The 221557-nt window shown below is 34.2% G+C and overlaps 14 protein-coding genes and 1 pseudogene across 17 annotated transcripts; 6 read left to right on the forward strand and 9 right to left on the reverse strand.

Annotated features, from left to right (window-relative positions):
- Positions 1-26310: 26310 nt before the first annotated feature.
- Positions 26311-29120, reverse strand: LOC129949398 (phenoloxidase 1-like). Its single transcript, XM_056060834.1, has 7 exons — positions 28888-29120; positions 28658-28830; positions 28147-28330; positions 27638-28081; positions 27291-27584; positions 26900-27233; positions 26311-26837 (listed from the first exon to the last, which is right to left on the reverse strand). Exons 1-7 carry the CDS (start codon positions 29077-29079, stop codon positions 26356-26358), a joined length of 2103 nt encoding a protein of 700 aa, XP_055916809.1. The 5' UTR covers positions 29080-29120; the 3' UTR covers positions 26311-26355.
- A 5050-nt stretch (positions 29121-34170) lies between these two features.
- Positions 34171-42810, reverse strand: LOC129950506 (probable inactive tRNA-specific adenosine deaminase-like protein 3). The gene is made up of 2 exons (XM_056062441.1): positions 42686-42810; positions 34171-35267 (listed from the first exon to the last, which is right to left on the reverse strand). The coding sequence occupies exon 2, from the start codon at positions 35254-35256 to the stop codon at positions 34171-34173; it is 1086 nt and encodes a 361-aa protein (XP_055918416.1). The 5' UTR covers positions 35257-35267; positions 42686-42810.
- Positions 42811-43480: 670 nt separating this feature from the next.
- LOC129949400 (E3 ubiquitin-protein ligase RNF113A) lies at positions 43481-44673 on the reverse strand. The gene is made up of 3 exons (XM_056060836.1): positions 44521-44673; positions 43753-44464; positions 43481-43697 (listed from the first exon to the last, which is right to left on the reverse strand). The coding sequence occupies exons 1-3, from the start codon at positions 44609-44611 to the stop codon at positions 43529-43531; spliced, it is 972 nt and encodes a 323-aa protein (XP_055916811.1). The 5' UTR covers positions 44612-44673; the 3' UTR covers positions 43481-43528.
- A 2744-nt stretch (positions 44674-47417) lies between these two features.
- On the forward strand, positions 47418-73924 carry LOC129949399 (potential E3 ubiquitin-protein ligase ariadne-2). Its single transcript, XM_056060835.1, has 3 exons — positions 47418-47925; positions 67462-68768; positions 72577-73924. The coding sequence occupies exons 1-3, from the start codon at positions 47859-47861 to the stop codon at positions 72724-72726; spliced, it is 1524 nt and encodes a 507-aa protein (XP_055916810.1). The 5' UTR covers positions 47418-47858; the 3' UTR covers positions 72727-73924.
- On the reverse strand, positions 47936-49225 carry LOC129949403 (uncharacterized). Its single transcript, XM_056060841.1, has 2 exons — positions 48179-49225; positions 47936-48088 (listed from the first exon to the last, which is right to left on the reverse strand). Exons 1-2 carry the CDS (start codon positions 48436-48438, stop codon positions 47974-47976), a joined length of 375 nt encoding a protein of 124 aa, XP_055916816.1. The 5' UTR covers positions 48439-49225; the 3' UTR covers positions 47936-47973.
- Positions 69121-84577, forward strand: LOC129949402 (protein FAM136A). Of its 2 annotated transcripts, XM_056060840.1 has the most exons (4): positions 69121-69132; positions 83770-83893; positions 84021-84185; positions 84246-84577. In XM_056060840.1, the coding sequence occupies exons 2-4, from the start codon at positions 83807-83809 to the stop codon at positions 84432-84434; spliced, it is 441 nt and encodes a 146-aa protein (XP_055916815.1). In that variant the 5' UTR covers positions 69121-69132; positions 83770-83806; the 3' UTR covers positions 84435-84577. The 2 variants fall into 2 exon arrangements, with proteins under 2 accessions (XP_055916815.1, XP_055916814.1); XM_056060839.1 differs by lacking the exon at positions 69121-69132 and having other exon boundaries at positions 83687-83893.
- LOC129949401 (oocyte zinc finger protein XlCOF15-like) lies at positions 78154-79929 on the reverse strand. Of its 2 annotated transcripts, none has more exons than XM_056060838.1 (5): positions 79600-79929; positions 79248-79368; positions 78643-79187; positions 78543-78587; positions 78154-78477 (listed from the first exon to the last, which is right to left on the reverse strand). In XM_056060838.1, exons 2-5 carry the CDS (start codon positions 79308-79310, stop codon positions 78318-78320), a joined length of 813 nt encoding a protein of 270 aa, XP_055916813.1. In that variant the 5' UTR covers positions 79311-79368; positions 79600-79929; the 3' UTR covers positions 78154-78317. The 2 variants fall into 2 exon arrangements, with proteins under 2 accessions (XP_055916813.1, XP_055916812.1); XM_056060837.1 differs by having other exon boundaries at positions 79248-79346; positions 79600-79928.
- A 5207-nt stretch (positions 84578-89784) lies between the features above and the next one.
- On the reverse strand, positions 89785-100595 carry LOC129952488 (cysteine dioxygenase type 1). Its single transcript, XM_056065079.1, has 4 exons — positions 100399-100595; positions 90718-90989; positions 90329-90624; positions 89785-90246 (listed from the first exon to the last, which is right to left on the reverse strand). Exons 2-4 carry the CDS (start codon positions 90969-90971, stop codon positions 90062-90064), a joined length of 735 nt encoding a protein of 244 aa, XP_055921054.1. The 5' UTR covers positions 90972-90989; positions 100399-100595; the 3' UTR covers positions 89785-90061.
- A 3684-nt stretch (positions 100596-104279) lies between these two features.
- On the forward strand, positions 104280-168905 carry LOC129950328 (32 kDa beta-galactoside-binding lectin). Of its 2 annotated transcripts, none has more exons than XM_056062224.1 (3): positions 104280-104446; positions 167891-168481; positions 168550-168905. In XM_056062224.1, the coding sequence occupies exons 1-3, from the start codon at positions 104379-104381 to the stop codon at positions 168833-168835; spliced, it is 945 nt and encodes a 314-aa protein (XP_055918199.1). In that variant the 5' UTR covers positions 104280-104378; the 3' UTR covers positions 168836-168905. The 2 variants fall into 2 exon arrangements, with proteins under 2 accessions (XP_055918199.1, XP_055918198.1); XM_056062223.1 differs by lacking the exon at positions 104280-104446 and adding an exon at positions 163232-163436.
- On the reverse strand, positions 155115-171328 carry LOC129950327 (ubiquitin-like modifier-activating enzyme ATG7). Its single transcript, XM_056062222.1, has 11 exons — positions 170939-171328; positions 170669-170864; positions 170250-170602; positions 169982-170188; positions 169779-169923; positions 169564-169722; positions 169300-169488; positions 169053-169220; positions 155668-155946; positions 155408-155524; positions 155115-155347 (listed from the first exon to the last, which is right to left on the reverse strand). Exons 1-11 carry the CDS (start codon positions 171136-171138, stop codon positions 155303-155305), a joined length of 2058 nt encoding a protein of 685 aa, XP_055918197.1. The 5' UTR covers positions 171139-171328; the 3' UTR covers positions 155115-155302.
- Positions 171329-174572: 3244 nt separating this feature from the next.
- LOC129950941 (methylmalonic aciduria and homocystinuria type D homolog, mitochondrial) lies at positions 174573-182748 on the forward strand. The gene is made up of 4 exons (XM_056062905.1): positions 174573-174956; positions 175059-175225; positions 175485-175640; positions 182158-182748. Exons 1-4 carry the CDS (start codon positions 174776-174778, stop codon positions 182437-182439), a joined length of 786 nt encoding a protein of 261 aa, XP_055918880.1. The 5' UTR covers positions 174573-174775; the 3' UTR covers positions 182440-182748.
- Positions 177853-178622, reverse strand: LOC129950942 (pleckstrin homology domain-containing family M member 1-like; annotated as a pseudogene).
- Positions 182331-183629, reverse strand: LOC129950943 (COMM domain-containing protein 3). Its single transcript, XM_056062906.1, has 2 exons — positions 183409-183629; positions 182331-183325 (listed from the first exon to the last, which is right to left on the reverse strand). Exons 1-2 carry the CDS (start codon positions 183530-183532, stop codon positions 182844-182846), a joined length of 606 nt encoding a protein of 201 aa, XP_055918881.1. The 5' UTR covers positions 183533-183629; the 3' UTR covers positions 182331-182843.
- Positions 183630-188519: 4890 nt separating this feature from the next.
- On the forward strand, positions 188520-197758 carry LOC129951324 (phosphatidylinositol 3-kinase catalytic subunit type 3). The gene is made up of 8 exons (XM_056063419.1): positions 188520-188699; positions 188776-189394; positions 189471-189566; positions 195220-195305; positions 195365-196212; positions 196287-196560; positions 196634-196995; positions 197060-197758. Exons 1-8 carry the CDS (start codon positions 188629-188631, stop codon positions 197491-197493), a joined length of 2790 nt encoding a protein of 929 aa, XP_055919394.1. The 5' UTR covers positions 188520-188628; the 3' UTR covers positions 197494-197758.
- An 11304-nt stretch (positions 197759-209062) lies between these two features.
- On the forward strand, positions 209063-218820 carry LOC129952305 (nuclear pore complex protein Nup75). Its single transcript, XM_056064824.1, has 12 exons — positions 209063-209199; positions 209258-209358; positions 209423-209695; positions 209758-210091; positions 212437-212559; positions 212622-212968; positions 214670-214782; positions 214876-214980; positions 217905-218032; positions 218099-218289; positions 218347-218503; positions 218580-218820. The coding sequence occupies exons 1-12, from the start codon at positions 209173-209175 to the stop codon at positions 218703-218705; spliced, it is 2025 nt and encodes a 674-aa protein (XP_055920799.1). The 5' UTR covers positions 209063-209172; the 3' UTR covers positions 218706-218820.
- The last annotated feature ends 2737 nt before the right edge of the window (positions 218821-221557 follow it).

Genomic DNA, 221557 nt, shown 5'->3' on the forward strand with positions numbered 1-221557 from the left:
TTTCTTCTGTTGTGATGTCTTTTTGGAGGGCGAAACACCCTGCATAAATGGTCATCATTGTTTGATATGTAAAAGTTGACCGAGAAACTTTCGCATGGAATGCGAACGTGAACATATGTATGAGCTTCTTCCTACTTTGTGTGTACAGTATTGTATATTGTAGGTACACAAAATGGCGACATTATTCGTTTCGAACACATTTTGACACTTTGTTTGACCCTGGCCAGTCCAATAGACTGAAGTAAATTGAAAGCAATTTACGTCTGTAATTGTCCCAATCAAAAAAGAATAAAATATTTTTTAAAGAAGAAAAAAGTCTCAATAGAAGAATTTTAGCTTAAATGCGAAGAAGAAGATGAAGAAAAAAAACACATCTTACTAATCAACTTCGTTAACACTTTTTTTGCAAAGTTTTTAGCACGACCATTCCGAACCGCCACTGGCACTTGAGCGGAAATAAATAAATAAAAGCGTTTAAATTGAAACTGTTTTTATTATTTTAATTTTTTTTCTTCAGATGAACGCAACTTTATCATTTTCTAACGGTTCTTTTTTAATTGTTTATTGAGATTAATGACCAGAAAATTTTAAAAATTTAAATTTGATCGTTTCTAAAAATCGGCTCTCCATAAAAATGACATCAAAGAGGGTGTGTATTTGTGGATGCTAAGGTTGACCAAAGGTTAAGGCTCTATATGAATCAACAAGATCAGCTGTCAAAAACAATTGACAAATTTATTTGGCTTCTGTTCTAATGCGAACTTAATCTGTAAGGTTTGTTTGCTTATTAAAAAAAAGAAAACAATTCAATAACTGTACAAACAAAATATTTAATTTTTGTGATGATATTTTAATTTATTTGTAGGCTAACAAACATATGTATGTAAGTATACAAAAAAGCTTAGTTTTCGAAAGTTTGACATTGATTAACCGTTAAATGCGTATAAATCATCGTTGATATGTCAATGATGGAACTTATCTGAGAAATATCAAAAGCGATTTAAACAGTGTTTACGATTTCTACAAAATAAACGGTGGCTATTTCATTCAAAAAAGAACTTGTCACAATTTTTTAAAATAATTGGTTCTTGAAATAATATAGGATTTTCAGTAAGGAGTTCCATTGTTATTGCAAATAAAAGAGTATTGAAGAGACGAAGGTATGCAATTGAAATGAAAAACCATATCAGCCAAATGGTCACAATTTTTTCATGAATTTTCAGGACCAATTCGCTCTTTGCATGTCATTGATAAATTCACGAATTCCATCTTTAATAACGTATAGAATTTGTCCTTTAAGCTGGTCCCAAAGAAAAAAACTCAAAAGGTGTTTAATCACAACATCTTTTTGGTGAATAGTGAACTATTTGAAAAGTAACAAGATCAGGACTGATAATAATTTCAGTCAGTTTTTTTAAATTTTTGTCGTTCCGTTTTGAATAATGTCGTCGGTTTTACTTCTAAATGATAAAATATTAACCTTTTAACAAAAAATATATATTAACTTCCGTTTCTCTATACGTCCTTACGTTCGTGTCACGTGATACCAAACCAGTGTATTTTTGGAAAAAAATCCAATTAACGTTTTTTCTATAAATCAACAAAACTGTCGCCTCGAAAATTTTACAAATACAAAACAATTTTATCACCAAAACAATTTAAAAAAATAATGGTTTTAACATCTGGTAAAATTTTGAGAAAAATCTAATTGTAGTTTTCCTACAAAAAATAAAAAAATTAAACAAAAAAAAAATAAAAGTTGGTAAAAATTGCTTTTCTACTCAAATAACTTTTCAAAACTTTGAGCTTTAAACTACTTTTGTCTTTTAAAAATACTGTTGTCAACATTCAGTAAAATTTAACAAAAAAAAAAAAACAATTCTAAAACATATTAAAAATTTACTTTCGAATCAAAAGGCGTTTCAAAAATAAAAAATATTGTCTTCAAACTTTCTTATTTCACTAAAATTGGTAAAAATTTGTTTTCGACAAAAAATTTAAACGAAACTAGATTTTCAAACTAAACTATTTCCTTATATGCAAAAATATTGTTGGTACTTTTTAAATTTTTAAGAATAATTCAACTGATAAATTTTGAACCCAACACGAAAACCTACAAACTTTTAAGCAAGACAAATCGACAAACGGGATGGGAAGTTATCAGTGTGGGTCGCATCCCAGCCTCTTTTCTTATATTTATTGACAGTTTTTATGCAGCTAAAACTATTGTATATTTATGGTTGAAGTAGGCTTGTTTAAAAATCAAAAGGAAAGTTGTTATGTTTGGTAACGACTAAACAAATTACACAATATTTCATACAACTTTTTAGCTTTCCTGTTCGAGATACCATTTATAGTCGTTCAGATCTCAAGAACTAGAAGAAAGACTTCAAATAAAATATAAAAAAAAAACTTTTAACTCGAATATTTTACGAACAAAAAATGAGTTCAGCTCAAAAATAATTTAATGCAAAGAGAATAACGTTTTAAACATCTGGTAACATTTTGAGAGAAATCGAAGTATAGGTGTTTTTCTAAAACTTAAAAATATGTACATTACTAAAAGTTTGTAAACATTAATTTTCGACTACCATGTCTTGGCAAAAATTCAAGATATAGGTTTCAAACTAATTTCATCTTAAAAAAGAATGTTGTTTTCAACATTCAGTACAATTTTTATTAAAAGTTATCATGTGAATAAGAATAAGTGTTGACTTCAAAATGATTTGACTCTGGGTTAAATTTTGTTGTTAGCATAAAATAATGATCTTTGACAAATCCGGTCTGTATATTTTATATAAGAAATAAAAACTTTCAAAAAACGCTACTAAAATTGATAAAAATTGGTTTTCGACTAAAAATCTCGTTTACAAAAACAAATTTTGAAATCAAACTTATTTTATCATTTGTAAAATATTCTTGCTAACTTTATGTTAATTTTGTAGAAAAAAACCAATTGATGATTTTTTACAAAACTCAAAAACCTACAAAATAAACGAAACCTGGAAAAAGATGGTCTTATTTTAAAAAGAATAATTGTATTCAAAAAACTTCAACATAGAGCTTTGTGATTTTTTTTTAATTTTCAAAAATGTTAATATAAAGAGCCTAATGAACGGAAAAAATAGGTACAATCTATACAAATGTCAAATGTTATATTTTCGAAGCCCTTATTTAAAAATGTATTTAAAAGAATTTAGATTCAAGGTCATCTTCATTTGAAATCTTCAATACTTTTATATAATTAAAATAATTTTATAATCAATTTTAGCACAACTATCAAAATAAATTTCATTTAAAAATTTAGATTCAATTAATTCAAATGAAAAATGCATGACGAGTATAATTCCAACTTTAAATCAACTACGAGTAACTTAATCTAAAACCTAAATAAAAAGTACTGCATGTGCATTCACTTAATAGCTTTGAATATAATTAAGTACTCTGTGTTAAGCATGCAATTAAGTTGTGTCATAATGCACCATTAAGGTTAATGACTTTTGATATTTGTTTCTAGTCAATCCGAGTTTTTGTTTGTAATATTGGTTCTAAAGAGAAAAGTTTTGGACTCATTAAAAAAAAGAGGCTGGGATGCGACCCACACTGATAACTTCCCATCCCGTCTGTCGATTTGTTTGCTTAAAAGTTTGTATATATGTATTTTTACCAAATTTGCGCACTATTTTTTGTAGATTTTATTTTTTATTAAGTTTGAAGCCAATATTTTTAATTTTTGAAAAGCTATTTGAGCCGAAAGTAAATTTTTACCAAATTTTAGTAGGTATTGTTTTTTTTAGAGTTTAATTTTTTGTAAAAAAACTGTCAACTCTAATTTTTTAAAAATTTTACCAAATGTTGAAAACAATATTTCTTATAAGATAAAATTAGTTTAAAGCCAATATTTAAAATTTTTGAAGAGATATTGGAGTCGAAAATCAATTTTTACCAACTTTTATACATTTTTTTCCAGGTTTTTATTTTTTGTAAAAAAACTGTCAATTCGATTTTTCTCAAAATTTGTCCTAATGTTGAAAACAATATTTCTTATAAGAAAAAATTAGTTATAAGCTATTATCTCAAAGTTTTAAAAAGATATTTGAGTCGAAAACCATTTTTTACGAACTTTTGTTAATTTTTTTTCGGTTTTTAATTTTTTGTACAAAAACTGTCAAATCAATTTTTTTCAAACTTTAAGTGAATGTTGACAACAAGATGTTTTGAAAGATAAAAGTAAATTAAAGCCAATATCTCAAGTTTTGAAAAGATATTTGAGTCGTTTTTATTTTTTGTAAAAAAAACTGTCAATTAGATTTTTCTCAAAATTTTATCAGATGTCAAAAACATTATTCTTCGTTGCACAAAATTGTTTTAGAGATGAAATCATATTTCAGTCGTAAAATTATGAAGGTGACAAATTTTTTTTTTCAGTTTTATTGATTTATAAAAAAACCGTTATATTGATTTTTTTTAAAAAATATACCTGTTTGGTATCACGTTACAATATATTATATAAAATTTAATTCAAGTCTCTAGCGTTTTTGGTTCGTAAGGTATTTAAGGTTAACCAAAATTTTCACCTTTTTTTCAAACTGCTATGGTAAAAAAAACCACCCACGCAATTTTGTTGAGAGCCCTTTCTGCATCTTTCTGCCTTATTATCTGACGTACGGACATACGGACGTACGAACGTACGTACACACGCACGAACAGACTTATTTCTAAAAATCTTTTATTTCGACCTTGAATTATCGAGAAATGTCAAAGTTTTCAATTTGACAAATCGGACCCATTACAATAACTTCCTATGGGAAGTTAATAAAACGAAAACAAAATTTTAAAATCCGGTTTATTCTGTAGGATATTCTTAATGAACTAACTAGAAGGGTTTTAAAAAGCCTTATAATGATTGAACACTGTGGGAGCTATTAAGAGGTTATGATTATAAAAAAGACTTAACAAAAGGTTCATCTGGCGGAAAGAACGAAGTTCTTATTGTTAAAATTATTTTTGCTGAATTAGAAAAGAAATATACTCACACAATTCCAAAAAATGATTTTTTTTAATAAAATAAAAGATAAGATACTTTATGCTATTGGACTATAATCTCGGAGCGGATTGAAATACTTTATTTCAGAATTCTGCCTTAATTCACAGTCCAACGCAGTCACCATCATGCACGGGGAACTTACATAAATATATAATACTGTATTGTATTATTAAAATTCTGAATTTCCAAACACTGCATCACAAAACGCTTTATGAAGAAAAAACTATGTCTCAAATTTCTATGCTCCGTTAAGTTACTTTCATGAGATAAAAAAGTAATACATTTCTATATGTTTCATTTATTGAAAATCCGAAGGAGTCTTAAAAGTCTTTCAAGTACATTAATTTTAAGGAATACTATTTATATAACAAATTATGTTTGTATGTACAATAATAACAAGAAATCTGCTTAACGGTGATGAGTTCTAGGATCCCACCCACCCGACTTAAATGAAACCAAAATGGCCTTCATCAGGCTGAAGAGCCGAAAAAAGGACGGCGATGATGATGGGTTACAGGCGGAACTTTTTATTGTATACCGGATATGGTTTGGTAAGGAGCATACACCAACTTATAGACAAAATTTGGTTTGAAGACAATATGCCCGGCAAGTGGAACTTGAGCACTATTTTTTCGATCCAAAAAGAAGGTCATCTTCTTCTCTTTAACTATAAAGCTCATGTGAAGTGTATAATGTGAATGCTTGATCCCATTTACTGGCGAATAAATCGGCACTGGTCAGTGTGGCTTCAAAATCTACCATCGCCCAAGTCTTGACCTTGAGAAGACAAATGAATATAATATCGATACACATTCCTCTTAATCGAGTTTAAAGCTGCCTATGACAACGTAACGGGCACGAGCTATATCTTTCAACAGAGTATCTTGGATATGCAGATGACTTTGACATAATGAGCAGAACCAAACGATCAGTTACGTATGCCTCTTCCAGTATCAAGTCTGAAGCGACCAAAATGGGGTTTGTCATAATGGTAACAAAAGAAAGTATATGCTTACATCAAAGAGTGCCGCTTCTAAGACTTCGGCAGAACGCGACCATTTCCACTTATTACAATAGTGATTTCGAGGTCAAAGAATGTATCTGCTGTCGAATCTGCAAATAAAATCAGTTCTACGATCAACGTGGAAGAACTCGTGCTAATCAATGTTTCTTTGGACTAAATCAGCAATTAAGAAATAAGGCACATTCGCAAAGCACCAAGGAGACGTACAAAACCCTTATCATCACGGTCTTGTTGTATGCCGGCCTTCTCAGTATCTTCGAGAGGAAGGTTCTACGAACTGTCTATGGACCGATTTGTTCAACGACTTACCACTGGTACAAAAAGCTGCGAACAAACGAATATTAAAGCTTCCGCTCGTAAAGTATGAAACGCAAAGTCAGAAGGAACAAGAAACAAAAGCAGACCTCATCTCTCGTACTAAGTTAACTAAGTTGAGGCAAATACACGACGACTTGGTATTTAAAAATGGAGACAGCCAGCAAGCTGGCAGAATCTATTACTATTACAGAAACTCCTGCTAAAGAAAGAAAAAGAACAAATGTGAAAGAAACAAATTTTTGTGTGCAATACATTCATTTTTTAAACCATTGAGAGTGACAGCTGTTTTTCACTTGAAATATTGACAAACAGTCTATATTATATGTACATATACGAGTATCTGCGAAACGAAATGAATCGCTTAACTACTAAGCAATGTTAGGAAATACTGAAAACTTATTTTCAAATTGAGTGCTGTATAGCCCAAAACATAACCTTTCTTGAATAGAAGGGTTGGTTGACATAAAGTGACCACCAACTAACCCATGTTCGTTTAAAAAATTCGTGATACGGCGCTTGCCATAGTACGGTACGCACAGACAATTGTGGGGCTACTGAAGCTTAGAGTGGGTGACTCAATTCGCGAAAGTTAACTACCCACCGATCTCCACCGATAAACATTTTACGCTATAGCCTAAGAAAAATTCTTCACAATGATCTCGAATTATGTAACTCACCCGTTAGATAGGTTAGGTTAGGTTGGAGTGGCTGTCCAGATATCATTGACACACGTAGACCTCAAGGGTCCATTGTGATACCACTAATGAGGTTACTCATGGGAGAGTAATGAATTTAAACATACCATTTTGTACTTTTAATAAAGTTAGAGAGACGTTTTGTGTCAATCGTTGCCAGTTCACTGGTATTATCGACGAAGGGATTACCGAGAAAGTAATTCCTTCTAATGGAGAGTGCTGGACATGTACATAGAAGGTGTTGGACTGTTTCCTCTTCCTCCTCGTCCATGCAGCTTCTACAGAAGTCATTTGTGTAGACCCCTAGCCTCAGAGCATGTCTACCTATGAGGCAGTGTCCCGTTATTACTCCAATTGTAGAGATATCAAGCCTTTTGACCGTTTTAAGTCAATACTTGGCCATATTTGCTTGGTTGCCAGGCAGGTGGTACTTTGTGACCATTTAGTATTTGTTCTTTCTAAAGCATATTGCTTGAGAAGATATTTGCATGTAGCAAGTGGTGTTCCTATGTTATGTTTTTGTCTAACATAAGGCAGAAGTGTTCCGTTTTTGGCGAGCTCATCGGCTTTGCAATTTCCCGAAATGTCTCTGTGGCCCGGCACCCAAATGAGGTGAATGTTAAACTGTTCCGTCATCTCCTTCAGAGATGATTGACAATCGTGGACTGTTCGAGAGTTTGTGGAGACAGACGCGAAAGATTTAAGAGCGGCTTGGCTGTCCGAGAAGATTCGTTAACGTTTTCTTTGAGCCAGGATAGTGCTTCTTTAATCGCCATTACTTCTGCCTGGAATACACTACATTGATTGGGAAGTCTATAGGATAGACTGAGATTCAGTTGTTCTGAAAAGATACCACTTCCAACTCCGTGATCGGTCTTTGAACCGTCAGTATAGAAGTGTACCGCATCGTCTTCCAGGGGTCCCTCTTCTTCCCAGGAGGATCTTGAAGGGATGGACACATGGAATCTTTTACCAAATACCATTTTTGGGGTGGTATAGTCTAAGCGATCTGGGATAGATCTGAAATTGTCTAGAATAGTTGTATGTCCAGTATTGTTACTGGTCCATTGAGAGGTGGCTCTAAGCCTTACACATGAGTTGGCAGCCACCTTTTTAGAGAAGATGTCAAGTGGTGTTAGGTTTAAAAGCACTTCCAGTGCTGCGGTTGGTGTTGTGCGAAGTGCTCCTGTGATGCACATACCTGCTGACCGCTGGACTTTAATGAGTTTATTTAGATTTACCATCTTGTCCAGTGCGGTCCACCATACGACGGCTACATAAATGAGTATCGGCCTGATTACCGAAGTGTATAGCCAGTGGGTTATTTTTGGGGAGAAGCCCCATTAGATACAATATTGCAAACTTATTCTTATGCTTGTTGTTTTTTAATTTATTGTTATCAATATAAATTATTAATTGATTTAAAGTTCCTTTTGTAAAAAGATTTACATATATTTGCATATATTGACAGGTTAATTGGACTTATTAAAAAAACACATCGATGTCATTACATATACAGTAAACACATGATCACTCGTACATAAAGTAAGCACAAATATGTAGTGAGTTTGTCTTTATAGTATAATTAGACTGAAGGTCCTTCAAATAAATATACATTTTGTACCTACATACGTACAAAAGCTCTGAAATATATCTTTGCATTCTGAATGTCATCTACAATTGTACTTTAATTGCAACAAAATGATGTCCAATGGAGAAGAAAACAATAAAACAAATCAAACCACAATCATATTCATATCATTTGCTTTTGTTAAGCTTGTTCTGTGGGTTTTGACGAGTCTGACAATAATAATAAAATTTTATTTTTAAAGTGCTGCTCTGCACTGATTCTCTTACATCTATCAAAGATCCAACAACACAAAGCATGGAAATATATGTGGATGTAAATTTGCACATTCAATTGAAGCTATTACCATTTCAATGTTGAGATTGAGTTGTGCAACAAGATGTTCAATTTAGCAACAAAAACTATCTATACAAAACTATCTATGGACCTAGGAGTAGAGTAAAAGTAAAAAATCATATATTAGCACAAAGTGGCGGCATTCTTTCTAAGAGTTCTCGTACATATAAATATCGTAAATTATTTACTTAGGTCAACTCATTTTATTTATGAAAGTAATATTCATTCAACAGATGGATAAGATACTCTAACTTGTTATCGTTAGATTCCAATACAACAACAAACAAAAACTAAAAACTTAGAAGATGCTAATTTCTTGAACAAATATTTTAATACATCGAACAGTAAAGAATGTATAAGTGTATTGGTAGGTAAATCATCTCTATTTCATCATAAAACTAAATTTTGTCTATATTTGATTAATAAAATGAAATTGAAACTTTAAATTTGTTTAAAAATATGTAAACAGAAAGAACACAGAGCTGAAGGATATGAAAAAATATCCCTTTTCCATTTTTTCTTACATATATCCTTATAAAATATTTTTTTCGTGTAGCATTGTTTTCCTTTTTATATTTTAGTTATATTTTTTCAATTAAATTAAAACATCTAAATAAATTAAACTTTGTTGATTCAATTAAAATAGTAATAGCTGAAAAATGATGTAATGTTAATTTTTTGATTTTCCTTCCCTTGTATAGAATTTTTAGTTTTTATAACTCCAACATCTCATAGTTAAAAAAAAGTCATTTCCCTCTTCAACGCGGCTTTTTAAAGGGCAGGTCCACCACGAAGTATCTAGAAAAAAGTCTCAAAGTTGATGCCATAACCACTGATTTTAGTAAGGGCTTTGGCAAGATCAGGCACCACATTATCAATTTAAAGCTAAAAGCTCTTGGTTTTCCAACATTGTTTATTGAGTGGATTAAATCTTACCTAGGAAATTAAAACGCGGAGTCTGATCCAATCTTCGCATCCTCAGGTGATCCTCAAGGTAGCCATCTCGCCCCAATCATATTTATACTTGCCAACAATTTGATTTTTCCACCTATGCTGACGACATCAAAATAATCAAAGCCATCGATTCATTCGAAGAATCTTCACTTCTTGAACATGATGTGAACATTTTTTTACCTGATGCAATAAAAACTTTCTAGACCTTCATATTAAAAAATGGCAATCTATGACTTCATTTCGTAAACGTTTACCTTCATATCCTCGTTCTCATATAGACCATTTAATTGCAAAAGCTAATTCTTGTCTTGGCCATATCAAACGTTGGTCTAAGGATCTTAACGATCAATACGTTACAAAGTCCTTATATATTTCTTATTACAAGCCCTTATATATTTCTTAAATACGCAGCAAGATTAAGTCACCTTTACACATTACCCAAAGAATTGAAGCAGTACAACGAAGAAATCTTTGTTTTGCTTTGCGTAATTTGGTTTGGTCTGATTCTTTAATCCTTCCCCTTTATAAGTACCCTTAACAATTTTTAAGTCTACAAACGCTTTCTCAACGTTGTCATATCGCCGATATAGTATTCGTCTACCAACTTATCAATTGGTTCATTAATTCTCCTGGTTTATTACAATTAATGAATGTAAATACAACCCGCGTTTTTTAGGATCCTTTCCTTTTATAAACCTCTTATTCATCCTACCAACTACGGATCCAATCTCTAGATCAAAGTAAACGATTTTTTGAAAGGACATTTAAGGACAATGTTGATGCTTTGGGAAGTGTTCGCTTTGTCGAAAAAAAAGCATTTTATTAACTTCCGATAAAAAATTATTGTAATGGGTCCGTTTTTTCGAATTGAAAATTTTGACATTTCACGACGTTTCAAGGACCCTAGAGTCGAAATAAAAGATCTTTAGAAAGATGTCTGCGCGTGAGTGTGTAAGTACTTTCGTACGTTCGCGACGATTTTTTCGTCGTCCATAGCTAAGGAACCAGAGGATTTAAAATAAATTTTGTTATACAGACAATATTGCAGAAAGATGCAGAAAGGGTTCTCAAGAAAATTGCGTGGGTGGTTTCTTACCATAGCAGTTTAAAAAGAGGTAAACATTTTGGTCAATCCTAAATATCTCACGAACCAATGACGCTAGAGACTTGTATTAAATTGTATATTATATATTGTAACGTGATACCAAACAAATATATTTTTTATAAATCAAAAAAACTGAAAAAAAACAAATTTTTTACCTCGAAAATTTTACGAATAAAAATTGATTTCATCTCCAAAACAACTTTGTGCAACGAAATAAACGTTTCTGGCATCTGATAAAATTTTGAGTAAAAATCAAATTAACAATTTGTTTACAAAAAATGAAAACCTGAAAAAATTAATACAAATTTTTAAAAAAATATTTTCGACTCAAATATCTTTTCAAAAAATTAAGATTATGCCTTCCAACCAATTTTAACTTATAAGAAATATGTTTTGCTTACAAAAAATACAAAACCTAAACAAAAATAAAAAAATTGGTTAAAATAATTTTTCGACGTAAATACCTTTTCAAAACTTTGAGATATTGGCTTCAAACTAATTTTATCTTATAAGAAATATTGTTTCCAACATTCGATACAATTTTGAGAAAAATCAAATTGACAGGTTTGCAAAAAATATAAACCTAAAAGAAACAATACTTAAGCTATGATTACACGGTCAACGGAATCGGTCAACGCGTTGACTCTCTGACGTCACAAAAAATACATATTTTCTCCGTCATCTCACCGTCAACGTTTACAGTATCAATGCTTAAAACATTGACTATCACACGGTTGACACTATTGGGTCAATGTTGTCCCAAATAACAGGTGTGTCAACCTGACTTTTACTCATCAGTGTCAATGCATTGACTCGCAAAACTTTGATGATCACACGGCTTGAGGCAAAGCAAAAAATTGGTTGAAGGTCCGGGAGAAAGAAGGATTTGGTGTAAAAAAAATTATTACGCGAATTGCGCGCTGAGGAACCAACTTTATATCGAAATTTCCTCCGCATGTGCGCAAGGCAGTTTGATTACTTGCTGGCGCTGGTGAAGCCTCACATACAAAAACAAAATACAAAAATGCGGACGAGCATTTCTGCCGAGGTACGATTGGTCCTCACACTGCGATTCGACGTTTTCGGAGCTGAATTGCTGATTCAATTCATTGAAGCATCCGTGTAGGCTCCCTCCTTAAAAAATATATGTATGTATATTTTACGATTGAATTTATACAAAAAATATAAGCTTACCAAGGCAATGTTGAAACTAATTCTACTGATTGAAGCACTTCGGCAGACTGAATGAACATCATTTCGGAAAAGTGAGCCCATGACACGGTCGCTATTTCTGAAGTGCCTTGGCCCGATTTTTTGGCTCGGATCTTGCCTAAATTTGCCTTGAAGAGGCTACAAAGGGCGTTCCATTTCTTTCTAGCTTCAAAGCTATCGACATTTTAGATCCCTAGCTCCTCAGTAACTTGTTTCCAGCACTCACATTTTATGTGAGCCAGCTAATAATCGCTGCATCCTCCATCAGAAATCGCTGGTCGCTTTTCGACACCTGAAATCAACGCCGATATTTTATTTTTTTGGCCCAAGCGTATGCAATTTTTCTTTTGCGTTGTGCTTTTTTCTTTTTTTGGTCTTCATCTTGGGCAAGTGACTCCTGTCTTGGAGTAGCATCGTCGATGTCTTCTGCCCGTCAACGCTGGTCATTCCGATGACACGACTCCGTCAACGCGTCCCAATGACGTTAACAGAGAGATGACACTCTTGTGACGTCATTTTTACGTCAGAGAGTCAACGCATTGACCGATTTCGTTGACTGTGTAATCATAGCTTTAAACTTGTTAAAACTTTCGACTTAAATAGCTTTTTAAAAATTAAAAAAATGGCTTCAAACTTGTTTTATTTCACAGTAAATATTGTTTTCGATATTCAGTTTCTTTTTAATAAAAATCCAACAGTCCGGTTTTTCATTAAAAAATAGTACCCAAATTTAGTAAAAACGGATGTTCGATTCTAGATATCTCTCAAATTAATTTCATTCATCCAATTTCTATTTGTTTATATAAGAAATAAACAAGTTAAGAAATGCTACTACAATTAAACAAGACAAATCGAAAGTCGGGATGGGAAGTTATCAGTGTGGGTCGCATCCCAGCCTCTTTTTTGTTATTGTATGCGCTTCATCTGGTAGACTGACCTAGTGACTTCCAACCATTCCTGTGTGTCAGCAACGTAATGTAATGAATACGCCCTGCAGTTTTTATGCAAAATACGCACAAAATATTTCTTGAAACATTTTTTATGGCCAGAATTACTCTTGGAAGATTTGTTAATGATGTGTAAAAACCGGAATTGAAGTTTGGTCCAATGTGAATCAATATCTTCTTGATGCATACCAAAAAAAGAGGCTGGGATGCGACCCACACTGATAACTTCCCATCCCGTCTGTCGATTTGTCTTGCTTAAAAGTTTGTCTTTATGTACTCGTATCAATTTTTACCAAATTTGCGTACTCTTTTTGTAGATTTTATTTTTTATAAAAAAGAGAACTGTTGGATTTTAATATAATAATAATTACTGAATATCGAAAACAAAATTTTCTGTGAAATAAAATAAGTTTCAAGCCAATATTTTTAAGTTTTGAAAAGCTATTTGAGTCGAAAGTAAATTTTTACGAAGTTTTAGTATTGTTTTTATTTTAGAGTTTTATTTTTTGTAAAAAAAACTGTCAATTCGATTTTTTAAAAATTTTACCAACAATATTTCTTATGAGATAAAATTACTCTAAAGCCAATACTTAAAATTTTTAAAGAGATATTTGAGTCGAAAATCAATTTTTACCAACTTTTATACATTTTTTTTAGGTTTTTATTTTTTGTAAAAAAACTGTCAATTCGATTTTTTTCAAACTTTAACTGAATGTTGACAGCAAGATTTTTTGAAAGACAAAAGTAAATTAAAGCCAATATCTCAAAGTTTTGAAAAGATATTTGAGTCGAAAATCAATTTTTACCAACTTTTATACATTTTTTTTTTAGGTTTCTATTTTTTGTAAAAAAAACTGTTAGTTCGATTTTTTTCAAACTTTAACTGAATGTTGACAACAAGATTTTTTGAAAGATGAAAGTAAATAAAAGCCAATATCTTAAAGTTTTGAAAAGATATTTGAGTCGAAAATCAATTTTTACCAACTTTTATAAATTTTTTTTAGGTTTTTATTTTATGTAAAAAAACTGTCAATTCGTTTTTTTTTAAACTTTAACTGAATGTTGACAACAAGATTTTTTGAAAGATAAAAGTAAATAAAATCCAATATCTCAAAGTTTTGAAAAGATATTTGAGTCGAAAATCAATTTTTACCACCTTTTATAAATTTTTTGTTTAGGTTTTTATTTTTTGTAAAAAAAACTGTCCATTCGATTTTTCTCAAAATTTTTCTGAATGTTGAAAACAATATTTCTTATAAGATAAAATGAAATTGAAGCCTTAATTTCAAATTTTTGAAAAGATATTTGAATCGATATTCAATTTTTACGAACTTTGAGTAATGTTTTTTTTTTAGATTTTTATTTTTTATAAAAAAAACTGTCAATTAGATTTTTCTCAAAATTTTATCAAATGTCAAAAACACTATTTTTCGTTGCACAAAATTGTTTTAGAGATGAAATCATATTTCAGTCGTAAAATTTTGGAGGTGACAATTTTTTTTTTCAGTTTTATTGATTTAAAAAAAAAGCCGTTATATTGACTTTTTTCAAAAAATATTCCTGTTTGGAATCACGTTACAATCTATTATATAAAATTTAATTCAAGTCTCTAGCGTTTTTGGTTCGTAAGATATTTAGGGTTAACCAAAATTTTCACTTTTTTTTAAACTGCTATGGTAAAAAAACCACCCACGCAATTTTCTTGAGAGCCCTTTCTGCATCTTTCTGCCTTATTATCTGTATAACAAAATTTATTTGAAGTCGATATCTCTTCTGGTTCTTGAGCTATGGACGACGAAAAAAACGTCGCGAACGTACGGACGTACGGACGTACGGACGTACAAACGTACGTACACACGCACGCACAGACATCTTTCTAAAAATCTTTTATTTCGACTCTAGGGACCTTGAAACGTCGAGAAATGTCAAAATTTTCAATTTGACAAATCGAACCCATTACAATAACTTCCTATGGGAAGTTAACAAAAATTACTGTGATCTTTTGATCTTTGATCCTTCGATTTCGGAGTAATACAACAGTATTTTGTGAAAATATCGATATAGCAAAGATATGCATGAAACTTTGCGCTGGTGTTCAAGAGAAGATAATTTCTCAATAGTAGAACGGTCGTCTATCATTTTCAAAGCTCTTTTTTCAAATCTATCCAAAAAAACTCAAAAACGTTATTCGGCCACTGGCTCCCATATAGAAAAAACACTCGAATTTTGGAAGAATTAAGCCTTTGATAATTTTAGCCAGAGGGATGCAAAACTTCTAGCATCGTCACGTCGTCGAAGAAAGCACTTAGCAGCATTTTTGATGAAGTCAGTTTTAGAATCCCCCTTGGAATCACCATCAGAATTTAATGAGTTTATCACACGCTGCCTTTAGTAACGTTAGTCCACATTCAACGGACAAGGATGCAAATCTGAAAACGATACTAGTGTTGTTATCAATGAACAAACTTTGTGGGTTAGAAATTTCAGACAAGATATCATTTATAAAAATTAAGAAGAGTGTTGGAGACAGAACGGAGCCTTATTTGTGGATATCAGATTTGAACCCGTCCAATACTACTTGAAGTGGATGGTCCGAAAGATAATTACTAACCTAACTAAGAAATGCATCAATACCAAATGCTCTCATTTTTAAAAAGAGAGCTTAATGGCAATTTCTATAAAATGCCTTTGAAATGTCAAGTGCCATAATCTTACATTCTCTAAAACGATGTAAAGAATTGTTCTACTGTTCGGTGAGATAAATTAACTAACTAATATATTGCCGGTCATTAAGAAGCTTTTTTTCTTCAATATTTTCTAAAGCTGAAAATTGATCAGTGTTTCCATGACCTTGAAAAGAAGGGACGTAAGTGCAATTGAAAGATAGTTAGATGGTAAGGAGAATTCGCCTTTTTAGGGACAGACTGGACGAATGCCATTTTCTATTCATTCGGAAAGAGATCTGTAGAATAGGACAGATGAAAAAGCTTACGAAGTAGTTTTGCCAGCGTTGAAGAACACCACTTCAGAATAAAAGGGGTTTTACTATCCGGACCAGCGGATTTGTGAATATCAATATTTTTAAGAATTCTAGCAGCTTTACTATATGCGTATATTTACAAATAACAATTAATACAAAATTGAAACATTTTCCAAAAAAAAAAAAAAAAATTCCTGAGCCCGAACCATTTCGCGGCTTTAAATCTAATTTTACTTTTTTAACTCTCATATAACTAAAGAGGAGTCATTGCTCTGTTTGTATATCTTGCTGCATATAGACATTTTATTACCCTTTTAATTTAGCATGTTATTTATGGCTCCAGCCTCTTGAAAAAATGTTGTACCTAACAGGTGGTGTCAAGTGTTATGTACATTACAGTTATAAATGTGTACATATGTACTTGACAGTGTACACGGATAAGATTTGGTCCAAAGTTATTCGGTCATCGGAAACCTCAACATTGTACATATATGAAAGTTATTTATACTTTTTTATTATACATACATTTCTTCGTTACCAACAAATTAAAAATAATGTAATTATATCCTGAACAGGTATTTAAAAACTTTTAATAACATATACAAACGAATGAATATACAATTGTATGAATTCCTGTAAAATATGTTAGAATCTTATTTTGATTACAGTGAACCTCGGAAGTTAATATTTATTAGTTTAAAAAAATCCCGAAAACAGTTACGAAGTGTATTAGGCACTATTTAACGTTCCAAATTTATTGGTCTTAAGAAGCATTGTAACTTTACTCAGCCTCTATGACGCATTTATTAATACAACTTAATAAGTTTACTTACGATTGTTTTATCTTTTATAATGAAAAAGATTATAAACTTGTGTCTCGAGCCACTCAAACGCGCTCATTATCATTTAGTTGAAATTAGTAATATAAAAAGCTGTTTAAAATGCTTTTTTTTGGAAACACATAAATAATAACGAAAATAAAAATTTGTTGTATTTTTTATTTTTACCCTGTAAATATTTGTAATACCTTAAATATCTTTTTTTTAAATATTAATTCAGTATACACAAAGGGTGTACCAAATGCAACTTTCTTTTTAAAAATTCATTTTAATTATTACGGGAAAAGTCAAAATTCCTATTAATAAAGGAACACAGCATTGTTTAAGGTGCTACGTCGACTGACTTCTTCACAGTAGGGCATCCCGTCATGCTAATTTTTCAAGAACTCGTTGAAGATTCCGAGCTGTTTAGTTCACAGATTGCTGAATGATATTGGCTTTAAGTGATTGAATTGTTTCCGAATTATTTATGTTATAATAGCTCTTTATTAAATTAACAATACGTCTGTATTCGTAGTATTGGTGTAATAATTTATTGTAAAAAATGTGTCTCCATAGAAAAAATATTTAAAAGTATATAAAGGGTTTTTCAACTGGCGCTGGTAAATTTTGGTGCCCCGTGGTGCCCATTTTGTTTTGGTGACATCTGTCAAATCTTTTGTTTATTATTCAGTTGCTTATGGCAAATGACATGATTGAACAGCACGTTCTAATGATAAAACTTTATTATCAAAATGAGTGTTTGTTAAGGCAAACATCGCGCGCATTCCGTAAATTTTGTGGTAGACGTGCTGGCCCTTGACAGTCGACTTTTCAACGTTTGGTGGCCATATTTGAGACGATCGGTTCAGTAAACAATCAGCTAATACCTGTACGTTCAAGGAACGAAAGTTCGGCCGAGAACATCACCGCTGTCCATGAAGCTGTACACAAGAACTCGGACTTTCGCTTACTTACTTACTTACTTACTTCAACATGGTGAATTTTGCGTCGGGACTTGGACTTACATCCGTAAAAGATCCACTTGACCCAGGAGCTCAAAGTTCATGACCATAGATAACACCGTTTGCGGTTGATGGGGCTTCGAATCGTTTGGAAAGGGACCCCAATTTTGGCCGAAAAATCATGTTTAGTGACGAGGCGCATTTTTTGATGAATGGCTGTGTTAACAAGCAAAATTTGCAGTATATGAGACGACACCAACTGGAGGTTCACCAGGTAATAATGCATCCTCAAAAAGTTATCTATTGGTGTGGATTTTGGGCCGGCGGCGTAATTGGTCCGTACTTTTTTTGAAAACTACGGTAGTGATGCGGTATCCGTCAACAGCGAGGGCTAAATAACGATGGTAACTAATTTCTTACTACCCAAATTGATGGCGCTACGTGCCACAAAGCAAAAGCCACGATTGACATTTTGCATAAACGGTTTGAGAGTAGGGTTACCTCCCGTAGGGGTGATGTCGATTGGGCTCCAAGGTCATGCGATTTGACCACGCTAGACTTTTTCCTGTGGGGTTTTTTTGAAGTCGCAGATCTATGCAAATAAACCACAATCTACCAATGCCCTAAAGGTGAACATAACACAATCCATCGCTCAAATTCAGTCCGTTTTATGCGAAAAGTTTTTGAAAATTTGACCACTCGGATCTCTGCCACAGTAAGAAACCAAGGTGGGCATTTGAATTATGTCATATTCCACACACCTTTCAAATAAAAAAAATAATTTTGTTAATAACTTCCACACAGCTTGTTTTATTCCATTTCAACATCTACCCGTCTTTTTTTTATTAATTATATTCGAGTATTTATGAACACAGTACTTATAAGACTCCCTCTAAATCTAATAGATTTAATTCTTTCAGTAGAAGCTAAAATCGAAAAATTCTTAATGACTTGGTAAAAATATTCGCAAGTTGGTAATCGGTGCTCACAGGTAATATTTCTAATAATGCCCATGTAACGTGATCTCTTATTAAGTTGTGATCGTTTGTATTCGGAATTTACATCTTCATAAATAGGAATAGTCTTAGTGCAATCCATAACTTTCTTGTCTAATACAGTTCATCCCAACAATCCCAATAGTTTCGGATACGGCTGCACTGAGAGCAATGTATTCTGCTTCATATATTCCCACAGTATTTTGCTTCTTGCTTGATCATGATACACTATTGTCAGAACCTTTAAATATAAATATAACCGTTTACTGATTTTCGATCAACAATATGTGAAGCTCAATCCGCATCACAGTAACCAAAAAACATTTCACTGTTGAGTGAGTGACTTTCTGTTATTTTTTTTTTTAAAAGCTTCTCATGTAGCCGATGGAATAACATATATCTGGTCTTGGTATCATAGCATTAAGTATATTAGACTCCCAAGTAGTTCTCGATAAATTTGATCTGTAATCTGCTTGTCGTCATCAATTTGAAATGCCTTTTCCATAGGTGTTTTTGAGGGGTTGCAATCTGTCATTTTGATTTTCTTTTGTATCTTGTCAATGTTTACTTTTTGACATAATAGCATGGCTTCATATTGTTTGTCATATTCGATTTTGTTTCCAACAAAACTTCTTAGTTCATCATAGTCAAACATCTCCAAATGTTCTGAAATTTGTTGCTTCATTTTCTTGATTTTAGGTAGATTTTTTTCTAGCTGTGTAAAAGTATATTGGTTGGTTTTCAAATAAAGCAGAAGTCATGTTTAGATCTTTTATATCCAGTTTTAAAATAAAGTATTATTTACCTCCTCATTCCAGCAACGAGTTCTTTGTTTCAAAGACTTTCTTAAATTGGATTGGAATCCATGTCAGTTGTAGCTCCAAGTCCTTCAGGTGTTTCCAAGTATATTTCTTCTTTCAGTTGACTATGTAAAAAGGCAGTTAAACATCTAACTTATGGTTCTCCTGAACTCGCACTCCCATAAGTTTTGCAACAGGCACTGTCAAAACAATTCACATAGTTTTAAGTTTTGCAACAGGCCATGTCAAAACAGTTCATATAATTGTAACAGGCGCAAAAGTGTCTTCGAAATTTAGCCTATATTTCTGTAGAAATCGTTTAACAGCTAGACGTGCTTTGTATACTTTATTGGTTTGGCTTTTTCAGAATGTTTGATTTGAAAAATCAATTTTGACTTCAAACGTTTGATAACTGTACCTGCAGATTACTTCGCCGATTCCTTAGCGTGTTTTTTCTCAATTGATTTAATTCAGGGCTTTAGTTTTCTTCTTACAGTCTATGTTATTCTTTATTAAGTAGTAGTAGTAGTAAAATTTTATTGAGATTTTTCTTTTCATTTACATTTTTTAATTTTCACTTATATTATAATGTTTACATTATGTTAATATAGATTAAGTAATATTGCCGACTTAGAATTGGCCAAGCTAGACATTTATTTAACTAATTTTAGTTTCACAACCAAACAATTCAATATTTAAAGCACAATGTCTTACTTATTAAAAGAATGTGTCCACTCAACGAGACAGCATACTATAAAAGAGCTTAACCTAAGAATAACTTAACTTAAGAATTAAAGGAGGATAGAATTAGAAAAAGAGTAACAATATTAAAATAAAAATAGGGGATAGAAATATGTATCCAATACACAAAGTGTGTGTGCAAGGAGGGCAGAAGGCCATTTATAAAGAGCAAATACAAAGAAGAATTATATATTTTTTTTTTTTCACAAACACAAACATACATTATTATAATTCAGTTTTTCTCTCTCTTTAGTTTTTATGAGTGTATGGTGAATCTTTGTACTGTATGTCAGTCTCAACCAATCTTAGGCTACTTAAAGACACTTAAATTTATTTATAATTTATTACACAGCAAGGTATAATGGCCTTAAAGGCCCTTGTACAATTATTGATCACATACGTTTCATAGATTATGTTATTAAAAGTTAAAATAAATACATAATTAACATTTTGTACTAATTAAGGAGTTTAATCACAATTTTGTTACAGGCTAGCAGGGAGATTGAACCACTTAGCCCCTGTAGTTGTTTATGGAGCGTTTTACATAAAAAGGTGAAAGGAATTCAGCTTCATCGTAAAGCAATTGGGAAACTGGATTGGAATCCTCAGATAGGATGCTAACAGGAGACAAATAGTACTGTTCGTTGATAAAATTTCCAAAGTTATCCTCAAATACGGGACAATACCAGAATCATTATATAAGCTTCTATTGCTATACCATTTACCGGAAGGCTTTCGTTTTTTAGAGATGCAGCTTCGAACAATTCGTCTTTCAAATTTTTGCAGTTCACAAGCCACGTTTGGTGTTATTTGGAACCAAATGAGGAATCCATAAGATATGAGCGGGCGAATTAGTGTCTTGTACATAAGTAGTTTTGTCGATTTTTCTACGTTTTAAGAGTTAAGCAGGGGTTTGAGAGCTGCTGCCGCACCCTTACTTTTGTTCAAGGCCAATCTTGCATGAGGGTTCATTTTCAATCTTTCATGAAGATGAACTCCCAGATATTTGATCGAGTTCTTCAGTGGAATAGAATTACCCTCTATGCAGAGTTTGATTTGGCGACTTTCACGTACGGCCAAGTGATGTCCTCTTCCTGAAGCATTGCGGAAGCAAATTAGCTCACACTTATTGAAATTCAAATGGATTCCCCACTTTTTGTAGTAAACATTTGCTTCGTTAAGGTGGGATTTAACCTCTTCAAGAGCATCATGTGGGCGCTCATGTGAACTAAATAAGAGTGTGTCATCAGCATATAGGATAGCTTGAGAGTTGTTAAATTGGATTGGAAAGTCATGAAGATAAATATTGGAAAGGAATGGACCAAGGATGGATCCCTGGGGTACCCCTGAGAGTATGGGAATAGAAGAGGAATATTCGTTTTCGAAAAGCACAGAGAGGCTGCGATTAGAAAGAAAGCTTTGTATAATTTTTATGAAGTAGGGAGGAAAATTGAGTTGTTTTATTTTAAAAACTAGTCCTGCGTGCCAAACAGAATCAAAATCTTTTGTAAGATCTAGTGCGCACACCGTACACCGCTTACTTCTTAAATTTTTCCAAGGTTTGATAGGAGAGATATGGGACGAAAATCAGTTAAGTTACAGGATCTATTGCTTTTTTTTATAGGAATTAACTTTGCCTTTTTCCAGGATAAAGGAAAATAGCTATTATTTATGCAGTTATTGATTAAAGGGGTCAAGTGTTTAGCTAGGGTTATTCTGACTTTTCTTAGAATAAAATTTGGAATACCATCAGGGCCGGCTGATTTTTTATTATTCAATGACGTAATTATTGATTCAACCAAAGTCGACGACGCAAGAAATTCATAAGATATGGTATTAGATCAGTTAGTTGGCGAAAAGGTAGTAAGAATCAAGTCACCATTCCATGCTGAGAAAGCGCTATTGGTCGTTGTTACTAACAGTGAATTTTGAATGTCTACTGTAGGCGTTTTCAAGGAATAAAGATCCGCATAGAATTCTTCAAATGCTTTTACTTTGTCACAAGGAGAGGTGAGCACTCTATCGCCCCAAGTTAGCACTTGAGAATTGCCGTCCCTACTTTTATTTTTTCTACCAGTTATCCGATCAATGACTTTGAATACATTTGCCGAAGGCTTTAAGCTATTTAATTCTTCTCTAAATCGCTCGTTAACTTCGATTCTTACTTTGTCTTTAATGATTTTGCTTAGACAACTAATTCTTGAGGAAAGCTCGGAGTACTCACGACTGTTACGATCACCAAACCGGTGGAAATTTTTTCCAACTTTTTTTTCCATACTTTTCTCAACCTGAACAAGTTAAGGGTATCATTACAAATATTAAAATGGTTACGGACCAGTTTTTTATTCTTGCTGAATAAATTCATGCACTCAGTTAAGGTGTTGGACAGAGAATCTATGTATACATCAATTTCTTCATTTGATAAGTTCCGATCGGTTGGAACAGCAATATTGGTCAGCTTTTCTTCAAGAGAACGATTAAAATTGGCCCAGTTTGTATCTTTGTAACATGTAAACGTTCGAGGAAAAGTAGGAAAAGGACAGTCGGATCTTAGTTGCAAACTCATAAAGACCGGAAAATGGTCGGAAATTAGGTCTAACGTGAGGCATGCGATATTGTTACCAGCACAAAGATTTGATGAAATCATAAAAAAATCAATATGTGAACCAGAACTAGGACGAGTAGGACCTACGGCTGCGGCAAGGTCAAAGTCAAGAAAGTGATAATTAGAGTACCAGTTGGCAAAGTGAAAACCGTTAAAATTTATTTTAGAGTCACCCCATAAGGAATGCCGTGAGTTGAAGTCACCTCCCACGACAACGTAATCAAAGTTACCTAAGCAAGCGAAAAGATCATTAAGGGCCGGAATCATAGCAGAACCGATGTTGCACGGAATGTAAACTGAAACTAATGCTAAAACTTTGGATGAGTTAATTGATTTTATAGGTATTGAAGCTATGGTGGCGGATATTATATTGTTTGAAAAAAACACTTGAGAACTTTGGAATGAGTTTTTAAGTAGGATACCGGTACCCCTACCTTCATTATTTCTAAATAAATCATAGTTTTGTTTAAAACTGCTTTTAACTCTGTTTTTTTTAATACAAGTTTCTTGTAAAAGAATTGCAGTAGGAAGAGTATCCTTTAGAAGGAGATCTACTTCAACTTGCTTGTCGTATGAAAAAGAATTGATATTGGCTGTTATTACGTTAATATTCATGGTGAGTGGTATAGAAAGAGAGGCAATAAAAGACAGGTATGCACCTGGTTTTTGGTTATCATCCAACTTGTTGTATTTTGGCCAAAAATCACGAATTTTAGCAATTAATTGGCTTATTGGTAAGCCAAACAGTTTGTTAGATTCCTCCATAAAGTCCGAAATATCGTTTTCAGGTTTTACATTGGGCTGTGCTGACCTGGCTAATAACCGAATTTTTTAAACCAGCCTTACTACTCTTAATAGCAGCCAAGACAGATTCCTTTTTTTTAGGTATTCTACACGACTAGGACAACCCTTGTAGCTTGCCGGGTGGCCTGCCTTTCCACAGTTCACACATGACGCCACAGAAGATTCACTTTTTGGACCTACTTCACACTTTCACGCGAAAGAGCAGTAATTTGAAACATGCCCAAACCTTTGGCATCTGTAACACTGTCGAGTCCCCGAACTTCTGACAGAATCCCACCGAATTCTATGTCTCAACAAAGAACTAATTTTTTTAATTTTCACCATGCTTTCCCTATCCTCCAAAACGCAATGGAAGAGATCCAAGGGAATCTCATTTTCTTTCGACCACTTGGTCTCAAATTTTTTAACTGTCAGCGCCAAAGAGGCGTCCAGTTTCAGAAACTCCTTCTGCACTTCCACCGGTGAGAAATTACCACTTAGCCCTTTAAGAACCAAATTAAACTTTTTCTTTTGTTTAGGAGTAAAAGTAAAGGCATCAATGCTACACTTCTTAAAATATTCCATAAGGAAACTATGTATGTAATTCAATCCCCCTTACAAATATTTTCAATCTACAAAACCCGTTTGTAACAAATTTTATATTATTTAAATCATACTTTGACTTACTTAAAAATTCAATTACTGTTTTTGATGAAAGTCCTTTGGTGAAGATCGGAGGACACCACGAATCTTCCTCGGTTTGCTGTTGAGTCGTCTTCTTATTGATGTCATCGTTGCTGTTGACTTTGCCGGATCTGATGATATTATTGTTGCGTCCATTACTTTGAGCTTCCTTGATGCCCTTTGCAGAATTATGTTCGGCTTCGTTTTCGTCCGTATCCAAAGGAGCATAATAATTTCTATTTTTTGGAGCTTCAATAGCTACTTTTTTCGCCTCCCAGTTTGAATATGATTGGCGCCTTTTGCGCGCTATAACTTGAGTGTAAATATCCTTGTCGTTCGACAGAAGTTTACATAGAGTTTCCTCTGTTGCACTATCATTGATAGTTGAGGCTCTTATTTGTGGAATTAATCCAGACAATCCGCTACTTGTGCCGATGTGCACACAGTTATTTCGAGGAATTTGTAAATTGTACAATTCACTCTTACCATTTGCAGATACTCTAGTGTCTAGCTGTACGTCATCTTCAATGTCGGCATCATCCCACCAAAGAACCTTTTCTACATTGTTCGATATCGTTCTTTTATCTTGCTCACTAATCATTTGGGATGGAAGAACTAAATTATTTTGTAATTTGTCCGGAGGCACGGTAGGCAAATGCGAATGATTTGCACTATTCGCCATTTTACACAAATTTAAATATTATTTCTTTTCAACTTTTAATTGGTTTTATTTTTGGTATAAATTCACAGCTTTTAAAAAAAAAAATCACAACTACTCTGAACGGCAGTCAAATTGCGAATCCGTTATTCTTTATTTGAAAATACGTTTCTGACATCAACATCAATACTTATTTCTTTTGACATTACATTATAGGCAATAATATCATCTCGAAACTTTCTCGGAACAACACCTCTTTCACTACGCCTTAATGTAACTACATACATAGGTACATTTTCAGTTTGATCTTCTTTTCTTACTTTAGCGGTATAAATGTCATTTTCTTCAGCTTGGTTTTCTATGACACATTTTTATCAACACATTTCTCTTCTTCGTTTTTGAGAGTTTATTTTTGTGAATTGAGTCTTACTCTCTCAGCTATAGGAATTGTCGTCGGTGGGTTACGATGTCCCGAAATAGTTCGATAGCTATTGATTTGATTTGGCCCACTAATAGCACAATTATGATTGAACTGTCATTCTAAATTTGATGTCGGCAATTTGGGTTGCTTGGTGTGCACATTATAACGACGGGGACCATGAGTGCTATCCGTTAGCATACGAATATCATGAACTTTTTCCACAAATTAGCGTGGGACAGGTGCGTTGATTTCAAAATAAACATAGTTTTAACTGCACTTATGTTTATACTTGCTATGAAAATAATTGTTTAATATTTTCCAACGATTTCCAAAAGTAAAGTGGTTTGTTTGTCGGGTAGATATGATCTAGAAAGACGCTGCAAAAGGTCCATCTTATATTTATGGAAGCTCGCTTTTATAGTTTCTAAAGAATTACTTTACTATAGCGAAATTTACAAAGTTTAACTTTCAAAGGGTTTGTTCTTGGTTTTGTGCTAGTACAAAATGGTTTTGAAATTCTTAATACATAAAAGTATTATATTCACTGAATCAAATTAATCGTGAAATGGTTTTTAAGTATAATTCGAATCTCTTTCTTTTGTGATAATCTGCATAGAGATAGAATACTAACAAATGTTTTGAATTTATTTATTTTATAATTTATAATCACATGAACCATTTATTCGTTAACTTTTTCATGAAACACAATATTAAGATCACAAGTTTTCATATTCTTGTAGTCATCCAGCAGTCCTTCCAAATAAAGGGCTGGTAGTCGTCTATCAAACGGAAATCCCATACTACGTTGATCTGGATACTTTTCATCCTTCAAGCCACAGAATGAAAATGCATTATAATTTTTTCCTGCATTCTTTGTCTCACCCTTAAAACGAGCATTCAATTCCAGAAAACTTGGCTGGGCATTTAAAGTACCAAGTGAATCTTCTGATAGCATTATGAAAAGTTTAAACATTTTCCCTTCAGGGGTACCCTTTGGCAGCAACATGTGACTCGGCCAACCACAGCTACAATAGTTCTTAAGACAAACTTCGGGATTATTCAAGTCTCCAGGGGCAGTGTTAGGCTTGAAGGTCTGATTGAAGGGAATTGTAACACTGGAATCTGTTGAGGAGCGGCGTATAATGTTTTGTCCTGGTTTCACTATGGATTAATTTATTATAAGATATTATTGAATATATCTGCAGAATTCGAGCTTAACTTACAAACAACAGAAAAACGATCCATTTCGACGGCCATTAGACGTTGTTCGTCAAGTGTAAGTTCGATCATACGTTCATCTTCGATGGGCAATAAAAATATTCGACAAGTCGTCTCAATTATACCACCCGTATTATTAACAGATACACGATAGTCAAATGGCTCGTGAGCAAGATGCGTAAACCTAAAGGTAGCCGAAGACTCATTCTGGCGTCCATCGAGATTAACACCAATATCAACATCGCTCTTTTGCCAAAAGGTGTTCATAACATTTGGTTGGGACCCTTTTGACTTGCATATGGTTATGAAATCTTCGACAACAATTTGTTCACTTCCCAACTAAGGGTAAGATAATGATTAGAATGATTTTAAATTCCTTGATTTCTCCATGTTTACCTCTTTTGGTTGATAAGGTGGCAAAAATGCCTTGTGTCTAGCGCCTAGAAGTTCTATAAACATATGCCAGCGGTAGAAAACTGGGTCTCTCATTGCGGTAATGGTGTCACCCATAACACTGTATTCTCGGGTATACTTTGAATCTGGATCATGGATATATGAGATAATCAAATGGCCCCTATTGTGAAGATCACCATAGAACTGGGGATTAATCGATAGCGCTGATGATTCTATAAGATTTCCAAGCAGATCGATCCCTGTTTTTTCATCCATTGGAATTTGATTTCCGGCGGGCTGAAAATCTTTTGTGAAAATGACTTTAGTTTAAGTTTTCCATTAGTACTCACGTCAAACACAGATCCCCGATCAATAGAACCGATTATTCGGTTCCTCCAAAGTTCAAGATCCGCCAGTGTTGTGATCAAATCGGGACGGTTCATGTCGTGTAACTTTTGTCCAGGCATTCGAGGTGGATATGTTCGATTCGAAACTGTATCTAAAAGTTTCGGATAGTAACCTTCCGGAATGGGTTCTCGTAGATTCGTGAGTGGTACAGTTCTTCCAAGATTATTGCATAACCGATCGAGATTATAGCGGGAAAGTATCTGATTGTGCATATACATAAAAAGTTCACCACGACGATCCTTCCGAACAACTTCAATGGGGCCATTGTTCGGGAAGACAAGATGCCAATGCCAATGATGCATATTGATACCGATATCCTCACGGAAATAATCCATTCGTTGTTCTTCTTCACGATTGAATGTATTCAATGGGACTTCAAAAACGTTCTTTAAAAGGAAAAATTGCATTTATGAAGAATTCCTTGAAAAATTTGAAAAAAAAACAAACATACCTTTTCTTGGCTTTCCAGAGGAACAATGCTTAATTCTTCTTTGGCATCTTGAATGATTGAAGGATCGATGAAGTTACCCGGAAATTGAGAAACAACAGAGGGTATTTCAATGCCTTTGGTGACTTGCATATGTTGCAGGGCTACTGAATAGGCGTATTGAAACAGAAACGGGTTCACACGGTCTCTGAGGAAGTTGGAAAAAAATTAAGGATAAAAAACTTAAACATTTTGAAAAGACCGAAACCACAGAACTTTATGGGGTTTTCTTTTAAAAAAATTGGATTTTAAATTAAAATAAATAATTGTAATTATAATTGTCCGTAGCTGTTAGAACATGAACGTCGAGGGTAAATTCCTAGAAAATTTAAATCCATAATATTAATTTTAGATCAAAAAAAATTCAATTTATTTTTCCCAATGGAATTAAAAAAAGGGACATCAACATTTTGATAATTTAAACTTTTTCTGGCAAATGGAAGCAAAAAGACTGACAAAATAGCCAATTCCTCACCTTATATACGCTGCCATCGAAATCAGACTCTTTGGATCCTTTTGCGCCATCAGCAACGAAATTAACTGAGAACTGACATTTCTGTCATTTGGATTGAACAATGTAAATGGTGCTTTTCTTCCATGTCTAGCCGCAAAATCTAAATTTGGCTCTTGTATATCAAGAACGCTTATCTGAATAAAAATATTTTGTTTAAATTTAAACTCTTTTTGTTCTTTAGACGCACTCACCCTCTTCAGCCATGGGTTACCCTCATATTGATCAAAAATCTTGTCAGCCTTGCCAGCAAGACGTGGCGGGAAAAAACTTTTTGGCACATCCAATGCAATTGGACCCCTTGGAATGAAGACTAATTGTTGAGGATTTTGAGAAAGTAACCACAATGCTTGGGTTGTTTGATTTGGCAGTAATCCCTGAGCCATCGCGATGCACTTCAACTTACAATCTATACCTTCTTTTAAGTTTGAAATACTAAATTGAACTAATTTATGCAATTTAATTCACTTGCATTTATATATGAAAATGTTTTCTTATCTTAGATAAACTAATGCACAATACTGTGTGAATTTAAAACTTCGACAGAAGTTAAGAGTTTGATATGTAGTATTGTGTTCTTGCATTTTGATAAAAGTGTGGTTTGGAACACATAGCTTAGAATGCAATTGCCGCAATTATTTATCTTTATCGACGTGCAATTACACAAAAATAGAAAACCTAGTTTAAAGGAAAGATTTCATTATTAAAGTTTATGTTAATAATGAATCCATTTAAAACACTGTGGCAAAATAGACTTAAGTCCAGTAAATCAATTAATTTTTATTTAAATATGCAAAAAAAACGTGAATGTGGTTTATTTTATTGTATTTACCGGATAGGCCATTTAGTAGTTTCTTTTTAAATCATAGGTTATTTTGGAGTTCACATCTGTTTCCCGCTCTAAATATTGATAGAAAGCCAGTAGCATACCTCCGCGATACATGGTTCACGTTGTGGTGGTACATACGAGAACATGGCTGCTGTAGCCGAGATTTTGAAACTCAATTCATGAACATCAGCTTACTAACTAAAGATCTCAGATTATTCGCTTACACTGATTCAGATTTTAAAAGCGTACGACCATCTGCTTAGTTATAGCCTCGCATTTTGGACCTTAGAGCACATTGAATTTTAAAACGATCTTGGGTGATAAATCATGTTCTCTTCATAGTGTTAACAGCCGTCTTGACGATGTCAATTGGCAGCCTCGGAGCTGCAAATTGGTTCCTTTAGATTTGTTTGGCGAGAACCGTGGAAAACTGATATTATGCCAACATTCCGAATACAATTCAAACACTTTCGACAAAAATCGTCTAAGCAATCCGTTAGCTTCAACTTTAAACCATATAAAAAGGTGTTGGAAAGCTGAGACAGCCAATAATCACTCTTGAATTACATATATTTTAAGTTCAAATTTTTTTTAAACCAGATGACTCGAAAAACAAAATTAACTTTCTATCAAATTCCAAATAACACTTCAGTTTTAGATGGGGCAGTTTCAGACGGCATAAGATTCGATTAAGTTAAAATTGAACTTAGAGGTTAGTGAAGTAAAGCTCCGAGTTTGAAGATGATGGGCAGGTTCAGAAAACATAAGGGACTTCATTTGTAGTGAACTGAACTTTTGGAATATAAAACCAAGGCAAAGCAACTAGTTAGTTATTAAAGTGTCATACATTTCAAAATCAAAACTTGACTACTTTCCAATACCTTCAGTTCATCGTGCAAAAATTGTCAAAAACATTATTGTCTACAAAACACTCCTTAGACAAGTTACAAGTCCTTACAAGTTACAAAAAAAATACAAAATTGGTAAAAATTGATTTTTGACTCAATTATATTTTCAAAAACTTGAGATTGTGTCTTTAAACTAATTTTGTTTTATAACATTCCGTAAAATTTTGAAAAAAAAAATCGAATTGACAGTTTTTTTTACAAAAAAATAAAAACTGAAGAAAAATGAATAAAAATTGGTAAAAATTGGTTTTCGTCTATAAATCTCGTGAACCAAATAAGATTTCGAAATAAAACAATTTCACTATATACAAAAAATTATTGATAATTTTTAAATTTCTAAGAATAATTCAATTGACAACTTTTTTAACAAAGCACGAAAACCTACAAACTCTTAAGCAAGACAAATTGACAGACTGGATGGGAAGTTATCAGTGTGGGTCGCATGCCATCCTGTTTTTTTACTTTCCAATTTGACAAGGAAGCCTTTTAAATAAAACATCAAATGGAATTATGTAGAAAATAAATAAATCACGAAGCAATAAAGTTCACTTTTCAGTTGAATGAAAAACATGATCAACTGTCATTTTGAAGTTAGTAGACTTCACGTGATATTTATAGGCAAATTATTGTTTGAATAACTTTCCAGTCAACTGTCTAATAAAGATACCTTAATTGGAAGACAATTTTTTGGCAGTTGGCCAATCAGATACTAGAAACTTGGTTATTTCCAGGTCCCTTATGTCGGCTGAAACTGCCAAATGACATTAAACCAACTAAATAGTTTCTTTGGTATAAATTGATGTTCAAAGAATGCAGTTGACTTCAAATGAAGTTCCTAATGTTGTATGTATGTGCCTTCCCATTGCATATTTATGTACCTATTTGGAATTGAGATGTATACATATGGATTGTTTATTTATTTATTATTGAAGTGTTGATTGGAATTATGTACATACATACATATGTACATACATACATATGTATATTGAAAACATGTCTTCGTTATTCACATTTGATACAAAGTCATAATTAAAAAGAATGGAAATTGTGCCCTTCGCTTAATTGGTAACATTTTTTAAGAAATGAAACAAAGTACCAACAATTTCATGAAGAAAAGCATGTGATGAATATGATGACTTCATTTTAAAACATGAAATATTCGCAGCTTACATTTGTTGTATTATTTTTAATTATTTTATTGTTCGCGTAAGGCGAATAAAATATAAAATCAAGCAATCAAAAGCTGTATTTATGAAGCAAACGGAGCTCCCATGCAACAAAATGTTAAGTTTGAGCAAAAAAAAACTTGGTTTGATTTAGTATGTCTCCTTCATAAAACTAAACCTGGAAAAATGTCGTAGAAACTACTACGATGAAAATAAGAAAAATAGGATTTGATGTAGAACTAAAAATAAGCTTATTTCGTTAGCCTTACTAGGAGTCTTGAATCTGTTCATTCAGCCTGAGAGTGGTGAAAGATTGCTAAGCAAATACTCGGACAGTCGATTAAACCACAACGTCAGTAAAAGTAATTGAATTTAAAATGCATTTTGAAAGCTTACTCAGCTACTATCTCATACGCTCTTCCTCAGCGACATGTTCCAAAATTAGATTACCCCATTGAGCTGCACGAAATATATTCTGCTACATCTTCATCAAAAGATCTGAAAACTCCTGGTTTTGATGGAATACCGTATGAATTTTCTAAAAATGCATTCCCATCTCTTATTGAAGAAATACATAAGTTATTCACTGAGATTCTTGAAACTGCAACACTGCCACCATCTTTCAAAAAATCCATTATATACCCGCTGTTCCAAGAAAGAAGATACAAATGTTGTGTCAAAATATAAAAGACTTTCATTCCTCGATACGCTCTATAAGCTGTTTACTGCAGTTCCTTGAACAGACTGTCAGCTTGGTTGGAAAAAAACAAAATCATCGATGAATTTCAAGCTGCATACAGAACCAACTATGTTACTGTGGACCAAGTTTATAATCTTTCACGCATAATTCAACTTCAACTCTGCCAAAAGAAGAAACTACGGTTTTTAATCGATCACAGCATTGACAGGAATGCTCTTATTTATAAGCTATCGACTCTGGCAATATCTTCGAAGATACTGGCTACTATAAAGTCTCTTTATAAGGATACTACTGCAGCAGTTTGGGATGGTTCGTGTTTGTCAGACTTCTTCCCCACTAAGAAAGATGTTCGTCAAGGATGTGTGCTAAGCTCTCTTCTTTTCGTTCTGTTTTTAAATGATCTTCATGCGGAACTTCCAATCGGTATTGTTTCAGACGATCTTCAAATTAACGCCCTCATACATATATGCGGACGATATTGTACTGTTGTCAGATAATCCTTCTTATTTGCAACAGATTGAGGGTTTTAAGACTTATTACATTCAATGGAATCTTGAAATAAATCTTGTAAGTCGAAAATAGTAATATTTCGCAATGGTGGAAGAAGAGCAGCGTTAGAAAAATGGTTTTACAATAATTCTGATATAAAGGTGTCTAACCAATACAAATATCTTGGCGTAGTGTTTAATTACAACATGCCTTGGAATGAGCATCTAAGAAACAGATTGGTAGCATCTAAAAATTCCATCAATGCTACGTGGTCGTAGCAACACTCAACAAAGTTCAAAATATACAATGCCGGCTATTATGTTGTACTGTGCTCAAGTTTGGGTATGCAACAAGTACAAGCAAGTCGAAAAGTTGCAGCGTTTCTTCATAAAAAGATGTTTTTTAATGCCCGATAATACACCTAACTACATTGAAACAGGTTTATCGAAGAGTTTGTAACGTCCCTCCAGCTACATTTTTCTTTCATAAGACGAAATCTAATTCTTCTAATCATAGATAACCCAACATTTTATCAAAAGCTATTGGGCTAAGGAATGGTTGGATCTTTTTTATGGATTTCGTGCATTTTTCTTTTGTAATGAATCTACTCGACTGGCCAAGCTTACATTACATTCTTTTACTGAAAATGAAATAAAAACGCTGGACTGGACTGAGTTTACAATTTTTCACGATGAATATTTGCAACTTGATGTACTCTGGCGTCTGGCATACCGAACTACTTTGAAGACAAAATTCACGTGATATCATTTCCATAATTTTTTAAGTTCGCTGCAGGCTCCTTAATTTCAATGGAAGAGCTTTCCAAGGAGATAGAGATAAAATGTGTACATTATGTTATATGGAAATATAGAATCGGAATATACCATGCACTTCATTGGAACCTGCCCAATATTAAAAACGTACAGAAGAAAATATCTTGGCAGTGGCATCCATTCTCATTCTTAACGTTCTTAATGGGTACTGCTACTCAAACTTATATTCCTTCTTAAAAACGTCAATTAAATATCGCATTCTTATTATAAATGAATTTTCATAACATATGCATATTTTTAAATTTCTTTTTTAACCTGAAAAGCAACTTGAAGTTTTTGTCAAAATAAATTTTAAACCAGCAATACTCATTTTTTGTAAAATCTTTTTGAAAATAAAATTATATACAACATATGTACATATGTATCTATCTATCTATCTCTATAAAATAATATCGACGCAAGCTGTATAACAATTCCTAGGTCCTAGCATTAAATAAAATATGAGAGCAAAACTACAGAATTGTGTTATTTTGGTGAACAACTTTTAAATATGTAAGAAATGCACACCGCTTTTAAAAAAGTTTTAAAAATTTTATTCAAAATAATTATTTCTCACTTATGCAATAAATGAAAAACTTCAAAATGATGGTTAAGTTCTTTGATTGTGTGTAATTTCATTTTAGAATGAAGAGCTCCATTTTCTGATGGTTCTATGAAGAATATCCTTCGAACACGACTATGTAGGAGTGCCATTGAACACATTAGGCATGGTTCCACAGTTAAATAGACATCGTAACCGGTGCATAGATATGGACCGTATTTATCCAAATTGTTTGTGCTCAACATTTCTTCGGTCACTTTTCTGGGCTCTTCTCTAAAGTTACTATTTTCAGCTCCAAAATTAATTTCTTCTTGAAATTCTTTCACTATTGTATTACGAAAACGTTCAGGAATTCCTCTCAAATTAAGTCTTACATCATCTGATTGAAGAAATACTTCATCATCGTACTGCCATGCTCCTTCGTTTTGACTGCGAGCTACAAAATCGACTAAAACCATCGGACAATGCATTACAGGATTTTCTTTTGACTTTCCCGTTGCCAATGCAACAACTGAGTTCGTTCTTGGATCAATACAAACTCCAATAGATTGTCCTTCCATTTCTGATAGTTTTTTGCTAATCTTAGCGATTCTACAATGGAATTGTTCTTCTTTACTTGAAAAATTTGTTCCGTCATACAAAGACTCCAGATATCGATTTGGATGAAATTTACAAGGCCACAGTTTGTTCATTTTGTCATACTGCCAGCGGAGCCTGGTGGGTATAGATGGAACTTCTATAAGAGAAATGTTCTCACCAAGTCTTGATGCCATTTCAAAAGAAATACCTTGAGAAATAGTGTAGTCTTTGATAATTTCTCGGAAACTCTCAGATGATTCTAAGCATTTAACTTCTGAGGCAAGACATAATATTATCTCATTTTGTCGAACTCTTTTTAGATGCTGCAAACTTTGCAATGGCATAGATTTACTTAGTTCAAGAATAATTGATGATATTGACTTTTTGTTTTCTATTCTACTAACAATGACTGATTCAAGGGGAATGGGATTGCACAGGTCTTCAGAAAGCACAGCTTTTATTTGGAAAGGCATTTCCGACGAATCCATTTTTTGTTTCTTGGGACTTGGTTCTTCCATTGTAAAATTAACTGTAATTGTAAAAAAGTTTATAATGTAAGTTAAACTTCATTTTATTTAAAGACTTAGAGGTTATTCGGTAAAATATTATTATTATAGACTAAAATAAAATCATAACATTCCTAACTTCTTTTTTTTTAATACATTTTAAAACAACAGAAGCGCAAAAAAACGATTCATTAAAAATTATGTTTTAGGTTCACGTTGGGCGCCACTTCCAAAAAATTCAATTTTGATGTCTGAATTCTTTTTATTAAAAATTTCAGTTAAAAAAAATCATTTCTCTTAATTAAAATACGTTTTGTTTAATCATTATAATCCTTGAAGAAAACTATTTAAGTTTCATTCAGAATCAAAGAGTTTTGCTAATTTTATTTCAAATATGAGTATTTTTGCAATACAATACGCTCACTCATCTCTTGTATTAAAAAAAATGGACAGTTGAATTATTTGCGAACTGTCCCCTTTGTTTTTTTTTTTAACTTCGCGTCGCTAACATAAGTCAAAACGGTGGGAAAACAACAACAAGTTAAGACTTAGGATTTTTTGGTCAACTGGGATTTCATTCAGGAAATTTTTCATACTATACAGATTTTATTTGTCAATTAGTTATTTACTGGCAGTGTTATCATTTTAATTTGATTTTTGTTTATGCTCTTCAAGAGAAGACAATTGGCTTGACGTAGAAATTAATTGAATAAAAAGTGTTTAAACTTTCAAGTCTGAAAACGACAAAATAAATACTGGTGTGCCCCAGGGCTCTGTTATATCTACAACACTCTTTCTCATTTTTATTAATGATTGTTTCGCTGACGATAGTGCTCTTAGCTTTTCATATTCGTTTCCAGATTCACACCCCTCTTATTCGGATGTGGAACTGCAACGACAAAATATGATAAGCTCATTAAATTCCGACCTAAACAGCATTGTACAATGGGGAATAAGAAACCGCGTGGAAGTTAATGCTTCGAAAACGCAATGCCAAAATTCCGCAAGATGTTTGGGTTTTCTAAGGCGATGCAAGAAGTTTTTCTCCCCCTCTGATCTGGCTGTTATTTACAAGACTTATATACGTCCAAAGCTTGAGTATAACTCCCATATCTGGGCTGATGCTCCTGCAACTCACTTAAGCCTCTTGGATAGTATTGAACGTAGAGCATTTAGATTGATTGGTGATATTACCATCATAAGATCATTTAAGTCACTTAAACATCGTCGAAATGTTTCTTGTCTCACCCTCTTTTACCGTTATTTTATTGGTTTATGCTCTAGAGAAATAGCCAGCTGCATTCCTCCCCTTAAACAGTTCAACCATAATACTCGCGCTTCTAGGAATGCTCATCAAAATACCCTCGAGCCCATCTTCGGTCGCACTGTCAAGTACAGAGATTCGTTCTTTAGTCGTACTATGCGAATGTGGAATGCCTTGCCACACTCTGTCTTTCCCAGCTTTTGCAATATTCAGGAATTCAAAACCAATGTGCACCGACATCTCCTTTCAACCCCTCTCTCCCTTTCCTAGTGCTCACACTGTGTATACATAATATGGGTAATACATCCCCTTGAGTGTGCGCTTATTATAAAAAAAAAATATATTCTTAATCGAACAATTTTGAAGTTTACTTTAGAATTCCACAAGGTAGCCGTTGAAGCTCTATTCTCTTTATTTTATTTATAAACGGTTTACTGTCTGAGTGAATCATTAATGACAACGATGTTACAATTTTAAAAATAGTTTTTTTGTTTGTAATTATCTGGTTCTAAAATATAAAACTATGAGCTATATGAGTATCATTATCTCGTGTTAATGATGTAAGTACTTGATGTGTTATTTGATGGATAATTAAAACTTTAACAACACATTAACTCAACTATTAAAAGGGCTTATTCAATTCTTGGTTGGATTAAGATGGAATCGAAAAAATTTTCCAAAAAATGTATAACAAATGTATAACATTTTTTCGACCAATTCTCGAACTCAATCTAGGCACCAATTGTACCGGGTGACACCCTGGAGAGATTAACAGCTGAAGCGCAAAGGATCAACATTGGCCTCATCAATTGATGCTAACGCCCACCATACAGTGTGGGGTAGCACGGATATAAAAAACCTACTCATAAGTAACGTTGGTAAAGAGCCAACCTTTATTACTAAAAATCGACAAGAAGTTTTAAATATAACTCTTGTCTCCGACTTCATTAATAATAATATTTTGAATTGGAAGGTATCTAAAGATCACTCCTTTTCTGATCATAGATACATCCGATTTAACTTTATAAATGAACCACCTTGCCAACCGATCTTTCAAATTGGCCAAAATACAAGAGGACGTTAAATAGTTTAGTAAAACCTGAACACTTTAACGCCGCCTCCAACACTAAAGATCTTGATCTAAATACTGCATGTCCTCTTATTAAAGTAAGAGGTAAAAAGAAACCACACTGGTGGAACTCAGGGCTAGATCCACTTCGAAAAGAATATAGAAAACTCTTTAACAGAGCGAAAGCTTCTAGAGACATGTCTGGCTGGGATTCATATATGGAATCACTGAGGATATATAAAAAAAGAACAGAGTAAAACCAAACCTGGAGAAACTTCTGTAGCAACGTGGAAGAAGCAATCAGGTTGCGCAAAATCCTCTCCAAAAATCCAATCATGCCAAGCTGCTTGAAAAACGTCTCTGGTCTCTGGACCAATTCAAGCGAAGAATCGCTCAACTTGCTACAAGACGTTAACTTTCCTGGTAGCTCTTATATTATTAATAACATTGTACCAAATAGTTGTGACAATATATTATATCCCCCACAATGTCTAGTCACTAGGGAAAAACTCAAATGGGCTATTAACAGCTTTAACCCATATAAATCTGCAGGTCCGGATAGTATAAGCTGAACTTCAAGAAAATGCAAGTTTTCTAATACACATCCTAGAAAACATCTTCAAGGGATGCCGTACATTGGCATACATCCCGATGTCTTGGAGACAAGTTAAAGTCGTTTTTATTCTAAAAGCTGGAAAATCCAGCCACGTTAACCCTAAAGACCTAAGACCTATCAACTTATCATCGTTCCTTCTCATAACTTTTGAACGTTTGATCGATATCCACTTAAGGGCAAGTATTGATAAGTCCCTCTTTTCAAAAGTTCAACACGCCTACAACAAAGGGAAATCAGTTGAAACGGCTCTACACAGTATAGTACGTACAATCGAAAATTCCCTCCATCATAAAGAGTACACCTTAGTTGCCTTCTTAGATATACTCGTAGAAGGTGCATTTAACAATGTCGACACATCTGCAATTGCACGTGTATTGACAACTCTGAAGGTAGATAAGTCGATCAGCGAATTGATTAATCTGATGCTGATAAGCAGGATTATCAATTTAAAAACTGGGTGATTTACTGCACAAAGGGGTGTCAGCAGAGGTACGCCACAAGGTGGTGTCCTATCCCCTCTCCTCTGGAACTTATAGTAATAAATGAATTACTAATAAATGAATTACTAATAACTCTAGAAAGAGAAGGATACAGAGTGTTTGCTTATGCGGACCATGTTGCTATTGCAGTAACGGGTAAACATTCCAATATACTAAAAGAACTCTTACAAAACGCTTTAAATAAGCTCATCAGATGGGCAAATCGTTGTAGACTAGGCGTTAACCCACAAAAAACCGACCTTGTCCTCTTCACAAGGAAATACAAAGTACTACTCATTGACCCTCCCCTCATGAAATCCCGGCTATAAAAGAAGTCCTATCATGGACTAGGGAAAACTTTATATCAACTAATGATATACGCATCTTTTCGGATAGCCAAGCTGCGTTAAAGTCCCTAGATTCTCCACTAACTCACAAACAGCCCTCAATTGTCGATTATTTCTTACGGAGATGGCTACACAGTTCAACATTCACCTTTTCTGGGTGCCGGGCCATAGAGACATTCCAGGAAATTGCAAAGCTGACGAACTTGCAAAAAGCTGAACAACTGCGCTGAACAACTGATCCATGTGGTATCACAACGGACCATACTTTGGTTTAAGTGTGTTGGACTTCCAAACCAACAGCAACTTTAACCTAACCTAACTGAGGGCTGGACCAAGAACATAATATGAATGTGACATTCAGCCCTATACCAAAAAATGTACTAAAATCCATCAAATTTTGACCAATGGACGATTCAGGAGGGGTCATATGAGCCATACAATTTATGCAGTCAAGTTGTGTAAGTAAGGATTTGTAAGTAATTTAAAGATCCGCCCTTGATTTTCTTCTATTAAATTTAATATTCCCCAAAAAACTTGGGGAATTTAGCGAATTGTGTACATATTCCTAATTGTCGGACTAATTATGAACTATGTTTTCCTTTAAAATGCATTCTTTTGTTACGCAGTAAACGCAATTCTTTCGTGTACCAAGGATGGCTAAAGTTAGTATTTCTTGATTTCTTTATCGGTACATTTTTTTTTCAAAACAACAATTAATGATCCTATAAAAAGTTGAAACTGCTTCGTCAATGTTAGAAAATGCTAGTGTATCAGCAATTCCAGAAATGGTTAAATCTTCAGACAACTGCTGGAAATTGGCTCTTCTGAAATCAAAATTATATAAGCAATCAAAAGAATTACTGTGATTAGTAAGGTGATTACTTAAGTAAAAAAAAATGTCCAAAGGGGGGTGATATATGTCAATATTAGTAATTCCTGATCTAGATTCTAGAACAAGAGTACTAATAGCGTCAGACGAAAAGACTAAATCGAGAATTCGATTTTTTGAGTTTTTAATACAGCTTGTTTGCTGTAAGTCAGTAAGAAGGACTTTATCGAGAAGAGATAGTTCCATTTGTGAAGAAGAAGGAGAGGCTTCAAGGCAGGATTCGTCTTCGGATGGAATCCAGTCAATGTGTGGTAAATTAAAATCACCTAAAAGTAAGATATTGGTGTCAGAGCTGGACAAATTTATAAGATAGTCTAATGCTAAAAAGAGATCGTTATAAACAGACTCCAAACTTTTTGGAGGAATGTAAACGTTTAAAATGAAAAAAGTCTTAGTCTGTACCATTATCTTTACACATACCAGTTCAATTGATAATACAAATGAAAAAGGTACAGAAGAAGAGAAATATGTATTTTTTACCGCTATGAGAACACCTCCACCTAAATCCTTTGCATTACCAACATGACGATCTTTTCTGTAAACGTCGAACTCTTGACTAAAAAGTTCTGTGTCGGAAAAGCTTGAATTAAGCCACGTTTCTGTCAAAACGAATACGTCGTGTGGAAATGATTGGGAGTTAAGAAAAATGTCAGTAGTCTTGCTACGAAGTCCCCTTACGTTTTGGTAGAAGAGCGTAAGCCTGTTGAGTTTTTTGATTTGTTTTTCAAAGAAACACCCTGTTTTTGACTTTGAGTAAATTCTATAACTAAAGTCTCTGCGGGCCATATATTTGGGTTGCAAATAGAATCAAAGTAAGTGGGATTCGTTATTAATTTAAAAGAGGAAACAAAGCTTTTTGGTTTACTGATCTTAGTACACCTGATAGATGAGCTGGAAGGTATGCTCTTGGTAGATACTAAGTGGGAAGTTATATCTTCTGGCGTAGTAACTGGGTCCAGACGAGATATACAAATTATTTTTGGTTTGAAGACAGCTTTGATAGGGATGACGTTGTTTATTACAGTTCCTGTAACGGTGTCACTATTTGAAGCTAAATCTCAGGCAACAATTTGAGGTACATTGGGAGTTCCGGTGAGATCTGTAGGTATCTAAATCTTTAGAAAGTTTTAAAATGTCAGCCTTAAAAGAAGACATTTTAAAAGCTAGTTGAGATACAGAGAGCTTACCATGAGAAATGAAATGAAAAGAGATTCTCAAACTTGTAATTTGTGACTGGCACACAAAAGTTTTTCCCAGCTTATTTGTTTACCTTAGTTTGTTTTTATTATATTCATTTATGTACTTTATGTATAATATTATGTACTTAAATGCACTTATTTCCTTAAATTCTAGAACCAACATTTTTTCACTCTACAATTTAAAAGTTTTGTTGAGTACTTTAAGATGAAGCATCAACTCCAATCTACGAGTAAGCAGACTGGTGGCGATAGTAATAATAGACTCCCGAAAATTGAGTCCGAAAAAACTACAGAAAATTCTTGATATCAGATTCTTTCTCTATTTTCTGGGTTTTTGAAATTTTGTAGCGTTTTTCGCATTTATATAAATGGCAACAAAAAATAATATATTTTTTTTTTTGAAAGAATGAAAACTTTTAAAACAATTTCGTACATTTCTCCATGAAAGCAATAAAAACCATCTAAACTATAGTGTTTTGCTCATAAATATGGCATATTTAGAAAACATTTTAGAATATTGGAATGCTTTCATATGAGGAAATTCTACTAAATTAAATAGTTAGACTACACCTTACTGGACAATAGCGTTCTAAAATAATTGAATAACTAAAGTCGGCACTTTAGCCCATGAAATGTGTACATTTAAGGTTAAGATGCGCATTATGTTATTTAAATTTTGTTACCCTTCTTTAAATAACATTTTTAAGCGGTGAGTAAAAACTCGTCTATATGTTAAACACGTGACCCCCCCCCCCCACCCCCTGATTAAAAATCTGGATCCGCCCTTGATTATTTTCTATTAAATTTAATATTTCCCAAAGAAACTTGAGGTATTTAACCTATTGTATACATATTCCAAACTGTCGGACTAATTATGAACAATGTTCTCCTTCAAATACCAAGTTTAAATTATTCAACTACTTTTATTTGAAATATATAAACTTGTTTGACCATAGAGTGAATTTATCAGGTAAATTTTATATTAACTTTTTGACATTTACTCGTGTAGGTATATAAAATGTAAACGAACTCTATAAAGCTAGTACTTAGTTGATTTCTAATAAATAAATAACAGAATTTTCACACCCCAACAAATCACATCACAGGAAAAATATTTTGAAATATTAATATCTACAAATATGGTTTTAAATAAAAAATTAATCAAACTAATCTCGGCCATTCGAATACAGAGATGTAAAATTGGTTTTTCGACACATTTAAAACTAAAATATGTTTGCTTATTTTTGTATTGGGATTACAAAAAGTAAAATCTATGAAAATATGACAATAATCCTAAACACTAGCATTTTTTATTTACAACAGAAGTGTAGTAACTCCATCATCATTCAACAATTTTCAAATAAACATTCAAGAAACGGCACCATATCTTAAATGTGCTTCAATTACCTTCCCAAATAAGTAAGAACAGAAAAAATACTTGGTATCACTTGTATGAAAGAAAAAACAGCAAAAGAAAACGTCAATTCTAATGCTCACGAAACGGAAACAATACACGAAATAATTTAACTTTGCTTTGCAAATAACCAAAAAGAAAAGATTATTAAAACAAAAAATTACCTTTGTTAATATAAGACACTTTAAATAAACTTAATTACTAAGTTTTGTTCAATATTTTCTTTTAAATATGCACACAGCAGAAGTAAACAAACGTGAAGACCGAACTGTCAAACAACAAGAAAAAGCAAAACGGAAGAATCAAGAATCACAATGACATTTATGGTTTCTTTTCATCTTTTTATGTATTTTCTTAAGGCCACCACCAGCGTTGTGCTAAAATGTCGTCGACATAAATGATGAACATTAAGTGTTTTATCGTTTATAAGTAAAATAAAAAGAATAGAGCCTCAACGGTTAACTTGTGGAATTCCAAAGTTATCTTTAAACTTGTTCGATTGAGAATAATTAAGTTTAAATACTTCTTGATCAATTTATTTTAACGTCAAGCCAATTGCCATCCCTTGAAGAGAAACAAGATTAAAATATTTATTTTGTTTTCCAAAGCATAGAAAAAAATGTATGTATATTCATACTTTTTAAATTTTATCTCCAATAGTTAGCAATTGTATTTTGTTTAGTAAAAATCTTCGAACAATGTCTTATTTGAATGCAAAAGTTGCTAAATTACGTGAGCTTTATTTAGAAAATTCTGAATATTTAGGATACTATAACGCTAAGAAGGACGAAGAATTTGAAATACTGGACTACGACGTTACATTTCTGAGAGGGAACATCCAAGTCTTTTGACTGGTAGTAAGTTTTTCTATTGCAAAGAAAAGCATCTTTGTTAAGCAACTAAGACAACAGACACAAATCTTCGTAACATTGAAAACAATTAAATAAATAGTACTAAAATATTTGAACTAGATACTTTAATTGAAAATAAAATATTAACAATATTTATCAATTACTGTCCGAGTCGCCAATATCATTATCAGGGCGACTTTTTAACCTAACTATAAGTTCCTTGGCAGGATTGAAAATTCCATTTGTCTGCAGATTACACACGAAGCAACGACTTGACTTCTTGAAGTTCTCCAAAGCACATTTTTCACAAAAGTAGTGTTTGCACCTAAAACAAGAAATAGTTAAAATACAAGTGTTTTTTCTACTTTACAATAACTTACTTGGTCATCACAGGATTTGTGAAACTGTCCCTGCATATAATACACTTGAACGGAAGTGCCTCGTCATCGGAATGAATTTCATACTTCGTATCATCTCCATCGGACTCGCCTTCGCCTCGCTGATCCGTAGCATGATCCAACTCTACCTGCCATCCAGCCTTGTAGTCACTTCGATCGTGCAAGAACTTACAACTATCCCCGAAGCCACAGAACCCAGTTTCTTTGTAATCTTTACATACATCTGGCTGATAATCCCATCGGACTGTGGCACGCAGATGCGCTGGTGCTCTCATCGGTCCCTTGCGAACCATTCCAGAGCTTGCATTGCCCATAGCAGTGTCCTTCTTCTTATAGTACTGTGCATAGTTATTTATGCCACGATATATCTTATCGTCCTCCTTGCCCTCTAGCTCAGCATTTATTTTTATGGCTTTGGCATGGATAGCTTGTGCATCGCGATCCAATTCTGTTTCGAACTCATTTATGGCAGTGGCACCCTGATCCGAGGGTCCGACTGGCATTGCACTTTTATTGGATTTATACGAAACCACGACATTAGTGTCCTCTCCTGAGTCGTCGTCTGAAGATGATTGTGCTGCCAACTTTTCTCGTTTGGCACTCATTAGCTTGGTACTTTGGAAATTTGGATTAGTTCTCTTGCGTCGGCCTTCGTTCCGAACAACTGCTGATTTCTCAGCGTCGCTGTTGCTACCTAGAATGAATAAAATCATTTATTGTGTGTTGAAATAGGTGTGGGATTAAATTTACTTGAATCTGATGAAGAGTCATGTTTTTTACGAGTTTGCTGTTTCTTTAAAACGCGTTTTTTAAACGTAAATGAACTTCCACTTGCGGACATCTTTTGATTTCTTTTTCTTGTGTTTGCTTTTGCTATATGTTTTTTTTTTTGTTTTTAGTTTTGTTGATGATGACGTTTGCTGTCAAAGTGACGTTTGGTAATCAAAAAGTGTTCATAGGCTTTGGCAAAATAATCCCACTAATAGGAAATTTTTCGTAAGGGTGTTCTTTCATGTTGCAGTTGGATTAAAATTATTACGTATATTCAGCAATTTTGAATCATATGCAGGGTTTTTAAATACCCGCTTCATTCTCATATATACGCATAATTCTTATTTTTGTAAAGGAAACAAATAGATATGTATTTAATTGTAGAGAGAAGAATATGCTGGCTATAACACCATATCCTTTTCATAAAAATTTCCAAATCCCAGAATTGCATGTACCTCGATAACCTCACAAATATTTACTTTCTTTAAGGTCTTGAATATATTATGGATCACTAAAATAAGGGTTCTATACACGATCATTACTGCTTGTCAATTTAACTTAAACAAGGTTCGGTTCAAGTAATATTGATCGTACGTTGGGCCATAAATGTAACTTTAAATTAAAATTGACACATTGATAAGAATCAACGAATATATTTAGTTTATACAAATGCACTTGACAGAGCTATGAGGGCGTAGTTGATGCATCAATGTTTATGTTCACATATGCCTGATTTTCAGCAATATTCATGAATTTTTTAAGTGAATTTATCAATTTTTACCGATAAAATGAGTGCTTAAAATAATATCATTGCCAATGGTAATTGATATACGCTTCACAGAAAAGACCGTAAATAATACTTAACAACAACAATTGCTCTTGTGTAGGACTCTATAGACCTTATTATGTTGTCTCAAAAAAAGAAATCCTATTGTATAGAGCACAAGATCTCGGTGACCAATTGAAATCACCTCTTTGAAATAGTGCTTGTTGTACAGTCTTGGTTCAACATTTAATATTTAAAATCAGTAGAACCTTATTAGTTCTCCTCGAAATGGAAGAATAAAAATTGTAGAACCACACTTTATTTTATATCCAGTACATAAATATTCAAACATTGGTTTAGACATTCAAATATGATTCTTTGCGTGAATTGCGTTAAAACGTTGGATAAATTTTGACACAAGTGTGGTGAATAACGTAGGTTAAGTGTCTTGCGTCCGGAGCATTGGTTTCAATGTGCTCTACGTTACCTAGCCATCTTAATCGTTCTGTGTGTACCCTTCTGGCTAAGTCAACGTAAAATCTTCTTATAAACTCACGGGAAGAATTTTTTTCTCGAAACGATTTGTCATGATCCATGCTTCTGTACCGCATAGCAGGATGGGGATGATGAGGGTTTTATATATCGGCTTTACTACTCAGATGCTTTCTTTGCCCAAAGACATAGCGGTTAGCAAGTCCTTAGCTAATTCAAAGTAACGTCTGTCGATGGCGACTTTTTGACTGAGACGTCGGTATTATAGGTCTTTTTTTGATGATAGCATGTACTTTGTTTTGCCTCCATTAACAGTTAAACCCATTTATGGCACCTCTGCCTCAATTCTCATAAAATTCCAATTTACATCAATCTGAGTTCTTCCCATTATGTCAATTTCATCATCATATGCTAGTTATTAGACAGACTTTTAAAAGAAAGTAGTGACGTGGGAACTCTGTACTATTCCTTCAAAAACGATGTTAAAGAAATCGCATGACAATGCATCACTTTGTCTAAAGCCTTTCTTACACCGAAAGGATTTGTTAAGTTGTTTTCAACTTTTATGAAGCAGCTTGAATTCTCCATGGTCATCCTGCACAAACGGTCAATTTGAATATTTGATCGGCTGCGGACTTTAATGGTGTAATGGTTGTTGACCATGGGCTTAAGACATTCAGTTTTTACGGCTGAAAAGATGTTGTAAGTCTATACTTTGTGCAGTTCAGAGGGTCTTCTTTTTTCACAATCAGGTAAACAATACTGAGGTTCCATTCAACGGGCATGCTTTTTCCGACCGTATCTTTTTGATAAGTTGGTGCATGCTCCTAACCAAATTATCTCCAGCTGTTTTGAAGGGCTCGGCATTCAAGCCATCCGCTTCAATTGTTTTTTACTTAAGCTGAATAACCAGCTAGAGAAATTATAGCTGTGAAACCAAGGAAAGTAGATAAAATTGAGAATATTTTACATTATGCTGATCGAATTTTAAATATACTTTTTCATTTAGATTTTGATAAAAACAAATTCCTTAACTTCAACATTTAAAAAATATGTCAGTTTACTTTTAAAAGAAAAATCTCACCTTATGCCCAGCATATATCAAAATAACACATTTAAAAAAAATTCGTTTATAACCTACAACTCAGGTTTAAACTCTTGAAAAACAGGTTAATATTGAAGTGAAACGAATCATTCCGCTGATTTATGTTCCAATTTCACACAATTTCAATGACAGTTTTCTGCCAATAAACATTTTTCGGTGGATTCCAATCAGGAATTTTTATGACAGAAATTTGTAAGGATAGCTTTAAACGACCTGTCAACAAAGTCTAATGTTTATTTTCAATGATGAGAACCAATGATAGCTATAACTGGTGCCTAAAAATCATCATCTGTCTTTCACTTTTAATACAATTATATGCACTTCTTCATTTTTCTAAATTCCTGTGTGCACTGCATTTTCGCTACTTTCAACCTTATTTGCTAATTTCTGTGCAAAATAAAATTTCCCAATATTTTGCTAACTCAGTGAACCTTTCTACAACCCTGCAAAATCATTCACAACTGCAACCATCTTCACTTGTCTCCTGTCAAACAAATTGAAATTGGAGGAATACAAAAGAAAAGAGTTGAGTTTTTGAGTGGAGTGCAGGTTTTTTCCTTTAACTCTCTTGTTATATATTTCTTTTGTGTTCTTCGTGTGTAGAAATAGAATACGATTTTCCGATTAAAAAAAAAGAAAAAAGCAGTTTCTTCCCTCTGCATTATTTGAGTTTTAATTGAATTAAAATATAAACGATAAGTGATTGTGTCTTTTTGATTTCCCAACAATTTCATACACAAAAAATTCCCTACTCTCCGTCTCCGTCTTTTATAACCCACCCAGCCCTGAATGCATACCTACCATTGGTGCACTTAACCTGTGCTTCTTTTTTATTGTGTTCATTTTTAAGTTGAGTTGTGAGTTGTGAGTTGCCCCCCTAGGGTGCTCCATCAATAAATGTGAACAGTTCGTCTGATTTAAGCAGCTGCAAGGAAAAACACATACAACTTGAAAATGTCAGCAGACTCGGACATGGACTATTCGGATAATGACTGCGAGTACGATGATTATTACAACTCAGGTGAGTGGCAGTGGAGTCTCTTCTTTTTTTTGATAATAATCTTCATTATCAGCCATAAAAATCCACCCTTTGTGTGTTATGTAGTGCTGCTGCTGCTGCTGCACTCAGACCATTCTTTTTTCCTTCATAAATATTGATTTTTCTCTCCCCTGTACTGCTTTGCCTGTTCTTCCAAAAACGACGAAGTTTGTTGGGAAGTGAACAAAATACAAAAGTGAGCAAAACGTCCCATCACAAAAAATCAATAAAATACTCATCGTTGGGTCGTCGCCGTCCGTCGTAGTCGTCGTCGTCGTAATCTCGTTTTTCGTAGTTTTCTGCTTCTGCTGGTTCTTCTCCTGCTGCTGCTGATGGTGGTGTTGCTGCTGCTGCTGCGTTTGCTACATCATGTGTAATTTGTTTGGCTCCGTGTTTTGGTTCATGCTTTTTTTGTCCCTTATTCGATCCTCCTGATTTTCTCTTCGTGGTTTTGGTTTGGCATTCGAAAAGTTTATTGCCATTGAAACTACACATACTCTAAATTTAAAAAAATAATAATAATAAAATACGAAAACTGATATAAATTGGCCTTCGCTTTGCTTTGCTTCAGTGTTTATGTTTTCTTTGTATAAAGCAGAGTCCCATGTTCCATGTACATACATACATATGTAAATGGGAGTAATTGCTGTTGGTTTGTTTTTACCTGCTGTTTGTTGTCTCTCTGTTGTCTACCTAAGTCTACACTGTTACCTATATCGCTTCCCTTTCCTATGCTCTCAAACTCATGATTCCACTTAAACAGGTATAATTACCTGTGCCAAATCTTCAACCGAACTAGGTACCTTCCTATTTATTTCGTTTTCGATTTATTGACTCTCGTTGTCGTCATCGTTTTCCGTAATCGAGATACCAACGAAGAAGATTAAATCAAGGTCAGGGTGCAATGGCACTGGCACTAGCACCATGGAATTATTAATGTCTAGCACTATTTAAGGCTTGAAAGGTTGTTGTTGTTGTTTTTGTTTTTTTTTTGCTTGTAGTCTTTTGTATAAAGTTCATATGCAGTTCACATTTCTTTTGAATTTGTGATTTTGTCTGGTTTATAAAAGTACAAAGAGCATGTGTGTATTTTGTATTATATTCCATTCAATACACAATATGAACACATTTGCGTCATTGGAGAATGACGGAATTAAATGATTGTTGGTTGTTGACTAACTAAGTGCGATTTAACAAGGCCTATATAGTAATAAGCACGTTTGTCACGTAACTTATACTTAGATTCTAATTAATATGGAAACTACTAAAACCCCTTTTCCCTTCTTTTATTAATGAGATGCGTTGGGAATTTTAAAATTAAACAATTTTTTTTTATATTTTTGTTTATCAAGTTTAAAGTTGTGGAATATAGAAAAACACACAGGCTATGAATTTGATTGAATTTAATGTATGCATTTGATTTTTTTAAAAGTTTATATTGAAATCTGAAACTGCTGCACTGAACAACTGATTACTGAACAATGAACATTATTTATTATGCTGTGGAAAAAGTATAAAAATGACTTAAGAACATTCCGCCAATTTTTAATTCAAATGAAAGAAATGGCATTCAAGAGGACACAAGCGTCCACAGGTTTTTCTCAAAACCCACCTCTGTCTATCAACTCCCACTCTCATCTCCCCGTGGTGAACATCGAGTGCCTAGTACCTCAACTGGAGATTGGGTTCCAACCCCAGTGGAATGTTGTTTGGGGCAGCAAACGAGAGAGATGGGGAGAAGTGTTACCATTAAGGCACCTCTCTTTATCCAGACGGCAACGGAGGAATTCCCGAGATGGAATCAACGGTGGCGGCTACAGTTCCAGTAAGGTTGAACTACTTAGTGAACACCTTATTGGGCTTTTACGACCTATTCGGAGCCTAAGCTTATAAGGAGTGGTTCTATTCGGCTCCCCGTCCTTGGAGTTATACTAAGGATCTGGCCCTCCAGGTTGGGGGTTGTGCCGTCGGGGTGACTTCTTGGCCACGTAAAAACATAGTAGTTGCGAAGCACGAACAAGCCTCGGATACGGACGGATTTACTGTTGATAACCTACGCAAACGACAACACTTCCGACAACGGATTCAGTGCGCGTTTTCCACACCTCAAAATCCACAAAGCTATAAAAGGACGAGAGGTGCTCATGAGCGAATGAGCAGAAGAGGCGAAAGGAACACCGACTTCTCAGAAGGAAAAAAAGAGGGCATGAGAAGCGTGCAGTCGAAGATGTTGAGAGGTTTCAAAGCAGGAATGAAGTTCGAAAGTTTTATGAACAGGTGAAACGAAATTTACAGGTACATAAACCTAGAACCGTAGGATGTAAAGACGAAAATGGAAACATCATAGTGGAACCGCAGTCAATGCTGATGATATGAAAGGACCACTTTCGCAGACTGTATAACGGCGACGACGAACCGAATTCCGCTGTCAGGCAGGATGATCCATTCAGCATAGACGACGAAAGCCAACAAGTAAAGATTGCCATATCTAAGCTGAAGTCTAATAAAGCCGCTGTAACGGATGGCTTGAATGCCGAGCTCTTTTAAGCAGCTGGAGATAAGTTGGTTGGGAGCATGCACTAATTTATCTGTAAGATATGGTCGGAAGAAAGCATGCCCGATGAATGGAACATCAGTATTGTTTGCCCGATCCTGAAAAAAGGAGATCCTCTATACTGGGGTGGAATCGGCTAAGGTGATTGTTGACTATCAATTTTTTGATAGTCAAATTGACTATCATTTTCATTCCGTCTGTGTAAGATGATTGAACTCAATTCAATTCGATTGAACAATTTTAGATTCAAATTGTCAAAATTCGTTGTTGTCTTGGTGAAATTTTAAATTGACTCTTATAAAATATCTAAATAAAAGTTTCAAATTGGCTGATTTTGAATAAAATTCTTACTTTTCTTGCTTTTTCGAATGTCGTTAGCATTGTCGGTCACAGGAATGTGTTTTTTAAAAGAAACAAAGTGAACTAAGAAAATTTTCCAGTCGTTTGTGTAAGCGTCTGGTAGCTCTATTCGGAATTAACAAATTTGTTTTTAAAACGACTATCACATTTTTTTGTGATAGCTTTTTAGGTATCAATTTTACTATCACCTTATGTAGATCAAATTCGATCATTTTGATTGTCATTTATCAACAATGATCTTAGCCGATTCCACCCTTGCACAAACTATTGATTAATCAGTCTACCTAACATCGCCTATAAAATCTTCTCTGCCGAAATATGTAAACGTCTAAAGCCCATCGTCAACAACCTGATAGGTCCTTACCAGTGTGGTTTTAGACCAGGAAAGTCCACAGTTGATCAAATATTCACATTACGGCAGATCCACCCACCATCTTTTCATGGATTTTAAGGCCGCATATGACAGCATCTACAGTGACGAGCTATATAGAGCCATGTCTAGTTTTGGCATCCCTGACACACTCGTCTGTTTGTGCCGGACGACCATGGAGAATTCACGCTGCTCCATAAATTTTGGAAACAACTTAACAGAACCTTTTGATGTCAAAAAAGGATTTAAACAAGGTGCTGCGCTGTCATGCGATTTTTTTAACATCGTGCTTGAAAGAATAGTGCAGAACTCACACGTCAGCACTAGAGGCACTTTCAAAACTCTGTCCAATTACTAGCATATGCTGATGATATTGACATAATCGGAAGAACGCAGGGTGATGTCAATGGGGCTTTTGTGAGCATTGAGGCAGAGGAGGCAAAAATGTTTTTAACGGTTAATGAGAGCAAATCAAAGTACATGCTGTCGTCAAGAAATGGCATACAACACCGACACGTCTTGGTCAAAAAGTCACCATCGACAAACGTTACTTTGAGGTAGTAAAGGACTTCGTCTACCTGGGCTCCACTGTAAACGCAGAAAACAACTCCAGCGCTGAGATCAAACGCAGAATAACTCTTGCTAACCTCTGTTTATTTGGGCTAAGAAAGCAATTGAGCGGTAAAGTCCTCTCTCGAGGGACTAAAGTGTCGCTTTATAAGACCCTTATCATTCCCGTCCTGGTATACGGTGCAGAAGCATGGAAGTTCTTCGTGTGATCTACGGTCCCGTATGCATCGAAGGCGAGTGGAGGAGAAGATGGAACGACTAGCTGTACGGGCTGTACAGCGACGTAGACTTATCCAAAAGGGTAAAAGCCCAACGATTTAGATGGCTGGTTCACGTAGAGCGCATGGAAACCAATGCTCCGGCCTGGAAGATCTTCGAATCCACACCCAGAACAGCGCAGTAGAGGAAGACCGCTGATCAGGTGGCGCGCACAAGTGGACAGTGACCTCACCCAACTTGGAGCGCGAAACTAGAGACATCTAGCTAGGGACTGAGCTAAATGGACAAGTTTGTTGGGTGAGGCCCTAGTTCACACAGGACTGTAGAGCCACCTTAAGTAAGTAAGTAAGAAAGAAATTTTGTATACCTTTTTTTTCAAAAATATTTCTCGAGATAATGTCTTAGACATTAGTTTTAGACGAATTTTGAAAATATGTATATCGTTTCTATGCTTTATCACACACTCACTTCACTATAAAACAAAGTCTAGAGTTAAGACTTTTAATTTTAAAAACTCTCCTATGACTATGCGGCTTGATAAAGACTATTGTATTTATTAAAAAAAACTATTATTTTATTAATAAACAATACAAACAATTTATCTAAAGAATAAGTTCTGTTTTAGACAAAAGTTTCAGAAAGAAAGAAAAATATAAAAATATTTTTCAGTTACATGAAATTCAAAACTTCCTTAGTATAAAATAAAAATAAAGTGTTATTCTGAACTTAACTTCAACAAAGACGACATGAAAAAGATTTTAGAAATAGAATCGGATAATAACACAAAATTTGTCAATCATTTTTTTCTTTAACTTTTAAGTTTTTTTCTGGTTGCTTTGAATTTGTGCAGTATAAAAGATATGTACGAAGCACCCTTGGTATGATGTTTAGTGCATAGAACTTTTTATACGAGAGGTCTTGGGCTCAATACCCGTCTGACTTAAAGTTTTTTTTTGTCATGAGTACTGCCTCTAGCGAGGAATTGACACATAATAATTTTATAAAAAGTGCTTTCTCAAATTAGCCGTTCGGATTCGGCTTATAAAATGTAGGCCCCCTTTGTCGCTGACACTACTCTCACACAGGAATGCGCAAAACAATTTATTAAATCAAGCATATTTAAACATAACTTAATTTTTAATGATAAAAGCATTCAGCCATCAGTTTTATGGTAATAGAAATGCCTTTAAGATTGTCTCTTTGAAGAATCCCAAATGAGAAGCAGAAGCTTGTGGATTCCATTTAATTTCTCTGCATCACTGACTTCTACGCCAGGCCAAGGCAACTAATTTATTTTTAGATGTTATTAATTTCAACCTTGGAACCTTAATTTACTAACCTTTACCTTTAGTTTTTAAAACAGAAATTACAATATTATTATTATCAACAAAAAAGCTACAAATTCATTTTAAGTTAGACGTAATCCTTTTTTAATAAATGTTATTATCCAAAAAAATTAAAGAATAAAGTTCAGCTTTAAGTTGATGGAGATTTATTTTGACAACAATGGTCGGAAAAAGTATTTTGACAATACTATTTGTAATGCTTAACCAATTTATATGGTAAACTGAAAAATGTAACGGGAATCTTTTACTACTCAAAACCAAAAACAAAGCACCTAGGCAACGGTAAAATCCAGAAATATTTTATTTTTCTCATGCATTCTTTTTGGGACCCTTCTAATGAACAGACTGCGCCATAACTAACTAAAAAAAGTATTTTGACATCGTAATATTTGCAGTTTCTTTCGTGTCCCGTGCTATCAGAGTTGAGATTTCCCATTTATATTCTCTTTTTAATGAAATTCATTAACTTCGACGACATTTACAAACAATTATTTGATAATAATGGGTAAAACGTCGGAAGTTAGCCGAGATTTAAGAATTGACATCGTGACCAAGTATTATGAGGGTATTTCGATGGAAAAGTTAAGCAAATTATAAAGTTCCTCGGCAAACCGTCCTGAAAAAACTAAAAGAAATCGTTTGAAATAGGATTAATTTGCTACTTATGTACATAGCCAGAACAATACCCCAAATATCCCAAAAAAATAAATTTAAACGCCTGCATTTTGACAAAGAATTTTTTAACAAGCCTTCATTATTATAGGTAAAGTATTGTGGTCTGATGAAAGCTGTTTTGAGTACCACAGATTAAAAAAGAAAACTTCTTGCCGAATCCCTAGGAAAATGCGAAGTAGCACCTGTGTATAAACGAGTACTTCATGGCAATGACCGTCATGTTTTAGGGATATGCTTAAATGGCACCGAAGACTTGGTATCAATCGATGGAATGGTGAACAAACAACAATATTTGGATATTTTAAGTAATCACGCTTTTAGTTCTGGTGATAAATGGTCCTTCACTTTGCAAGAAGACAACGCACCTTGACACAAAACCAAGATGATAACTAATAACGAAGAGATAATAGCTGAGGTCAAAAAGTCTTTGGAAGGAAATTTCTCCGCAAACTTTCCACAATTTCGTAAAATATATACCGGGCCTATTGCAGAAAGTCATTAATAGTAACGGAAATGCTATTTTCTGGTGAACTATGCCTCAATTTTTGTTTAACTTCCTTTTCAAACTCATTGTTTCCTCATAATATATTGTGTCAAAATACTTTTTCCTTCACCTACATATTTCTGAAAAATAATTTTCAGTTGCAGAACTATAGGTAACATTGAATTTAATTAAATAAAGTTCTTTTGAAAGGTCATGTCCTTAACATTATTATGCATTTTTGTTTTATATTTTTTCAACTGATCAAATAATATTTGAATAAAAATGTACGATATTTTGTTTGTCAAAATACTTTTTCCGATAATTGTAACTTCTCAAAAAAGTTACCCTAAGGCAGTATTCACATGAGCGCGACCAACTAACGACGAATTAATTACAAAATGTGAGTTTATATAGTTTCTATTTGATTAACGATGCATACTTTTACTTTTCAATACCATATATTAATAAATTTAATAAAACAAATTTATTCGTCGCGAAAAAAATTGTAGTTGATACGAACTGTCAAACTTTATTCACGTTCCACATTATCCACACTCGCAACGAATAAAATAATCGCGCGTTCTTAACCTAAAAACATCATTCTTGTTTTAGTTTAGGCTCCTTAAAAAAATATGGATAAAAATGTAAAGAAAATGTTTCCAGCAGTCTTATTAAGGAAACATATTCTCCTTCAATTTTCCGATTTGCATTAAATGGATGCACATGGAATCTTTTTCTTGTTATTTTTTTATTAACGAGGACACCAATTACTTTTTTTTAAACAAATATACCTTCGACCGCATTTTCTCAATCGTTTGTTTCCAAAACAAAACAATGATCGCATTCACAAAGCTAGTGGCTACGTAGTCAACGGATTATGATTGGCTAAATCTAACTACAAAAGTAGTTAAAATTTCCCCTCCGACGTAGTGTAAAATATTCGGCTACAAAGTTAGTGGAGAATAATTTTGACGTTTCACAATCAGCTGCTCGGTAAGGACACACGAATTCAAAATGAAATAAATTGTTTAATATTTAAATAGAAATATAAATCATTCAAATTGTGTCTTAAATTTGATTTTATTGAATTTAAAAACACAAAAGACAAGTTAAAGTTATCAAATCAAAAATGTTTCTTATTTTATATTATTTGCATTTGTCAAAAATATGACAGTTTCGAATTGACTAGCTTTGTAGTGTAGTTTTGCATTCACAAAGCTAGTTGAATTTTGACTACGTAGCCACTAGCTTTGTGAATGCGCCCAATGGCTGCGTTCAATCTCGTGTTGGATAGGGTATCTTGGATAGGTGGATTTTTAGATCCCTTGTTGAACGAGTTGTATAGCTGTGTTGAGATAGCTGTCAAAAAATAAAAACAACTTTCAGCTGTTCACAAAAAGCAGAGAAACATTTAAGCTTCGATGTCAAAATTGTTGTTAGATAAAACATTTAATGGATAATTCAACTAATTCCTTCTTATCAAAAAGTGACCCGTGTTTTTTTAGAACTTTTGCAATTTCTTGACATTTTTTTTTTTTTAAATTGTTCCCAACCTTAAAAAAAGTTAATAGATTGGTTCTTCTTTGTGTTTTTAATTATCTGAGAGAATAATTTAGCTTTCCTTTCGACCTTATTTGCTTGTAGCTCCACAAGCTGTCCTCCTATGTCTGATTTTATACATAAAAACAAAAAAGTTAGATTTATTTATTTCCACAATATTAATATATATTTACCTGTATTTTGTTCTATCTCTGGAACAGGATAAGGTTCTTTAACTTCAGAATGCCTAGTGACTGGAAGCAAGAATTAGCAAATTGGTCATCTACAAAACGAGAACGAAATAAATCAATTTTTAAGTTTAAAAAAATAGATCAAAGGTAGGTAGAAATGGTGATCTCAAGGCAACCTAGCCTGAGATCTAATTAGCTCTGTAGTGCGCCGTTTTGATACCAAAAACTCGTTTGACCTTTGATTGAAAGGGATAGATTGATAGAGAAGCTTCATAGCGATTATGTTAGAGCCATTTAGTCGCATTGAGGAAAAAGATTAGGTCTCTAATCTTTGTCTCATATAGCTCATCAAGTTCTTGAAAGAATGCTTTTCCAAATTATTTCATTCTAATGTTTGCCAAAGCACGATATTTGCAGAGGAAATGGATTATAGTTTCACTTTCTCTTTGGTCACTACAGCTACTGCAAAAGGTGTTGTAAGAGATACCCAACTTCTATGCATGAACTCCTATAGACCAATGTCCGGTACAAACCGCAACAATCCTGGCTATGTTGACTGACTCCAAATCTGACAACTGTCAGATCGGAAGTGCTAAAATTTGGACATAAAAAACCTTTTAAATGTTTCTTAGCTAAAATACAAGTTCTGGGATTACCTTGGTCTTGATCTGCGGTTTTATAAAAGAGGTCGTATTGGTTGTCTTGGGGGCCTCGCACCTTGAGGCTGTTTATCCACGGTTCTCTCAGATTATCTGAAGCACACTTAGAGTGCTTCAGATTAATCTGGATGACCTTCAGCGCTTTTTTAAAATTATTTTTAGCTGCAGACCTTTGCTGTTTGTGGAGAGCTCATCCACAACTGCTACGTGGAGGTCATCCCTGACAACCTCAATAAGAGTACGCAGTTGCGCTGCTCCAGAAGATGGTGTTTTCACTGGTTTTGTCCGGTCGTCAAGCTTGCTCTTTTTCTGAGACGTGCAGATCTCTACCTGAGATCTGTTTCGCTTAACGGCCTTTTCTCGGCTGGCCAGAAGATTGTTGTATTCATCAACAACCTTCTGGTACTTTATTTTATCTTGGGCGTCCCTCTCATGAATCACTCCGGTCTCTTCATTTTTGGCCGTTTTGAAGCGGTTCCTGAGAAGAGCGCCTTCTGATTTTTTTTTGGTTCCTCGAGTTGCATTGCTACTTGTATTTTTTTGTTTACCAATAAGTACAATCAATTTTCAAGTTTCTTGAAATTCAACCGTGTGTTGAATCAGCTGTTCTGTCAGATACCTACACACCCCAGAAATTCTTGGATACCTTTGGATTCCTTTTTTGACATCTTAGCTGTTTTTGATCAGCTGTTATTTTACACATAAAACACTAACAAAAAGGTATTCGGATGCCCTATCTGTCTGAGATTGAACGCAGCTAATAATGATAAACACAAAAAAAAGTCGAACTTCATTCGCGGCGAATTAAAAAAGTTCATATGAAAGAAAAGTCAAAATCGACGAATATTCGTTCATTCGTTGGTTGTGCTCATGTGAATAGTGCTTAAGGCAATTTTTTGGCCTCAAATTTGTTATATTGTCTTAACCTGACCTATTTTTGCTCAACAGTTTTAAGTATGTCCCCAATTCACGTGATCGTTTCTTTTACTTATTTCAAATATTTGTTGATATTATTGTTAATGGAAAACAGTTAATATTCCTTTAATAACATAAGCTTAAACTTCTTGTACATATCAGGAATGGTCAACATAAGAGCAACGCTCTTCACTTGTAAATAATACTGTAACTGAACTTTAGATATAGGTAAACTTGTGAACAAATTGATGTTTTATTTTAACGTTTATCAAGTCAATCTACCAATCTACGTAACGCATAAAGTTGGCTATACACGACGCTACCAAACAAATCGCAGAGAAAATTTATCACATGTGATTTGAGTCTTTCGAACTGTTTGAAGCTTTTTTACTTTTCGAATTGTTGGCAATTTAATTAATTTGAACTGCATCAACCAAAAAATTTCTCACCCCGACCCATTTGGGTAATTCTAGAAGCACCAATATAGTGACTCGTGAATCAAATCCAAGTGCCTTGTTTGTAAACTTAAGAGATTATCGAATTAAACCTTACGATTTTCAAAAATAAATGTTCAAGAAAATGTTCTACATAAACTTATGTTTTATGGTAATTACGGTCTGGTCGTGTCCAAAGTGACGTGGACGGACTGTCACAAGTATTCTTTCAGTCAGTTGCATTTTATACGAAAAGAAATAGAAATCAAATTTAAAAACCACCGCAAGGTGCTTCATTTGACCCCAAAACACCGGCACTAATATCTTTTTCAGTTCATTAAACCATTTGAGATGTTAATGAAAGGCATGAGAAATGTTAAGTTAATTTTATGATGGTTGGCCTTTAGTTAAGCAACAATGACAAAAATCGCTCTAGGTGGTGCTCTATTTCAAGATAACACTTTTGCAAAATTAAAATATTATTTATTTTGTAATTTTTCATCAGCATTACTGTAGGAACATTTTGCTTTCAGTTGTGAGAAAAAAAAATTATTATAAAAATACACGTGCCAACAGATTCTATACGATTTATTTCAGTTAGGTAAACAAACTCACATTTAATTTTGCGCAATAAGAAGTTAAATTAATGGTTAGTTTTACTATGGGATATTTACTATCTTTTCGTTATAAAACCTATCGAATGCCAACAATAACAAAAGGTTATTCGAAATAATAATAACATCATAAAGACTCAGTTATGCAATCATTTTGACAATTTCATATAAGACTTAAAATTAAATGTAATTTGTCTCATGCAACTACTCGTTTTATTGTTATATATATTTATTTATTTACTTCATCTACCCAGTTAACTCTTACAGATTGCTTCTAAATACATACTTATTAATTTATTTATCATTTAAATATTTCTTAATAACTTTCCTTTCTAGGCTTATATTTAAATATAATTTAAATTCATTAAATGATTCCATGCATCTTGAAATTGGTTCATTTAATTCATAATTAAATCTATGATATGGTATATAAAACAATTGTCTTGTTCTTATATATCTTTGAGAAACATACAAATCTAATAGATTAAATAAATCGGAGCATTTTATATGGTAAGACAATCAATCATGACCAAACATTACACAATTAGCTGATTTTATAAAGAGTTCATACCAATTAAAGCGCATCTTGCAGAACAACAAGTCATTGAATCTAAATTCCATTTAAGTTGTCGAACTACATATTTTGTAAAAGACTTTTGAACTTTCTCAATACGATTTCTTGAAACTGCATAACTGCATAGGATCCCAAGCTACTGAAGCATATTTCCAATTAGGAATGTTGCGAATATTCGCATCCGCAATTGCGGATTTTTCGCAATAATTCCAACATCCGCATCCGATTAACTGATGCGGAGTTTGTTGCGGATGCGAAAGTTTTTTAACACTTTTTTTCAAATTCGAAAAATTCATACTATATCATGATCAATAAAAACGACCCTTTTTCCTTAGTACAAATTTTAAATTCAAAAATCTCGGTCCCAAGTAGGCGACGACAAAATCAACAACAGGTCATATGCAATGGTCACAGATTTGAGGAATAAAAGCTCTTGCTAAGTGACCAGAGGACACAGTTTATTAAAAGTGATACAGATACAGAACATAAATGCCGCCACCAACAAAAAGCAGTATCTGGATCTATTTTTCCAATTTGACAAAGAACCCTTTTACACAAAACAGTAAATGGAATCATGAACAAATTAAATAAATAAATAGGGAATAAAGTTCAGCTTTCAGTTGAATGAAAAAACATGATCAACTATCATTTTGACATAAGTAGATTTGACTTAGGGAGATTTTTCTTGACTAACTTTCCAGTCAACTTCCCAACAAAGTTGCCTTAATTGGAAGTCAATTTTTTGGCAGCTGGCCAATTAGATGATAGAAACTTGCCTTACTTTCAAGTCCCTTATGTCGCCTGAACCTACCCATTACCTAGCCGACCGTTAGTAAAAATCAATGACATTAATCTTTTCAAAAACAATGAATTGGAAGTAAGAGTAAATGTACCTATTAGTTTTGTTTAAACTTTATCTTTCAAATTCCAGATAAAACTATCTATCTGTAGAGACTTATTTGGTTTTAAGTACTATTCACATGAGCACGACCAACGACTAACGAATGAACGAACATTCGTCGATTTTGACGTTTCTTTCACATGAGAGTTTTTAATTCGTCGCGAATGAAGCCACAGCCGAACATCATTCACCACCGAAACCAAAACAAGAATGATTTTTTAGGTTAAGTACGCGCGATTATTTTATTCGTTGCGAGTGTGGATAATGTGGAACGCGAATAAAGTTTGACAGTTCGTATCAACTATAATTTTTTTCGCGACGAATAAATTTGTTTTCTTAAATTTATTAATATATTATAATGAAAAGTAAAAGTATGTATCATAAATCAAATGGAAACTATATTGCCATCGTTTTGTTAAGAATTTGTGTGGAAATATGTCTTCAAAGGTATATAAACTCACATTTTGTAATTCATTCGTCGTTCGTTGGTTGCGCTCATGTGAATAATACTTAAAACCAAATAAGTCTCTACAGATAGATAGTTTTATCTGGAATTTGAAAGATTAAGTTTAAACAAAACTAATAGGTACATTTACTTTTACTTCCAATTCATTGGATTAACCTGATTCGAAAAAATTGAATCCTATTATTTGCAATAGTGAAATCTCGCAATGAGAGAAAGTAAGCTGAAAGCTTGTTGTTTATACATTCCCTTAGGTGTTCTAAACATTGTGTAAAATGTTTTGTCAATTCTTGTGTCCGCTATGACGTAGGTTATTGGAAAGCCAAAATTCGCAAAACTGCTTTTTCGTGTTTATTTCCGTAAACACCTGCAACTATTAACCATTCCTGTGTGCGAGTCATCTCAAGGATGGAGGGGACCTAGAGTTTTAATCAATAATCCGAACGGCTAATTTCAGAAAGCACTTTTCATGCAGTGAAAAAACTTTTAGGCTAGGATTGAACCCAAGACCTCTGGCATGACATTTCTACGCACTAACCATCACGGCACGGTTATTAAACCCTTGTTTTACTGGAATAAATAATCAAATTGTGCAGAAAACCGGAGGAAGAAGTTATATCCGCTAGCTGTCTACATTAATTAATAATGTAGTAATATATAAATTTATGAAAGAAAAAAATTTAGACTGTGGCGTCGAGAACCGTTTTTTAAACATTCAGATTAAGTGAATATGAACATAGTATTGAAATACTTCACATACAGTAGTGTAAAATAAGTTCGAAATTATTTTTTTTATTTTTTAAAACAGAATGTATCTTTTATATTCACCAGTAGTCGTCAACGGCCTAGTCACTGATAAAGCATCGTTTCCAATCGATCACCGAAATCAAGTATCAAACCTACCGCGTGCTGCTGTCATATTTTCTTTCTCCATTGTCCTTCTGTCTTGTATCAATGCCTTTTTTTTAACTTTTTAATTTATTGAACCATACAAAATTTATATACATTTGGCTTAAATCTAACATAAATAATATTTAACAATAACTTTAATTAAAACATTCGTTGGCACAAAGGGGGCCTAACTTTATACATTGATGAATTATAAAAATTAACATGTGTTTAACATGAAATCGATGGCTAAAAAAACAGTGTCGTTGGCGAGATTCATCTCGGGTTGTTCAGCCCCGGTTGTCCTGATGAAGGTTGGTTGGGTGTGGCGGTGTTCAGCCGCAGAGTATAGAAAGAGACGTCGTCGTCAGTGGGGAGTTTTTTCAAGATATCCATACCACAAAGGTATCTCGGGTCCGGGTGTCGTTCCTGATTAGTCGTCCTTCTCATTAATTGGTTAGGGTGGCTGGCGACTTTGGTGATTATCCTTGCTGCCTGTGCAAGAAACTGGTCAAGTGGCTTGATTTCAGCTTCTTCGTAGACTCTACGATTACTATAGTGCTTCTGTCGTTAACGGTCGAATTGTAGATCGGTGCATATCCTTAGTATCTTCCTCTCGAAGACTTTAAGTCTTTCCATTGCAGTTTTTGATATGGTGAACCATATCGGAAAACCGTAGGTGATAACCGGTCTTAGCAATTGTTTGTATATTAACATTTTCGTTGGTTTACTTAATGATGATGAGAGGATGAACTCGATGGAGTGCGATGTTGGCTTTTGTTATCAAAGCCTTAGAGTGAGGGTTGAAGCGCAGCAGCTCATTGAAGTGTATTCCCAGGTATTTGGCCACTGCCGCCGATCTACAGCGGCTGTTGTTGGTGACAGGTCTCCAGAAGCATACCAGTTCCGATTTGGAGGTATTTATCCTTATTCCCCAAGTAAAGTCTGCTTATGTGTGCTTCTACTCTTCGGGCTGCGATCGTAGGAAACATGGAGGACGAATAGGTGAGTGAGTCATCCGCAAACAGCAGGTTCTCACAATCCATTGGCACTGACTGGTCAGATGTCATCAGGCTGTAGAGGAACGGTCCAAGTTTCGATCCTTTTGCGATTCCAGCCTTTACGGCTCTAATCGTTTACTTGCAACTATCTATTTCTACGAAGAAGTTTCTAAAAGAAAGAAAAGAAAACAAATTTTTTATTATTGGCTGTGGGATATTAAAAATTCGGAGCTTATGGATGAGGGCCTCAATCCATACGCTGTCGAAAGCTTTCTCGACGTCCAGAAAGCATCCAACTGTGACTCGGTGGCTATTGGGAGCAGCGGTGACGTCAGACTGAAACTTTAGAAGTGGATGGATCGTTGAGTGAGCCTGTGGGAATCCAAACTGCATGTCGGGGATGATGCTATGCTCGTTGCAGAATTTCTTCAGTCTCCTTAAAATGACTTCTTCCAGAATTTTGCTGATGTTGTTGAGGAGTGAGACAGGCCTGTAGTTAGAGATCATATTGGTACTGCCTTTCTTCGGAATTGCCACTACTTTGGCTGTCTTCCACTTTTTTGGAAAGTAGCCGTTGTTGATGCAGTTATTTATGATAATAGTCAAGATTATCAAAAAAAACTTAAGGAATTCTTTTCAGGATATAGTTGGAAATCCGGTTCATTCCAGTTGACTTCTTCGGCTTCAAGTTGGTAATGATATCAGCTATATCCTCAGGATTGCAGAATTTATGGGTATTAGCTAGTTCATCAGCTTTGCAGTTTTCGTCAAATTGAACTTCAATGTTTGTATGTTGAATCAACTGGATGGAGGTTTCTACTTCGTTGAGGAAGGCTTGGTCCGTTGATGGTTTTGAAGTGAAATTCTGTTCAAAGTGTTTGGCAAAAGCTCCCACTTTGTCATTCGTTGAAGTTAGCTCGATGTTGTTGATCATCATGACTTCCGGCAGTGGTTTTCTCCTACCGATGAGGCGGTTTATTTCCTTAAAGGCGTTTAGTCCCAGTTTTATCTCCCTCAATCTGTTTTTGAAGGAGATGTCGTTGTGGTGTCGGATGGAGTTTCGGAACATGATGTTCAAACATTCCAGTTCGCTCTTGACAGTCCGGTATTCAGGGTTCACTCTGTTGAGTTCCCTCTGATGGATCCTCTGGAGGCGCTTTCTCAGCCTTTGTCGGTGGAAGTATAGGTTTTGAACATATTCCGGAAGGTTTTGGTATCTGTCTTTCGTTGTCCTGTGGATTTTTTGGGCATCAAGTGCAATTGTAATGGTTGATTCCATGGACTCGACAGCCTCATCAATGTCGTTGTCCTGTAGGTTTCGGTTCGCTGGTGGAAGCACCAAGTTTTCTTCGATGTCCAACTGCAATCTCTCGAAATTTAGTCTCTTGTAATCGATGAAGTCCGCTTGAGGTCTCGCTGCTAAAATGACTGGTTGGCTGAGTTTTATGGACAGGAGTACTGCTTCGTGGTCCGAATCGCTTGGGACAGTTGAACACGTAAAGTTGCAGATGTCTGGAATGACAGAAACAAAATTTGAACTTGACATAAAAAAATCAAGAGTTTATGGAGTTCTAGGGAATATTGGCTCTGGCTGCGACACTACCACCAAAGAATGTTCATCACCATGATCGTCCAACCAGTCCACTATAGCTTTCCCTTGGATACTGATAGTTGTATCCTGCCATTGATGGTGACGTGCGTTTAAGTCGCCTCCAATGAGTCCGTAGGTAGTACGCTTCAGAACATTGTTGAGGATTCCCAAGTCGTTTCGGATGTTTTCGTTGGTGTAGCCGCATTTGAAATAAATGCTTATAATATTGAGGGACTCAGCTTGTTCCAATTCTATTCTCACTGCAGTGGCTTCGCTGGTATGAAGCCCTGGGATGATAACTTCGCTGGTTCTGTAGGATATATTGTCCCACACGAAGATGGCTGTTCCTTTACGACTCTGGGTTTTATCCTGTCGGAAGGTCTTGTATCCGACGACATCGATGTTGTTTCATCAATGTCTTGTGTTGTAATCACTTTATATAGTCTTGTTGCTCAATGTGTTGTGTCTCTACTCTACATTTATGTGCTGTACGTAACGTAATGTAATATTTACCAGTATACTTTTATAATGTGATTGATCCACTCACTTTAGATCGACAGAAAAACGTTCCCCAAAACCATTATACATACTTTGGAATGATTACTTCTTCAGATTTTTTTTTTTCAAAGTGAGAAAAATTTTCCTAATGTTCTCGCGCAAACTGTTATTTCATGGCTTAACTGGGATGAAATGGCACTACGAATTTCTTGACTAGTGGAAAAAGTATTCACCCTACTAACTCTTTGAATTGTTTTTTTTTCTCAAGGCTTCCTGTCTGGATGTAAACCTTTATTGCATTATTTACCAGCTTCTTTGAGATTTTTTTTTATCTATTTTCAATGGATCTCTTGGAAGATTTTACTAAAGAGTACATCTGCACAATGAGCTTACGCATTTCAGAGGTGCAGCTTTTGTTTTTAGCCAAAGTAAAAGACTATTTGTTCTTTTTTGTATTCATCGTTTCTAATTATTTGTTTACAAATGCATCTTAGGCTAAGATAACGTAGAAAAAAAAATGGCACTGGTAGCTGCTCAAAATCCAATAACCAACTATATTTTGTGGGATTTATCTAAATCAAGAAATATAACTTCAAGATTTGTGCAATTAGCACAACGCATTTCACACAATTGAAAAGATTCTTTATAAAAGTCTATCCGAGAATGGTTGGCACAAGAAGATTAAAAGATTAATGAAACAATTATAATAAAATCTATCAGTTCAGAAAGTCTTAAATCTTCTTCTCAATGCTGTCTGTTGTGAATATTTTTTTGCGGATGCTCCAATGACCTACTTTATCTCTTTAAAAAAATCAAAAGAGAACTCTCAAAATGGGTGACTATTGTCTTACTAAAACATTTCAACCATTTACCTTTGAGCCCCATTTCGGACGTCCGTTAAGAACTGCGATCCGTTTTCTAGCCCCACCACAGGAATGTTGAATTATTCAACAGGCTCAATATTTCCCACTCATTGCAATCAGAAGACATTCGAAACCAATGAGCATCAATATAGGATTACTCGCTTTAGTAATTGTAAGGGTATTCGTAACCCTTTTGATGGTTATTTACAAAGTGTGGCTCACTTTATAAACAAAACAAATCTGTTATAGAGACGGATGAAGAGATGGCATAAGTAGAGCGCAACTGATTCCCAATCGATTGTTATTTGAGTATGAGAGTAACAATTTTGATAAAAAAAAATATGGTCTTAAGACCTCATATACGAAGTGTGTTCAAAAAGTACCCGGAATTTTCGTTTTTTCAAAAAAATATATTATTTATCCGTTTACATCAATGTTTCATGGGTCGCTTCAACTTTGGAAACAGGAAAAAGTCACACGGAGCCATATCTGGTGAATATGAAGGAGGAGTGAGCAGGTGCGTTATCGTGGTGCAAAAGCCTTGAATTGTTTTTCCATAAATCTGGGAGTTTTTTCGGATTGCTTCACACAAAAGTGACAAAACTTCAATGTAATACTCCTTATTAACCGTACGACTTTGTGGTAAGAACTCTTGATGCACTAAGCCATTATAATCGATGAAAACAGTAAGCAAAACCTTCGCATTTGATCGAACTTGATTTGCTTTTTTCGCTCTTGGATGCTTCCAGGTAGACGATTGTGTATTGGTTTCGACATCATAACCGTACACCCATGTTATGACCCTTTCAAGCAAACTTGGATCGTCGTTGACGTCATTTAACAGCTCCTGAGCGATGTACATGAGATTGTTTTTTTTTTTGTCAAAATGCAGCAATTTTGGAATGAATTTTGCAAAAATCGCCGAGCTTATAAAAACGCGTCGAATCTTAGCAACTACCTCAAACAAAGTAAAAAGTGGGCATGTATACCAATACAATAAACAAAAAATTGACATTCGGACTCTCCAGAACCGCGAAATTCAAAACCTCCGGGTACTTTTTGAACACCTCGTACAATTTAATTTAACAGCATTATAATAAGTATTATGAATGCTCTTAATATTATGTCAAACACAATTTCGAAAATAGTAATATTCAACAAGCTAGTAAATTAAATAATACTGCTTAACAATTCATAGAAAAAGAACCCAATTCATTTTCGAATCTATCATCGATTGAACTTTGATTTGATACTCAATAAAATAATTAAGACAGAACTAATACAATAGGACACACGGTGTTTATGACCTATATTCTGTGCTTAATTAACTTTTAAATTACCTATATTTGTAGGTATTTTCAAAAGATACAAACAAAAATCACCACAAGCAAAGTTCTAAATTTATTCAATACTTTCGCATACTTCATTCAATAAATTTTAAACTTTTATAGTCAGAATAAAAACAACAAAGTAAAATGCAACTTAAATTATTCATATCAATATCGCTGTTGTGCCCGATTCATATCATAAAAGAATCGAAGAGTCAATTCAATTTGTTCTTAATTTATACAGAACGGTATAACAAAAGAAAGACACCAAACAATAGCATTTCCACTTGATTATACATTCTTACGTCACAAATAATACTTCACCTAAAACGTAGTTATGTACATTTTTTGTTTGTTATTTTCTTTTCTATTCCAATTGATATTAGGATGGCACTGATTTTGTCAGAATTCAAATAAATCATCTCATAGAACCCAAGATTACAATTTATTCAAAATATACGTTTTCCTTTTATATTTTCAGGTGAAGATTGCGATGTAGAGCGAATAGATCCAAGAAAAACAGATCCAGAATACTTTGAATATGAATGTCTGACAGTGGAAGAAGTGGAAAAACTCCTTAACGAATCGGTGGAGAAACTCAACACAATCCTGCAAATAACACCATCTCTAGCCAAAGTACTCCTGCTCGAGCACAAATGGAATAATAAAGAAATCACAGATAAATACCGCGAAAATGCATCGGCTCTACTTATATCAGCAAGAATCAAACCGCCTCCAACTACATCAAGTGCCGCCGCTTCATCGTTTGCCTCGTTCAGTAGTTCCTCTTACAAACACATAGCCGTAACCGCACTGTCAAGCACCACCGCGACCGCCACAAGCATTTATCGCAGCCAAATGTGTCCGGTGTGTGCGACCACACAGCTTGGCGATAAATTTTACGCGCTCTCATGTAGCCATTCATTTTGCAAAGACTGCTGGTCAATGTATTTCGAAACACAAATCTTCCAGGGAATATCCACTCAAATAGGTTGCATGGCACAAATGTGCAATGTTCGCGTGCCAGAAGATCTCGTCCTGAATCTGGTGACGCGACCAGTGATGCGGGACAAGTATCAACAATTCGCTTTCAAAGACTATGTGAGATCTCATCCAGAGCTGCGCTTTTGTCCGGGACCGAATTGTCACATAATCGTTCGCTCTGGGGAAATCTGTGCCAAACGAGCCATCTGCAAGGTGTGCAAAACATCGTTTTGCTTTAAGTGCGGCATGGACTACCATGCGCCCACCGACTGTCAGATAATCAAAAAGTGGCTAACTAAGTGCGCCGATGACAGTGAGACGGCAAATTACATTAGTGCCAATACCAAAGACTGTCCCAAATGTCATATTTGCATTGAGAAAAACGGTGGCTGCAACCACATGCAGTGTTTCAACTGCAAACATGACTTTTGCTGGATGTGTCTTGGCGATTGGAAGACTCACGGCTCAGAATACTACGAGTGCTCGCGCTATAAGGACAATCCGAATATTGCCAATGAATCAATGCATGTACAAGCGCGCGAAGCACTCAAAAAGTACCTTCATTATTATGAGCGTTGGGAGAATCACTCGAAGAGTTTGCAATTGGAACAACAGACACTTGATCGTCTGAAAGCTAGAGTGAACGAAAAAGTGATGAAGGGGCGTGGCACATGGATTGACTGGCAGTATTTATTTAATGCAGCTTCGTTGCTTGCCAAATGTAGATACACATTGCAGTATACTTATCCCTATGCGTATTTCATGGAGGCTGGACCCAGAAAAGTCCTCTTTGAATATCAACAGGTAAGAATTAATAATTAAATCTTTTTTGTAAGACCAATCGGGTTAAGTTTTCACGCCGTTATGTGAAGAAATATTATGATAGAAATCTGGGTTCCATTTCCGTCGGCAAACCAATCGGGTTTAGATTTCACGTTGTTATGTGAAGAATGACAGAAATCTGGGTTTCATTTCCGCCGGCAAATAGTAGGATTTTGTTGAGGAACTTAAGTATATTGAGTATTTAAAAATAAGACAGCCAAATATATCTGTCTCTAGTTCTCATTACAGAACGTACAGATAGCACTTGTCTTCAATTACAGGATGTTGTGATGTCTAATCAACTTGCCATGGCAGGTGAGGAGACCTGTATTTAATTTTATATTCTTCCTACTTAGAGTGATACAGGATCGTAAATAGTTGCTATTCTCAAGTAGTTTTGATCTCATTTCCTGATTTGATCACATTTTCTCCTATGCAAAAATAGGTCTCTGGCGCCGTTAAAAGTGCCTTTGTTCTTTTTTTACTAAGGAATCTTTTACTTGAATGTGCTGGAATATAACATGTCTCAATTCAGTATACCGACACATTCCTTTACCAATTTTTATCTGATGCAAAATGCACGCTGAGCTATTAAGGTCGGTCAGAATCTAATTAGTGGTTTCAATGCGGCTAAGATGCCTGACAGTTGATTGGTATTGCGAATTCAGGCTAAAAGACTACTGCAATGGTTCCCTTAGATCTTTTCGACCCTTCGATGTGCCATTTGATGGCACTTGATTTGAGAATGTAGCTTGTATTTTCGTCTACCCTTTTTTTTTTGGAACCTAAAGCCGTTTTAAAGTTTTTTTGATTCTGTTATCACTTTTAATGTCTAGAAGATATTTATCAGTGAGCATTCAATTTGCGATATCGAGTTTTTCTCTCTTAATCCTATGATTTTTCATGTCCCGTTTCCTTCTTCGCAAGTACAATGAGGTCCTATTAAGAATGAAAGGTTCTCATAGCTTAGTTTATGCATATATATACTATTTACGTGGAGTCTGGCGTAACGCCAATATATAATCAAAACCTTAAAATGAACTCGGATTATTTAATAAGAGTGATGAAGAGGCATGAAAGAAGTCTTCATAAAACCATCTCGCTAAGACTACTGTAATCTAATGACATCCCTTTCAAAGAATGGAGTCAGCTAGCTATCTCACATGAAGCTAACTTAACGTTATTGGAGTTAAATGTAGATGAATGGAGCTCTATGTTTGCAAATTTTACTGCTAAAATTGATGAAAGAAATTACAAACAGCATCTCTCTAAAGCTGCGTCAACATCTTCCAGGAATACAGATAGGAACCTCAATCACCAATAATTACCATCAGAAGCGAACTATTTTAATAATGAATTATCGACCGAAGCTATAAGTTATATCTTTAGAGCACGAGTTGAAATTTTAAATCTTAACTATGTGCCTCATCGAGCTGATCTTCCACAAATCCGAAATAGTTTCCCAACGTAAAGTCTAATCATTCGGCCAGTTACATTTATTAAAAACTTTATAATTTTGGGTTTCAAATCACTTTAAAATTGATCGTTTTTATGTTTCAAATCATATTGTTGTTATTATTTTAGTGTTTCAAATAATATCAACATTTTTAATGTTTACTTATAAGGCTACCATTATTTAAAATATTTTAATTTTGTGTTTCAAATCACTTTAAAATTGTTAATGATTGCTTATTAAGTTTTTTCTATTGCTTAACTACTTTATTTTAGTATACGAATCCAACCAATTTGTTGTATTATTATTATAAACCAATTATTTAGTTTAATTATTTTACTTTGAATATTTTTCTTGTATTATGAAATGTCAAATCAGTCAGACGGCAAAATTGCCAAGTCCTCATTCTTAAGTAAGAATTAATAAATAAAGAATTTATCTATCTACTTGACTTCAACAAACATGCGCCTCTAGCTACCTCGGCTTCTAGCAGGTTCTCCAGTTTAATGTCCTGTACCTGCGTGCGTCTCCTAAGCTTATTGCTCTCCATGACGAAGCCATCTAAATGATTGGAATTTAATTCTTTTAACCATATCAGTGTAGCTTTACAACCGTTACAGATCGTCGTTGCATCTTTATTCCATATCTTCGTAGACAGAACGAAAAGTCCCAGGATGTTCGAATTTTTGCTTGCAAATCATGACTGTTTTGGGGCTTTTCTGGCAGTTACCTTGAGATATTTGTCTGTATGATACTTAGTTACTTAACCCCTTCCTTTTTGCACTGTCGATTACTTCACCCGACAATTTAATTGGTTTTATGGGGTCAAGTAATTTTATTCGTGTGCTTTCTAGTGACTAGCATTTCCTCTATCCATTTGATACTGTAATATCCACCGCACTTTCTAAAAAAGGTCCATACCTATAGCTCCATAGTAAATGTTATCAAACACACCCTTAATATCTAGAAATGAGCATAACACGGTTACATTAGTGTTTATTGCTAACTGCAAGAAGTTAATCAGTCAAATACAGCAGTTTCTGTTGATCTATACGGTCTACAAATAGTAACCCTTTCTATGAGAAAAAATGGAGTTTAAATTATTACTTAGGCTAAAGGTCTTCAAAATATAATTTCCAGTTTAGTTTGGAAGATAAGGTCAAATTTTGACCGTTGAGTTGGGGAATAGTGAAGATAGACCCAGATGCTTACTTTCTTCAGACCCATCTTCGTGTTTTACACGGTGCCACACTTTTCCAATACCAATAAAACCAAGTCATCAGCAAAAGTTACAGCATTCATCACACAGCTTTTTAGCTAACTTTAGTGTTTTTAGTTCTAGATGAACTAGATTGGAGTTTTAAGCGTTTTGGGGTTGCATCTCTCGTCATCATTCCAAGGACACCTCGATATTCTCGGTATGTGTGTCACCAACCACCTCTTGTGGAATGATCACATACGCGATGTCGCCAAAAATGACGCAGTTTGTTTGCGTTTCCTTAGGCGATGCAAGAAATATTTCACCCCTTCTGATCTGGCTGTTATCTACAAGACTTACATACGTCCAAAGCTTCAGTATAACTCCCATCTCTGGGCTGGTGCTCCTGCAACTTACTTAAGCCTCTTGGATAGTATTGAACGTAGAGCATTTAAATTGATAGATGATAATATCATCATACATTCATTTACTTCGCTTGAAGATCGTCGTAAGGTCTCTTGTCTGACCGTTTTTACCGTTATTTTAAAGGCTTATGCTCTAGTGAAATAGCCAGTTGCATTCCTCCCCTTTAACAGTTCAACCGTAATAGTCGCGCTTCTAGGAATGCTCCTCAGTATACACTCGAACCCAACTTCGGCCGTACTGTCAAATACAGAGATTCGTTCTTTAGCCGTTCTACGCGAATGTGGAATGCCTTACCACACTCTGTCTTTCCTAGCCATTGCAATATTCAGGAATTCAAAACCAATGTGCACCGACATCTCCTTTTAAACCCTTTTTCCTCTTCGTAGTGCTCACATTGTGCCTCTGCATAATAACTTATAAGGCTAGTAATATCCCCTTGAGTGTGTGCTTATTATAAAAAAAAGGACTCAGCTGCAGAAGCTTTCATGTTTTTTTAAGAAATGATGCATTACAGTGTTTCTTCGAAAAGACGAAATTTTGTATATTTTCAATTGAATGAGAGTTTTCTCTCGAGCCTTGTTTTTTTCAAATGATGCTTCAAAGATTTTAACCCTCGATTCACATTATCTGCTCAGATTAAGAATGAAACAAAATCAAATTCATTTTAATTTATGTCATTATGAAATATTTAACATTTAATCTTAAATTTTCAGGCTCAACTAGAAGCTGAAATTGAAAATCTCTCCTGGAAAATAGAACGTGCCGAAACGACTGATTTAGGTGACTTGGAAAACCAAATGGACATTGCCGAAAAAAGACGAACAACACTCCTCAAGGACTTCTTCCCAACAGATACGTTATAATAAACTTCCATAGGACGAATTGCAAATAAATAAATATATATTAATATCCCCTTTTCACATTAAACAAAATTACCCAATAGCTAAGATTTTAATTTCATAAATGTACAACTTAATACAACAACAAAAAACTGATCATATACAAACATAACATAACAGTAAATAATAATAATTTAATTATAAAAATAATTACTAGTAACAAAATTGTTTAAAAAGGTCTCGATGCTGTTGACCAATCTGATTGTTATTAACGTAAGGAGTTATTTTTGTGAAATGGCTGGGTAAAATGTGAAACCCTCATAGAATGGACAATCTTAAGCTTAAAAGTCAATGATTTTTAACCCATTTTAAGAGGATTTTACACCATTTTATAAATACTCGAATTTTGTTTATTTACTGAAAAATAATTAATTATTTACATAGAAAAAACACAGACTAGCACATACCAAGTTTTGGGGTGTGATTTGTTACATTACATATTATTTTTTAATTTTTCACTCATAAAATCAAATCCCATTTATTTTATTTTTATTGTAAAATGTGTGATCGCCTGTAATTCTGAATAAGAATGAAGGGAGTATTATTATTAATTATAACATAAATATTATATTGTGCTATCTGCAGTTTGACTGAGTGCGAAATTAGCAAATTAAACACAAACAAAACAAATAAATAACATTTTATGTATAATGTATTGCTCATGGGTCTTGAATAAAATAAGTTTTTTTTTTAATATATTAATTATATTTTAAATCAAAGTGACGGCGTCAGTTGCGCCGCGTCATCCGTTGTACGTCGTCGTCAATCAATCGGTCGCCTGACAGATATTAAGTTCAATTTGATTTTGTTTGTGTTTTTTTTGTGCACAAACATTAACCTTTGCAATGATACTTTAATTATTATTATACATTTATATACTATACTTTTATCATGTTTTTATTATTATTTTATTTTAACAAAATTATCATTTATTGCATAAGATTTAAGAATAAAGAATACTTTCTAAGAATAATAATTAATTGCAATTAAAATATATGTGAAAAATAAGGCAACAGCATTAAACATAATGAAAAAAATCATAGTTTATTTATTATAATACAAGAAAAAAAAACAAAACTTTATTTAGTTGATTTTATAATTAAGGATAAGAAATAATATGAAAGAAAATAAAATTTTTTCTAGTAGTTAAATGCAAAATTAATATCGATAAAATATAAAGAATAATAAAATCGCAAATAAAGTGTATGTAATAAGAAATTTATAATGATTTGTTTTATTTATCACTTTTACAAATCAAAACCACTTGGTTAAAAAACTAAACAATTTAAAGCATTTAAGTACTTACTTAGTTTCTGGAAATTCTCGTAATAAATGAGTATTTATTTGAATCTATATGAAGTTTTGAGAAGAACTTGAATTTGATACTTTAACTGTTTTGGAAAATTAGGTTTGGGCTTAATCTTTAGCGCTAATTAATTAATTAAACTCTAATTTTAAGTCTTTGCCCAAGTTTATACCCGTTCAACGTTATTCTTATATTTGTAAATATATTTCAAAAATTTAATATCATAGAATTGTTTAGACAACAAATTCGTTATAAGAACAAAACTAACTTTCAAACCGTTTTGCCTTTTGTTGTTTAAAACAATTTTAGCAACAATGGATAAACATTCTTTTTTAGATTTTTATAAGACATATTATGATATCTAAAACCTTTTGAAGCTTTTTTGAATATTATATGAAATAATATAAATAATTCAACTGAATATTCAAGAAAGAGATATAAGATTTGGAAAACCATAACGGACTCAATTGAAAAAAGCTGCTTTATAAGTTTAAATAGCCTCATATTTATTTTTCGAATTTTAAAAAGCGATATCTCAAAAACCTGCCGTGAAACATTAATTTTGAAGTCGGATTTAAATTAAGGCAACCAAAACCCATTAGAAAAGTGCCATTTGAATGTCATTAAGAAAACCTTGCCGACCAGTGTGATGAGACTTTTGAACGGCAAAGTGAATACACTTACACACGAGAAGTAAAAGCGATATTTCTCCCGTTACATGATGGATTCGAAAAAAAATAACTATGGTAAATGAGGACCCATTTTGTTAACAACAAAATATAAAATTTGGGTAAAGGAGTAGGAGAACTTTCTCCCATCATTTTTAGAAATCTTTTTTCAATTATATCCAGAAGACTTAAGTACGTAATTGGGGCTGCAGCCCAGTCCAAATATGAGAGTTATACTCGAGTTTAGGACGACAAATGGTTTGTGATGCACATAAATTGGACTGATAGTTGTTCAATCACCTTGATGCAAGTACCACCCTTGGATAGTGGCATACGCTTTTGTAACAGAAGACAGAATTGAGTTTTCGAAGCATTAAATTCTACACGCTTTTTGATTCCCCATTGGACAGTGCTGTCAAGATTAGTTGGTAGTCCACATCCGAAGAACAAGGATGAAAATCTAAAAACGAATATGAAAAGCAGAGGGTACTGTCATCAGCGAAACATTGTAGTGGGTTAGAAGTTTTAGACAAAAGATCATTTATGAATATAAGGAAGAGAGTCGGAGAAAATACGGAACCCTGGGGCACACCAGCGTTTATTTTGTGGATATCAGATTTTAACCATCCAATACTACTTGAATTGAACGGTTCGAAAGGTAATTTCTGGTCATGCAAAAATGTAATGCGTCGAATATGTCTGTTACAAGTCTTTCTAGCTTGTTTGAACTTATTCCGGTTATCCTCAGTAGGGTTGGCTTTACCGTTGTATATATATTTCAAATTAATATACAAAGATAATTCATGTTCCGATTCCACTAATACTCTAGACTCAAACCTAGTGTGCAATGATAATTGCAAATTATAAAGGATGCGCCAACCATAACGCATACAAAATTATTAACTTTCCATAGGAAGTTTTTGTAACCGGTGCGATTTGTCGAATTGTAAATGTTCCCTAGAATCTAAATCAAAGATTTTTAGAGAGATGTCCGTATGTTCAGTATGCCATTTTTGGCGTCCATACCTAAAGCAGCAGTAGAGAAGAGATATCGACTTCAAATGAATTTTATCTAACAGATAGATATCAAAAGACACAGAAAGGACTTTGAAATATAAAGTGCAATAATCTTACTTTCTCCAAACCGATATAAAGATTTGTTTCACTGCTGGGTTAGTCAAACCATTAGACCTATTGTTACGAACGACGAAGTCGTTCTTCAAGACATTTCGTAAGCTGAACATTAATCAGCGTTTTCATAAACTTTGAAAGATGGGACGTAAGTAAAATTGGACAATAGTTAGATGGGAAGTTACTTTTAAGCGACAGACTGGTGAAATGCTGTTTTTCATCCACTCGGAAAGAGACCTATGGAGTAGGACCGATGGAAAGGCTTACACAGTGGTTTGAAAGCGTTACACATCTTCAGAATAATACCGATTATACTATGCAGAACACAATATTTGTGAATGTCAAAAACTTTATGTTCTCTAGCAACTGTATGAGTTTCATATCATAAAACTTTGTTGCAAGCAAATTTGCCTTATTATCGAGCTTCCAAGAGGAGTGGGCAGGTTCAGATGACATAAGGGACTTGAAAGCAAGTCAAAGTATCTGATTAAGGCAACTTTATTGGAAAGTTGACTGGAAAGTTATTCAAGACAAATTTTTCTTACTATTAAGTAGAGTCCACTTATGTCAAAATGACATCTTATCACGATTTTTTAGTTTACTGAAAGCTGAACTTTCTCGTTATGAGAAGTGCTTTCTCATATTAGCCGTTCGGATTCGGCTTTAAAGTGTCCCCTCCATTCCTTGCAAAATTACTTGCACACATAAATGGTTAAGAGCCGTAAGTCCCTACGCCCTAGTTCTCTACGGACTGTTGCGCCACTTAATTAAAAAAGTAAAGTTCCGAGTGAAGTTTATGACACCTGAAAAACAAAGTAGTTGCCTTGGTCAAAATTTAAGTTCCAAGAATGAAGTTAAATGCAAATAAAGTCCCTTATTTTGCCTGAACCTGCCCATAGTGTAACGTCGTTTCTAACAAATATTCAGACATTTGTACTACCTTTGGGACGAAGTAGAATTTTGTTATCGCAATTTCTGGTCATGTTAAAATGTAATACGTCAAAAATATGTTTGTTACAGGGGTTTACAGCTTGTTTACAAAAAACTTACATCTTTGAAACTAATAACAGTTAAATATCAATCCATTAGTTTTCTTTGGGTTTGGCTTTAATGTATCTTAGCTTATTCGGAATAAAATGTCTCATTCTACAAAGAATGAAGTTTGAAGCTATTTCTGCACTTAAATCCACGTCACTATGGATGAAGCATAGTGACCAATTGAAGGTAAATAATTCATTGAGACCGTCCTAGCTGGCTTTCTCTTATTGCCAAAAGGTTTATAATATGGGTTGTTAAGTTTGTTTGGCATGAGAAATTTGCAGATATGACAATGGTCTAATGAGCATCGAGTCGATATTACACTGATCACAAATTCATTAGGATCAGAGGTAAGAATCAAATCTAGAGTGGGTTGACCTCTCTCGTTAACTAACCAAGTCAGGTGGTTTAACTCAGCAAACATCTCGACATACCTTCCTTCGAGGGTTTTCTGACCAGAATAGTGCAGCCACGAAAAAATGCGTACATTTAAATCGCCCGTAACACCGATCTCTCTTTGCAGAAAATGGGATACAATTCTCTGGGTAAAGTCGTACAGCGCATGTAATTCGTTGGAAGTCGAATTGCTGTCCATACTTGGGATGTGACAAATGAAACAAAAACGATGCGCCTTTGAACCACATTAAAATTGCCATACCATGGTAGAAGCTGCAAGGCAACAATATTGCAAACGTAAACTTCTAGACTGTGGTAAAAAAACTAAGAATGGTTTTAAATTGTATCAGCCGCATTGCTACATCCTTACACATCACAAGAACCTGGGGTGGAATTGGCTAAGGTGATTGTTGATAAATGACAATCAAAAAGATCGAATTTGAACTTTGTAAGGTGATAGTCAAATTGATACCAAAAAAGCTGTCACAACAAAAATGTGATAGTCGTTTTCAAACAAATATGTTTATTCCGAATAGAGCTACCAGACGCTTACACAAACGACTGGAAAATTTTCTTAGTTCACTTTGTTTCTTTTAAAAAACACATTCCTGTGACCGCAAAGCTTACGACATTCGAGAAAAGCAAGAAAAGTAAGAATTTTATTCAATATCAGCCAATTTGAAACTTTTATTTAGATATTTTATATAATCAATTTAAAATTTCACCAATTCAGCAAAGAATTTTGACAATTTGAATCGATTCCACCCTGCATCGTTTCAAAGATGACTTGTCTTGCTATTCCAACTTAAGATTTTACTAATACACCACTTGTTCATAAAATAAATAACTCTATTTAACATTCCTACCGTATGTATTTATTTCTAAAACTTCGCTATATAATAATTATCATCTGTATGTACATTTTTTTGAAAACGCAAATCATGAGCAAACTTCAAAAAGCAATGAAATTGCAATTATTCGTTATTTAAAAAAATTATAAATCAAAATCTCAAACATTATAACGATTTATTTAAATATCTAAGTCCGTAATTGTGCTGTTCCATTGCACTAGCTGCTAAGTCAACTGCAGTAATTACACCGCCAAAGAACTCGGTTGATTCAAAACCATTTAATTGATCGAAAACCGGTCTATTCTGCCCACCACTATCGTACATCCTAATTAATTAAACGAAAACTAAGTTAGTTTTACTTTAAGGGTTTACCATTACGATCATACTCACATTGGATCCATTTTAAGTTTAGCTAACGTAGCTCCAAACGTTGTTCTGTAAAGAAAGTAAATAAATTTTATTACACATACAAATGCCCTCTGCGACTCACATCGTTGGTTCGATCTTAACCTTTGCCAATGCAGCGTCAGCCTGCTCCTGTCTAACTGTCTCCTTTTGATGTTTGTTGAGGTGTTTCTTGTAGTTTTGAGATTGTATAAAGGACTTCTGGCACACACTGCAGACATATGGCCGAAATCCCTGATGAGCCATCATATGTTTTTTGAGGTTGATCCTCTGTGAAAACGAACGATTACATCGTTCACACTGGAACGGTTTCTCGCCGGTATGAATGAGTTCATGTCGTCGCAAATTTCCTTGCTGCGTGAAGGATTTATCACATAGCTGACATTGATATGGTCGTTCGCCGTTATGCACAGAATAGTGGCGTTGCAAGTTCACGGCCTGTGCGAAAGACTTATTGCACTCGTTGCAGATATGTGGCCGGACATCATTGTGAACTTTCATGTGACGCTCTAGGTTGCCATGATTAGCAAAAGTCTTTTGGCACAAATTACAAACATAGCTATTTTCGGCAGGGTTTTGATCGTGTTTCTCTTTTTTATGCATTAGTTGATCGTGTTTTGAGTTGAATGTCTGCAAAACAAAACAATGAAATTTAATTTTAAAGGCTTTGACTTCATTAGGCTTATTTACCTGTTTACAACGACGACAAGTATAAATTTGTTTGCATAAATCATCCAAGAGTTCTGATGCCATATGCTATAGATATTTTAGGGTCATTGAAGAGTAGCTCTGAAAAGTTCACAATGAAGAACTAATTTTTAAAGGTGTTATAATGTCAGAACTAGAAGAAGGGCTACTTTTAAAATTGCGCAATATGGCCAATTGAACCATGAGAATATTATGCTTTCAGCGTGATATCTAATCAATGACGTCTCAAAAGTGTGAACTTTCAAAAACACAGAATTATAAAACGAAATGTTCTTAAGATGTTACATTAATGACTTCAGAACCGGCTTTTCTTTTAATCAAAATAATAACAAACCTTTTGTATCTTGTTCTTCTTTTAATAAAGAATTTTGTTCATAAGTTCATTTGTTTTTATCTCAAAGATGGCCCAAGTTTGACTTCGCCTTATTTTTTGTTTTGAACTAATAGACACGAACCTGGATTGAAAAAGTCACTCAGCTATTCATCCGTTTACTTGCTTTTGTGTAGATTCAAGTAAAGCGAATATAACTGTGTTCCTTAATTATTAATATTAAAGTTTTATATGGAAAAATGAATTATTTTAATCGAGAGAAAAGTTTTTAAAATATTTTTCACTAATTAAACACTTGTCGTGATGTTAAATTTATAGTCAAATGTTAGTTTTGACAAGTGACAGGTTTGGCGTTGGTTGTCAAAGTAGTGTTTGTGGACGTGGGAAATTAACTTAATGCCGAGTTTACATTCACAAGATTTTGAGGCATTTATGGTGCGATTAAAATTGGATTTTCAATCAGGGAAAAATTAGAGCGGATGTATGTGAAAGCATAGAGGAAATATATTATCTAGAGTCCCGACCGGTACCCGTCCTACCTGAAACACCCTCAAATTTTATTCGAGGTGAACTCTCTCCAATTCTGTATCGGTGAATACATGTGAGTGGTGAAAAAAAGCAAAATGTCAGATTGAATTCTTGTCAAAAATGACAGTTCCACAATTTCGATTTCAAAAACAAAACGTTCAATTTGAGATTCTACAAGTAAGTTTTTGTAACTAATTTTGTTTTATCTGAACATTTAACAGAATTTATTTCTTTTCAGATCAAAAACCTTAACCATTAAGAGCTACAAGTGCATTTAATTGAAAAAACTATAGACCAGGTACAAGAAGAAAAAAATGAGACTTACTCTACTCGGAGCTCAAGTACGTAAGTACGTTTAAAAAAAGAATCTCGTAAACAAAAAAATATTTAAGTTGCTTTGTTTCAGCTATTGATTGCTCCAATAATATATGTACTTTACTACCTATACAAGAAGATGTACATAGGAATAAAAATCGACTTTATTAGCATCTCCTTAGTGTTTTCATTTCGGGTGCTGCCGATTACAAACCAATATAGAAAGCAATTTCTCACAAGAAGTTTGCTCAAAACAAAGGCGCTAGTCTCCAGGTGAATTTATTTTATATTATATTTCTCTTAATATCAATGTTTTTAACCACAGACTTTTTAAATAGTTATTCGAAACCTGTTGATTGTTGAAGTAAAGTATATTTTTCTACGCTCAATTGCTGCTGTATCATGACCGTTGCTATCTGTCTCAGCGGCTATGGTGGGCGCAGGCGTTGACAATAGAGGTGTCAACGTCTCTGCCAATAGTAAGATTCACGGAATGCAACAACACCACCAGAATCACGAATTCAGTTCCGAATTAGCGAACATCCTCAGCTACAGCTAAGTCATCGACTTTGTGAAATTCAATTCAATGGTGCAAGGGAAAGCTTTGACATTTAATAGTCGACCGCCCAGTGTTGGGATGACTTAACAGCGGCAATAGCATGGCAGAGTATGCATGCAAATCAGGTAAGTTCATTCATTTACTTATGAGTAATCTTAACACGGATTTTAAATTCTATGGTTCTTTAGGATTTTCAACGTCCTTTGCCCATTCATCAGCTGCCAAGGAGTATGGTACAAGCCAACAAAAAAAGGACTTTTGCAGCTGCAACTAAAGCAACATTTTCTGGTTTCATAGAGTGCAACAGCACATGAGGTTAAGTTGTGTATGTAAAAATCGAAACAATGATATCGTGATTAACTTGCTTAATCTTCACCTTCTAGATATAAATCGATGCTTGTAACGCCAAATATCTCACTAAAGAACGGCAAGGACACTGCTGATCTTTGAAGTGATTAACACACAGATCAACGTCAAATGTCTGTTTCTCAATGTTAAAGTAAAGTTCTTTTATTTATTTGCTAGTTACAAATGTAGTTATGGAAATTATTAACAAGACAATTTCTCCGATATTAAGCTGGTGATGGTGAGTATTTTGTTAGTTTGGAAAGATTTTGGTGTAGATTTTGTTGACCTTTTGTTGGCAGATTTGTATCATTTGCTGTTCTATATATTAAAATTAAATTGAATTCATTTTTGTAATTCAACTTATTCATAGTTTTCGACACCTATGTTTATCAAACGTATTCATTTGACGAGCTAGTGTAACATCAACAATAATGTTTTTATTCATCATTCTCCCTTTCACCCAAAGACGGTAAATTAAGCTGATTCATTGCAACTAAACACAACGGGTCAGATTCATAGTTCCTTGATAAGTTCTGATTTTGTCTTTGCTAAATTAAATTTTAAAACGATTATCTGGAGTCTAAAAATAAAAACGACGGAACCCTTGTTTAAACTGTTTCTAAATCTATTAAACGTCAAAAATAAACAAACTGATTAAGTAAATTAAGTTACGAGACATTTTATTTGAAAATTTAAAAACAAAAATTAAAATGTCAAAAGACTTAAGCATATATCAATATTTTTCAGGATGTTGGAATGCTATCAAATAACAAAAAACGAAAGCTCTACTTAACCCGATTGAACTCCTTTGAAATAGATAAAGACGATTTGTATGAAAGGTATCAATTTTATGATTGACTATCTAAATATTTTAGATCGAAATTCAATGAAATGTTTGCTAGTATCTGCGTGCTTCCAAGTCTTAAAACCACCAGAGCAACTTCATAAAATTTCTCGACTAACAGCTAACAAAATAGTTTAAAGGGTTTAAAAGTTTTACGAGTAAGCTATCCAGCTAACGCAATATATTTTGTTACCCTCTACAAGCCACTTTGTATAATTTTAAGTGAAATTTTTCAAAATTGTAGTAAAATATGTCTTAAACCTGTTTCGAACTAAACAGAGTTGGCAAATTTTTGGGCATATTCATAGATGTTTGCTAAACTCTTTCTAAGCAAGTCTAGAGTTTAGGCTATTTATAAAAAATGTAACCATTAGTTTAGGGCTAAATCTGTGGTCTAACTGTAAACATAGGAAGTGCTATGTTTAAGTAGTTATTATCACAGCCAAATGTCATATTTGATCTTTGTTTGTAAATTGAAAAACTGGAAAAGTAAATAACAACAAATATATGTACCGTTAACTTACTGCGTTTGGATATAGAAACAGTCACATTCATTATAAATTTACTTAATATTGGATAACTACGAAGTAAAAGGGTAACACGTTTGTGGCAATCTCAAGGTTTTAACAGTATCTATTATTGCCAGCGGCCCTCATATCGAACCAAGATCCTTGTTTTTTTTTTTATTATTTTCGTAACATCATTTCCCTCAGGCTAGGCGCCCACATGCAAATTTTTCGAAACCAAATAGTTCGATCTTCTCTCAGAATTTTTGTTAAAAGGAGAACATTGACTAAATTTTTCTCTCTCTTGCATTAAAGAAAATTATTCAACGTTTTAGTTAAATGTCCGTGCAGTTACCTATAATTCCTTATAACAGAAACTAAGGAATTGGTGTGAGGTAATCGCTTAGTTTGTGTCAAAAGACAAACTAAAAAGTTGCTCGAATGGGGGACAAAATAGTTTCTGCATGCGCACGGACTCTCGTATAAGTCTATAGTGCTCAGTTTAGAAACTAAAAGTTGCATGTGCGCGCCTAGCCTTATCGTCGACAATGTTGATGTGCCAGTGAATCGCTTCTCTGACTGCGACCAGTTTTCCTGCCGTCCCCGTTTTATATTTTCTTTGCTGTTGATCTAAAATATTAAAGAACGTTGTTAGTAGCTTTTTTGATTATTTATAGTTTTGTTTTACTTACTTTTTCGATATTCTATTTGAGAAATAAAAGCACAAAACAATAAGTTTGTAAATATAGCAGTATTTTTTTGTCATATTTTTCTTCACCGAACCTACAAAAGGGCTAACATAGCTATCGACTAGAATAGGAAATCCATATTTAGTATGTTAATGCTAAAATAGGACCTTGGTGGGTTGTCGGCTTAACTAAATCTGTTCTCACCTTTATGTATTTTTCTTCCACTCTTGTGGCAAATAGAAGTACCATGTGTTCTTTTTTAAATATATCCAATTCTTGTCACTTTGAAATTTAGTTGACATTTCCAAATTCCATTGGATAAAAAAATCAAAAAGTTTTGAGCGGATCTCATCCGGTAAAAATTTATATTTTATACTCTTTTTATACAGCTTCCTAAAATAAACAGAAAACAATAATCAAAATGATTCAACGACAACGCCAAAGAATCGAGCAAGCTGTAACTGAAATGATTGACGATATGGATAAATCACATTTACGTAAAATGCAGGTAAAAATCAATAAAGTTGCATGACACTTTAAGGTTATGAAATCTATGATAATTCTAATGAAATTCCAGCACAAGTATGTACCTACATAATATCTTCACTTAAATTCAATTTTATTTCTTTTTAAAGACAGACATGCATTTATGCGCTGCCCGCTGTTGCCAGGATATGAATGCAAGTGTTGACAGTGTTCAGAATTGTGTCGACAGATGTTCTAATCCAATAACTCGAGCCCAAAACTACGTTCAACATGAATTGGGTGAATTTCAAGGACGATTGCAAAGATGTGTTATGGTAGGGTTTATATTGAACATGAACTTTCAATAGAGCTAAAAATGGTATTTAAACTTCTAGCAATGCAACGATGACATAAAAGTTAAGATGCCACCTAACCCCAATGAATCGGACGTAGCTAAGTTCACAGATCAGTTTGAGCGATGTGCGGTTCAGTGCGTCGATAAGCATGTTGGTTTGATTCCATCACTTATGAAAACAATGAAAGCAGTTCTAGCTAAAGGTCCCGAGAATATACCAAACGTTTAAAATCCTTCAATCATAGATATTGAACTATTTAACTATGTTGACCATTTTCCGTTGACGGGAAATTAAAATTTTAAAATGCGAATGTACCTCATTGATTAAGCTACTACAAAATTAAATAAATGTTTGTTTTTCCAGAACGATCATTACGCTATTCTCTTTATTTTGCCTTGAAAATTGATTTTTACCCTAAAAGTAGTGTTTCGCTGGAAAGAAAGCAAAAATCTAGACTTGGAGAATCGACTAGCTTAAAATTTGTTACATAACAAGAGTTTAGAGTCCAGGGAAAGTAAACCAAAAATGGAAGTTTTTTTCTATCCCTACAGATATTTTGTGCTTATATGAGGCTTAAAATAGAATATTTTACTAAACTCGTCAAGAACAGGGAGTAATCTTTGAAATATGGCATATTATGTTCAACTTCTCTTAAAAATTTGCCTCGACCATTTTGATACAAATTTCAAAACGATTGCAAGAAAACTTGATCATAGGCTTTATTTGAAATTCCACAACGGAAAAATCCTTACATCTTTTGTTTTTTGGCATTTCTTCTTGATTAATGCTATTCCTTAAGATTTTTATCTTAATCTTGCATTCGAAAATTCTCTAAAAATAGATTCCCACCCTCCCATAACATTGAAATTACATAGTCAATGTATAATGTTACTGGACTTAAAAACAAATTATTAATGCCAGATTTTTTAAAATTAGTTTTAAGTTATGACATATTTATATTATTGGAAACATTTGTGGAAGAGGGTAAAGAGTTACAATATCTTAAATATTTTGATGGTTTCAATCTTCGATGGTTGCCAGCTATTAGAAACAATAGACTGGGTAGAGCTAGCGGTGGTATTCTATGCGGTATAAAAAACAACTTTTTAAACAAACATATTAAATTCAAAATTAGCGAAAACCTAATTATAATAGAATGTGTCATTGACGCGAAACACTATCTAATAGTTCCTTTGTACCTGAATTTCAGTAATTGGAAAAGTGACTCTGAAAATTTGCAAGACTTTCTACTAAACCAAAATAATGACAACATTTTAATAATTGGAGATTTAAACAGTCAGATAGGCGATTTCCAAAACTCTACTTTTATAAACGTGGACAAGTTTTCATTCAAAAGGGGATCTTTAGATGAATGTACAAATTTAAATGGAAAATGCCTGATGGATTTGATTGAGGATTTTGGGTTTTTTAACTTGAATCAAGGTTGCTCTGTAATCGATTACTGCTTAGTCAAAGGGGATTGGCTTGACATTGTGAAAGATTTCGAGGTTTTTCTGGCTAATTATACAACTCACCTTCCCATTTGTGTGTCGTGTGAGTTCGAAACCCAAGAAACCAATATCCGACGTCGAAATGTAAATGGTTGCAACAGACTACGTTGGATTAGAAATAAATCAGATATTTACATATAAGAGAAACTTAAACCAGCATTCAATTAATATAACAAATCAGGCTACAAACACAATTGACAAAGCAACAGATTTGATATTGAGTACTATTAGAGAGTCAGCAGTTACCAATTCAAATAATAGAGGAAGCGTTTTTAAATCTAGTTGGTATGACGAGGAATGTAGGAGAAGTAGAGAAAAATCTTTTAAGTTTTTGAAACTTTTTAGGAAAACGAATAATTTGGCTTTCAAATCCTTGTATTTGGAGCATTTAAAAATCTATGCAGTCGTAAAAAACAACTTTTTCTCAACAACTCTGCATTAAATCTTGTACAGAGCAGAGATCCTAGAGTGTTTTGGGCTAATGTGCGTATTTTAAGTGGGCGCAATAAGCTACCTGTTATTTGCATTAGTGCCGATCAAATGGCATCGTATTTCGAAACACTTCTACTGGCGGATCCAAATCAAATATCTATAAGCTTTGCGTTACCGTTAATTCACATTGAAGAGTTAGATGCTCCATTCTCCATGCATGAACTGCTTATTGCATTAAATAAAATGAAAAACAGCAAAGCTCCGGGTTTAGATGGCATCCCGGCTGAGTTTTACAAAAATGCAAGCTCACAATTTCTTGAACATATGTATTTTAGTTTTGTTTAACAGAATTTTTGATAAGGAAGAGATATCCCAAATTCTTTCCGGTCTTCATCCATCTCTGCAATTTTTAAAAAGGGTGACCCAAACCTTCCTGAAAACTACAGGGGAATTTCTGTCCTTAGTTCACTGCGGAAGCTATTCACTCAAATTCTTTACTTAAGACTTGCTAGTTGGGCTGAAAGAAATAATAAAATAAGCCGTTTCCAAGCTCGGTTTCTTGCTAATCTCTCCACCGTGGACCAAATCTTTACTCTCACTAGTGTTGCTAGACGCTTTATAGAGAAGAAAATAAATCTTTATGCATTTTTCGTTGATTTTAAAGCAGCCTTCGATACCATCAACCGAAGCTCATTATTATTAAAACTTTCATGCATCGGTCTATCAACAAAATTTCTAAAAATTTATGAGCAACTTCTCTCAAATACGACAGCTGTGGTTAAAAATGGCATGAACACGTCGAAACAATTTAGGTCAGAAACAGGTGTCCCACAGGGTTGCATTTTGAGTCCCTTGGTTTTCTCGCTCTTTATAAATGACATTGAGGATAATTTACCAGGTGGTGTTGTTTTTGGTGATCTAGTTATCAAGGTGCTCCTTTATGCGGATGACCTTGTTATTTTAACTGATAATCCTGTGACGCTTCAACTCCAAATTAACAAGTTAAAAAAATATTGTGATTTGTGGAACCTTCAAATAAATACTGCGAAGTCTAAGATCATGATATTCAGACACCATAATTGCAGTGCACGTAATGACCGTTCTTGGAAATTAAGCGGTTCAAATATGGAAGTAGTGAAGGACTTCAAATATCTAGGTTTCACAATAGAACATAATCTGAACTTTCGAAGTCATATAAGAGATAAATTCACTGCAGCAAAAGCAGCTATTAACTGTATGTGGTCAAATTTTTTCAATAACAAAAATATATATCCGGCTTCGAAATTTAAAGTGCTTGATTCAACCGTTAAAAGCTGCCTTTGCTATGGAAATGAAGTTTATGGCTACATGCAACTAGAAGAAATAGAAATTATCCAAAGATATTTCTTCAAGCGAATCTTTAGACTCCCATGTAAGACCCCCAATTATGCCATACACGTTGAGTCGGGACTACCACCAATGTTTTTAAAGAATCTACTCTTAAAAGCGAATGCAGACTATGTATGTATATAATCAAAGTCATGCAAAGATCTAACAATAATTTGCAGAAAGGGATTCTCCTAAAAGTGTTACGTTACAGATACACACCTTTTAAAGATTTGAGTGAGTTGGACTCAGAACATTACTTTCCTTTGACGTTTTGTTTGGATAATCTAGTTACGTGGAGGAATGAACTTTACGATTGTATTTCTGTTATAGATGACAACATTTTTCAGACATTTTTCAATCGGGCAAGGGAGTCCGAATCTAGATCATTATACAGTAAACTTAATTTCTCTTTGGGGGAAGCAAATTATTTTCGAACTGAGTTCACTTTTGTTGAGATAAGTCTGATATTTAAGGTTCGCACGGAGATGCTTGAGCTTAACTATAGACCTCACAGAAATGATATAAATCCTTACTGTACATTATGTAACCTCAATCAAATTGAAAATGTTTTCCACTTCCTAGCGTTATGTCCGATCTTACAAGAGATCCGGCGTTTCTACTTCAATAAGAGCTTCCTTTCGTTTGAGGACTGTCTTGGAGTTTTGAATGATGAGGGTGGTTGGAAACTTCTTATCCGTTTTTTCTCTGAAGCTGTTGCGTATAGAAATTCATTCGTGGACCATTACATTTTTTTAATGTATTTTTTATGTATCTAAATATCAATGATTAAACCTAAAAAGGTACCAATAAGCTTAACTATGCTAAACTAATATTTATTTTAAGATATATGTTAGTAGTTTTTGTTAAACTGAAAGCCTGTAACATTTGTCATTTTCAAATCAAATAAATCGTTCAATCTGGCATACTTAATCATAATCAGTATCTTAATCTTAAATTATTTTGTAAATTGTTAATTTTTATTTTATAACAGCAAAAAAATAACTTCTCTCTCAATGTTTAAAATTTAGATATAACCGGCAGACGGCTTAATAGCCATGCTTGTAAATCTCTGAAATGTAAGTGAGCCTGTATTTTTTTTTGTGAAGAAAAAATAAAGATAATAATAATAATAATAATAATAATAATAATAATAATAATAATAATAATAATAATAATAATAATAATAATAATAATAATAATAATAATAATAATAATAATAATAATAATAATAATAATAATAATAATAATAATAATAATAATAATAATAATAATAATAATAATAATAATAATAATAATAATAATAATAATAATAATAATAATAATAATAATAATAATAATAATAATAATAATAATAATAATAATAATAATAATAATAATAATAATAATAATAATAATAATAATAATAATAATAATAATAATAATAATAATAATAATAATTAGTCAAACGATTACTTTAAACCCTCATCACAAATAGTAAATCGGGACAAATATTTGAAATCACTAATTTATGATTTTGTTATGGTCACTTCAAAATGCAAAAGTTTGAGAAAGCAAATACGTTTTCCTATTTGAACTGTTCTTAAACTTTCCTTCTCTTTGAATCCGATCAACTTCAGTTGAAACTCTTCTTCGAGACGAGATAGTGTTACAGCCTTGTCTGCGCTGATATGCTGCTCTATCACAGCACAGGGAAGGATTATCGACTCAAGGGTGTCGAGGGCAAAAACAAATCCTAAGGAGAATGTTTGAGAGAATACATACCCTATAGAGCATCTTCACTGTCTAAAAGAAAGTACTTGGATATTTTCGTTTTATCCGCATCTGAGACGGCGGCGGGTGGTGATATACTGGGATTTTTTTTTTATGTTCGTATCGAAACGTTTGTTTAACCACTCAGTGACTGGATCCCATTCGTTCTTTTGGTGCTCGTATAGATCTTTACCTTCCTGAAAATCAATTTGATAAGTACCTACATAAGGCTAAAGTTTTTATCTTGCATTTCCAGATCCTTTAGTTCATTGCAGAGTATATTGAAAGTTCTGCGGCTCATTCTGAAATATTTTTTTCATCAATTCAAAATTTGACAGCCGGAAGGCGTTAATGTTCGGGTTTTTCGAAAACTTTTTGCCGATAACCCGGTTTTTGGTTTGGTGTGAAAAGCCTATAAGACACATCAGCCTTGAACTAGACCAATAAGTTACGTGGTGTATTTTCTTTTAATTCACTTGGTTAAAGAGTAATTTAAAATTTAGAGAAGAATGAAACAGTAAAAAGAAAAACAATAATAAATTATTTTATTACACTTAAAACTATCATTTATTTTTAACAACATAAGACATACGTAGGTACCTACACAACTTTAATTTCATATATCTAAAGTCAAAGAATCATACACGATATACAGGAGATTTATTCGATAAAATAGTTCTCTAGGAAACTTACATAGCTGTTTTGTTTGTTGGTAACAAAAGGAAAAATGCACTAACCTTGGTACTTATTCTAATTAATCTAAACTTATTACTTTCAGCGGATCAGCTTGAATTCTTACTGGTTGTTACTTTTTTGTAAACGTACGCCATTTTTACTCCAGAATGTTACTTGACATTTTACTTTCTTCCCTGAATTTTTCTGGAATACAGAACACGAATCAAATGGTGGGCAATATAAGTGCAGTGAAACAGCTGAATCTGTATGACTGGGATTTTCAACACGGTGTAAACCTAAGTTGTCTAAAAAATATAAAAAAAATTAATAAATAAATGTTTCAAAATAATATAATAAATAAATCCATTCAATTTTTAGAATACTTACCATTAATGTAACACACATCATTAAGACTCATTGTCGATTTTCCTTGCTCTTTCAATTCCTCTCCATTGAAATCCTCAACCGAATCCTCAATGCGTCCAATATCACTCACCGAACTATTAATGGCTTCGTCTGACTCAGGCATTTGATAACGCGTCTCCACCAATTCCCCTTGTAGGATTTTCATGAAGCAATGAGAGTCAGAATGATCGTGAATGGCAGACCCGTGACCTTCACCCCAACAAAGAATCATCAGATTGAATTTGCTGTTTCCAGCATCAACTAGATTGCGAGTGTATCTGAAAACAAAAATAACATTATATGGTTATAATCGGGTCAATAGGGCGTATGAGTGTTTTTTTTTTAATTTTTGATTTTTGCCGTCGACTTACTTATAACGATCGAATTTGGCAAATTTATGCCATTCTTTTATGTTTGACTTATAAGACAGCAGAATATGATTGACCATTTCAATGTTGACATAATTGGTTTCAAATTCTTTGTGTAGAGCTGATATTAGTTGTTGGAGATTGTCGATTGATGGACCATATTTTAATGGTTTTTCAATTCCACGAAAGTGTTGGGTAGCTTCGCGGAGGTAAATCTCTTGGATATTTTCTTTTTTGTCGGCTTTGGAGAGAGCCATTTTAAAAGCTGAACGAACCTGGAAAATTAAATGAGACAAGAGAATAATACATATTGGTCATTTTGTGCATTCTCAGGAATTTATAATATTCCAACTATTTCATAATAATATACAGATATATGTATATGTACATGTATATATATATAAGTGATTTTTAATAATTATGAACTTCTTTTTTGTTTTAATTCGATAAGATGCTGATTTGATTAAGATCTTTCCTGCGAGTATTTGATTTTAGTGCAATTTCTTGATTTAAAAAAAAAAACACATCTATGAACCTAAAGTATGAGTTAATAGTTGACAAAAGTATTTCAGGCCTTATTGTTTTTAATGGTATAGTTTTTGGTATGAAATATTAACTATACCTAAATGCATGCATGCAACGTCGGTTGACCAACATTTAAACAAAAAATCATCAACTATAAACACACTTGAACATATAATTATAAACATTCACTATGTGTCTAATTCAATTTTTGATACCTCATTAATTAAAAAAAATTGTTGAAACTTAATTTAAAAATATGATAAGAAGTAGAATACTATGTCTAATGCATCATCATGAAGTTAACGAGTGTAATCTTGATAATTTTTTCAATTCAAAATTTCAAGATTTTTGTGAAAAGCAGATTATTCCAGATTTTGTTAGGTTTTATTTTTTAATACAAATTTATAAAAAATAAATAAGAAATGTACTTATGTACAATTTACGTAATACATACATAAAATAGTATAGGTTACTCATTAATTAGATCAAACAGTTATGTGTTCATAATATTTTAAATAAGTTCCCGCTGAAATATGATTATCTACATACGTTTAATTTGTTTCAAAGTTCAAATATTCACTAGTTCTTCGATTTTATTTAATCATTTAAGTTCTTCTCCAATATTTTGGCAAATTAGAATTTTCAACTTTTAGTAGATTTTTTAGATTGATTTTATCTAAACATACATTTTGAACAATAATTTGGTTAATACATTCCATACGATGCATGGCATTGCCGTCTGCCTGATTGACAACTAAAAGTATAGCTTTATATAGACTAAAAAAAGAAAGTGCAGTTTAAGATTAAAACGCTTCATTTAAAATTTGATATCTATAATTAAGTGCTGTTTTGCAATATGCATATAACTTTGCAACTTCCAATTCTTGTAGAAGGCCTATGAGTTCAGTATTTGAAAGAAAGTCACTGCCTAGGATAAGTCTTCTTACTTCTCTCAGTATCGCACATCGTCCAACAAAATGAAAAACATCCTCGCGCTTATTCAAGTTGAACAGGTTGCACAAAATCGATAAGTCATCGCGGTTAGGAATGCAATTCAGATTAAGGAGTTTTCCTCTTAGGCGGAACATGCACGAAATTGTTCGATGGTATACTTGTCTTGAAAGTAGTTTTTTTTTCCGGAATTTGTAGTTTAGTCTGCTGTATATCATGCTGTGCAGTGAGCTTTTGGCTTGCTCCGTGTATTGTTCTCTTGAGGCTTCTTCCAGACGAGCTATTAGGCGATATAAAGTTGGTTTCCAAGAGGAAAGGTTACTGTAGTTTGAACATGATCATGTAGTTTGGCGTACTCGAAGGAAGGTGGAAAGCCCATTTAGTGTAAAATCAAAGCAGTTTTTCTACTTGTTCATATTTCCGACCTCCCCAAGCTTGTGCCGCATAAAACATAACTAATTTTGATACAGCTTCGAAGACCCTGAATTTACTAGAATGCGTAATTTTCTTATTATTAAAACATTGCTTCCATGCTACGTTTATAGCTGTTTTCACCTTAACAAGTTTGTCAGTGAGATGTTTTTCCATGCTGAAGTTCTTAGTAAAGCAGACTCCTAGATATTTGTAATCTTTCACCAACTCTACTCTTTCACCATTATAGTGCCATTGCTCACTTGCATCCGATCTTCCTCCGCCATTCTTTAAAACCATCACTTTAAAATTAAATTAAATTGGGTGGCGCAACAGTCCGTTTAAGAAATAGGGCCTAGTGACTGACAACTCTCAACCATTCCTGAGTGCGAGTGCTGCTGTCAGGGATGGAAGGGACCTACGGTTTAAAGCCGAATCCGAAATTTGAGAAAACACTTTTCATGACAAGAATTACTGGAGAATTTGTCAAATCCTCGCAAGAGGCAGTACCCGGAAAAATTATTTTTTTTTTTAAATTAAGGTGGCACAGGCAGTGATTGAACCCAAGACCCCTTGCATGACAGTCCAATACACTAACCATCATGCCACGGGTACTACATCCTTTGGATTTACTTAAATTTACCACTAGGTTCCACCTTTTACAATATTCAACAAGCTTATTTACCATTAGCTGAAGGGACTGCGGTGTTTACGCGAGTAGGACAATCTAATGAGCATTGGCCATTCCACACTGATGCTTTGGTAGTCCTGTATAAATTTTCCAGTACTGCACCGAACTTAAGCGACATTCCTAACTGGTAAAGCTTGTAAAATAGGGCACTGCGATCGTTTCGTTCTGTACTCCGATGTATGGAGCCTCAAGCGATACGAGAAAGAACTGGAAAAATCTAGTGATCGTTGAACCAAATCTACAGCCACTGGCGAATAAAAGTGTAATAAAGTACCTTGGCATCTGGTTGGATCAGTATTTGTATTTCGACGGACATATGAGTGCTCTGGCCAGAGCTAGGAAAGCCTCTGCCCTGACAAAACAGTTGTTTTTTAGCAGCCGTGTTGACAGCAGGGTGAAGATGATTTGCTTCATGGCCCTTATCCGGCCGCTGATTGCCTATAGGAATGGTTCAACGTTGCCCCATCTCAAATGGAAAAGATTAGGGTGTTTGAGAGACAATGTCTGCGAGCGAAGTTGATTGGGCTTAACAGAACACCAGAGTTGGAGTACAAACATTACTATTCCAACCAAGATCTATACAACAAAGCCAACATAAACAGAATAGATAATTTCTTGCTGAAGCTTGGTAGGGGTCACATTGTTATTGCGATGTCGTCGACTAACAGCTTAATTTTAAGGACTTACAGTACGTTTATATATACAGTATTGGACAAAGCAATAGAACTAATTTTAATTTGTTAGGTTTTTTTTTTAAAACAACTCAAATATTTAAAGCCTCATTCATAAATAATTTACATTTTATTATTTCTTGAACTACAACGAATACAATTATAATCACACTAATCTAAAGAAAATAAATAATAAATTCTTTAAAAAAAAAGTATTACAAAAGGAATAGTTGCAAAGTAGTGGAACAAACAATAGGACCGTTGTAAAGAATGTTCACAAACTGTTACAACATGCCATAATTTATAACCGTGTAGTCAATGCTACAACCTTTGTATTTGAAGTATTTACACATGTTTTAGCTTACAAATACAAATTGTTATATAAATTCAGTGTTCAAAAGGCAAAAGCTCTTAAGTCTATTTTAATAGTTTGAAAAAAAAAATAAGAAAAATATGAAGATAAATTTTTCAGTAATTTTGCCATATCTTCTATTAAATTCTCATGTCACAGTGTTAGTTGTTATACTCCTCCGAAACGGCTTAACCAATTTTAATGAAATTTTGCATACACTCGTACATTCGGTAGGTCTGAGAATAGGTTTTTATTTTTTTAGATTCCTAAGTGGTGTTGTTTAATTGCAACAACATCGTACACGGTGCAACGATCTTACAATAGTATTTAGTGACGCTATGTGCAATGAAGCATTGATTTCTTTTGAGGTTCTTTGCGTACTTGTTGCCATTTAGTCATTTCGGTATGCATTCACCAAATCGAAATGCATCTTATTTAAAGACACTGAATTGAATCGTGGACTACAATACAATACTGTAGAAATGGCAGCGATAGTCGCTCGCAATGTCCCACTAAAGAATGAAGAACCATTTATGACCACATCATGCTCCCAGTTCCGGCAGGACAAGGTGGATTCTTTTTTTGGATGCACCAGGTGGAACTGGCAAAACATTCCTTATTTTTCTAATTCTTGATAAAATACGATCAAATAATGGTATAGCTGTTGAATCTTCTGATGTTGTGGCAACTTTATCGGATCGAGTCAGAACAGCTCATTCAGTATTTAAACCGCCACCAAATATTCAAAATAACCCAGAAACGATGTGCAATATAAAAAACAATCATTCACAGTGCTGAAAAAGTGTCAAATTATCATCTGGGATGAATGCACTATGGCACACAAACATTCGCTTGAGGCGTTGAATAGGACATTAAAAGATATAAAAAACAACGACAAACTATTTCGCGGCACTCTGTTACTCCTTTTAGGTGGGTTTATACAAAACACTGCCCGTTATTTACGTACGCTAAGATCAACGCGTGCTTAAAATCATCGCCACTGTGGTGTTATATTGAAAAAAAAAAATTGAAAGTAATTATGCGTGTTCAAATGCTTCAAGATCCATCAGCAGAAATATTCTCAAAACAACTTTTGGATTCAAGCGACGAAAAAGTTATTACAGATGAAACTTGATGAATAAAACTACCGATCGATTTCTGCACAATTATTGATTCACAAGATGCTCTTATTGATCAGAAACTTCCTGATGCACACAGAATATATACAAATTATGAGTGGCTGGCAGAAAGGGCAATTTTAGCAGCAAAAAATGTGGATGTCAAGAAATTAAATCTCAAGATACAACATTTGTTACCAAGAGACTTGGTGTCATACAAATCTATTGATACAGTTTGTGATTCTCCCAAAGCTTAAAATTATCCAACTGAGTTTCTTGAATTCATTGGATATACCAGGCATGCCATCGCATAACTTACAACTGAAGGTTGGATCTCCGGTAATTTTGCTTCGTCGTTTGAACCCACCACGGCTGTGCAACGGCACGTGATTAGTTATTAAAAAATTACTAAAAAAATATTATGGAAGCCATAATTCTAAACGGTAAATTCCGAGGTGAAAATATATTATTACCGCGAATCCCTATTATACCCATAGATGTGCCAATTCAATTCAAACGTCTTCAATTTCCAATTTGATTGGCATTTGCAATGACTATCAATCAGTCTCAAGGCCAAACGATGTCTGTCTGCGGCTTAGATTTGAGCACTTCATGTTTTTGATACGGACAATAATATGTGGCGTGCTCTCGAGTGGGCAAACCATCTATTTTGTTTGTATTGGTGAGAGATGGGATCACAAAAAATATTGTACACTCTGTTGCATTAATAGATTGATATTGTTTTTTTATATTTTTGTTTTTTTGTTATATTTTTGTTATATACCACATCCTTACACACTTGCAATAAAGTACATATTTATTTCTATCAAACTATTCTCTAGAAATTATTTATAAGAGAAAACAACGTCTGTCGGGTCAGCTAGTAATTATGTAAATATTAAAATTAAATTTTGATAAGTGGAGTATTTAATACATTTATTAATGTTTTTAAGACTTTAGTGGTTTTACCAAAACAACTTTTACAGTTTTTTATTTACTAAGTAACCTAAGTTGTTCTTAGGTCGATTAAACCGTTATTGTGTTTTTATTTTTATTTATTAAATATGTTTTAAGTCAATATAAGAAATTTAGACTCAAGAAAAGTTTTGTGGTAAAAGATCTTAAGTTGACATAAGCAATTTTACTTTTTTTATTAATATCGAACATAAATCTTACCTAAGATATTTTACCAAAATCATTTATGTCTATTATCTGATAAACTAAATAAAATGATACATAAGACGAATTATCCCCTACTTAAGTTGTTTTTACCTTTTGCAAGGAAAACAAATTTCTTCAATATAAGGACAATATCTACAAAAAAATGTTTGATATGCCAGTGGGCAACCAATTATCTCCGACTATTGCAGATCTGGTTTTGGACCACGTTTTAGATGAATGTTTAAATAACACTGAAGAAAAACCTGCGTTCATAGAAAAATATATTGACAACATATTTGCCATAATGGATAAAAGAAACATAGACAAAGTACCAAAAAATCTAAATGGATTCCACCCAATAATTCAATTCACAATTGAAAATAAGTTTAACAAAACAATGTCGTTTTTAGATGTAAAGATCTACCGTGATGAAAATCATTTGCTTTACAACTGGTATCAAAAACCAAAAGTGTCTGAAATACTAGTTAGTTTCCGATCAAACGAAGCAAGGTATATTATCGTTAATACTGCGTCCAACCTCGTGAATAAAATTTTCAAAATTAGTGATGTACGATTCCACGTCGCCAACGAGAAAAAAGTTATTAATATCTTAAGTGATAATGGTTATCCTTCTACCATAATTCGAAGTCTCCTTTTAAAACACAAAATGCAAACATCACGAGAAAATATTGTTAAACCCGTTGGAACGCACCGCAAGACCATGGTTTACGTCCCAACTTTATCCAACAACTTCAAAAAAATTGCCTTGCTTTGAAATCAAACAAAACCCTTGACCATTGTTTTACTTATCTCAAGATGAAACCTTTTAAGGACAAACTAACAGATGTGATCTACAAACTTTACTGCAATGGTAAATAAAATGAACCGTGAATGAACTTCTTAGACAACGCATCTCGAATCAAAAGTCCGAAATAAAACTAAAAAAATTTGAGAAGACAGCCTTGGCCAGTCACAGAATTGTAAGCGGTGATTCTCAAAACTTTGAAGGCGTGGAAATTCTCAAGATAGAGAAACATGTTTCAAAACGATACACGTTAGAAACATTACATATTCTCAATAACAAAAACAATATGAACCGAAAACCGAATTTTTGCTTTATTCAATTTAGACTTAACTTCATTCTTCGTAGAGCTAATTATATTTATAGTTTTATTTATAATTTATATTGATTAATATAATTAATATTAAAATTGTTTTTCCTATTTCTCTTGAGTGAGTAAACTTTATTGTATTTGTATCCCATCGAAATAAGATTATTTGTATATATGTATATTTTTTTGTGTTAATAAATTTCCCTGAAAAAGGCAACAATCCCTGCCGAAACGATGGGAAAGTTAAAGTAACTTAATTGTTTCATTGCAAAAACTGCAACCACCAAAAAAATAAATTAACTCAATATTTTACAAAAGGTCATAACTTTTTTGTTTTAAAAGATTTATCAAAATATAAAATAAATAAGAAATTGAGTTTATAGAGAGAACATATAAACAAAAGGATACATCTAAAACCACTTAAGTCGACTTAAGATCCTTTACATTTTGAGCACAGAATTATAGAATATATGGTGCTAGATCAATTTCAATAGATATCATGACGTTCTCCGACTTAAGCCGCAAATTGCAAAACATTAAATACTGTAAAATAAAGAATATTTTCTATTTAATTTGCCATATAGGAGTAAATACTAGTTCATACTTCTTTTATGGAAAAACTGCATAGATCATATAATAAAAACACCTTCCACATCAATATATACTTTAAAATTAGTTAGTATGAAATGATCACGCTTCTGGGTATTCTCAAGACGCCTCTCATATTTATATTAAATGTGTAAAAGGCTTTCATAAAATACAACAATACTAGTCGGTGGTACACAAAAGAAAGTGCTAAGATTCAATTTTTACATGATTTTTTTGATACGATGTATTTGGGTTCATTATTTTGTTGAAAATAAGTTGGGAACTAAAGGGTGATTTTTTAGCTATTATCATTTTGGCAACACTGGTTTAAACAGCTGACGCACGTTTCGTGTTTTGTTTCACTGTCAAACACCTTCAGTTTGGTCTATAATCTAACCATGAATCGTCTTACAAACGAACGAAGCTTGCAAATTATTGAATTTTATTATCAAAATGCGTGCTCTGTTAAGAAAGTTTATTGCGCGCTTCTTCCATTTTCATTGTGTTCAGCGACGAAGCTCATTTTTGTCTCAATGGGTACGTAAATAAGCAGAATTGTTGATTTTGGAGTGAATATCAGCCAGAAGCATTGGAAAAGCTACCAATGCATCCAGAAAAAGTCACGCTTTGATGCGGTTTATGGGCTGTTGGCATCGTTGGACCGTACTTCTTCAAAGATGATGCGAATCGTAACATAACTGTGAATGGTGAGCGCTACAGGAGATGATATGATATCCAACTTTTGGTGCCCAAAATGCAAGAGCTTGACTTGCATGACATGTGGTTTTAACACGACGAACGGTGCCACACAGCACACAATAGACTTATTGAGAGGGGAGTTCGGTAAACATTTTATTTCACCTTCGGGACCGGTCAAGATCGTGCTATTTAACGTCCTTAGACTATTTTTTGCGAGGCTTTGTTAAAGCTCATGTCTATATAGAAAAGCCCGAAATAATCTTTAAAAATTAAATTATATGGACCGTACTATCGATTCAAATAAAGATTTCATCCATTTTTCTGAATTTTATGTGTTTTTTTGTTTAAACTATCCTATAGCTTTTAAAAAATCAGCCTATAGTATTGAATTGCGAAATAATTATTATTGCTATAAGGTCTTGAAGCTCAGAGCACGTTCATCGTCGCGTCGCTGCAGAAATAGTCAACAAACATCTGATAATAAACGTCTGATGACAATATTACCCAAAAATCTCGAAGTGCTGAAAAACCTAAAAGCCTAAAATAATTTTGTAGCAAGATAAACAAATATTAAGAAAAACCTCAGTAAACTAGAATGATAAGTTTATGCCGATAACTGTGTAAGTAAATTATACTTAAAATACTTGAAATAGTTGCAAAACAAAAGTGTTGGTAATAAATGTAAAAACTAAGCTGTTTAATAAATTGGCAATATTCTTCAAAGTGGTTTTGTTCACTTCTTTGCAACATCTTCTTTTTTTAAGAATAAAGTTTTTTTTTCTTGACTATTTTATAGCAGTTCAATGAATATGTGAGCTTTCTTAAGAAGTTGTAACACATTAAATGTGGCCTTATTGTTTTGTCCATCGCTGTATATATATGACATGGTTATTGTATAAAATGTTAGACTTGAACAAATTTCCGGGTTTACATAAAAAAAATCTGGAAAACCGATTTCAAAAATAGTTAGCATTTATATTTAACTCAGTCTAAACTTTTATTTGATAATATCAAATATATTCTCTTTTAAATAATGTTAGCACTGTTGAATTAAAAATTAAATATTGCATTTAAAGTTAACACATTCCATTTATTTATCTAAGATTAGACCAATTTCTATTTTATAACTAAAATGTTATTAGTGATTTTTTGAAACTGTAGTAAGTTTAAAACACTGTTTATGCTAATTGGCATTTTTGGGAACAGATGATCAAAACTATTATTTGATCTTTCCATTATTGATATATTTGATTAAAACCGCGATTTATTCTATTCCCTAAATAAAGTTATCTAGGTACATATTCGTACACACCTTATCAAGAACATGTCATACTATCATGCATCATGGAAATTTACATGAACTTATAATTAAATTTAAGCTTGCATAATGCACACGTTTACTTACTTAAAATTGTTGTATCCTTAAAATGATTAGAATTCAAATTTATCCTTTAAACTATTTCGGTAGTGTTGAATATTGTTTTATTTTCTTGCAATTTAACAAAAACGAAATTCAACTTTTTGAATGTAAAACTTCTTGAATTTGAAAAAGTAAAAATTTAAAACTCTCTATCGAACGATTTGGTGATTAATGAAATTGATTGAGATTTTTAAAACACGATGATCTTCGAATGGGATGTTTTCTCGCTCATACGTAAGTCTTATTTTTCGAATTTCTGAACTTGTTATCTCCTCTCGATGGAACAAAAAAATTAAATAAAATATTTTAATCTTCGTTCGCAAATATACGGGAGAAAATAATTTCCATGTCGTCTTTCGAATATATGAATATACTCGTAAATTTAATACGTAGGTTGTGGTGTATATGTTTATATGTATGTACAGTTTGAAATGAAATCATGTGTAAATTACGCATTTTTATTTATTTTAAATAATAATATTAGAATTATGTACATTTTTCCGAATAAGGTATTATCAAGCCTGGGAAATATCTACAGTTTATACGGTACCGGTATATGATTATTTACGTGTTTTTAAAAAGTTATATTGATTTGGAATAATCTAGATTTATGTAAATAAAATGTTATCTTTAATTTAATAACAATAATTGTTATTGTCATTTTACGAAATCATATTCTACAATGCGGATCATTAAGTTACGTATAGTTACTTTGAGAAATCTTAATTCCGGATTTTAGAAAATAAAGTACAAAATAGAACAACCTAAGTGTTCATCTCAACGCGATAGTGAACACTTTAAAACAAATATATAAACGGCTCTCATAAAGACACAAAAAAAGAAAAGATGCTAAAACTTAACACAGCACTAATAAGGGGATTAATTAACATTGGGGAATTCATGACTTTAAAATGCACAAAAGTGCAGTATGAAGAAATGGCAGAACAATAGCGAAATGTTATGTATGTTATGTAAGTTACTTCTTCAGACCTTAGAAATATTTATTGATTACCATTAAAGGACAAGTATTGATGCACGACTTCTGCTTATGTCTCAACATGCCTACTGGCAAATTGGTGGAAACGGCGTTACACACCTTAGTACTCACCACCATCGAATACTACCTCCAAAATAGAGAGTTCACTATGGTTGCTTTCCTTGACATTGAAAAGGTGCTTTTAACATCGTGGCAGAGGGAACCCGCAAGGTGGTGTTCAATCCCCTCTCCTCTGGGACCTGGTGGTAAATATAATCCTAAGAGCCCGTTCACACTATCCCGAATCAGCGGTTTTGCCGTATCGTCGATTTTACTGTAAAAGCCAGTGCCAATATAATTTAAATGAGTTTATTCAGACGATACGGCATTTAACGTAAAATTATCGATTAGGTCGATTTTGTCATTCGGTTTTGTCTCTGCAAATAGTTTTCGGTTGTACGATAAAAAAAACGATTCGGCTTATCGTGGTAATGTATTTATAGACAGTGCGTTCAGACGATTCGATATTTTGACCAATAATTCGTCATTTTTCGTCTGAGTTACTGTCGAATAATTTATTGCTAGTATATAGTCGTTTTTGTGTACGAGTACGAGTACAGTGTAGGGTTGAGTACGGTGTACGGTTAAATTACCGTACCGTCTGAACACTCCAACCAAAAGACACCGAATCTAGAAAATATCCTATACGGTGAAAATATCGAATCGTGTGAACGGGCTCTAACTGGTCTGGATGCGGAGGGTTTTAGAGTGATTGCCTACGCGGATGACGTTGCTATAGCAGTTTCAGGAAAGCATCAACATTAAAAGAACTTTAACAAAACGCCTTAGACAAACTAATACTTTGGGCTGATCGGTGTGGACTGGGTGTGAACTCACACAAACTGATTTAACCGATTTAAACCCTCCCTATATTAAAGGTATCCATTTAAAATTCTCAGACGAGGCTAAGTATCTGGATCTTAAACATAAATATAAAAAAGAGTAAAAAAAGCTACTGTAGCCATCTTGTCTAGCAAAAAAGCTATTGATAAGGAATGGGATTTACAACTCCGAATTACGTATTGGATTTACACATTAGTAATAAGACCGATTTTACTCTACGGTGTGGCAGTATCGTGAACTGCTTTGGAAAAAGCTACCGCAACAAACTAAATAAGGTCCAACGTTCAGCTTACACATATATAAGCATATCACTTCTCACGACCCCCATCTGCGGCACTGGACACCCTACTCTACCTAACACCTTTTGATGTATTTAGCAAACAAATAGCCGCAAGCTCTGCTTCATTGCATTGGATTAAAACTAACATTGGCCATTCCGTAGTTCTTAGTTGGGGTACTACACCGTACCCCAACTGCAATTCGATAGAAACTTTCAGATTTCTATACCTTCCAGATATTTGTGGGAGGGTAAGGCATTTCTTGAAGACGAGTCAATCCACTTTTATACAGATGGTTGAAAAACAAATAAAGTGGTTGCTAGAGGCGTGTACTTTGAACGATTGAAATTAAGTTTTTCATAACACCTTCTCAATCATTGTAGTGTGTACCAGGGGGATCTTTTGCCGATAAAAGAAGTCTTGTGATCTAATATCCGTATTTTCTCAGTTAGCTACAGGCCACTATCAAATCTCTTGACTCCGTCTTTACGAACTCTTTATAGTCCATAAATGTCGATCATCTCTAATGGAGATGGCACAACTGTTTAAAATGTACCTTAGCTGGGAGCCAGGGCTTAGGTACATTCCAGAAAGTTGTGTGGCAAATGAACTCACCAGAATAACATCACCACGTGTCAGGTCAGGACAAATATTAGGCCTACACTGGATTTAAGTCCCTCAAGTTGTTTGCTGTCTCTAAGCAGATGGACTTAAGGTCCTCAAGTTGTTTGCTGTCTCTAAGCAGATTGCATATAATGTCGATAAATAAGTTAATAAATAATCGGTGTCTTTACCGGGCACTGTCTAATAGGAAAGCACGCCATGCGACTAGGCGTATTCTCAAATGACTTTGGCAGAAGCTGTATGAATAAGAAAGAGTAGGAACTAGTTAAACTGACCTAAGTGTTTCCTACTTCATCCAGCAATAATTATAGAAGTATTGTTGATCATACAACACATTTATTTTTATGAAAAAAAAAAGATTCTTCAAAAAATGCTACACAAAATTGGTAAAAACTGATGTGTGATTAAAATATTTCGAAAGTAGATAAGGGTATTTACTTCCAATTTTTTGAATTTGATTCAAAATTGTGGTTTTTACGTAAGATAATGTTTTTAGAAAAATCCAATCAATGCTTCTTTATAAGAAATAAAACTTTTAAAAACTATAAATTTATACTAAATTTGAACGTTTTTAATACATTTCTTTGAAATTATTTCATTGAATCATCTTATGGCAGTTAAAAAATGGCTCCTAGAAATTGTTTTTAGAGTGACATTTAAAAAAGTGCTTCTATTCAGTTGAACTGTATATTTGAGGTACCTATAAACAGTAACTAATTGAAATACTACGATTCTAAACATTTTAACTTTTCTTATCAACTTCCATTTGATGACCTGGAATATGCTATTGAAAATGACCTCGATTAGCTTTTTCAATCTTTCCCATATGCATTCGAGAACAAGTGTGTAGAGATTGGAGAATTCCTTGTACACATGTACATGCTATAGGTATAGGTTTGTATATATTTACATATGTAAAATATTATCAACACATTTTATTTTGTTATAAGATTATTTGATGCAAATTGCTTGTTAAACAATTCTTTACAATCAAATTCTATGATATAATTCGTACAAAATGATTAATAAATATTTAAGATTATACGTGCAGTTTTTTAGTTGTACTCGTTCATACATGAGATGAGATGAAACCTTTCCTTTTTACGCATTAGTTTGTTAATTAATAGTATAATAACTATAAGGTCAAGAAAAGACTTTAATTTATTAACGAAAAATATGTTAAAATGACTACAAGAGGCTTAAACCATAAGCTGAACTTTGTATTCCATCAAAACAACTATATCTGTGATGGGTGAGTTGGCTTTTAAACAGTTCTTTTAATAATTATATTCTGCATTAGACTGACTTCATCGAAAAATCATCAAAAAAGGTAGTGTGCGTAAAAGAGGGACGAAAATTAACTTTAAAGTATATAAAATATAAATCTACTCATTTGAAATTTTGCCCAATGTGAAAATTAAGCCCATAAAACCAATGTTAAAACTTGTAACTGTTATTTTCTTTAAAAGTGTGGTTTTCAATCTTGCAATAATTTTTTTGGAGTTGACTGAATGGACTTTCTCCTGAACAACGCTTGTAAATCATACATCAATACGAACTGTGTGCATCCCTTTTATGAAAGATTTTACAGAAGGATCTGGGTTTGCAGGCTTAAAAAATCCAACTCATGCAATAATTGGAGAAAGACCATAATCTCCAAGTCAATTTTGAGAAGTGCGTCGTTACATCCTCAAAAAGTCTGATTGGTGTGGGATGGAAGTTAGGGAATCAGTTCATTGATCCATCCTTCAAAAATTAAACCAGCTATTATGCTACAATCAATAGAAACCGCTATAGGGTCATGATTCATGACTCATGCCTAAATTAAAGGATGATGATGTCGACAACCTTTGATCCCAACAAAACTCTTACAACTAAAGACACAACTTAAGGCTCAAATTTTATTACTTAATTAGTTACTTTGGCTGTCTTAAAATCGTAGAACATGATTGTATTAAACAAATTATCTTTCCACCGTTTTTTTCTGATTTTTGGACAGCTAGCGGTGATCGAGGTCGGAAACTTAGATTATAAATAAACCCAAAATCATTAATAAGTAACCAAAAAATCAGAACTACCTATACAATAGACGTATGGTCTGATGTATAAAGTAATTAAACTATATAATTTAAAGTAAACATTGAAGAATGGGTTAAGAAGGCTCGCATTGCCATTTAGGACTGTAGAAAAACTTTTGGTAAAAAGTGGTGCCTTCAATAGAAGATAATTTTGTGGACGTACACAGCCACTGTACGTCCTATTTCGTCATATGGTGGCTTGCGCTTAATAAGAACTACATTATCGAGAAACAAAAGAAGGTTCATAAAATAGATAGTGTCGACCCCAGAAGGACTCTTTGATCCTGCCCAACAGATGCCTTAAATGTTATTTTGCACCTCCTACCAGTAGACCTACATATATAATAGGTATAGTGCAGCGCTCTAAGGTTTAAAGAATAAACCCTATAGGCATGGCAACACTAACGAATTGATTCCGGCGGATACTTTTGCGGCAGACACCGACTACAGCGCTCCTGCCTTGAACCTTATTAAGGAGATGGATGGAGTGTGGAGTTAGGTCGGGAATCATTCTTTAATGTCTTCAAGACTTTTCGGCTACCTGATTGTGCCAGTTTATTTCGAGCGGAATTACTAGCAATAAGAGAAACATGCAAAATACTCAAATTAAACTTAAACCAAAAAAGGAACAACCGCTTTCTGTACTGACAGCCAGGCGGCTATTATGGCTATCAATTCCACTAAAACATCCTCTGTACTAGTCCAGCCTCGTTCTATCCAACTTTTATGCAGACCCATATATAGTCAGGGTCACTGCAATATGTATCGCACATTGGTCCATAGGAGAGCATGCAGCAAAGTTGGGTATCGTTCACAATACTTACTACCGTAACTGCGGAGACCACCAATATCAAGGGAAACCTGTGATTCACTTTCTCTGTAAATGTCTTAATCTTGAAATGATAAGCTTCTGAAGGGCATTCCTTAAAGATCTTGATGAACTTTCCAAGATGAAAATCAAAGACTTGATTTCCTTTCTGAATGCGACGAATGGCTCTAGAATCGCTAACTTTTTCAATATAAATCATTCATTATACTATTTTTTTACATTTTCATTTTCAATACATATGTATGTAGGTGCAATGAGTTTATGGTACCAAAACAGTGCTTTTCAGAGCTAAATGAGTCACGCAGCAAGGGCTGCTTGTGACTGCCCTCTCTACCTACCTAGTTATAATCTATCACCAACAAATATTAATTGATATCTTTTTTTAGAAATCTATTTATTAAGATGGAATGTCCCTAATATTTTTTTGGACCCGCTATAGGCTGATAAATAACACTGCACCCAAGACTATTCATTTGATGACATAAAATAAAACCAACAATTGTTTGGAGTTATGATTAGAAGAACTGAACTAAATTGTAAGGCAAGATGAAATATAAATAAGTCTTAAATCCATTGATTAAAATTTTGTATTTTTTTTTAAGCATTAAACGGCCTCTTTAAGTTCAAATCGAAATACTCTTTTGGCAGGACTTCAACTCAAGCAATTTTGTGTAAAATCTGTTAACATAGGTGATATCAAAGTTTACTCGTACATAATGAAATATGGAATTCTTTGGTAATGTCGCAACACAAAAGCTTTGCCGACATTTCAGACAAACACAAAAACAATTGATGTAAAAACTCTTAAATGAATGCGTTTAAACTTACCATCTTTTTTTAAATATTGTATCTACGTCAGTTACTTAGATACAAAGAAAATCAAACTAAATCCCAATCTTTTGAGTTATTACACGGTAATTGCACTAGTTTCACTTTTTCAGATACACACATCACATAAGTTTCACAAAATGTAACCCGCGATTTACTAAATTATGAGATACCAAACATTTGAAGCAATCCGCGTACTTGCTTTGGATATTGAACTTATTTGATTGAGTTCGTACTCTGAAGACTTCTTCATGGAACTGGGTGCTGCACCTGTTGGTGGTTTGATGTTTGTCGATGGATTGAAGAAGACAAATTCGTTTTGCATACCTCTCTTGGTATACAACGAATACGTCGCGTCGTACCACAAAATCCAACCCATGACTTTATGCATCATCAAAATAATTGTATACATAAGGAAAGCATGCAACAAGATTTACATTGGAACAGAAACAACATTATCTCTTTTTATTGTATTCCCTTTTTTGCTTTAGTTGTCTTCTTCTTCTTCTTTGTAAACTATTGTAAGAAAGAGTATTCAAATTGTTTGTTACTTTCGCAGGGTTGCCAATGAGATATTATTCCAAGAGATTGCCGGGTTTTCCATTGGTAAATAGTGTTTTTTTCGTACCAAATAGAATACGATTGAAAATGTTATTCTTTTTCACACTGTGTTGGTGTATCGGTGTCAACTTCTCAATTACTGATTTGAAATTTTTTCTAAAATGTTTTGAACATATTTTTAGATCAAACTTATGAATCCTAACAGAGGGATACAAATTATAATGAAGTTAGTGAAACCATATATTTGATTTTGAGTAAAAAATCAATTAATTCATTTTTCCAAATGGAACACAAAAAGAAAAATCATCATTTTGACAGATTCAAATAAAAACTAAATTGATTTAATTAATTAAATACTCAAAATATTTATAATCATAAGATAACAAAAGACTTTATATCTTAAATGTCATTGTGCCATACTTCAATTAATTGTATGATAAACAGCTCTTAATGGAAATATAATTGGAAGTTGATGTGGATCCTATTTATTTCAGCAGGACCTCCTATAACGTCATTTATAATTATTACATTAATTCAAAAACTTACAAAGACAACTTTCAAAAACCTACCTGTGTTTCGGGTTCATAAATATATTTTTAGCATTTGCAGATTTAAAAACAAAGAAACATAGCAAAGGTAAACCCTGTTTTTGTTGCCTTTTGTTGTACTTCTTTTGGCAGAAGAAGTTAAATTTGAAATCTCATTATTGCTTATTTGTTTTGATTCTTTTATTCGGTATCTTGGAGCTTGTAAAAGGTTTTACCTAGTGCTAATAATAGCAGCTAAAACGTGTTAATAAAGTATAGGTTTGAAAAAATAGAAAAAAGTCGGCTTTTATACCCGATGATTAATATTTAAAGCCTCAAAAAATTGAATCTAAAGAGAATGCAAAAAATGAGAGAGTTTATTATTTGTTTTGATTTTAAATTATTAGTTTGTATAGTTTCATTTTACAACTTTCGTTCTTAATATGTTGTAATGTCATTGGACTTTTCAAAGTCATAATATTATAATATTTGGTAAACAACGTAGTTTGTGACTTAATTAGATTTCTCATGGTTAGATTTCTACAAAGTCTTGAACTTTAAAGTTTTAGTTTAAGTGTGGATGTACCCTTTTACCATTCCTGTGTATTAATGGATACACGGTTTTGTTATTATTTTGTTATTAAACGGTTTTGTTATTAATGAAAATATTGGTTATTGGTCAGATGGAAAACATCAGGGAAACACAGCTCCATATTTTGTAGGTACAAATTGTCATGCCCAGTCAAGGAGACCGATAAGTTATTTCTTTGGATAGTTGCATAAAAATCAATACAATTTCAAAGAAGACGGCACTAAAAGCAATTACCTGTTGGGCGGCACCAAAATTGGTAAGTCCTTATTCTTTAATTAAAATTGAATTAAAATTTGATGCATTTCTAAGTAATAGGAGGGTAAGGTTAGGTTTTTTAATACTATCTAAGCTTTTATTGTATTATCTTTGAAATTGTATACAGTTTTAACGTTTTTTCGTTTTGGATTTACTTAAATAAAATAAAATTAAATACAAACATTCTTAGTTTAAATTTAAAATACGTGTTTTACAATTTTATTTTTTAGATTAGTACATATCTTAAATTTAGAATTTTATATTAGAAATTGAATATGATTTGTAATATTTGCTGGAATAAGCCTGCAAAAAGTTCTACATGTCTCGATTTTTTGGATCATTGTACCAATTTTTGTTGGTCTGTTACTTTTAGGTCTCCTTTTGTAGTTATCTCTCTGCATCTTTGATCTTCAAGTCTTGAAATATGTTCTCTCTAACTCCATTTAAATCTTTTCGTTATATCTATTACGTCAATTATCCGGGCATTTCTTATCATTTTGGTGGGTCTTATATTGAGGATTTTTCTTTAATTTTTCCTCTGATAAATAGTTAGTGGGTTAAACGATTTTGTAGTTAACCTCAGGGTTTGTAATTCATATGCAAGCACCGGTAGAATAGCGGAGTCAAAGAGATATTAAATGTAGGTCCTGTACTTTCTGTTTTTATTTGTGCTTCATCAGTTCTCTTTGTGACGATGGTTGTAGGGTACATTCATTATCGGGAACTTTTTTTCACGAAATTAGTCAAATTATTTTTTATTTATATTTCTACCTATTAAAATACCCAGAATGTCGTGTGCATTTGGTAAAAAAAGGTAGAGAGAAACTACCTTAAAATCAGGTGTAGTGACTGTTTCAAATATTGTAAGGAAAATGTGCAAAAATCACTGCCAACAACTTGATTTTATGAAAAATTCTAAAGCAAGCTGAAGATGCCCTAGTTGTACTACAGAGAGGAAAGGATCTATATCTGTGTACTACTTTAAATAAATTATCTTCAGTTGCACACACGTCATCAAATGCAACACTATCTCCGAACGCATCTAACTAGTAACTCGTCATCATCAAACCTAGGTGACAACTCCACCGTCACCACAACCGTCACCGCAACCTCTTCCGCCACCACTGCCAGCACCACAACTGCAACCATCACCACCTCAAATCCCTGCTCCCAACCATCCAACTTTTTTCCTTCTAATGCAATTCCTCCGTCAATACCGAAAATACATCATCCAATCGTCAATAGTTGTTCCACAACCGCGTCCAATGCTACTGACTTGCCCATCAACACCGAGATGATGGAAAAAATTACCTGCAGCCGTTACTTTGAGATGGTTTACGCTGAAATTCTTTAACTTAATTGTTGAAGAAGATTGTTTTCCTCAACAATTTAAATGTGCGGGGGATCACCTCTTTATAAAAAAGAAGATAGAACAAATATGTCTAACTACAGACCTATTTCTCTTCTTCCCACCTTCTCAAAAACTTTAGAAAAATTAATGAAAAAAAAAAAATACTTCTTTCTTAGATAAAAATAGTTTTTTAAGCGAACATCAATTTGGATTTCGGTCTGAAAAGTCAACCGAAGATGCAATTAAACGACTGGCAGCTTGAATCATAATAAACCTACTATGGCTCTTTTTATTGTTATCACTAAAGCCTTTGACATGCAGGTTAAGAGGAGTTATTTCAATAGCTGGAGTCATATATAAAAGAAAGAGTTCAAAACGTAGTAGGTAATGGTGTAATGAGTTACGAGTAAGCTCGATATATAAAATCTAGAGTACCTCATTGCACCGTACTCGGCCCCTTGTTTTTTTCTGGTTTATATTAACTCTCTCTTTATGTTGCAGTTGAATGCCCTTCCTACGGCTTTTGCGGATGATATATCGTTAACTTACCAGTCAAACTCAATTGTAACATTTAAATAAAAGAAGATCTCAAAATTCTAAGAACTTGGTTCTCGATTAATAAGTTAATCCTTAGTGAAAAAACTAAAATAATGTCATTTAAAACGTCTAGCCATAAGCTTTGCCATTACAATTTTATATTTCATGGGTTGAATTTGCAAACGATTGACCTTTCCTTTACTAGTTGTGGTATACTTAATTTTTAAGCAGCTGGTACTTGTTTCAAAATTGTTTCAGTTTACAGTTTTAAATATCTAGAAGTTACAATTGATTTTAATCTTAAATGAAAAGATCATATTTTCAATATAAATAAAATGCAAGACTGGGTCGCACGAACTTGCTCCTGTATGCTAAGAGTCTGTTGAAAAAAGTACCTATAAAAGATTAAAGATACCTGTTAAATAAGTTTGTCTTCAAAGATATAAATGCCATTTGATATGTCAAAAAAACGGCACGATCTTTGTATATGAAAACCATAGTACTCTCATGAGCAGAAACTTTTAGGGCGACCAGATGCCGAGTCGTTGGCGTGGCATTAGTATCGAAAGTGGAGAAATTCAGCGGGAGCGAGAGAAAAATATTATTTCCATACCCATAAACAGCTAGCAGAATAAGGGAGATAGTTAATTTTACCCAAAAAGTCTACACAATTTCCTTCATTCTATTTGAGTCTATCCTTGCATATGTTTTCACATAAAGATCCTCCATATGAAGCTTGATGAATTTGTTTTTGTTTTTTTTTTTTATATCAATGCACTTTATATAAAAACGGAAAAGTAAAACAAAATGGCTTAATATTGTATCTAATAAGGGGATGAAAGACACTTTTGCATGCTTATGGTAGTTGTTTAGGATCTTTTACCGATATTTGTTTTTATTAACTTCCCATAGGAAGTTATTGTAATGGGTTCGATTTGTCAAATTGAAAATTTTGACATTTCTCGACGTTTCAAGGTCAATAGAGTCGATATAAAAGATTTTTAGAAAGATGTCTGTGCGTGAGTGTGTACGTACGTTCGTACGTACGTACGTTCGTACGTCCGTACGTCCGTACGTCTGTACGTCCGTACGTCCGTACGTTCGCGACGTTTTTTTCGTCGTCCATAGCTCAAGAAACAGATGAGATATCAACTTCAAATAAATTTTGTTATACAGATAATAAGGCAGAAAGATGCAGAAAGGGCTCTCAAAGAAATTGCGTGGGTGGTTTTTTTACCATAGCAGTTTAAAAAAAAAGGTGAAAATTTTGGTTAACCCTAAATATCTTACGAACCAAAAACGCTAGAGACTTGAATTTAATTTTATATAATAAACTGTAACGTGATCTCAAAGAAATATATTTTTTGAAAAAATCTATCTAACGGTTTTTTTTCTAAATCAAAAAAACTGAAAAAAATTTTGTCACCTCCTAAATTTAACGACTAACATATGATTTTATCTCCAAAACAATTTTGAGCAGGGGAGAATAATGTTTTTGAAATCTAATAAAATTTTAAGAAAAATCGAATTGACAGTTTTTTTTATAAAAAATAAAAATCTAAAAAAAAAATTACTCAAAGCTCGTAAAAATTAAATATCGATTCAAATATCTTTTCAAAAACTTAAAATTTAGGCTTCAAACTTATTTTGTCTTATAAGAAATATTGTTTTCAACATTCAGTAAAATTTTGAAGAAAATCGAATTGACAGTTTTTTTTACAAAAAATAAAAACCTAAAAAAAAAATTAATAAAAGTAGGTAAAAATTGATTTTCGACTCAAATATCTTTTCAAAACTTTGAGATATTGGCTTTAATTTACTTTTATCTTTCAAAAAATATTGTTGTCAACATTCAGTAAAATTTTGAACAAAATCGAATTGACAGTTTTTTTATAAAAAATTAAAAACCGAACAAAAATTAACAAAAGTTGGTAAAAATTGAATATGGATTCAAATATCTTTTCAAAACTTGAAAGTTAGACTTTAAACTTATTTTATCTTATAAAAAATATTGTTTTAAGCATTCTGAAAGATGTTGAGAAAAATCGAATTTACAGTTTTTTTACAAAAAATAAAAACCTTAAAAAAAATGTGTAAAAGTTCGTACAAATTGATTTTCGACTCAAATATCTTTTTAAAAATTGTAGATATTGGCTTTTAACTACTTTATCTTTCAAAAAATATTGTTGTTAACACTTAGTAAAATTTTGAAAAAAATCGAATTGATAGTTTTTGTACAAAAAATTAAATACCTAAAAAAAAATTTAACAAAAGTTGGTAAAAATTGATTTTTGACTCAAATATCTTTTCAAAACTATAAATATTGGCTTCAAACTAATTTTATCTTATTGAAAATATTGTTTTCAACATTCGATAGAATTTTGAAGAAAATCGAATATCTATAAAAAATAGTACGCAAATTTGGTAAAATTGATACTAGTACATATAGACAAACTTTTAAGCAAGACAAATCGACAGACGGGATGGGAAGTTATCAGTGTGGGTCGCATCCCAGCCTCTTTTTTACATTCATAAGTCTGCTTTTACTTGGGTACGATCTTTGTATATGAAAAATGGTGTCTATTATGTATAAAGCTACGATGCGATTCATATAGATTCAACTTGTTCCTTCAAAGCTTTTTTCCTTTAGATAGCTTTATTGTAATTTCATATTAGAAGAACCTGGATGGAATTTAAATTGATCGCTTAAATTGTAAAGCGATCGCTTATTGGTTGTGTAGTTAGGTAGCAGGTAGATAGATAATAACGCATAAAGAATAGTTCATTGGCGTGCTTAGCTTTATGCAAGGACATGTTTATGATGATAATGAAGGAATGTTGTTGGTAGCTAGAAGGTATATAGGTACTACATTCCTTCTTCACTACAAGTTTTCAGCGCAAACATCGAGTTTTTACGTTCAGTTTATTTATTTTGTTAAAGTTTAAAAAAAAAACAAGCATACGAACAGGTACAAGAAATTGCTATTCATTTGTTGTTTACAGTCAGGCTTTTGGATTTTAGTTAAGAAGCAACACGTAAGCAGTAGTTGTAGAAGTTGTACGTAATACCTTTATAAATAGGTACAATGTGTATGCGTTGAAAAAGTGATTCTAATAGAAAATACATATACTCTCTCTGGCCAATTTCTTTAAGTTGTAGGTACTAAGTATTTATTTTTTTATATAGGCGAAGGCCAGTAAATCATGTGTGAAACAACCTTATTCGTAAAGAATAATATTTTAAAATCATATATACAAAGTTACCAAGATAATACTTCTTGATAGACTCTTTAAAATAGATTGTTGATTAAATATATCATATAAATGTGTACCAAATGCATTAATTTGGATGAAAGATAGGAATGTAATTACAATTTTGTAAAAATTATGCGCTCTTTCGGGCTCATGCACACTAAAAATAATTTAAAAAATAATATTTTAAAATTCAAAATTTTACCTGAAAAATAAGTTTGTCTTCAAAAATTTAAATTCCTTTTTATAAATAAAAAACCGTTGATTTTTCATATTTTCATTTTGAAAATCGTTAGAGCGGTTTTTTTTTTTAAATTAATTTTTTATATATAAAATTTTCCAATTTTGTTCTAAAAATATTTTTGGAATGCAGTTGTTTAGTGATTGTAAATATACGTCTTACGTTTGAATTTCGTAAAAAATTGTTGACACGTTTTTGAGATATAGAGTTTTGAAAAATAAAATTCAATATTTTTTAAAAAATCCAAACAATTAAAAATTGCATTTTTGTTAATTAAATATTGTTAAGGCAATATAGGAGCTTATTCAGAAAAAAAAATTATTAATATCAGTTCATAAGTTGCTGAGAAAATTAAAAAAAAAAATAACGGTTCTATGAGCGGTACCTTTCCTGAGCAATACAAAAATATGGTTTTCTTATAAAAAGAATCCAAGATAAAAAATAAAATTTTAGAGAAAATTTAAAAAAAATTCTACCGTTTTGTTTTTGAGAAAATTCGAATTTTCGGTTTTTGACCAAAAAAATTGTATGGGGGCCACTGTTAGTTTTGATCTTAAAAAAAAAATGAAAAAAACGCCTAACGCAAATCTGCTCAAAACCTTAACTTCCAAGTTTGAACTTAATCGACCCAATGGTTTAGGCTGTAGGAGCGTGGACAGACAGACAAAACCGACCGGACGGAATCGCGGGACCCACTTTTTTCGACTTCTCTACCATCGTAATATCATGTTTGATTAAAATCTCGAGTTCGAAATTTTGCACGAATGCAAAACTTGCCATATAGTTCCTATATGTCGCAAGTAAAAAAATGAAAAAAACGCCTAACGCGAATCTGCTCAAAACCTTAACTTTAAAGTTTGAACTCAATCGACTCAATGGTTTAGGCTGTAGGAGCGTGGACAGACAGACAAAATCGACCGGATGGAATCGCGGGACCCACTTTTTTACCATCGTAATATCATGTTTGATTAAAATCTCGAGTTCGAAATTTTGCACGAATGCAAAACTTGCCATATAGTTCCTATATGTCGCATGTAAAAATGAGTTTTAACATCAATTTATTACGGGCTTGCACAATCTAAAATACAATATGGTTTATCTTGCTGGGGTGGTTCATATGCTTGTACTTTAAGATCCTTTTTGATTGCTCAAAAATATCTAATAAGAATCTTTTGGAAAAAAATCACTTATTCAAGGATTTGAGAATTCTTTTTTTGAGACACCTTTACAATTTTAAAGTACATTAAGAATTTTTCAAGCAAAGAGGGTGACATTCTAAGTAGGAACTATGCAGCTATATAATCTACGCATAAATAATATGCATGTCGTCAATATTCCCACTGCTCATAAAACCCATTTCTCTAATTTCTATGCTGTCGCAGTACCCAAGTCATTTAATACTTTACCAACATCTATAAGAACTTCTCAAAATTTAAACTCTTTTCTTAAAAAAGTTAAACACTGGCTTTTCACAATTGACTTAAATTGTATTGATAATTATTGTTGAAGAAACTTTGTTTTATAAAAACTGAGTATTTACTTTTTATTATATTCCTTTTTCTTATTCTTATTCTTTATATATGTATATGTCAAATCTGAAATTAAAAAAAAAAATAATTTATCTGATCACTTGGCTTAAACAATTTAGTATTATTGCAGCACTGATTGTCACTCTACATCAGCTTTTTATTAAGTAAATTTAAATTCGCTATGTATCATTCAACTATACCTTTAAAGGATTATAACTATTATTTATTCTTCATTTATTGTAAAAAAATGTATAACTAGTAGTAAAATGAAAATAAATGAATAAAATGTATTTCCAATTTCTAATTTCTATTATATTTGTGTATGTTTTTGGTAGATTTAATAACGTTTGCATTCATATTTTGGGTTTTCATGGATATCCATATTATATTGTGTTTAACAGAGTCAAATGCTTTGTCGAAAATCACTGCACTTTTCTATTAATTAACTCATCGTCTGAAGGTGGTTTGGTGTTGAAAAACCTTCTCTGAATCCAGCCTGTTTCCTAGGTTGTTTCTTTTTGAAATCTTCTTCAAATTCTTGTAGATTTTTTTGAAAACAACTTATAAATTGTCGAAATATTATTGTAGCTATTTTAGTCGTCTTGCTTTCCTTTTTGTTTGTGTTTTTTTTTGCTGTGTTGATTTATTTCCTTGAATATAGATTTTGAGATTTTAGAAAGTGTTTTTTATCGTAGATTATCATTTCTCAAATACTAACATTTCCAGTACATTTTTCATTTTTCAAATCTTGTATGGTCTTTCTTTGCAAAACATATGAGTTTGTAATGTGACGACGTACACGCTATTAATATTTTCATTGTTGATTATGTTCGTTGTTGAGGAGAAAAGTTGTTCAAAGATTTGGTTATTCCGATTTGGCGAATTAAAAATATTGACAGTTCTCGACGTTTCATGGTCCCTAGAGTTGAAATAAAAAATATTGTTTTCAACATTTAGTAATTTGGTTATAAAAATCTAGCAGTCGGGTTTTTCATGCAAAATTAAAATCTACAAAAAATAGTACGCAAAATTGGTAAAAATTGATGTTCGGTTCTCGATATCTCCCAATTTTATTTCATTCATCCAATTTGTATTTGTTTATATAAGAAATAAAAACTTTTAAGAAATAATACTAAAATTGCTTACAATTTTTTAACGACTAAAATATCACGTTAACAAAAATAGATTTTGAAATCAAACTATTTCATTATATGCAAAATATTGTTGGTTGTTTGTAATTTTTTTTTAGAATAATTCAATTGACAACTTTTTAACAAAACACGAAACCTACAAACCTTTTAAGCAGGACAAATCAACGGGATGGGAAGTTATCAGTGTGGGTCGCATCCCAGCCTCTTTTTTATATTTCTATTTTGATCTTTTTCTTGTTTAATGCGTCGTAGAATATCTCTTCTTGGAATGAAGACTCTGGTTTCGTTAGATATTTTATCTTTTGGTGTTTTGATGTTCATAATTGATAGTTTATCTAAGGTTTTGATCGTCTTTTCTTATTCGTTATATGATCGTCTTCTCTAATTCTTCATATATGTTTTGTGTGTCTCAATTTGGTGTTAAATATTTGCTGAACTTTGTTTTTAGTATTTGGTTATAGTCCAGTATTTTTTGGTCAAAATGTACTCCATTGTGATACCTGAAAATAAAATATAAAACCTATTATATCTATGGATAGTCCTGCTCTAGACATCTTTAGGTTTGATAAAGCCTAAATAATTGTTTACCAGTTCTTGAAGATTATTGAAAAACGGGATGTTTATACGCAAGTGTATAAGAGGCGCGCACAAGTGAAGGTGACCTCACCCAACTTGGAGCGTGAAACTGGAGACATCTAGCTAGGGACCGAGCTAGATGGAGAAGTTTGTTGGGTGAGGCCCTAGTTCACACAGGACTGTAGCGCCACCTTAAGTAAGTAAGTATAAGAGATTGGTCCAGTATTGAACCTACCCTCGCCAGCTCATCAGCTCTTTTGTTTCAAGGCTTATCACCGTGACCTGGTACCCAGCAGAGTCTAATGTTATGCTGTGAGCTAGGAACCGTTAGTTCTTTTTGACAGTAATTTGCAATCTCCGATTTGATGACTGTGGTATAAATCGATTGTATTGCTACTTAGCTATTAATAAAGATATAAGTAAGTAATAGGAACAGTCTTTGAAGTTATGTTTTTGTAAGATTTAATTTACTTGTGTATTTATTTCAATAAGTTTACATACATATAATGTTAAATTTAACATAATAAAATAAAAAATAATTAAATATAAGAGTTTTAGAATTGTTTTTAAGCTGAAATAATAATTTGATTATGTTATATACTGCTTTTTTAATAAAAATATCAGTGTACCTTTTTTCATACAAGGCCAAACCTTGCTGTAATATTTAAATTTAATTAAACCAATTTATTTTTGTAATAATTTACTAGTAAGACAGTTATACGTTGCTTTAAATGTTCATACAAAATTAATCTTATAATTCAATAATAAAAAAACAAGTATACGCCCTAGTGTACCTATTTTATCTGTTTTGACAACCATGTCAAAACCTATTTGTGTGTTTAGTATTATTTAGCTTTACTTACGAAACCGAAACATTAATTTTTATACAGAAAACATTTGCCTATCGGATTCTTGTTGTAATGACCAAATTATAAAAGGGAAAAAATCTACAATGCAGTTAAGCTTTTCTAACGACGACGCCTTTCTTGCACATTTCCATTGTCAATCGACAATTATTATGACTACTATTCAAAAACAATTTCTCTAGTTTTTATATAGATTTAGACAGAAAAAGTATATCATTTTAGCTATCCGTCGTCTAACACTTATATTCCATTAAAGCCATTTCTTATGCAGTTCTCATGAGCTAGTTGCTTTTCCTTCCGGACTCCATCACAAAATCTCTTCATATTATTTATGTGCGCTTGTGCTAAACGATGTCTACATATATTTTACTTACCTTCCTATCTAATACCTGTATGCCTGCCTCCAAGCGAACGCCATGTGTAAAAGTAGGTACTTTTGAATTCGCATTCCATTACAATGCTTATCCTAGCTGATGCTCTACTAAGATGATGAAATCTTGAAATTTTGTATAAAAAATTACGACCAAAGACATCGTTTTCAAATAGAGAGACACACCATCGTCGCTGCATAGTGCTTAAGCAGGAGTCTCTAGAAAAGTATATTCATTCACTTTTATTCCCTTGTTGGTGCAAATTATTTTTTTTTTTCAATCAAAAAGTTGTGTACTTTTTATTTTAGAGAAAATGTGTACTTTTAAACACATTAATTAAGCTTATATTATGTTTGCTGTGTTCATTGAATATATGAAGAGTTCTGCTTTTGAAATTTGAATTTATACACCAGGTGCCAGAAACTTAAGCTTTTTAAATTACCTATAATAGAGAAACATTACACTCATAAGCTTCTAACTTAAGTGTTAACTATAGAAAAATCCGGAACAGAATTTTAATATTATAGTGTTTGAAAAAAAAACGTACCTATCTCAAGGATCTTAGTACACTATACAGATTAGAAAAAATTACTTTTTATTCCTTGCCAAAAAAAACTCTAGTAGCAGTTTCTTTAAAACTTGTAATACGTTTGATTTCAAAGATGATTGAAGTTTTAAGTACTTTAAAGAATTTCAAAATTTCTAACAACATTTAAGCTTAAACTCCTTTAAAACAAGTTTGTAGGAAATCCAATAAAATCGACCTAAGATAAATTTGGGGGTGTAATGGTTAGTGCGTAGGACTGTCATGTTAGAAATATTGGGTTCAAGCCCTCCTGTTCCACATACAATTTTTTTCACGGGTACTATTGTAGGTCCCTTCCATTCCTGAGAACAGTACTCGCACACAGGATTGGTTGAGAGTTGTAGGTCACTAGGCCCTGGTTCACAACGGACTGTTGCGCCACCCCATTTGATTTGACTACCTTTAGCCAAGAATTGACAAATCCTCCAAGAATAATTTTTGTCATGAAAAGTGCTTTCTCAAATCATCTGTTTGGATTTAGTGTAAAAACTGTACGTTTCTTCCATCCCTGTAATGACTCGCACACAAGAATGGTTGAGAGCTGTAAGTCACTTGGTCCTGGTTCTCTTCAGACTGTTGTGTCAAAAAAATCTAAATATCAGACTTGTTTAAAAAAATAAAGTGATCACTTTAGACCCGACATTTTTAGATAAATAAATTCCTAAGTTGAGATTTATAAAACATAAAAAACAGACATAATGCAATATATTTTCATATAAGCAAGCGGTTAATTGCGTTTTTGAAACGGTGCCCTTTCATGTTACAAGAAATAAACTTGTTTGTGGACTTGAAGTTGGAAAATCGTTTAAGATACACGAAAACAGTGCGCTTTGCTAGCTGACATGAGCGTTTTACTGATTGGTGATTGGAATGCAAGAATGGGGAATTCTCAAACTACAATCAAACAAAATGAATCAAACCCAGCGATTTTTCACACTAGATCTGCTTCAGTTGCTTCAAATGTACGATTCTAAAATTCTGAATAGTTGTACGGAAGGAGATAAAAAAGGCCACTACACTTTCATCGGAGGTCAAGGAAAATCTGTTATCGACTTTTGCGCTGTTAACTATGACTGGATAGAACGAATCAATAAATTTGAAGTTGAGTGTAAAAACTTATCAGATCATTCATGCCTATTGTTGTGGAATTCTTATTCTTACTACCTTGTCTTTTCTGGAAAAAATGAACAAAAAGTTTCTTATCACCGTAATTTGGACGATTTATTTTCTAAAAACGAGTTGATTACAGAACCTAGAGAAACCCTTTCAAATCAGCTCACAGAACGTATTCGAAGTTCAGCATCAAACAAATACTATAAGTCCGAACACTTCTTATAAACATAAGTGGTTCGATAATGACTGCTGAAAAGCACGCACAAAATCTTATGCTCTTCTGCGAGCCATGTAAACTTCTAACAATCATCAACTAAAAATTTGGTAAATCGAAGCTAACACATATTACAAAAAAAAAACCTTTCAAAGAAAATTGGATTGAAATCTATAAGCAATAGATTATGCATCAAACAAGAAACTCAAAGGATTTCTGGAAAACCGCAAGGGAGATTAATGGGATAAAATATGAAATAAGCGTAGGCGTATCTGCTGAAAATCGTTCAGCTTACTTCAGGCTATTACTTTCCAACAAACCATTAACTGTTGATGACACATTAGACGCTGATATATCAAATGATTAAATACAATCTGTGATCCTAAATGATAAAGCTCCAGTTGAAGACGGGATTCCATATGAGTTTTTTTTTAAATGCAACGTTAACATTCTTTAACAATCTTCAAATTCTGTTTAGCAAAGTTTTCTTCACAGCGGAAATCCCCTCTTCTTTTAAAAAGTCTGTAATGTTTCCTATTCACCAAAAAGGATCTTTTGACGTTGTGAAAAATTACACAAGAATTTCTTTTATGAATGTAATAGGGAAATTATTCTGCGGTGTTCTTGTAGAGAGACATGAAAATTGGGTCGAACGGAAAAATATTCTATCTGATCTTCAAGCTGTCTTCAGAAAAAATTATTCAACCATTGATCAGATATTTACTCTGTCATCCATTGTCATAGCAGGAACAAAAAGTTTACTCATTTTTTGTTAACTTTAAAGCTGCCTTCGACCTGGTTAACGAAAAGGCGCTCTTCCAAAAGCTCTCACAACTTGGCATCTCTTCCAACTTCATTAGAGTGATAAAAGAAATGTACACTAACATAGATGCAGCAGTTTGGGATGGCACATCCTATTCAGAATGGTTTGAAACAAATACTGACGTGAAACAAGGTTGTCTGCTCAGTGCATTGTTGTTTTCTCTGTTTATAAACGACGTAGTAGATGATCTTCCCGGAGGAGTAAGAATTGCAAATACTACTAAATAATGTGTTGTTATATTCAGATGGCCTTGTCATACTCTCTGAATCACCACAACATATACAATTAATGATTAATCGCTTATCGTGTTACTGCAATAGATGGGGACTAACAATTAATACAGAGAAGTCAAAAATGATGGTGTCTGCGTGATATCCAAGAGTTCACGATGAAAGGCAATGGACTTATGATGGTCATTTTCTAGAAACAGCTAAAGGGGCTTTAAATTTCAACAAACACTTAACCGAAAAAGCTTGCTTAATCTATAATGGGAAAATGTGTTTTCCAACAAAAGAATAATTTTATCTGCAAAATATAAGATATTCAATGCAGTAGTTAAATCAACTCTTTGCTATGCTTCTCAAGTTTGGGGGTCATATGAGTCCGAGGAAATTGAGAAATTCCATAGGAATTTCATAAAAAAGCTCTTCAATATAAAAAAATACGCCTTCTTACGCTATATACTTGGAAAGCATACTACCAAAACTCTTTCTTAGTTTTTTGTGTTTAAATTACTTACTAACCTACACAAGTGGGGTTACTAAGAAAACCCACCAGTCAATTGACATTAGAGACATTTCTAAATATTCGCATCCGCAGCAACCTTGTTCTGAAATTGTATCTCCTTCGAAACACGCCTATTCAAAGGCAAAAGTGTAGAAACGGCACTAGAAAAAATACCTCATTATTGGGAGTATAAACTGGCCACATTTTTAAATATCGAAGGGCTTTCAACAACGTAGAAACAAGTGCATTTGAAAAAGCCCTCAAGGGTCTAGAAAGAGAGTATTTTATTATAAACTGGATCATGTGTTTTTTAAAATAAAGGTAGATCAATACCGGACACCCAGAGGAACGTCTGGAGAATGTGTACTCTAATTTCTGGGTATAAAATAAATCCTTACCAAACTCGAAAACAATGGTCTCAAAGCCGCAGAAAATTCTTAACCATTTTAAGTGAACAACAGATCCAAGCCTTATCCAGAGTTTTTACATGAACAAAATACTGCAGCTTGACGATTAATCCCTTAAAACAGTACTGGTACTCTTAACAAAAAAAGGAAAATGATATGGTGGAATGCGTACGAGAAAGCTAAAAATCTAAAAGCCAAAAGGGTGCAAAGAATAGCATGTATGTATATAGGCATAAAAGGGGCGACTATCTGTTTTGTAATCATAAATAGAAAATGCAGCTTACTATCGATGATATATGTATATGTAAAGGCTGCAGAGACAAGGAAGAGTAAGCAGACACAGGCCATCTCTTATCTAGAAACAATTTCTTAGGCGGATACTTCTTTAATAATCTTGACGAACTTTAAAATATAACTTCACGAAAGGCATTCAGTGGTTAGAGCAAGATAGTGCACTTCGGGGTAAAGCAATGGCTGAATTGCCAGCCCATTTACTTTACATAAGCTAACATACTTACTAACTTAAGGTGGTTCTACAATCCTATGTGAACTAAGGCCTCACCCAACAAACTTATTTATCTAGCTCGGTTCCTAGCTCAATGTCTCTAGTTAAGAATGTCAAGTTGGGTAAAAGTCTTTTCACTTATGTCCGTCACCTTATTAGCGGCCTTTCTCTACTGGGCTGTCCTGTTGGAAATTCAAAGACTTTTTTAACAATCATGACTATATCGTCTGCATTTATCCATAAGTAGGCATTGGTCGTTCAAAAACCTTATAAATTCATTGATGAAAAGAATATACAAAGTAGGACTCAGTTTGGAACCTTTTGGAAAATTATATACACCTGTTTTTTTCTAACATATTAATGATGGACGCAAACGCACACCTGGAGTCAAGCTTCTACATATTTTGTGCCTCTTGATTTTCAAGATTAAATTATTTTTAACTTCCCATAAGAAGTTATTGTAATGTAATAAACTTCGCCACCATTATAACTTCTCCTCTGATACAGTAAAACTTATTTCTTCCTATTTATCCGGAAGAATGCAAGCAGTTGAAGTAGATAACAGGTTGTCTGACTTTCTTTTAACCACTAGTGGAGTTCCACAGGGATCAATTCTGGGACCATTACTTTTTTCTTTATATGTAAACGACATTCCCTCCGTAATTCATAACTGCACAGTACATATGTATGCTGACGATGTACAGATGTATCTCGGCTGCGATCTTGGTCTTATTGAAGATGGTGCTTACCGCTTAAACGAGGACCTTGAAAAACTATCAGGTTGGGCACAGTTAAACGGACTGACATTAAATCCATCTAAATCTAAGTGTTTAGTTATATCTAAAAGAGTTCTGGATTTGTCATACTTTCCACAAATTATTTTAAACAATGCAACTATTGAATATGTGGACTCTGCTCGGAATCTTGGAGTCATTTTTACTCGTAATTTGACATGGGATAAGCATATTAACGCTATAATTGGAAAATCATACGGAGTTTTACGCATGCTTGGGGTCTCTCAGGCCTATACACCTATGAAAACGCGTGCAATGCTTGCAAAAAGTTTAATTCTTCCCATTTTGGCCTATGGCTGCGAAATTTTTTCGAGTTGTAACTTTGCATGCAAAAGTAAGCTTAACGTCATTTTCAACAGCATCATCAGATACATTTATGGGCTTCGTAGATACGACAGAGTATCTCATTTTACAAATAGTTTACTTCACATGCCACTAGAAAACTATTTTCAGTTTCGTACCTTATCATTGTTTTCCGATGTCCTGCTTACACACCAACCACCCTACCTTTTTGAGAGAATAAGAAGGGCTTCTTTATTTAGGTCTGACCAGTTGATTCAACCCCAATATGCCTCCCTAACATCTGAGCGCCAATTTTTTATTAATGCTACACGTAAGTGGAATTCTTTGCTTCGCCATATCAAGAGAATAAACAACATTACAAATTTTAAATCCCAATTACGTCAATTTTTATCAGTATCTTAATTTTTTTTTCTTTTCTTCCCTCTTCTGTCTAAACCGTTATAGCTTCTTTTTTCCTCTTTTTTCCACCTCTTCCTGCTTTCTTCCTATTTCTTCTTTCTCCTTTTATATCTAAACAATCATTAAATTTTATTATAAATATTGTATAATTTTTGCCTACAACTTTATCTTTCTTTTCTCTTTTTTTTTTATTTCACTGCTTTCATTGTTAAACTTAATAGGTTATCACTAGTTTATAAGATATTATATCTTAATGTGTATAGCCATATCGAAATAAATAAATAAAAAATAAATAAATAATGGGTCCGATTTGTCAAATTGAAAATTTTGACATTTCTCGACGTTTCAAGGTCCCTAGAGTGGAAATAAAAATTTTTATTTAGTACTTTCGTAAGTGCATGACTTTTTTTCGTCGTCCATAGCTCAAGAACAAAAAGAGATATCGACTTCAAACTAATTTCGTTATACAGATAATAATGCAGAAAAGGCTCTCAAAAAAATTGCATAGCTGTTTTTTTTACAATATCAAATCAAATGGGGTGGCGCAACAGTCCGTTGTGAACCAGGGCCTAGTGACTTACAACTCTCAACCATTCCTCTGTGCGAGTACTGTTGTCAGCAATGGAAGGGACCTACAATTTTAGGCCGAATCCGAACGGCTAGTTTTTGAGAAAGCACTTTTTCATGACAAGAATTACTCTTGAAGGATTTGTCAATTCCTCGCAAGAGGCAGTACCCGCGAAAATTAATTTGGTGGCACAGGCAGGGATTGAACCCAAGACCCCTTGCATGACAGTCCAACGCACTAACCATCATGCCACGGGTAATGAATGTTTTTTTACAATAGCAGTTTGAAAAAAGGTGAACATTTAAGTTAAACTTAAATATCTCACGAACGACGCTATAGACTTTAATTACATTTTATATTATGTATTGTAATGTGATACAAAAGAAATATATTTTTGGAAAAAAATCCAAATCCTCAAAAATTTTACGAACAAAAAATGATTGTATCTTCAAAACAACTTTGTGCAACGAAGAATAACGTTTTTGGTAACTGGTACAATTTTGAGAAAAATTGAATTGACAGTTTTCTAACAAAAAAAAAAATAAAAACCAAAACAAACTTAAGAAAAAGTTGGTAAAAATTGGTTTCCGACTTTTTAAAACATTGAGATATTGACTTTAAACTAATTTTATCTCATAAAAAATATTGTTTTCAACATTGGGTAAAGTTTTGAGAAAAAAGGAATTGACAGTTTTTTTTATAAATAATAAAAAAAAACATTACTAAAAGTTCGTAAAAATTGATTTTCGACTCAAATATCTTTTCAAAAAATTGAGATATTGGCTTCAACATAATTTTATTTTATATTAAATATTGTTTTCAACATTTATTACAGTTTTTGTTACAAAAAACATAACATTACTAAAAGTTGGTACCAATTTACTTCAACTCAAATAACTTTTCAAAAATCGAAAATATAACTGAAATTCTCGTTAACAAAAATAGATTTCGAAATCAAACTATTTCATTATATGCAAAATATTGTTCGTAATTTTCAAATTTTTAAGAATAATTCAAATGACAACTTTTTTTTTTAAAACACAAAAACCTACAAACTTTTAAGCAAGACAAATCGACAGACGGGATGGAAAGTTATCAGTGTGGGTCGCATCCCAGCCTCTTTTTCAATTTGTATTAAAGTTGCTTTTAAAGAAATCATCCCGCCTTATTGAAAGGTTTCAATTATTTTGTAGTCTACACGAAATTATTGTATATACCTACAGCTCAAGGTATGTACTCGTACCTCTTCAACTTATACCTATAGTCACCACTGAAGCTATTATTATCTAAGGACGAGGTAGGTACATTATTATTAATAAGAAAAGTAAAATATTTGTAATCTGATCATGATAAAAGTTTACTTCATGCCCCAACTAATGTTCTCCTTACAACCTCAATACGATGCGATGTGATACTCTTCATTTGTATGCACAATATGTAGCTCTTCAAAAAATGAGGTCGTCCTTTCTTGTTGAAAATAACATTGCACATCTACTGTACGCTCACTCAAGCCGAGGCAACTCCAGAATCCAGAATTCATTTGTTTTTGTATATTATGTCTTTCAATGAAGCAAGCAAAAATGTTAAGTTATACTGAATATACTACGTATCTACATAATGTGCTGTATACATATAGCGGCAGTGCAAATGACAAACTTTGGAGGTGAAAGATATATACATACTTTATATCTGTAGTTATGGTATTTTGCAGTAATGAGGGAAATGTTAGGTTTGACATAATTTGAGGGATCACTTGAATAAAAAAGGTTACGCTTATGAATATTTTAAAATGGAATCAGTCAAACTGAATTTCATATTGGAATATATCAAATCAAATGTGTGCTAAAAATGAGAGCAGACATATGTACATACATATAGTAGATGAATGTGTGCATTATGCTATTGTGTGTATTGAAGATTACAAAATAACTTTGCTATCAAGCATCGCATAGGTAAGGTACATTTACCTGTTTTTATAATATTGAATATTTTTTATATTAGTGGCCTTATAATTAATTGTTTTGCGACATATTTTCAAACCATTTCTCCATATGTTTCAAACAACTTTGTACTCCACAAGAGATCTCTTAAACAAGACTTTAGCATCTACTAGCTTAAAAAATCCTTGTCCATGCAATTTATGTTTGAGAGAAACCGTTCTTAAGATACCAAATCATGGCTGTAAGATGAATAATTAATGTTAATTAAATTTACTAAGCATTTATTTATACATTAAGATTAAAATCTTTTCAAGTACTTAGGTGTTATTAAACTAGTTTTAATTCAAATATTAAATATTGTTATTATAAATCAAGTTCTATATATTAAATTTAAAATTAAGTTAGCAATACAAAAAATAGTTATTCAAAACAAATACCTTACGTTGGAATAAAGTACTTACTTATAATTAATGCATGCCTTAAATTGCAATACTTCCATCAATGTTGGGAAAAATCAATGGTTTTCCCTGTGCTTAACGCTGATAAGCTCCAGATAATCCTGAAAGCTACAGACCAATCAGTTTACTGAGCAACATAAGTAAAGTTTTTGAAAAAAAAACACTGAAACAACATATTTTAAAAGTTATTTCAGATAAAGACATTCTCCCCCATGTACAATTTGGCTTCCGTAGATTTCACAAGATTAAATCATGTTTTAGACCATCGTTCTGGTGGTTAATGATACAGTCCGACTTTCCTTTGTATTTGTGTACATTTTTTTCAAAATTTCTTATCTTATAGATGTTAATGTTAATGTCAATTGTTATGTCTCTAGGTTGTTATTTATCAATTTCGGCGTCCCCCAAGGCTCAGTACTTGGTCCGGCCTTTGCAAGTGAATCAGCTTTTTTCGCTCATGAATTTTCTCTTCTTCTCTTTTTTAAGACAAATCTTAAGCATGCAATCGAAGTACTTCAAAAATATTATACAAAGTGGAAAATAAAGCTGAATGTTGGGAAAACGCAAGCCATCTTTTTTATACGAAAAAGAACACATTGCTATCTTTCCAGCAATCAGCTTCATGTAAGTGGTACCACAATTGCATGGGAGGAGTCTGTTAAGTTCCTAGGTGTTCATCCCGATTCAAAACTAATTTCAAACCAACATATTCAAAATACTTTTAAAAAAATGAGTATTGCTTTCAAGATAAATAAATAAATAAATAAATTAGGTGGCGCAACAGTCCATGAAGAACCAGGGCTTACAACTCTCAACCATTTCTGTGTGCGAGTAATGTTGTCAGAGATGGAAAGGACCTACAGTTTTAAGCCGAATCCGAACGGCACATTTGAGAAAGCACTTTTTCATGACAAGAATTACTCTTGGAGAATTTGTCAGTTACTCACAAGAGCCAGTACCGGTGAAAAAGTTAGGTGGCACAGGCAGGGATTGAACCCAAGACCCTTTACATGGCAGTCCAACGCACTTTTTTTTTTTTATAATTCATTTTTATTATTTCATTCTTAAACCTATCGTTAAGCTAGACAAAAATTCATAAAACTAGCCTAGTTATCCATAACTTACAACTAACTTAATGGTCCCATACGGACACTCTAAGTTAAACTATAACACTTAAAACTAATGCCTTTCGGCCCTAAGATCTATTTTACTTCATTTAAATTTAATTTCATTTATTTTTGTATTTATTAGAAAATTTGAACAAAAAACTAATATCAATATCCTTTTTTTATTTATTTTTACTTACAAACTACTTAAAGTTAGGTCCTTAAATAAAACTTAAAGCTAACTTAAACTACCTATTCTACCTATAAAATACTTAAAACTAGAACAACCACAGCAGCAAATCTAACGTTTTTTGTTTTTATATTTTACTGTCTTTTTTGTGTGTTTCCCGCTAGGACACAGCCCTACTGAACCGAAGGAGCTCTGCTCCGCCTTGTGCCATGACGTCCCGATTGTACAGGAGTCGCCTATCCACGGTTCTTCGTCTGACGTGGTAGATTAACGGGACTGCCAATCTATCCTGTATCAGACCGCATTTGTCTAAAAAGAGGAATGCCTCTGGTGGAATGAACCCGCTCAAGCGTGCACTTTCAAAATACTCGTCGTTCGGATATAACGCCCCGAAAATTAAATTGTTGGTAGAAGACATAGCTCTTGCAATGTGACCTCGAACGAGTTTTATCACGAAATTGTCAATTCTGTTGATTCGGGCCCCGTTGTATAGGACCTCGTTTGAATAGTAATGCACATAAGACGATTCGGCTGTTCGATATAAGCCGGTACAGCGTCGTAAACACTGCCGCTCGAACACCCGAAACTTCTCCATCTGGGAAGGGGCAACGTTGAACCACACAGGACAACCATAAACGATCATTGGCCGTATGAGGGCCATGTAGCAAATGACCTTCACTCTGGGGTCAAGCCGACTGCTAAAAAACAGCCGTTTCGTCAGTGTGAAGGCTCCTCTGGCCCTGGTCAGAGCAGCATTTATATGTCTGTCGAAATATATATATGATCTAACCAGATACCGAGGTACTTCACTACACTTTTGCTAGCTAATGGCGGCCCGTGAAGATCAACGATGACCATCTTGCGCCAATTCTTGCACGTATCCCTCTTGGCCCTAGCCAACGGAGTCCAGAACAGAATTGTCTCCGACTTCTGGACATTTATTTTCAGTTTCCAGTCGTCGAAATATAGCTGAATCTTGTCAAAATCACGCTGCAAGAGAATTCTAATAACCTCAACCTTTCGGGCCGTTCTGTACGCAAATAGATCGTCGGCGTACGCTATTGCCTTTGTAAGAATACCTATCAGATCGCTGGTGTAAATGCTGAAGAGAATCGGCGAATTCACCGCTCCCTGTTGAAGACCATTTTTAATTGAGAATGTTGTGGTAGAAGTTACATTGCCACTTTTGACAACAAACTTTCTACCGTTAAGCATATCATACAGTATATACAACAATGGCTTGATTATGCCAAGCCTGCTCAGTTTTAGGTAAAGACCCTCTAAGCATACGGTGTCAAAGGCCTTTTCCAAATCAACCAGAACAGCACCTGTACATTGTTGTTTTGATTTATTCCATTGGATATCAGAAACGAGTTTAGACGCAGCATGAATTGTGTCATGACCCGCTTTGAACCCGAACTGTTTATCCGGAATTATTTTGTTGTCCGCAGCCCACTTAGTCAGAGACCTGTTAATGATTTTTTCGAAAACTTTGCTGATGCTCGGAAGAAGACTTACCGACCGAAGATTTGACGGGTTGGAGTTTTCCTTTCCCTTTTTCGGGAGGGGATGAACCACAGCGGTCTTCCAATGCACTGGATAATATGCATTATTCAGTGCATTATTGAAGAGCGTGGTGTAAATGTCAATTGCTTCCATCGGTAAATGTCTTAGTACAACGTTGGATATACCATCGACACCTGCTGACTTTTTATTTTTTATTGAATTGAAGATGAGCTGAAGCTCAACCTTCGTCACTAACAAGGGACTTGGTCCCGTTTGCTCGGCGATTATGGCATTTGCCAAGGAATCGTCATTGAACCTCATGAAACCGCGGTTCTCAGATCGACATTGTGTCATATCATTTCGAAGGTAAAAGTGATTAAGTAGGGCCCAGGTCGTGTTTGGGGCGAATGCTAACATTCACCTTGTACCCTTGCTGGAAAGCAGCTCCCACCGCCTCCACTTTTTCCTTCGGATCTTCAATTATATAAAAGTCATCGTCAAAGATGGCTTCTTCTGGATCTATTCGCGCTGTCCTGAGTACGTCTCTGTTTTCTTCGGTTCTTTGGAGTTTCAGACTCGGAAGGTCATTGTCCTTCTTTTTCCTGAATATCTTGTTGATTTTTTATTGACGACTTCAGTGTCCTAACCTCCAAGTCGTGTGGGTCTGTCAGTCTGCCTACGTAGTGCGTCAATAGTCGCGTTTCTGTAAGCGTCCATTTGGTCCCGTTCTTTGTACTTTGGAATTGTCCGTTCCATCGTTCGTTTTATTGTTTCGTCCACCTGTTGTAAATGTTGGTCAATTTCTGTATTTGTCAGGTTTCTGTTGTTTGGTGGGGCTATGTCACTCGAACGAAGTTCTCTCGCTAAGGCGTTGGTGAAACGAGGCCAACGCATCTTTGTAAGAGTGCGTTGCAACGTATTCTTCCAATTCCACGTGTTCGTTCGGAATCTGCATTACAGCAGCCAGTCCGCAGTGATCACTGTCGTACTCGACTGTTTGTAAGCAGTTTCGAGGGTGATTACCTACTTTGTCTGTTACTGTCAGTCTGGTGTCGTACAGCAAAAGATCTAACGCACTAACCATCACGCTACGGGTACTACATTGCTATCAAGATGCTTTACCGTTTTATTAATCGACCATCTCTACTCACAAATGAAAATAAGATTATCATTCAAAAGGTTATATTCCAAGCAATACTGTTATATGGATGTCCGCCCAGTATGGGGTAACGCTGCCAGATGCCATTTAAAGAAGTTGCAGGCATCACAAAACAAGGTTTTAAAAATAATGCTAAACCTTCCTCGGCATTATTCAACCTTAAGTCTCCACAGAAAAGCGAATGATTTCTGATAGAATTTGTAAGCTTATTTATAATTTTAATATTAGCTGTGAAAATTCTGAGAATTTTCTCATAACCCAACTTCTTGCATAATCTGTGATATACAGGGTCCGGAAAAAAAACCTCCCGTACTTTTAGACGTTTATATTTAAAGCTATTTAAAGATAAAATAGTATTCCGGGTACAGATAGATAGAGGTCAACGTGCAGCTTTTACTAATCATATTGGTGTGGCACGGTAAATATCGCGCATTTGTCGTAGAGGAATATATCCGTATTTCCGTATTTTTTCGAAGAAAATGGGCAAAAAGTTACAGTTAATGCATATCACTACTGTTAAATGATTGAGACCTTCCTCCAACCAAACTTAAATCAGTTTACTAGGAACCAAAAAGAAGTTTGGTTCCAACAAGATGGAGCCACAGCACACATACTAAAGTAAGATTATTGCGTTGTTTTTTTCATTTTCTTTTTGTATGTAAAATAAAATAAATTGGGTGGCGCAACAGTCCGTTGAGAACTAGGGCCTAGTGACTTACAACTCTCAACCATTCCTGTGTGCGAGTAATGTTGTCAGGAATGGAGGGGACCTACAGTTTATATGCCGAATCCGAACGGCTAATTTGAGAAAGCACTTTTTCATGACAAGAATTACTCTTGGAGAATTTGTCAAATCCTCGCAAGAGGCAGTACCCGTGAAAAGACTTTAGATGGCATAGGCAGGGATCGAACCCAAGACGTCTGGCATGACAGTCCAACGCTCTAACCATCATGCCACGGGTACTACTGTATGTGTATTTATTTATTTGTTGATTAATTGATTTGTTAATTTATTTATTGTTATTTTATTTACGTGTTAATTTATTTATGTATTAAGTTATTTACTGTTTATTTTTTTTTTTAATTTTGTAGGTGTTAATTTGTTTGTTAATTCTTGATTATGTTTATATTCAATTATTTGGTTGTTAAATTATTTAATTTTGCATTTATTTATTTGCGTATACATTATGTTTCTATTGATTTCTTATTATTCTCTAAATGTTTAAATTAAATTTACTTTTTCTGGTTTTGCTTACTGTAACACTTTTTTTGTAATATTTTGAATGGAGCAATTTAACTATCAAATCTCTGAATTATAAAATGAGCGGTCATAGACTTTTTTGAAAATATTTTGTACGAAAAAGAATCTACCACTACTAAGTTAGCAATCTTTTTGATTTTTAAAAGAGAAAGATACAAACATAAACAAAATAGATCTTAGAAAAATGGTCATACATATCTAAAAGTCTGTTACGTTAATATGTTCAATCAGAGTATGTTACGTGGGATTAGTAAGACTATTAACATCAAATCATAGTCTAGTATCCACTGGAATAAAGCTTGTTGAAAAACTGTGGTATTTACTATGATGAGTGCTACCGAGAAAACCAACAACGCTTATTTGAATGCGGCTTTGTCATTGGATCGAAACTTTGCCAATAAGTTTTGAGCTATATGTGCATCAATGAGCCTCTCATGACCATCCGCATCAAGGTTAAATTCGACAACATTAGCCTAATATGTGCAGACGCCCCTTCAGAAGAAAAGGATGACAACGGTTAGGATTCTTCGAACTCTTGGACAAAGCATATGAGCAGTGTCCTAGCTGCAATATTAAAATTGTCCTGGGCTATTGAAATGCCAAACTAGGAAAGGAATACCTTTTTGGTGGAATTATCGATAAAGGAATAAGGCTCATAAATTTCGCTGTGGGGCAAAACATCAGGTAGCCAGTTCACTTTTTCCACTACTCAACATCCAAAAAGAAACTTGGGGTTCTCTAGATCAATCTACCTTCAACCAGATTTACTGTATTGTAAACAATGCTCGTATTGTGATCAATGCACGCTTCCGAACTGTCCAGAGAGTTATCATCTTCTTGACTTGTAGCCAAGGTAGCACTTCTGGATTCCAGACCAAAGGCAAACAGGGAGAAGATGCAACATCGATCGGGCTACAATCTCAAGAGATAACCAAATTCTTCTCCGACCGAGTCACAAGTAACCTCTTTCGATTTTTCTTGCCACCAACAGAATGTAACGAGAACCACCTCCGCATAGAAGGATGTAAACTGCTCAAGAGCTCTATGGCAGAAAAGAAAAAAAAAAGGGAGAGCAGAAGTGTGCGGTCGAAGATGTTGAGAGGTTCAAAAACAGGAATAAAGTTTGAAAGTTTTATAACCAGGTGAAATGAAATTCACAAATACATATACTTGAAGCCGAATGCTGCAAAGACGAATGTTTAAACACCATAGTAGAACCGTGGAACTTCTGCAGACTGGAAAACGACGACGACGAAGCAAATAACATCGTCAGGCAGGATGATCCATTCAATATTGGCGACGAAATACAACAATCCCGTCTTCCCGATTTAAACGAAGTAAAGATTGCCATATAATTGCACCAATCCTTGAGGCAATTTTTACCAGCTGTCTTTACCTGGTCCATGTTCCCTCGGCATGGAGAGAAGTTAAAGTTGTTTTTATACCTAAAGCAGGTAAATGCTCTCAAGTCAATCATTAAGATCTACGACCTATAAGTCTATCATCATTCCTTCTTAAGACCTTGGTAAGATTGATTGATATCCATGTAAGAGCACGTATCGATACAAGACTTCTGTCTTCGTCTCAACATGGCTACTGTAAAGGTAAATCGGTGGAAACAGCGTTACACACTTTAGTACGCACCATCGAATATTCCCTCCATCACCATAGTTCACTATGGTTGCTTTCCTTGACATACTCGTAGAAGGTGCCTTTAACAATGTGGACACATCTGCAATCACATCTGCACTGACATATCTAAATGTAGAGAGTTCGCTTCGGGAGTTAATTCATTTAATGCTTACTAGCAGAATAATTAACTCAAAACTGGGCAACTCTTCTAGTAGACGATTCGTTAGTAGAGGGACACCGCATCGTGGTGTTCAATCCCCTCTCCTCTGGAACCTAGTGGTGAATGAAATCATAACTTGTCTGGATGCGGAGGGTATCAGAGTGATAGCCTATGCGGACGACGTTGTTATAGCAGTTTCAGGAAAGCATCTTAATATCCTAAAAGGACTCTTCCAAAATGCCTTAGACAGACTAATACTTTGTCCTGATCGGTGTGGACTGGGTGTTAACCCACACAAAACCGATCTGGTCTTATTTTCGAGGAGATATAAAATTCCATTTGTCAACCCTCCCTATATTAAAGGAATCCAATTAAAATTCTCAGACGAGGCTAAATACCTGGGTCTTGTCTTAGACAAAAAAACTAAATTGGAAACGCAACGTACAGGAAGGAGTCAACAAAATTACTGTAGCTCTCTTTTCTTGCAAAAAAGCTATTGGTAACAGGTAGGAGTAACATTGATAAGTTAAATAAAATCCAACGTTCAGCCTGCCTATGTATAAGCAGATCGCTTTGCACGACCCCGTCTGCGGCACTGGACACCTTGCTCTACCTTACACCTCTTGACATATTTAGCAAACAAATAGCTGCCAACTCTGCTATTCGCCTCAATGCTTCGTCGCAGTGGACTAACAACAACATTGGCCGCTCCGTAATTCTAAGATACTTAGAATCAATTCCAAAGCACACAGACTACACCATCCCCCAACTACAATTCGACAGGAATTTCCAGATTTCTATACCTACCAGATCTTTTTGGGAGACTAGGACATTCTTAGAGGATGAGTCAATCCATTTTTACACTGATGGGTCAAAAACAAATGAAGGGGATGTAGAGGTGTGTACTCAGAACGACTGAAATTAAGTCTCTCATTCCGCCTTCCCAATCATTTTAGCGTGTTCCAGGCGGAACTTTTGGCGATAAAAGAAGTCTTGTCTTGGCTCAAAGAAAACGTGATATCAACATCTGATATCCGTATTTTCCCTGATAGCCAGGCCGCTATCAAATCTCTAGACTCTGTCTCTACAAACTCTATAACAGTTCATAACTTTCGATCATCTCTAATGGAGATGGCGCAACAGTTTAATATTCACCTTTGCTGGGTGCCGGGCCATAGAGACATTCCAGGTAACTGTAAGGCAGCTGAACTCGCCAGGAACGGTACAGTACAGTCCATCCTACCACGTTTGGCAAGTACTGGCATACCAATCGCTACTTGTAAACTGCTGCTAATGCAAGACGCTGTGAGGAGGGCAGGCACCAGGTGGAACAACTTAACCACGTGTCAAGTCACAAAAAACATCTGGCCAACACTGGATTTAAAACGTTCAAGATGCTAGCTCTCTCTAAGCAGATCCCATATAAGCTCCATAATAGATGTCATAATCGGACACTGTTTAATAGGAAAGCACACCACGAGACTAGGCGTATTCTCAAATGACTTTTGCAGAAGCTGTATGGACGAGGAAGAGGAAGAAACGGTTCTCCATCTTCTCTGCACATGCTCTGCTCTAGCTCGAAAACGCAAGAATTACCCAGGTTTCTTAACGATCTAAACGATCTAAATCATATCGGTATAATCAGCCTCTCACGTTTCGTAAGGGACTCAAGCTGGTTCCATTGAGCTTAGGAGGAAGCCTTAAGATACATGTGGTATCACAATGGGCCATTAAACTGGCCTAAGTGTGTCCGTTTCTATCTTGGACAGCCACTATAACCTAACCTAAAGATTGCCATATCTAAATTGAAGTCAAACTAAGCCGCTGGAACAGATAGCTTGAGTGCCGAGATTTTCAAAACATCTGGATATGATTTGTTTCGAAGTATGCAATAATTTATTTGTAAGATATGTTTGGAAAAAAGCTTGCCCATTGAATGGAACCTCAGTTTAGTTTTCCTGATACTGAAAAAAGGAGACGTCTACTTCATATAGGTTGAAATCCACTCAACAGAACCATTCGATGTCAAAAATGCTTTAGAGAAAGTAATGGACCGTCAAGCATCTGAAGGTATAGTGCAGTGTTCCCACGTCAATACTAGATGCACTTTCTTTCAAAAGTATGTCCAATTACCAGCGTATACTGATGACATTGACATAATCGGAAGAACTCAGCGTGATGTCAATGCGGCTACAACAACACTGACCCGACGTCTCGGTTAAAACGTCATTATCGACAGACGTTACTTTGAGATAGTTAGGGACTTTAACAGAATAAAGAAGTTTGTTGGGTGAGACCCTAGTATATACAGGACTGTTGCACCACCTTAAATAAGTAAAGTTAAAAAAAAAACAATATAGATTACAATAACTTCCAATAAAAAGGCAAAAATAAAATCGTATGAAGCGTTTTTGAACCGAACAATTTTTGAATTAAACACTTAACCTCGCAAATCACTTCGTGTACACATTACATAATGTATGAACATAAAAGACACATTATTAACCTACCTTAAAAATGGATTTTCTATTAACATATCTAAATTCCCGAAATAGAATTCAAAACTCTCAACTTTAGAAAGTGGTGTGGTATGTTGATGTTGAAAGCTCTTTGTTTTTAAGGAAAGGAACCAGTTGCTCTATATCATGTGTTATAAGGAAACAAAAGTTTTTCGAAATTTGAAATATTCAAGTCACGCAAAAGTTTAACATGCAATCGCACATCCTTTTGAGTTTCTTTCATCTCAAGAAATGTCTCAAGGTTTATTTATGTGTATAAGTATACAATATTTAAAATTTAAATACAAGAAAAGCAGTAGAACAAAAAAGATATTTTGAGTTGTGAGTACCCAGCTTTCGTTTCTTTACTTAGTGCACATTGGTATTCAACAGATTTTGAATTATTGGTTACCTAACAAATTGAAGTTTAGCTAAAATTTTAATATTGGAGAAGTATTTTACAATTTTTTTAAGACTTCTTCGTCATTTCAGTGAAATTCAATTTTTTAAATTTGTAAATTTACTATAAATACATTTTCTCTAAATCTAGATTCAAATTTAACCAATTGGAAAATGTGCATAATTAAAGGAAATATAGAAATATATTACATGAGCTGCAAATGTTACCCCAAAAAGTTCATAAAACTGAACATAGAGTACGCTGCGTACACTCATCTACTTAGACGAGAAAAAGAACACAACATACTTTCAATGACTCCTGAAAACTGATGATGATGATGATGACAGCCATGATGTCCCTGTAACGAATAATAATATATTTCGAGATTAAAGCTGCTTCCAAGGACAATGTACATTATACCAAATTCCATGTTTGTTTTTTTTTTTTTGTTAAACTGGAAATTGCATTCTTATGCTTTGATTAATGGACCACAGGGAGGAATCACTTGGCATAGTCAATATTTCACAATATGCTGTCTTGATTTTAAATTAAACGATAATATTCAACTCAGGATATACAAATTATACATTCTTTATAAATGTGCAACAGAAATAAAAACAAAAGTTCTTTGTCTGAAAGTGTGTGTTTTATCTTAAATTCGGTTTTGCAAAAGGAAAAAGTTCAATCGTTCACTGGGGCGTATGTGGAATATTTTTCAATTCCTGTTTCTGCATTGCACTTCATTATGAAGAAATATATTTTCTTTGTTTTATTCTTTTTGTTGTGAATGTTGTTGTTGTTGTTGTTGTTAGAAAAAGAATTTACATAATGTTACGCATTTGTTTATACGGATGATGAGACATTGTATGAATTTGCATTTATTCATTGTTATACTTTTTTTAATAATAACAAACAAACAAATAAAAGAAAAGAAAAGCACAATATTAAAAAGAAAAGCAAACAAAGGCCAAGCAAGGACATCAAGTATGCAGTCTTCTTTATATTTTCTATGCTATCTACTTGTATATTAAGCCTTTTTAAGGCTGGCGGCACATTAAATGTTCTGTTTTAAACCTAGTACTCAGATACATGAACTACCTACGTGTATGCATAAAAGTAAAAGTATTTTTTATTTTTTATTTTAATTCAAAAAATACGCGGTCGTGACTTTATATGTTTTGTATTTAAAAATAATTTTTGTTCTTGCGGCAAGGAAACAGCTTAAAATTTAGTTTATATTATGCATTGCAAAAGGTGACAAGTAATTAATTAAGTTTAACCATCTAACTCAGCTTGTCAATGAGCCTACACATACACTTGACTTGTTTCTCACTTCTGATCCTGATAAATACACAATCAGTGCATTGACGCCTCTAGGCACATCGAACCACAGTGTCATATCTGTTAATTTCTCGTGTCAAACAAATCCAGTTAAAGAAAGAGCTCCAAAGAGAACCGTTTGGCAGTACTAGAAAACCAACTGGGATGGTCTCAATAATTTCTTCAGGATCTTTAACTGGTCGCTATGCTTCCTCGGTAGCGACGTAGATTCCAGTGAAGTTATGATTTCTAGTATGATCATCTGGGAATGCAAACGTTTATCCCGAATAGGGTTAAAAATATTAAACCCAAGGTTAAATCATGGTTCGATTCGAGCTGCAAAGAGGTAATCAAGGAGAAAGAGATGAGCTTCCGGTGTTTTAAAGCCAACCAAATTGAGGAAAACTAGAAAAGATTTAAGCAAGCCAGGAAGGACCAAATTTTTACATGACCAAAAATTATGGCGAAAAATACTGCAATGTCCCAAAGGCAGTAAAAATTTTTGGTCATTTGTAAAAAAACATGAGGAATTGTTCCTCTTCCTCGGTTTCTACGCTTGTTGTCAATGACACTCCTTTAGTTAGCTCTATTGATAAACCCAACTTATTTGCAAGACAGTTCGCCGAAAATTCCACCTTACCAGATAGTGTCATGACACCCCCAGTTCTTGTTTTATGGAACTTTAAAAATTCAAAAATCCGCTGGCCCAGATGGTATCCCCACTATTATTCTGAAGAGGTGTAATTCCACGCCAGCAAAACCACTGTGTAAGTTTTTCCATCTATGCTATTCTTCTGGGCTCGTTTCGAGTAGTTAGAAAACTGCATTTGTTCAGCCAATCCCAAAAAAGGCGAATCTTCTTATCCCACAAATTACCGACCGATAGCACTAACGTCCCTTCTTTTTAAGGTCATGGAAACGCTGATTAATTATCAGCTTAATAATTATTTGAGGAACGGAAGCTTTTTAATGACCGGCAATACAGCTTTCGTAGTAGTACGTCCACTGGTGATCTCATGGTTTATCTCACCGAACAGTGGAACAATTTTGTACATCGTTTTGGAGAAAGTAAGATTATTGCACTTGATATTTCAAAAGCATTTGATAAAGTCTGGCATCTCGCTCTCTTATCGGAAATGCGTGCTTTCGGTATCGATGAATCTCTTTTAATTTGGACTAGAAATTTTCTTTCGACCCTTCAATACAAGTTTTTTTGGACGGATTCAAGCTGGTGAGCCCCAGGGCTTCGTTTTGTCTCCGACCCTCTTCCTCCTTTTTATAAATGATCTGACGATAGCACTCTCAGCTTTTCATATTAATTTCCAGTCTCACAACCCTCCTCCTCGGATGTCCGGAACTGCAACGGCAGAATATGATTAGCTCATTAAATTCTGACCTACACAGTATTGTATAATGGGGAAGAAAATATCGTGTGGAATTTAAAGCTTCGAAAACGCAATGCTGTCTTGTATCGTTAAAGCGAGATAAAGTCTCTTTGTCACTATGTATGAGTGGCACTTGCTTCAACGAAACGGAGAATCTTGACATCCTCGGAATGTGCATCAGCAACCACCTTTTGTGGAGCATTCACATACATAATGTTGACAAAAATGCCACAAGATGTCTAGATTTTTTGAGAAGTTGCAAGAAATTTTTCTCTCCGTCTGATTTGGCTACAATCTACAAAAAATATATACGTCCGAAACTTGAATATAACTCTAAACTCTGGGCTGGTGCTCCAGTAACTTATTTAAGCCTCTTGAACAGCCTTCAAATAAGAGCTTTTAAAATGATTGGTGACATTTACGACGCAAGGTTTCTTGCCTCACCCTTTTTTACCGTTATTTTAACGGATTGTGCTCTAGTGAAGTAGCCAGTTGCATTCCTCCCCTTAAACAATTTAACCGTAATACCAGCGCTTCTACGAATGCCCATCAGTTTACCTTTGAGCCCAACTTCGGCTGTACTATGAAGTACAGAGATTCATTTTTTAGCTGTACTACGCGATTTCAGAAATTTAAATCAATGTACATCGACACCTCCTATCCAACCCTTCCCTCTTTTCCTAATGCTCACACTGTGTCTTTAGCATATTAAAGGTATACAAAAGCCTTTTAGTGTTCGCTTATTATAAAAAAAAATTAAATAAATCAATGAATTAATACATAAATCAAATATGATTAATTGTAGAAAGGTGGTGGAACTTTTTTTTACTTCAACCCAACTTACAAATTAACAAAAATTAATATATGTATGTATTTGTAACAGAATTAAGAACCCTAAATGCCTTTGAATTACATTTAAGTTTTCTTTACTGGGTAAATCTAAATGAATGTGACATATATGTATAACCGAATTTCTGAGCTCTCAGATCACTGAATTCCCAGACTTAGCCTCTTGTTTATAACCATTGTAGCATATTTTAGGCAGAAGTATCAGTAATAAAAGATGTCTTGTCTTGGCTTGAAGAAAACATCGCATCAATATCTGATGCCCACATTTTTTAAGGTAGTCAGGCTGTTATTAGTTCGCTGGACTATGTCTTCACAACTGTTCTTAATTGTCGATCATTAGTTTAATGTTCATCTTTGCACGGCCCAATTTGTTGAATTGAAAATTTTGACATTTCAAGGTCCCAAAAGAATTTAAATCAAAGCTTTAAAGAGAGATGTGTACAGGTGAGTGTATACGTATGCTCGAAAGTCATATTGTCTACACGTCCGAACGTTAGGGAGACCATTTTTCGTAGTCCATATTTCGAGAACCAGTAGAGATATCGACTTCAAAGAAATTTTGTTTTACAGATAATAACATTGAAAAATGCAGAAACAACTTTCAAAAAAAAATGAGATGGTGTTTTATTTACAATTAAATATTTAAAAAAAAAGTGGCAGGGATGCCAACCACACTAATAACTTCCGATCCTTTCTTGAAAGTTTTTATTTTGTATACATATAAACAAATACAGATTAAATTTGTCTAAGGACAATATCTTACATAACCAATAAAATTTAGCATAGAATGATATCATTTTGACAACAATACCTTATGAGATATCGAGAATCGATTATCAATTTTTACCAATTTTGTGTGCTATTTCTTGCAGATTTTATTTATATGAAAAAACTGACTGTTGGATTTTTATAAAAATTTCACTGAGTGTCAAAAACAGTATTTTCTTTAAGAAAAAATCAATTTGACGCCAATATATTAAGCTTTTAAAAAGAATTTTCATCTGAAAATAAATGTTTACCAAGTTTTAGTAATATATTTATAGGTTTTTATTTTTTGTTAAAAAAATTGTTAACTTTCTCAAAATTCTACTGAATATTGAAAATAATATTTTCAATAATATAAAATTGGTTTAAAGTGATTTTTGCTTGTGAATTGAAAAGCTAAAAAGGTAAATTATATCAAATAAATTGTACGTAAACTTGCTGGTGTAGCTCTTCTTTTTGCCAATTTTCGCTACAAAATTATTTGTCTGACTGCCCTTCGCATTTTATATTTTCCTTGATGTTCATCTAAAATATTATTTAACGTTGTAAGTTTTTTTTTTTTAATTTTCTATTAAATAGTCTTGTTTTACTTTTTTTGTTCGACATCCGATTCGGGGAATGACAGCACAAAATAACGAGTTTGAAAATATAACAGAATTTTTTCGCTTTGACAAGAAGCCTTAAAGTATAGATTAAGAAATCACGACTTTAGTAATTCTCTATGAATACGCGCCAATATCGTTCATTTTTTGAAAAGATATTTGAGTCAATTTTTACAGTCAATTCGATGTTTCCCAACATTTGAATGTTGAAAACTATATGTTGTATAAGATGATCTAAGATTGGAACCAATATCTATAATTTTTAAAAGATAATTAAGTCGAAGTTCAATTTTTGTTAACTTTTAATGATGTTTTTTTTATTTTTTGTAAAAAAAAACTAACAATTCGATTTTTCTCAATATTTTAACAGATGTCCAAAATGTTATTCTTCGTTGCATAAAATATTATTTTGGAGATAAAACCATTTTTTCTTCGTAAAATATTAGAGGTGACAATTATTTTGCTTTTTCAGTATTTATGATTTATAAAAAAAAGGTTAGTTCATTTTTGTTTCAAAATTTTATAAGTTTGGTTACAATATAACGGGTATTCCATTTTGCGGTTTCATAAGCAGAGGGCTGGAATTCAAAATCTGTTAAACTTTTTTTTTCAGTTGAAAGTCTGACATTTACGAAAATTGACACAACACATACAAATGGTTAAAACCTTTTACAAAAATGGTGAGTCTGCGACAGGCAACTACGCAAGCAATTAGCAAAATTGTGTAGAAATTTGGAGAGACTGGATTAGTAAGGCCATCGTTACGGTCGCACCATAGAAATAAGTGTTGCCGAAGACCCGAATGTGTCGTTTTCTCATCGGTCTCAGGAATAAGGACTGTCTTACGGCACACTATGGCGTATTTTGCATTTCCATCTACACCTACATTCATATAAAGTCCAGCTCACATAACAACTCAAGCCAACTGACCATTGTACCCTACTTCTACGAAAACGAATATTAGCGTCATTTTGGAGCGTTATAGTCATATGATAACCGCCTTTCCAAGAATACAACTTGGGGATTATGTGGTTCCAACAAGACGTTTTCAAATGCCACACAACTCGAGCGAATATGGCTTTATAACAAGAGATATTTCCTGGCCGCGTGATTTATAGTCGCGGCGGTATCAACAGGCCACCAAAATCATGCGATTTGACACCGATGGACTTTATGTAGCTACTCGAAAGACCATGTCTATACAGATAAACCTTTAATCTTAAGCACTTCAAACCAAAATTCGTCAAGTTGTGGCTGAGATACCGCCCAATATGTGTCAAAAAGATGTCGAAAACTACAAAACAATTGATGCTGCAACAATTCGTGTGGTGGTCATTTAAATGATGTAATCTTTCACACATAATGTCAACGTTCAAACTGTCTATCTATGTCTATGGATGACCCTGTATAACGTACAATAATCTCGAGAAAAAAAATCGAAGTATTAACTTGAAAAGTATTATTTTTGATATTTATATAATTTCTGGGAAAAATTTGTAAAAATGATTTTCGACTAAAGTACTTTAAGAATACAAAAAATATGTATTTCAAACTTTTTCCATCTTATTTATTTATATAAAATTTTGTTTTTATTAATTTTGAAAACTATTATCAATTGAGAAAAAAATAAAAACGTGAAACAAATTAAAATTAAAAAGTACCAAAAGTTAAGTTTTGAGTTAAATATCTTAACAATAGCAGCAAAGATACTGACTTCACACAGAAAACAGCTTAATTTCAAATTTTTGATTGCATATCTTACTTACTTAGTTAAGGTAGTGCTACAGTCCGGGTGGGCCTGGGGCTTAACCAAGATGCGACTTCAGTAGGCTCGGCCCCTAGCAAGCTCTCTCCAGTTCCGCACGCCAAGTGAGTTTAGGTCGTCTCCCACCTGTGTGCGCCGCCTGAGTCGCGGTCTTCCTTTAATGTGCCGTCCCTAGGGATTGGATTCGAAGACCTTCCGAGCTGGAACGTTGATGTTCATTCGCTTACATGAGCCAGCAATCTAAGTTCTTGGACTTTTGTTCTTTGAACTGTACAATATCAGCGTCACTGTACAGCCCGTACAGAATTTAGCCTTGATGCGGATTTTCGTGATGCACTCGCTTAAACACTGTTGAGACTCAAGAATTATTCTCTGTTTCTAGTTCCAACAATAAATCCATAGCCATTGACACTGACTTTGTTTTTAGTAACAGTTGCCGTAGTATACATCACAGTCTTTTATTATGCGTCTAACCGGATTCTATCGCACTTCTCCTATGGCGGTAATATTTGCCTGGCAGTAGTTTAGGGCTTCCGCACGTGGTCTATTAAGGGACCTAACATTCCACGTACAGATCCGAAGTTTGTTGTCCTTATTTAATTTTGCTTGGTACGTCATCAGTAAATCAACCTGTAAGTCCAAATCCTTAGTATAACTTAAAGATCGGAGAGCCGGATTAACCGCTCCTAAAAGGCCTGGGCTCTCAATACTCTTTTAATTTATCTTGATAAGAAAATTGACTTGTTATAAGAAATACCATTTGAAAATTTTTAGTGGGTCGCATCACAGTTCCTTTCTTAGTATACGTTTTTTGACAGCTAATGTACCTACTTAATATTTTGTCTCTATTAAAACAACTGTCATACACTTTTGACCTTGCAAATACACTTTAATTGAATATATTATGTAGGTAACTTTTATGCAATTTTAAAGTTAAAATACCTTGTAAATTAAAACAATGCTTTTTAAAAAAATTTTAATAAATTATTGTTAGCCTATAAATGTCACATAAATCTCAACGAAATAAAAAGAAATGCACCCTTTTGAATATAGACATGCAATTCCGCAGTAATTCACAAAAAAAAAAAAAAAAAAAAAACAACCAACCATATGTAAAATGTTACCCTCTTATCGAGCTAAATGCAACGGCAGCCCTTTGGGGGTCAACATTCAAATATTTATATCGCAAGACAAAATCTGCCCTTTTGTCTAATTAATCCTCAACTATAGAGACAACAAAACAAAACTATAACAACAAAACGGCTCAGAAAGACGTGTGACAATGTGAGAGTCCTTTTTGTTATTTTCATTTTGGTCCTTTTTTGTATTTTGTTTTTCTTCCTTGAGTCAATTTCGTAGAATGTAGAGAAAAGGGAAAAAAAGAAAGTGTGATGAGAAGAAGAAGAAGAAGAGAGAAAAAAAACCTATTTCACGACACGGTGAAATGGGTAAAATGTAAGACGTCTAGATATAACTGTATATGCATTATAATACAACTGTGAATGTGTGTTTTGACGAATAAAAAACAATATAAATGGGCTGCCTTGCCTGGGCTCTACCATTCAAACCAATGGTATGTATATTTCTTATACGGTATACGACAAATACGAAGCGTGGGCGCGTGAGAAAAACAATAAACGTAGGATGAAAGGCTAAAGTCGTCCTTATGAACCAAGAGCCAACCGAGGAGCACAAGCAACGTTTGGTTTGGTATGTGAAATGTGATGTGGCTCTTGTTGAAGAAGGAGAGAATTAGATACACAATATCAACAGCGTGGAATTAAATAGAGAAGCCAATCCGATGATATCCTGTTGGCGCAATGCTTCAATAGAAACTGAAACTGGGCTAGAAGGAAGAATACACCGGTAATATAACAATGCAAGAGGGTGCTGCCATCTGATGGAAAAATGTCACTGCTTTACCCACTGCTATTATGGGTTCTCCTTATCTCCACCCCATTGAAACGGTAAAGAAAAATTTCCCGGAGAAAGTCTATTCTCCTTTTTCCTTGTTTTGCAAAGGATATTTTGTGTGAAGGTTTATGTTTTGTTTAAATTTACCACTATTTAGGAGGGGAAACATTAGTCTGAAATATTAAGAGGAGTGATTTAAACAGTTTGTAAAAGATGTACGGAAGTATGTTAAGGCTATGTTAAGTACAGAAAATGTTGATTATTTCAATTTTAGCACGAGGGATATTTTGTTAAAAGCTGTTAAAGGAAAGTCACTCATACTGTAAGTCTAGTGGATAGCAATTCACTTGCTGGGAATTAGATACTGAAATGATTTTTGATGTGCCTTTTATTTTAAGTTTACAGTCAACAACTTTGGTGTATGTTTTGAAAATAAAAACCAGGTAACGAAGATTTTTTGCACAACAATATTGTGAAGGTTTTAAAAGAAATTCCAATTTTGGAGTCAAAATTCGTTGTTTAGCGACAGTGAGCGTGATTGAAGTTCTTGCAATGGACTGTTTACTTAATTGACTTGTACAGCCATCAGCCTATGGGAGAAAGTTTTTAGATACAAATTTTACATGGGTTTCCAATAATAGGTTTCATTTTGAGTTCTAAAAGAAGGAATGTTTTTAAATATTATTTAATTGTAAAGAAAAGAGGCTGTGATGCGACCCACTGATAACTTCCCATCCGGTCTTTCAATTCGTCTTGGTTAAAAGTGTATGTTTTCGTGTTGAGTTAAAAAAGTTGTCAGTTAAATTATTCTTAAAAATTTTAAAATTAACAACAATATTTTTCATATAAAGAAACAGTTTTGTTTGAAAATCTTGTTTTGTTAAAAAGATTTTTAGTCAAACAAATTTTTTTACCAATTTTAGTAGCATTTCTTAAATTTTTACAAATTGGGTGAATGAAATTAATTTGAGAGATATCAAGAATCTAACATCAGTTTTTACCAAATTTGCGTACTACTTTTTGTAGATTTTATTTTTTTTTATGAAAAAAACAGACTGTGGGATTTTTATAAAAAAAACTACTGAATATCGAAATCAAAATTGTCTGTGAAATAAAAAAAGTTTGAGAGAGTCGAAAATCAATTTTTAACAACTTTTATTAATATTTCTGTTTAGGTTTTTATTCTTGTAAAAAAAACTGTCAATTCGATTATTTTCAAAATTTTACCGAATGTTGAAAACAATATTTCTTACAAGATAAAATAACAACTTCGAGTAATGTTTTTAGGTTTTTATTTTTTATAAAAAAAAGTCTATTTGACTTTTCTCAAAGTTTACCAGATTTTGAAAACGTTATTTTCGTTGCGAACAATTGTTTTGGAGATGAAATCATTTTTTATTTGTAAAATTTCCGAAGTGACAAATATTTTTTTTCTGTTTTTTTTTTTTGATTTATAAAAAAACCATTCATTGGATTTTTTTTCCCAAAAATATAATAGTTTGGTACCACTTTAAAATAAATAATATACAATTTAATTCAAGTCTCTAGAGTCATTGGTTCGTGAGATGTTTAGGGTTAACCAACATTTTCACTTTTTTTAAACTGCTTTGGTAAAAAAATCACCAACGCAATTTTCTTGATAGACCTTTCTGCATCTTTCTGCATTATTATCTGTATAAAAAAAATGTATTTGCAGTCGATATCTCTTCTGGTTCTTCAGCTATGGACGACGAAAAAACGTCGAGAAATGTCAAAATTTTCAATTCGAAAAATCGCACCCATTACAATAACTTCATATGGGAAGTTAAAAATATAATCAACTTTCCCTAAGTTGAATTCTCATCAGAAATTGTTCGAGTTAGGTAGAGTTTTGGGAAGAGTTGGAGATAGAAGGGGGTAATTTTGTTTTCTATTTTGAAATGTTAATTTAGTAAAAGCTTAATACATAAAAACATATAATAATTGAAAAAAAAAATTCAGTAGCTTCTTGCTTCATTAAAGCTTTGTAGCAAGAATATACGTCTGCTGTAATTTTTTTGTTTTTGATTTTGTCTTGATTTCCATTTCAATTTCTCCAATTAACCTTATTTTCGTCTCGAAATCAAGCGTTTTTAACTTTTATTTTGTAAAAGTTTATTTAAAAAAAAAGTTATTACTTTATCTACTTTAAGAAAATCTCTATAAATTGAAAATGATATCTAAATTAATGTTTTTGTATGAAAAACTGAAGGAAGGTTCAAAATGTTTGAGGTAAGAAGAGGTTCCACTAAAGGAGAGCTCGGCTTAGGGAGAGTCGGCTAATGCCAGCCTAATTTTCACCACGTCAACAATTGCAGAACCATATCCGTTTTTGGAAATTTCCTCTGACCAATATTCAATTTTGTGACCTCGATAACTTCACGAAATTAATCTTTAAGATCTTGAAGTATATTTCCATAGATCTTAACTTTCATGTTTCCCTAAAGAAAAAGGATACATGTTCAACTGCAAGATCTCGGGGACTAACTGTGACGACAGCTTTCCGAGAAATTATAACACAGTCAGAAAACTTTTCTTATGAAATTGCGATTGTTTCGTATAGCCCCCAAACGGTCTTGTTAAAAATTAACGTCGTCGTCTATATCAATATTTTTTAACTTCAGCCCTAACAACATTATTAATCTTAGCTTTAATGGAAATAGAGAGGCCTTTCAGAGGTTATTCTTAAAGTTCCCAGACAAATAGGATTCATCACTGAATAGGATTTTTCAATGAAAATTTGGATCATTTTGATGAATTTCTTCAGGAGTTCTTGTGTTGTTTGAACTGGTAAAAGCTTTAAAAACTTAAGTTTTATGTAAAATACCGTGTTATATCGTTTGTGGAATGCCTGATTCCAATTACTAAGGGGTACAACACCAATATACTCAATTGTCCTTCATTATTTTAATAAGTCATACAACGAACTTCTTTCAACAATTTAAATCTTACTAACACTTTTTCTATTGCCAACCGAGAAGGTGCTTTACGGCGCTCCAAAAGTGCTTATATTTTGCGAACTATGTCTGTAACTTTAACAAGTTTTGTAGTAAATTTTAACAATTACAATGTGTTGTTAAAGATGGCCGTTTAGAAAGTGAAGATTAACAACTTGGGAAAGTTATTATACTTTTAAAAGAAATCTCTTCTCAGAAGTGGAAATATTTGATAATAAATGAAATATCTTAACGATTGTACTTAAAACTGCAAATATATTTCAATAAAATTACTTATAGTCCAGTAGCTATAAATGTACATCAGACCATGCTTTAAATTCGGTTGTTGACCTGATTAATAATCCAAGTTCCCGAACTCGAACGACGAACGCAGTAGATAGTTTTTTTTTGGAGAGTAGTATGAAAAAACCTGAGCTGTACTTTTTTGTGCTTATGTTTGAACTGTGCCGAAATGGGATGGGGCCATACTAAGTGTGATTGTCATAGGTTAGTTTAGGTTCATACATTGTAAGAAGAAGATAGGTAACTGCAATACATTTTTGTATATGACGTTTTTTGTTTTTCTTTCCTTGGCCAGAACGTAAAGATTTTGTGGGTTTGAGACTCGTGACCACGCTACATATAATCGTCCATGGGAAAAACAATTTTTTTTTCAAAATTGCAACTGCAACTTTCAGCGTTTGCCCCTAAGCTTTATTTATTGTTATTGCAAATGCTGCTTTCAGGAGACTGAACTCTTTTAAACTGGAACGGCAAATCGTTTGGAACTATCGGAATGCGGGATTTAAAAAATGTGTCACTTTTGCTATTCCAGTCATGATTATAGTTTTTATAATATTTCGTCCTAGGTGAGTAATCTGTAGGCGTGTACCGTTACATAACTTTGGTGGGTCAAGATTTCACTCAGAACTTCAGTCTGAGAAGTTCTTTGAGCTTTATGGCGCTCAGCATCTAAAAGACGTCGTGATTGACCCTGCTCTTCAGTCTCAGAAGCTCTATTAGCCCTATGGCTCTCAGCATCTTAAGCCAAACGGGCTTGGGTCTGTTCTTCGGACTCTTGGCTTCTAGGTTTTTTCGCAGCTCGAGCTCTGCTAGAACTACGCACTAGATTAGATTTACGTTTTCCAGGCATATTAGCGTAATATCAGGCTAAACGTGAACGAAACCAAGATTAATTAAGAAACGTAAACGAAATGGAGATTAGTTAAAAGCTTTTATATAAATTTAAAAAAATAAATAAATTGGGTGGCGCAATAGTCCGTTGGGAACTATTCCTGTGTGCGAGTAATGTTGTTAGAAATGAAGGGGACCTACAGTTTATATGCCGAATCCGAACGGTTCATTTGAGAAAGCACTTTGTCATGATAAGAGTTACTCTTGGAGAATTTGTCAATTCCTCGCAAGAGGCAGTACCCGTAAAAAGACTTTAGATGGCATAGGCAGGAATCGAACCCAAAACCTCTGGCATGACAGCCCAACGTACTATATCTATTTAAATTAAGTAAGGATTATAACGACTGTCGTAACTATATGATGTCTTCCCCCCGCGCCGCACTAACGCCGCCACCACCAGCCTCGTCTACTGCGTACGACCCCCGCCAGCGCACTCGCATGGCTGGGGTCAGAATTATCAGAAGTAGAACACAAACCCCATTTGGTCGATGAGAGGTTGACCATAACAAAGTTTAGGTTTAAAATTATTATTTGTGGAACTTGGTGGGAGCCACAGGGCTTGAGGCCACTTATTTCATAAAGGTTGGGAATGCGTTGTTTTTCCGTAATACCAATTTTATCCAAATATTATTCAAATATTTGGTAACTTAACAGTGAAAGCGATCAGATTCCCCGGAAAGTAATGTTTCCCATAAGAATGCGTGTTTTTCCCTAGGTCAAAAGTAACTCATGTCCTTTCTTAAGTCTCAAACTACCTCCTTACCAAATTTCATTTAAATCTGTTTAATAGTTTAGGCGTAAAAGCGATCGGCCCACTTGATTTTTCCCATGGGAATGCGTCATTTTCCCGGGGTAAAAAATAGCCTATATCCTTTCTCAGGTATCAAAATATCTCCATACCAAAGTTCATGCAAATTGGCTCAGTAGGTAAGGTGTGATTGAGTAACAGACAGACAGACAGAGCTTCTTTCGTTTTTATAATATTAGTATTGATTTGGCTTGGTGACATGTTTTAGTCAATAATGAAAAACGATATATATCAAATGTACTCTATAACATACATATAAATGTCTGTTGTTATTAAACAACAGACATTTATTAGCTTGTATATTTTTTCAGTTTTTCTTTTAACTTTGGGGCAAGGGAAATATTGTTAAAAATGTTACTACAAGAATTGATTTGTTTTGAGAAAAGTTATATCACAAAAAATGACGGCGTGTCTGCTGATTTTCAATTTCCAATGCTTGATTTAGTATGTCAAATCACTTTTCTGTAAAATCCCGCCTAACAGGGGGGTATAGACCCCCATCCAATACCTAACAGGGGGGTATAGACCCCCATCCAATACCAATTTTGTCTTCTTTCTCCTTACTCCTTATTCCTTAAAAAACAATTGTATTCTGAAAACCATTGCATTTATCAAGTCAACAAGAGTCTCAAATTGTAGTTACTTTATTTGAATATCGTAGAAGTTGATTGTATTATTATCCTTTTGGGGTAACAAATACCACTAAGCGTGAAAACGCACGAAATCGATGATTTTCGGAAATTTTCGTTCGGAGCCAGAGGTCGGAAACATCGATTATTAATCAATCTAATCAATCAAATCAACATCATAAACAAATAGAACAAAAGAACTACTGACGTGCGTGGAACGATTTAGTGTAAAGGAAGAGATATGGTCTGACCACATGCCCACAAAATTGAGTCTAAAGCACATTTCTATACCTAACACCACAACCAAGTTTAATCTGTTCCCTAAATTGTATTGGAATGATCGGAAAAAGACTGAGTACCAAAATAATCTTAGTTTTAAATCTAATAATTTAGAAGGATCCAATCGAGCTAAAGGACTTAACCGATTTAATAAGAACTCAACAAAAGATCAGAGCGGAAGCTCAAAATTTAAGCCGAAGAATAAATGGTACAATTGTGAGTGCGAAACAGCCAAGAAAAAAAGTTATAAATATTTTTCGGAAAACGGAAAACTACGAAGTGAAAGAAAACTGTCTACGAGCTGGAAAAGAATATAAGACTATTTGAAAAATGAGTAGGTCCACATACAACAATCAAGCTTGACCTCAAAATAAGCAGTGTAAAAGGCAGTAGAGAGTGGTGGAAGTTACAAAGAAAATACGTAACCAAGATCATCAAATTTTCGCTCCTGAGTTTAGAACATATTATAATTCACTTCTTACCCAAATCAAACAATTGTGTGGCCAAGTTTATGATGGGAATTTTCAACGAGAGGCTGTACTCATGGGTGGAATCAAATGATATAGTAACATCAATCGAAGGTGTATACATTTTTTGTCTATTTGAAAGCTGCATTTGATTTGATGAAATCCCAAGAAAATTGGTTATCAATAAACTACACACAATAGAAGTTTCGACAAAATTTGTAAACTTGATAGAAGCCATATACTTCAACACACAATTAGTTAATTGGACGGGAGAAGAGCTTTAAAAATATTTTGAGACACTTTTTGAAGATAAGGTTGCTGCTTTATGCAGACGATATGGTTGCAGCAGAAGATAACGCAATTGGAATGTTACTGCATTAAATGCTACATTTAGAAGTAAATATACGAGTATGTAAATCCGAGATAATGGTGTTCAGAAATGGTGTAAGGTAATCTAGTAAAGAAAATTGGATAATAAACGGAGAAAAAATTCGAATTGTCTCAAACTATACTTACTTAGGAGTTTTGTTTCCACCAAAGATATCGTTTTCAAAGCACGTAGAAAAGAGAACAGCATAAACTCGACGTGGCAATGCTTTCTAGCAAAAAGAAATATCAACTTAAAAACCAAATAGAAACTAGTTCAGGTGGTTTGTAGAGCTATTTAAATCTACGACGCGACCGACGGTGCTCAGATCTGGGGCTTTGGAATGTTTGAAGCGGTGGATAACGCTATTTTTTAAACGAATTTTAAAATTGCCGCCTTTTACTCCAAACTACTCTTTGGCAATGGAAGCTGGGCGGAGGATGGACATTACTATACTCTTGATTTTCACCTCAGATATATATCAAAAACAATATTCGAATATACTGCAACAAGACTAAAGCATCAGCTAAAAAAAAAATATGAATGAAGAAAACATTCAGCACTTCTTGGACTTTTGTCCTGGCTTAAAGGAATTTTTGTTTGTTTAGTTAATAGAAGCGGAAATAATCCAGGTGCTCAAAGGAGAAAACAGTACCAGAGTTGAAGGATTTGCGAATTTTATCACTTTACCCTTACCATACCGAAATGAACTATTGAGAAAATATAACCAGTAAAAAATGTTCCTAAAATTATCACCAAATTTTGATTTAAAACTAATATGTACATGAATTCAACTACCCGAAAGACGACGTTTGTCAATGTCGTAAGTTTTGCAGTTTTAACTTCAAAAAAAACTTAAAATCTTATGTGAAAATGTTAACTTCTGGATATTAAGTTGGAAATAAAAAACATTTTACTACTACTACTACTCATAAACAATTATTATTATTATTATTATTATTATTAAGTTCTTAGACTACATTGCTTTTTTTAGAATTTGTTTTATCGTTTTGATTTTGATTTTATAAGATTTTAATATTGCAATTAAAACATTGGAAAACTCCATAATGTCATAATTAAACATATATTTAGGTAATGGTTGATGATTAACAACATTGCTCGACATTAGTTTCTGATTTGCGGTTGAAACTGCACATGTACATATTATGATTGATCTTAATTTATCAAACGACAACAAGTTCATTAATTCCTTGTTAGTATACACTAATTTAAGTTCAAAGCTCACATAATCAAACCGCTTTTCCTAACATCAAAGCATGTCATTATAATAAAACAGCCTCCAGCTGCTAGCATTTTGCAATTTCAAACTACGTATGTATACATATGTATGTTCTAGTTCATAACCTTAAAATAAAAAAAAATGCAACCCAACTTCTTGCAACACTGACGCGTATTTCAGCTTTAAAACCCAATTGACGTTAAATCATCATTCCATCCAGACAATGTTTGCCATAACATGAAATCGAATTGCTCCAATCTTCGTGACAGAAAACCGTCTTCTGTCGTCTGTGCTATACGAATCCGAAAACGCGACAACCAACCTTCTCCAAAGGACCAAAGCACAGCTTCCTGTGAATACATTAATGTCGTCTAAAATGTGCCTTCTTCAATGCGTCTATGCTTGAGCAGTTTTGGGAAGGATGAGAAAAAGTAAGGGCAAAGAACATAGGAGGAGAGAAAGAGAGAGATAGAGAGGATGAGAGAAAAAGAGGAAGTTCATCCAACGAAAATATACCGTCATTTCCGCCCGCTCGGATTCTTTGTTGACTCTCGTGGGCGACGAGCTGTACTTGATGCATTTTCAATCATGTCCTTAATGGGACTCGCTCCACCCTTCCAGTCACAGTATACCATAATATTATGCTTTACCCTGTGCGCCTCACCATCCACCCCAAACAACACCATGAGAAATGAGAGGGTATAGCATTGTAAGAGACTGAAAAAGTGGGAGCACTTTTATGCGCTTCTTCGTTTAAACCCGCTGGGTATTTTTGCTCCTGATAAAAAAGCATCTATTCACATGGATTCTCTAGAACGGCACATTGCTGAGGTTCAATTTTTCGTCGTCAATTTTATTCTTCTATTTCACAAATAGATTAATGTATGAAGATGGATATCATCATTTTTGGTAGGCAAGACGCGACGAACTGGCGAAAACGGAAGAAGAACCGAATCCATTGAATGGAAGTGGCACAAACTCATTTTGCTTGGTTGCATAACATGCCATATAGATAAAGGGAGCAGCACAATCCTTATAGTTGTCTAGATTTAGGTCAGGATTTACTACAGTTAAAAAAGACATACAAAAATTAAAATGATTACAAACTGTCATTTTTATGTTTATTTGAGCAGGATGAAAAGTAAAGAATTTTAGGCATAATAATATGCATAACTTTAGTTGAACTTTATTCTTAAAAATACAAAGACAAACAATTGAATTAAAGATTTTAATGTTTTATGGTTTTATATTAAATGGAAAGTGCTCTCTTCTTGGCTTTTATTCATCGGACAATTCAAAATCGGATTCATCACATTCGATAATCTAAAAATGAAGGGAATAACAAATTAGAGAACGAAAATAGTTGACATTAATCGAACTTACATTGGCATCTATGTTCATCAGTTCGGAGATTCCGGTTAAATCTTCCAGATACTTTGTGGTTTCGAAGGCTTTCAAGAGGAACTCAATGCCGTTGGCTTGGAATTCACCCACAATTTTCTAAAATAAAAACAAAATTAGTGAAATTAGTTACAAAACCAAAAAGTAAGTATACGCCTAAGTGAACAATTGTATTCTTTTCGATTTAGGTTAGTTTAAAAACTAATACATTTGTAATTATTATTTGTTATTAAGATTCTTACCTCTGAGCAGGCAATGCACTGTGAGAATTTCCTTGTAGCAGGCAGAATGTTTTCATAATTAAAAAGCATACCGCGTATAGAATGAGGAATGATGCCTAAAAGGCCTTCTGGTATTTTTTCTGTTGATTTTCCAGATGAACTGAAATAAGCAGGTGCTGAGTCTTTATCGGGGTGTTGAAGAATTGAAACAAGTAACTCGACTGCATAGCTAGCAGCTATGTTAGAAACCCCAGGTCGAGTAACTGTACATTGCTGATCAAGAGTTCGATCTTTCAAAGACTGAAAAGACAAAATTTATAAATTTATATTATTTATTAATACATTTTGTCATTGAAATTATTTTTATCGGTAAAATTTAAGGTATAATTTAGAATTTCTTAGATAGATGGGTGTCTGTGTGGTCAGTATCCAAAAATCTTTTCTTTTGAACCTATTTTTAAATCGAAATAACAACCCCAATTTGGCTTTATTTTTAAAGCTTTAATCAAATAAAACAATACACAATGGCACTAGCTGGCGGGGTCGGGTTATCTTTTTGCATATTAATTGTGAATGTTTTTTGATTCTTGAAAAAATTGAAAATTATTAATGCTACATTTTTTGTTCAGATTCTTTAAATACAAAAAAAAACTTTGCAACCCCCAATTTCAGAGCCACCTTAAATCTTATAGGTTTTCCAAGCAGAGAGATTGCATGGGGTGGCATGTACATATAGAGCAGTAATATGCCGAATGCTATATATGTATGTATTTGTTTATGATGCCACTATTTAACGTTATCTAATCGAACTTAGATTTTGGATATCTACATATTTGCAAAAATTGATACTTATAAGGTTCCCCGACCAGTCTTCGAAGATTTTTTGCAGTACGATTAGGATAATTCTTTTTTTTCGAAAATATTTCAAGATCGAGAAGACACCGATTTCAGATAAATTTTATATTATGGAAATTTTTGCATGCATATCATACAATTGTACAGAAAGCAGAATGGACTTTTTAAAGAATCGAATGTTTGTTTTTGCTTTAACTTAAATATCACGAAAATGAGATATGCTATGCACATCAAAGTGTTTGATATTGGCACGCGCTTAAGATGATTTAAAAAGGTACTAAAGCTTAAAAAAAATTTAAATGTTTTTGCAAAACTAAAAAAGAGGCTGGGATGCGACCCACACTGATAACTTTCCATCCCGTCTGTCGATTTGACTTGCTTAAAAGTTTGTCTATATGTACTCGTATCAATTTTTACCAAATTTTCGTACTATTTTTTGTTGATTTTATTTTTTATGAAAAAACGGACTGTTGGATTTTTATATAAAAATTACTGAATATCGAAAACAATATTTTCTGTGAAATAAAATAAGTTTCAAGCCAATATTTTTAATTTTTGAAAAGCTATTTTAGTCGAAAAAAATTTGTTACCAAGTTTTAGTATTGTTTTTTTTAGAGTTTTATTTTTTGTAAAAAAAACTGTCAATTCGATTTTTTTCAAAATAAACTGAATATTTACAACAATATTTTTTGAAAGATAAAAGTTAATTAAAGCCAATATCTCAAAGTTTTGAAAAGATATTTGAGTCGAAAATCAATATTTACCAACTTTTGTTATTTTTTTTTTTCGGTTTTTAATTTTTTTGTAAAAAAAACTATCGATTCGATTTTTTTCAAAATAAACTGAATATTTACAACAATATTTTTTGAAAGATAAAAGTTAATTAAAGCCAATATCTCAAATTTTTGAAAAGATATTTGAGTCGAAAAGCAATTTTTACCAACTTTTGTTAATTTTTTTTCGGTTTTTAATTTTTTGTAAAAAATACTATCAATTCGATTTTTTTCAAAATTTTACTGAATATTGAAAACAATGTTTTTTGAAAGATAAAAGTAAATAAAAACCAATATCTCAAAGTAAAAGATATTTGAGTCGAAAATCAATTTTTACCAACTTTTATTAATTATTTTGTTTGGGTTTTTATTTTTTGTAAGAAAACTGTCTATTCGGTTTTTCTCAACATTTTTCAAAATGTTAAAAACAATATTTCTTATAAGATAAAATAAGATTGAAGCCTAAATTTCAAGTTTTTGAAAAGATATTTGAATCGATATTCAATTTTTACCTTAAGTAATGTTTTTTTTCGATTTTTATAAAAAAAAACTGTCAATTCGATTTTTCTCAAAGTTTTATCAGATTTCAAAAACATTATTCTTCGTTGCACAAAATTATTTTGGAGATGAAATCATACTTTGGTCGTACAATTTTGGAGCTGACAATTTTTTTTTCAGTTTTTTTTTTATTTATAAAAAAAAACCGTTAAATGGATTTCAAAAAATATACTTCTTTGACATGACGTTACAATATATTATAGAAAATTTAATTCAAGTCTCTAGCGTTTTTGGTTCGTAATATCTTACGATATTAAGGGTTAACCAAAATTTTCACCTTTTCAAACTGCTATCGTAAAAAAAAACCACTAACGCAATTTTTTTGAGAGCCCTTTCTGCATCTTTCTGCCTTATTATCTGAATAACAAAATTTATTTGAAGTTGATATCTCTTCTGGTTCTTGAGCTATGGAGGACTAAAAAAACGTTGCGAACGTACGGAAGTACGAACGTACGTACACACGCACGCACAGACATCTTTCTAAAAATCTTTTATTTCGACTCTAGGGACCTTGAAACGTCCAGAAATGTCAAAATTTTCAATTTGACAAATCGGACCCATTACAATAACTTCCTATGGGAAGTTAACAAACAAATTTTGCAAGTCTCAAAAAGTATTTAAATAGCCTTTTGTTTTCCTAGAAATTATTCCATGCGGAAATGGTAGACAAAATCAAAATTGAAAGAGAAACATTCTTTAACCTGAATTACACATAAAAAAGATGTTAGACATTCTTTAAAAATTCTCAAATGAAAGGAAAAAATACAACTTGTAGTCTTCCCAAATACACATTTTTTTTTCATTCGATTTTCAACCTCGGCTTTGGGAACCCGCACATGGGAACATGCTTTACGTGCAAAGAATTTGAGGTACAAATAATTCGGAAAAGGACAGGTCAAATTCGAAGAAATAAAAAAGCTAAAAAATGTTGTGAACTTTGAGCAAACAAATCTGAACAAGCCAAAGGAGGACACAGTCGACATCGTTTTTGAACTGTAATAGAATCACAATCAACATTTCTGTTGGGAAAGTCTTTAATTCTAAACAAGTTTGGTTTTATAACGTCAACTTAAGGAAATCTAAAATTAAGAAGACGTTTACATGTGTACGTAGGTTGAGGCCTATGGCCCAAAAGAAGCTAATGCATCATTAACTGTGATAACACTTAAACAAAATCAGTTGTTAAAATTTGAAGGGACTAAAGAGAACCTACGCCTGATGTTGTCTTGTTCTTGTAGTTCACTAAACAAAAAACAATCGTAAAAAGTTTATGGTAATTTTTTTTTGAAAAAATGTATTGTTAATAATTAATCTGCTACTATTTTCCAATAATAGAACATTGTTAAAAGTCATAATTTCACTAGAAGAATATACCACCATTTTTAAAAACCAAGATACAATCCTTTACCTCTGGAAAAGACAAGACTATGGTGGATAACAAAAAGGACGCTAAGTAGCTTATTGAATCTAAGCTTTCATTGAAAATAACTTCAGCAAGAATATCAAGAAAACAGTTGATATAGCTCTAAGTAAAACATTCGGCGTGTCCTCGTTTCCTTATTTAAAAAACAGTATTCAACTGTTTATAAGACTTAAAGTGGGGCTTAAAAAATACCTGATGTAAGCAAGTATAAATGACAAGATGTTTTTCAATGTTCCAGACGATACCAAAGACTTCAATAACTAATGCTGAAAATTTCGATGACAATTGTTTATATCATTTATTTTATTATGTTAATATGACTTAATTTTTGTTATGTTCGTATTAAACTTATAATACTTACTTACTTAAGGTGACGCTACAGTCCGGGACGGACCTGGGTCTTAATTAACATGCGTCTCCAACAAGCTCGATCCCTAGCTAGCTGTCCTCAATCTCCCATGTCAATGGTCGGGGTCGTCTCTTACATACTTGCGCCACGTCAGTCATGGTCTTCGTCTACTGCGCCGTATAACGGAATTGTATTCGAAGACCTTCCGGGCTAGAGCGTTCACGTGCATTCGCTCTGCATGGCCCAGCCATCTAAGCAGTCAATGTCGCTGTGCAGCTCTGATATCGTTGTCTGATTTATAGCGTTGTATAGGTAGGCAAAGTCCTTAACTACCTCAAAGTTATACCTGTCTATGGTGAAGTGTTTTAAAAGGCATCGTCCAATGTCCTTTTTTGGTGACAGCATATACCATTAAACCCATCTTCCTCGCTTCGCATCTTAAAGTTCAAAAACGGTGCACTGACATCACGCTTTGATCTTCTAACCATATCAATATCATCGGCAAATCCGATTAATTGGATGGACCTTTTGGAAGTTTGTACATCTAATGTTGACGGTTGAGTTTTCCACAGTTCTTTCTAGAACGATGTTGAAGAAGTCGCATGACAGTGCATCGCCTTGTCTAAATCCTCAGTTGACATCAATTGCATCAGTGAGATCTTCTCCGACCTTCATAGAGCAGCATGCATTCTTCATCGTTATTCTGTACAAACGGATAAGTTTGACAGGGATGCCAAAACTAGACATTGCTTTGCAAAGCTCTTCCCTATAGATCCTGTCATTCGTTTTAAAATTAAGTTAAGAGATTGTGAGTATCGATTTGAAGTTCCTGGATTTTTTCCTAGATCTGCTGTAATGTGAATATTTGATCAATGTTGGGACTTTCCTGGTCTGAAGCCACACTGATTTGGACTTATCAGGTTGTTAAACTTTGCTTTGACTTAATTATGTTTAATTTTTTTAATGTATTTTTTCGTTAGAAATAAAACGCATTTTTATTTTTGAAAAAAATCGGTTTTTCAAAACTTAACAAACTGAAAAACGCTCTATTTTTCAGCGCTAAAAAAGCTTAAATAGATTGTTCCAGTTAGAAAAAATTTGAATTAATATCTTTTTGAAAAACGCATTTTTTTAAAAACAAAATTGCTTGGCCAAATTTTCACAATATTATTATTCTTTCTTGATCGATATTTTCCACATAAAAATGCTAAAACTCAAATTAATTGTATTTTTTTAATTATTTAAATTTAAATTTACTTGCCATAAAATAGAATCTTGTGAAGGGTTTCAAGGGCTTTGATAGAAATTTATCAGTGAGTTTCGCACCCAGTCTCAACTTTAAGTTAGCGACATAAGTTTTCACTGTTACATAGTATTATTAATTTTTAACTTCCCATAGGAAGTTATTGTAATGGGTCCGATTTGTCAAATTGAAAATTTTGACATTTCTCGACGTTTCAAGGTCCCTAGAGTCGAAATAAAAGATTTTTAGAAAGATGTCTGTGATTGCGTGTGTACGTACGGACGTACGGACATTCGCGACGTTTTTTTCGTCCTTCATAGCTCAAGAACCAGAAGAGATATCAACTTCAAATAAATTTTGTTATACAGATAATAAGGCAGAAAGATGCAGAAAGGGCTCTCAAAAAAATTGCGTTAGTGGTTTTTTTACCATAGCAGTTTAAAAAAAAAGGTGAAAATTTTGGTTAACCCTTAATATCTTACGAACCAAAAACGCTAGAGACTTGAATTAAATTTTATATAATATATAGTAACGTGATACCAAACAGGTAAATTTTTTTTGAAAAAAATCAATATAACGGTTTTCTTTATAAATCAATAAAACTGAAAAAAAAAAATGTCACCTCCAAAATTTTACGATCGAAATATGATTTCATCTCTAAAACAATTTTGTGCAACGAAAAACAATGTTTTTGACATCTCATAAAATTTTGAGAAAAATCGAATTGACAGTTTTTTTCTAAAAAATAAAAATCTAAAAAAAATGTACTCAAAGTTTGTAAAAATTGAATATCGATTCAAATATCTTTTCAAAAACTTGAAATTTAGGCTTCAAGCTTATTTTATCTTATAAGAAATATTGTTTTCAACATTCTGAAAAATGTTGAGAAAAACCGAATTGACAGTTTTCTTACAAAGAATTAAAACCTAAAAAAAATTAATAAAAGTTGGTAAAAATTGATTTTCGACTAAAGTATCTTTTTAAAACTTTGAGATATTGGCTTTAATTTACTTTCATCGTTCAAAAAATATTATTGTCAACACTTAGTAAAATTTTGAAAAAATTCAAATTGACAGTTTTCTAACAAAAAATTAAAAACCGAAAAAAAAATTAACAAAAGTTGGTAAAAAATATCTTTTCAAAAAATTGAGGTAATAGTTTCTAACTAATTTTTACTTATAAGAAATATTGTTTTCAACATTCTGAAAAATGTTGAGAAAAATCGAATTGACAGTTTTCTTACAAAAAAAAAATCTAAACAAAAATGTATAAAAGTTGGTAAAAATTGATTTTGGACTCAAATATATCTTCAAAAATTGTAGATTATGGCTTTAATCTACTTTTATCTTAAAAAAAAAATTTGAAAAAAATCGAATTAACAGTTTTTGTACATAAACTTAAAAACCTAAAAAAATTTAACAAAAGTTGGTAAAAATTGATTTTCGACTCAAATATCTTTTCAAAATTTTGAAATATTGGCTTCAAACTACTTTTATCTTATAAGAAATATTGTTTTCAACATTCAGTAAAATTTAACAAAAGTTGGTAAAAATTGATTTTCAACTCAAATAGCTTTTCAAAAATTAAAAATATTGGCTTCAAACTTATTTTATTTCACAGAAAATATTGTTTTCGATATTCAGTAATTTTTTTATAAAAATCCAACAGTCCGTTTTTTTTAAATAAAATCTACATAAAATAGTACGCAAACTTGGTAAAAAATTGATTCGAGTACATAAAGACAAACTTTTAAGCAAGTCAAATCGACAGACGGCATGGGAAGTTATCAGTGTGGGTCGCATCCCAGCCTCTTTTTTGAATTTGTGCACGACCACCAAATTTGTTTCAAAAACGAGTTTTTAGAATTTTGAAAAGCTTATTCATATTTAGTTGATCGATGATCGTGTGTAGAACCCCTTAGAATTTTTTCCACTGGACTTAATATAATAATTATTTTGAGCTTTTAAGTTCTAGGAAAGCTTTCGAAGCAAGCTTTCATCACAACCTGTTGCTATTACCTGTATCGAAAATTCACACACCACATGAGGTCGTAAGCTGGTGAACTTTCAGTTAAATTTGGAATATAAAATTATCGAAAAAGTCTTAGAGCTAAATCAAAAATATTATAATCAAATAGTATAAACAAAACTAAGAACATATTCATTAAGAAAACGAATAAAATTATGCACTTCCATAGATTGTTAACTTAGACCCACTTAAGAATAAACTATTAAAAAATTATGTTAACAAAGTATGGATCCCACATTTATTCTTGACGACTTGTGAGATTAGATAAACAGAGGTAGGTGTTTTTTTTTTCTTTCGAAAAATGATAACATTACGGCCATCCACAAATGGGTAAATACATTATTTGTAGTATTTGATCGAACTTACCCGTTGAAGTTAGTTTACATAAGTTTGGTGTGTTAACGAACTGTTTTAACAATTTGTTTTTTTTTTTTTAATTGTCGTAGTGTATAAACATTAAATTATAAAAATGTTAACTGAATTCACTGGAAATCTAGCTCATCACCTAGAATTTGGACACTCACTTGTTATTGTGGCAAAAACAATTGATGGAGCATCTAGGTGAGGAACATAGATTTGTGTTCTAAAATATTGTTTAGTGTCAGTCGTGATAATTATAGTGGTAACAAAAATATTGGAAGCTTAAGTGGAGCAATTTTAATAGTTATTGATATAAAGTGTTAAAGAGAACCTGCCACAAAATAATAAATTTAGAAAAGTACACACGTGAGCTTGGCAAAGCTTCACGTCATCGCTGTAATTATAAATATTTATCTTAGGCATTTATTGACAACTATATATTTGTTTATCTTTTTAAAGCTTTATTCAACTCTATAAAAAAATTGAAAATTTAATTTTTAAAAATCATTGAAATTATATTACACACACATAATGATGTATGTGTATCATCTGCGCTTTTGTTGGTTTAAAGTATTTTAAATGATAATTTCTAGTAAAATTCTTTATAAAGATACAAATTTGAAATTTCGACTCATGGTATATACATTCATATATAGCTATGATCAAAATAACAGTAGTTACTTTTGATTTGAAATGTTTGCTGCACTTAAATTAAGTAAAGCTAACATGTAAAGAAAAAGCTATAGGTTCCTTACTTACGGTAAATGTGAAAAATGTAAACAAAAGATATGTAATGACCAGTAAACTCGCTTTATTGAAACGTATGGGGTTTTGAATTTATTCTTTATCTAGAACTGTGAAAACACAAATTTCTCCTCTTTTTTGTTTTTCATGGTCAAATTAAATTGATTTATTTTTGATTTGAAATTAAATCTGCAGATCTGTGGTTTTCGACAGATTTACCCCTCTTTGCACTGCCAGGGGAAGATAGAGTGTGTCATGGCGTTCCACATTCGCGTAGTACGGCTAAAAAATGAATCTCTGTACTTCATAGTACGGCCGAAGTTGGGCTCAAGGGTAAACTGATGGGCATTCCTAGAAGCGCGGGTATTACAGTTAAATTGTTTAGGGGAGGAATGCAACTGGCTATTTCACTAGAGTATAGTCCATTAAAATAACCGTAAAAAAGGGTGAGGCAAGAAACCTTGTGTCGATGTTCGAGTGACGTAAACGAGTTGATGATTTTAATGTCAACAATCATTTTAAAAGCTTTTTTTTTTAATACTGTCTAGGAGGATAAACAAGTTACAGTAGCAACAGCCCAGAGATGAGAGTTATATTCAAGTTTCGGACGTAAATAGGTTTTGTAGATTGTAGCCAGATCAGACGGAGAGAACAATTTCTTGCAGCGTCTCAAAAAACCTAGACATCTTGTGGCGTTTTTGCCAACATCGCGCATGTGATCGCTCCACAAAAGGTGGTTGCACATTCCAAGGATGTCAAGATTTTCCGTTTCGTTGATGCAAGTGCCACTCATAGAAAGTGGCAAAGAGGGTTTATCTCGCTTTAACGATGCAAGACAGCATTGCGCTTTGAAGCATGAAATTCCACACGATTTTTTTGGAGGGTCGTGAGTCTGGAAACGAATATGAAAAGCTAAGAGCGCTATCGTCAGCGAAACAATGTATTGGATTAAAAGTAGCAGACAGATCATTTATAAAAATGAGCATTTATTTTATGTGTTTCAGACTTGAATCCGTCCAAAACAACTTTTATTGAACGGTTCGAAAGAAAATTTCAAATCCAACGAAGGAGAGACTCGTCGATACCGAAAGCACGCATTTTCGATAAGACAGCAAGATGCCAGACTTTATCAAATGCCTTTGAAATATCAAGTGCCATAGTCTTACTTTTTCCAAAACGATGTAAAGATTTGTTCCACTGTTCGGTGAGATGAACCATGAGATTACCAGTGGAGCTATTGCTATGAAAGCCTTATTGCCAGTCATTAAGAAGCTTCCGTTCCTCAAGATATTTCTTAAGCAGATAATAGAAGGGACGTTAGTGATATCGGTCGGTAATTTGTGGGACAAGTAGATTTGCCTTTTTTTTGTGATTGGCTGAACAAATGCAGTTTTCTAACTACTCGAAACGAACCCAGAAGAATAGGATAGATGGAAAAACTTACGCAGTGGTTTTGCTAGCGTGGAAGAACACCTCTTCAGAATAATAGCGGGGATACCATCTGGGCCAGCGGATTTATGAATGTTGAGATCTTTAAATATTTTGATCATACTTTTTTCAGAAAAAATTAGGAATAGGATGAAATTTGGCAAAACTGGAGTTAATTATAACCATTATAACCCGAAAAGCGGCCTAAAATTCTGTATAACTGAAACTAGTGCAGAAAGGGTTGTATGGATAAACAGTTTGATATGGAATCCCAAAGTGTGGCAGAATTCTTTTCGCGTTTGGCAGCCGAGGAGAGTTGATAATAGTTATATATACAAGATCAGGAAAAAAACTGACATTTCTAAATGAAAAAAAAAAAACATTAGTCAGAAAAAAGATATGTAACGAGACTTTGGCTTCAGACCAGGAAAGTCCACTATCACCAAATATTCACACTACGGCAGATCTTGGAAAAAACCCAGGAGCTTCAAATCGATACCCACCATTTCTTTATCGAATTTAAAGCCTCGTATGACAGCATCCATAGGGAAGAGCTCTACCGAGCAATGTCTAGTTTTGGGATCCCTGTCAAACTTATCCGTTTGTGCTGAATGACGATGGAGAATGCACGCTGCTCTATTAAGGTCGGAAAAGATCTTACCGATGCATTTGATGTCAAAAAAGATTTTAGACAAGGGGATGTCTATCTGTCATGCGACTTCTTCAACATCGCTCTGGAAAGAATTGTTCAAAACTCAACCATCAACACTAGAGGCACAATCTTCCAAAGGTCCATCCAATTAGTCGGATACGCAGTTTATATTGACATAATTGGAAGATCAAAGCGTGATGTCAGTGGAGCGTTTTGACCATTGCGACGGAAGCGAAGAAGATGGGTTTAGTGGTCAATGAGACAAGACCAAGTATATTCTTTCATCAAAAAAGGACATGGAACAACGACGTCTTGGACAAAAAGTCACCATAGACAGCTATAACTTCGAGGTAGTTAAGGACTTTGTCTACCTAGGCACCGCTATAAACACAGACAACGACACCAGCTGCTTTTTTGGACTTAGAAGGCAATTGAGAAGTAAAGTCCTCTCGAGCATCTAAAATCACCATCTATAAGACACTCATCATCCCGGTTCTCATTTATGGCGCTGAGGCCTGGACCTTGTCAAAGAAAGATGAGAGCGTCTTAGGATGCTTCGGCTGATTTTTGGTCCCGTGTGGAGAATGGAGGAAAAGATATAACGACGAACTATACGGGCTGTACAGCGACACTGACCTAACTAGCAGAATTAAAGTCCATCAGCTTAGATGGCTGGGTCATGGAGAGCGAATGAACATCAATGCTCCAATCCGGAAGACCGCGACTCAGGTGGCGCACGCAGTAGGGTGAAGACCTCAACCAACTTGGCGTGCGAAACTGGAGACAGCTAGCTAGGGACCGAGCTGGCTGGAGACGCATGTTGGTTGAGGCCCAGGTCCGCCCTGAACTGTAGCGTCACCTTAAGTAAGTAAGTAACGAGACTTTGGCAGGTAAGTCCGTTTGAAAACGCCTCCTTTTTATCCTCCATGGGATTGAATCTTACGCCCAATCTCCACTTAAAAAAGATTTTACCTTAAAAATACGTGCTCAAAAACAGATTTATAGCAAAAGGCGGAGGAACAACCAATTGAATGTGTCTTAAAACACTGAGCTGTTTCAATTTGTTTGCATTTTGAATAATTTGACAAAGAATCCAAACAAATGCCATTGCCTATTCGGAATTAACCGTTGAACGTTTATCAATCAGTACGGTGGCCACATGCTGGATTATGTTCACAAATCTCCATCTAACGGTGTGGTGACCTTTTATTAGCACAGCATCCATTGTTTCTAGTGCAACAACTGATTTTGGAAGATCTTAATAAACTTCGTCATTGAGCGAGGGCTGTCTGTGATTGAATTCGTTTTCTTAGGATTTAATATTACAATACGATTGAACTTCAAAATTCACCAAAATGTAGTGTCATCTTATTTTTTCAAACAATCGTAAGAGAGCAGGGGTGAGAGGATTAGAGTCTGTATGTTTTAATAAGATAGCATTATTTTAAAGTTAAAGACATTTATTAGGTTGGGCCTTAAAAACTACCCTTAAATCATGTTTCATAATATGTTTTGCTTGTGCCAAAGTAAATATTTCAGTTTGTTTTATATTCACCCCCTTCCAATAAAATTATATAAAAAGACAATTAGGAGGATTTTGCGTTACTTATGACGTGTTGCTTAGGATGACACCCTGCGCCGATTCCAATCACAAATTTTCATGAATTAATTCTGCGGATTCTTCGGCTATAGTCTTGAAAGAGTTCCCAGACTTTTAACAATGAAACAGAAATCTTTTACATTAATTTAGAAGTTAGGTTATTATATAAATACAATTTGTTATTGTTTGTATATATCTTAAGTTGACTTTTATTTGTTTCTTTTTTTGTAGATTTCATATAAACCTATGCACATCTAAGACTTCAGTAAATCCCGAGTGTGATGTTGGCTTACGTTTGTCGTGCTATTTTCGCGAAGACAACATTACACGAAATTCCCGCCAAAATGGAACATGGGGTGAAGAGGAGACTAACATCAACTTGGACGAGCATACAGCTCGAAATCCAATAGTTTCTGGGGATTTTTTCATGCTTTACATATTCGCAACTGAAGAGAAATTTTACATTTCCATAAACAGCAAACCTTTCTGCACTTTCCAACATCGCATTCCATTGGAATCAATTCGTACTCTTGAGATCCGCGATCATATTCAAACCATTAAACAAATTGATCATCGTTCCGCCTTTCCCATACCTTGGCCAGCCATACATGCTTCGGATTTTGGTAAATCTTTTAGCAATGATATTCCAATATTATTTAGTCCCGGACATGTGATTGTCATTACGGCTAGATGTTTCGACAACAAGAAGGGACAATTCATCATAAAATTCACAGAGAGTGATACAAAGCGGGAAGAGTTGCATTTTAGTGTGCGATTTGACCAGAAGGTAGTTGTTCGAAATAATATGAACAAAAGTTTTGAGTAAGTTCATGAAGCTTAGCTTTATATATAAAAATAAAGATAAAGTTAATAGTACTTTTTCTCTGTAGATTCGGTCCGGAGGAAAGACACGGAGGTTTTCCATTCACATTTAATCAACAATTTACTTTAGCGATAGCATTTGCGGAGCATGAATTCCTGTTTGCCGTTGATGGAAGGCCATATAGTTCTTTTGCTTATAGAACGCCTAATGTATTGTCGAACTTAGTGGGATTCAAGATTACCTGCATAAATGGACTCAGAATGCATGTTACACGAGTAGACCATGTTCAAATGGGAGATGTATCGTGTAGAGGCTTTGAAAGCTACTCAGCGTATGGTTACGAAATCGCGTAAATTCATTTTTTTTTGTTGGTTATTTTATAAAATAAAATTGTTTTTACACATTAAATGGGTGTCCGTAATATGTTTGACGTTTAAACACCGCTTGAGCTTTAGGAATACAGGTTAGGATTTAAGAACAGATACGGGTGCATATTGTCCTTAAAGAGTTGGGTAAGGCATTCACATTCATCATGTGCGGTTACAAAAATAAGAAGAAAGTAATACTTACGTTTCCTGGAGCAGTTATATCATTGCAAAAGTAACATCCCAGTTGCGATCCAGGAATGCATTTTAAATCTCCAATATCTACATATTTCGAACTCTCTCCGAGATCTTGCATATTTCCATGTCTCATCACAAGATAGCTATCGAACCCAAGAGCTGCATTTAACACGATCTAAGAACAAACATTTAACATGAGCATAACTTTTTCAATAAAATCAAAACTACAACAGAAGGAGTAATTGAAATTGTACCTTCTTGTTAGCAGCACCTAGCATTGTAGGCAGCCATCGGCTTTCCCTGGAATCAGTCAGTAAAAATATAACATCATGCTCTCTAACCAGTGAAATTATTTTTTCTAAATCTTCGATGGCACCTTCTTTTATTGAGTCACCAATTGTATGACCAGGCATTGGAATTTGCATAACGTATCCTTGGGTAATCTTTACAAATTAAAGGAAAATTTGGTCAAATTACTCAAACATGCATAAGAGAATGTGAAGAGATTCGAAACTTACTGAATTTGGATTGATTTCCTTGAGCCTTTTTGCAGCTGTTGTAGCTTTCATATTACTGCCTTGCACAGCATCTTCGTGAGTATAGAGATTTTGTCGTACTGGATTGGAAAAACTTATTTTTCCGTTGTCTATTAAAGTTATATGTTTGAATCCCCAACTCTAAACAAACTTTTGAATGACAAACATTTTTTGGCGACAAATTAAACTAAACCTACCAAAAGATTTCTTGCAACAGCACAACCAAGAGTTCCAGCACCAAACAGTAGGCATTTCGTGTCCGCCATTGTCTCTAAATTAAGTTCAGGTACAAGTCTCCATTTCATCAATTTTAAATTTAAATTTATAGAATTTTCAGCCAATCTAGAAAAAAATAAAACGTTTTCGAAGGAACAAAATAATGTTTAATGTTTTTGATTACTTGGCTGGATCCATACTATCCCTCATGGAAACCATACGAGGTCCCATTTTGTTGTTTTTATTTGGTTCCCAGCCAACAAATTTCAAATCATCGATATATTTATCGTCTTTTGGTAAATAAACCTCCCAAATAAGGCTACTTCCATATTTTCCCACAGAGGTGTATCGCACACCCATAAATTTAATATTTTTTCCAGCTAGTGAGGGACTATAGCATAAAGCAATTTTCACTATTTGGGCTTATTGATGTCAATTTAAAACTATCTCACCATGATAAATGCAAAAACGCTGCATAAGTCCTCATAAGCCAAGATGGATTATCATATTCACTTGGATCGGCAAAGCAGAAATACAAATCGTCAATATTTTGATCCAGCAAGTTGTCCATGAGGTTATTTGGGTCGATAACGTCTTTCAACTCAATGCAACGATCTTTTATTGATTTGTTAAGTATGAAAAAGCTTCGTTTTTGATCCGGAAGAGATTCAATAATTTGAATCATATGGAAGAGATCTGGTAAGTCTGCAAGACGCAAAGGTTTAGTACCTGGGCTGACTTCTAACGTTGGTTTAAGTGGACATGGGAAGGCGAACCAATAGTAGTAGTTGTGGGTTTTTAAATCCTAAATCGATAAATCATTCTCATTTAAAAAAGGATTCACATATTTTTCAGGAAAAACTATACTTACAGCAAAAGATAAAATTATAAAACGTGCTAATAATCTAGGATCGTCAAGGATTGTTCCCGTGGCGATGTCATCGAGGAATTTATGACCTTCAGCTTGCAAGAGGGCATTTTTATCACATTCCTTAAAATCTTCAATGGTATTTTTGTTATAAAGGGTTCCAATTGCTGTGTAGTAGTCTTTCGGAGGATTGAATGATCTAACGAGAGATAACGTTTAACAAGGACATTAATGGTTAAAAGTCGAAGACAAAAATTAATGAAATCTGCTTACGTGTTAAAAGAACTATAATCCACTTCTAGGAGGCATGACTTGGAATTGCAATTCGTATAGAATCCATAGACCGGCTTGGCAGCATCCGATAATCGATCAAAATCGATTTTTATCTCCGAGAGTTTATGCCAGAAGGTTGGGCTGACAAAGGACTTTAATGGTTGGAACAGAAAGACTTCTTTATTATCACTTGATGTCATTGTTCTTCGTGAATAAATTAAGACAATGAGTTCAGGATGAGGTATACTATCTTTGAAGAATTAGTTGACGTTGAGGATGTTTGATTACTCAAGACAAAACACTTTATTTATTTTTTTATTGTTTTATTTTATATATTTTCTACAAAGAAAACAAAAGTGTTGTTTTGCTTGCGTGAAAAGTCAAAACAAATGAGCTGTCAGCTGTTTTATAATAAAAAACAAGGTGAACAATTTATTCTAGAGATGGGAGGTTGATGGTTCATTTTGAAATGAGAATTTTTAATGGAATTGAATCGATAGTGGAACAGTGGCTTAGGGTTCAATTATAGCCATCATTGGTTTTCATAATTGATACCAATTATTGAAATTTTGGCAAGTCTTTTAAAGCGAACATTAAAAATGTATGTGATTGAAAAAAAAAATCCTATATAATATCCATGGAAAAATGTTTACTGGCAGAAATCTGTCATTGGAAGTGTGTGAAATTAGAACACAAATCAGTGGAAAGATTCGTCTCGCTTTTGAACATAAAAGTATCAGCTTTTCGGCGCCAGTTATAGCTTTTATTGGTTTTCATCATTGAAAACTAACATTGGAATATTTTGACATTACAAAATTATGTCATTTTGATTGGAAAACAAATTGAAATTTTTCTTGAAAATACTTTGTGTGATTTCCGATCGATAAGTATATAGTTTTCATTTCTAATCAAAGGGAAATACCGTCAATATCGATTCCAAATTTTTCCGGATCGATTTCAACTGACTTCTTCAGGATAATGATTTGCCATCCGAAATATGGAAAAATACATTTTAAGCGAAAAATAACTGCGTCTTTTACCTTTTTTTCTCAAAAAAAATTCTTTGTGTTAAAACATCCATTCAAAAAATTTTCCGGATTGGTTTCAATAATACCTATATTTGGCCCCTTATTTCTTATATTTAAGGTCTCCTAACATCACAGTACTAAATCACTTCTTGGAGATATAAAAGGGTCAATAAACTTTTCTTGTAACATTGCTATTGTTTCGTTGCTTATGGCTATTTTGTTTAATGAATTCGTAGTAACTATTATTTGCAATTTTACATTGCACTTAATATTAGTAATAAATAAACAATAAATGTCCTTCCATCATCATCTTACTCTGGCCATAAATAAGCTACACTTACGGCTTTGTAGCGCCATTTATTTACCGAGTTTTCGAATAATTAGGGTCTATTCTTACCAACAACCCAAAAAACATGCCGACAAGTTAAGAATAGAGTGGGCAAGAGTCTTTTTAGCTATAATTTTTAATTATCCGAGAACAATATTCGACAATTGGACTCATCAACGCAGTTTCCAAAGTGAAAATTAGACTCATTGATAATGAAACTCTGGATCATTTTGAACCATTTAAATCTATTTTGATTCTTAACATCTCTAACTCGACCCAAGAGCTCACTTTCACTCACTCAGAAGTTTTATCACGATGACACCCAAAAACATATTTAGTTTTGTGAGCTGTGACTGCAAAATTTAAAATAAGTAACAGCCTAATTTTAACTTGACAAGTTTAAAGATGACAGCATAAGATATGACAGCTGATCAAATCGTGATCTATTGAAACGACTTTTATTCAACTAAAATCAAACCAAAAACTACATAGTCTGCTATTACACGATGAATCTAGATGCATGCGACATCTTCGAATTCTTCTTTGTGATCATATCCTGTTTCTAAAGTGCTATTACACGTTGAAACCAGATTCATGAATCTATTTTGACAGTTCTCTTTCATTTTTATTTCGTCATCGACTTGTTTTTTTGTCTGTTTACTTCTATTAATCGAGAAAATTTTGTTATTCTTTAAAATCAATAAAAAACATTTTGTTTTGTAAAATTTATGAGTTTTATTTTCTGACTGTGCACTCTAATCAAAAAACAAAGATATAGATTCCTACAAAATGAACTGTCCGTCGAAGTTTGCTTCTCGAACAACGAAACCATATGAAAGAGAATAGCAAAAATACGAATAAGAGAACAGAGAAACGTCAAATTGTGGCAACGAAAATTTTACCCGTGCGACACAGGTCGATTTTCTTGCGTCTCATGTTTTCGAATTTTTTTTCTCTTTTGCACTTATGTTGTTCGAAGTGTCGCATGCATCTAGATTCATCGTGTAATAGCAGACATAGTAACGAGTATTTCTTAGAGGCATATAACTCTAACTGGCTGAACAGAATGGTGTAGCTATATCTGTTGCCTGTAGCACTGTCAAAGTTAAAAGATACGAAAATACTATACATCGATACAATGAGAAGCTGTAGCTGTAGCATTGTGGGCGACCTTTGCTACGTTAGTGAGCGTTTATACTACTACAGTGATTTTTTTAGCTACAGCTTCATCTCATTCTGTTCAAGGGGAAAGTTAACAACACTATTTCCACTATGATTGACCACGTGAGTTGGCCTCTTAGATAGTGCGATTTAACATCACTTAACTATTTTCTGTCGGGATAGGTGATATTTCTTAGTCCTCGCTGAGAAGAATGAAACGATTGATAACTTGGGAGACAAAATTCACTGCGTTATTGCGGATATAAGGCCATCAATGTTGGAAAAAGCCATTCAAAGTTGTACTTGATGTACTATACTACGTCTAAGCCAGCCAAGGCGGCCATATAATTATTGAATTATAATATCAGGAAATTATCTTTCCGAATAAAGTAAATTACATGTGGCTTCCCAAAAATAAACCTAAACCAAAACCCTTGCAATCATCTTCATTTTTATTTTTTCATTTCAAGGTTATAGCTTTCATTGTTTTCCATTATTTATATTTTTCAACTCTTCATGCACGGGAGTGTATTTTACTTTATTTAGTTATTTATTTATAGTACCCGTTTCACGATTGTTTGTTCTTTGGACTGTCATGCCAGAGATCTTCGATTCAATCCCTGCCTGTGCCATCTTAAGTTTTTTTCGCGGGTACTTACTCTTGTGAGGAACTGACAAATCATCTAAGAATAATTCTTGTAATTCTGAAAACTGTAGGTCCTCTTCATCCCTAGCAACATTACTCGTACACAGAAATTGTTGAGAGTTGTAAGTCATTTTATTGAGTTATTTATTTAATTTCAGCTATCATTATTATTATAATAATTTATTGAACTATACATAAATGTACAATACAATACTTAAAAGCTAATAGCTACCAGCGCTTCTAGCTTTCAGCTATCATTAACAATACTTTGTTTAAAACTAATATAAGTTAAACAACAATATACATATGAACTATAATTATATATTATCTGAGATTAAATATTCACTTTTAAGTATTAATTTTTTAAATCTAACTCAACGAACACACTCGATACCGAATGTTCCACATCTCACTCTATTCCGAACTTGAAATAATTGACAGAAGTTCATTTGCAATTTGCAAATGAAAAGTCATAAAAACAGCTGTTATCCACTAGTAGCCAGACATACAGAATTTTTTGGAAGCAAGAAATAATTTTCAACCTCAAAATATAATATTTTGTATAAATTTAACCTAAATCGAAACAAAAAATAAGTATAAAACAATAAAAATTCATCGATTTGTGTATTATTGTCTGCTAATTAAATCGCTTGCCAACTATCAGCAATGAAATTATGTCTAATACGATTCTAAGAACCTTAAGCAAAATCAATAAGAAGCAACTGTTGACGACCTCACAAAACAACAGAAGCCTTCTTACCACGACATCCAGTACAGCATTATACTCCCGAAGAAGTGATCCAAAAGATTACGAAAGTGCATTCAAAGTTGTGAAGAGCAAGGTCCGCGTTGAAGGTTAGTGTTTTGAAAGAGAAAAAAAAAGAAACTTGGCCATATAAATTTTATGATGCAATACAAACGAAAACAATGTTGTTTACATCACATTCCATTATTTAGAAAACGGAGACTTTCTTGGGGGAGAATGTGGCCCGAATTGGGAGCTACTCTCGCCTCGGGGCAATCGGTTTTACTTTCCCAATTCGGTAGGACCTGCGTGGCAAAGTGCATCTACAACTATACCAATTGAAGTTCCGCTCGAGAATCTAGTTGACTTTGAAGGACAGGTGGGTAGTAGACATCACTTTTTATCATTTCGTTTTCCACAATCGTCTTGTGTTATTGTTTTTAGTTTTATCTGCGACGCAGAACCTCTATATTTAAATTTAATTAAATAATCATACGCGTGTGTTAAATTAAATGTTTTAAAGGTGACGGCGCGGCGCTGTCGTTGACGTTGCAATTAGTCAATATTTACGTTGATTTAAAAGGGAGAGAGTAGAGGATTATGTAACATTAATTTGTTTGTTTTATTTTGATAAATAGATTGATGCTAAGCTGAAATTCAGTGTTGATGAATGTCCTTCGCTAATTAAGAAAAATCTACATGAGTTGTTTCCAGCCCCCGAAGTAGTTTCGAGTGAAAAACTCAGCTTGATGACCCTTAAGTATGATGGAGATATCGAACAAGGAGCCAGTAAGGTAAGTTTTAGTTTTATATTTTTGGCGTCAATTTATTTTGTTTTTTAAACAAATTCGTCAACTAAATGGGTGCAAGTTGATTGACATGAAATAAACAAAATGTGCATCTATAGCAAAACGCTTATTCAAACAATTTACAAGAGAATTATTAAAACTTTGCAGTTTTTTTGTGAAGTTTATGTTGAAAGTTGAAGAACGAGCCAAAAAGCATAGCAATCGCATTTATACATCTTTATTCTCTTGAAGATTTCAAAAAATTACATTAAGAAGGCTTCATCTTTGAAGCTTACATAGCCGTAATCAAAATTATAATTGAACACTTTGTATTTCTGATAAATTAATGAACTCGTCTAGTTTATTCCACATATACTGAAAATAAACTTTGAGAAAAAGGAATTAACACAAAAAAATCAAGTTTTTGAGAAATGAGAAATAAGAACACGACAAGGTTCATGTGAGCTTCATAGCTGATACATTCCCAACCAATTATTGGCCTTTCTACTCCTCCTTCTTAAACCATTGTTTGATTTATCGTGCAGGGAACGAATCTTTTTAATTTGTGTCCATGTAGATGTAGGCATATTCTACACAAATAAAATCTGCAGTCCAGTTAACATATTCTTGCGCAAAACGAAATCTTGCTGAACGGTGATGTGGGTCGCAAAAGTCCGTTTTTTTTTTTTATTCTGACAACCTTTTTCTGATGGTGCGCTTACTCATGCTAATTTTCATCACCACAGAAAGACGTACCGCTTCGGTAGCGGTTCAAAACTATTTTTGTCTCAGTATGTTGGGTGTTTTCTTAAACGTGTGGTTTTTAAGAAGAAATAAAACGCATATACATAAATGTAATGGCCAAAAATGTAGCTTTACTTTAAAGATAAGGGTGTGCAATTATATTTTAAAAATGATTTCGGTCAAGTGGCCGTTGCGCTTAACCAAATAAATTGCAGCCAAGAGTCACAATTTTCGAACACTTTTAGCCGTATGTATCCACTTTCAATGTGTTCAATTTGTATACTTTACTTTATTAATTATGAAATTGCATTTCACTTGTATCTAAACCTTTAAGTTTGTGCTATAATACATAGACACATTTATAAAATTATTGCTTAAGTTATATTTTGAATAGCTTCGAATAATGGTAAATCCTGTCGTTTCCTTCTTCGTTCACATTTTAGACAAGGCTCTTATTCGTTTAAGCAACCAGCATGAAATACTGCTCCACAAGGTTCACATCGATATGTTGTGTCAATATGAAATGCATAATAAGACTTTATGACTATTAGAAATTTGACAGATGAATCCTTTTAAACTGCGGAGGACACATTTAAGAACGTGTAGTTTTCCAGAACTAACTGCTCTTTATAGCTGGTTTGCAAGGGTTCCTCGTTGAATTAAATTCAAGTCTCCAATCCAATACGGGTGTATGTGCTTAAAGAGATAATCTTTCATAAACACTACCTAATCTTCAATGCTTGAAGGACAACATGTGTAAAGGTAGGCTCTTATGAAATTTAGACGGATCCGAAGCGACTGTAACTCGGCCATTTCTTCTGATGCATGATAGATGTCTGGATTAAGCAGTTTCAAATCAATGAAAGGATGGTATTCAAATTCAGTAAGGAATTCAGCAACTCTTTTCAAACCGGATATTTACAGAAATCCCAATTATAAATTATTTTGGCTGGTATAAGAAAAAGTTCGACATCCATACAAGCTTTGCAATAGTAGTTTCCGCTGGAATCCCTGTGCATCTAGACCTTTTTCATGAGCTACATAAAGTTTCTACAATTTCCTAAAGTTCACTTTTATATCAAATTGCTCGGAAACCGATTTTTCGTGTTCTGGAGGAAAATTATTTTCTATGTTTTCAGTTTCGTTTTCAGTTAATCCAACGAATTTTTCCCAAAAAATTTGTCCAATCAAATGGCATATTGTGTTCATGTTTTTTAAGCAATGTGTCAAAGCTACATTGTTGAACGTACAGAGTTTACGGAGCTGACACTACTTATGGAACGTATTGTAGTATTGTTATTTGTATTATGAAATGTTCTAATGACCAAGATGTCTGCATTAAGTTCTAAGTGAATTTCTATAAAAAATGTTTTCCCAAATTTCTGAACGTTTTAAATTATTTTTTTAATCATTAATAGGGTTCTCTTCAACTGTAGTGGAAGAGACGTGTTTTGATTTTATTTTAAAACTTTGCTCAATGACGGCTTCTCCTTCTTTGACAATTTTTTTCCATTTCGTCGTATTTTTGAAGAAAAATGTCTACATTTTCTTTATGAGTAAGATCTTCCACTGCAAAATTTGACGTTCGGCTATAGGGAGAGTTTGAAATAGACTCAGAAAAGAGTTCATCGGTAATAAAACTAGCTACGTCAACACCGCTCCATAGACCAGATAGTTGTAATGAATAGTTGGGCCATTGATTAAGAAGGCTTGAGTTTACTGGTAGAGTAAAATTAACACAACAACTCAATGCCTTCTATTATTTTTGATGTTACTTCAGTAATATCAGAGTCTTTGATGAAAGCATTTCTTTTGTAGTAAGGATTAAGAGCGCTGCCTTTTAGGTATGACGAACGTAACAATTCATTTAAACTAGTACGAATCCACGAACGACAATATCCAATTTCCGAAATTATTTGAATATGAGCTTGTATCTGGGTAATGACTTCTTTATGCATGAAAATCAATTTTGGAGGGCAGAAATTAGGCTCAGGCCTACGATCGTCATCTCTTGATAATACATGGACTGTTTGCCAAATAAAAGTCTTTCAGTCTATGCAGGAACATTGCTTCTAGGGTTGTGCACAAATTGTTGGTGTCTTCATTAAGGTCTTAGTACTCCATTTTGGTTTCATTAACAAAAAATTGTATTTCACTGAGAGTAATCAATAGAGTCTCTACTACTATGTTTTCTTGTTTTAAAGAAAAATTGGATTTAAAGAACGAACTCATTACAATCACCATCGGTATTAGTTTTATTATTAATATAATTAAAAGATATTATAATAGTAAACACTCAGCTTCCTCAAATTTATAAGGAACACAGCTCCAACTACAAACTCCAAAAATGGTTTGTTATAATATGTGTGTAAGCAATAACGCGCCGAATATTATCTCCCAAGGCTTTAACTCCCTCGAGCTTGTATGCCTAGACAAGCGGTTTCACATATCTCCACAAAAAATACTCCAGTGGTGTTAAATCACACGATCTTGGAGACCACACAACATACCCACGACGTGAGATAATGCGCTTATCAAAAATTTCCTTCCCTAAATTGATGCGTTCCGCTAACCGATCCATTATTTTGGTAATAACTTTGCACGAAAACAAAACACCTCTTATATAAAGTCCATACAAAAGTTTAAAAAGCTCCCCATGATAATACGATAGAATTGTATAGATACAAAGACGGCATCCTCAATAACATTTTCATGAAATAAAATAAGACTTATGGTGCTTTTTAATAAGCAGATAAATCATAGTGGACTTAAACAGAGAGAGCTGATGGGCTAGAAAGTAAAGATACAAAACTTTACTAATTCTGGTATAGATTCTTCTATAAGCGACCCATCCTTTGAATTTAAACAGATTCTTGGTAAGAAATTGAGAAAAACCAATGAATTATAAAAAAAGTCTCGAAACTTGTGCCTCGATTTGCCACAACAAGTCCCATTCAATTATGAAGCTAAATTTAAAAAAATGTTGATTGCTTGAGAGCATTGTATGTCACAACCAGTTAGGTTAACTTAGAAAAAAAGAAATGCAACTTAATACGGATGACCTATGCAGAATCGTAGGCAGCACACTGCCAAAAAAGACATACATAGGAAAAATTGACAACCTACAGATACCAAAGTCTAAAAATTTAATTTCGGAGAATTCCTTTCTCTACTGAGCACAAAATCATGTCAGGTCAACACTTTTTTGGGTAATTGTTTCTTAAAAGATCCATTTGAACGGCATCTTCTAATTCTGCTTAAGGCAGCTAAGTCAATAAAACCGTTTGGCAGTACGAGAAAGCCAACTGGGACGGTGTCAATAATTTCTTCAGGATCTTTAACTGGTCGCTATGCTTCCTCGGTAGCGACGTAGACTCCAGTGTAGATATGATTTCTTTTAAAAGTATAAAACCCAAGGTTAAATCATGGGAAGAGGTGAGCTTCCGATGTTTTAAAGCCAACCCAACTGAGGAAAATCGGACAAAGTTTAAGCAAGCCAGGAAGGCCTGCAACGCCTGTATTCGAAGTAACAAATTTTTACATGACTAAAAATTACGACGAAAAATACTGCAATGTCCCAAAGGCAGTAAGAATTTTTGGTCATTTGTAAAAAAACATGAGGAATTCTTCGTCTTCCTCGTTTCCTACGCTTGTTGTCAATGACACTCCTTTAGTTAGCTCTATTAATAAAGCCAACTTATTTGCAAGGCAGTTCCCCGAAAACTCCACCTTACCAGATAATGTCATGACTCCCCGAGTTATGGAACGCGTAAATTCTATTCTATTCTTCTTAAAGATCTCATCATTCATAAATCCGCTGGCCCAGATGGTATCCCCGCTATTATTCTGAAGAGGTGTTATTTCACGCTAGCAAAACCACTGCGTAAGCTTTTCCATCTATCCTATTCTTCTGGGCTCGTTTCGAGTAGTTAGAAAACTGCATTTGTTCAGCCAATCCCAAAAAATGGCGAATCTTCTTGTCCTACAAATTACCGACCGATAGCACTAACGTCCCTTCTTTCTAAGGTCATGGAAACGTCGATTTATTATCAGTTTAAGAAATATCTTGAGGAACGGAAGCTTTTTAATGAATGGCAATAAGGCTTTCGTAGCAATAGGTCCACTGGTGATCTCATGGTTTATCTCACCAAACAGTGGAACAATTCTTTACATCGTTTTAAACAGAAAGTAAGGTTATTGCACTTGATATTTCAAAGGCATTTGATAAAGTCTGGCATCTTGCTCTCTTATCGATAATGCGTGCCTTTGGTATCGACGAATCTCTTCTTCGTTGGATTAGATGTGCCCCAGGGTTCCGTTTTATCTCCGACGCTCTTCCTCATTTTTATAAATGATCTCCTGTCTGCTACTTCTAATCCAATACATTGTTTCGCTGTTAATAGCACTCTTAGCTTTTCATATTCGTTTCCAGACTCACAACCTCCTCTTCGGATATGGAACTGCAACGGTAAAATGTGATTAGCTCATTAAATTCCACAGCATTGTACTATGGGGTTTAAAAAATCGTGTGGAATTTTATGCTTCGATAACGCAATGCTGTCTTGTATCGTTAAAGTGTGATAAACCGTCTTTGCCACTATCTATGAGTGGCATTTGCTTCAACGAAACGGAGAATCTTGACATCCTCGGAATGTGCATCAGCAACCACTTTTTGTGAAGCATTCTCATACATAATGTTGACAAAAATGCCACAAGATGTCTAGATTTTTTGAGACGTTGTAAGAAGCTTTTCTCTCCGTCGGATTTGGCTACAATCTACAGAAAATATATACGTCCGAAACTTGAATATAACTCTCATCTCTGGGCTGGTGCTCCAGTAATTTATTTAAGCCTCTTGAACAGCCTTCAAATAAGAGCTTTTAAAATGATTGGTGACATTAACATCATCAACTCGTTTACGTCACTCGAACATCGACGCAAGGTTTCTTGCCTCACCCTTTCTTGCCGTTATTTTAACGGATTATGCTCTAGGGAAATAGCCAGTTACATTCCACCACTTGAACAATTTAACCGTAACACCCACGCTTGCAGAAACGCCCATCAATTTAAACTTGAGCCCAACTTCGGCCGTACTATGAAGTACAGAGATTCATTTTTTAGCCGTACTACGCGAATGTGGAACGCCTTGCCACGCTCTATCTTTCCCTGTTATTGCAATGTTTAGAAATTCAAAAATAATGTACACAGACACCTCCTGTCCAACACTTCCCTCTTTTCCTAATGCTCTCACTGTGTCTTTGGCATATTAAAGGTATAAAAAACCCTTTTAGTGTTTGCTAATTATATAGAAAAGAATAGAATCAATAGAGATAGAATCCTCTTTATTATGTTAGACTCACCATGTTTTACGGTTTTTCGACTATGCTTAAGCACGTTTTTCAACAACATTTGGTAATCCACATCTTCACGGAAACCAAAATCGACATGCAGGGAAGGTTTACTTGCATCCTTCCATTACATATTGGGTTATTCTTGAATAGATTGATAAAGATCTCCTTCTGAGCATTAACTTAAAACACAACTAGTATTTCAACTGCAGATATACAAGCATTAAGATAATTCAACTAATTTTTGGGAAGCGAAAACCGTTATTTTATGGAATATTTCCTTTATGCAATAGTAAACGAAAATGTTTGAATATCAGAAGATTAGTAAATGAATCCAATTAATCGCTAATATCTTATAATTTTTTGTAACTTATTGAATATATAAATATTAAAATAAATTAACTTTTATTTGAACTGTTTTTTTTTTGTAGTTTGTTCTCGCTGCCAGAGAGATAACATCACGCCTACGTTTGCACGGATATTGGGCGGATTTTATGAATCCATTCAGTGGAAAACCCTTCTACTCGTGGTCCAGCGGCAAGAACTTGTACAAAATTGACGATCGTTTTCGTGGCATCGGCATGAAGTTAATTTCACAAAACAATTGTATTATAATTAGTTCGGACAAAGACAGTGCATTCTCTGGAGCCATCTACTCGAATGCGCCATCTAACTTTGATTTATTGAAGTCACTGATTGACGAACAAGTGTAGATTTAATTTAGTCCGGTGAATCTGCTTTTCGAAACTATGAATTTTGTGATAAACTTTAAGCGCTTTTGCAAGTGTACAAAATTAATTTATCTAAAGACTCCATTTAACATTAAATGACAAATAGTCCAAAGTCAGAAGTTTACAGCAAGTTGCACAGCTTAGTTAACACCTGAGAAGCAGATCCCCCGGAAACTCAATCGTTTTTTCCCCAACAACTAGGGTTACAATAAATACAATTTTCTTTTTTTTCTAAATTCTATAAATTCTTATATAAGTAAATATATAAATGTTTATGTTTCGAAATCATTATTTTGACTTCTTATTATTTAAAATAATCTTTCTATTTTCTCCTAATTTTAAATAAACAAAATAATATGTAGGTATCTGAATTGATAATTGTTTTGCTATTTTACTTGTGGAGATTCTCCGGAGGACAGCTTCGCACAGTGGCGTTCAATTTCTTTGAGCTTATTGATAAGTGACTGCAACTCTTCGGTGTTGCAAACGAATTCAACAATCGTTTCGCGTTCGCCTGTTTTCTCGCGATAATTGCCCAAATTAACATGGAATGTTAGTTCACCGGAACTGCAATCGGACATTGCGGACTTGACATCGCAAACGATTTTCCATTCAACGTCGCTGATGTGTGGGAAAGCATGGCCGGTCCGCAGAAGTCTCATAAGGAATTCGTTGCGATTGGTGTCGTAGGTTTTAACCAGGTCGTCAATGATGGCTGCATTTATGGAATGTTGTTCGAGGTAGTTGCGCAACTTGGTGCCATCGTATCCGTATTTGGTTGCTAGGAAGAGGAGTGTGGCAACAGCGAATTCACTTTGCTTGGCATAATCAGCATTGGAGGCGTATATTTCTGGGTTGGGGGGAACATCTTGCGGAACGGAGAAGGGCGGAGAAAGATGAGTAAATAATCAATGTTTTTCTTAAATTGCGTTTCCATCAAGTAATACTTACTAGCATCAGCGTAAAGTGACATTTTAACCGTGCTGGCAATAAGTTTTCGACTTATTTCAATGTTTATGGTCGAGCCTAGATGTTTAAGTCCGTCAATGGCCAGTTTACATAGTTCTAGGGTCATTTTTGTGCAAGTTTATTTGATTTTTATGTTTAAGGAAATGCAAATAAAAACACAAATTTTATACAACTTTGATAACCAGCTGTAAATGACATTTGAATGAAGGATGACGTTTATTAAAAAGTGAGTGTTATACTGAAACTAGAGCTGTTTGTTTGGAACCCGCCTGGCCGAACCTCAAAATGATTTTAATAGGTGACTTATGTGAAAATGCTGAAATCGGAACTTCTTTTGGGTCAATCGTTACCAGATTTTTAAATTTGAATTAAAAACTAATTATGCGGTTTGCAATAAATACCCCCAACAATTAGAAGAGATAAATTTAACTCACCCATGATGAATTCTCCCTAGCTTTCTTCCTAAACCTTTTTTGCAAAATTGACAGCGGAGGACCATGTTGTGATTTGGTTGGTCAGATACAAATGGTTTCGGGTGTAAAGCGCCCAATACACGATGCAATTATTGTACCGATTATCGTACAAAAGTTGAATCGCATGCGATGATTGTATCGTGTGTGTAAAACAAAGTATCCACTGTACTGGAATCGCATGGTCGAATGCTATCGAGCGAAAACGAGAGGTTGCATACGACTGCTTTGATGAGAATCGTATCGTTTGTAACGTATGTGACGACCGTGAAACCGATGGTTTTGTTTTGACTGGCAGCAAGTTAGTAGGAGAAAATGGTTTCAATTACAGAAAAAGAATTCTGGTTAGAATTTATTGACAAATATAGGTCGTTGCCTTGTCTTTGGAATGTTTACATTCCAGATTATAGCAACAAAATATTAAGAGAAGCAGGACTGCAGGAGCTGGCTGAAAAATGCAAGGAAATAAACCCCAACGCAAATAAAGACTTCGTCCGCAAAAAAATAGCAAATTTGAGAACTTCCTTTGGTCGGGAGTTCAAAAAAATTTCATCATCAAAAGGCACTGGCAGTGGAGCAAGTGATGTGTACATACCTACTTTGTGGTACTTCAATGAGCTTCTCTTTTTGAAAGATACCGAGGCAACCAAAGAAGGGAATTCATCGATGACAAACTCTGCAGATGAGGAAGAAGTTAGTTTCTGTTAAATCATATGTATACCCACTTTAATTAAATATTTTGTTCCTAAGATACTTTTATTGAACCTGAGATATCTAGGACGAGCAGCAGTAACTCATCAATATTGCCAAAAAAAAAGATTGTCATTGGACCAGCAGAAGAAAAAATTTTTCGAGAAGGCAAGTGAATTTATGTGCCAAAAAGATGAGAACAAAAACGACGACGAATTCGATGTTTTTGTTTTAAGTGGAAATTAATTTGTTCCCCACTTTCAGACATCTATATCATCTTCAAGCAATGAAGAATTTAAGCAATTGGTTTATTTCAATCATAAAAGGGAATAATTTTTATTTTAAATTTAATTTTGATTTTGCTTCATTCTCCTTTATACTGTTTTTTGTAAAAATATTTATTTAATATAACTTTTTTTCTTCTATTTAAGTCACTCATGATTTAATTTTTACCACAATCTCAAAATTAAACTCTAAACAAAGAATAGAAGATGAAAATGAGGAACTATTTTGACAGTTGATCAAATCGTGAGCTAGTCGTATGTGTGTGTGCTCACTTTCGATGTAGCTACCGATATCGGTACAACTCAAGTCGGTACGATAGATTGTATCGTGTATTGGGCACTTTAGTGTTGTACGTGTAAGCTGATCCATAAAAGCTGGGGGTCATTCCGTAAAACGATAATCGTTAGACGATAGCGTAGACATACACACATATATACTTCCAATATCAAAATTTGCAACTATTAAAACTTTGGGGTGGAAGAACATTAGTATATTCGGAAGGCAACGATTTAAGTATCGCTCTTTCACAAAGCACTAATCCAAAGTAGTTAAACAAAAAATATTTTTAAAGCCAAGTTATGATCATTGTGAATAAAATGGAGTCTTATCTTCCTTCCAGACAGAATTGGGTTTATTATTGCAGCTGATTTACAAAAATATCAGACATGAAACAAAAATTTTGATTCAATAAGCTTCTTTTTAATGATTTTTTCAAAACATTTTGGTAAATGTTTTGAAAAAATCATTAAAAAGAAGCTTATTGAACACATTAATTCAAATAATGTTTTGCCTTTAGAGCAATTTGGATTCCGTGCATTTCACAGTACTGTACAACAGGTTCATCGCATCACAAAACACATTAAAAGTAACTTTAATGTAGGAAAAAGTACGGGTTTGGTGTTGCTGGACGTTGAAAAAGCTTTTGATTCCGTTTGGCATGACGGACTATTACATAAGCTATTAATTTTCAATTTTCCTATGTACCTTATTAAAATTTTAAAATCTTTTTTGTCTTCAAGAAAGTGTACTGTGTCCGTTAACAATTGTCTTTCCCAAAGCTTTATTTGTGTCGCCGGGGTCCCCCAAGGATCTGTACTTGGTCCAATTCTCTACAACGTGTTTACGTCTGACTTTCCAAGACTTCAAAATTGTGAAACAGCCATCTTTGCTGACGACACATGTATTTATTCTTCAGATTCAATTGGTTCCACTATTGAAACTAACTTGCAATCTGCACTGTTTATAATACAAGATTACTTTAGTGACTGGAAAATAAAGATAAATGCTGCTAAGACTCAGGCGGTCTTTTTCTCTCGAAAAAGAAAACCCTGTTTCTTACCAAGTAACAATCTTATTCTTAACGGTTATGAAACAGATTGGAAGTCAAGCGCTATTTAGGGGTTTATTTGGATAAGAGATTAACGTTTAGTACACACATACAAGAAGTTATTAAAAAAATGAACCTAACAATCAAAATACTGTACCCATTTATAAACAGAAAATCAAAGTTGAGTAGTGACAACAAACTACTGATCTACAAAGCAATTTTTCAAGCGATTATGTTCTATGGATCACCTGCTGGGGAAATTGTGCAAAAAGTCACATACGAAGACTTCAAATTTGTCAGAACAAACTCCTGAAAATGATGCTAAATGTTCCATGGTGCTTTTCAACAATCGAATTGCACGCCTTAGCCAACATAGAAATGGTCTCCATGAGAATTTCAAAATTAAGTGAAAAATATATAAATTCTTGTTTATCCTCCGACAATTCCCTTGTCTCAAATCTAGCTTCTTAAACTTTGTTATAAAACGTTATTTTTGTTAAGAATGATAAAATGTGTATTATAGGCAAATTTATTTAATTTATTTATTGAAGACTGATAAATGTTTTTTTGTTATTAATTATTATACAATTATTTATTATTTATCTATTTATTTATTTTTCAAATTGTATAGTATCTATTTTGTATATCAACGTTATTTCGTATGTAACTTATTTATCTATTAAATTATTCATTTCAAAGTTTTTTTTTTCAAATATTATTGTATGTTTATATATTTATTAACTTTTTTGTATCTGTTTATTTTATTCTGATCTATTTAATATTTTCATTTTTTATATATCTATTTATTTATTCATTTATATATTTATTTATTTATTTATTCATTTATTTATTTATTATTTTATTTATTTATTTATTTATTTATTCATTTATTTATTTAATTATTTATTTATTTATTTATTTATTTAATTTTGTATTTATTCATACATTTATTTATCTATTTATTTATTCATTTATTTATTTATTATTCTATTAATAATAATACTGTTTATTTATTCGTAATAAAGACTGATATGTATAAGATTATGTACCTACATAAATTATATTTCTTTTGTAAAAGCTGTTTTGAACTGGGTATTGTATCCCTTCGTGTTGAAACCACCCCTTCTCTCAACACATCTATACGCCTTTATGTTTTTTTTTTATTTATTTTGTTTAATGAAGGTTTTTAACAGTAGCTTTTCCTTCAAATCTCGAATTTAAGCTTTATACAATTGATTACAAAATATATACTTGGCAGTAGTAAGGTAGCATATATACCAATCTCTGTAAATTGTGCAATATAGGTTTAAGTATGAAAAATGTAAACACAAAATTTGGCTACAAATAAAATATATATATATAAAAATTTTGATGTTATAGTTTTATCGTCGGCGGCAACAAATAAAAACATAAAAAGTAACAATGACAATAAACATCACAAAATAGTTGGAATGTTTATTAAGAATACATTTTTTGCAAATTTTCAAAACTTCCCAGAGAGAAAAACCAAGTTTAATAACATTTTTAAGTCATTGAACAATCATTATATTTCGTTGAGTTCATTTTGACATTTCAGTCATAGTATAGTGTATTTGAAATATACTAAACGATCTTATACTGAAAACGATTGACGAGACGATAGTGATAAAGTTACGTGAAGCAAATTATTGACGATATCGTTAATGATAATCGTTTTGACGAATATCGTTTCGGAAATTACGGAATGACTCCCCTGTATGTTGATATTGCATGAATTGTCAAATTTAGGTCTTGAAGAATCGAAGTTGTTTATTTTCAATAAAAATTCACTAGCGTGCCACAGAAGCAGCAAAAGAATCGTAATTTTTAAGAAAAATTCCCTAACCAAGTTGAGAGGTGATCAGAATTGGCCAATTAAATAATACATTTTACACCCTCTTAACTTTGCAGAAATTAATCGAATGTACATTATCACCTTGTATAGGTAGATGTATCTCACATAAAAGAGTCAAATAAGTATTTTTTTAAAAATGGGTTCTTTCCACTTGAATAAATTATAAATTGGAAAACTTATTAAGATGTGCTATGAAATTATTTGTTAAGATGGCTCTGCAAATCAATGCTATTCGAATTATTCGTAGATGATAAGCTTTTTGGGGTAAAATTCTTTAGAAATCTTAACCCGGCGTGTAAATTACTTAATCATTGAAATTCTCATAGAAATTCACTAACTGCTGTCAAGATAAATGCAGACTCTGCCTTACAGGAGATAAACCTTAAACTTAAACAAACAGATCGTATAACACTTTCTCTTCAACAGCTGTGTCAGCTGTCACAAGAAAACAATAAAATTACTTTTTGCTTACTTCGTCTTTAATTTTTATTTGTTGATAACACACAAAATAAATTAGATATTAAATTTATTCTTAAAGTGCACGTATTCATCTCAACATGGATCAACCGGACGATCATTTTCGCTATGTTTATAGTTGTTCCCTTAATCAGTATATTCAAATTAAAATGTAAAGATAAAGCTTAAATTTGTTTCATCTTGTTTTTGTTATCATTCATTTTTATTTCTTGATTCACGGATTTCAGTGGAACGCTTGAGGGAAAAAAGCAAAAACCAGACCATGAAAAACTCCTTGAAAATAGAATACTAGCCTTTTCGGGTCTTTATTCAGAGGCATGTCCGCCCTTTCAAGTACGCCTACAAGTTTTCAACAAGGGCAAGCCATACTGCTTGCCTGTGACGTCCTCCTATAAAGCATTCACCAAACGATGGAGCTGGAACGAATGGGTATCTTTGCCAATGCTGTTTTCTGATCTGCCAAGAACTGCAGTTCTAGTGTTGACCATTTTGGATTGCGCCGGTGCTGGGGAGACATCAATCATTGGTGGCACATCGATTTCTCTTTTTGGCAAGAATGGAATGTTTCGTCAGGGAATGTACGATTTGAGAGTTTGGCTGGATGTTGAAGGGGATGGTGGATGTCCGTCGAAAACTCCGGGCAAGGGAAAAGAATCGAGCAAATCGCAAATGCAGAGATTGGGTAAGCTGGCGAAAATGCATCGCAATGGACACCTTCAAAAGGTCGATTGGCTCGATCGACTCACGTTTCGAGAAATTGAGTTGATCAACGAGAGGGAAAAACGATTATCCAATTATATCTATTTGATGATTGAATTTCCAACCGTTACAGTCGATGGGTTCAATGTAAGTGTACAGTGATTGATTCTGCTGTAAGTTGTACCTTTTATGAAATTAATGATTTTTTTGTTGTTGTGTTTAGTACTCAATCGTTTATTTCGAGCCGGAAGGTGACAAGACGAATAAAGTCATATCAAAGCCCAGGCTTGTAACCGTTCCTGATTCCGAAATATTACAGGTGAATATATTTTTTTGTAGTTAATCAATTGTCTAATTCTTTGTAACGTCCCAACGTCTTACTAACTTACTGATAAGCTTATTAGTAGGGCAGATCGGTGCAAATCCACACAAAACTGATGTTGTTCGTTTCTCCAACAAATTAAAAATCCCAAACGTTGATCCCCACTCTATGAAAGATATTCATGTTTAGACAAGAAATATTGTTGGCAACCTTACATTGAAGAAAGAGTTAAAAAAACCTGCACTTGTCCATTGATAATAAATGGGGTTTACAACGCCGATTTACTCATTGGTTATACACATCGGTAATCAGACCGATTCTGTTCTACGGCTTGGTGGACTGTGTTAAACAAAGAAAAAAACTGCAACAGCAAAGCTTTTAATAGTCTAAAACTTGAATATAACGCTCATATTCCTGGAAGTATTTTTAAAACAAATTATAGTCTTTTTAACAGAATCTAAAAAAGAGCTTTGCAAATAGTTAAGCGATAGAACGCTGGCCTTAGCAATGTTTTAAAAAAAATGTTCTTTCGATGTTAAGAGCTATAATAACGCCTTTAGTTTGTTTCTAAGGTTCAGCGGTATCGCAATGGACCACTACAATCCTTTTTAGCTAATTTTTTGGCACCTATTTATACCTTTCTTTTTTAAGTTATTTATATTTTGCTACCCGAAGAGTTTGCTGTTCTCGCAATCGACGCCTTCATGTACCTTCTTTTTCCCCCAGTGATGTAGTCTCCCAGCTTTCAATTCGTCGATCTGGTTGAAAGAATCATTGAAGCTTCAGCGATGCGATAGTTCATATTATTTGCGTACAAACCCACGAATTCCTTAATCTACCAACATTGATATTGATCTGATTTTTTAAGTTTGTTTAAACTTACCTCTTTTACTTACTTACTGGTGGCGCTACAGTTCGGGCGGCCCTGGGCCTCAACCAACATGCGTCTCCAGACAGGTCGGTCCGTAGCTAGATGTCTCCTGTTTCGCACGCCAAATTGGTTGAGGTCTTCACCCACCTGCGTGCACCACATGAGTCGCGGTCTTCCTCTTCTGTGCCGTCCCTCTGGATTGTATTCGAAGACCTTCCGGGCTGGAGCATTGATGTCTATTAGCTCTACATGACCTACCCAACTAAGTGTTTGGACTTTAATTCTGTTAACTAGTTCAGTGTCGCTGTACAGCCCATACAGTTCGTCGTTATATCTTCTCCTCCGTTCTCCATCTATTCATGCTCCATCTATTTCTCTCAAAGCATCCTATGACACTCTCATCTTTCTTTCACTGGGCCCAGGCCTCAGCGCCATAAATGAGAACTGGGATGATGAGTATCTTATAGATGTTGATTTTAGATGCTCGAGAAAGGACTTTACAACTCAATTACCTTCTAAGTCCAAAGAAGCAGCGATTTGCAAGAGTTATTCTCTATTTGATTTCAGCGCTGGTGTCGTTGTCTGTGTTAATAGCGGCGCCTAGGTAGACAAAGTCCTTAACTACCTTGAAGTTTTAGCTATCCATGGTGACGTTTTGTCCAAGACGTGCGTCGTAGTTCAATGTCCTTTTTTTGATGACAGCATATACTTGGCCCTCATTGACCACTAAATACATCTTCTTCGCTTCCGTCGCAATGCTCAAAAACGCTGCACGCTTTGATCTTCCAATTATGTCAATAATATTTGCATATCCAAGTAATTGAATGGACCTTTGGAAGATTGTGCCTCTAGTGTTGACGGTTGAGTTGTGCACATTCTTTCCAGAACGATATTGAAGGAAGGTGCATTGCCTTGTCTAAAACCTTTTTTGACATCAAATGCATCGGTGAGATCTTTTCCAACCCTGATAGAGCAGCGTGCATTTTCCATCGTCATTCTGCACAAACGGATAAGTTTGACCGGGATGACAAAACTAGGAGGGATGTCAAAACTAGACATTGCTCTGTTTCCAGTTTCCTTTTTTATTTTTACTGCTACTAACGTTTTTAAATTTGACTTCGTATAATTTTTTTGTAATTCGACAACTTTTTCTTGCATTTCTCAATATCTCAAGAATTCTTTGGCTCGGCCATAGTTTTAAGTTTACAGGCACTCAAAAGGTTATTAATACCGTTTATATGTTTATATTTAAACACAGCGCGAGCGTAAGAAAAATAGGGAAAGAGTTCTAAATATAAAAATGGGTGGAAAAAACAGACTTGGCCATAGCATTTCACATTCGCGATGATTGTTTAAATATAGGATCTCTATTCTTGAAAGTACTTCCGAAATTGAACTCAAGGGTAGTGCGAGTATTACAGCTGAATTGTTTAAAAAGTGGAATGCAACTGACTAATTTGACAGAACATTGCTTGTAGAAATATCGGCAAAACAACAAAGACCTAAAACATTGCAGCGGTGCTCTATCGATGTAAACCTATCATTTTGAATGTCCTTTTTTGGATTGCATCCAAGAGATTTACACTTGTTTTTGTAGCACCAGCCCAGATATGCTAATTGTATTCAAGCTGGCAAATGAAGGCTTTGCAAATACAGCCAGATCAGAATAGGCGAAAAATGTATTTCACCGTCGCGTCGGAGAAATCCTAAGCACCTTACAGCATTTTTAGAAATGTCGAATATGTAATCTGTGATACACATACCGAGTGCTGAAAGTTGATTAGTTTTCTGGATGCAAGTGCCACTCATGGGTGGTGTCTTCTGGAGTGGGTTACGCTTTAACGACAGGTTTGAGTTTCTGAAGCATCAAATTCTACACGGTTGATAATTCCCCATTTGACAATGGTGTCGAGATAGGAATTTAATGAGCTTAACATAGGTAAGATTAGGTTAGGTTAAAGTGGCTGCGGATTCAGAATCCACGCACCCAGGGCAAAAGAAAAGGCCACTTGTGATATCACATGAATCTAGAAAATTACTTCGTCGAACCATTTTGAGCTTTTTATAAAACGAAGAAAATATTTGATATCCTTTTTAGCTAGTTCACTGTGATTATCAAAAGAGTAGTCTCCCAGATGAATTTTGCGTCTTAGTGAAAGAGCAGGGCAAGTGCAGAGAAGATGAGAGATTGTTTCCTCTTCTTCCTCGTCCATACAGCTCCTGCAGAAGTCATTTTGCGTGTCTGCCTATAAGACATTGTCCCGTAAGAACACCTATTAGGGAGCTAATATGAAATCTGCTTTGAGATAACAAGTCTTTTGAGCGCTTTAGGTCCAGTGAAGGCCATATGAGTTTTGTGGCTGCGCATGTTGGTAAATTGTACCACCTAGAGTTTGATATCGCGAAAGCTGGTTCTTTTAGCAGAAGTTTACATGTAGCTATCGGTATACCTGTCTTCTCCCTTTCAGGTGAAATAGGTATGACGGTTCTATTTTTAGCGAGTTCATCGGCTCTTCAATTTCCTGTGATGTCTCTGTGGCCCGGCGCCCAACAGAGGTGAATGTTAAATTGTTGCGCCATCACCAAAAGAGACGATCGAAAATCGCGGGACGTTTGAGATTTGGTTGAGACACTGTCAAGGGATTTGATAGCAGCCTGTATGTCAGAGAAGATGCGGATATCAGGAGTTGATATCACGTTTTCTATTAGCCAGGAGAGAACGTCTTTGATCCGCTAAAATTTCCGCTTAGAAGACGCTACAATGATTAGGGAGGCGGAATGAGATGCTTAGATTAAGCTTTTCTGAGTACACACCACTACCAACTCCCACATTTGTCTTGGATCCATCTGCATAAAAATGGGTGCATTTGTCATCCAGGAGTTTTTGTCTTCCCATTCATCCCTGAATGGAATGGATACCTGTAAGTTTTTTACAAATTGGGGTTTTGGAATAGTGTAGTCTATATACTTTGGTATAGAACCAAAGAGGTTCAAAATGATGGAGTGCCCCACATTGTTGTTGGTTCATTGAGATGAGGCGTTGAGTCTTATAGCTGTACTCGCTGTCACTTGTTTGATGAAGATGTTGAGGGTTGTCAGATGGAGTAGAGTGTCTAACGCTGCTGAGGGTGTGGTTCTCAATGCCCCGCTTATGCAGAGACATGCAGTGCGTTGGACTCTGCTGAGTTTGTCGTAGTATATGACTTTCTCCAGTGCAGTTTAACTATACTGCAACCCCGTACATAAGTATTGGTCGGATGACCGATGTGCCAATAGGTTATGCGAGGTTGAAATCCCCATTTGCTTCTTATGGCTATCTTGCAAAGGAAAAGAGCTACTGTAACTTTTAACTCTTTCCTGAATATTAGGTTTCCAACTTAATTTTTTGTCCAATATCAGACCGAGATATTTGTCTTCATTGGTATGAGCTTAACATACGCTGTGTTGAAGTTCCATATCCAAAGGACAAGGATATGAACCTAGAAACCAATATGAAAAGCTGTATAAAACTTGTATTGAACGGTTAGAAAGGTGGTGTCAACAAAACAGCTGTGCAAGTGCAATAATCTTATTTTCTCCAAAATGATGTAAAGATTTGTTCCATTGTTCTGTTGGATAAACCATCAAATCACCGGTGGACCTATTGGAACCAAAGCCATAATGTCGTCATTAAGAGGCTAACGGCATTCTATTTGAAATAGTAGAGCCCTTTTTTTTCTTTATTTAGCTGATCGTTAAGTAATTGCTGGAAGTACATGTCCCATCGTTCTAGTTTATTTATAGAATAGATTAATAGATTTCCCTCTCGTGGTTCGAACAGATTGGGAGAGCTTCAATTCAATTTCTTCCACATTTGTGATTTTTTGTCTACGTTTTCAATAGAAAGATTAATGCATTCCTTGGAGTTGTTATGCTTGCTGAAAAATGAAAACAATTGTGAAAAATACATTTCTTGAAATTTATGCCATCTACCAAAGAAAGTTTGGTTCATCAAGTCATTAGTTGTTTCAAGTTCTTGTTCGGTGGCAAACAAAGTTTACAATTAAAAGAACATATACATAAGGTATTGGAAACAATAAAAATGAAAAACGTTTAAGTGATCCCACAAGAAGGGAAATAATTCTTTTAAAGAAAGAAAAACAAAAAGCTGAAAATAAACAATTCAATAATTATTTCCAAACAAAAGAGGCAGTACAAAAAACATAATCTTTTTCATGGACACATTCACGATTCATTTAGTTTTTAATGTCATTGACGTTTAGTTTTGTGAATGCCGATGCACCCCATAGGATTATACTGAGTCTTCTCTTCACCATGAATATTGACTTTCAGTTTTCATTTAACTAATTATAGTCTCAGTTTTATTTAAACGTTTGTCCCAATAGCAGACAGCAATATTTTGATCCATGTTAAGCTTAAAAATCAATACAATACATTTTAATTTTTTGTGAAAAAAAACTGCCAAATACATGTACCAAAGCATTATGATAAGCTGATATAAAAAATTTGAAGTTTCTGTACTTAAACATCCTACCGTATCAAATTTATTGGGCTTTATGAATTATTATGACCTTCACTACCTCTACGTTGTTTACATGGTTGTTTTCACGTGTTTTCCAATTAAAATCAAAATCAAATTTAATCTTTCTCGCTTATGGAAAGCTATAAAAAAGTATTTTCGAAAATGCAAGGTGATTTAATATTGAAACATAAATTAAATAAAATACCATTTGTATATTTAAATACCATAAAATACAATTCACAATATACCTTCTACAGGAAAACTTAGTAGAACGCAAACACCATCGACTTGCCCGTTCGGAGAGATCTCGAATATCAGACCGTGATGCAAAACCAACCGCCAGGTAATTTATCAACTAAAGGTGTCTGACAAATTAACTAAGTTTCTTCAAAATTTTAATAGCATTCGTGATCAGCTTCACACTATTGTATATCGCTATCCCCCAACGTACGTTCTCAGCAGCGAAGAGCAAGATCTTCTTTGGAAATTTCGGTTCTATCTCAGTTCTCATAAGAAAGCTCTTACAAAATTTCTTAAATGCATTAATTGGCAAACACCAGCTGAAGTCTTACAAGCACTCAGTCTGCTTGCAAAATGGACGCCTATGGATGTGGAAGATGCCCTTGAACTGTTGAGTCCCTCCTTCTCACATCCTGATGTTCGAAAATATGCAATTACACGTCTAATGCAAGCACCCGACGAGGATCTTCTTTTATACCTTCTGCAGCTCGTTCAAGCGCTTAAATATGAAAACATCAATAATATCATAGAATCATATAAGAGAATCGCACCCGAAAAGAATATCATAAAATCAATTGACAATCATCTGTTCGATCAGAGCTCCGCCTCGGATGTTAGTCTAAGCGTTAGTTCAAAGCAACAGCAACATCCACCAACGCAATCAGTTATACAGAAAAGTTCGATTCAAACGGATGTATCGCAACGTTCTCTGCCCATGGCGATATCGGTTAACTCAGTCGATGAGGATAATGCACTAACGAACGCTTCTATGGCATCGGTAACGTCGGAAGCATCGAATACCCTCATGAGTGACAATAACACAGGACCCAGTGACTTGTCAACATTCCTCATTCAACGCGCGTGCAAGAATCCAACCCTGGCCAATTACTTTTATTGGTATCTATCAATTGAAGTTGAAGACCAAAAGTCGATGATTCGCAAGCAGGACGAACGAGTGCATAATATGTATGCAATGGTATTAAACATGTTCCTTAAAGTTCTTGAAAATGGTAATGAAAAAGTTTTAGAGTATTTTTCTAATATCTTATGAAATATTTTTGTTTTTTTTTTACGAATTTTGCAGGAAGTGTACAATTGAAGCATATCCATGCCAATCTTATGAAACAGAAACTTTTTATTGACGAACTGGTTAGTTTGGTTAAGATGGTTGCCAAGGAGCCAGGCAATCGAAATAAAAAAACCGAAAAGTTCAAGCAGCTCTTAGCCGATACAGATGCATTTAAAATAAATTTCACAAAGTTCGAAGCTATTCCATTCCCGTTGGATCCAGAAGTTTACATAAATGGCATATTGCCAGGCAATACATCATTATTCAAGAGTGCACTTATGCCAGCCAAGTAAGTCTATCACTTTTATATTTGTTTAAACCAAAACAAATATCCAAAACATGGTGTATATTTTTTTTAATAGACTAACGTTTGTGACCACGATAGCATCACATGAATATGTAGCTATTTTTAAACATGGCGATGATCTTCGACAAGATCAACTCATCCTGCAAATGATAACTCTTATGGACAAACTGCTGCGCAGAGAAAATCTTGACCTTAACCTGACCCCCTATAAAGTTCTTGCTACTAGTTCGAAACATGGTTTTCTACAGTATATTGATTCTTATACTGTCGCCGATGTCTTGGCCAAGGAGGGTAGCATTCACAATTTCTTTAGAAAACATAATCCCTGTGAAAATGGTAAAGACGGAATTGCACCTGAAACAATGGACACTTATATAAAAAGCTGTGCTGGATATTGTGTCATAACATATCTTTTAGGTAAGTTTTATTATTTTATTAAACTGAGTTCGTTGAATTCTTACATTTAGAAACTTTGTATTAGGTGTGGGTGATCGTCATTTGGACAACTTGCTTCTCACAACAAATGGCAAATTATTCCACATCGATTTTGGTTATATCCTTGGAAGAGACCCAAAACCAATGCCGCCACCCATGAAACTCAGCAAAGAAATGGTCGAGGCAATGGGTAATCAGCACCATGAATTCCGAAAACAATGTTATACTGCCTACCTGCATTTGCGGCGACACGCAAATGTCATGCTAAATTTGTTCTCTTTAATGGTCGATGCCTCAGTTCCCGATATTGCCCTTGAACCAGATAAAGCTGTTAAAAAAGTCGAAGAGAATCTACAATTAGGACTGACCGATGAGGAGGCTGTCCAGCACTTGCAAGGTTTGCTGGACGTTTCTATATCAGCTGTGATGCCAGCGTTAGTTGAGCAAATACATAAAATTGCACAGTATTGGCGAAAATAAAACAAACAACAATTTAAATTAGAATACGTAAGCAATGTGTTAAACGAGGGATATAGTTGTTCCGACAACTATTTATACTCAATTAGAATCGATTTTGATTTAAATATTATATTAATTTAAAAATTAAACTAAAATATATAATTATTTAGCCAACTTAAAATAATATAAATAAATATAACTATTTTCTTAAACCAAACCTCAGAATCATATAACCATAAAATTCCCTTCTATATAATTAGGCTTAAGACCGTATATTATATTTTATTTGTTTTTAATGTAATGTGTTAAAAAAAAGAAATAAAGTTATAAAGTAAATTGGATTTTTATTTCCCATTAAAATTATTGCAAGTCCCTATTCTTAATATGTATCCTTAAACTGGTTGACAAATTTTAAACAGATTTGTGAATTTGTTTGGTATACGAAAATTATCTAGGACGTGTATTTACCGAGACGTTGGGAAGGTTCAGACGACATAATTATGTACATAAGGGACTTGAAAGTTAGGTAGGCAAGTTTCTAGCATCTGATTGGCCAGCTGTCAAAAACTTGCCTTCCGATTAAGGCAACTTTATTGAAAAGTTGACTGGAAAGTTAGTCAAGATAAATATCCCTAACTATCAAGTCAAGTCTACTTTTGTCAAAATGACAATTGATAATGCTTTTTCATTCAACCGAAAGCGGAATTTTATTACTCTTATGTCTTATATATTTTCTGCACAACTTCATTTAATGTTTTCTGTAAAAAGCTTTCTTGTAAAATTGGAAAAGAAATAAGTAATTATCTCTTTACAACACAAAATACGTATACATACATATAAATGTAGCTTGCCTGAGGAGTGTTCTGTAAACTACAATGATTTTAGTAGTAGTTTTTGTACTATGATCTTGAAGTAAAGTTTTGTGAAGTAAAGTTCTGAATTTGAAATTTATGACACTTAAAAAATTAACTAGTTGTCTTGATAAAAATGTACGTTTAAAGAATGAAGTTGACTGCAAATGAAGCCCCTTATGTTGTCTGAACCTGCGCATTCACATTTAAAGTTTATTCATAACTTTGTGTAATGAATATCGTGAGTAGACATTTTCAGGGCGGCCACATGAAGTATTTGTCGCTAGTAAATGCCGCTATTTTTTCAATTTCATCCAAATTGTAGATTTGTAACATTCGATCAAATATCTTTTCATGGGTAAATCAATATATTCTTGATCTCGATCTGTCAAAACATAAAATTCCCCTTCTTTTGCATTCCATGGGGCAAAATAAATAAATTTATTTTTGATTTAAGATCAAATCTGCAGATCTGGATTTGCGGCAGATTTACCGCTTTTGCACTCATATTAAAAACCACATTTAAGAGTCTGATGTCAAACCCTATCAAATGCTTTTGAAATATCAATTGCAATAACCTTACTTCCTCTAAAACGATGTACAAATTTGCCCCACTTTTCGGAGAAATTAACTATGAGATTAGCAGTGGACCTAATGCATCGTTCTATTGAGAACTAGGGCCTTGTGATATAGGTACTACTCTCAACTATTCCTGTGTGCGAATGATGTTGTCAGGGATAGGGAGGACCTGCAATTTTAAGTTGAATCCGAACGTCTAATTTGAGAAAGCACTTTTCATGACAAGTATTACTCTTGAAGGATTTGTCAATTCTTCGCAACAGGCAGGGATTGAACTCAAGACCTCTGGCATAACAGTTCTAAACACTTTTTTTAAATTCATTTTTATTAATTCATTCTTAAACCTATCTTAAAGCTAGAAAAAAATTCATAAAACTAGCCTAATTATCCATAACTTACAATAATGGTCCAATACGGACACTCTAAGTTAAACTATAACACTTAATACCAATGCCTTTCGGCCCTAAGATCTATTATACTTCAATTTATATTTAATTTATTTTTGTATTTATTAGAAAATTTGAAACAAAACTAATATCGATATCCTTTTTTATTTTTATTTAAAAACTACTTTAAATAAGGTCTTTAATATAAAATTTAAAGCTTACTTAAACTACCTATTCTACCTATAAACTACCTAAAACTAGAACAACCACAGCAAAAAATCAAACTATATAACATTTTTGTTTTTCATATTTTCTTGTCTTTTTTTTATTATTTTTTTGTATTCCATGTTTTTTTTAATGTTTTTTTTATTTTTTTGTATTTTTTTTGTTTTGTATTTTTTTTTTCTATTTCTTTTTGTGACAGCATGCCTATTCTACTTAAAACTAAGCCCTAAAACTATAAAACAAGTATGTAAGCCGGCCAAGGCTTAAAACCCCATCCCGACTACCCACTATCAAGTGCCAATTGAAGCCATCAAAACTGGTTCTCCTGCCTCACCCTATCAGTTCGGTCCCGTTCGAACACAGACCTACTCAACCGATGGAGCTCTGCTCCGCCTTGTGTCATGACGTCTTGATTGCACAGGAGTTGCCTATTCACGGTTCGTCGTCTGACGTAGTAGATTAGCGGAACTGCCAATCTATCCTGTATCAGACCGCATTTATGTAAAAAGAGGAATGCCTCTGGGGGAATGAAGCAGCTCAAGCGTGCACTTTCAAAATACGTCTTTCAGATAGAACGCCCCGAAAATTAAATTGTTGGTCGAAGATATAGCTCTTGCAATGTGACCTCGAACGAGTTTTATCACGAAATTGTCAATTCTGTAGATTCGTGCCCTGTTGTATAGGACCTCGTTACGTTACGGCACAGCGTCGTAAACATTGCCGCAAGAAAACACCCGAATTTTCTCCATCTGGGAAGGGGCAACGTTGAACCACACAGGACAACCATAAACGATCATCGGTCGTATGGGGGCTATGTAGCAAATGACCTTCACCGACTTCAGCCGACTACTATAACAAACAGCCTTTTCGTCATAGCGAAGGCTGATCTGGCTCTGGTCATTTTTAATTGACGACTTCAGTGTCCTAACCTCGAAGTCATGTGGGTCTGTAAGTCGTCTGTACAAGTTTTTGAGTCTTGTCAGTAAGCCACTCTGGTGCCTTTGCAGTGCATTAATTGTCCATTTGGTCCCGTTCTTTGTACTTTGGTATTGTCCGTTCCATCGTTCGTTTTATTGTTTCGTCCATTTGTTGTAAATGTTAGTCAATTTCTGTATTTGTCAGGTTTCTGTTGTTTGGTGGGGCTATGTTACTCGAACGAAGTTCTCTCGCTAGGGCGTTGGTGAAAGGAGGCCAGCGCATCTTACTGTAATTGTAAGAATGCGTTGCAACGTATTTCTTCAACTCCACGCGTTCGTTTGGAATCTGCATTACAGCAGCCAGTCCGCAGTGATCACTGTCGTACTCGACTGTCTGTAAACAGTTTCGAGGGTGATTACCTACTTTGTCTGTTACTGCCAGTCTGGTGTCTTACACAAAAATATCCAGAAAGGAGCCGCATCTTGGATACGATGGCTTTTCAAACCAGGGGTGAAAGTCGATAATTAATCAGCGTTTCTATGAAAATGGAAAGAAGAGACTTAAGTGCAATCGGGCGATAATTTGAGAGTGAGAAGGATTTGACTTTTTTTGGTAATAGGCTGGGCAGATGCTGTTTTCCATCTAATTGGAACGAGACTTAAGAGGTAGGACCGATGAAAAATCTTAAGCAGTGGTTTTGCGAACATTGAAGAACACCTTTTCAGAACGATAGTGGGGATACCATCTAGCCAAGCGGATTTATGTATGTTAAGATCTTTCAGGACTCTCGCCCTAGTACGAGTGCGAAAACAATTGGTCCCATAGAATCACTAACGCCTTCAAGGGCAGATGGAGTCACAACGCTCACTTGCAGCGTTGAGTTGGCGGTGAACTGCCTAGCAAACAGATTAGCTTTCTCAAGAGAACCGAGGAAGATGAAGAATTCCCTATCAAGGACGCATATTGACCAGACAAGGATTTGGAAACAATTATTGAGACAGCCCCAGTTGGCTTTCTCGTTTTCCCAAACAGTTCTCTTAGGAGCTCTTTCTTAAATTGGAGTGTTTTGAGAAATTTTAAGATATAACACAATGTACAGATGTGACTAGAGAAGATAGAACACTTATAGTGTACTTATCAGGTTCAGAGGTAAGAAACAATTCAAGAGTGTTTCTTGGTCAATATTCTGCTTGCGATGTTAGAGAAGGCTTGCTTTTTGATTCAGTGGACCAAAGAAGGTTATTTGAGATGCATAAATTTATATATATATTTTGTAACTTTGTTGATTTCTTTTTTGGGTTTTGGGGACGGGAATGATTGGGACTGTTTTCCAATATAACGGTTTTATGCTTGAATCGAAATCTTTAGGAATATTCATATAAGAACGGCCAACGGCCTATGAATGAACAAATAAATGTGAATTTAAACAATTTATAAGTCTGAATTCTATGCTAATTCCACCAAAAAGGTAGAAATATAGCTTAACAACCCGATTCTGACAAACCTAACAAGTCCTCAAGACGCGTAAGAGTTAGGAGAATCTCTCATAAGAAGTTATTAACAATTAAAGTTCAATTTACGTACCCAAGTTTTTGCTTGAAATGTGAATATCTCATCCCACGTACGGCCGAAGAATTAGCGGATGCCATAGACTTCCCCCCACAGAAAAGCCTGCACAACAACACTTCCAACAACGAATTCAGTCTCATAGATTTTGCTGCAGAGCGAAACGTCATGGTAGCCAGTACGCGTTTTCCACACCTCGACATCCACAAAGGAACTTGGACTTCTCCAGAACAATCTACCGTCAACCAGATTGACCATATTGTGATCGACGCCAGACACGCTTCCAGCATCATGGATGTACGAACTTTCCGAGGAGCTAACATCAACTCGGACCACTTCCTCGTTGTAGCCAAGGTAGCACTTCGGATTTCTAGAGCCAAGACAAAACAGGGAGGTGCTGGTAGAAGGTACAACGTCGAACGGCTACAATCGCCAGAGATCGCCAAATCCTTCTCTGACCGAGTTACAAGTAACCTCTCTCGAAGTTCTCTGCCTCCAACACAATGTATAGTCGCAACATTGCCAAGATGCAATCAGAGAAGCCGCCTATGATGTGCTGGGTTTCAAACAGGAACCCCTGGTTTGATGAGGAATGTCGGCAGGCAAATGCAGCCAAACAACAGGCACGCAAAGCGGTGCTGCATAAAAGGACGAGATCTGCTCATGAGCTCTATGAGCAGAAGAAGCGAGAGGAACACCGAATTCTCAGAAGGAAAAAGAGAGGGCATGAGAAGCGTGCGGTTGAAGATGTTGAGAGGTTTAAAAGCAGGAATGAAGTCCGAAAGTTTTATGAACAGGTGAAACGAAATTCACAGGTACATAATCCTAAAACCGAAGACTGCAAAGACGAAAGTGGAAACATCATAGTGAAACCGCAGTCAGTGCTGAGGATATGGAAGGACCACTTCTGCAGACTGTATAACGGTGATGACGAACCGAACCGAATTCCGCTGTCAGGCAGGATGATGATCCATTCAACATAGACAACGAAAACCAACAATCCCGTCCTCCTGACGAAGTAAAGATTGCCATATCTAAGTTGAAGTCTAATAATGCAGCTAGAGCGGATGGCTGGAAAAAACCCAAGAACACTAAATCGGCACCCACCATCTTTTCATCGATTTCAAGGCCGCATATGACAGCATCTACAGGGACGAGCTGTATAGAGCCATGTTTAGTTTTTGCATCCCTTCCAAACTCGTCTGTTTGTGCAGGATGACCATGGAGAATTCACGCTGCTCCATAAAGGTTGGAAACAACTTAACAGAACCTTTCGATGTCAAAAAAGGTTTTAGACAAAGTGATGCGCTGTCATGCGATTTTAATAACATCGTACTTGTAAGAATAGTGCAGAGCTCACACGTCAACACTAGAGGCTCTATCTTTCAAAAGTCTGTCCAATTACTAGCATATGCTGATGACATTGACATAGTCGGAAGAACTTAGTGTGATGTTAATGGGGCTTTTGTTGTAAGTATTGAGGCAGAGTACATGCTGTAGTCAAGAAAGGACCTACAACACCGACGTCTTGGTCAAAACGTCGCCATCGACAGACTTAGCTAGTAGGGTAAAAGTCCAACGAATAAGATGGCTGGGTCACGTAGAGCGCTTGAAAACCAATGCTCCGGCCCGGAAAGTCTTCGAATCCACACTAACAGGACAGCGCAGTAGAGGAAGACCGTGGATCAGGTGACGCGCACATGTGGAAAGTGACCTCACCCAACTTTGAGCGCAAAACCGGAGACATCTAACTAGGGACCGAGCGGAAAGTTTGTTGAGTGAGGCACTAGTTCACTACAGCGCCACCTTAAGTAAGTAAGTAAGTAAGGGGAGATAATTAGATGATTGTTAGATGACGATATAAGATTGTGTCAACAGACAAAATTACTTGGCTTTTTGACAGTTTCTCTGCTCATGGTCGGTTTTGGATCGGCTCGGGTCCATTTGGATCTTTGGCTCATTTATATATTTTAATACTTAATATGGTGTTTTTCAATATTTTGTTGGTGCAATATTTGCAACAAAATAAAAAGTAAACCATATGACCATTCCAGTCAGCATGCCCAATGAAGATGTGAGTATAGCCTTATTATGTTACTATGTGGCTTTTTATTGATGTGAACTTTTTTCTTCTAATTACGAATTCAAATATTTTAATTGAAAAACCCTTCATGAACTAGGAAATATATTGTTTGAACAAAAAAAAACAGAAATATTAAAACACAAATTACAGCTGGTTATTAACGATAGAGCCAAATAAAGTGCGAAAGCAATTTGACAGATATGTTTTGACCTATTTGAGTCATTTGAGAATACTTGGATTTTCAAATTATTAAATTGATTAAATCGACCCCCATTGAAATTTGCTCGGTTGAGCTATTTAGATGGAAAAAGACAAATCCTAAGCCATAACTGAACCACTCTGGACATCGAAGTTTTTATTGAATGTCTATAATTATAAAATCGGCAGCTGCAGTCTGAGACAAAATCGTTGGTCACAATATTTGAATTTTGCTTTCAACCGATTGCAGAGCCTCCTGTGAGTGAGCGGTGACTTTGAGTTTAGTCATCAGAGTTGTCACATAGATGTCAGGACCGCCACATCACTCCCCCTCTAGTACCGAAGGGACGATAGAATTTATGTGTCAAATACAAATTGAACTTTTTGTTGTTTATCAAATTTTGTTTTGTGTTGAGAAAATTTCTTTAAGATTGGAAGATATTTTGTTGAATTATTAGATGGTGGTTCCATTCGTGTTTGATGACCAATACTTGATGATGATGGTGTTTGTTGTTCTTCTCTGGCGCAGTTTTCGGGAAAAATGTGTGCTGGTTTTAAACGTTCTGTCGAGATATTTAAAATTCTTCCATTTGCGTTGATAGTGAAGAGACGGTCATTGATTCGTTTTAAAACTGGATGAGGGCCAGTGTATGGTTGTTCGAGTGGCTTCTTCACCGCATCGCATCGAAGGAAAACGTGTGAACATTTTTGAAGATCAGGTGGGATGAATAACTTCAAGTTCGTGTGGTGATTTGATGTCGCAGATGCACGAAACTTGCGCATGACTTCACGATGCTTTTGGACGAATACCTGTGGGTCAGAATCAATGTCTTGGTCAACGAAAAACTCACCAGGAATCGTCAGATTCGTTCCGTAAAGCATTTCGGCTGCGGACGCTTTGATGTCTTCTTTGTACGTTGTTCGAAGACCTATTAGCACTGTTGGAAGCGCTTGTATCCAGTTGGTTTCCTCATGGCACATGAGCGCGGACTTCAAGGAACGATGCCATCGTTCGACTAGTCCGTTTGAGGCAGGATGGTAAGGTGAAGTTCGTATCCTCGTTGTTCCAATCATCTTCATCAGTGCTGAGAAGAGGGCCGACTCAAATTGGGTGCCTTGGTCGGTTGTGATAGTAGTTGGTGAACCAAATCGAGCAACCCAATGGTTGTAGAACGCTGTTGCGACTGTCTCTGCACTCATGTCCTGTAGGGGTATGGCTTCCGGCCATCTGCTGAATCGGTCGATCATCGTTAGGCAGTATCGGTTTCCTTGGCACAGTGGAAGAACAATCAGGTCGATGTGTACGTGTGTGAAACGTTGGTCTGGAACGTTGATTGACTCAGGTGAAAGCTTAGTGTGTCGGCTCACTTTCGATCGTTGGCATTGGATGCAAGTGCGAGACCATTCCAGTGCATCTTTTTTTATGTTCGGCCAAATGTACTTTTCTCTGAGTTGTCGACTGGTTGATCTTCCGCTGGGATGAGACAAGTTGTGTATGGATTCGAAAGCTTTTCGACGCAGAGTGGATGGTATGTAGGGTCGAATTGCGTTGTCCGAAATGTCACAGTAGATTTTAACACCAGGTTCCAAGGTCAATTTGGTCAGTTTGAGGGAAGTGTTCCCAAACCTTAGAAGTTCGCGTAGTTCGGGGTCGAGCAGTTGTGAAAGATGCAATTCCCGTTGATCGAACTGCGAAGGCATTGATATGGCATTCACTCGTGATAACGCATCAGCTACGGTATTGTCTTGTCCGGGGAGGTAAATTATATCGGTAGTGAACTGTGATATAAAATCCAATTGTCTCAATCGACGTTGAGGAGCTTTGTCTGAGCGTTGTTGAAAAGCGTAGGTTAATGGCTTGTGATCAGTCTGCACTACGAAGCGACGACCATCCAGTATGTGCTTGAAGAATTGTATGGCAAGGTAGACGGCAAGTAACTCCCGATCATAAGTACTATACCGAGTCTGAGCACTTGAAAGCTTCGAGGAAAAGAATCCAATGGGTTTGTTCTGGTCGGAATCTTTTTGCTCTAGCTTGGCACCGATTGCGGTGTCTGAAGCATCCGTTGTGAGTACCAGTGATGCATTTTGGTTGAGGTGTGTAAGCAGAGTTGTCTCTTTGATGCTGTTTTTGCACTCTTGGAAAGCCTTTTCAGCAAGAGGGTTCCAAGGAACAGGCCGTTTGTCGTTCTTCTTTGAATCCTTGACGAGTCCATTCAATGGTGCTTGCATGTGGGCGCAGTTTGGTATGTAGCGACGATAATAATTAATGATACCCAGGAAACGACGTAGTTCGGCTATGGTGTTTGGCTTTGGATAGTTGGAAATGGCGTCAATTCGATCTTCTGGTGGCTTGCAACCAAATTTGTTGATGGTGTGTCCAAGATATATGACCTCAGACTTCGCAAATTGGCATTTTGATATGTTTATTACCAAACCATACTCTTGGAGACGTTGCAAGACTTGACTGACGTGCTGTTTGTGCTCTTCTTCTGAGTTTGAGGCGATCAGAATATCGTCTATGTAACAGAAAACGAAGTCCAAGTTGCGAAGAACCATATCCATAAACCTTTGGAATGTTTGAGTCGCATTCTTCAGTCCAAATGGCATTACCACAAACTCAAACAATCCAAAAGGAGTTGTGATCGCTGTCTTTTCGATATCTTCAGGTGCCATTGGAATCTGGTAGTACGCCTTGTCCATGTCCAAAATTGAGAAAAAAGATTTGTTGTGCAGATTTTCGGTGAAGTCCATGATGTGTGGTATCGGGTATCTATCGGGCTGAGTTTGTGCATTTAAGCGGCGATAATCACCACAACATCTCCATCCGCCGGTTTTCTTCTCTACGAGATGGATGGGACTAGCCCAAGGACTACTGGATACGCGACAATATCCTTTTTTTACGAAGTTCTCAATGTCGGTTTTGGCCTGTTTCAACTTTTCTCCAGAGAGTCGTCTCGGACGTTCGGCGTTTGGCTGACCTGTGGTTGTTATATGGTGTTGCATCGTAGTGGCCTTCGGTTTGGAACTGTTATTGTTGGCAAGGATGAATTGGTTCACCAGACTAATGTAGGTATCAGGTCCATTAATGGAAAGTAGTCTGGTGACGTCGGTCGACTCAATTCTCCCAAGCGCCGTCAGTGTTGTTGTCCTGTCGATGATGCGTTTAGCCTTAAGATCGATCAAGAGGCCATAGTGTGCCAGTAAATCTGCTCCAATGATTGCTGTTTTGACGTCTGCAATTATGAAGGGCCAAGTGATGGCTCTCCGAAGACCGATGTTGAGCGTGAGGGTTTTGTTGCCGTAAGTATGTATTGGCGAGTTGTTAGCCGCGAGAAGTGTTGTTTCTCCTCTCTGGTTTGAGCAATCATTGGAGCGAGGCAAAACGCATATTGTGGAGCCAGAGTCGAGCAAGAACTTTTGATGGGTTTCCTTATCAAAAATGAAAAGGCGGCTTTCCTTGCAAATCTGTGGGCTGTTGTCAACCGCCTTGGGTGACAACAGACTTGCTAGTTTTTTTGGGGGAAACTGCAAGGTTTGTCACACCTCCTCGCTTCTTCGCCGTACTTACTGTGGTAGAAGCATACTCCTTTTGACGAGGCCTTCCTGTCTCTAGAAAACGATCTGGTTCTAGACTTGCCTCTAGATCTGTTTCGGTCGGCTTTTAGGCTTTGTACCATCGTAGTCAAGTTAGCCAACGTAGCTTCCACCTCAGTCAGGCGTTGGTCAAGAGTTAAGTTGTTTTGGCACTCATCGACATTCGCAGCGAAGACCTGGTTTGATGTTGTTGCTGACATGTTGTCCATTATCTTGTCTGCTATCTCTGATAAGGTGACGAGGTCAATGTTTAGGTTGGCAGACAAAATTCCACGGACGTGATTTGGCATCCTCGACATCCAAATTGTGGAGAGCATGTCATCGGGCACATTTTCTCCTGCCAGCCTTCTCATCTCTCTCAAGAGACTTGACGGACGCTTGTCGCCGAGTTCGAGTGACGTCATTAGTTTGTTCAGTTGCCGCTCTTTGGACTCAGTAAACCGCGCAATCAGTTGTCTCTTAAAAGCCAGATATTTGTCGACGGCTGGTGGTGTCTGCACCAGATCTGAAACCTCATTTAAAATCTCAGGGTCCAGGGCAGCGATGATAGCATTGAATTTGCTGTTATCTGAAGAGATCCTATTGTTGTGGAATTGCGCCTCAATTTGCACGAACCACAAGGCTGGGTTTATCTTCCAAAATGGTGGAATCTTGAGGTTCTTCAATGCTGCGATTTCTGCTATCAATGGTGCCCGTGCAGCAGCGTTTGCTGCTTGGCCAGCTGCTTCAGGATCCTGATCCACCATGTCCTCGTAAATTAAAAAGAGAAAAAAGGAAAGGCAAATAAATTGTAGACTTGTGCTTAATTATGACGAGATCACGTCGGGGTCACCACTTTGGTGTGTTGTACCAATGAAACACAAGATGTAATAGATTACAAATTAAAATATTTATTTTTCGGAATATAACAAAAACTGAACCACTCTGGACATCGAAGTTTTTATTGAATGTCTATAATTATAAAATCGGCAGCTGCAGTCTGAGACAAAATCGTTGGTCACAATATTTGAATTTTGCTTTCAACCGATTGCAGAGCCTCCTGTGAGTGAGCGGTGACTTTGAGTTTAGTCATCAGAGTTGTCACATAGATGTCAGGACCGCCACATCTTCAACAAAATATCTGAACACACCCTCTTTGACGTTTCGCATTTCCCTCTTTTTCAATTTCCTAATGACAGATTTGTTTGTGATTTTCCGTTTGTCCACATTTTTGTGTTGACTACTTTTTTAAATCGGGAGAATATTTCACATAATTTTGTGATTTTTAACACAATATCCAAATTAAAATAAACATAAAATGGAGGAAGAACAAATTGCAGTATTCGTAAGTTATTTTTCTTCACAAAAAGATCCTCCCCATTAATGCTAATCATTAATTTTAGGGTATAATTGATCCACTCAGCACCCGAAACAACACTTCCATAACCGGCAAATTTGTAAATGGGAGCAAAATTTCACTCACAGCTTACAAGCATATTACAAGGTAATTCATATTATAATTTACATCTTGCAATCAAAATAAAATATCGATTTATTTATTAAAAAAGTACAACGCAAGATCGACCAACAGAATATGCCAACAAAGATGAAGTAAACATCTTTCATCTACAACCGGAGTTCCTTTTCGATGAACCAATTTTAAGAAGCCTTCTCGCTGAGGCAAATAATACGTTTGTTACTCTTCAAGATCTAAAAAAGACAGGAAATAAAAGTGGGTATTTGAAAATTTCACGAACATATCGCAGTATTATACGTGCTTGTCTGGAGAAACTGCAAGAAGTTGACTCTTCCCAATTGGAACAAAGCGAAGAGAGTTCAAAGTATGTGAAATTGACTTTTACGTTTTTATTGATTTAATCTACTTTATGAATTTAATTTTCAGATATCAAAACTATATAACGATATTCTACTCCATCGAATGTGTATGGCATCTATGTGAGATATTTTTCATCAATCCGTCACCATCGAATGTAGTGGTACCACAGCTACTGGATTGGATTAGATTTCATTTTCCCGCCGTTGAGAGAATGGCTACAGATCTTCTTTTGTTAGGAAGAGACGCTGGCGATGACGAAGATTATTGGCCGACAGTCAAGGGGTTAATTTTGCAAGGACAGGTCGATGTTGCGAGAGCTATTCTACAGCTGCATCCTCTGTCAGAAAATAGCGCTTTCAAAATGACTGAACAGATCTTGAGAACGATGCCTTCTGCTAGTGTAAGTTGTTTTTAATTATATATATATATATGTGATTTAAATTCTCCGTAAATAAGCAAATCATTCACTACTGCTTATTTTATCGAATCCCTAATTTAGACAGAGAATCAACTTCTCGTGAATTTGATGCTTTGTCTAATTCCATCCAAAGAATTGTTTCGTCCTATCGTTGCACAATTCGTCATGGCTTCAACATTCATACCAAAGCACACCCGAAGGAGTGTGTGCAGAAATCTTCACTGAGTTGAACCACCTAACTCAGCTGGTTAACGAGCCCACCTGAATATAGTACGTTGAAGGTCGAGCAGAAAACACTCTTGACTTGTTTCTTACCTCTGACCCTGATAAGTACACTATTAGTGTTCTATCTCCTCTAGTCTAATGTTATCGTTGTGTTATATCAGCAAATTTCTCGTGTCAAAACTGTTCAGTTAAAGAAAGAGCTCCTAAGAGAACCGTTTGGCAATACGAGAAAGCCAACTGGGACGGTCTCAATAATTACTTCAGGATCTTTAACTGGTCACTATGCATCTTCAATAGTGACGTTGACGCCAGCGCTGATATGATCACAAGTTTAATTCTCCTGGGAATGAGAACTTTTATACCTAACAGGGTTAAAAGGATCAGACCTAAGGAAAACGCATGGTTTGATGCGAGCTGTAAAGAGGTGATTAGGGTCAAAGACCCTACCCACCATACTGAGGAAAAGTGGAAAAAGTTCAAACAAGCCAGAAAGGCCTGCAACGTCCATATTTGACGGACCAAATTTTTACATGACCAAAAATTACGTCAAAAAATACTGCAATGTCCCAAAGGCAGTAAAAATTGTTGGTCATTTGTAAAAAACATGAGGAATTCTTACTCTTCAACGGTTCCTACGCTCGTTGTCAATGACACTCCTTTTGTTAGCTCTTTGCTAGGCAGTTCGCCGCCAATTCTAAGCTGCCAGTGAGTGTTATGACTCCGCCTGTACTTGAGCGAGTTAGTGATTCTATAGGACAAATCTTTTTTCGCACCCGTACTGTGGCAAGAGTCCTTAGAGATCTAAATACACATTAATCCGCTGGTCCGGATGGTATCCCCGCTATTGTTCTGAAGAGGTGTTCTTCAACCCTCGCAAAACCACTGCGTATGCTTTTTCATCTGTCCTACTCCTCAGGTCTCGTTTTGAGCGGATGGAAAACCGCATTTATCCAGCCTATTCCCAAAGAGACGAATCTTCAACACCTTCTAATTACCGACCGATTGCACTTAGGTTCCTTCTTACCAAGGTCATGGAAACGCTAATTAATTATCAGCTCAAGAAATATCCCGAAGATCGAAAGCTTCTTAATGACCGATAATACGGCTTTCATAGCAAGGTCCACTGGTGATCTCATGGTTCATCTCACCGAACAGTGAGCAAATCTTTACATCGCTTTGGAGAAAGTTAGATTATTGCACTTGATGTTTCAAAAGCAATTGATAGGGTTTGGCATCAGGCTCTCTTATCGAAAATGCGTGCTTTCGGTTTGCATGAATCCCTGCTTCATTGGATTAGTAATTACCTTTCGGATCGTTCAATACAAGTAGTACTGGATGGATTCAAGTCTGAAAACCATAAAATAAATGATGGTGTGCCCCAGGGCTCTGCTCTATCTCCAACACTTTCTAATTTTTATGATGTCGTAAAAAATGCCGCAAGGTGTTTGAGTTTCCTTAGGCGACGCAAGAAGTATTTCAACCCTTCTGATATTGTTATCTACAAGACTTACATACGTCCAAAGCTTGAGTATAACTCCCATCTCTGGGCTGGTACTCTTGCAACTTACTTAAGCCTCTTGGATAGTATTAAACGTAAAGCATTTAAATTGATAGATGATAATATCATCATAAGTTCATTTACTTCGCTTGAACATCGTCGTAAGGTCTCTTGTCTCAACCTTTTTTACCGTTATTTTAACGGCTTATGCTCTAGTGAAATAGCCAGTTGCATTCCTCCCCTTAAACAGTTCAACCGTTATACTCGCGCTTCCAGGAATGCTCATCAGTACACCCTCGAGCCCAACTTCGGTCGTACTGTCAAAAACAGAGATTCGTTCTTTAGCCGTACTACGAGAATGTGGAATGCCTTACCACACTGTGCCTCTGCATAATAAGGGTAGTAATATCCCCTTGAGTGTGTGCTTATTATAAAAAAAAAACGTTTACGAATACATTTTTAATTAAGATTTTATTTAATAATATTTACTTGCATACAGAAATTAAATTTTATTCCTAAAACAAGGTAACAGATAAAAAGACATGTTTTTAAGAAAATTCCTGCATTTTTAAGTCATAATAATTTGTACACTTATTTCCAAAAGCTCTATGGAGGATTCTCTATACAAAAGTTCCGTGCCCAATGGCAATATTGGCAAGTAGACACAGAAAGGAAGCTTGCAGCGGATATAGTGTCTATTGAACCTAATCTAGAGGTCATCATTAAAGTAAGCGTTGCTATTTTTAATAAATTGGTTAAATATTTAAACTTCCCGAACAAAAATTTCAGTTAGTCACTGGCGATACAAAAACATGGAACGAACAAATTAAAGAATCAAACTATTGGTATGAATTTTTACCTGGATATCTTTTTTATACAGAACCAGCTTGTAAACACTTCGAGTTGGCTACATTAGCTAATTCATGGCTTAATCGATGGATAACTAACAAAGGAAAGTCGTATAGTGGTTCTTTGAAGTATTTGGACAAGGTTATTTTAAATTTGATGGAAAACGATCTCTATAAAGTTATTCATGCGATCCAATTAATGTGTGATAACCAATGGTTTGTTACACATTTAACCGATTTGTTGTATCATTGTGAGAAACTTCAGACAATTGGTGACCAAAAATCTGGGTGAGTAGAACCACAATTTAATTTTGTTTTATATGAAGCAAAAACCGTATTTTGGAAAAAGAATGATAAGTGATAAAAAAGATATAAATACTTTTAATTATGTATTCCATTCAAAAACAAAAAATACACCCTTCGATTTTATTTATTTTTGTAAATTGAAATACGTTTCTCTTAAAATTCGTAAAACTATGTCTTAATCTATCTTAGATCCTTAAACCTTTTTCAATAGAGCCAATACTTTACTGAAAACTCTACTTTTTTTACTGGTTGTTAAGCAATGTTTATTAGAGAGGATGAGTGGGAGATTCCAAAGCTGATAATTTTTGTTCTGTGTTAATTTACAGCGACCCAGTTTCTGCTTCTCTCTCCACCCTTGTTGAAATTCCATTTTCCTTTAAGGTAACATCGTTTGCGAAGTCTGGATGTTTCAGGTACGTTTTCAGCTTACAAATTATTCCTTCGTTGTTTTCTTTCAAGGATGCCCGTATCACATCACTGATCACTAATAAGAACAAAATTGGTCGCAGTATGCAACCCTATCGGATTCCATTTAAGGCTTCAAATCTTCCTCCGTATAAGACTCGACATTGGACCCTTCATTAGTCGCCTTTATAAAAACGATAAGATCCATGCGGGATAATCTCCAGTGCGAAATCTTGCTTGTTCAGTGTCAAGTATTGCTTCGAGAAGTTCTCTTATGCGTTCTGAAACAACCTTCGGTACTGTTTTGGCGACTGCAGGCAATACACAAATGCTCCTCCTGTTTTTGCATTTAATCAGGTCTGCCTTTTTTGGGAGCTTGACAATCATTCTCTTTATCCACTCTTCGTTGAAGCGTTCAGAGGTAATTCACTCGATGAACTTGGCGCTGCTTGCAACAGCTCTGAGGGAAAGCCATCTTGCCCTACCACTTTGTTGTTCTCCAGTGCTTTGATCGCGGAACATATATCTTTCTTACTGCTCCTCATCCGAAATTAGCAAATACACATCTACATATATCTTTCACCCGGTGTTGGTTTGAGTTCTTAACCCGAGCGACCTCTTTTGTTGTTCATTTCCGGCTTCTTCTGCTTCTTGAGCCAAATAGTTGGTGTGATTGCCCCTATCACGTCTACTGCTACGTTGACCCTCTTCCATCTTCATGCGGGATGAGGATTCTAGCTCGATTTTTTCTCCAACTAAAGCAGCTCATCCTCCTATCATGGCACCTAAAGTTTTTTAAAGGGTACTGTCTCATGCTCCAAGAGTAATTAAAAGTGCTTTCTCAAATTAGTCGTTCCGATTCGGCATAAAAACTGTGATTAATGAAATGACTCACAGAGAGGAATGGTTGAGATTTTTAAGTCACAAGGCTCTAGTTCTCTACGGACTGTTGCACCACCTAATTTATTTATGTTTGACGTTTACCTTTGCCCAAGCCTCCTGTAAGAGCCAGTTGTTGATTCTTCCTTGCAATCGACCGACTATTATTTCAGCTCTTGATATGAAAACGTTTATAGAATTTCTCTTAAGAAGCTCAAATTCTGCATTTCAAAACACAAACACCTGTTTTTTTAACATTTATGATCTAACATTTTTTATTAAAATCTTGTCTTTGTCAGAAATGGTTTATGTTTCCAAAAGACTATAACTTTTAGCTTTCGTCTTGTTAAACAAAACTGCAACAAATTATTAAATTGTATCTTTCTTATTTACATTCAGTGATTGTTTAAAACTGAGAGATTCTCTATTGTTTGAGTTTGGTTCAAGCCTAATGTCTAGAAGCCCACTTTGGCAACTCGGATTAGATTATTTGGAACACTGCTCGTATGAAGGTAAGTTAAAGTAATCCCCTAAAGTCATTTTAACTTAAAGTTAATATGTATATTGTTTTTAAACATAAATATAAATAAAAAAATCTATTCTAGGTCGAAACGCAATGGAAATTTTGTTAACTAAAATTCCTATCCGCACTGAAAAACAGGCTTTAAAAATAATTGGTATATGTCGTCAGAAAGGACTTCATTTAGCTGGTAAGTTAATAATATAATTTAAGTTGGGATTGAAAGTTTTACTTCTATTGAAGGAGTAATTTTAAATGTGCGTTTTATTATTCCTCGTAAGCGTTTTTGTTTTTAATTTTTAAGACTAAGATTATTGTTAATATTACTGTGTATCAACATTCTGATCTGTGCAAAACGGGTAGACAAAACGGCCAGAACGTACCATATTTGGTAATTCTACACTTAAGGAATAGCAAAACCTTCAGAAAAATTGGAGAATTAAAAAATCTCAGTTATTACATTATAAAATGTTACAAGAAAGCAGGAGCAGGTGAAAATAAGACGTAAAAACGTCTTGATTTTTTGCCTAAACATCCTAAAGAGGTCAAAATTTATCGTGTTCGAAAACAATGCGGATAATTTTACGGAACTATCAATCTCATGGACGAATTTCCAGGAAGAAACCGCTTATTAGCAAAGCAAACAAAATTAAGAGTTTCATTTGCAAAACAAAATCGGTAAAGACGAACGCAAATATAATCTTATTGGCTCGGATGGTAAAGTCAATGTTTGTCGTAAGCTCAACGAAAAGCTAAAAGCAACTAAATTGAAGACAATTAAGCACGTCAATGGTGTGACTCGGTCATGGTTTGGGTATTTATGACTGCATCGGGAGTAGGAAACCTACATACATACCTACCTACGAGTACAAGGAATAATGGACCAGCATATTTACTTGGAAATCCTCAAAATATATTTACATGCTAGTACCGACAGATTTGGGATAAGAGATAATTTAAAATTGTATCAAGACAACGTTCCCAAAAACAGAACTTACAAAGAGTGTTCCTGGTTTTAATACAAATGTACAAATGTGACTCCACCATAACCGCCAGATATAAATTGGATCAATTATTTGTCGACTCACTTGAAAGTCCGTGTAAGATTGCAACAAATTTCCTACCGAACCGATCTAAAATAAGTGTTAGCGGAAGAATTTCAACATGCCTACATTAAATACAAAACCGTTGAAACAGCATTGCACGTTCTTGTATTGAGGGAGCCTTCAATAACGTGAAGAACGAAACAGTGAAGCAAGCGTTGGACGACCACAAAGTCGAAAAGGCAATAACACAGTGGATAATGTGTATGCTCATAAAGAGACAAATTAAATCTGAGCTAGCGGAAGAAAGGATGAGAGTAACCAATTGCAGGGGCACCCCTCAGTGTGGAGTTCTCTCACCGCTACTTTGGGTTCTTGTCATGAACGGTATACTCTCTAAATTGAAATCAAGTGGAGTAAGGATAATAACCTACGCTAATGATCTTGCATTACTAGCGACTGGCAAGTTCCTACCCTCTATCAGTGAACAAACCGAATACGCTCTCTCGTTGGTAAGCAAATGGACTAGGAACTATGGGCTGACAGTCAATCCAGCTAAAACACAACTAGTGCTATTTACTAACAAGCGCAAAATACCTGATTTTAAAATACCTTTAATTGAAGGCTGCCCTCTTAAAATCTCTGATCACGCAAAGTATCTCGGTGTGATTTTAGATAAAAAACTAGACTGGGGCCTGAACACCAAAGGCATCGATTGCCTTTTACTCCTGCAATAGAATTTTCGGGAAAACCTGGGGACCAAACCCTAAAATTATCAGATGGATGTATCCGGCAATAATTAGACAAATACTAACCTATGGTAATTTGGTATGGTGGAAAGCTTCAGAAAAGAGCACGAACCTGAAAACTTTGACAAAAGTTCAAAGACTTGTATGCACTGGCATTACGGGAGCAATGAGATCCACTCCAACTGTGGGACTGGAAGTTATACTCAATGTAATTCCCCTAGAACTCCTTGTTCAAGAATCTGCGGTCAAAAGTGCCCTTAGACTTAGTCAAACTAAAGTCTGGATAAACAGTTCCATAGGACATGGATCCTTCATAAAGTTATGGGTCATAGACTATAAAATCCCGCACTTACATACCATACTCCAGTGAGTCGTCAATAGCTATCTATACTGATGGCTCTAAAATGGGCACTGGTGTAGGGGCAGGCTTCCATTCTGAATCTCTCAAGTTAACCGCCTCGCTTTGGCTTCCAAACTACAGTAGCGTCTTCCAAGCGGAGGTCCTGGCAGTGACAACAGCTGCTAAAAAGGTATCAATGATGACGATACCACGAGCTGATATCACCTTTTACATTGATAGCCAAGCGGCAATAAAAGCGATTACTGCAACTGAGGTAAAATCAAATCTTGTTTCATGCTGCCGAGAAGAGTTTAAGGTTCTTGGCGCACAGCACAACCTTAGCCTCTGCTGGGTCCCAGGCCACAGCGATATACTAGGTAACGAGGAAGCCGATGAAAGGTGGAACCTTCTTGACCCCTGCGGCACTATAAGAAAGATCTGGCCCTGTTTTAACAAACAAAGAACGGAAAGAATTATGCAGCTACACAAGGGATCACTTCGATCACTTGTAGGCATAATCACCGGACATAATATGTTAGGTTATCATATGAAAAAGATGAAAATTAGTTCAGATGATTTATGCAGAGGATGCGGTGGCGAGGAGGCGCATGAAGACACTCCGCACTTTCTGTGTCACTGTCCCGCACTTTCCCATCAAAGAAAGAAACTGCTTGGCACCTATTCGTATTAAGTATTCGTCAAACATAACTGTAAATTTGTATGCATCTAAAAGATTTATTATCTTATTGCAATTAGTAAATTTAATAAATAAATACAAATACAAACTCTATACATTAAGGAAACAAACATATACAATTGTTAAGCTAAAACAAAAACAACCTTGAAACGTATGGACTACCATTAACTTTTGTATAGTCTCCTCGTTCTTGCCTCTGGAATTCCTTTTAATTTCAACCAATAGATATTCCATTATTTTAAAAAGTAAATAACTTAAATGGGCCTTTTTACATTTTTTTCATAGAAAAGGAAATCTGTAAGGTTCAGTCAAAAAAATCGTTCGACGATGGAAGATACGGCAATGCTTTAGAGTGGGCTATTCGAGCAAAAGATGCCATTTTTGTAACATCTATTGCCGATTTCTTTTTAAATGTAAGTTCTTCTTTTTATCTTAAAATTTTCACTGGCTAATTTCTGTATGTAACATCATTTTATCAGCACTACTCTAAACATGGTGACATGATCTGTCCAGATGTAATCGCTAACATTGGAGCTAAAATGTTCATTTCCCCACGATTGGTTTTCCTGGTAAAATATTTTGATTTTTATCAATTTTATCGACGCAAGGATTTTTTACCTGCTGCTGAATTGCTTGTTAATCTGTTGGACTCAAAAATAACACCGGAATAGTAAGCAAACTGATTTCGTATAGGATTTGATAAGTAAATATGTCTCTTTGTTTTCAGTTTCTGGCCGTCATTGCTTATTGATACAATTCCTTTGCTAGAATCAAAAGATCCTAAAATTCTAGCAAAAGAAACCTGTGCGATTCTTAATCACTTAGAATCCCAATTGGTTCCTTTGATTGAGAAAAAGAAGAAAATTATAGAAAAGAATCCCAACGTAAGTTATATAAGATACATGAGATGAGATTTAAAAAAATTGTTAATTAATGTTTTTTTTTTTTAATATATTTAAGGCGACAATTGACATTTTAAAGGATTATCGTATCGAAAATATTGAAGAGATAATAAATTTACTGCGGCTAGCTTGTGCAAGAAATTTAAGCAGAGCAATTATTATTGAAAATACTGTTATAGCTTAGTTTACTATTATTATTTTTTATTTTTATTTAAAAACAATTTTTATAAAGATTTGTAAACTTATACATTTGAAAAAAAAACATTATTAATAAATCGGTTATTATGAGACCCTTTGAACTGCTGTTTTCTATTCAAATTAAGTAAATAAATAAATTTTAACATGTCTAGAAAAAAATGGAAATGGAAAAGCTGCTGAAGCGGAGAATTCTGAAAAATTCAAGAAGGCGAACGTCAAGAGTAGGCCCTGTCCGCTCTTTTCCAATAGTCCATGGATCCTAAACCATGACCTGCGAAGATAATCAAAGTTTTGAGTAGCTCCGAGAGTTCATCCGCGGAACTGTGGCTCCTTGTCCGAACGCCGATCTCCGTCTTATGGAGAAAAAAGGAGACCAGTAGCCTAAACCGGCCAACACGAAAAAATCCTGACTAAAGCGCCCACCCTGCCAAAAGTCCAGCTAGATAGATACACGCTTTCACCAAATACCGATCTACTGAGTCAAAAAAAGGAAGTGATCAGTTTGGAAAACACGAAAGAAGGCACATATTTGGGCTTGGGATTGACACAGAAATTAATATCTCTTCAAGCAGATTTTCAAGCCCGCTGTATTTTAGAATTTTTAGCAGGCCAAAGAAAGCAGGTTAGTGAGGTGGTTATTAAATCTGATTGGGCGACTTTCCATTACCGCAGCACGAATTTCCTTCGTTTTAAATATTGAGGCGAGGAAACAACTTTCAGTCATAGAACAAAATATTTTCTTTTTCGGACTTAACCCTACTTTTTTTGTATTGCATTTTTGAGCCTAAAACAAGCTTTTTTAATTGATAGCACGGCGTACTAACAGCTAGGTATGTAAGGGGAGCATGCTGCCCCGTGCTTGGGATAACTATAGGGTTTGGGGTGGGTGCGAGTTTTTTTTTACTTTTTGCATTCTAAGAGTCAAAATAAATTGATTTATTTTTGATTTAAGATCAAATGTGCAGATCTGGATTTTTTTGGCTGATTTACCCCTCTTTGAATCAATTCCAATACAGATTTAAAACATGTTTAGTTTTGAATTTTGACAGATCTACTGCACTCGTCAATACGTACACAAATTTGCACTAATACAATGACAAAAAAATAAAACTAATCGATCGTGTTCCATGCGCCCAAAAAAAATTTTTTTGAAGGAAATCTGACAAATCGATTAATCTTATAATTTTTCATTTAGAAGACACAAACATATATGTACTTATTATTTCATTTCCTGCCATTTGTTTAGAAAAATATCTTGAAACTTTTAAGTAAAAAACCAAGACCGAAAAAGATAATAAAAAGAGGGAAAGAAATTAAAGATTTGTTATCTTGATCTTTTGTATGAGTTAGACTTAGATAGTTAGTTTCAAATTTGAAATCAATGTTAAGGGGCCAGTTCATTGAAAACGATCCGGAATCGATATCTGACTATGTTTTCCTTCGGTTAGAAATGAAAATTATTTACTGATCACCCAAAGAGGAAAAAAAGTGTAACTGTGCATTTGTTTTTCTCTAAAAATGTATTTTTCTATTTTCTGGGAAATTCGTTTTCCTGAACAGCTGATACTTTTATTTTCAAAAGTGAAACTAATCGTTCCACTGATTTATGTTCCAATTTCACACAATACCAATGACAGATTTCTGTCAGTAAAAGTTTATGGGTGGATTTCAATCAGGACATTTTTTTTCAATGACGGAAACTTTAAACGATAGCTATAAACGACCTGCCAAGAAAATTCCAATGTTTGTTTTCAATGATGCAAGCCAATGATAGCTATAACTGGTGCCTAATACTTCTATATTCAAAAGTAAAATAAAGCGTTCCACTGTTTCAATTTCGCACAATTTCAATGACAGATTTAGTTAGTAAAAATTAGACGGTGGACTTCCATCAGTTGTTTATTTTTTTCAGTGACAAATATTTTTAATTAGCGCTTTAAACAACCTGCCAAGAAAATCCAATGATTGGTTTCAATGATGAAAACCAATGGGGGCATTCACTAAACTAAGCTCCGTAGTTAGGGGATTCTGATTGGTTAAATGCAACTACAAAAGTAGTTAAAATATCCTCTCCAACGTACAAATTTCGTCTAATCAGCTGCTCGGTAAGAGCACAAGAATTCAAAATGGAATGAATCTTTCGGTATTTAAATACAAATATAAATCATCATCTTCCATTTGGTTTTATTGAATTTAAAAAGAAAAAAAAAACTATTTAAAGTTCTGTAAACATAAATGTTTCTTATTTTATATATAATTTGTATTTATCATTAATATGACAGTCTCGGGTTGACTAGCTTGGTAGTGCAATTTTGCATTCACAGCTAGTAAAGTTTTGACTACGTAGTTACTAGCTTTATGAATGCGCCCAACCATATGTTGAATCAACTTTCAGATGTCGGCATCCGGCTACATTATCTATCTGAGATTGTAAAACGACCATTAAACGCACACGGGTTCTAAACACATAATGGCTGAATCACAAACACGCTTCAGCTTCGGCTTCACCTGACGTTTACGAGTTCAGCCATAGGAATTCAATGCATTCTATCCTTTGACCTCACGTTCAATTTGACAATCTTAAGAAAAAGAACGTAATGTGACTCCAAACGGAAGCTATAGTTCAATTATCCGAACATTCGCTTTGTCTGAGAGCTCAACAGCCGTACAAAAATGTCAACAAACAAACTATTTGCTCTTTGGAAGGATGAAATAATAGAAATGTCAATAAAAACAACCGCGAAGTAGGCCCACCGTAACGCAGACGAAGCCGAAAAAGCGTGTTTGTGTTTCAGCCATAAGAGTTTGAGCATGTGAAACCCCCATTTCGCAAATGGG

This window comes from Eupeodes corollae, chromosome 3 (assembly GCF_945859685.1).
Source record: "Eupeodes corollae chromosome 3, idEupCoro1.1, whole genome shotgun sequence".
NCBI lineage: Eukaryota > Metazoa > Arthropoda > Insecta > Diptera > Syrphidae > Eupeodes > Eupeodes corollae.

Coding starts and splice junctions, on each gene's coding strand:
- LOC129952488 (XM_056065079.1), bottom strand. CDS start 90,971: ATGGCTCTCTCCAAAGCCGACAAAAAAGAAAATATCCAAGAGATTTAC. Junction 90,625..90,717: donor GCCAAATTCGATCGTTATAA/GTAAGTCGACGG, acceptor TTTTGTTTTCAG/ATACACTCGCAATCTAGTTG. Junction 90,247..90,328: donor TGATGTGTGTTACATTAATG/GTAAGTATTCTA, acceptor TATATTTTTTAG/ACAACTTAGGTTTACACCGT.
- LOC129949403 (XM_056060841.1), bottom strand. CDS start 48,438: ATGTGTAGTTTCAATGGCAATAAACTTTTCGAATGCCAAACCAAAACC. Junction 48,089..48,178: donor CGGCGACGACCCAACGATGA/GTATTTTATTGA, acceptor TTGGAAGAACAG/GCAAAGCAGTACAGGGGAGA.
- LOC129949401 (XM_056060838.1), bottom strand. CDS start 79,310: ATGGCATCAGAACTCTTGGATGATTTATGCAAACAAATTTATACTTGT. Junction 79,188..79,247: donor CTTGTCGTCGTTGTAAACAG/GTAAATAAGCCT, acceptor TTTGTTTTGCAG/ACATTCAACTCAAAACACGA. Junction 78,588..78,642: donor GTTAAGATCGAACCAACGAT/GTGAGTCGCAGA, acceptor CTTTCTTTACAG/AACAACGTTTGGAGCTACGT.
- LOC129950327 (XM_056062222.1), bottom strand. CDS start 171,138: ATGACATCAAGTGATAATAAAGAAGTCTTTCTGTTCCAACCATTAAAG. Junction 170,865..170,938: donor GATTATAGTTCTTTTAACAC/GTAAGCAGATTT, acceptor ATCTCTCGTTAG/ATCATTCAATCCTCCGAAAG. Junction 155,525..155,667: donor AGTGCATTGCCTGCTCAGAG/GTAAGAATCTTA, acceptor TTTTTATTTTAG/AAAATTGTGGGTGAATTCCA.
- LOC129949399 (XM_056060835.1), top strand. CDS start 47,859: ATGTCAGCAGACTCGGACATGGACTATTCGGATAATGACTGCGAGTAC. Junction 47,926..67,461: donor CGATGATTATTACAACTCAG/GTGAGTGGCAGT, acceptor TTATATTTTCAG/GTGAAGATTGCGATGTAGAG. Junction 68,769..72,576: donor TCCTCTTTGAATATCAACAG/GTAAGAATTAAT, acceptor TTAAATTTTCAG/GCTCAACTAGAAGCTGAAAT.
- LOC129950943 (XM_056062906.1), bottom strand. CDS start 183,532: ATGACCCTAGAACTATGTAAACTGGCCATTGACGGACTTAAACATCTA. Junction 183,326..183,408: donor GTCACTTTACGCTGATGCTA/GTAAGTATTACT, acceptor CCGTTCCGCAAG/ATGTTCCCCCCAACCCAGAA.
- LOC129950506 (XM_056062441.1), bottom strand. CDS start 35,256: ATGGAAGAACCAAGTCCCAAGAAACAAAAAATGGATTCGTCGGAAATG.
- LOC129950941 (XM_056062905.1), top strand. CDS start 174,776: ATGTCTAATACGATTCTAAGAACCTTAAGCAAAATCAATAAGAAGCAA. Junction 174,957..175,058: donor GAGCAAGGTCCGCGTTGAAG/GTTAGTGTTTTG, acceptor TCCATTATTTAG/AAAACGGAGACTTTCTTGGG. Junction 175,641..182,157: donor TCGAACAAGGAGCCAGTAAG/GTAAGTTTTAGT, acceptor TTTTTTTTGTAG/TTTGTTCTCGCTGCCAGAGA.
- LOC129950328 (XM_056062223.1), top strand. CDS start 163,345: ATGTTAACTGAATTCACTGGAAATCTAGCTCATCACCTAGAATTTGGA. Junction 163,437..167,890: donor ACAATTGATGGAGCATCTAG/GTGAGGAACATA, acceptor CTTTTTTTGTAG/ATTTCATATAAACCTATGCA. Junction 168,482..168,549: donor AATATGAACAAAAGTTTTGA/GTAAGTTCATGA, acceptor TTTTCTCTGTAG/ATTCGGTCCGGAGGAAAGAC.
- LOC129949402 (XM_056060840.1), top strand. CDS start 83,807: ATGATTCAACGACAACGCCAAAGAATCGAGCAAGCTGTAACTGAAATG. Junction 83,894..84,020: donor CACATTTACGTAAAATGCAG/GTAAAAATCAAT, acceptor TTCTTTTTAAAG/ACAGACATGCATTTATGCGC. Junction 84,186..84,245: donor GATTGCAAAGATGTGTTATG/GTAGGGTTTATA, acceptor TTAAACTTCTAG/CAATGCAACGATGACATAAA.
- LOC129951324 (XM_056063419.1), top strand. CDS start 188,629: ATGGATCAACCGGACGATCATTTTCGCTATGTTTATAGTTGTTCCCTT. Junction 189,567..195,219: donor CTGATTCCGAAATATTACAG/GTGAATATATTT, acceptor TACCTTCTACAG/GAAAACTTAGTAGAACGCAA. Junction 196,213..196,286: donor CCTTAAAGTTCTTGAAAATG/GTAATGAAAAAG, acceptor CGAATTTTGCAG/GAAGTGTACAATTGAAGCAT.
- LOC129949400 (XM_056060836.1), bottom strand. CDS start 44,611: ATGTCCGCAAGTGGAAGTTCATTTACGTTTAAAAAACGCGTTTTAAAG. Junction 44,465..44,520: donor TGACTCTTCATCAGATTCAA/GTAAATTTAATC, acceptor TATTCATTCTAG/GTAGCAACAGCGACGCTGAG. Junction 43,698..43,752: donor ACAAATCCTGTGATGACCAA/GTAAGTTATTGT, acceptor TTCTTGTTTTAG/GTGCAAACACTACTTTTGTG.
- LOC129952305 (XM_056064824.1), top strand. CDS start 209,173: ATGGAGGAAGAACAAATTGCAGTATTC. Junction 209,696..209,757: donor CAAAGCGAAGAGAGTTCAAA/GTATGTGAAATT, acceptor TTTAATTTTCAG/ATATCAAAACTATATAACGA. Junction 218,504..218,579: donor TTATAGAAAAGAATCCCAAC/GTAAGTTATATA, acceptor AATATATTTAAG/GCGACAATTGACATTTTAAA.
- LOC129949398 (XM_056060834.1), bottom strand. CDS start 29,079: ATGGCTCAGGGATTACTGCCAAATCAAACAACCCAAGCATTGTGGTTA. Junction 28,082..28,146: donor CTCTGGAAAGCCAAGAAAAG/GTATGTTTGTTT, acceptor TTCCTTTTAAAG/AACGTTTTTGAAGTCCCATT. Junction 27,585..27,637: donor ATCGGGGATCTGTGTTTGAC/GTGAGTACTAAT, acceptor AAAGATTTTCAG/CCCGCCGGAAATCAAATTCC.